This window comes from Argiope bruennichi, chromosome 5 (genome assembly GCF_947563725.1).
Source record: "Argiope bruennichi chromosome 5, qqArgBrue1.1, whole genome shotgun sequence".
Lineage (NCBI taxonomy): Eukaryota > Metazoa > Arthropoda > Arachnida > Araneae > Araneidae > Argiope > Argiope bruennichi.
This window is the reverse complement of record NC_079155.1, coordinates 71,718,132-72,006,489: the sequence shown is the minus strand read 5'-3', so window position 1 is coordinate 72,006,489 and position 288,358 is coordinate 71,718,132.

Below are 288,358 nucleotides of genomic sequence, written 5' to 3'. Positions count from 1 at the left end.
ATGCAGACATCTAAATAATGTTACAGAATTTTTACTGTTATTGTGCCTTTTTAGATTTTTTTTCCCTTCTAAAGATTGTTTTGATCCTAGCGTTGCTAAGGGAGGCAATTTAAAGAAGCAGCAAACTTCCAAAAGAAAATTTCCTGATTTCTGTATCATTGGTGCAGGAATTTTGGTAATAATTTTATTCTATTAATATTATATTGTAAAAATTCACCTAAATACAAATTTTATTATTTTTATTTTTTTTCTTAAGATATAAATAAAGCATATTTACATTTGATAAAACATTCAAATTTCCGTTCGTTAAAATATAACATAAGACAATTTTTAAATGGATTATTTATTATTTTTCAAATTGGTGAACTGACTGTGACCTTGTAAAGCATATTCCTAAATAAATAAAATAGGAATTATCTTTTACGGATGTTAAAGCAATTTACTAATTTGTTAAATATGCGTTAATAAGTACCAAAAAAATCTCTATACACAGCTAATTTTTTTCGATAACCTTTATGCGTAGGTATTGAGACTAGCTATGCATTATTATTAGCAATTCAGACGCAGAAAAAAAAACAGATTTGCTTCTAATTTCCTTAATACTTGCACTTAAGATAGTCGTGGGCGTCACAGATATATACGAAAAACCCTAATAGATCTTTCGTTTAAAATAAAAAAAAAAAGTAAAAAATGTGAGAAATTACTGATTCAATCAAAATTTATAAATTTAACAGTATATTTTAACGACGTGGGAATTATAGTGTTTACTGAAACTCTATAAGCATTTGGTGACATTTTTTTTATTTTTTATTGTAAAATATACACTTATCAATAAGACAATGTGACCACAAATATAACTCTTTAAACTCGATTCATATTGCAGAGACACTAAATTAATCTATATTAATAAGTTTACATGATACTGGTTGTCCCTTTCTTTTCATCTTATATAAATACATATTATATTTTATTAAGTTCTGATTGATTGCATCGTGAATTGATTCTTTAAATCCATAATAACAACGAATTAAAATTATAGAAACCATTTACTTTTTTAGAAACCATTTACAGAAGCTTGTCCATTTAATAAAAATAGCTATACAGATACGATCTAAAGAGCCTATTAAATAATAACAGTTATACAGATAAGGTCGAAAGAACACATTATATAATAATAGCTATCCAGATAAGGTCAAAAGATCATGTCTAGCACCACATTTCTTTTGCTCTGCTAGAGAGGAAAACAATCCACTAAAAACTTTTTCTAACTATTTCTTTTCAATTTTTTCTTCTCTCTCTCTCTCTCTCTCTCTCTCATTTTTCCCCCTGAAGAAACTGTTTCCTTTTCTGAGGATTCCCGTTTCTTAACACTGTTTTTTTTTTTTTAATTTGGTACTAATGGTAGTTTAATTAGATGATCATTCATTCTTTGATGCACTACCAGTGACTATAACACAAAATTTTCAAACAATAGGCCTTGATTTCAATATATTGTTTGTATTAAATAGAAAGGAAATATGAATGAATTATATTTCCCATGATCTTCAAGTCGTACAATTAATATGAATTCAATTGATAAAAAAATCCTCATAAATTTGATTATAATGTATTTAGAGTGGTATGGCTATGATGTGAATACACAGCAAAGATATCATGCTGCAAATAAAGTAAAGAAGCTGCTAGATTTCCTGCGCTATTTCATATCTATTCTTTGTCAAACTGTAAAGGCAAATTCTCCTAATATGAAGAAAATATATTGATTGATGCTGTTAAGAATGTGTTATTCGTTGGATGAGAAGTTATTTAAACTGTTAATTATTTATCTCATCTGAATGTGACAAGATTGCGAATTGAATGCTGAAAGCATCGAAAATAAATGATTGATAAGTTCAACCAAAATATATTAAATGTCACATTTTTTTTTTTTTTTTTTTATCTAGCGTCATGGAAAATCACATTTTTGGTAGAAAATTTATCAATAAGACGATGTGACGAAATATGCAACTGTAATAAATTCTAGTTGGATTGCAAGGAAGTTGCTTGAAAGATGAATTAGTTTTTGTATAATTTAGATTAGTTAGATGATGAAAGATTACCTCGCACTGAATTTGCGTCCTTCCGGTTTCATGTGAGTATATATCTGCGTACGAAAATTATGATATATATATATCATAATTTTACAGATACGTGGCCGGAAGTTTGACACGTTTAGAATAAAATTTATTTTTCCACTGGAAGAATGATTTGTGCACAAGAAGCGTCCATTCGTAATAGAACACAAAAACAAAGTGAGATAAGTTTTTTCCCTTAGTGATTCTACTAAGAGATTCTTAGACAGATTCCTTTGACACCTGTCAACATAGGGAAGGGAATCTTAGGTATCTTTGAAAGGAATGCGTTGGTGAAAGAGATTTTTTTATAAGTTCGTTTGAGGTGTGAGCAACAAAATCTTCAGCAATTTTTATTCCGCGTGTTAGAAATAAAAAAAAAATGAGATTTGGATTAAGAAATATGAGAATAGTCTAGAATAAAGTAATATGATTTAATTTAAGATAATTATCAAGCTCAAAGTGTACAGATTAGTTTTTATATTTTGAATGAAAAATAAATTACAATGTTACATATAACATTTATATTTTTTTCATCTCTAATACTATATATGTTTGTTCTTTGTGTTTTTGATAATATTATTTAAATTCCGTTAACTAATCAAAAAGACAATGGCTTAGAAGTATTTTTAAGTCAGAGTAGATGAAGTATGTAATATAATAACTACAGTGTTGTATGCCTCAATGTCGTCATCTGCTTGAGTCGGAAGTGAATTCCATGATATATTGTTCCTGAAATTTACATTAATCATTACTACTACCTAAAATTATTTCTATAATATAAGTGCATATAACAAATATACCAATAATATATATTTAATTAACGTAACAAATATATAAGTAAAATCATTTGAAGCATGCTAATAAGTATGTATAAAATAAACAAGCTAAAACTGAATATGCTACTTTTTAAAGATTTGAAATAAACTCATTGTTAACAAAATAATATTATTATTTACTTTACATTTAATCAGAAACAAATAATGTGGACAAATAACAATAACATACTTTTATTGCAAATGAATCTAAAATACACTGAGATACAATGAATGGAATTGTTGCATATTCTTGTTTCCCCAACATAAATCTAATTTTATATATGAAATTAATTCTTTTTGAAAAGGTTGAAGAATGCTTATGTAAAGGAATAGTTAGAAAATATTTATATCACAGACGTATTTTAGCATTATATTTTATATCTTGCTTTTGACACAGAAACAAAAGGAAAAAAAGAAATTATTTCTTTATCATTTACAGCATTATAAAAATGAGCTTTAAACGTTATGTGATAATACTTTGTATAATTTAATTTTTAAATTTGTGAGATTTTAATTCAGTACAATAAATGCTGAAATAAAATAATGCTCTCATGTAAAATTATTATTGATATTATACTATTAAGTGGGTATAAAATGTGGCTATACAAATTGTATGCATAAATGAAAGAAATATTAATGTCCTGTTTTACAAGAAAAAAGAAAAGCGTGACTATCAGGATTATTAAATAATAATATTTTATTTATTGATTAATTTTTAAAATCTCTTGTTTGTTGCAATTCCATACTTCCTCATAAAATCTGATGCTTTATTTCTCAAATATTTAATTTTCAATAAAACAAAATGCTTTTATCTTTAAGAATTTATTACAAATATTTCATTACGTATATTATTTACATATAAGAATTATAATTATTTTCTTATCTTTTTTAAATGTTAATTTACAATATTGTTTGCCTCAATTCAGATAACTCATTTTATGTTCTTCCATTTATTATTTTAAATTCTTAAATTAGTTGAAAATAAATGCACTTTTGTCATAAAAAAATATAATCTTTGTTCAATTAAGAATTTAAAAAAAAGTCATTCATCATTAAACATTTAATAAAGAGCATAATATTTTAATCTGAATATTAATAAATTAACTTTAGGATTTAATACCATGGTAGAATTACCGTTCTTTGTTTGGATCGATATTATTCAGTAATGGCATGATTGGCAAACCATCAAATGATCTTTGGGATTTAATCCCTGGAATCTTCAAACAGATGCGAAGAATTTTAATGAGTTATCTCCAATATACTGGTCATATAATACAACAAGAATTAAGAAGCATAAATAGTCTTTTAATAATTTATGACTGGATAGTCATCATTTGACAGAGAAGCGCTGTAAGAATCTTTCGCGTTGAGTAAAATTATGAGCGCGATCTGACAAGGCCGATGCCATTAATTTTCAAAGTTATGGTCTATTACATCATGATGCTTCTGCCCCCTTCCCCCAAACAGCCTTCGACAATAGTTCCGTTACTGAAATTTAACTGAAAACAACAATTCAAGACTGACAACCTCGCTAGGCGAGGTCGGTTAAGCCAACGTTGTATTCAAGACCATTTTAATATGGTCATCGTTGTCTATTAGCTTCGAATGCCTGATCATTACGGTGTAATTATGTAACTTGACGTCGGTTTGGTAGTGTTGTCGGTGAAATCAATCATGCCATGCAAATATCGGGGGTTCAGAAAGGGACAGTGGTACTTAAGCGTAAGTGATGTTTGTTGTAATTACCAGCGCTCACATTTTGATCAAGCAAAATAGACACTATAGTTGGAGGAATGTATTAATTTAATATTTCTGTGAGTGTTGCTGAAAGTATTTAACGATACCTGGTTCCTATCATCCAATTTTGAAATTAACAATTTATTTTGGATATTAAATAAACATAATAAAACAGTAGACACTAAAGTTGGAGGGAAGTGTTAATTTAATATTTCTGTGAGTGTTGCTGAAAGTATTTAATAATACCTGGTTCCTATCATCCAATTTTGAAATGAACATTTTATTTTGGATATTAAATAAGCATAATAAAACAATAGACATTATAGTTGGAGGGAAGTGTTAATTTAATATTTCTGTGAATGTTGTAAAAGTGTTTAATGATTCATCTGATTTTGAATTAAAAATTCTGTTTTGGATGTAAGTAAGCATATTTTACTAATCGAGAAGATATTCAATCTTTTAATTTCCACAATCTTTTAAAATTATCGAGAATGGATATTTAAAGAATTTTAGATTTAAATTTTAAATTCTATTTTATACAATGATATACTTTCATTTTATGCTATATATATCAAAACATTTTCGAACAAATCAATATTTGGATTTTTTTTACATTTATGTAAGCCATTATTTAAACCTTTAAAGGACCATTTTTTTCTAGTCATATTATGTTTAAATATTTTTAGGCTTGAAATTACAATAAGAAAATGGATACGTTTATCTTATTAGATAATTTTAATTTTATTAATTAATTAATTTGGTTAATTAATAATTAAGTAACAAATCAAGACACATCATTTTGTGTGAGACAAAAAACTGAAGCATTTAAGTTTCTGTCTTTCTAAGAAAATTTGTCAGAACTTATGCCAACCTACATAATTTCATGCAAAGATTGATAAATTTGGTGAGAAGCATACTTCCCACGGCCTTAGAAAAGGTTAAAGTATGTAAAATTGCCAATTTTATGAGTACAAATTAGGAATCTCCCAGTTCTTTTACATTTCTGGGTGCCACGTTATTTTCTTAAAAAGTAATAAAATTTTACAATTGCAATTAAAGCAATTTTTTAAACTTTTACGATTGGTTTTATTATTATCATACTTATTTAGGAACCACAGAATACATATAAACTATTTTAGCAATTCAAGTGTTTCACGTTCAAGGGGACTGCAATATATGCTCTAAAAAAATAAAATGATCTTAAACTATATCCTAAGAAGTGTGAATTTCGAGGTACTTTATTGCAAGTAATTGTACCAACAACGGATTAAAATAATGTTCAATAAAATTACTTTTACTTATTATTGAATGTGACCTACTATATAAAATAATTACAACATCCTATTATTAGAGACCTACTATATAAAATAATTACAACATCCTATTATTACCTATTATTAGAGACCTACTATATAAAATAATTACAACATCCTATTATTACCTATTATTAGAGACCTACTATATAAAATAATTACAACATCCTATTATTACCTATTATTAGAGACCTACTATATAAAATAATTACAACATCCGATTATTACCTATTATTAGAGACCTACTATATACAATAATTACAACATCCTCACGATAATGTGCTTCATTTGGATTTATCTAATAGCATCACGAAAATATCTTGCAATTCCAAGTGAAAATAATGTCGAATAAATATAAACGAAATTTAAATTCAGAAAAAAAATATAAATAAATAAATAAGAGAACAAATGAGCGAACTTTTGATATTAGAAATGAACAGTAAAATGATCACTTAAAAACACAATTGTTTTTTCTAAAGGTTATATAGAATAAACTATATTTCTACGACATTTTTCTATATTAATTTACTATATGAGTATTCTATTGCGTAAAGGAATGGAAATGTTTCCCTATGCAGTAAATGATTATTTTTTTATAAAAAGAAAATCACGAATTTTATAACTGCATTCGTGTTATGACTCTAGATATTTGTAGTTTATAATTTTTAATTTGCTATATTCTCTAAAGTATTGAGAAAGAGTTGTGAGGAAAGTTTCTTTAATTGCTATTAAATGATTATTCTTCATAATTTCTTATTAGAGCTCGAAAGAATTTACTTTTTTGTCGATTAGACACAAATACACATTCAAATGTCCACACTGAAAGAAATATATTGTATATACAATATTTTTTTTTTTTTTTTGCTGCAAAAATACAAAAGATTGTAAGAAAATGACAGCAAAAATGATTACAAGAAATGTAAATGAAAATTTGCTTCAAAAGGAATTGCATTTTGAGATTATTATGAATTAGAAACCAGACTAGTGTACTAAACGTTAATGAATAAATCATAAACCATTGATTTTATTCGAAAATTAATGATTTAATTTCTGATGTGAATGATAATGATTAATTTATTGATGCTTTGTCAAAACTGTTGATATTTAAAATATTCTATTATAAATATAATTCTTGTGTCATTTGAAAAGAGCTTTTACCATTTTTCATCTATTATCGTAATAAAGGCTGAAATTATTTGTACAAAAATTCCAAACTAAATTCCCATGTCTGCGTCTGAAAATATCCAGAGATTTAGCATCCATTCATATTACGATCAAAATGAAAAAAAAAAAAAAAACATCAATAAGGAGAAACACTCTTCAGAAGAAAAAAAAGAAAAAAAGAATAGAAACTGAGATCAAATTGAATTTCGTCTTGCTACGACCATTTCTTATGAACCTCTTTTCTTGATAATGCTTTTTGAAAAATCCATGCACGTGTCAGAAAAACATTTGTATTGAATAAAATTCCAATACACAATACCAATGTAGGTTTTAAAGGTTTCGGATCATGCTCTATATTTTCACTAACCGAGAGACATCATTCAACATTTCAACGTCACAATTTTGAGCTCCTTCTGTAGAGTGAAATTTTTCAAAACTTCGGAGGATATTTAACTTTGCTTTGCACATATTTTTATTTTTGATTCTAAAATGCATTTTTACCATTTCAATCACAACTCTCTCTCTTAAATTTGCAATAAGATCTGACAAGGAGTTTGAGGAGTACAAGGTTAATGTATAAGTATTAAGAAATCAGTATTCTTATATTTTACTATGGATTTCATTAACTAATTCATATTTTACTATGAATTCATTATTGTATATTTTTTCAAGCATTTTTATAATTAAATGCATATTGTTAATCAAGGTTAAAGCATAGCGTTTTACTTATTGTTAATCGTTAATTGAGGTTAATGTATAGCGCTTTATTTATTGTTAATCGTTAATTGAGGTTAATGAATAGCGTTTTACTTATTGTTAATCGTTAATTGAGGTTAATGCACAGCGTTTTACTTATTGTTAATCGTTAATTGAGGTTAATGCATAGCGATTTATTGATTGTTATTTAATTAAGGTAAACGCATAGCGTTTTGTTGATTGTTAATCATTAATCAAGGTTTATGCATAGCATTTTATTAATTGTTAATCGCTAATCGAGGTTAATTCAGAGCCTTTTATTGATTGCTAATCGTTTATTAAAGTTTTGGCAAAACTTACGAAAAAATTACAAAGTATATAGTGAATTATACTATAATCATTATTGCATTCAGTAAACTATACGTGGTTATGATTAGGGATTGCAATACCGGACCAAAATTTCAATACCGGTATTCGGTATTTTCTAGATCTTAATACCGGGATACCGGTTTTAATACCGGTATTAGAAATTTTAGAAAAAGGAAGAAAACACAGGTGTTTCTTTGTTTTATTTGCCAGTTTTATTAGAAAGGTTAAATATCACAAAAAATAATTTGTAACTTATAAATTATAACATTATATAAAGAATCAAAAAAGAAAAAAAGTAAAGAAACAACTTATTTATTTAAATCACAAAAAATTATAAATATCACTATTCAGTCTGTGGTACTATTACAAATTTTTGAAATGTGATCTTAAAAAACATAATGCATCAATTGTACTGTCATTAAGCCTGAAAAGTAATTTTGTGCAAAAATTACTAGCTGTCGAAAACGCTCTTTCGGCATCTACGATAGTTAGTGGTACTATTAGCAATGCACGATATACTTTTTCCAAGTATTTACCTCTAAATCCCTCATCTTCAAATAAATCGATTTCTCGTCGGAAGGTTTTGGATATAGCTGATTTCTGTATTGTATTTTGGTTCTTTGAAATTTTCTTATTTATCGCTAATTCTAATTTTTGTTCAAGAGACAATTCCTTTTCACTATCGACATTAGTGTCATCATAATCTTCGATAACTGAACCGAATTCTTTTGAATGTGGATAGGTTTGTGGGTAAAAAATTTTAAGAAAATTTACTATAAACTTAATCAGATTTGAATTGGTTATTTTCTTTTCTTCTTTTCATTTTCATTTTTAAAATCATTATAATTATGTAAATACCATAAGACATTTTCTATTTCGATATGCCTTTCTTTCCTGCAATTTTTCAATGTAATATATAATCTAGTGATGTGTGCTGTTAGGAGTAAACAGTTAAAACGTGTTTTAAAATTTAATATTAACATATATTCTGTTTTATTTTCAGTTAGTATGTATTTTATTAATATGTCATCTTTTATAGGGAACGTTTAAATATCTTAACAATTTTTCGAACTTTATAAATTATAGGAAGTAATTCTTGATGGGTTAATATTTCATCCTCATTAGCAATATCTTATTCAACAATTACATTGTCATTATATTCATTGTCAATATCACTGTCACTCTCACTCTCTTCAAAGTTGGAATTCGAAGTTTCTATAACCACAGTATTTGGATTCTTCTGTTCTTTATTTCTTTTGGTATAATACATCTATTTCTCCTGAATTCCATGAGCATAGCATAATTGCTGATTTGCACCAATCAACTTTCCAACTTTTTTCATAACTGTTGCTCCATCAGTCATTATGGATACAATTTCTTCATTCAGGGATAATCCATGTTTCGATAATTTAGATTTAAGCAATTAATTAAGCTATTAATTAGTTAATTAATTTCGCTCGTTAGGGAGACATAAAAACAAAAACTTATACTATTTTGCTATGTTGGCGATCCCTAAACATATAGTGGAGACAATTTTAAAAATTTCTAGTAAATACCGAAAAACCGGTATTTAAACTTGTGAATACCGATATTACGAAATTGTACAAATGGCTCAAAATACCGGTATTCGGTATCCCGGTATTGCAATCCCTAGTTATGATAAATAAATATTATTGGATGATATAACAGAAATACACATTTTCCAGATAATTATTTTGAAATTTTTTAAACGAATGTACTACAAAATACACATTTTAAATGAATTCAAAATCGATTTATGGATTAATTTTTTATTAATAACAATTTTCATTAAACGTCTTAGAATCATACATCTGTAGAAATTTCAAAACAGTTGTACATTACAACTACAAAAAATTCTACAGAAAAATCAGTAGAAAAATGTCATTTTTACAAGTAACAGTACGAAACAAATTAAATAAAAGTGTATAAGCAAGACAACGACACAATTTGTTTTTCTTAATTAATAAGAAATAAATAAATGAATAAAAATTAAGCTAGTTCTTTATGAACAAAGTTCATTCAAAAAGATGTACAAAATTTAAGTATTTCTTACAAAACATAAAATTAAACATTAAATTACACATTAAAAAATGAAATGGGAATAAAAGATTTGCTAACGAAAAATTTTCTGAAAATATGTTTCTTAACTTCATGAAAAAGTGACTTATATCACTATTGTTTTAATCGACCCAATTAATTACTTCGTCTTCCAGATGAAGTGACGTTGAATAGTTGATTATTTATTCACACATGATGATAAATGACGTATTTTTAGGAAGATTGATATATGTTCCAAGACATACAATAATTAATTACAGACAATTCCCATTTAGGGAAGAAGTTTGGTTAATGTTTCGTGAAGTTTTGATAGAGAATTACGAAGCGTATACCGTTAGTTAGATTTTGAAAAAATAAGTTTTTGATAACGCTGTTTTGTATGGGGATACAAAAATAAAATTTTTCTTTTGTAATCTTTTACAGTTTTGTGTTGTTGATTTCCTCTTATGCTATCGCAATTTTGTGATTTGTCTAGGAAAAAAAAATATAAACGAACGGATGAGTGAATTTTTCTTTTGTTTTCCTTTGGTGTCTCGAATTTCCGGTGCACCAATTCAGTTCCCGGTTTAATGTTTGATAAATGGCGTATATTAAATTTTCAGATGTTAACTAATAAGTTTTCGGAAAACTAAATTAGAATTTAACTTCTTTTTAAACAGTTAGACTTTAATAATGCTAATTGGCTTAGCTATTGGCTACCCTAAGACAAATCTATTAATTTTGCAGCGATATTTAAACATATATCTCGATTACTAACCAACAATGAATTAATATAAATAAAATTTTATTAGTTTAATAGTTAATAGGTTTGCGAAACTGAAAAATAAAAATAATTAATAGCAAAAGACATTAAGATCTTCACATCTTTTTTTAAAAAAGGAATAGGACTAGCGATTTTCTGATTAGCTTTCTATTTGTGCTTGAAATTGAAAATAAATTAATTTTACGATTGTTTGAATTGAAATTTTAAGATCCTTTTTTAAAGAAAAACAAACATTACTCTGGATAGATAAATTAATTGAGAATACCAATATCAATGTAATTAATTTCATTTAAAATACTATAAAATTATTTTTATTCAGTTTTAGAAACAAGAAGATTAGAAACGACGTTTTCCTTACTTTTTAGAGAATTTCGATTACCTTCTTTTCTTTTCTTTTTTTATTTTTTCTAGAGGCGACATTAAACGCGCATATTTAGAATTAAATCCCTCTTAATAAACTTCCAAAGGAATATTTAGCATTTCGAATAACTTCTAAGAATTTTAAATGATAAGTTTGACAACAATATAAAATTAAAATATGTTAACATTAATTGGGTATGCTATAAAAACGTGAATTTCATGTATTGTCTTTGAAGTGCATGTTTTAAAAGTGCCGCTTATTTCTTGATTTTTTAAAATACGTTTCTAAAACAAATTTTTGATTTATTTGTGCCACTCCTGTCACTTATTTAACTGTTAATTTCAAATCTAAATACTTTAATTTATTTCTTCTAATATAAAGATTTTCTTATTGAAAAAAATAATTGTACAGAAACTAGTTTTGCCATTTTAAATACTTTTCCTGATTGAGAATCACTTGGTTGCAAAATTTGAACCAAGGTTCCTAAATATAGATTGGTCACTCTAACCAAATATATTTAGCTAATTAATTACTTAAGGAGATATTTCAGAAAGGAATAGAAAAAAAAATTATGATACCGTAATAATTATTAACGACTTCCGAATAGCCATCGTGTATAAGACACAAAAATAAGAGTTTTGTGAATTGTTTTAAGTATAATGGGTTAATTGGCAATGCCAGACACTAGGATATCTTCTATTGTTGTTGTCAAATCAAAGCAATTGCGGGGGGGGGGAATTCCAACAGGCAGCTCATAAAAAGGATTCCCTGTAAGCATTTTCTCAGACATTATCTTAGCAATCAAGAAAAGAATCCATGATACACATTTCCTGAAGACGTGGCATGGATTATAAAGTAATAACTATTTTCGCAGAAGTTCACAATTAAGATAAATTTATATAGACGGAGTAATTAACAAATATACCATACATGAGCATGGGTAGTTTGAATCAGAATCAGGCTTATTCCTTGCCATTAAATAATAAAGCCTTTCTATTTATTCACTTCATAATCTTACCTTTACAATATAATTCAAAAATAAGTAACCAACAGACACTATGGAAATGTTTCCTACAGTATTAAATACATTTTAAATTCCAATTTTTTATTAGTTAAAATAAAACATTTTCAATAATATTCACACCCACCAACACACACACACACACACACACACACACACACATATATATATATATATATATATATATATATATATATATATATATATATATACATATATAACTTTCAAATTAGTAATCTTATTTTAATATTGAATTATCTTACACGTTTTCTTGACTAGTGTGATATGAGACACTGTTTCAAAATCTCTTTTATCGTGGTATTTTTAATTTTTACAAGTCATAAACTATAATTCGCAAAATTATTAGTAATATGTCCATACTAAATTATCTCATGTAAACTCTTTTTGAATCACACCGGATAATTACAATATATTCATTTATTTTTCAATAAAGATCTATAATTAATTATTATTTTACAGCTTTTCTATCCTATATATTTGAGTAATTATTAAGAATTTAGCTAAGAATGATTAAACAAGTTTAGCTATTTCATTCCTTGCAACAATTATATTATGGAATTTTAGTAATATCCCTATGATGCACGTTGAAAAAATATTATCTCCATTTATTGTCCCTTGATACTGTAATGAATTTATCTTGGTTTGTTTTACAATGTTTAACACGAATTGCAGCTTTATCATTCTGACGTATTTAGTACTTTAATGAAAATGCCATCACTTTTCAGATAAGTAGATAATATCAATGCTATTATCTACTATTTTTAATACAAACTTTACAAGCGCATATTTGGTTAATTCTTTGCAAATCTAAGCCAAATCTGTTATATTAGATTATGAAATGTACACATTATATGTAAATGTGCAAATTTAGTTTTTGGTAACAAATTATTGAAAACAATAAAAATTATTTTTATTAAGAGACTAGACTGAAAAATTAGAAGAAAGGAAAATTTAGTATTTATCACCTTTCACTTATGATCAATCGAAGACTTATTTTATTTAATTTTCATTCGAATGAAGAACAAAAATGTTCTCATTTGCTAACAAATTTTATTCAAAATTTTATTTATGTATTTTATTTGTGTAAGTATTGTTTAACTTATAAAGAAATAATACTAATGTCTGGACTTTTTCTGAATTTAAATTGTTCATGACATGCAATGTCAGTAGATTAATCAATCAACCAAAAATCACCGAATTTGGAAAAATAGCTTAAAAAAACTCCAAAAACAGTGAAATTTAAGTTTAAAAAATTAGTTCAAGAAATTGCAAAAAGTATGGAGGACGTCATGCAGACATCATGAAGTCAAAGTAATTCTTCAAATAATTTGCAAGCATTAACAGCTATAAAATTGCAATTAATAGACAGATGAAATAAGAAGATATAAATTTCAATGGAAAATGCTCTATGTTTAATGAAATTTCAAGGAATTCTTTGTTTACTCCAAGAACTTCCATCCATGAATGAGAACAAAAAGAAAATGATTTCTGAACAACATAACACTTTTTCAACTAATTCCCTTCTTTACTATAGACATCAATATCTTTCAATATGACTATCATCCTCTTAGATCATCTAATGCATAGGAAATACAATATTCCTGATTATCATACATGTTATCCATAATAGTTCCATTGTCTTAAATGTGTTGCGTTTTGAAGACACCGTGCTAAGAATCCCTCCAAAACAGACCTTTGGCTTAACTTCACATTAAAAGTTATATTAAGTTATATTTATGGAAGCTACTTTATAAGTAAAGCACAATGAGGTAACATGAGACATTTAATGTACTTTTAAAAACTTGCAATATCTTTCGAAAATAGATTCTCATTATTATAGCTCAAATTAATTGCCATTTAGTCCACTTTTTAAAGACAAATTTAAATTTTGAAATCCAATATTATTATTATTATTTGCCATCACTGGTAAATCTTCCATATTAATGAATTAAAGAAATAACATTTTCACAAAAGCCTTTTCCCATTTCCTTTCTAAATTTAGTAGCATTCTAATTAATTAATCGAGCTACAGTTCATTCCTAAGCGAAGTTTAGAAAAGCACCTTATTATTTAAAACGTATATTATAATAAAATGGACAAACTGCACAGAACTGTTCTTTAATACAATCTCAAATTATTCTTTGCCCTGAGATTAAAACCGAACTCTTAAGATTTACATATATCCATGTTTGTTCGTGTGCACATATGTATGTGCGTGTGGTATGTAAGTGTGTGTGTGTGTGTATGTGTGTATGTGTGTGAGTGAGTTATATTCTATCCTTGAAATCTTTAAGCTACTGCAGATAAACTTTAAACGATTACTTTAAATTGACTTTTCATTCTTGTTAACCAGTAAGCCCACTCTTTTAAAATGTATCATGCTATGCTTGCCCAAAATAAAACTTATGTAATTTTGTAAAAAAATTAATTTAAGTAATATAGACATTGGAAAACACTTTCTTATAAATGTACTCATTTTTAAGGTAAAAAAATACAAATTAGACCCATCCTAAACCTTATTATAAATACATTTTTAAAAAAATTGTGTGTCTTGGTTCTTTTACTTTGCAACAATGTTTTACTTTAATTTAAATTAGTGTGAAATTTTTGTTACATTTTATTTTTCCAGAGAGATAATCTATATTACATATATATATATATATATTGACTAAATATACTCTATAAAGATTATTTAAGCTAAAAAAAAAAGAAAAGAAAGAACCTTAAATAACACGAAATATAATTGCGATTAATATCTAATTAAACAAATATGAGATGTTTCAATTTTCGTTTTTAATCAGTTTGGGTTTTCGCAGTTTTTACAAGAAGTAGATTCGCATTATACAAAGCACTTTGAACCAGGAACAAGCCTCACCCTTTCGAAAAGCAAATGGCTAGAAAATAAACAGTAATAAGAGAAGCGAAAGGGAAATCTCCAACTCGAACATAGTTTTACTCTTAACAACACCCTCGAGTTTACACTTCCGAAACTCTGAAGCTTCCGTTCTAGGAGAGTATTTGAGAAAAAAATAATAATAATATGAAGTGCATTTTCGAAGTACTTCTTTTTCAAAGCGCTTCGCTTTTTTTTCTATCCTACTTTAAAAGAATCTCCGATAAGCCTCATATACCATGTTTCCAGTGCAACTTTGGAGGTAAAGAATGAATTTTTCTACACTGTTAAAAAGTTTTTGTATACATATATATATGTGTACAAAAATATATTTTCATACAACTTTAGGCAAATTTATGTAAGTGATAACAGAGATTTAGTAAAACCAATTCTTTTGTGTTTTATTTCTGAGTTTGATTGTATTTTCTGAGTTTGATTTTGCTGTTATTGAAAATAAATCTTTTTTTTTTCAATTAATTAAATATTAAAAATAATTTATTAAAAGAGAAACCATGTATTCTTTTAGAAACAAATAATTAAACTTGATTTTCTTTTAAACTTTATTTGACTGTAAACTTATATTTTTATTTTACTTTAGTGTGCAAAGAAACTTAATGATTTAATTATAAGATATTTCTGTAAATTATAGAAATTTATTAGTTTAAAATGCATGTAAAAATTTCTGAATTTGAAAAGAGTCAGAGAAGATCGTCTATTGAACAATATCATTTAGGAATTAAAAAAAGGTTATATCCAGCAGTTTTTTTAAACCACTTTTAATACATATTCATCCGTTTAACTTAATAATGACATAATGAATACCTTAATAGCTAATAGCAAATAATGGCATAGCTTATATAGCATATAATGGCGTGTCTAGCAATTTTTTTACCTACTGAAATCCATTGTATTACAAAATAAACATCCAAAAAATTACAGACCGGTAAATGTTTTTAATAATAAAATTATTTGTTTAATCATACTAGAAATGAAAAGTATAGATTATTCTTTAAACCAAATAATATCCATTTTTAACAATATTTAAACGGAAATCGTTTAAAAACTAAGGTTAATAATTTTAATAACTTTTCAGAAAATAAGTTTAGGGGAATGCAGCAAAGACTAAATTTATTTTAGAATTCAGAATATAATCAACCATGTAATTTTTTTCTGTTCTTAATGACTTCTTTTTAGATCTTTAATTTGATAATAAGCTATTTTAAGAAAATATAAAAAAATGGAATAAGGGAGAATAAAAATACTTATTTATTAATAAAACAGAAATGAAGGCGCCTTACCATTTTTCTTACAACTTTGAAAGCAATTAAACATTATGAGTTCTTAAAATTTATTTTTGGGGAGCTTAAATGGTATTTTACTGAAGAATTTTCGATGCATTCATTCAATTAAACAAAATATTAAACATTTAGTGTTACCATGCCACATTGAATGTAAACGTTTATTCGAATTCTCAAATGACTTTCCTCAATTAGATGTGCATAGAAATACTTAAATTTTGCATAATAAATTTTGATGAGTAATCATAATAAAAATTTAAATTAATATACTAAAATCATATATTAATTGTGAGAGACATTTCATCGATTTCGGTGAACTGAATCTCACAAATTGCAGTCGCATTTGGTAGAAAAGTCTAAAATTCATTATTTTAAATGCCTTTATCATAAAAATTATAAATAATGAATAGCTAATTTTCTTGGAACAATGACTTCTAAAATTTAAATGTAATAGAAACAAGTATTTTTGAAATGTTCTTGGATTTCTAAAAGATACGATTCTGTCGATGAAAACCAGAAAAATAAATAGAAATGTTGATTTCGCAGCTGTTTGAAAGCGGTTAATAATGTTTTTTCCGAGTTTATGCAGTAAAAAATATTTTAGATAAAAAAAACATGGTTTTGTGAATACGAAACATTTAATTCCGAGGTTTTATAAAACGAAGCTAGATGTATTTTTATATTCCAAGATATTGCTCAGCTTACAAATTATAAATCAGATAACTGCTTGATGAAATTTTTCACGACATTTGCCGGTTCCGTTTGCTTATTTCTTATCAGTAAAACAAATATGTACTTCGTCAAAAACATACCTGTATGAAAATCAAAGTGTATCAGAGAATGATCGTTTATGATTAGTTGAAATGCCTCAAATAGTTGCATTAGATTGAATAAAAAATGCCAAGAGAAAAGAACCTTTATTTTAATAATGAAAAAAAAAAAATCAAGAGTTGACTGTAAAGAATTATCCTTCAAAACTTTTATTAAAATAGCTCTGAAAACCAAAATATGAAATATGTAATCTAAACCTTTTCAGGACATAGATTAATGAATTTCATAGACTTATGTATGTTATTACCTAATCACATTATACTGAAATTAATAGATATGTATTTAGACGTTTTTAATCACATGGTTTTAAACTTAAATGACTTCAAAACCATTTCTGATCGTAAACTTTTAAAATTAAATAATTAAATGGATTAAAAAAATTATAAAAAATAACATTTTTATGTAATAGATACAGCTATATTGAGTTAAATCTTTAAAGCAGAATTTCAAGAGAAAAGCTAAGAATTATAAGCAATAACAAATAAAAGAAAGAAAGAAAGAGATTTGAGTTTTTTGCTCAGATTATTATAGCATGGTATTTTTTATTAAATTTATATTAATTGATTTGTCTTAGCCTGGCTTGATTACATCAATCACATAATGGTATTCATTAAATTCGCTTTGTTTTAATAACATAAATTTTGATTCCCATTAAAATAATAAAAAAAAAGAGATAGTTCTACTTTGAAATTAAAGACCATCAAAAGCTTATATTTATTACAATTTTAAGATTGGTAAAAACGAGTTAAGAGTTAAGAAATTCAAGAAAAAATAATAATGGTTTTAATTTCAAATATATATATATATATATATATATATATATATATATATATATATATATATATATATATAATGTTACAATTAAAAAAAAGAATTTTGAAAAATATATTATAATTAGAGTAGAAAATAGTATGGAAATAAACTAATAACGATGAACGTTTATATTTTGATTTAAAGTGGAGGAAAATTTATTTTTCTGCAAAAGTCATTAAAATTTAGTCAGAAGCTATTTTCTCAAATACTATTCACTTCTAAAATTTTCTTTCGAAATACCTCATAAATTAAAATTTGAAGCATATTTTTTGTGCATATTTGGTATAGTAGTTACTGGATATTTTCTACGGATCCTAAACTAAAGAATAGGTAATCTATTCATTTAGAAATATTTTATAGTTGTTTTAAAATTAAAATTTTATATTTCTTGAAAATTTCATATTATTTATTAATCGAACCAGAGCATTTAAAGAATGTACAGAAACACAGCTTAATTTTAATTCTACCACCTAGATAATATATTTCTTATGTTATCTGAGAAATTTTAAGCCAATCATTTTATAAATCTCTAAGCTCGAAGATGTTTGCTTTATACCTTTTCTTAACCAAGAAAAAATCGCTTTTGCAATTTTGTACAACTTTTGCCACTGAACCCGTATATTTTTGATTCATAGGTGTTTTTCAATCTTTTTTATTCAAAAATATATTAAAAAATTTTTTTAAACGTTTTTCAAAAAAAAATCATCCTTAATGTAGTCACATACTTTATTTAATAAAGTGATTACTAGTTAGGCTAAAAAAATTCTATTTCAATTATTTAATGGATCTTTATAGATTTAAATTACTGTGTCTCTATAGAAATATATATTAAAAATGAAGTTCCTTCCATGCTTATAATTTAAAAGTTAGAAAGAAAAAAAAAAAAACGCGTATGTAGCATTCAGTTAAAACATCTTTAGGCTACTGAATCTGATTAAAAATTAAGCATTATTTCTAATCAGAAATACAACTGTAAGTTTATATTTCATTAATATTTCTCCCAGGGCAGATTAATTAATTTTTCATAAGTAAATATTCTGACGAATAAATTTTTATTTTAATCATTTTAATAAATATATTTTTTTGTTGTCAATCTGCATTGTTATTTAAGAATATATATTTTAAAAAAAATATCTCTTATAAAAGTCTTAGTAAGGAATTTAAAAAAAGTTTTTTTTTTTTTTTTTTTTTTTTTTTTTTTTAAAGATAAATTTGTGAAGAACAAAAAGTTTCAACTCAACATATTTTTTTTTCAATTTTTAATCTTCAGCTATCAACTTTCAATCTTTTTCAAGCTCAGGGGCAATTAAGTTCTTTTTTCATCACACCTGGAATAAGAAACCTAGAAAAAGAACAGGAATAATAACAATAAAATCAATTATAACTATACGCAATGTGAGTCAGGTAACCGAATATTTTGTACCACGGACTTCTTTGCAGTTATAATTGAATAATTAACTCTTTTTTAATGAACTTCCCTTATTATACTATTTTTGGAAAGTGAAAATAAAATGGAACAGTTGATACATAAAATAGAAAAAAATAACTAAAATTAAAAAAAAAAAATAGTTTTATAATAGAAAAATTGAACCAAAATATTATAGCTTCCCCTATTGATACTCGTTCTTCAGACTTCGGATATTATTAAACATAGAAACAATAAAGAAGTTCTGAAGGAAAAACGAAAATTTAATATTACGTTTTTTAAAAAATAAAGTAATTATTTGTAATAAAATCAAACAAATAAATCTTATAAATTTTTTGATGACATAGTTCTATAATTTGATAATACCGAATAATTTAATTTTTGTCTTAAGTTTAAAAGTCTTATTGAAAAAAAGATTTGATATACAAAGTTTTAATAAAAAAGTAAAAAAAAAAAAAAATTAAAAAAAAACGATTTTTTTTACCATTTTTTAAAAGTAAAAAAAAAAATGTTGTTCATTTATAAAATATTTTGTCATATAGAAAAACGCAATTTACAGTTATTTTTGGAAGTATGTATATAATAGTAAATGAAATTAGATATGATTGTGTCATTATGAATATTCCTAAAATAAGTGTAAGAATATTCAGGAATTTTCACAAGGGCATTAAAAGTGAAAAATTAAAAAAAAAAACTATTGTGTATTTTTTCATTATTTTATAATAAACATTATGCCTTACAATGAAGTGGAATTACTTCACTTTTCCATTGTCAACTACAAATAATACATTCTAATAAATATCTGTTTGCATAATATGTCATTTAAGCAAGTGTAAGGTATGAATTTATCTGAGATATGTAAATGGAGATAGTAATTAAATTAACTAAAAAAACAACCTAACAACAAATTTTATTTTAGAGTAAAAATGCTTTCATTTTTCTGAATTTATATACATCAACTTTTGAGCATTTACAAGAGCATATATATATATATATATATATATATTGTCGTGTGACTATTTAAGCCAAATGTTGCACAGTAGCTTCTGAGGGTAAAGACTCCTGAGCACCCGAGGGCAGAAGTCTGTCTTCAAGCTCAAATGAAAATAGCACACACAGCACAACCCCCTTTTACAGGGGGATCATTCACGCACCTCACAGAAAGAACACAATGAAGAGAACAACGCTGCTCGAACCAGGACTCGATCGCGGGACGCCTAGATCACGGGGAAGACGCGCTACCCCTAGGTCAGGCTTAGACTAGATTCCATGACTTAGATTAGATTTCAAATTATGTTTATAAATAAACGCAATAACAAACATTAATAAAGACATAATATATAAAGTACTTTATTTTTTGGAACTACTGCATATAATTTTGAGGGATGAGTAAAATTCTTACAGAAGAATCTGCAGATCGTAGAAGGAATGAGAGAATTGGAATGCAGTAACGTTTTAAAAGTGTAAGTGAAACTTAATAATAAATAAAACAAGATATGCCGTTATAATAAACATGAGCTAATATGTGTAAAATGTAGATATGCGGATACAAGGAAAGATTCATGCATAAGAAAAATGTGTAAAGAACTGGTAGAATATAAAATTTAATATGGGATGCGATAAATCTCCTTTACAAAAATATCTTAAATGTTAAATGCTAAAATGGCGTAGTTAAAGAAATCGGAAAGTTAGAAAAAACAGGAACGAAAGGCAGGAAAGGAAAATAGTTTTAATTTAGAACAATGGAATTTAATGGTACTACAAATGGTTGTAGAAATGCGTTTGGAAGAAGGTATAAAAGACATGTAGATAATAACATGGAATTCCTGTTTCTTTTTTTATTGCTGGCATAAATGTACAAAAGCATTCCAGTGTTGATCAAAAAGAAATTTTTAGATTTCTATTTTTTGAGATCAAGAACATCAGTAGAATTAAGTATAACAAATACAAAGAAATCGGAACAATCCATAGCAGGTATTGGAATAAACTACAACAGAAACAGATATAATGTAAAGAAAAATGGTAATACATAATATTGTATAATTTGAAATCATTACTTACTCTATTAAAGGAAAATTCCGTTTTTTTTTTTCTGGCATATAATCTATTTACTCAGAAATGACCTAAACTTAGGATTTAAACCTGAGAAAAACTTACGAAATATTTTTAATTATATATTTTTTTACAATCAACAATAGTGCAATTTGGCCAGGCCATTTCATATCATCTATATTTAGTGAAGCAATTATTTTTTGTACATTGTCTCTGATTCAAAGTAGTCCTTTTAAATAATGATTGTAGTTTTCTTTTGTTCTCAAAATGAAAAAAAAACATTTTGTAGTTGAATTCATTGCATTTTCTCATACTTCTGAAGAAAATTGAAATCTTAATATTTAACAGCAGTAGAATTTGTATTCTATGATCAGTGAAATTGTTATACATTTTCTTCATTTTATATAATTTATTTTAAACCATATATTTAAAAATATAATTATTCCCTTACAACTCAATATCCAAAGCAACATGAAAAATCTAGCGGTGAGCTATTTTTACTTACATCTGGGTGACAAAGGGTTACCTTGTTGCTTGATGGCAGTACTGTGACATTGTAATATCGTAGTTTTATAGAAACGAAAATCCTTGAGAGCTTATGATAAGATTGATCTATTTAAATGTATTGTATAAAAATACATTAAATCATGCGTTATTCTTTCGATCAAGAAACAAAACATCACTTTCTTATGGCCCGTAGGAATTTTCAAAATAGACTTGAAACATTTCAGTAAAATTAAGTAGTTGATAATACTCATTTGTTGATGGGATTTGAGTTTCTACATTAAGTCATTTTGATATCTAATGACAAAATGGCTTCTACTTGAGCAGATTAATATTAAAAGGATTTTTCTGAAACTGAACAGAAACTGAAACTTTGAAACATGATTTACCTTTTCATTAATGTTATTTTCTAAGAGAAAATTCCACTTTAAACTTTGAGGATAATATTTTAAAAGGAGTTTAATTAAACTACATTAAACATTACTTGAGGAAATGGAGAAGGTAAATTAATTCAATCCGAGTGCCTATCATATTTCCTTCTAAACTTTCAATATTCTAAGGAAAGCATTAATTACTGGAAAATCTTACATTTTTAATCATAATTATTTCTAAAGTCTTACTCAACAAAGATAAGAACAGTGGAGATATGCAAATTTAGTGAAATGTAAGTTTTGCAACTCAGAAGGTCCTAGTTATTGTTGTACTCTTCTAAATAATACTAATAACCAGATAAAAATAATTCAAATAATAATTTTGTCCATGGAATAGAAACATTTTTAGGGTATAATTCTTGAAATATATTAAGAGGACTAACATTTATTTTTATAATTTAAGGAAATAATTAATTACTTGATGCTCTTATATTTTTAATTAGAATTATTTCAAAAGCCTTACTCGACAAAGATAAGAACAGTTGAGATATGCAAATTTAGTGGAATGTAAGTTTCCCATCCCAGAAGATCCTATATAGTATTGCACTCTTCTAAATAATATTATTATTCAACTACAACCAATTCAAATAATACTTTACTCTATATAATATAAATATTATTAGGGTATAAATCTTGAGATATATTAAGAGGACTGACATTTATTTTTTTAATTTAAGGAAAGCATTAATTACTGGATACTCTTACAGTTTAAAACAGAATTATTTTAAAAGCCTTACTGGACAAAGATAAGAACAGTGGAGATATGCAAATTTAGTGGAAAGTAAGTTTTGCATCATAGAAGGCCCTAGTTATTGTTGTACTCTTCTAAATAATACTAATATTAAACTACAAATAATTCAAATAATATTTTAGTCTATATAATATAAACTTTATTAGGGTACAAATCTTGAGATATATTAAGAAAACTTATATATAAATTTTTAAATTTAACCAGTTTTTCTCACCTTCATAATCTGGAACATAATTTTTTGGATAAAAAAATGTTGACAGGTTGGAAACATGCATAATTGCTTAGAGGTACATGATTTCTGAGCTGTATGAAACAAGATTTCATTCTAAAGTTTTTCAATTACTAGGCCCAATAGAAACGGATAGTAGCTATCAGCCTCTGAAGTATGAAAAGCAACAGATACACATATAATAAAATCCAGTTTCATCAACTAATTAACAATTAGAAACGAATAATAATAATAATAATAAAAACGAGATTATTAAGTGTCGATTTTTTTGAACGAGAAAATGTATCTCAGCGATTACTGAAGAGCGGTGGAATGTTACGTTATAAGTTATTTCTAGATCTTATCAAATTGGAACATGCATTTCAATATTTTCATGAATGAAAGAATCCACGAGAAGATAAATTTTTAACATTTTGATTAATAAAGGAATTCACATGAATATTTCGACGTTTTGATAAATGAAAGAATTCCCTTGATTGTTTCAAAATTTTGATGCAAATGTAGGAAGTTTATCTTCCACTTACAAAAATAATTTTTGAATATTGTTAAACGGTTCTTTAAACAGTTCTTTACCATAAATGACTTTTGCCTAACTTGATTATGGACTAACTTTTGGATAAAAGAATCATATTCATACCTATTTGACCAAGTCATATTCACAAATATCTAGCATTAGAAAATGATAGCATAATACCTAAAAAGTTCTTACAAAGCATTATTGTGGTGAATTAAACCGTGATTTAAAAGGTAGTTATCGAAACTTTCATTTTTCCTGAATATAATTGTTCAAGACATCAGTGAAGGAAAGGTCTGAGATTTGTGAGGTATAATTTTTCATGTAGGTCCATCAGGATAGTGGAGGATGGCAATTCATCCAGATAATGATGGTCAGCCTTTACTTCTCAATAATTAGCATCCTTGCACTCTTAGAATCATATCATGCAACTTCTTATTTTAAAAATTTCTAATTTTTTTTTTAAAGCTCCATCATATCAGACCTTGATCTATGCCTATTTTGAAAGACAGCACTCATCACCAGGTTTTAAATTTTTAGGCAGTCTTAATAAGTACAGGACAAGTCCTAGTAATCACTGTTCCATGATTACAGGGACTTGTTCTGAAAGGAGGAAACGAATAATGAGCACATTGATTAAAAAAAAAAAAAAAAAAAAAAAAAAAAAAAAAAAAAAAAAATTGGTGCTAAAGGGCCATCTTTTGGCAAATATGTGTACTAAAAATATTTATTAAATGACTACAGCAGTATTTGAATTAGATGCAGTTAAAATATCTCTGCATTCCCCATTCCAGAATTATTTGAAACGGATGATATTTTTTTTTCCTTGTAATGAACTTATTTTTTATTTTTTTTAATAAATAGGAACTGATATGTCAACCGATGTGCCAGATAATGTATTTGAAACTTTTAAACTACACATCAAACTTATCTCAAAAATTTAATTTAAACAATATCTGAATGGGCAAAAAAATTTAATTAAAGCATTCGCAAGCAAATTAAAATAATAATAATTAAAAAATATATAATTGGATTTTGAAAATTAAAAATAAGAATGGTTCCATTTAAGAGATGATACATTCAAGAAAGGCAGTTATAAAAAGCTCCGTATAAAATTTGCTTCAAAATGTTTGAAGAAAATTATCAACGGGACGTGTTTTGTTTTATAATTGAAATGCTCTTTCAGACATATACGAATTACTCAATAAAATGATAAATTAAAAAAAACTATAAATCTACGTCTTTCCGGAGAGTTTTATGAACTCTACGTATTATATTTTGTTATTGATGCAAGAAATTTCGAAAAGATATTAATTTCTAAATATCTCAAATATGAATTTATAAAATTAATATCGATTAATTTTCACTTTAATGACTGTTTATATTAATAACAATGCAATGCCAATAAATAGTTTTTAAGATTATGATTTTTATTTAGAATATTTTCTTTTCATTAAAAGATATTTTAGCATTCTGGAATTTTAAGTAAAATAAATAAAAAATTAGTAACTAATAAAATAACTAATTTCAAATAAAATAAGTAAAAAATTAGTAACAAAGTAGTTTTTTTGGCTTAATAACTCAAGATTTTTCTTTCATGGAAATATAAAAGAAAAACACTGTTCTTTATTAATATTCTTTTTTTAATAGAACATTAATTTCAGAAATTAAAAATAGCTTTTAATGTACAGGTCTCACTTTACAGCTAGTACAATACTTTTAAGAAAACTAGATCAAATTCCATTAAACTCTGCATAGAATGCAAAAGAAGGCAGATTAATTCAATCCAAGTCGATCCCATTTCCTTCAAATCTTCCCAACTTTCTAAGCAATGCAATGATTAATGGATACAATTTTATTTTTCTTTGCGAGTTATTTCAGTTGTATCGAGAAAGATACGAACAACTGAGAAATTTTTGAATTTCTGGCAGCTTTAATTAGTTATAATGACTATAGCTTTCAGTTCTGATGGATCAGAGGGATATATTTAAGCGAGATTCCATCACATGAATTATTTATATTTCACGAACCCAAGTAATCGCATACCCGAAAGTGCGAAAAATTAATCATGGCGATAAGTTATCGGATACACGTTTGATGATAACTGGGGATTGGTAATTTCATTGCAAATTATACCCTACCATGTTATGTTGAAAAGCCGGGATGGAAAAAAAAATCAATTTACCTGTCACTCTTAATGTTGGAATGCAATATTATGATGAAATTCAATGAAACATAGGTTTTAGTTACCACCATTAACTTAGCATAAAATATTATTGCTGACTTATTTGAAATTCAATATTTATTGATTATTGGCAGGATATTATCTTTTATAGATTAATTGTTCAGCAGACTTCATGGGAAAATTGGCATAAGTCAAAATTTCGTAGTCTATTGACCGAGTAATTCCTTCTTTCTTTTTGTGATATTTGAGTTTTCCATAATCTTTCGAATGACATATAATCTATCAATAATAAAGTAATACATCTAAAATTTAATAGAATTATTCTGCAGAGTTTAATTTTAAATATTAAAATCTGAAGAAAACCCATATAAGCTAAAGTTTATCCTATTGATGTGGGCAATGCAATTTTGACGAATATATTTTTAATTCAATTCCAGTATAATAGGTTAAGCATAATTTGATACTCATGATTCTTTCTACAAAGTATTATTATGAATTTAATTCAGTCTAATTCTATAGAGTACGAGGCATTAAAATATAATGGTTTATGTAATATGTCTTCTATATGCTTTTTATCTTTAGCTTGATTTCCTTTTTTTCACTTGATATTCCCAAATGCTAACCACATTCTTTCTTCTTTTGCTTGTTTTACAATCAAAGAATAAATTAAATATTAAATATTTGATAAAATAATATAGTTGATTTCAATTTCATTGCAAAAATGGGATGTGTCTTTGGAAATTATGCAAAAGAATAATTTAAAAAAGGTTTGAAAGATTAAACACTTTTTCAAAGACCACTAAATTCGTAACAATGAATAGACAATTTTTGAAATTTCAAAATGACGTAAGAGAAGTATTTTTTCTACAATAGTTATCGTGAAAAAAAGCCAAATTATCACATATTTTTAATTAATTAAAATTATGAAAAATTTATTCAAACTTCCACATTTTATTAATGCCAAATTCCATATTGTTGGCCAAGAGGATTGACCTGCAGAAAGTTTACAAACAGAAAAATATTCTGCTTTATTGACAACATATACATAATGTAAAGAATTATTCATTAAATTAAATTCGTAAAAAATATTGAGTAAAATTAATTTTTTTTCTTCACACTTTTGTCATATAGAAAAAAAAAATTTTAATTTTGCATTTTTTTTTAAATTTTGATGGCATTGCCAGACTGAAATTTCAGTTTCATTTTAAAAATATTTAACTAATTGCAAGTTTTATTTCTTATTAACTAAATAATTAACTATAAATTGTTCTTCAAATTTCCTGATTTTATCTAGATGCTAATTTCATTTGTTTTTTCTTAATAAATTAAGATTATGCTACCCAGATAGATCAAACAGTATGTTATTATCAATTTAAAATGCTGGAGTTCTTATCGATTTTCTAGGAATATATTATTCTGATTAATAATTGAGAACAAAACTTGGCGAATGACGTAAATGAATTGTAATCATTACAATATATTTTTCTTCTTAACCATTTATCTTATAAAATAATGGCATGTCACAGGAATAAAGAATCAAATAATAAAATGGTACATTATTTACCAATAAATAAAATGAAGCGAATTATTAAAAGTGTTCGTTTTAGTAATTATAATTTGTGCAAATAGATTGCTTTTCTGAGCAACTTTTGCTTAACATTAACAAAATTCGAAACGAAGCTGCGAAATTTTTCATAACGCCAAATAATTTAAAATGGCCTCTTCCTGGTGGGGAACAATAGTTTAAAGCCTCAGTTTTATTCTACATAATATGATTTTGGATTATTAAAAAAAAAACAAGAATATCTTTATTACAACTGAACATCTTTATTACAACTGATATTATTTTTCTCGTGATTGAGACATCCGGATTAATAAGGTAGAGCAGATATGTCGTTACCGAAGTAACAATTTACGCGAAATACCTAATTCCTGCTCCCTTATACGCCCGACGATAAGACATGCTACTTAATTTACGAACAACACCACTACAGCTTTGAGCCAATCCGCCATGCCCTCCACCTCTCAACAAAGCAATTTTTAAATGGAATGGACTCTTCCCCTGCTTTGGTAATTGGTTTATAATTGGGTGTGAAAACTGCCTTTTTTTTTGCCCTCTTGCGTAATCATAGATTTTCCCCTCGAGGTAGATAATCAGAATGGATGGTGATGACTGAACCACAGAAAAAAAAATGTTGTAGAAAAAAAAAGTGTCTGAAGTATAGCATTCGAAAGTAAATGAGCGCTGACAATCTCTTTGGAGATTGCCGACACCACCACTGAAGCCACGTTTGATGCAATTTCCAACCGTTAGTCTTTCTTTCAAAAGTGCCCGAGGGCTCTCTGGTGGGAGCTCTGATCGTGATATATATGCTAAGAGGTTTGAAGATGCGCAGCGTGTTAAATTAACCATCCCTCGAGGATAAATGAAATCCGTGGTTACTTTTTTTAGAGGGGCTGAGATCTGGGGAAGACAATATTTGAAAAATGATTCGTAAATTGGGAATTGCATAGGCTAATAAGACTGTAGATAAGGATGGCTTAGCTATCTGTCAAGATTGAAACAAGGAGTGCTTGGTGATTAGTTAAATTTTAAGATCTAAAGAAATAACACTGCTTAAAAAATAGTTATGGAAATATACTATTCTTTTAAGCGACATCATTCCCATTTCCCATTTTATTGATTTTGCAATTGTTTTCAGAAATTCCTTCGAAGCTGAAAACGCATTTAAGAAATATTTCCAAAAGGCATCAAAATAAAATTTTTCGCAATAATGTGGGAGTTAAAAATTGCTATAACAGACTTGAACAATTAATTAGACTTGTGTCTTTAACATTTTATTATTTGTGGTTTTTCTGTAACGCAATTCTAAGGAAATTATCAAATATATTCAAATAATAGGCAAAATTTGAAGAATAATGATTGACTAGGAATACTTTTGAAAAGTTCATCCGAAAATGTATAATATTTAAGCTTAGGAATCAGCTTGTACAGTAAAATATTATACAAGTTTCAGAAAGCTCTTTATCTTTGATGCCAACCATTGAAGAAGAAGAAAAATGTCATATTATTCAGAGACAGATTCAGAAGTATATTATATCATATTATTCAGAGATAGATTCAGAAGTATATTATGTCATATTAATCAGATTATTCAGAAGTATATTATTTAGAAACATCCTATTTGAGTAAAAAATTATAGATTTCATCAGTCTAATATCAATTGAATTATAACTTTTAAAAAGAAAGAAAGAAAAAAAAACTAAAAATAATCGAAACACGATTTCTGAAAACTAAAGAACAGCAATGAGAGGTTTTTCCTCTAGCCGGTTCCGAGATACTTCATAACATGATCTATTGTTTTTAACTTCGATGGCTAGGAAAGAGGACCGAGAGTGCAATTCGAACCTCATGCCTTTGAGCGATTCAGCCCCAAAATTAGAAAAGATATATCTTTTTGTTATCAAACTACCTACTTACTTTTGTTATCATGACATCACGTTTCCTGCCTTTTCAGATTTTCGTAATCAGATACATGCGAATAGACAGACAAACAGATTTCTTGTTGACTGATTTACCGGGATTTTGATTAAGATAAGCAAAGTCAATTTCTAAAATTACATACCTGATTTTATTTCACTTGCTTTCCTCATTTTTCCGCTATTGTACTCACAGAATATAGCTTCAAAATATGTTTTTATTTATTTACAAATCGCCTCAGATTATTCGTCAAATGGTTCGCAAGGAATAATAATTATATTTGATTTCATATAAAGGATTTAGATATAACTTCTTGATTCCACTGAATTATTTGACATTATAGCTATATTATTAATAATTGTTTTAATTTAGATTATTTTATTGTATACTTGAATTTTTGTAATGAAGAAAACCCCATGTTGGAGTTTTATGCCTTTCAGCCATATGAAACCGAACAGTTATGCCTTTCAGCAATATGAAAGACATAACCGTTCAATTCGTTTATCTTTTAAATTCGAGATAATGTATATTCATATTTTTTTTATTTGTCTTGTAAACTCTATTGTCTTTGTATTTTATTGTCTTGTAAATTCTACAGTTATTTAGCCGAATTCTTCGCTTTTAGCTTTTATTAATCAAATAAAAATCATGTTATTAAATGTTTGATGGGACAATGAAAACGGTATGAATTACAGGCAACAATATAGCCTATTGTAGGAAATCAGACAAAAATAGTTCTTTTAAAAACTGCAAAATTCTGCAAAAAATGCACGACTATAAATTTGTGACATTACGAAGTAATTTCTCCAAATTTTGTTTTAGTTTCTCCAAAAACTTTTATTTGATTATTTATATTCCTGGAAATCAAAAATTTGGGAATTTATCAAAATCTCAGTTTGAAATTTTTGACAAATGCAATATTTCCACCTTCTACATTTCGTAGAATGAAAAATAGAAACATAAATAAAATGGGTTAGAAAGCACATACCGTAAATTAAATCACAGAGTTTTCTTCTTATGTTCCATACAAAATGTGCTTTCCGACGTAATTACTTCCGTTATTTAAACATATTTAGGAAGTGGGGCATAATTTTTCAATACCTTTTGCAAGAGCATCCCATCCAACACAATTCACATCAGCAGCGATTTCAGAATTTGTAGCAGTTGATGCTTTTCCCGACGGCTCAGCATCGTCAATGTCTGTATGTCCACTGTCCAGTACATAATTCGCAATATCTTGATTTGACAATGCATATTCATCATCCACATTATGATATTGCTTACAAATTTTAGTACCATTATACGAATTCATCTCAAAAAACTATTTGGACGTCATTTGCAATTGCCAAGACATTTTTAAGCCCGATTATCAGAATCTTGATAGAAGTGGGATGGTTTATATACTAAAAATTGTAAGACATGCGCATTTCAAGGAAATTCAGGATTTATATGCAAACAAAAAAGCTTAAAATTGTACATACATTTTTAAAAACTAACTTTTGCGAATTCTTGAAATCATTGATAATGTGTGAAATACTTGTTTTCAGATAGTTATTTATTTTTTACAAAATTTACATAAATAAAGTCATTATTTTTTATAATTAAATTAATCAAACCAAATGCAGTGTTCTTTGTGTTTTTAGAAAAAGTTAAGAGTTTTGCAACAATTAAAACTCAGTATAAGAAAGCATATTAAAAATATTTTGCTAAAAATAAGCTATTTTTGGATTTCAAATAATTCAATTGTTAGTTTTTAGTTATTATTAAAAACAAAATAAACAAATCATTTTATCTACAATTGCAGATTCAATTATTTTCTGTCATTGAAATCTTATGAAAATTTTCTGATAAGCAATTGTTTAATTTTATATAATTGACATCTTGACAGTTTATTTGATTTTTACTTGACATTATGATTTCATTCTTAAAAAAATGATTAATAATCGACAAATTCAAGAACATGTTATTGTGATACATTAAAAAAAAAAACTTTGAAAAATAAATTTTTTTTTATAATATAAAGTGTAAATTATCGAAAAAAAAATTATTTGTTTCATATAATCTATGAACATTCGAAAATAAATCAGCTTTCATAATAATTTATGCATTAAGACATTTTTATTAATGAGGATGATTCTGCTTTTGTTAGGAGAACATTGCACTTAAAATATACTCTGAATATTTTTTTTCAAATTTGTTACACATCTAATCCCTATGTTTATCTCTTAGAGGATGTTTTTTTCATTTTTGAAGCTAGTTTTTTAACCCAGGATTATCTACTTTGCTGCAAATCTATAAATGATATTTTTTATTATATTACTTTCGAAATTTAAAAAAAAAATATTTTTGATAAAAAAAACATTCACAAAATTTTTAAAGCATGAAAAATTGTATATTTTAATATGATGATCATCTTAAGATGTTTATTTATTTTAGAATATTTATTTTCATGATGTAAACTTACGTTATTTCGTTTTTTATAAATTGGATTACACAGATAAAAAAAAAACCCATATATTTGTTATGAAAACTATTTAAAAATAACCTAGATTTGTGATTCAATAACAATAATTTCTTTCAAAATACGAATATGGGCCGATTAGTTCAACAGTGGTATGGTCCCACAGCATAAATATTTACTTATATGCTTTAATAAAAAAGAGATTGTAATAAAAAATGAAAAAAAAAATGTTTTCTATGGATTTTGATTTATTTTCAGTTCTATTTTAAGACCTGATATTTCAGTTTGAAAACATTATTTTTGCACATATATTCTCAAACCATCGATAAAACAGACATGAAGACAAGCTGTCATAAATAGTTTTGTTTAATTCTTTTATTTAGAGATAAATGAAGGATATCCTTCCAAGTATCTCTTTAAATTCGTAATAAGTTCAACCAATATAAAAATTGAATTATCAACCAATTTATTAATTGTTTGATTTTATTACTGTTGTAAATTGCCATTTTCATTAAATTTCTTTCGAAGTACTTTACATTCAAATATATTCCACCGACAAATTATCATCTCTGTATATAGAATTCTTATTATAACTATGCAATACATTTTTATAACATTTAGTGATCCGCTTTACATTAAAAATGATTTTCGGTCAAAATTTATAACTTGTATTGCTTTATTTGCATAGTTATAACTTTAAAAAACTCTTTTTTTATTTTATTTCTATGACATCCATAAAGAAAACTAGCACCTTTTTGGTGGCGGACGAAAACTGGTAATAAAAACCGAAGGTGAAAATTTTGGAAGGAATTTTCAGTATTTTCAAATATATAATCGAATATTCGTTTCAATTTCATGTTTATAATATTTTTTTAAATAGTTTAATTATTTCTACTGCTTACATATATATTTTAATGGTTAAACTTAAACATCTGGGAGGAAAGGAAAATATAGCGAACATTTTTATTCATACATTTTAGAACTATGATGGGATAATAAAAGAAACTACAGAAATAACTTAGATTAAACGCAAAGCTCTGATTTTGCAAATTTTTTTCCATATATTTGATCTGATAAATGGGTAACCAATGCATAGATAAAAGGTGTGCAGTAATCAACAATGTGCTCTAACCAATAGTATGAAAATAACAAATACACCGACAAATTTACCAAAGATCATCTTGAATATATTAAGTGGTACATATAACAAATTATCTGTATGATCGTGAACTTTAATACAGTGCTTATAAGGGAATTGGATGCAAAATGGAAATGAAGAATACAATGGGTTTGTAAATTGGGAACTCAGGCATTGGGTGTAAAATTTGCCGATTATATCATTTATCAAAAGCTTTAGTGGACTAAAGGTTTCACTTTCTGAGTTAAATGTGACTAAAATGTTTTAAAAAACTGCTATTAGGTGTACTACTTTTGATCAGAAGCAAATAAATGAATAAAGTTATTTCGTCATTATCTGGCTCGGAATAAAAATTGTGCTACTTAAATAGAGTAAAATCCCCCAAGAGAAGAAGAAATAAGGTGAAATACATAAATATAATGAATTGTAAGAAAATGATTGAATCATTTTGTATTAAAAATATGTTTTTGTACTAAAAATGCGTTTTTCTCAACATTAATTATTCCATAAATTTCCGATGCCTATGACATTTTTTTTAAAATCTCTATGCTGCAACTTTCAAACTTGACAGAAAGATTTTACAAAACATCTTCTAGAGACTGATACCAGAATAATCACAATTACGTGAAAATGTTTAATTTTAATTTTACTGTGCTGATAGTTGTGTAAAACGGAAAGTTCTATATTAGTCACTTCAAAAGTTTATTATTTTTTTCTTTTGAAAATTTTTATTAGATACTAGTACATTCTCTAGACAAATATTTTTTAAAGGATACCAAAATTCTTTATATGCGATTTTTTCTTTTACATTTGCTTCATTGCTTTATGGATTTTCGTAATTTTTTTAGAAATTTTATTTTTAAATTTAATTTCTTAAAAATCTATGAGAGTATAAAAAAAATATTACTTAAATTAAAATATTTATTCAATAAAGATCTTCATATCTAATCATAATATTTATTTCATTCTTTCACCCAACAGTATCTCTGAATGCTTGTAAATGACTTATTCTTGCGTAAATAATTTTTGTCAATACAAATAAATATAGCGAATAAAATCTGGCAATCCATTAAAAGGGTGTTTTTTTTTTTAACTTAGGGAAACTATTTTATATACAATATTTAATATTAGGTTTACAAATATTGTAAAATTTACAATAATCATAAATGTAATAATTTGCTAACACAAAATGTATTTTCAATTAAGTAAGAATAAGCCACAACAATACACTTTAAATTTTTTATACATTTTATTACAATTTATATGCTTTCCATTGACATATTTCCATATATTTCAAGGAATTATAATTTAAAGGAAGTCATTTATTATTCAACTAGGAAAAGGGAACAAATAAATTCCATAAAGTGTGTTATTTTCTATATTTAAGAAATAAGTTTTCTATGACATGCGGAAGTATGTTATTAAAGAATTTCTATGAAATTAGCTTTGATTTTTAAGCTTATTTTCCTTGTATTGAATTTGAATTTTGAATTTTTCCTGGCTTATTTAAATAGTTTTATCTTAACTTCATGAATACTTTTATTTTATGTTTATGCCCCAAGAACTAATTTTCCAAAATCCATATTGATTCGAATTATAAATTTTTGATATTCGAGAAATAACTTCATGCAAAGAAGTAATTAATCATATTTTTTTATTCAAATAAATCCATTCAAATAAATAATCATATTTTTTTATATGCATATTGTTCGGTTGAATAAATCTGCATCTATAAATGAACAAGAGAATGGAAGAGGCAATCACTTTGAATATTTCACGCAAATGTATTTTCTATTTGCTATTAAATTAAACCTTATATTTATTTGAATGGATTTACACTTAACTTTAAAATTTGTTACTTGTTTATTCACAAATTTTTATGAATCTTTCATATTTAATCGACACCAATGGCAAGTTTCTCAAAAATTTTACTGATTATGATGATGATATTGATTTATTTTTCATGCAGTTTCGGAATTTTGGCAAGTAACTTAAAATGACGACGTAGCTAATCAGATATATTTAAGTACTTTTGCACAAATATGATTTTATTGCGGACTAAATATCAGTATCATCGAAAAAGGAAGAATAGTAAATGCAGTAAGTGTTTTTCTTTTTCGTCTTGTCAAAGCGAGCAAAACGTATCATATAACAAACGTATTCGTTGAAAGGTTTGCAACCAGAAAAATCCAACGTACTTTAGGGAGAAAGCATTTGTTATATGTGATAGACGGTCCAAATAAATGTCATTAAGGCCGATTTAAGGGTTGAAAAATGAAGCAGGTGTCAAAAAATGAAGCAGGTCTCAAATTGATCTAAACCTGAATTTTTGCTGTTTTGCAAAATCGCAGATTGATACTTTTTTTCTGTTTCCAGTTTTTAAATATGCATCGGTAACTAATAAGGAATTATAATATTTTTAGATTATAAGAACATGTGCCTCCTACGATGACTCTTTTTATGATTTATTTTGATATTTTGTTTCATAGCAAAATATACTAAAATGTATATACAAATCTTATAAAAAGTCTTTCCAAAATCAAGTGTTAAAGTGTCTTATTTTTTAGAACTATGCTTCACTTGATTACGCTGTCGTTTTATTTAATCTACCATTTAAAAATGCAGGATACTGATAAAGAGGCAACCCAAAAAACGTTTTACCATAATTACTTTACTTTAACCCTTAACTGGGGACGTAAGGTCTGTGAGACCGCTAGCGATGGATTTTCGGTCACCCGTATTCTATTTTTAGCTCAATTGAATGGATTGACCCTGTAGCTTCCTGTTTTGTGACCTTCAATGCATGCGCACTTTTTAACTGATTTCAACAGATGCTTTTTAAAATAATTCAGTTATTTCTTCAGGCGCGATCTCTAAGACCGATCCTCCCTGTTAATGTCCCAGTGATAAACAAGGCTTAGCAGATGGTGCTAAAGCTTGGGCCCCGAAATATTATCCAATTTACTGATACTATTATGAAGCAGTGCTCCAGACACTTTTAAATGAAGCAGAAAGTGATATCAATGATTAGGATAATTGTACAGAAGATTTTTCGATGAAAGTTCGCATTCTACTGCTTCTGTTATGTATGTTCAAACATAATTTCTAGTGATAATGTATTTTGAATAATTTATAAAATATATTAATATAACAAGAGATATACGTACAGAATTTATAGGTTGATTTTTATACTAGTTCTAGTACTCGTACTAGTACATTATATGGTCTTCTATATACCTTCATATACTGTAAAAATAAATATGGTTTAAAAAGTTAAAGGTAATATGTTTTTTTCAAGAATATTATTTATTGTAACATGCAATTTGAGAAGGAAACGCATTTACTTTTTTCAGTGATAATATATTTTGAAAAATTTCTAAAACATATCTATATATCAAGAAAAATGTCTGTAAAATATATTGGCAGTCTTTCATACTGATGCATTGATTAGAAAATTGAATTTGAGTGTAAATGAAAAGCGGTCTCGTAGACCGCACCCCCCCAGTTAAGTCCTAAAATTTCACCTCCCCAGTTACGGGTTAGTCAAATATATTTATTAGGAGAAAATTTACATTTTATTTCAAAACATTATTTTATTAATACATGAAATAATGAATAATATACTTTCTCTCTTATGACTGCAATCTGCTTGTTTAATTAATGGCTGGTATGGTTGACTCTATTTGTTTAACAAGGTGCTTTATAATCTAACTACCTATCGTCTAAAATTCAATTTGTTAAGTCATATTTGGAAACTTTCTTCGCAAGACTTCAATTTTTTTCAGTTGTTTTGTATGATTTAAAAGAAATGAAAAGTATTTATCATTTTATCTGATATAATATTTTGTTCAAAAAGTGGTTCATAAACAGAAATCTCTATTAAGAGCTGAAGAAAAGTTTTTCCGTCCAAATCTGCTTGGAAATTGAACATCATAAACGATAATTCCGATCAATTTGATGGCATACGGACATTTTGAATGATTGCAATGCGGAGATAACATGGTAGGAACTATGATAGAATTCTAAGGGCCATAGTCAACCACTGTACGATTCCTCCAACAGGTATAGGGTAGTCAACCCCAAACAAATTTCGGCACCCCCAAGTTGACGAGACCCAGTCACCATATTAGATGCTTCTGATCAGCAAATATGAGGTGCCCCCAATTGTAATGCAATTTTATATACATGGAAAAAATATTCAAAATAAAATATCATTAATTAAGAAATCGAACTTTTGAATGCATTTTTATAAGTCGTGATTAATAATTTTTGATATATAAATTACTTAGGTGAGAATATGTGATTCCAATTAAATGTAATCTTCAATTGAAAAATCTAAAATTTAGATAAAAATAATTCTAAATTAATAATAACCCGTTAATGATTAAGAAAGATTTAATTCTTTATTTTCTCGTATGTTCTTAAGAATTTATCTATAAATATATTTTTTTAAGTTTATCTTGAGCATTTTGTATAGAATACTTCGAAAAAAGGTATAATTGAACTTAAATGGAGCAGCGTATTCTTTTTTGCAAAATTAACTCATAGTTCAATGGATCATACTAGTATATTGTAAATTTAAAGAAACCTAAATTATTCCAAGCGGATAAATAAATTTCAATATGCAGATAAAGAGAATTTACACAAAAATATCAATGACTAGACTAGGCTGAAACGCATGCGCGATAGGTTACGAATTAATCAATCTCCGAGATGCTCTTTCCCGGCACTCAGACCAGAAATTTCCCGTAAGTGCCACCATAATTACCTCTCATTTCCTTTTTCTTGTAACATCGCAGCTTTTTACAAGGTGAGCATCTACTACAACGTACATTCTCTTCGTCTTGCAAATACAGTTAATGAAACCGGAATTCCGGATTATGTAAAAGACTTCGTAGTTCGCACAAAAGCGAGCAGTTTCCTTTTGTTGTTGAATAAATTATTACTTAATTGCACCATCTGTGGGAAAGAACACTATTTATAATTATGAAGATCGTTTCTTCATTTTCTTCTGTTAATTCACTTACTACTTCAACACATAGTTGTTTTTTGTGTGTGTGTGAAAGGAAGAATATTTCTTCCTTTTGCGCTTAGAGCAAGTTGTTGGAACTTTTTTTTTTCACTAAATGTAAATTGGTTTTAGTTTTCGCAGACAACTAAATTCTAGATTACTAAACATGGAGAATTCGGAACAGCTTCTTAATATATTCAGAAAAGAAAAATATGTGATTCACTATGCATTGGAAGAATGAAATATCAGTAATTTGTATTGTGGTAAAAGGAACGAAAGTAATGTAATGAAATCAAAGATATAATTACATCGGAAAGAAACATCATTATTAGCAATGGAACATTCGAGAAAAAAAAATCCCTTTTAGAGCATTGCTAAATAGGAAGGGCCTTATTAAAGAATAAATTAATAAAAATATTACATGCATTTCTACTAATTACACATATGTAGAAGTATTTTAGAAGTTAGACAGAGCATTTGGCATAGAGTCATCAAATTTGGAGCTTATACAATTTTTCTGAGATTCTGTGTGAAAAATTCCAAACAAATTCCTAGATTTACAGAGTTTATAAGCAAAATTTACTATTCAAACAACTGTAGAAAGAAATTTCAAGTAGAAAAGATGCACGAAAATATAGAAATTCAAAGGGTAAAGATACAAGAATGTACACAAAGATAATAAGTCCAAATTTCTCACATGAGAATAGAGATATGCATAAAGAAGAATTTTATAATTAAAAATGTAAATAATTGAGTTCAAAATATGAGTTTCAAAACATATATCCATAGAAAGAGCAAATTTTGAAGAAGAGACGAAAGAAAACAAACAAGAGAAAAAAACAAAAGATTTATATATATGTATAACTATATGTAAGCAAATGCTCACAAATTAGTTTAAATAATAAGGAAAAACATGAAATTTATGTACGTTTACTCTAGACATACGTAAGTTGTGCTTTGCTCTAGACATACGTAAAGAAAGAAAGAGTCTATGTTATATTTAACTTTTATAAACAATTCGTAAATGAAAGCACTTCGGAATTGAAATCTATTCCTTTTGAAGGATGGAAATATGAATATTATGTACCAAAGCGATTTTTAAAAGAAATGAATTAGAATTTTTAATTCATTAAAAATCAAGAAAGAGTTTGGTGATTCTTAGAGGTGTTACTGTACATGATTGCTTCTTACACCATTCGAACATTTAAAAAGTATCATTTTGTTTATTTTGCAGTATTTTTTAAAGAGAAAATACTTTTTTTCCAATATGAGATTTCAATGAGGCAATAAAATACAAAATAAGTTCTTTGTTATTACCTCAAATACTTCATTTTGTAATTTTCTTCCATTGTTGAATGATAAATGTTCTGCTTATGATGTGTAGCGGCTGTATGTGGCACCAGAAAGTGAAATTATATTACAAGAAAATAAAGGAAAATAAAACGTACATTTTGAAAATCTGGACATTGAAAGATTTTTTTAAAAATTTGATTTTATGGAATTTGACTCTATTTGAAATGTTCATATATGTCATAAACAAATTTGAATAGCAAAAATTAAAACGGCTTTAATAAGTGTCACAATCTCATGCGGCACATTATTTTCTTGAGGGAATTATGAACAATAAGCTATACATAAGGCATCTAACTGATATTAAACTTCGAATATTTTCTGAGTTACAGCTGGTAACTTCTTGTGCACAGCCGGCATCCTGCCACAACAAATTAAATAGCATCTTTAGTTAAGTAACTATTTTAATTTGAAATAAAATTGGCATGTTCTGCATGTCATCAAAAAATTGATTAGTTAATTAAAATACATGTTGCAGGTACATTTATCTAATATGTTAAAAATTACTAATAAATATGAATGACATTTTTAATTGATTCTAAAACTTTTAAAAAAATCCTGTGGATGTGCAAATTCTATAATGTTATGCTTTCAAATGAAAATAATAAAAATAACCTTCTTTCTCAGGATACACTTTCAGTAGTCCAAACATAAATCATGTTTAATACATCATTGGGAAAGCAGATTATTTCTTTTGTTTAATTTTAATATTATATTTTAGATTTTACTAAAATATTAAATGTATGTATAGAACTATCTATTGTGGTTTACTAATTTAATTGAAGACTATTCTCTTTCTCTCTCCTCTTTCTTTATATATATATATATATCATATCTCATGACAAAAATATAAAATAACACACACAATATATATATATATATATATATATATATATATATATATATATATATATATATATATATATATATATATATATATATATATATATATATATATATATATATATATATATATATATATATATATATATATATATATATATATATATATATATATATATATATATATATATATTAAAAAATTTGTCTCACGATATTAAAGAATAAATTTTTTGAAACTCCAAAAAAAATATTACAAAATTTTTATTTTATACAATTGTAAATTATTTATACAAAGAATGTATGTATTTCATTTATTTCCGTTAATAACGTATAAAAAAGGCTGTTTAGCATAATAACAAATTTTAAGCAAAGTAAATTTGTATAAACAAGAAGAAAAATATTTTGTTATTAAAAATTTCTTTGATATATAGTTTTTAATAATTGTATAAATTAGAATGCAATGTAATGATGTTTTAACTAATGATGAAAGATTATGATGAAATAAATCAAATTTCTAGTGAATTAATTTAAAATGTTTCCCATTTTCTACAACGTAAATTAGAAGTATATATCGTTGCTCATAAATTAAACAAAATTTAAACTAGACAGAACCTTTCAATATTCCGATAACGGATTGTTGCATTATTTAAATATAAAGTACTCCATTTAAATCAGTATCACAACTATCAATATGATGCAAACATTGTTCTAGCACAAAACGATTAAATTGTGATTATTTGATGTAACTTAACCTTGTAATTAGTTACATATATAGGAAATAAGTCCATAAATTTCAAATGATTTACTTGTTGTTCATCGACATAAAGATTATGAAAGATAATATATATATTTTCTATAAGAATATTTAAGTATTAAAATTAATGTTATTTACAATTTTTAAAATCATATTCTCAGAAATCATCACGGCAATAATCACTTTTCTGTATAATTTTACAAAATTGCATGTTATTTAGTTATTATTTTTATATGTACAATGGCGCTGTACAAAAAAATGCGGTATGAAATTTTTCCTTTTTAATTTCTACTGCTAATATGAAAAAAAAAAAAAAAAAAAAAAAAGGAAAAAGTGAAGAGATTTAAACTGTAATTGTATCTGCGAATTTGGGACTGAAAGCAAAAATTTGTATAAACTGCTGGAGCTTCTTCAGCAATATTTTACTAATTATAGAGTAATTAGTCTTGCGTTTCCGAAAACCTGGCCCTCTTATTCTCCAGATCTTAATCCGCATGATTTTTGGGTGTGGGGATACTTTAAAAAAAAAGAAAAAAAAAAAAAAAAAAAAAAAAACCTTGTTTATCTGGGAAATCTGTTAACTTTGGCAGATTTGAAAGACAGTATTATTCTGTGAGAAGCATCACAATCGAACAATTACGATCAGCAGTTGAACATACTGTCAACAGAAGGCAGATTTTACATCTTGAAAAGGGAACCATATTGAGTATTTTCCCCTGCATCGATAAGGTCCGTGTGATTGGATGTTTAATGCGTTCGAATAAAATGTGTAACAAATGTATATTTTGAGTCCTCTTAGCATATTTTCTGTAGTACAGCGTACAATCCGTTTTCCCATGTCCGTTTTCCCTGAGATCGATAATTTTATTATTAATCAAAGTCTCTTCTAATATTGGGGATGAATGCATGTGTGTATGCCTGAAATCCTAAAAGACAGACATAAATATAGATATACTAAATTTGAAGCAGGTATACTTTGGAAGAATGAGTATAAGTTGCAGCAATTTTTTTCTGAAATTTTTGTTTCTACTAATAATGAAGATGAAGATGTGATAATAATGAAGAAGATGTGTATATGCTCTGCAACCACACCATACGATTTCCACCCAGCTCTGTAGGCCACACCCAAATTCGGCAAATATATAGAAAGAAAAGGTAGAAATGCCCATCTCGGAGTAATTTCTTTGACAGTTAATTAAAAATCAAACTAAATTTAGACGCTTTCCCACTATAGCATAAATAGTAAAATACTATAGCATAACAATTATTCATTCTTCATTTTTTTAATTTTTAAATTTTCATTTATATGATGTCAATTTAATAGCTGTGCAACATTTTTGTTGAGTTTTGACAAGTTTTAAATTTTTTGTTTACCTAATTTCCAACAATACATTAAATTGTTGCTCTGAAATTCAGACTTTTTCTGTGCTCTACCAATTATTTAATCGCATGATTTTCTCACATTATTCAAAGCTTAGGATCCAATTTAGTATCTGTGTGAGTAATAAAAGAATAAAGTTACGATACCACGAAATTTGAAAGATAGATGACCCGGACATTTTTGTTTTCAATAGGATTATGATGGTATATTTCTAATCCCCATTAGAAAGGCTGATTTTCGCATTAAATGGAACCTAATTAAGACAATTTAAATATCATGGCTTTAATATCTGTTCAGCTTGGTGGAATTAAGGACATGGTTATATTCAAACTATTTATTCGAAATTAAACATTACTCTCGGTGAACCAAATGGCCTCCTGAAGCTACGAGCGAAGAATAAGAAAGTGAAATTAAAGCACTTTGAAAATCAGTGGCTAAATTATCAAGAATATTACACTTGCAATAGCTTTATGATATCATGAGATTGGAATCAATTAGGATGGTTTAGATACACAATGAACAAAGCAGACAGAAAGCTGTTAACACAGCTTTGTTATATGACCCTGTTGTGGAGGTCTATGATGGCTCCACAATTGAGATTGAGAGCTAAATAAAGGGATGTAACTAATTAAAATAAACTAAGGAAATGCGGTGTAGCTACAAGGATGAAAACGATGCTTCTATAAAATGCGGTTTATTTTTATGAGAAGGGGCATGGAGTCACCCCGCTACCAACGGTAAGCATCGCGTTCCGAGTTCTTAACCGTTCTGTAGGGTCATGACCCCGCGCAGTTACAAAAAAGGGAGCAACCCTAGAATGGGCGCTTGCCAACTTGGCGCGTTGGTAGCAAAGTACTGAACAGACCCCATTAAATTAAATTGCTGTATATTTTTTCAGAGTCATAGAATTAAAAAAAAATTTTTTTTGCACAATTTTTAGATTTAAAAATACTATTTTTTGCATTTATTTCAATATCAAATAAAAACCCGATTTTTATTCTTTTGTCAAATATTTAATCATGTGATTTTCTTCCTTTGTTGCAAACTCTGGAAGAAGAATTATATCTGTGTATTTTGCAAGAGAAGTTTGAGAGTGACATGAAAACAACACTATATAAGATATGAATAAGTACATTTCTGATATTATTATGATGCCATCGGACTTAACTACTTTAGAAAGGGTCATATAGACAATAATGTTAGACTAATTAATATTGCATGTCTTAAATGTCACAATTTAATCCTTATTATTTTTTTTCTGTAATCATAAGTATCAAGTTATGCATAAAAGTTTTAACTAAATGTACTGCCGATGAAATAGATGATCACCAAAGGCGGCTAGTTAATGTTAAAGGGCGATATTAGAAATACATTTGTTTCATAAATATTTGTAACTCTTAAATTAAGTTAAGCTACAACAGTGGACACCATTCTCAGTCAAAGAAAATTTCATTCAGAATTTATATTTATTTCAAATTTTTATTTATTTATTTATATTTCATTATGGTTAGTTAAAAACCAGCATGTTTTCTTGTTTTATTTTTATATATTTATATTTTTTCAATATGTTTTTCCTTAGTTTCTTCAGACGCTGTATCAAGATATAAACCGACAATCGAATAAAGAATATTGGGAGAAATAATTGTAATTAAAAAAAAATCAATAAAGATATCATATTTCATTTTGTTCCTCTTTAAGAAAAGCAGCCTTAAAGAGCTTTCCTAATGTTCCGTCTAAATTGGTTTCGTTTTTAATGAGCTCTAAAGAAATTGTTAATTAGATGTTTATTTTTACTTATGAGGATTTCAAGCGCGAAAGCAGACGGCAAGCAAATAAACCTTATTAATTAAGTGAACAATGAAATATAACTTCATAAATATATTTGTTTACATAATTAAGGAGTTGTTCGTTTTCTAATCGGAAGTTGCTTTTCAGTAATTTAATCTATAAACAGATTTAGAATACTGTCAAAATTGATTTCTTAATTAAGATTACAACTTGATTTAAATATTAATTGTGAGTCGAAAAAGCAAATAGTTGAGATCAAAATGTCCATGTTTCAACGTAAAATATCTGCATATTCCTAGTAAGATATAATTTTTATATATAAATTTTTATTTAAATTAAAATAAGGATATGGATTTGTAATAGATAAAAGAAAGTTTGACATTCTCTTTAAATGATATCTGTGATAACAGTAAAGCCGATGTGACTGGTTCTTATTCAGATATACAACCAAGTTTAAGATTGTATTTTGATCAAAACATTTTTTAACACGTTATTAAGTTCTTACAAACTTAATGCTGTACTTTGCTATTAGCAAAAACAAAATGTTTTTTTTTTAAATTTTAAGCCGCTGACTCATATTCTCTAATGAACTTTAAAGAGCATTTCCAGTACACAGATTAATTTATTTGCTTATCATCGAAACAAATTTTATAAATGGTTTTTCACAATCAGAAGTCTAAGTAGTATCTAAAGTATAGTATCTAAGCATATTAGTATCTAAAAAATAAATTTAAGCACCAGTTCTAATTCTTTTTCTTATGAATTTATACCTATTAATATCTATTTGTTTGGAGAAGAACAAATCACATTTACTTAGGAATGTATCACAACTGAATTAAAAAAAAAAAAATGCTATTTGATAGTGGGCATTGGAGAGTAACCGGCGTCCTTGCATAGGAGTTCTTGCATACATCGTCCCCGTGATCTGGGCGTCCCGGGTTCCCGGTTCGGGCATGGTTGTTATTCATCTGTGTTCTATCTGTGAGGTGTGTGAATGTGCCCCGCTATAAAAAGGGGTTGTGCAAGCGAATGTGTGATTTTAATCTTCATATGAGCTAGAAGTCAGACTTCTGTCCTTGGGTGCTCAGAGGTCTTTACCCTCAGAAGCTACTGCACCCCCTTTCCGTGGTAACGGGTACACGGCATCATCATTGGAGAGTAACTTATTGATTTCATGTCACTATAATATTGTGGTGAAAGCTTATAAGGCAGTTAACAGCTACGCTACACGGGCAATTGCTTTTGTATTGTGGTCATGTTACTGGGCTGCGAACCACAAAGACCCAGGTTCTATGCTCGCCCATACCAATCCACCACAATATCCCTTATTTTACTCGAAATTTGGAAATTCACTCAATAACTGTCATCAGTGTATATTTGAATAATATTTTTATACGTAAAACAGCAATTTAAATGTAAATTTGTATTAACAAAAATGTGGATTAACAAATGAAATATCTTAATAACATATTAAGATATTTCAAGGAAAAACTCAACTACTTTCTTTTATAGCAATATGGAATTTTTCCATCATTTGCAAAATACATATTTAAGTGCATTAGTTAGTACTCAAACATTTTATTAATGGAGGTTGTGGAAGATTTATTAAGTTTAAAATATTGCTATTTGCTTTTTGTAAAATATTGCTATTTCCAAAATTTTACACGCATATACAAACAAAGTTTTTAACTTATATGTTTAATTTTTCAACTTTTTCCTATCCCAATAAACAATAATTTCATCTGAAAAATTAATTATTAATATTCAAATTAATTTTTAAAACTAATGATTTCAAAATTTTGTGAGTTTGATAAGATCTTTCTAAGAAAAAAGATTTTAAAAAATGGAGTATTCACTTACATTCTTGAATTATTTACATTTATCAAACATAAAGAATAAAGGAAATTGAAATATTTTTGCAATGGGAATATAAATAATGCTTCATTTTTAAGTATTTCTGGATCTTGTAATTTCTTCGAATTTAAAAGAAAAATCTTTATTTCAAATGCATTTTTTTTTATTAAATTGCCATTGAATGAGTTTTATGTTCAACATTTACATTAATAAAGCTAGATACAATATAAATTTTTGAATGTTCTTTTCTCCAATTATGTATTTTCAATATGGTGAACTACGAGAAGACATGCATTTCTCAAAAACTCAATCACTATCTTTCAAAAGAAAAGATCAATTTATAAATATATCAGGACTTACAATGATCATTTCGATAGTTTCTCTTGAACTTTTATTTAAATATTCTTATAAACCATCTTCATAAGAATATTTCTAATTTGTTTTAAAATTCTAGCCAATGAAAATTTTTCTTTAAGTGAAAAAGTTGAATTCTTGCATTTATTTTGTTTGTTTTTCAGTTTAAGTTTTTAACAGAAAAATAGCGGGCAATACCATTGTTTTTCCATAATTATAAGAGTTTCATTTTTCGGTTTTCTGCTTCTGTATATTCATTGCTTTGCCTAGAACTGTTTCTTAAATGATAAAATAAGTTTTAATGTTAAATTGAGAGGTCTCCCTTAAAAATTTGAAACAATCTCTACATTCATATTTCCTAATACAATTCTTTCCCAATATGTCATGAAAATATCCTATTATTAATTGTCTCTAGGGCATTCTTTGGAAACGAAAGATAACTTTAATATTATTTCAAAATTGTTCCAATTGTAATAAAAGTCTTTCAACAGCATTCCAAGTAAAGTTCAAAATAGAAAATTAAACTCCATCAGTAAAAATGAAAAAAAAAAATGTTTTGAAGCATAGTTTTGAAATTTTTAATCGTCATATATAATTTTGAAATAATATTTTAACTATATTTTGCCTTATTTAAAATAATTTTTTGAAATAATTTGTAGAAAATATGTTGACACTTTTCAATTTTTTATATTATGCCAACGAATAATACATTAAAATTTAATAGGAATACAAATAATGCATTAGAATTAAATACTAATTAATTTTTAATATGAATAATACATTAAAATTTTAAAATGTATCCGCATTAAGTAATACAGAATCTTTAGAAATTTTATTTAATAATGAAGGGATTGAAAAATAATTCCTACCTTAAGGCCATAATTTTCCTAATGTTTTATTTTTGATTCAGTTTTCCTAATGTTTTATTTATTTATTTTCGTACTTTATATGTATATTTAAAACAACAGGTATGATTCGAAACACAGGTATGATTTCGATTTTATTTTATATGAAAATTCTTAAATTGAACTATGTCATAAATAAACGCCTTGTAACCGCAATTAATTATCGAAAAAATAATCTCAATAATATTCTTTCACTGTACATTTATTATGAGGAAAAATCTTGACAAATTTCTACAACTATTTCGCTAATTTTGATTTCATAAGAAGCTGATCATTTCTAGATACGTAATTAATGGCCGTTTGCTTTAATACGATTCAAATTTTTTAGAGATATCGGAAAATATATTCTTCAAGCAGCTTATATCCTCATTAGAATGTTCGCCAATTCAAAAGCCTATCTGAACCAATCAGAAGTCTTCCTGTATATATTTTCCAGTATAATTTGATAACATCTTTTATTCTTTGTGATGAGATATATTTAATCAATTTGATTGATACAGCGAAAATCATACTATAAATATAGCTGGTTGCCTAAGATAGCTAACTGTCTTAAAAACAGAATTAATTATTTTAAGCCTATCAATGTGTTTTAATGTTATGGATAAGCAATTAATATTTCAATAATCATTTTCTGAGAAGTTTGAATATTATGTTTGTGCACATTTAATTTAATAAAAATTTTTTCTAAAACAAAATATAATTCATAAATTTCAAACAAAGTGGCATTCCTGAAGTTAGTAATTTACTTTATTACACTTAGAAAGAGATTTAGAAAATTTTATTACTTGCACAATGATGTCCATAACGATCATAATAAGTAAAGCCATTGGAAATAAGATTTCTTAAATAACTAACATTAAACATTTTTTTTTATTAAGTAGCTTAAAAATTTTTTTTCGTATTTATGTTTATTTGATACATTTTAAAAATACAGAAAAAGAAAAATCCATCCAAAATAAATTTAAGATATTCTATTATCCAATGAAAATGATAAGCTATTGTTTTAAGGTGTACGTACACACTAAAAAATATTTTATTAAATTTTAACTTTAACAATCCAGTTTTTTCCAGTAGGTCATTAGTATACGTTTAAACTCATTTCAGTGAGAAAAAACAATATTACACTAATTATTAATTAATTAAATAATATTTAATGAGCTAATTAGCATATTTTTTGAAACATGATATTTTAAATTCTAATTTGTACAGACACACAATTCTAGTTGGAAATGATGCCTAATATTAGTCTTCATGTTGTCTGCCTCAATCAAGTTATAAAAATGTATGGTTTTTTTCACAATTTTTTCATCAACGATGAATAGAAAAAGCGAGATTTTTTCTATAATTTTAACTTTTAAATAGCTATAAAAATTTATTTCTATAAATATAACTTTGATTGTGGCACAAAACATCCGTTATTTCATACTGATTATTTTTATATATAAATAATTGTATTTGGTTAATTTCTTGCTGAGTTATGATTGTTTAAATGAAGCAACATAGTGGAAAAATACCATTCTTCATAAAATGAGTTTTTAAAAAACCGCAACTAGGGATTTTAATGAAAGTACCTCAAGAAAAACAATTATAACTCGAGAAATATTTCGAATATTGACAATATCTTGGTATCGTTTGAAAGCAAAAGGATCAGTGAACATTATTAAGCAATAAAAAAAAATATTTGATATTTTGAACGATTTTCGAAGTTTCGAGTGTATACATACACCTTAAAATCACAATTCTTGAATTTTATTCCGAGTATGAAATGCGTGATATATTACTATTACTATTGTAACAGAAAATGATTGTCACGATGTTTTTTTAAAAAAATAGACTTTCAAATGAAATGTCTGTCAATAACGAATATTTTGTCTTTTATTTCAAAGCCTACTGACTCTGCTTTTATTATCTTAATTGATTAGGGACATTACAAACAAAGTGAGCTGGTTTAAGTAATTTTCATTAACCGAACTAACCAACTTCAATCGAGATAAAAAAGAAATATACCAACAAAAATCAATAAAATAAAAAATAAAGTTTTATCTTAGTCATTGTTGGTATTCCCTCAATGTAAACACTTCTCTTTGACAGAGGTTTTGTTTATGCATATTCAGTATTCAATTATTTATTAGAGTTGAGGATAAAAGACTGAGTTTGCATTACAATGGGTTTTGTTGCGTGTTTTTATTTTATGAGTAAACTGAAGAATGAGAAAGATTGACTGCCAGATATGTACATACAAAGAATCATTTAGAGCTGATTTCAATTCCATTAGGAGTAGCAAGATAGAAAAACATAATAAATGCAAAATTTAATGAAAGCACCTAATATTTACATGGGATTTAATACGGATGGTGTCACGATTCAGTGTCTTATTAATATTTATAAAGCTGATGCTTTCATAAAATTTTAGAAAAGAAAACGATCGAATTTCCTTCATAATACTTTATAAATTTCAATCACAATAAAACATACTTTTTTTAGGATATGGTTATTTTATTAAAATAAGAGTTACGTATGCTAATATATGTAGCAGAATAAAAAATAATTAGTCATTTGATTGTACAAACCTTATAAAATAGTTCATGATTCAAAAGTTCTTATTCAAACAATATAGATCAATGCGCCATGCAAATTCCATTTTAGAATGCGTTGCAGAGGATAAACTTTTATCCGGCCAGAGGGTAACATATGAACTGCAGTTGAATAGTGTCCAGGTTTTTTTATATGGATTTTTTTACATTAAATATGAATATTTTTAAACTCTATATGGATGGTTTTACATTCCATGATTGAAAACGAACTGTAGGATTGTTTCCTTTAACAAGAGACCATACATTATAATTTTCATGTTTAAATCAAATACAACCAACATCTATTAGTTAGAAAAAAATTAAAAATACTCTGACGATCAGAACAGAAATAAGTAAACAATTTTCAATTTTTACTAGAACTCATTATTGACTTATCAAGTATTTTTATTATATGATCCTTGAAAGTTTCGTTACAACTTCTGCCTAACAGAAATAAAACTAATGGCAATATTTGTTATATTTTATAAATTCTTTATATATTCTTAACTTTGTACACTTTTTCAGAAATTATATTTGCATATTTCAATATTAAGCGGAACATAAATGAATTAAAAGATGCTAAACGAATTGAAAAATATTTGACGGGATGCCTTTAAGGCAGAAATAAAACAACAAAAATGAGACACAAAAATAAAAGTAAACCTTCTCAAACTTAACAAGCTTATGTTATTTTTTTTTACTTGCTCAGACGCCAAGAACAGTTCTTTTTAATCTGACATAACCCAAACAAAAGAAATTGTAAAGTCATCATTATTCCGTGAAAGAGTCGACACATAGCCAATTAGATTTTTGGCGCGTCCGAGTGATGTGATATTTCAACCAAATTACTAGCTTGAAACGGTTTTATTGACATCGTGGAGCAAAGTTCAGCCTTTAGAAAAGAAAATGACAACAAAAAGTGCTGTTTTCGCTAATAATGACAGGACATATTTGCTTTGATGAAGTTAGCCGACAGATGAAGAACTGTTTTATTCAGTTTGAAAAGAAAAGATTTCTTACTTATTTAATATTTTATTTAAGAATAGCCATAGAACGAAATTCTCATAATAAAGGAAATGTAATTATGTTTGTAATTTTATATAGTTCAAAAAATACTTATGTTTAAACGATTTTAATAGGTATAATAAATAAGTTTCCAAAATTTTATGTAGCACATATGTAATGTTGTAAGCAAACAAATGAGATTTATTTTTATATATTTTTTGACTATTTATTCAAACTAATGACATACACATATGTAGGAAAGAAATAGAAATTTATGTAAATATTTGTATTTCTTTCTTAAAAACTTCTGAAAATGAGATTTTTTTCAGTATTATAAATAAAATTCATCTTCAGTTTTCAGCTTTTCTGTTTTTTATTAGATTTAGGAAAATAATTTATTTTTACAAAAAAAGTTTTTTTATGAATTTGGAAAATGACTTTATTTGGTAGGGGAGATTAATTCTATAATATAATATTTTAACATTAAATTATCTGATTATTTTTCAGAAATATAAAACTTTGATTTTAATTCATACACTGCAACTATTCATTTAGTAAGTGAATTTTCTGTGATAAATTAAAGTTCCCCTGATTAAGTTACAAAACTTTTGAATACAGCTCCATTTTTTTCTCTACGCGCATTATATTTAATATCAGTATTCCAAAGTGATTTTTAAAATTCATTGCTTTAAATGAATACGGAATTTATTGCTTCAGAGAATTGTTTGAAAAGAATTTTGCTAAAATTAAATAAATCCACTTTTTAAACGCAAGTACTGTTGTATTTTACTAAGTTCTAGGGATTAATTTGTTTTCATAGATAATTTTTCCTGTACTTCAATTATAGAATAAGTATCGTGTACAAAAACAAAGACCGAATATCCGTGATAACTCAGACGCAATCATTATTCTAGTGTGAAATTTCCACTTCTCTAGTCACAGTATTTTTGATATTTTCACATACAGGTGTACTTCAATGTACATTATTTTTTTAATGAGAGAGAAAGAGAAAGATAGATAGAAAGCGTAGCGATTTTTCATTCTATACTTTTTATTATTCAACATTTTAATAAACAGCAAACCATCGTGGAACAGCATTCTCCTAGCTGCAAGCGCATGCAGCGCCCTCTCTATATGTAGCAAAGCATTACATCCTATAGTTGGTTAACAGACAAAACTATAGTCAGTGCAAAATATCCAAATGAATTGGGAAAAAGACCTTTTTTCAATAAATTAGATTTTCAACAAAATATTTCAAAACTCTTTCTTTCAATTCCTTAAAAAAAGCAATACAAATTATCATTTGTAATGTTAACAATAATTTTTCGTTACATACGTCATGTACGATCAAGTAACTATCAATGTAATTGAAGAAAAGTTACTTTAAAAATTTATCATCTGTACTTTTGCATTATTCTGTCTTTCAAACAATCTATTTTAAGCTTATTAATAAATGCTCTCAACCATATTGTATCATATGTGAACCACTGAGTCCATTTAAATAATGAGCGAAATAAATGAGGGAAAATAACTAATACTGTTCTTCAAACTAACAAGAAAATTCTACAAATCTTACTTCGACTTGAGAAAAGAAAGTTTTTCTATAATAGATTTGATTAAAACTCAATATATAGTATCAAGGAAATAAAATAATAAATCTCCTATTTATATGTTTGTATTTGATGGCATATTATTTTGTCAAATGCGTACATTATTTCCCTCACTTCTCTCAGAAATAATATTTTTAATTCGTTTTAAATTTCTCTCGAAAAAAAGAAAACTGATGCATATTTGTTTATAGGTATTTGCATCCAATTTTGGAGCAGCATGAGAGCTAACGGATGTAGGAAGCAGATATAATGATGCTTTCCGTGTGTCAATATTTATTATAATATATATATATATATATATATATATATATATATATATATATATATATATATATATATATATATATATATATATATATATATATATATATATATATATATATATATATATATATATATATATATATATATTTCTGTGAAACTGATTCCAAATTTATCATCAAAATACAAACAAAAATATTAACACGCATCTAATATGTAGATCATACTTATAAAGTATTTCAAGCCGATGTTTTGCAGTTTTCTACTTAAGATTCCCCTTTTTTAATTTGTTGAACAATTTTATTATTCTGGTTTTTCGAATAAAAAATAACAGTTCAAATATCTTTTGATATTTTCTGCATAAAAAATTATATTTTACCCCTTATTAATCTTAAATTATTGCAAAAAAAAAAACAGAAATATTCTTCAATCAATTAGGAAACCAATACTCTGAAAAATATATTACAAATCAGTTTTTAGTACTTTTAAAGCCAAGTTACCGATAAAAGTCATGAGTATTTTGCTGCTGAATATGCTTACCCTCCTAAAGAAAAAAAAAAGATTTCAAAATAGTAGAATTCCAGATTCTTTTGCTCTAAATTTGTTCGTTTTCTTGGAAATTCTGAATGACCTTCGTTATCAAGATATCACTGGGGGGCTCAAAGAAGGTGTCGAAAAGAAAAGTACTTTGTAAGACAGCCACATCAGGAGAAGGTAATTGTCATTCTCGCCCCTTTAGGGTATGTGAGAGGAAATTATATGCATCAGCGGTCAAATATGAAACAAATAATCATTATTTTAACACCAAATACGTTTTTACTCGAATTTTCAGAGTGTGGGGGTAATGTAAAAAGTGCAGAAATTCATATGGTTTTTTGGACTACTTTATTGTTACTTTAATGTTTTCTTGAAAATAAAGAATGCGAAATATCCTGTGCGAAAAAAGTTAGATTTTGAGACTTTTGCAAATTTCCACACTTTAAAGCTCTCTCAATCTCAAAAAAAAAAAAAAAAGTAATTGGGATTATTTTTTAACCAGTATCTCCGTGAAGATGATAATTCTAAAACAAATTGAGAAACGAATGAAATTTAGTGTCAAAATTGTCGATTCATATAAAATTTATATGGATACGAATAAGGATATAAATTGTTCTCCAAGAAAAAAAGTTCGTCATTTGTGACTTTTGCGAATACCCCATGTTAAAATTCTTCCTAAATAAAATAAAAATGACTATAAAATTATTTGTTTTTCTTTCTATCTGAGAAGACAATTATTCTAAAACAGAACGAGGGGGAAATGAAATTTAGATTAAGAACTACAGATTTTATATGAATTTCCTTCAGGAAGAAAATTCACTTTTGACATTCTTGTCAATCTCTATGTTTTACAGCTCTCTAAAGTAAAAAAAAAATATTTCTGGTACTAGGATTATCTGTTTGACTACTAACTTGTGAAGATGATTAAACAGAATAAACCAGAATGTGAGATTGATGAAGCTCAGTATGTGGTCCTTTACATCTGAATTATGGAACCGTACAAAGTTTTGGATGTAATCTATCAACGGAAAAACTGTAATTTTGCATGTGTACATGATACCATAGCATTTTATGGCATATGATTTCATCATTAAAATTGTATTGAAATTTGGACCGAATAAATTAATTTCCAGACCGCCCATTAATTTGCCTGTTTCAGGTCATACGAAAAAAAGCGAAATGTCATTTGCGATATTTGCATAACAAATGAAATTCTGATTCGAATTTTGGATTCATTTAGTCAAAAAGACTATAAACATACATATTAGATATTTATACTACATTTTAGAAAGTTAAGAATAAAAAAGAAAAACAATGTATTTAAACATGCAAGAAAACTGAAGAGAGGACAATCATACTGATTTTCAATTGCAAATTTATTTTCTCCCAGTGTTCATATTTTTTATTGTCATTGCTAATTTCTGTTCTGAAATATTTAATACAATAATTTTAAATAATTCCATTGAAGAAAATCATAAAAAAAAATCATAGAAAACCCATTTTTCTTTCGTGAAATTAATATTTGTTCGTTAACTACTTATTTTACTCTAAATTAATAAAATTGCGTGTCCAATTGAAATTTTATCTAATTACAGAATCAAAAATTTATGATCTTGCAAAGGCATTTTAGCAAATTCTTCTATATTCCGTTCTAAAAGTACTTGTTCCGACAGTAAGCTTTAAATTCAAATTTATATCTAAAGATAATCACTCGTTTTGATTATTAATTTTTTTACCTAATTTACTATGTACTACAGATGATAATTAATATACTAATATATTTTATCAATATCTATAAAATGAATTATAATTTATTTTTATTACATTATCAGACTAGACGGTGGGCTTTAGACGTATGGAATTAGTACAATAAATTAAAGATTAAATCTCATCATTTTTAGAGGCATGTCTTTGTAATAACCATTTAGTGTTAGTACTTTAGATAATTGAAATTTTTTTGCTGGAAATATATACATACTAAAACTTCAAAATGTTTAATATGTGTATACCTGCTAGTTTTATCTTTTATATTCAGTAAGACATCATAATAGGATGAACTTCTAAATGATAAATTGCAACTAATACATTCAAACTATTTGCAATTTATTAAAATTATATTCCTAATTTCTTTTAAACTAACCAAAAAATTAAGCGATATAATAAACTGCATTTTAAATATATTTATCAAACTTATTAAAATATTAAAAAGTTATTCGATATAACTTTGTTCTTTTAAAGATAAATTTTATTGATTTAAATCTCATATAATCTTTTTTTAGAAATTTTTCAATAAAATAAGGATTTCAAAAAAATCTGTAGCTTATTTAGAAAACGAGTTAAAATGGCAAGGCCATTCATTGTATTTGAAGTTGTATTGCCATTGTAATTGTCATTGCGGTTGTATTTTCGCTTTGAAAATTATGTTATTTTTGAACAACTGAAATTCATTTTTAAACAGTTTTTTTTGTTTGTTTGTTTACCAAGCTGTCAGAGTACTGTATTGTAGGAATGTTGGCTGTAGAATTTACAGATTCGTAAATTTCCACAAAATGAATAGTCATCAAATCTAGAATTTTTATTTCTGTGTTAATCTTTATATTGACTAAACCATTATTAATCAATGTTCATACCAATTGTTTATGTTTTATATGTCTGTATGCTGTCTATAATTAATTAAAAATTACTTTCAAATTTTATAACATGATTAAATCTTTTGATAAATAAACAAATATTCATGTCACAATAATGTGTTTTCTTTACATTTTTATTTAATTTGATTTGATTTATATTTCAAATTTTGAAACCTATTTTTCATTTATTTCCTGATTGGTTAAAGCTATACTGTTATGCACAATTGTATATTGTCGATGGCAATAAAGGATTTTAACATTTTAAAACTTAAATACCATTTATTCGATTAGTTAAATGACTTTTGATTCCATAATAATGATGTCAAACGGCAGTGAATTTGAGGAAATTAAATTTAAGATTTCATAATATTTAGAATAATAAATTTTAAATTAAAAACTCTAAAGTAAAAAAAAATATTTAAATGTTAGCAGTATTTACTCCTTAGAAGACTACTGAAAGAGGACCTTCAGAGATTATTTTAATTAACTTTTTGCATTTAATATTGACGAAACTATATTTGTTTAGAATACTGTATTGCAAAACTGTAGACAGTATTTGAAACATATGAATTGCAACAATAAAAGTGATTACCTTGGCGGTCTTTGAATGTCCCTTACGTCTTTTTTCAAAGTAAAACATCATTATTTTGTTCTTCACTCATAATAATACTTAATTAATTTGTATTAATGTATTAGGAAGTTTAATAAATCATGAAATTTGTTGCTGTTTTAGATTCCTTACAGCATTGAAACAACACAAAAATACTAATTCACATTCCATGCTAAACCTTATTCGAATGGTGACCTACAACTCAGAAGCAAAGACAAAGGCAAGACCCCCGTCTGATTCCAAACACCGTCTTCTGTCACCCGGGGGCACGATTTTCCCTCCAAAATAAATGCGATTCCCGCATCTAGTGATCGAAAAGTGACATGGAAAAGAAATCACAATATTTGCTTTCATTCCTTCTCTGTTGCGTTAAATGGGCTTTAAAATTTACATTTTACGAGCGGATTGCGTCTCCTCGCTTATTAAACGACGTTCAATCGCTCCCAAAACGTCGCTTAAGTCGAGCCGATTGTTCTTCTGGAGCGCTGGATTCGTGTTTGAGAAAGAAAGTGATTCTCCAGTTGTATTTGTCTGAGTTTGCTCAGAAAAGTTGAGATAGGGTGAAAAAAATCCGCCAAAATTTAGCTCCATTTTCTGTCAGTTTAAGAGCTGTAATATCCATTTGATCATTATTAATGCGCCAGACAGTTTAAACTTGGTTTTGTGTAAAGATTTTATAATACATTGAATTAAAAAGGAGTCACGTAGTTGTAGTTAAAGAACAAATTCTTAAAGTAAGAGTTATTTGTGGCTTTTTCTTTAAAAGAATTTCCTGAAAGCATTGATTCAGTGAATTATTTATAAATAAAATTAATATTTAAAAGAAAGTTGGCATTGTTTAAAAAGGAATGAGAATCAGATTATATTGAGTGCGATATCTCAAATAATTAATTAATATATTTTTTTTGTCATAAAATCCAGTTTTTAATTTTGTGCTCAAAATTATTCAAATGGTGCAAATAATTATATTATATTTTGTTTCAATCAATAAGTGTACTTCTGAAAAAATGTATGAAAATTAAAACTGAAGCTGAATTTGTTTGACTAAATAATTTATTTTACTGGATTTATAACCAGTAAAATATTTAAATATTTGCACATTCCAACTTTTACATTTATATTTGTATAAAAACATAAAATTCGTAATTCGTCAAAGCATTTATTGTCTCAAACTGCATAAAATAGAATTCTTTACTTCAGTTAGACCCTTTTTACTCTTTGATGTATAAGTCTACTATTAACCTATTAGCTGTTTAGAAATTTTGCGTTCAGACCCGAGTTGAGGCATAGATACATACATATACACAAAATATATAAGTCATATTTGTTTTAAATACAAAATAATTATTGCGTAAAATATGTAGATGCTTAAAAAATTCAACATTTACATCTTTTTTGTATTTATCTTTCTAAAAAATATCATATTTCATGTTTTTGTTTTTTTTCATTTTTTACCGATAATTCTAAAATGTTACTCTTTTCTAGGCTAATTTTGCTAAAAAAGTTAACTTTTTTTTTTTTTTTTTGATTTGAGATTTCTTAAGGCCATTCATTCATAAAAGCTAAATTTTCCAATGCACGAGTAACTAGCACGTTCAGGAAAAAAAAATTATTTTCTATTTTTTAATATAAAGTGTCTAAAAATTGCTTAAGATATTTTTAAAAAAATAATTTATAATAGAATTTTAATTTATTTGTTAAAAATAATATAATTGTAAAATAATTATTTGAATTGTAAATTGGTGGACAACTCAGTTTTATATTTAAACATTTTCGGATGTTGTCGCAGAAAAAAACCACCATTTCGCTAAATTTTTAATTAATTAAAATTCTAGTTTAAATTTTTTAAAAAGAAAACCCGCTCCGAAGTGCACGTTTCCTTTTATGTCAGGCAATATAGCCTGTAGACACACACTCACACAAACTCACACACACATTATTCTTGAACTTATATTTATTCGTTAAATTAAAAAAAAAATAATAAATTCAAAATAAATCCTTAATTTTTACTAATAAATGTGTCTATTATTTTTCTGAAGCATAAGTACATTATTCAATACAGTTTTTTTTTTTAATCTCCTAATTTACTTCCAATTGTCTGATAATAAACACCAGAATATATCCTCTATTTCTAAGATAAATTCACTTCGGCTTCTAGAATGGAAATTCCTTTCGCTGGGTTTCATGAAATGGATTTTCTAGCTTGACCATAAGGTGCCAATATTTCAACTATAAAATCACTATTTCCGATTTACTTAAAACAGGCAACATCAAATTCCCTTTAATAGGGAAATAAAATGTCAACTTCTATTTTAAGTCAAAATGCAGTAAGCATGATATATGCTCAAAATATTCTGAAAAATAATTTCCAGCGAAAATGCACATATTTTTATTCAGAATCATTCTTTGACACTAAGATCAAATTTTCAGGCTTTAAAATTTCACCAAGTTATACATTTTTACTAATTAATGATTTGAAATTTACTAAAATTAGTTTTATATGAGGCTACATTTTCCCCTTAACGATAGTTTGCTTTCATTTATAACTAAATATTTCTTCTCATCAACAACCTGGTATATTTGTAAATTTTTTGATGCGAGAAAATGATTTTAAGATTTTTCCAGTATGAAAGTATTTTCTTAATAATTTATATGTCAATTTATAAAACTATTTATATATTTTCGAATGAACATTCTAGATACATAATTTCTGAATTATGCCTGATATATTATGCCTAATATTTACTAATTTCTGAAACTCCTTGAATATCTATTTGTTTTTAAAAGAAAAAAAAATGGATTAAATGAAAACATAAAGCTATTTTATTGAGCGAGGTCTACAGGTGGAAATATTTATTATTAGGTATTGATTAAAAAAGCTAGTTTTTTAGTATAATATCGGTTATATATTATTATATTGTCATTATTTATATGGCTAAGGTATATGGTTACATATATGAGCCATTTGCATATTGTAAAAGATCTAAAAGACAAAGAAACTAAAAATTGATTGCATAACTTGCAAGCATTTAATATTGATTTTTTTGCAATCATTGAAATATAAACGAAGCGTGAAATATTTAATGCTTAAATTATATTTTTCAGCTGACATTTAACCCTTAACTGGGGAGGTGAAATTTTAGGCCTTAACTGGGGAGGTGCGGTCTACCAGACCGCATTTCATTTACTCTCAAATTAATTTTTTTAATGAATGATTAGTATGAAAAACTGCCAATATATTTTGCAGATATTTTTCTTGATATATAGATATGTTTTAGAAATTTTTCAAAATATATTATCATTGAAAGAAGTAAATGCGTCGGAACATACATTTTCTCCTCAAATTACATGTTACAATAAATAATATTCTTGAAAAAGTATATTACTTTTTACTTTTTAAATCATATTTATTTTTACAGTATATGAAGGCATATAGAAAACAATATAATGTAAATATTGGCAATTATATGAAAAATAAAAAAAATGACAACAGGTAAAATTGGCCCTTTTTTTATAGGCTTGTGTGACTTTCATAGCGTGGTTTTCTAGGGCATTTTAAACATATAAGTTAAGAACAGTATAAAAATCAACCTATAAATTCTGTATATATATCTCTTGGTATATTCATATATTTTATAAATTTTTCAAAATACATTATCACTAGAAAAATTAATTTTGTTTGAACATACATATCAAAATCAGTTGAATGCGAACTTTCATCGAAAAACTCTTCTGTACAATTATTCTTATCACTAAAACCACTTTCTGCTTCATTTAAAAGTGTCAGGAGCACTGCTTCATAATAGGATCAGTAAACTGAGTGATATTTCGGGGCCCACGTTTTAGCGCCATCTGCTAAGCCTTGTTTATCACTGGGACACTAACAGGGAGATGCGGTCTTAGAGACCACACTCGAAGAAATAACTGAATTATTTTAAAAAAACATCTGCTGAATTCGGTTGAAAAAGTGCAAGTGTATTCAAGGTCACAAAACAGGAAGCTACAGGGTCAATCCATTCAATTGAGCTAAAAATAGAATAGGGGTGACAGAAAATCCATCGCTAGAGGTCTCACAGACCGCACGTCCCCAGTTAAGGGTTAAAAATTGTCAAAAAATGAAACCATATTTTAACGTATCATCATCGTCATCACACAAAAATATTGGCACAAATTATTGACCATTATTACATTGTCATCAAACACCTGTATTTTTACTAATTTTAGAAATGAATTTGTATACGTTGTGTTCTTGATCCAAAAGTTTGACAGTTTTTCCTAGAGCTTCAAAACAGAACGTATATATTTTGTAGCACAAAAATGTGCACCTGGGTGAAATTTCTTTGAATCTTTAATTGATGGAAAACTGAGAAAAACTAATCCATTTTTGGCGTTTCACCAAGATTACTGTAAAAAAAAAATATTTTAGCACAAAATTAGTTTTTACATTTTTTTTTCAAAGCATTATATTTTCAAGGATTTCAAATTTTTCCGCTGAATTTTTTTCTATTTGATAATTTTTTTTTAAATAAAGAGAGTATTTTAAATATATTTTCAACGATTTTAATAATAAGGACTAATGTGTGTGCATGTCCGTGTGTATACGTGTGATGGCTTTCTGACACAAAAGTTATATATATTTGTCATTTGGACCATTCTGAACTATTTTTTGAATATAATTTAAAATAGAAAATAAAATATTCTCCAAATACTATATGGATTATAATTTTTTTTAATTTTAAGATTATGTAATCATGTTTTTATGCTGAATTATTTTTAAATTTTAATTCTAACAAATTTCAAACCTTTATTTTAATTTTTAATTAATTGAAATGTAAATAATTGCTTCAAGAAAAGGTCTCTGAGGCGTATATTTCTAACGACTAAAGTATATATATTCACTGTGCAGTAACTCTAGTTTAAGCAGTAGAAGCTTAAAATGCACATTCATTTTTATTGTTAATATATATGATTGTATGCGTGTTGACTCTCCACAGAACAGATTTGTAGAATTGGGGCTGTCATATTTGGCTCTAATACAGAAAAATAAAAACATGTGCATTGGAGCGAGTTTTTGAAATTTTATTTAAATTATTTATTAATAAAAGCATGACCTGACTTTCATGTTTTTTTCACTATATTTCCGAAATTATCACAGCAAAAAAAGATTTGTGCATCATTTTAAAATTCAAAAGATTCTTTTTTCAATGATTTGGTTTAATCGATTCAGTTTATTTATTTATGTTTAATTAATTTAAAGAATATTTTAAACGAATTTATCTGCAATTTATTTTAAGGCTGTAGAAAAACTCAATGTTAAGAAAGAATTATTGTTGCTACAAATAATTCTTTCTGGATTTTTTTATTTTATTTAAATGAAGATAAGGCTTGATCAAGATATTGTTAAAAATGAAAATATGACTTTTTTATTTTTATAATGTGTAGGTTTCTCTTTGAAGTGAGCTTTTCCTATGCTTTTTAAAATTTTATTACATTCAATTCTGTAGCAGTATTTCATAAAGTATCGCAACTTTTGAAGTTAAATTAGTCTAACTGCACAAATACATAATTAACTATTTTATTTGTTCATTTTTAAAGATAATTCCTGTTTCTGTTATATAATTGGATATATAATAATATATAATCATTCTTATCACTTGGAAATTGCTTTTTTATTGCAATAAAGTGAATTTTCATTGTATTTTATGAATAATTGTCTGAGATTTTGCATAAATTATAAAATATAATCTGTATTAAACAAAAAATGTAAAGTCTGAATTATTCTATTGTCTGTAATCGTACTAAACGAAAATGATTAGTTTCAGCAAAAATATTTTGTATTAATTGAAGTTTAATCATTTCAGTTTCAAATCAATATTCAAATTATAGGATAGAATACAGAAATTGGGAAAATGAATAGTACAATGAATAAAACAATGTAAAGCCTCAAAAATGATATGAATTACAAGAACATCAAAATTTAGGACTTAGAAATATTATCAAAAGAAAGCATTATGATCAAGTTATGTAAAACAATTGTTGAAAGTTTTAGCCTGAAAATCCTGCCTGATCAATTGGTTGCCAAAGATGGCCAATAGCAAGTAGATAAACAATGTTAACGAAATAGTAGCGAATCTTGGCGGCAGTTATTGGCACATTAAATACGTTAAATTAAATGATTTTTAGAATAAATGCCATTTTCTTCAGGAGAAAGAACATGACGTTACATTCTATCGTCAAAAAAATTCTCTAGAAATCATATCCTCTATTAAGCTTTAAGAAATCTTATAAATATTTCAAGATATTTTCATTCTTAAAAAATACTTGAAATAAAATATAATTTGTCTTAAAATTTTAAATGTAAAATTAAAAACCAAAATGAAAGTATTTTGCCAAATATTAAATCAATTTCACAACTCCATTCTATTCATAAATAGACAAATAGAATATCCAGAATAAAAGTAATGCTGATCTTTTAAAATACAAAGTAAGTTTTATTTCAGTTTAATATCATATGCTATTTTTAAAGAACTAAAAATTGATAATCAATAATTTCGAATGCATCTGACAAAATTAACAATTAATTAGTCCCTTTTAATAAAATCTGAAAAAGACACGAAGAAATAAATTTCAAGACATATATCACAAACGCTGTCTTACATAGGAAATAACATAAAAATCGAGAACCCGATATATTCCGCATTTAAAAAGGAAGCTACAAAGAACTATTCGTCAAGTGAAAAAAAAATTCTCAAGGAATAATAAAACGAGTTCTTAGCTAAGAATATTCCGATTTTCCTTCTTCTTCTTTTTAAATAAAAAAAAAAATAAGAAGAAAGAAACGGAAGAAAGAAAAAACAGTTAAAACGTGAATGAAAGAACTCAAATTGTAAAAATAAATCGATTTCTCGACTTCGATCAAAGATGCATTCCATCATTTTTTTTTTTTTTCGTTCTTCTCGGGGGAAATCGGGAAATTCTTCGGTAATTGGAAATCGAATGTTCATTACGTGGAACTGATATAAGTTGGGTCATGTCTTATCAATCCAGTTCATTCAGTCTGTCTGGGTTTTGTGTCTTGATTGATGTACACGAAGAACAATGACAGATATATCTCCACAAAGTGATTGATATGCAATTAGCGCATGGATTATGATTCGAAATCTTTATTAAATGCACGATTATGATTTTTTTTAGTTCATGCATGACACATGTATGAAGAGATTGAATGACATTAAATATTTTCACTAGCATAAACAGAATTAAAAATTCTTTAATTGTTTTTTTAAGATTAAAATATAGTAGTAACTACTTTTGTGTACAGATATCAACTTCCAGTTTAGAACGTCATTTAAAAGTAATTAATATTCAGGTTTAAAGTATTTTTATATATTAGCTATACTCTAATGATTGAAAAGATGTCAATGATATAAAATAAAGGGATTGATATGGAACCGTAATTTTATAAATGATTATGAGTCTATATAAGATTTGAAAAGATTTCGAAAAATATAAAATATTTGCCTTTGAATAAATACAAAATATATATATATATATATATTATATATATATGCAGTTTCTTTTTAGGCTGACAAGTGTAGGGCACTAGATGGGAAACTGAATTGGGGGTGCTATTTATTATTTTGTTAGTATAACTTTAGAATATTTATTCACTTAAAGTTTAAAGCCCAATAGCCAATAAGTTTCAAGAAAATGAACCTAAAACTTTGAACATAGTTCATATGCTAATAATTTTCAATAACTGCTGTTTTTTCAGATAGTACAGTCAATTGAAATTTAATTTCTCATTCGAATGCCTGGGTATCAACCCTCGACATTTTTTTTTTCATTTTAAAATATTTCAAATTAACATTTTACGAATGGTTTTAATTAATGTGCTTTTCATTTTTTATGTACAAATAAATATTTAATCTCCTAATTCTTGAATTATAATTTAGCAATGAAAATTATTAATTTAAATGCATTTTCTTAAAACAAAAATTATTTAAATTGATTTAAAGACTTACAGATATTTCAGTTGAACATATTACTAATTTTGATATTATTTATTTTAATTTAATATATTACTGGTTTTAATTTTCCTTATTTTTAATTTAATGCATCGCTTATTTTCGATTTAATATGGTAGCAATCTTTTATGCAAAATTAAGTTTACACGAATGTACTAGAATTTTAATCATAATCTAATTTTTAAACGTTAAAATATTTATAAATACAGCTTTAGAGATGATGATTAATTATTATACTAAAAATACCAGAAGCTTTAATTTTTCTTAATAATAATATTATAATATTAGTTCTTCTAACTCAACGAAATATTTATATTATGCATTAAAGATTGGAGATGGTAATTTATTAACTATATAAGCAAACTTCTTTATATCAAAATCGAGAAGAAATAGAAATCAGGTGTTAAGTTATTGAATGCATTGATAAATGGTCCAAAATTTTTAGCAACAGGAAATGATGTGCTTGGTGTACTGTCCAAATTTCTGACGAAAGACAAATATTTTTTAATGTAAATGAATTTTTTTTTCTCTAATAGATCTATCTAATTCAACATTCAAGATTTATTTGTAACTATTTTTTGATTTAGACGTTAAATTATAATTCAAGTATTAATTGAATGAACATTCATTTATGATTAAAAAAAGATTGGCATATTAATTGAAATTGACTGTAAGATTTTAACTTAAATATTTTTTAAAGTTATTTAAAAAACGCATCTATATTTATAATTATTTTTCTCCTGGGAACTAAATTAGAATTCGGGTATTAAGAGAAAAATCAATAATTTTCGTATACGAATGTGTAAAATATATTAATTAAAATTGTCGATAAACTGAAAATCTAATTTAGATAATTTTGAATGCTAAAAAAATTTATCTATACTTATAATTATCTTTCATTTAAAAATTATGTGGTAGAATAATTAATTTTCTAATATATTCTGGAAATATAATTATCATGTCTAATTTATAATATGAAAAATCTCTGAATGTTGGGATTTAGATTAAATAGGTATTTCAAAATTATTTTTATCATAAAATATTAGAGATATTTTATGTATTTTTATTGATACTATAATAAGGAATTCAAATGTAAATTTCTGTCTGTGAATTCCTTTTTTTCTGAATTAGAAGAATCATGTATAGTTAAACTGCTGACTGAAGAACATATTTAACAGTGCAAGGAAATTTTCTGTTTTATTTTCCTTATAATTTTTATAACTTTGACATTGTATATTTATAGTAGATATTATGATATATTGATTAATAGTGGATATTGTAATATCTTCATTAATAATGGATATTGAGAAATCTTGTTTAATATTGGTTACAGCGATATGTTGACTTCGCACAAGAATATTGGATATTTTGCATATCATATTACAGTACTAGAATTCGAATAAGAACATTTTGCACTTTACCAGTATCAGAATTTTAGACACGTTATTTTTTAAATTTTATTTATATTTGTAATTTAATATGCATTATATTTGAAATAAATGTTAATGTTTTTATCAATACATTGCATTTTTAGTAATTGCTTTCTTGTTTTCCATCACAATCTTAATTTATTTACTCTTATTGTTAAACAAATTTTTAGAATAAAATTTCCGTATTTTAGCTAAACTTTTAAATTAATAAAAATACTAATTTGTTTGAAAAAATTCAAGAGTTTTAAATAAATATGCAGAAAAAATTAGATTTCTCTAAGAAATGTCCTTTTCGAAATAGATAAATGATATTTATTTATTATACCTTTCATTTATTTTACTTATTTATATCTTTTATTTATTTTCTTACAAACATGTTGTAAGAATCAACGATTTTCAATGTTTTAATTGATTTGGACGAATTTTTGATAACATTCTCTTCAATAATGTTTTAATAATAATATATCATTGGGAAACTTTTTATTCAAAATTCTTCATTGATAAATTAAATATTTCTAATAAAAATATTTAAAAATATAATTATTACTTGAACTTATTTGTTGAATTTTCTAAAGAATATCTCAGTAACACTTTATTATTACAAATCCTAATACAGTCATGAAAAGCAAATAGGAAAAATGGAAGAGAAATTTATTTTTTCATACCATTAGAATAATTTTTATAAACTGAATGAAGTGTTTTTTAACACAATCAAAGAAATTAATCCAAAATTATATATATATAAAAAAAAAACGTTTTATAAGCTTATATTTAAAAGTTACAATTTTTGATGACAAAAATTAAAACAGTTTTTAATGCAAAAAAAAAAATTGATAGAAATTATTTTTTTTATCAAAATCTACAATTTATAAATATAATGTTATTAAACTATATAAATAAAATTTATAAAGTGAATATAAGGTATGACATGGATTCAGTTGTAATTTTACTGCTAAAATGCAGAAAAGTGTTTGACTCAATTCATAACTCAATCGCTTATCTAACCCTATTTAAGAAATGCAAGACACGCATATTAATTATTGTAGCTCAACTTCAAGGAAATAAAACCGATATGCTCAAACTAGAGTCATAGACATATGTAGTTTTTAAAGAAGTAAAATCTTTCAGAAATTATTGAAAATCTATAGGAAATATACAAATGTTGTTACAGTGTATGACTATAAATAAATAAAGGAATATCTTATATTTTCGTTTATGTTCATATTATACATTAGAATTTCAATACATCGACAATTTTGTGATTATCTTTAATTTATCATATGGATAATTTATATATATTGTATTTAGTATATACATCCACACACACACATGCATGCACATGGAATCATCTTTCATCGGATGTTTTTATACACATTCTTTGAAATATCCTACTGGGAATATGAATTATGATTGAAGTTAAAATATAATTCACCGTAGATTATCTATAAATATTTTAAATTAAAAAAATTGGGAAATTTCTTTTTTTTCATTTATCTTATAATTTTATTTTCACGAATAATATTAAATTAGATAAAATTATTTATATATTCATGAATGATATAAGTTCATAAATATCGTAGGATATATGGTAATATGAATCCACATGCATTTAAATATACTTTAAAGCATCAATGTATTTCCTGTCTGTATATCCTTATTTAATTTGTATATTTGCATCCTTAGGTCACTACCATCAAAACTTTAAATAAGATCAGTGTATGCTATTAAAGAGAACTGTTACATAATAAATTTTTATATATTTTATATGGATATATGGATAAATTCAGTTTGGTAAAAGCGCATCATTTAAATTTTAAATAGAATTTTTATTGTTTTATTGGAGAAGATGTGTGTTACACCAAATTTTGAAATAAGTCAAACCAAATAAGTTGAAACTTCAAACTATTTACTCCAAAGAATATTATATGAAGCCGTATAAATTTAAATATAAATATACGCATATGATATAAAATTTCAATTCATTCCCAATCTTCAATTTAAGCGTTCCGATCTGCAGATATTTTCTTTTGAAGTTTGCATTATCATAACAGAAGAAAACAAGCGCGATATGAATTTACTAGAAAGCGCCGTAAATTGTAAATTTACTTCTTTATTCATCCTAAATAAGACTTTGGTTTGATAAACAGACTTCATCTGCATCTAAAGTAGAAAATTTTGAGAAAAGTTTTTTAACGCCGAGTTGGAAATTCAGTCGTAACTCAGTTGGGTTAAAACTTCAAATTCTCTATTGGAGAAGAAGGAAAAAAAGAGTGAAAGGATATAAACCTGAAAATCTCTTATAGTTAAGCATGACTTTTTCCCTTTTTAAAGTATGGTAATCTATCTAAATACAGTTATATTGATCACAAAAGAGCAAGGAAACGGAAGCATGTAATATAAGAATCATTACAGGAATGACAGCGCATAATTATGTCATCAATCATGAAATAAGACTTCTGTTCGAGTGAGGTTTACAGAAAATGCGAATCTATATTTTTAAAGATTGGGAGTCGATTTAGTTTCTCTTCCTTTATTTCTATTTCTTCTAAACTCTGTTAAAGACATGATTACATAAACTATTTGGATATGATGGAAAGAGGTTCGCTTTCTGAAGAAACAGCCATTAAACAATGATTAGTGTATGAATTCAAGGACGCAATGCCAGAAGAAAGCATTTATTGCCAACAGAAGAGGTTTCTCATTATGGATTCCAGACCTACCTGGACGCTTAGAATTACAAAGGAGTTAAGGTAATTTCCTGTATTGAAATGTTTCCGAAAATTCCTTCAGATTTATATGGAGGAATAAATAGCACATTGCCTCAAGAAAAGGATTCATCAAGTAAAAACGATAGTATGAATAAGAAAAAAAAAAATAGTTTATAGAGTAAAGAGGATAATGCTCTATTCTCTAACCATTTATCTATTAAAGTATTGCATTAACTTTATGATTTTATAAATGCCATTCTCTCTTATATTCATTTCAATTTTTATAAAGGTACGAAAGTTATTTTATTTATGGAAATTTAAGATATTTGTAAAATAATTCAGGGCATTCATAGCAATAATGTTATTTTCTACCTATATGTGCATATATAAGCCTTATTTTATTTGAAGAAGAATGCAGGCGTGGCAAGCAGTGAAGAGTCTTTGTATTTTTAAGTTCGTTTTATTCTCTCTCGGGAGGCAGGCATGATTATTTACAAGAAGGAGCGGAAGAGGCACTTTCACCACAGCGCGTTGCAAAAGCAGAAGTCCGGAAGAAGTGCGAAATAAATTATCCCTCGTCTTATATAACATGAGATATGGATAGGAAAAATATTTTTTACAGTGCTAATATATTATTAAGGTTATAATAGGAATTTTTCACGCATGTCAATCACAAGTAAGGAAAAGGCAGGGATCTTTAAAAAAATAATGTACTTATTGGACATTTTTCTAGCCAGTAATAAATTCCGATTTTATTAGTTCAAATGCAATGCAATTATGCATATCTGAGTTATACTTGTAATTTTGGAAAAATATCTCTGACGGAAATTATCTCTATCTATTTTACATAAGTTGGTAAAATATCTATTTTGAGGCCTATATTTCATTCTCTTAAATAAAACTTCTTAGATGCCTTTTTTTTAAGGCTATCTGACTTTGTAGGTATTTCTATCACTTTCTCTTTTTCTCAATATATCCATTTATATTTATTAAGCTTTATTTCAACTAAATCAAACGTTTAATGTTATAAAGACATTGCTTTCTTTTTTTTAAATAAAAATATATTAGAATGTAAATAAAGCAAATATATATAAAAAAAAATCTGAGATGTTATTTTTTTTTAATTTAAAAAGACAAAATTTTTTTAACCCGAAGTAAGAAAAAGAAAAAACAACGACAACAACAACAAAAAAAACCATGATAGAGCAGAATAAAAAAGGAAATTAAAATGCCTTACATTTTGAAGAAATAAAAGCAATTAGATACAACAAATGTAAGCGTTATCACTTACGTACAGCTGGCGTTTGAAAGATTCATACCATAATTACCATAAATGTTGCTTGAAATAAATTTATTCATTTTATATTATTGAAGAGAATTAACATTTCTATCAAATTCAACAATTTGTTTAATTTCTTCAATTCAATAACTACTCCAAAATAATGATAAAATTAAGAGGCCAAAATAAAAAGAAACCACATTGTAGAATATATTTCCTCATATACGGAAAGCGTCATTAAACCATTTGAAACTCCACTGTCTTGTTTTCTTAATTTTTTTATACAGAAAGTAGAGTTTTTTTAAAAATAAAAGTTGAAACTGACACTGAACTGACAAATGTCCGAAACAGCAATATCGGCTTTATATACTCCAGATAAAAGTGCTATAAAATGAAGTTATGAATAATCCCATAAAGTGCATAATAATAATGTCAGCAATTGAGTGCTTATTTAGAAACAAGACTTTACAGTTTCAAACATTTTACGCGCATAAATACACTTCGGGAAATATTTGCTTCTGAAATTCGAAAATGAAACCGGACCTAAAATTGATATTTCTAAGAAAAAAGAAACTATTTATTCTCAGCAATACATTTTTCATACATCGTTCATTAATAAATTTAAAAAAAAACTATATGTTTCCATCTAGATTGAGCCATTTATTATGAGAATATTTTAATTCTTTTGGAAAAAAAATGAGAACCTTTAATCGATTAAGCACCTTGATATCTTTTCCTTGCGTCAGAAAATACCCTCTTTTTAAAGAAATAATTTTATCTCGGTATTTTAAATTTCAAAAACAACCAGCTTATTCTACTGGGAAAGGTAAATAGGGAAAATGTTTAAACACTAAGGGGAAATTAATATCTCTATCCGGAGTATAAATTAGAAGTGAAACCCAATCTAGTTATTCGATACTTTATCGTTTTTACGAAAATATGCCCTCGTTCACTAGCAGCAGTAGAATATGCTAGTTATATGCTAAAACAAACGACTCTTATCTCCAGAAATAATTAAAAGTGCTTTCTCCGAAGTACTAAGACATTATATTAAAGAGTAATGAGTAAATATTTTTAAAATCAAACGAAAATCATCTTAAACGAAAGTTATTTTATCTTTACATTGTTGCATAATGAAAACTAGAAAAAAAAACATTTTTCCTAATATATATATATATATATATATATATATATATATATATATATATATATATATATATATAATGCGAGGGAATGCTAATGATATTGTGGTTATATTTTTATTTTTTTGTATCTTTTCGTATCATAAATGGATCCTAACAATCTTAACAGCTACTTTAATGTGAAATAATGACGCTTACTTACGTTTTATTTGCTCTTTGACACATAATTAAAAATGGGCAATTAACTCAGTGTTACTTGCAAGAGAAAAGTTACCTTACTAAATTAAATTAAACTAATACCTAAACTAAATTAAACTGAAAGAGGCATTAGAAAAGCCATTAAAATTCTGGAATTGTTAAATCTAAGAATAGTGTGATTATATATTTCCTATGTACTAAATAAATAGTCGAAAATAAAAATTTCTGTATAACTGCTTTGGAAATAAATTTAGCAATTATATTTTCTGTAGATAAATAAAAGTAAAGGAATTGAAACTGATATAACCCGGTAAAATTTTATGAAAATCTTAATTGACTTTCATTTAAGATTCATTTCGAAGTTACTCAAAAGAAATTTTGGGATCTTTCGACATTATATATCTATTTGCATCGTTTGGTTACACTGTTAATGTTTCAGAATAGACCTTGTAATTTAGAGTAGAGTGCTCTTAGAGGGCAATTAAATGTAGAACAGGCTAAGATACTCAGTTGGCGACTAATGAGTCATTTAGTGTGCAACAAGTAGAACAACAAACATAATGTTAAATTGGAAAGATTCTTGATAACGCTTGTAGAGAGCTATGGTGTAGGATAGAACAGGAGCACAATAGATCAACATTCCCCTTGGTAACAGCATTATTATTATCCCTCATCTTGTCTACCTATTTTTGTTAGTTTAATGTGGTAATCTGGAGAGTACGGTGTTCGGGACTAAAATTGAATTCTAACATCTACAACCAGCCTCGGTACAAACTAACTCATAGAAAGAACATCCTGCTATTGTAATAGAGAATTCTCAGCCCCATAATATAGTTATATCCATTATGGCAGCGAGAACCAACCACAGAACCGGAATCTTTTCATCTGCATATCTTGGAAAATACAGGATGATATGAATAGGCATCTATTAACTAATCGAATTTGTATCTACTATTAACATGCAATAGGATAAAAAGCATATATGATCCACGTTTTAATGGAACCTGGGCAAGAAATAACAACCCACTTTGGCACAGAATTTTAAAAATTTCTATATGATATTGCATCAATTTTCTGACTGTTTTTATCAGAAAAGAAAGCCAAAGACAATGGTAAATTAAACACGTTTATTCTGCTTAATGTTTCCATGCGAAAATTGTGCGTTTTACCAATAGTTCTGTAGGATGATTATTTTCAGAATTCTGCAAATGAGAAAACTCCTTGAGCATTTCAGTGCGTGATATTTCCTTTTCTAGCATGCATAAAACTATATAAAATTAATTCAAGAGTTAAGACATATAGTGATGAATGCAAGAGTAAATATTACTTGGTATGAATACGAAAAAGAAAGTGCATCATTAATCAGATAGAATTTTTTTTTTCATTCATTCAAATATGTTTTGACTGGAATACAAAAGAAGAATGTATGTGTTCGGTCATGGCTAAATATATTTTTCCTAAAATTTTTTTGTTATTTGATGTATTTCTTTTGTTGAATTATTGGGATTAATCATAGAAAGATTCATTTCAAAATACCTTAGTTTCGCTTGAAATATAAATGTATGTGTATATAATAACATTACAAATTTCGAAAAATTGTGAAACACGCATTATACTTTTTTGATGTTTTCTATAGAAATCCTTCAAAATCATTCTTCAATAATTCCATTCTAACAATAATTTTTTAAGCATAGTTTACACCTAGAAAACCGTAATTTTATGTATATCCTTTGTGATAATATATATATATATATATATATAATACTCAGGCATGTTATTATTTAAAATAAAGTTTATTTACGGTAGTATGAAAATATTTTTCATTTTTATATAGTACACAGCTTTTTCTCAATAGAATATGAGTTGGAAGAATATGAAATGATTATTTTGAATTATAAAATAATGAGCCAGCCTCATAAATTGAGACATTCTTATTCTTTCCTTTTTCTTGTCAGTATTAACTTAAGTTCTTATCTAGTTTACAAGCTATATGATAGTTAAGAGTGCTAATCTAATACCTCAGTCAAACCTCATTATTCAAGTTTATACATTGCGCCAACCTATTTATAGAGATATCATGAATGATGGATCTCGGTGAAAATCGAGTCAGCCTCTAAGAGGCCAGACATAACAGGTATGAGAGTGAACTTAGTGAATTTATTATCAAAAATTAAGTACAAATGTGGATGCTTTTTAAAAATATTTTCGTGAAAATTGATGCATTTGTTATGTCGGCGAACAAGGTTTAAGATAATTTCTTCGATGAACACTTCCTTCAAGGATTTTACGTAGGACTTAAAGTCCCTTTGAAACTTCTTATTAATCTGCAAGTTCTTTGTGTTTTAAGAAAATAATATGGAACAGGAATGTCAAGACATTCCTCGTCGAAAGTTCAGCACCCTGTTTGGCCAGTTATTTGCTGGGATTCCAGCATCCACCATTTCTTTGAAATCATTAGTTTAACGCACTGTAAAATATTTTCTGATACAACAGACGTGGTTTCGTTTCATCCTCCACTAACAACATGGCTTAGAATCGATTGATTTTCAACTTTCACTTGATTTCAGATTTTGTCTTGTTGACTAAATCTTCCAAATTAATGGAAAAGTTCAAAGTAATGTTAAGGTATATTTCTCCTTATTGGCGGTAATGTTGGAAGAGGGTATTGGAATACTAATCCATCTATATGAAAATTATCTGAATCTTCAAAGCAGTTATGTGGAAAGCTTAGGTGCATAATATTAGGCAATAAATTCAAGTTGATTTCTGTTCTTATCATTTTTGTGGCTCGTTGGTGGTGAAAAAAATTATCATAACATATTATAAAAATTCCATTGGTCTGAAGAACTGTTTGAAACACATTAACAGAAATGAATATAAAGTTTCATTGTATGCTATTTTTAGTATTTCTTTCCCAATATCTTATATAATAATCTTCCCATCTACTTAAATCCAACACTAAATTTTTAGTAGTTTATTCATATTAGAAACAAATTTTATTATGCTTTACTGGAAAGAATGTTAAAACCTTACGCCACTTTTGCTGACACTGACATCCCTCCTAATGTTTAAGAAGTCTCCAAACATCAAGAAAGGGAAATTCTGCAGCTAAAAGCTCATCTTTTCGTGCAGTTTTCTTTCAAATTTCGTCCAGTGCGTCATTAATCAGTGAGTGTAAAACGTTACACGAAACATCAACTTTAATAAAAGGGTAGTTTAGCTTTCAGGGCATTATTCTGAGGAGCAATGTGGGGTGAAATTATGAACAGCAGCAAACCGGAGGGGAAAACTGGCTGAAGTCTGGAAAAGTATTTTTTAAAACAAGTGATTATTTTTATTTCCCCGGTACTTAATATTCTTAATGCTATTTAGAAATGCTACTCGCTCTGCCTTTGGCACTCTGATATCGCAACAGTTTTTAGAAGTCATTAATTTAACGTCAGAAAAAGCGGAAAGTGTTACTACGTGTCTACGCTTATTGCATTAACCTCCGTGATCCTATTTAACTGTATTAGGTAGCATTTAATGGTTAATGTTAACAATTTCTAAAATGTGATAAATTGACAATGAAAACCGTTTACCATCTTTGTATTAGCTAAATTCTTTGTTTGGAACAAGAATAGTTTATCATCTAAAGTTTGGGAATAAAAAGAAAATGCAGTAAATATTTCTGAGAAACTTTGTTGTTTCTACCCTGTTACTCCAAATTTTTCAACAAAAGCTTTCTTTCTACAGATTTTTAGGAGCAAATTGTTCCATTTAATCTTTTATTGTGAGAAAAATTATTGCTTTTTATGAGAATAGATTCTGTTTAGAGAAATTTATTAAGATTTATAAGCTCTAGAAATGTAGTGGAAAATATTTATTATGTTTTGATTTTTGTAATAATATCATGAAATATTTGAGATTTCCATTATTATAATTGGTGATCTAAATGCATATGTTCTATAAAATACATTTATAAATGATAATCTATAGAATTTTAGGAACATAGACAAAAAAAGTTATTTGATTAAGAAAAGTAGAATATTTAAATAGATTAATACAGAATATTAAATATGTAATAATAGAATATTAATAATAGATAATAAATAATGGAATATTAAATACTTAATTTTTCACCTACCAAAAGACATAGAGTTCAGAATTTAAGCAAAATTCGAAAATACATTATTCCAAATTATTATGCATGAATTTGAAAATTGAAAAAAAAAAAAAAAAAAAAAAAAAACGAGTTTAAATGAATAAATTTGAAAAATATGCTATTTTTTCGAGAAAAAAAATAATCTCTCATTTGGAACACCGTAGTATAAGAAAGTTTTAGAATTGATTTATCTGTATTTGTATTAAAATTTTAGTTCGTTTTAGTTACAGACACGATAGATAACTCATAAAAAATATTTAAAATGTAAACATAAAACCAAATGTAGCGTTACAGTACGCTTTTGTATAAATGCAGTTCCTAAAGTAATGAAAAATCTGGTTGGAAAATATAATATTTTAAAAACCTTATTTAAATTATATTTTTCCTTGAGATAAAATTAAATCAATGAGCAATCGATTTAATTCTGAATTGCTGTAAATACGGTTTTTATGCAATAATAATTTTTTATTGTTAACACGTTAATACAAACTACTGAGAAAAAAAATTCTATTAACTTTCAATCAAAAATTTAAATTTCATTAAATTTTGAAAAGCTCTTGAGTTTTCAGCGTCTACACTATAAATAGTAATTAGTAGACAAATTTGCTAGGTCAAGGTTCAGTGGTCTTTTTTGTAAAGCACTTGAAACTATTTTTGCACTATTACATGTCACATTGCGTAATTAAAAGAGAGTGAGCCAAACGACAAACATACTGAAAAAGTAAGCAAAAAATATATTAAAAAGTATGTAGTTATGAAACAATCCATTTGAAAATTTATAACAGCTTTAACTGTTCTTTCATGAAAAAAAATTTGATTTCAAGAGAAATAATAATTTTCTTTTCATACCATGCACAAACTAAATTTTTTTTTTTACTCATGTGATGAATAAATTGCTTATTGATACCGAAATAATTTATCGACTCTACATATAGTGATGCAATAAATAATTTATAGATAATACTGAAAAAATGGTAAATGAAAAGCTTTTGATTACAAATCTCTGTTATCAATATATGTAAAACCTGAAAAAAAAACAGAATTAACAAAGATAATTGCAAATTATTCCTACATCTTTGTTGTTCATAGTCTCTGGTACTTCGATGTATAGTATCGACTGTTATGTGGCGGCATGGATCCTTTTCTAATTATTTGAATATTCTATAAGTTTAAAATACCTGCCTATTTCAGATTACTTTGCCTTTTGTGTGTGTTTACATTATGATCCGAATAGCCATTAACAGATAAAAATATAGAGAACAGAGAGGAATACAGATTCTAATATATAGTGGCAGATGTTGGAATAGAATATTTACGCACACATACATAAATCTAATAATAAGATATATTAATCTTGATATCTCATATAAATGGAATATAATATAATAGATAAATTCATATAATCTTATGAAAGATGCAATATATTTGGTTAGTAAACCATGATTTAATCAACGTATATTACATAGATTCATAAAAATCTTATTTTTTAAGAATGAAAAAAATAAATACGAAATTAAATTTTTCAAATTCAGCCTTTTCTTTTCAAATCTTGTTTCAATTAATGAGGCCTTTCAAGGTGACCTATAGTCTTACCTTGATTACAGTTTTCTATTAAATTGAAGGCCATTCTGTTATCTAAAGATCATTAATAAATGTCAAGATGATGAGATTTTCAGATCATGCGCTTTTCCGATTAAAGCAGTTTTCCCCAAATTACAGCGAGATTTCATTAAGATTTACTTCTGCTTAGTAAATTTATGCTGACTTTGTGTATATAACCAATGGCACATCAGTAGAATCTCAAAGATTTAAAAACATGCTGCTTATAGTTTCTTTCTTATAAAATATATTTATGTATTTTTTCCAGAAAATTTCTATTGTAAATTTGTAGCAATTAGATTTAAATCATAAGTAAATAATCTTTGTTACATTTAAGTTTTATTACAAGCCAATTATACACTGAATTTAAGTTATCTGATTAGAGCTAGATTTTTTTTCCTTTATTTTCTTTAAACAATAATGAAAGAAAGGAAATAAGGAAGAATTATTACAATTAGTTCTAGAAAGTTAAATATTCAACTATTAACAAAATATTTTTAAATGCCCTTACACGGTTGAAATTATTTTGTTTTCCCTTTTATTTGTGTCTTTTATTTGTAATTTCATATTAGCTGCTTGAAAATATGTGACCAATATTTTAAAATGTCTTCAAAATATTTTAAAGAATTTTTCTAAGTGCACTTGTAACTTATTTGATGGAATCATATTCATATTTCATTAGGTTAAATGAATAAGAAATGATTGTTTTTTATTATAATGGAAATACCCATTTAATGTTAAAATAGTTTTAGTATTTTATTAACAGGTTGATAAATTCCCTTTTGAGAAAATATTCAGAAAAAAGGATAGTTGAATTTAAAAGAATTTTTTAAAAATTTAAAAGGGTTTTATTTTTTTTAAAAAAAATTTCTTAAAATATTTTGTCAACAAAAACTTCAAACTAAGCTCTTTAAATCATTATAATATTCTTAGATATATCTTCCTTGCATTCAGATATTATCTGTTGAATAATGACTATTATTAATATAAGAAAAATTGTATAAAACTATTTACGAATTAGTTGGAGATTCGTAAACTCTGATTAAAGTTATGTTGAAAGTATGAATGATATTTCTAATATGAAATATATTTATTAAATTTTACTACAATAATTGTGGAGGAATATTAAATTGCTAATAAATATAGCACTGTCTTGCTCTATGTTTCTTTGTTTGTAAAACTCATTCTCTAAATTTTGGCGGTAGATTTGTTTACTTAAAGTAATTCATTTTAACAAAAGCAAATAATTAAAATAAATTTTCAAATTTGATATTTAATTAGCAATATATTAATTTTCTTTCATAGAGCACATTTGTTATAAATGAATTAAATTAAATCAACTAACATATTTATTTTAACCAATACTTCTTTAAATCTTTAAAGGAATTAACTATGGAATAAATATCCATAATATGTGCAACATAAGTGTTTCATCAATTTTCTTCTCATGCATGCGTTTAATTTGTTGCATAATAGTTTCAATTATTTTGCTATCCATTTTATTTTTCTTCAAATATTTACTTATTTTATCGTTTATTTCTTATTTATTTAATCCTTTACTTATGTTAACACAAACATTTAAACGAATTCTAAAATGCATCGTTAAAAAATGAATGTTTTTATTTGCTGATGGGTTACTTTGGATTAACAACCCTTTTTCCAATAATTCTTTTTCTATTTTCAGAATTTTCTGTTCGAGTGCATTTGTATTAATGTGAAAATGCAATTAAATTACTTTGTTTTTCTATTTAACTAGCAACCAAGTTTTCGCTTTTGATTTTCTCTTACCAAACAAAGAAAGGTTATAAATTGTGATGTTTTCCGCTTATTGTCTCAATTCTTGTAGCAAACTAATGTTTTTGAACTCTTTTGTTTTGATTGTTTATTGCTTATTTATATTTTGGAATTTTTTTATGAATCTCTTTGAACATTTTGTAGTTGGTACTTTTTAAGAATATTTTTCTCTCTTTCATTCTCTTTTTATTGTACAAGAACTTTTCATGTTCTTAATTGCGATTTCAAGATTTGCTGTTTTTTGTTTCTTAATTCATGTATGTAAAATGAAAGGAAAACTTTGGCATTCAGTGAAATGATCTTTTTTTAAGCCCTAAGCTACAAGTTTCAAGACCATAGGAACCATAGCGAAATAAAATGATCACTCCTTCTAAAGAAACATAATACAGATGATCATTAAGGACCATTTTCATTTTTCCTTTTCGTAATGGTTGTAAAATGTTATGATAGTAATTTATGACGGTTTGCGACGCTGATATTTGAAAATTTGAACTGAAATTTGCAATCCTAAATTATAAAAGATTTATTGACTTATATAATAAACTGAATTACAAGTAATTTGTAAAGAAATAATTAAGAATGAATAGAAAGAAATAATTAAGAAGAATTCATTAATGAACAAATTCCGAGCTTTTAAATAATAAACTAACGAGTTTTTGGAGCCATTTGAAATTTTTCAGTTAATTAAACCCCAATAATGATAAATAATAAACTTATCGCTTTGCTTTTTTATGTTTATAATTTTTTTTTCAAAATGTATGTGCTTCAATTTTTCAACAATTAAAGACAATGCAGTACATATAGTTTCAACAATTAAAGACAATGCAGTACATATAGTTTCAACAATTAAAGACAATGCAGTACATATAGTTTCAACAATTAAAGACAATGCAGTACATATAGTTTCAACAATTAAAGACAATGCAGTACATATAGTTTCAACAATTAAAGACAATGCAGTACATATAGTTTCAACAATCAAAGACATTACTCAGAATATGCTTACTGGAACCCATTTCTACTACATGCTATAGTAAATACATTTCAAGCTCATTTCATGTCTTTCATGAAAATATGTGAATAAATATATACATATATAATTCATATAAGATATATTATTGTTTAAAACTCTATGTTGCTAAGTAGAAATTAAAAATTATTAATTGGAAAGGATACATCTATATTATTATTAATTACATTTTGCTCAATAATGATGAATGCAACATGAAAATGATATTGGAGATGAATGAAGTACATTAACTAATTGTCTGTAAAATATATTCGGCCAGCTTTCCAATATAGCAAGAACATTTGATATTCCAAATATAGAAATATACGCCAAGATTACGAATTTAATAGCTGACTGAACATATTAATTATCATCATAATATAATGGATCAAATACCTGAAAAAGCCACTGTGATTCAAAACGGCAATCTAAAAACATAAGATATTGAATTGGATCTAATTATATAATTCATAGATTTTAGGTTTAATTTTATAAACAGTGATAAACTATGCACAATTAACTCTAAAGCATACAAACTCCAATTCATTTCAAGTTACATTGCAAAATGTAATTTGGTAGTGTCAGCCTTATAAATTATTTTTCTATAATGTAATGGTAAAACAATTCAATGAAGAACGTATATACAGATCGTTAACAAAGAAGTTGGTTTGTCTGCCTTCTTTTACCGTTTTTAAAAGACTCTAAAAGATAGAATTCATTCGGATCATCTATCATTTTTCTATCATTTCTTTTCAAGCTTACTTTCATAAATGTAGAATACATATATCTCGATGAATAAAGTAATCCACCTAATTTGAACATGAAGACAGGACACCGTATAATTTTGGAGTTATAAATGTAGTTAATACAATATTTTGTTATTTTATCATTCGCGCCTATTATTTTTAACTACTATTATTTCCAAAATTCGTTCCAGAATTATTTTTGTGATATAATTTACCTGGCCTTGTTACCGTTATTTCTCTGATAATGATTTCACAATTTGTGTATTTTTTTTTTACTTTCTGAGTTTCGAATTTTGTAAACATCATTAAATTGCATAATATAGGGAAGTTTCAAATCTTTTAGATAAAATCAATTTGCACTTTGAGTTTAGCATAAAACAAAATAAGGCTTAGCATAGCCCTATTTTCATTTAAAATGAAGTTGCCAACAACCTGAAATTTTAATGTTTTATTCTAATTTTCTTTTAACAATTTTTCTTTAGATAAAATATAACTGAATGAGGGAACAAAGATTTTAATAATTCTGCTGCATGTGAAAAATATTTCTTTTTAAAAGTCTTTCAGGTTCCATTAGCGCTATACAAAATATAGTTGTTTTGTTTAAGAATCTAGTTGTCAAAAAACCATAGCAGTCAACAAAATAATTGAGATAATACATATCAAAAACATTTGAAGATTTATTTTGGAGAAGAACTGAAAAGAAAGTAATATTAGAAAATAAATTTTTTAGAAAATATTTCATAGAGAGAAATTATATTTCAAAATGATTCATTAATCAAGCAAAATCTTGAAGGGAACTATTAATAAATTCTTTCTGTGTTTACGAGAAACACATTGCAGAAGAATAGAACTTGGTTCCATCGTTTTTTTTTTTTTTTGGCAAAGCAAACTTGCACAGAATCCTTTCAATACATTTTTTTCTCTTATATGAGTCAAAAAGTTGAAAATATCTTGAGAGATGTTGAAGTTTGCTTTGAAACGGCGAAACAACTGGCTTCTTTATGGCTTCTTCAAAGATTTTTATCCCTTACGAAAGGTGAAGTAACTTTGAAGAAAAATGGGCAAAAGAAATCTTGTGGAAATTCAGTTTGAGATTTTCTTTTATTTTCAGCTTTCGCATTTTTACACTTCAAAACTGAATTAGAATGAATCTGGCTCTAAATTTATGACAGTAAAATAGTCGAAAGGAACTAAAATAAAATACTTTTTCTTTACAAGGAAGTAATCCAAGCCTGGTAAACTTTGAAGAATTTAATAAAAAGAATTGAATCCTGAGATTAAAATCCTAGATCTAAAAATATAAGTCAGTTTCAAGTATGTTTAGCTGTATTTATACATTAAATCGAATTTTCAAATAATATGATTGATCTTTTGAAAAAAAAATTAATTGATCTTATTCCATTTATTTATGATTGATAAAAGAATGATATATATAGAAAAAGACATAGAAAGACATAGAAAAATAAAGAATTATTTATTATATTTTGAAGACACAAATATATGGGGTAACATCACGAAATGATTAAAATAATATTTATCAAAATTATTAAAATGATTTTGCCAAACAAGAAATAAGAAGAATTTTATAGACAAGTATTTGGAAAATACATTTTTTTTTCTTTCCCTAATGATAAGTCGAGACTTACTAAAAGTACTTTTTTTATGTTTCTTTTAATGATAAAGTATTCGACAGGGTTGTAAAGATGTTTTTTTCTTCTTGAAATATTTGAATTCTATTTAATGATCTAAAAATTGTAGATTCCAAATCAGTCATTATTTTCAATCCCTGTAAAATAGAAATAAAAATACATGAGGTTCAACAGATGAAATTGAAATCGAAAATAATGATGTTTGGAACCAGAAAGGAATATTTTTATTTTAATTCTCTATAACTAGTATTTAAATTTTATATTAATACTCTCTTTATCCACCTACTATTTACTTTCTCAGGTAATTATGTTCCAAAAAATCTGAAAACAGTGTTTTGTATTTAGAAGAACTAATGTGCAGGCACATTTTTAAATACATTTACTGAAGAATGGTCATTTCGTTATGATTGGTCCATGGAAAACATAATTATTGACGCTTTCTCACTGCAAAGAATATTTCAGAGGCAGCCACAAAAGTGCCTAATTCTTAAGTATTATATGTAAGTAGTGTAACATGGAGATTAGAGTTTTTGCGCTCACTGTGAACAGTGAAGTGAGAATTAAAATGTGTAAATAGAACTTGTATTTTTCAAACTGTGCCATCAGCATACAAACAATGGAACTCAAAAATAATTCAAGAAAAATTTAAATTTGTTTTACATTTGAGAAAATACTTTGAACGTGCAAAACATCTCCGATTTTATGATAGTTTCATTTAGTAACGTTTTGCAGTTACGTTCAAAACGTAGACATTTATAGAAAATATTCATTGATGATAACTTCAAATGATCATAAAATATTTATTAATATAATCTTTATACTGCTATCTATTGCATTCTAGATGTACTAAGAATCATATATATGAAACATAAATGAAATTTTCCCATTCTGTTTTTTTTTCTTCTACTTTTGCTGTTTTTTTAAGACTGAAATTTTTGCTAAAATTCCCTTAACTAAGCAGTTTCTTCAAAAATTAATGGTACTATCTATGTTACCTCTTCTCATTCTTTCTTTCTGAACTTTAAAAGTTATTTTAGATGATAAAAAGATTTATAATATATCATTTTTTTAAAAATTCGTCTTCGAACCCAAACGGAAAAGAAAAGAAAAGTTGAAAGTTAAAAGAAAAGAAAAGTTAAAACATAGATGCTTAAAACAGATTTGTAATGAAAGTTTTTAAATGTTAACGCATGAAAAGTAATTAAGGATGTAGATAATCGTACTGTTTATTAATATAGAGATGATTGCTGTTTATTATAAAGCTGAGCTGATAATTTTTTATGACTGCGAAAAATGAATAAAAAAATACTTTGAATAGTGATGTAAATTTCGGAGTAATCTTAAACCGCATGAATAATTACATAATGTAAATCAATTTATTCAATTTAGTGTCTTTTTATCTGTTATGCAATTACATTTTGGGTAATCAAAAATAGAGATTAAACATTTGAGAGTTTTGCATTCTCCGAGGAAAATTATTCGGATATGAAATGGGTTAACTATAAATTTATATAATAATTTCAAATTATGACCTTCCTGGAGTCGGTTAACTGTGTTTTGTGTAATCAATCATGAGTTAACAATTAAATTTGTGGCACCATCCAAAGAAGAATATTGAACAGAAATTTTGTTATTTCACATTATAGCAAAGAAATATGAATAAATTTAGCCAAAATAAATTCAAGTGAATAATTCTGTGTATAATTGAAACACCAATTATTCATATAAAGATTCATTCAATATGCAGTTTGAGAAACTATGTGACTTATATTCTTTGAAATTTCCTTTAATTAAACAATAAATCATTTATTATTAATAATTTATTATGAAATTTCCTTTAATTAAACAATAAATCATTAAAGTTTCACTCGGCGTGCTTTCTCATAAATCAAGCAAATTAGAAATTTTGAAGGTTTCTTTAAATATTCTATGTAACGAATCAGATTAAAGAGCACAATAATACATACTTAGACATTTAAACATGAATAATTACTCTTATATTCTCGCGCACCATCATCTATTTTCATGTGTTGAAAATATCTCCACCCTAAAAAAAGTTTTCAGTTAAGAATCTGTATATGCAAGCAAAGTTTATAATTATTTTTTAAGATTTTCCTATTGATTATGTCAACGGTGTGCGCTAAAATCAACAAATCTTTTCACCTCTATCATTTATTAAGTTATATTCATCTTATTCTAAAGTTTCGCAGATGCACCGGTTATCAGATTATTACTATCCTTTGATCTAAGCACGAAACTGATACTGATACTATCTTTTGACCGCTAATATAAAGAAACTGGTTTTTCTATTTTTGAGTGGTGAAGAATAATTTTTGCGCCATTTAAACTGAAATCGGAGACTATGGTAATACATTATCAGAGTGCAACCTTTTTTTCGATTATATATTTCTACATTTTAATTTAAATTACATATTCTGAATATTGCTTAGTGCTATTTTTTTTGTAAAAGTTTGCGGTTTGTTATTGAAATACAAAATCATTGTGTATCTCCTTGTAATAAGCTACTAGAAAAAACAAGTACATTTTTTTAAAGCGAAGTTATAAATTCGTACTTTAAATTAAAAAAAAAAAATATGGAAGATGAGTATACTAGAAAATAAATTTAGGCTTCCATCAAATTTTAAAAACAGCATATTTTATGATTAAAAATATAATTTTTTTTTCGATTTTTGATAATTATTATTGTAACCAGCTGACGAAGTTTCCACAAAAATGCTTCGCGCACTTCGCTGATAAAAAAGGTGTCACCCCAAATAAAAGTTAGAGATCTTATAAAGGGTTGATTATTTGGAATTCTAGTTTCAAGATTCGGTCATTTCCATATTCCACTTCATGGTATAGTGAAGAATACGAGGCAAGCATTTGGGATGCCTTTCTTTTATCCAAAACAGACACAGGAGGCACAATTTCAGATCACATATCGACATTCATATAAAGACTCACATATAGAAATACAATAATTTATGCCGTTACGTTTTTGATTTAGCAGTTTTAAAAGCATGCGAATATGTAAACCAAATGATGGGCAGCCCTTTCGCGAATTTCTTACAAACTTTGGTAGAGATGCGTAATTCAGACGCTTAAGCATCTTGAACTTAAGTTTTAAGACACTAAGTACCAAATTATCCTTATATTGCCTTTACTTTCTTGTACACGAAGTATGCAAAGAGAAAGCATTTTCATCCTCAAAAATCTCAAATTCGAATTTTTGAAATTATGCTTGTCGGTGAACAGAAAAAAACATAAACGCTTCAAGCAAGATGGGTGAAATTCGATATATAGACCTTTGTGGATATCTGTGATATTTTGAACAAAATCCATTCAAAGAAGTCTGTCTTTACGGGTGTCAGAATACAATTTAATACAATAATTATAGAAAGAACATAATTATAGAAAGAATTTGATGGAACGAAGATAATTAAGCTCATAAAGTAGGTCGCTGTTTTTTCAGTTTATTATTTCATGTGAATTTCACGCAGGCGTGTACAATTTTGTTTCCATCGGAGGAAAAAAAAGCATATTCAGTTTTTATGATACTGGTGTTTTAACCGCATCCTAGCAATTAAAGAAAAAAAGAGAGATGAAAAAAATGGCCAGAGACTCTAATGGACTCTTTCGTAACTATTATTCACCAATGGCATGCGGTTAGTAACATATACCTTTATAAGAGTATGCCAGAAAGTATTTGGAGGTACTTCCCCCATGGTTGTATTTTGAAGTTATGAAGCTCTTCTTCATTTGGAAAGACAGCCACACTGACTGATGGACGGATTTCACTCAATTAATACAAGTGTATAAATCTGGTATCTAAAATTTATATAAAAATAATATAAAATTTATAAAAATTAAGGTTTGAAACGGATAAATTTTCAAAATCTGAAGCTCACTGCTGCAATGAGTGCAACACTTTTTCTGCCTATACAAAATATATAAAGAATAAGTATTACAGCAGTGTAGTTAATTTAATTTTCCAAAGAATATCTTTAACAGCTATAATAATTTTGTGATAAGAAGAGATAACTTATACAAATAATTAAAACATTTAATGTCACTTTTTCTTTGTTATTTTATTAATATTAAACTATGATATTCCAACAATATTAAAATAAGTTTTATAACTTTAAAAACCACAAGTATTGGTCTTCCCGAAACTTTCTCGCTTACTCATCGTCTTGCCCCACCCCCTTACTCCTTTCCTCTGTATAAAATTGAAAACCTTGAGTAAGGCCGTAAATACTTTGCAAAGTATTGGGGAATGATAGTTATGAAATTTAGTTCTTTAGCTTGAGTCTATCGCAATAATATGTATTTTGGACTTTTTTTTCTGCAAACCGAATGACACCAAAAATTGACACGGAACTTCAAACTTTGCAAGTTTGAATGTATACCGAAGTCAATGTTTTGAGTCGCTTTATAATAAATAACACTTTTATTCATCTGATACCAACAAACGATTTGGCAGATTTGGTGCATGTTTGAATATTATTTATATTGTCACGTAGATGCTTTAGTATAGAACTAAATGACAGACACAAGAAGTAGAGCTAAACCAATTTATTAACTGAACTCAGAACTGAGAGAATACAGTAACTGAAAAATCTTCTGCTTTTATACAAGCAGAGAAAGTTCCTGAATACTCTTCTGGGGACAGTAAGAAAATTCCGGAACACTTGTCTGGTAAACTAAAGAAATGTCTAGTATCTTCTGGAATATGAAATAAAGGAAAACATAAAATCGAGAAATTAAGTATTTACATAGTTACATATACTATTAATCGCATTGTCTCCAGCGGGTTTCGAACCCAGGTATCTTGATCATGAGACTAGTGCCATGACCATTCGACCATGGAAAGTCGGCTGGCTGTTTTCAATGCGGCAATATTTCGGATGTTAACCCTGCATACCAAATGCAATTTACCTAACTGAATGCATGTAGAATTCAACTAGGAAAATAAAATGATCGCATTCATTAGAATTCGGACTGTCAACCAGGCAGATTTCTTATGAAATCTGTTCAAAATCTGATACAAATCTGCAAAGTGTATAGTAATTCCATATAGAGAATTTTAACTGTTAATTTCAAAGTGTTTAGGAGTTATTGCCTTCACATACAGACATACAAACTAACAGTGCAATAGGCATAATGCCAAAAAAAGTTGGAACTATTGAGTTGTGAAAAATAAATGAAAAAACAACTCAAAACATCCTTTATGCATTATTTATCTTAAATTGAAATGCTTATTATTTGAAAAAATCTGCCTTATTTTTGTATACTCGTTATTATTTTTTATTCTTAACTCACCTTTAGAATCTCGATCTGGTGTCAGCATGACACTCTTTTTTTAGCAGAACTCACGTATTCTCGACAATACCAGTCTATTTTCCTGATTTCGGATCGTACATTTTTTTTCAGAATTCTAGAAATGATTTTCTGTCTTCTCAAAAACCAGATCACGTCTTTTTCATTCGAAACAGGGTGGATACGATTTTTATTGTGAGAGAGAGGGAGGGAGGAATAAGAGAAAGAGAAGCGTTTAAATTACAGGTGGAAATTCGATTGACAGTTTTCTGCACTGCTGACGGCAGGACTCAAGGCTGACTGAAGTTCTTCATACTGCGAGATCATGGCGAATGTGCAATTATTTCCTTCGAGCGGAAAAAGTAGGCGGTTCGTTTAGATAGTATGGTACTATTTCCTTTTCTTCCTTGCCTTCCTGTTTTCTGCATCGAAGTAAAAATGAAAGATGAGCTGTCTTTACTTTTTTTTCATTTTGACCTGCTTTTTTTTAATATTTATTTTATTCATTTTCGCAGTTCAAAAGTTAGTGACTGTAGAAAAAGGAATTCTTTATTTTATAGAGCAATTTTTTTATTGATTGTGCCCTTGAAGTTTGATACAAAATGATACTTTTTTATAGTAATGGTGGATCGATCATACTTGTATATATAAAGAAAAGAATACCAATATTCAAAGTAAAGAAGGGTTTAATATATATGTGTCCAGTAACTTCTCCAATAAAAAAAAACATTAAAATAGTTCATTTCATTCTTCAACAGGAAACTGTTTCAACAAATAATTTGATCTAATCATTTGAAATCCTTTGAAAAATGATGTTTCATTCTTTAATGGTTCGCTATTTTTAATCGTTAATTATTCCACAATTAAAGAGTTTCAATAGACCATATTTATAAATGGCGATAATGAACTAAATATTACCAATAACCCAGTACTTTTTTTAACTACTACTTGGATTTTGAGGGTTTAATTTTGATTAGAGTCTCTGATTTTGCATATATTTATGTATATGAAAAATAGAAACATGTCATAAAGTGTATTAAAACAAAAAAAATTATAAAAATGTTCATATATATATATATATATTATATATATATATATATATATATATATATATATATATATATATATATATATATATATATATATATATATATATATATATATATATATATATATATATATATATATATATATATATATATATATATATGACTAATTATTATAATTTCTTCTTTCTCTCATAATCAAATAACTTTCTTTCGATTATGTTTTAGTACGGATTATGCTATTTTTTCTTTATTTCAGTGTTAAAATCATGTCCATTTTCTTTTCTTTTAATCTATCTATTAATTTTCTGTGTGAAAGACTTAAATGAGATATTCTCCAATTTTTCTGTAATATTAACGTTTATCTCTATATTAATATAATTTTCTTTTTAATTGTATTTCCTAATGAATGTTAGAAGTAAATTTGTGTGTTTAAAAATTCTAAATAAAGATGATTTTTTCATGCCCATTCAGTAGCCATAGTTACAAACACAGTGGTGGGGGATGATTCTTTATAAGCAAAATAGCCATTAAATAACTTTAAGGAGGCATTTTAGCATAATCCACTATATTTACTGAAACTAAATATCATTTAAAAGGAATGGGAATTGGAACGCAGGAAGGAATGGGAAAGGGAACACAGCCGGAGAAATCCCCGAAACAATATTTCATATAGAAATATGAGACCAGTACTCTGAAAACGTAAGTTAAATAAGAAATAAATAACGTTTTCAGCAAATTTCATACTGTAACTAATGTTAATGAACTCAAACGAAGTTAATAAACGAAATAACTAATGTTAATGAACTCAAACTTCATATACAGACTGTGAAAAGTACGTGTTGATAAATGCGCTAAGGGAAACGATGAAGATGCATTATGCGGTTATATCAATGTATATTAATAATGAAAATTATCAGTAAGTTTCATATTGCAATTAAAAATACTCAATGGAATTGAACAAAACGTCATAAGCAAATTGTGGATGTCATGGGAGGAGATTAGTGCAACAAAGATAATTACCGAGGCAGTATTTTACGTATAAAAGTAAGATAAGCTCATTGAAATTGTGCTCTCAATGTTGATTAATAAAGAAGCATTCTCTGTATGTTTAATACTGCATGTTATTTATGCATGCAAGTGAAATGTTTTTCACTCTAAAGTTGAAGAAATTTTATACAGTCCATTTCCCTTGTACAACAGCTTGTTACAAAATAATGCACAACATTGCGTGGTATTATAATATATTATTATAATAACACGCAACAACATTATACAATATTGCGATATCCTTTAATATTGCACAGTGCATGTGTGTTACTAGGGTTCATTATAAATACTGATTTCAGGGTTTCCGTTCCGGCATCTTTGATATCTTTCATATAAAGAAGTTTTGCATATCTCTTTTTTTCTCATTGAGTTATTTTTTCGGAATCCTCCCCTACCCCCACCCCATCTTTTCAACAGACTGGATGAGATTGAGTTTCATTCTGTTCAATAATTTCAGTTGAAAATGTTTTTAAACTGGGTAGCTATTTTATAGCAATCCTGTATATACTGGATGGCCTCTTTAGGAGTTGTTCAACTACTGATTTTTAAACATTTAGTTATTGATATTTGCGACCAATTGAGAAAGAGCTTTAAATTATGTGAAGATTGGCACGAAGAGTTAAATTTTGTTTTCTTTGTGTAAATGAATACATTTATAAAAAAAATATACTAAAAATCTAAATTTTGATTAATTTATTTATTATTGCATCTAAATTTTTATACATATGCTCAGTCTAAAACTTTTCCCCCCACGAATTTCATTGTGTCAAAAAATTATTTATTGATAATAATTTCATATTTTCATATTGATAATAATATTGATATTAAAAAAATATATATGATAATAATTTCTCTACATATTGTATCTCTGCCTGACAAAGTTACGAAGTTTTCAGCTCCATTATTTTATGCCAGTTAATGATTTTTCGAGCTAACTCTGTCCATTAATTTGCGGTGTCCTTTTAGAGGGCTGTTGATATTGTCAAAAATTATATAAAACTGGTTTGCTTAAGATTTCATAATTCAAACAGTTTTAATCTCTGAATGGGAATACCATTTCTTTGTTTAAAATATTATTGTATCGATAATATTTTAGTAAAGATAATTAATTGGACTCTGATTGTATATAAAAATTTAGCTTTGTAACGATATTCATAAATATCATTAATAAATAAAGATAAATGTGCAGTACTTAGATTTTTGATATGTATTTAATCTTAGAAAATGTATGTAAGGAATTTATCGATCCCAGAGGGCAGCACGAATCAGTTTTATTCTAAACTCCTTGTCTGCGCATGCTCGTGTGCTTCGATGTGCGGAAGAGTGTCGACACGAGATACTTGATATGTGGTTGCTGTTCCTCTGAAATCGTGCTCTTCAATAAAAAAAACAAAGAACTGGGGAATGAGTGGTTGCTTGATTATGTTTTGTAAACTTTAGTACAGATGATTTAATATACTACTATAATATACTACTTAATATACTCATTTTAATGCTGTACTATGCTACTTATTGTAATAAATATACTTCTCTAAATGCTGTACTATGCTACTTGTTGTAATAAATATACTTCTCTAAATGCTGTACTATGCTACTTATTGTAATAAATATACTTCTCTAAATGCTTTACTATGCTACTTATTGTACTACCGTAATATACTACTTAATATACTATTGTAACATACTACTTAATATACTATTGTAACATACTACTTAATATACTATTGTAACATACTACTTAATATACTACTGCAGTATACTACTTAATATACTATTGTTTCACTTGTTAAATTTATCTGCTTCATTTGTACATAGTCGCCTGTAAATAATTGTAACTTTTTAAAATCTTAAATAAAAATATACATTTTTTTAGTTCCTCAGTATATCTTTTGTGCTGAAAATCAACTAAACATAACCCCCGAGTGAAGAAAAAACCCTACGCTATTTGAAATTTAATTCACATTATGCTTAAATAATATTTACGATGAACCTATTGGTCGCCGAAGGCGGATAGGAAAGTATTTAATTTCTAAAAGGAAACAAACAAACAAAAAATCCATTTCTCAATCACTCGTCAGTGGAAATGTGAAAGGTAAGGCTGTTTTCTTAAATTAGTCTTGAAGAATTTATTTCGCACAAAAACACTCATAACAAAAGTAAAAATAACTTTCTCTAACTTTATAAAGTGCTCTGTTTTTCTCAGTTTCTTTGAAAAGCATTTATTTTTAACAGGCTTCAGTTTCCATCCCATTTCTCCTGAAAACCCGAAATGAGCTTTGAAAATTTAGCTTATTTGCGATAAATATATTCTAGTGTGGGTATTTCTCAAGCATGTCTCTTTTTATTATTATTTTTTAAACTTCTTCATTTTTCTGTCTGAAAGAAATGTTATGCTCGGTCTATAATTCTTAATTTTGTGAAATTTCCTTTCAGCTTAAAGTTATGTAAACGAAGCGTGATTAAATTTCTTTCAATATTAAGTGGTTTATTTCGCAATATTCAAAGAAATCATTCGACAGTGAAGTTTTTTTTTCTTTTTTTTCTTTCCCTGAAAGGAAAAAAGAAAATCGGCCTGATTTCTGAGAGCAAATATAGATATTTCTGAAATTTCCTTGTGTCTGCAAATTTTTTGTTGAGATCTTTTGAATAATCACGGTATTTAAACAGAAACAAGAAGAGAGTTCGTTTTTAATGAGTGGTTTCAGAGATATTTTAAGACTCTTTCGGTCTAAATGGAGTCATTTCATTCCGTTTAGTCATTAAACCATGAAGCTAAAATTTTAATTTAATTTTCATTTTTTACTTGTTTTTATTCGATTAAATTTTCTTTTTGAAAAGAGTTTCTTAATTCTTCTGATTAAAAAATTGGAATTAAGATATTAATAAAGGAAATCTTCTTGAACATTACATTGCAGCAAAATTTTGTGGTGTTGAATGTACTTTTTTTATTTGAATGTAAGTACATAGATGTAATATTAGTTTCAGAATAATCATATGACATCTCGGATACTCTGTTCTTCTACTTTTGATAAAAAAAGATTCTTTTCAATGAACAAACAAAACATGGCTATGATTTTCAATCGAATTTGATGATTATACTTGAATTGAATTGTTATTGGATATTTTTATGAGAAAATTATAGACTGGCGTTTTTTATGTTATTGAATGGTATGGAAAAGTCATTGATTGGTTTCAAGTCATAGATTTATTAGCGAATCTTATGGAAAAATTACAGCTTGTTTTTTAATTCATTTTGAATCATATTATAGGTTATGTATTAAAAATGCTGATAATTATTTACAAATTTAAAGATAAACTTAAAAAATGCATACATAAAAATCCTCAAATGTTAAAGGAATTGCATTTATTTTATCTAAACGTCCAGGGAATTGAAATGATTGTTGTAGCGACACCACAGGCGAACTTTGAGAGTGGAGGGTTATAGGTCATCAATGGCCACTGCCATACCCTTCCTGTAGGCAATATCCATCATTGAAGTAGAGGTAACAAAATTAAACGGCAATGTAATACGGACTATGAAAACGATAAGTTGTTTAATCACATAATAAAATCTCATATTTATATTTGTGTTTTTTTCTGATAAGATTTTTTAAAATTTAAAATGTCGAAGACATTTTAAAAATAAAAATGTTGCGCATTATTTCATCTCCAAAACGCATCTACTAAATTTCGTATGCAAGAGGCAAAAGGCATTTAGTGATAAAATATAGTATGGACATCTTAAAGAGATTAAGTATTTAATTATCAATTTTTGGTGATGGTATTTAATTGTCTAAGATTCAAAACATTTTTCTCCATTCATAATTTCAATAAATTCACAATTTCATTAGCACAATACATAATCATTTATTAAGTTTCTTAAATAAGATGAATCGATTTCTAGGATATGAAAAATGTCCTTTATTGATTCGTTAGTACTGAAATATCAAGCTAATACAACTCGCGTCACTTATAAAGATTTATACCATTTTAATATTATGCCAAAGTCGGTGGAAATTTAACAACTATTAAAATATATATTTCTTTTCCTTTGGTGAAAAGATACATTACTTTAATTATTCCTTTTAGAGGGAAAATGGATCATGCTTTTATCAAAAGAAAACATAATTGTTGGTTTTATTTAATTTGTCCATCCAAAATAATTACGTCATTATACATTTTTTTTATCTGTTTGAGAAAAGTGCAAATTTAGAACTACATTTTGATAAAGGGCTTGGTATTTACTTTCTTATTTTGAGACATGGTTAGATGTGGAAGCCGATGAGTGAATTCAACGTTTCTCTTTAAATTCTTTAACAACTAGTAGCAAAGAAATTTGACACAAAGAGAAAATTTAATATCCTTAATTGGACACTCACAACTGAAAGATAGAAATGGATTTCCATCTGCACTGATAATAAAGCTGAATGCATGTGGGGGTGTACTCTTTAGGTCAGACCATTTGTCCCACAGACACGAAGTGTGGTATAAATATACCATGGAGAATGGGAATGTGAACTTCGGTGCGGTTTTAAATAATTAAATTTAAGCAAAATTTTTAATTAATTTAATTTTTGGCGTTTTTCTCAATATATTACAACATATTAATAAATTTTATACTGTTCCACAGTTTGAAAAAATATCTTTTTAATGATAAAATTTCATGCAATGTCATCATATCATATTTTAATCATATTAGTCATGCAAATGTTTTATAAATTTTCCCAGTTTCTTTAAGCATTTTTTCAATATTTTCGAACTATAGACTACTTTGTTGCTTTCAAATTCAAATCCTTTTCATCACTTCATCAAATATTTAATCGTTTGATTTTCTTTCACTGTTCGAAGCTAAGAATTTTTTTGTAGTGTTAATCTGTGTAGATTACGAGACTAGTATAAAATTGAAGCTAGAATTCCGCATGAATGTGTAATTGAAGGAACAGGATATTTGTTTTTCTAATAGCGCTTCGATGTGGTGGAACCTCTTCATGAGAAAAGCGCTTGTGAACAATGAATTAAATGCAAGAAAGACAATTAAAATAACACGACATTATTATCTTACAATTTGAGGAATTCATGAGCATGAAGTTATATCTAAACTATTTAATGGAAATTAATTGTAAGCAATATCCCCATCGAACCAGCTTGTCACGAATGCGATTAATCTTTTATAAGAATTCCTGGTCGATGGATATGCTTTGGATGGATTTTGATGCGCATTGATAGATTTGAAATCAATAAATAGGTCCTGATGCACGACGGATAGGTTTTGATTGCCTCATTGATCAATTTCCAAGACAAAATTTAGTCATCAGACTATATCTATCTTAGGATGTATCAGGAAGAGAAGAAGAACACTATAATGTGGTATAAAAAATGCAATAAGAATTTAAATGCAATGCATATTAAAGATTTTTTGAAGTTAAATTTTCAAATAAGTATGATGTCATCAGGAGAGAAGTTGAAGTCTTAAAAACGAGGGCACACCGCTAAACTGTTAGAGTGGGTTTCACATCTATAATGATTGATCACTTTATAGAAACTCAGTAATCTAGACATTGCTATTCCACACAATTTTAGAAAAGAAAAAAAAATATATGTAGAGAAATGAGCATAACTCAATGAAATTATCATCTTTAAAATTTTATAAAAGAATTGTTGAAGGATTTTTTTAAAGAATTGATGCATTTAAATTTGTATTAGGACAACCATAAACCTGTTTGAAAAATTTAAATTCAAATTAACAGTTGCGTAATCCTTCATATATTATTCAAACACTACTTATATCTGTAAGTATCATTTCTACGAAAACCCTTAGTGTATAAAAGGTTTATACGTAAGCAACTTAAGTCTATATTGCAGGAAAAATTACACACTATTCCCCGAAGGTACGTCTAGCGGAAATCCAAAGATGCAATCCAATTGAAGTAATTCTTATCTCCCAATGGAACTAATGAGATAACATTTGAAAGAATTCTTCGGAACACTTTCTACAGAATAAATACAATTATAAAGCATTTCCTTAGTTTTATCCTTGACTTATAGAAACTTATAAATAGAGGAATGCTCCCCAACAAATGTTACGTCTCCTTAAATGATATCAAGTTACTGTTTATGAAAGGTTATTCTTAATGTGTTAATCCTCTTACTTACAATTGTTAGAGAATCAAAGTAAAAGTTTCAAGTCCATAGTAATGGAAAAAATTTTACACATAGTGAATACAATTTTTTAAAAATTCAGAATTATTTAATATTTGGCATCATTTCTTATACAATTATAAGTTAAAAGCCAAATCTAGTTTTATTATATGCTAAAGGATCTTGAATCAATTCTTTAAGTCAATAAATGCTATTGAAAATATCTGCCAAGATAAATATTAAACATCTTATAATTAATAAAATACTATCCTATTACAATGCAGATGCTTAGTAGTGATTTGTTAATGATTGAAGTATAATAACTTTTATCCAATTTGAGGGTATCCATTTTAATTGTAAGTCAACTGTTAATTTTTCAGTTTTTAGGTGTAAGCATATATTTTTATTTAGACTCGAAGGTATTTTTATAATATGTGACTAAAAGAATTATTTCTTTACTTATTAGAGTCAATAGCTGCACCCTCAAAGAATTATTTATTTATTATTTGAGTCAATAGCTGCACTTCAGAAAAGATTATGAAGTTTAAATTTTATGTTTTCTTTTTTTTGTATTAGTAATATTAATAAATATTTTTCATATCCTTTACAAGTAAAATATTTTTGATACTTAAGCATTATCAAGAAAAGGCAGCTCTGCACATCTTCGATTAAAATGCGGCGGAAATCTCTTATTTAGACCATTTTAATTGCCGTTTCCTAGAATGTTTGCCATCAAAGGGCCTCTTGCATGAAATAGATATGTTGATTGGATAAACAAGATGGTGTTAAAACTTCTAAACTTATTCTTATTTTTGTCGCAAAAAGCGTTTTTTTTATGACATTAACAGAGTGCCGAAATATAGTCTTAACATTTCTTTAAAGCACAGTGTGAATGTGTAAAAATTTCGAGATAATATTTATTTAGCAATACATTATTGACTTAATGAATATAAAATACAACTGTTTAAAGCTTTTAAAGCCTTTTTGTTTTGAAGTGAATGCTGATCTATAGAGGCCCAGATATAAGCTATTTTGCTACACTTAAATTAGGTATAGATGGTCATGTGATGATCCAACGAAGTAAAGTTACATGCAAACAAAAAATAAACTTTTTACTTGCCGTTAAATAAGGAAATAGTTATATAGGTACGTGCGAGTTTAATTATAATATGATTTGCATCTAATTGCCTCGAATTTCGGCAGATGAATTTTACTTTCAAAAATGTTTACGTCATACAAATTCTACAATATTTTTTATAATTAAATATTAAGCATTAAATTTCAGCATTAAATATTTCACTTTATTTTCATATGGAAAAAAATCACTTTTTTCTTTCCCTACAAGGTTTACTCTTCTTAAGATTATGTGAATGTTACAAAATTTCCATATATTTTCATTTACATAGTAAACTTTAATTAATAATACAATTAATTAAAGTTTAATTGATTTTAATTGATAATCATTCTGATTTTCAAGGAATTATTATTAAAATAATTAAATTTTACATATAAATAAAACGTCTAATATTAAAATATTATATTAATATGTGAATAAATATACCATGTTAATATTAGATTTTTTATTACATATTAATATATATTAAAATATTATATAAATATGTAAATAAAAATATTACATCAATACATTTTCCATATAATATTCTTAATTTTAAGATTGGTTAAAATATTTTAGAATTCTAGGGATAGCTTAATAATAAATTTTCTTAAGACTTATTTTTTTAAACTTTATTTCAAAGCTCAAATGTTTTAAATTCTTCAAATTATTCAAAATTATTCAATTATTATTAAATTATTCAAAATATTTTAATGAAAATTGACTTCATATGAGCATATTATTAATAATTTAATTCAATATTTTGATCCATTTTTTTAAACATTTTCCATATTTGATGTAAGTAAGATCTGCACTATTTTTGCTTCATGTAAATATTCAATAAGCACATAATAAATGCATTCATAAAATTAAGTTTTAAAATTTAAATTTGATTATCTTGAAGTAATAAATTATTTTAATATTTATTTAAGCAAATAAATATTTCAAAATTCATTTATCTAAAAAAAAAGAAAAAAGAAAAAAAAATGGAAATTTGTTCTTGTTTTTTATTTTTAAAAAAATATTTAAATTAAAAAGTCGTTAGATCTTTGAACAAAAGTGAAACAAATTTTATGCCGGCGTCCTGGCATAGGGGGAGCGCGTCTTCCCCGTGATCTAGGCGTCCCGGTTCGGTCAGGGTTTTCTTTTTCTGTGTTCTATCTGTGAAGTGTGAGAAGTGCCCTCCCCGCTGTAAAAATGAGATTGTGTAAGCGAATGTGAAGCATGAAGTAGTTAAGTCGTACTCTAGACCCTAGTTGGCGCTACTGAAAAAACAAGAGATGCTAGCTCAGCTTAAATTGCTGATAAATAGCTGTGAACGGGCTCGTAAAATACCTTAAGTCACAGCACAACAACAACATATTTTATTACTCATTAGGACTCAGTCAAATCCATGTAAAATTACATTATAGAGCTTTCTTTCTCTGTAAAATAAAGATAGTGGATGTGAATATTACATTACCAATAATTATTGACCGAAACTAATTGTTGTTTTCCTGAAGTTTTGATGCATTTTGTGAGTTTTCAATATTCGTGGAAGCAAATCTAATTATTCTAAAAAAGCTATTTTCAATGATATTGTTTACATAATTTGCCACTAACTTTTCTTAGCATTTCCAATTAAGAATTTCATTCATTAATTGTTATATTTTTTTACAGATTTTAAATGAAATACAGCTAATTTTTAGAAAGGAATTAGTTTTAAATATGCAAAGAGTTCACATAGGGAATGTAAAAATTTTATACTTCAGATAAATATTTTTCTTAATAAAAATTAAATTATTTTTCAAAAGGCTGAAAAATGTCAAGTAAGTTGTAAGAATTTTTCCACGAGAAAGAAATTTTTTGACATAGCATAATAAAAAATAATCTTACATGGAAACTGATATGGTTAAAAAACAAACTTTCTTAAGTAATATAAATTTAACACATCTTTTAGATGTATTGCTCATATAAATTTCACAAATTCTTGTATTAAAGAAAGGCCATCTTATACATTTTACAGTTGATTCTTGCAAGTTCAGAAACCTGTTACATTGTTTTAAAAGAAACATTTACTTTTACATATATACATGGAGTACTTTTGTGTGAAACATAATTTTAAATTAAAAGATTCATTTTAAATCTCAAAATGTAATATATTACTGAAGTGAAGAAACGACTATTTCGCAGATGGATATAAGACGTCTTTTTGAAACAAGTGTTTTAATACGAGGGAGTGTCAAAAATTAGAGGGACATTTGAGAAAATGTGTATATATTCCAGTTATAGAAAACTGAAACATACATTATTTTTCTATATATCTACCCAGGACTTAAACACACTTTTCCCAACGTTTCACAACTTTTTTTGATTCCCCCGGAAAAAAGAATGTTTCTCGATCGTATCTGTAAACAATTTTGCATCGTATTAATCCTTCTTCATTATTGCAAATCTTCTTCCTCTTAACGCTTTCCTCATCGATCCAAACATATAAAAATGCTTGGACCCATGTCTGGACTGTTTAGTGGGTGTTCCAGAACAACTTCTTTATTCTGTCAGCCGTCCGTTGTGCAGAATGTGGCCGCGCATTATCTTTCTGTAAGGTGATATCTTTTCGCAGTTTTCCTCGATGTTTGTATCTGATACAGGTTTCAATTTTTTTAGACTTTTAAATGGTCTTCAATGGTTGACGTCGATGGCCTGCCGGATCTTTCGTCGTCACATAAAGAAGTTCTTCTCGTTTTGAAACATTCTATCAATTCTTAGATCTTATTTCAATTGTCACTGAGCTTGCATTCGACTGATAATTTTCGCAGGTTTAACACCTTCGGCAAAGAGAGAGCGAATCACTATCCTCATTTCCTCCTTGGTGCAGATCAACAAGGGAGCTACCGTATTTAACGGTCTGCAACACTCCAACGACTAACGAGGGACTAAGAATGACACATTTAAAAGTGTTGCTGAATAAAATAATTCAGTGCTGGATACTAGCAGTGTTAACAAACCCTGGAAAGATAAACTGCAAAAGTTCTTTTACTTTTTGATTTACCCTCATACTTAAGATTTCAAATATCATATATTTTAATTCGAATGATTTAAAATGCATAAATTAGGAAACTGCTGTTAGAAAAGAAATGTATTTTTTTTGGCATTCAGTAAGAAATTCATGCCTGAACACTCACACACTCGCTTGCACAATTCCTTTTTACGGGGTAGGGGGTTCTCACACACCTCACAGATAGAACATAATTAAAGAACAACCATTCCCAAAACTGGACTCGAACACGTGAGGCTCAGATGCCAGACGCGCTACCCCTAGGCCAGGACATGGACAGATCTGTAATTAACTGCATGATGAAACTAAAAGAACAGAAAACTATGTATATTTTTATTTGGTTATCATATGCAGTATTAAAAAAAATTAATAATTTTAAGCGACACTTCATGAATTATAAATGCTAACACGTTAAATGTTTATTTATTTTCATTTTTACTTATTTATTTTATTTGTTTATTTTTGCAAGATAACATTTCATGTGGGTTTTTTTTTTCAATGAGTACACCCACGCCATTAAAACTTTATCGATTCAACAAGAAAAGTAATCACAATTTTAGTAGATTTCTCTTACTGAACCAAGATAGATGCTTTTAAAGACATGGCCCTCATTTTTTTATGCTCCTCTAAAATCGCCGGTGATAACATTCCGCTAAGAGTACTTCTCCCTTTCCTTCTCCATTTCTCTACAAGAGAGTTTTACAGCACCTTTCAAATAAACTGATAAACCAAATTTTCTTTGATTCCAACTGGGGAAAACCCTAGCTGTAGTTTACCAGAGGATTTTCTCGAAAGAGGAAATAAAAAAACGAAGGAATGAGTTTTTGGGGTAGGCACTAAAAAAGAGTACATTAAAAAGGAAATAAACTGGTCGTTTTGGTATTTAGGCTTATCCGGGAGTATTTCTTGTGGATGTTATAAATACAACCCAGTATTTGGGTAAGATGTTGCTTTTAGGAATTTTTCTATCAGAAGATGTTTAATGTTTTGTTCAGTTTGTTTTTTGTTAAACTTTCATAAATAGGTTTGACTTAAATGCTGTTCCATGGAATTGAAATAGAAACTCCAAAGTAGTATGGACAGAGTAGTCCACAGAAATAGAATGAAGTAGCCGCTTGTTGAAGAATGAAATTCCTATAGGTCTGAAATTGTATAAAAAACTTAAAGAATTGAAAATAGAAATTTATCAAACCAAATATTATATTTAAAGGATTCGTATCGTTTTGAATGTATTAATGTGTTTAGATGTAATATCCTTAGGTATTAAATATGAAAAAATATTAACTTTTGTTCGTGATAAGAAGTAATAGCATGTCTTTTATTGTTGCATTTATTTGCCTGATACCCGCATAAAATCGAACCATTTTATTGTTTGTTTATGAATATTTTCATTTTTATTTCTTTGCTTTCATTTATTTTCGATAGTCTACAATTTTTTTCTTGACAGTCTCAATTAAAAAAAAACAACCCTACATACATCAAGAACATTCAAAAAGCAAACTTAATCGTATCAATAATTTATTTTATTTGGGTAGTTATAAATATAATTAAATGTTTAAAATTAATATTGCTTTTAAGGATTTCCTACTAAAAATATTCACTTATTTCTAGATAAATTTTCTTAATCAGGCTTGACATCAATTCCATCAAACTGATATTTTGAATCGAACACAATCACATAGAGGTTGTTTTAATAAAAAAAAATTATGTGTATGTCTGGTGTATGCAATTTCATTCGTTAAGTTATGTTTAATTTGCATGCTTTATCGAAACGGATATTGTGCCGATCATATTTTACCAGTGCATAGCATGTGTATGATTTTTTTAAATAAATTGCTTTATTTTATTTAAAGAATATTATTTGGACTGCTTTATTCAATGTAATAATTAATAGTTATACATATACATATATTAAAAAGAAACTCATTTTGTTTTCCGAGGTTGTTGTAATTGATTATCAAGCAGAGAATGAATAAAAGTTTTTAATAATATCATATTTTTATTGTGCTTAGAAAAGCTATTAGAAAAGATAACTTTCATTTTTTTATAGTAACAATTTTTAATATTTTTAGTCTTTTGGATTTTGTTTAATATTACTTATCTAAGAATTATGTTTCCACATTTTGCCACAACATAATCTTTGACCTATTCCAATTTTTTGTAGAGGAGGAAAAATAGGAAATCAAACCTGATAAATGCAATGCCATTTCAAAGGATTCAACATCTCAAATTCATCATTCAAAGGGCTTATCGTATTCTGCTTTCTTAGACAAGCTCTCTATATTAAAATAATATAGATTTTGCAGTTTGATAACGAACCTTTATGTTAATATTGAATATTGTTTCCTTTATAAAATGAAATTTTCTAAAAAGTGATTTAATGACCCTTTATTCTTGTCTTTGAAAAACGATAGTTGGAGCTTACTATAAGATAAATTCAGTAGACTACACAATTAATCAGAACAAAAATATATTATTTCCAATGCCTAAATCCCATGCAAATAATTCGCTTCAATGGAGATTTTCAATATAAGCTGTGAAATCATAAATTAACATCAAAAAATTAAGTTTTATACTTGAAATACGAATTTCTCAGAAATGTTTTTAAAAGTTAAATTATCATCTTAAGTTAAACCTCTTACATTAATTGTTCTGAAACCATAGAATTAAGTTTATTATTTAAAATTCCACTTCATGAAACTATGAAATTTACTTAAATATAGAATCAATAAGCTTTCAAAAGAATTAAAATTTCTGTGACTAGAGTAATGCTGAGGTAAAGTAAAACAATAAACGAGAAGAGACTAAATTATTTCAGAATTTACGAGTTAAAGGACTCAGTGTGCCATTTAAAAAAAAATATTTAAATATTCTTTCAACCACTATGTATAGAAAAAATCGAGTGATTAAATTTATAATAGATTGAATAACATTTTAAAAGAATGCTGATTAAATTATATTTTGAGCATACATAACATTTGTTCCGTTTGTTTTTTGATCGATTCTGTATCGATGGCGTTCGAATTCCTTTTCAGTTGAGAAAGGAAGAGTTTTTAACTGCTGGACGATAACAACAAATCGGATGATTGATCGGATCCAATCAGTTTTCGCATAAATTGGTGGTGAAAAAAACTCGCATCGAAGTTACAAGTGAAACAAATGCTAATTCAATCATCTTAATTACATTATAATTTCTCAGATTTTACTTAGTGCGATATATTTGTTTATTCATAGGGTATATTAATTACTACAAAAATTTTTATTATACAAGTGTACAACACCAAAAGTAAAAAAATGAAAAAAGCCAATTTAAATGTACATCAAACTAAGTAAAATTAATGTGGATATGGGCGCATCTGCACGTCTACCACCATATATAATAATAAAAAACATGAATTAATTATTGGCGATCAGCTGAAAATAAAGCAGCCTTGTTAAATCGTTTATAGATGTCATTGGCGTTGAAAAAGCCAATTCAAATGTACATCAAACTAAGTAAAATTAATGTGGATATGGGTGCATCTGCACGTCTACCACCATATATAATAATAAAAAACATGAATTAATTATTGGCGATCAGCTGAAAATAAAGCAGCTTTGTTAAATCGTTTATAGATGTCATTGGCGTTGAAAAAGCCAATTCAAATGTACATCAAACTAAGTAAAATTAATGTGGATATGGGCGCATCTGCACGTCTACCACCATATATAATAATAAAAAAAATGAATTAATTATTGGCGATCAGCTGAAAATAAAGCAGCCTTGTTAAATCGTTTATAGATGTCATTGGCGTTGAAAAAGCCAATTCAAATGTACATCAAACTAAGTAAAATTAATGTGGATATGGGCGCATCTGCACGTCTACCACCATATATAATAATAAAAAACATGAATTAATTATTGGCGATCAGCTGAAAATAAAGCAGCCTTGTTAAATCGTTTATAGATGTCATTGGCGTTGAAAAAGCCAATTCAAATGTACATCAAACTAAGTAAAATTAATGTGGATATGGGCGCATCTGCACGTCTACCACCATATATAATAATGAAAAATATGAATTAATTATTGGCGATCAGCTGAAAATAAAGAAGTCTTGTTAAATCGTTTATAGATGTCATTGGCGTTGAAAAAGCCAATTCAAATGTACATCAAACTAAGTATAATTAATGTGGATATGGGCGCATCTGCACGTCTACCACTATATATAATAGTGAAAAATATGAATTAATTATTGGAGATCAGCTGAAAATAAAGCAGTCTTGTTAAATCGTTTATAGATGTCAGTTGGCGTTAAAAGGTTAATTAAAAAAATATGTCTATCCGGATATTTCTAATCAATGCATGAAGCATTTAATGTTTATTTAATGAAATGAATGTACATCACATCATATTTTCATGTGACAAACATCTCATCAAGTCATTAATATTGTCATCCCCTTTCAAATGGCTTTTTGGTTAAAAAGGACACTAGACATTGCGCTTGGATTTTAATTTTTAACAAAGGCAACAAAGTTAATCGTGGACTGCATTTATTTCAATTCTCTTTTCAACACAAATAATTTCTGAAATTCTAAAGAGATTAATTACGGTATGTCTATTCACCACCAGACATGACCAGTTTCATATACTGAATGTAAAAAAACAAATCGTAAGTGAATTGAAAAAAATATTAAAAATATATATTATTGTTATTTTTTTATTAATTACAGAATATAATTTTTTTTCCTTTTCTATTTATTTTCCAAACCTTATACATATTTTTTCATATGCTTTGTAATTCAAAAATGAGCCCAGAAGTATCTAAATAGAATGTAAAGCAGTAGCCAATGCTAAATAATACATAAGAAATTATAAATGGAAATAAAGAAATCTTAATTTAACAAATAATATAAAATTAAATTGCAAAAATCTTTATTGAAGATAATGAAAAAATAAATTGCATAATCATAGCTATAAGAAAGGAATTAAAAAAATAAAGGATTAAAATAATTTAATATTAAAATATTTAAATACAAGTCAATATATATATATATATATATATATTGATTTGTATCATTAAAATTCATGCGCAATTCGCAATAAAAAGTTTTACGTTAAATTACTTTTAGTACTAGATGTAGCAACTTTTGCACCAGCTCTTTAAAAAACACGGATGTGTGTTTGCGTGTTAGTGAGTGCCTATATGTGTTTGTAAACTTTGTATATGCTATAAAATATGTGCCCTTTATAATGCCCTTTATAACTTCTTAATACTTAATAGGATGCTAGAGTGAGACATGAACTTCCAAATAGAATAATAATTCAACTGATATAAGAAATTATAATTTTGTCAAATTCAATAGAAGCTTTGACAAAGGTCTGTAAATTAGTACTTGACATCACTTCGAGAAGATTGTTAATTCGCTTAAAATAATTAAAATCAAAGTTCCAAAACTTATAAAAATTTTATTTTAGAGCAGCAGAATATTTTTCTTTAAAATAATAAATAGTGTCGCAAAACAATATTTTACTAAATATGATTAATAGAAACCAAAGACTCTATAAAAATTTAGGCGTCTTTATTTTATTTCCATTTATTGAAAAAAAAACAATATAAAATATAATTATTTGCATCACATATTAGTATTAATAGCAATTCTTCAACTGAAATTATATGCCTATCTATAATAGTTTACAAATTAATTAAAGGGAGGTGTTTAAAATGGGTACACATAATTTTGATGTTGCAAAAATATTTTTAGACCGTTTGTAGTAGCTAATATAAACTAACAAAGGGAAACTGTTTGAAAATTAAATCTTTTTTTTAATACCAAATTTCCATTCTGTCATAAGCTAATAACTTTTATATTACAATTCATTTAGTTAGATATTACATTACGGTTTCATTTCCTTTGCTTAAAACCAAACCTAGTTTCTTGGAACGGTCAGAAATATTCCTCAACTTCGAAACTAAGCCTCTTGCAATCGTTAAATAAAATTATCTTCCCATTGTGCGAAGAGAAATTCTTGGCAATTTCTACAGTGAACTGTCTCTCATATTTATTATGTTTGTTTTCCTACAAAATCCTACACCTATTCTAAGCATCTTCTAAACTTCACAGTATGCGATGAGGCAGGAAGTCTTCTTAAACCAAGCTGCTGTCACGATTCGAAAATTATGTGGCATATGGGAGTAGAAAGCAGGAACCTAAATGAGACTCAAAGAATTTTTCATTTACTTTTTACCATTGAAAAGGTGGAATAGAATTTCGGTTTCCCTTCTCTTGCAGAAATACAAACAACCGTGTCTCACGTTCAAACAACGATCGTAAAAGGATAGAGGAACCGAGTTTGCGAATGCCAGTTTCTTTGGCTCACGAACCAATCATCCGGAATTACGATTAGGTGCAGAACTCCAGAGAAGAAATTTATGACAGTTTTAATTGCGATTCAGTCTCCTGTGAGCAATGAGATTCTAAAGTCGTATTTTCTGCTTTAAGTGGAATTTGGCTTTCTATGGGCCCCATAAAAATTAAATGTTTACATGCATTGTAATCCTATTCATAGAATTAATTAAGTAAGGAAAACGTTGGATTAGAATAAGCATGGGATGACAGAAAGATTAAAATACTTTTATATTGCATTTTCAAAATTCAGTTGTTTTATTTATATTTACTTTATTATTGTTTTAGATTAAAAAAACAAGATATCTATTATTATAATAAAAAATATATTTCTTGTTCATACTTAAAATAACGTAATAATTATAATATTCATTGGTTAAAAATTCAAAAATTGTAAAATCAAAGCATTTTTAAGCTATTTCTAAGTGATATAAGAAAAATACTTACACGCAGTATCTTCTTATTTGCAGATTCAATTATCAATCGAAAAACTGGCTTTTAACTATAATATCAACTTTTAAAGTAAAGTACCTTTAATCAATAATAATAGCTTTCTAAGCAATTAAAAACGACCAGATTAATTTGGATAGACATTTTAATTTTATTAATAGACTAAAGCATAATGATAAAATTTTCATCATTTCTTATACAGCGTGGATGTAATTTTCTATTAAATGGAATTAGGTGCTCAAATTTATAACTTTAATTATTTTATGGACATAAAAAATAAAGGATGTTTGATATTAAGAGAGTAAAACAAACATTACTATGTGTTTTTAAAAATAATATTCCTGAATACTGTTTTTTTTAAATACCTCCTTAGCTTAGTTTTAAAAAAAATACCTATATTAATTGCAATAATGCTGAAAATATAAATGTCTGTATCTTCAAGAAACAGAAGAAAGTGTTATTATTTACTGAAGTAGATTTAAATTATGACATACTGTTAAAATAATACACGTCGTAAAATCTTTAATACATCCTCCTCCATAAGACTTATGATCATCATTATCAATTTATACATGATTAAGCATTTACTCTATTCGTTTACTTTTAAAAATAGATAAACCTCCTCATGGAAATTACATCGACAAGTTAACCGCAACGATTATTTATACATTCGCCTGAAGAAAATCTTTAATTAAAATGAATCGAGTGATTAAACTTCCCACGGACGAAATAATTACTTCGCTTGGAGCTCATTCCCTCGTGAATCCAAACAAAACAAGCTTTTTGAATTAAAAAAATAAAATAAATAAAGTATGATACTCGACGTTTATTTCAAGATTTTATTCTTGACTTCAGTTTGAAAGCTCAGGCGCAATTTATACGAATCCTAGGCTTTCAATTCGGTTTAAAATTCCCTTATAATTGTTCCGACCAAGCATCTGATAAGAAATGAAAGAAAGAGAGAGAGATAAAAAGAAAAAGTAAACTGGAACCTTCCACTGTTTTATCCCTTTTTCACATAAATAATAAAGTCCAATGAATGGCAAGTTCTCATAAGGATGGTACAAAGAGATTTGAACAGATTTATAAAAGAGATTTAAAATTCTAACTCGCTCTTATTATTTTTCGCTTTACATTCAGTTTTAAATCACGTGGACCGTTTAAATTTCTCGCGTATTACTTTTATGCTATTTTTTTTTATTTCTTTAGCTCATAAAATGTGCTTTGCCTGGGAAGAATTTTAATAACTCGTGCGTTATCAAATGCGTTGCACTTTTCGGACTGCAATATCTTTCGAAGAGGAAAATGAGATTGAGGGTGATACCGGCAATTCATTTTCGGTAGAAAGTGGTGCATTGCGAAATTGTTGGAAGACTTTTTTTTTTCTCAAGTGTGACTGTAAGTTTGAAAATGATTACACCTTTCAAATATTGTAATTAAATGTGTGTTAGGGTTAACGGTAAAACAAATGAAAATGAGAAATGTTATAAATCGTTTATGTTAAAATTTTTCTTTTATGGAGAAGTTCATATTACAAAATCTTGGCTACATAAAAAAAAAATCGTTTGCTTAGATAAGTTTGTTGTTTGGCTTGAAGAAACTGAGAATGGACTCTAAAACCCTTGATTCGACAGATACTGGACTTTGCAAAGCTTGGAACTGGACACTGGTGGATGAATTCCCTCTTGTTATAGTAATTGTGAACGAAAAATTCTCTGCCTTTCAAATAACATCACGCATAGTTTTTTGCTAAATTTTAACTTTTTCCCGGTTTCTCAACAATAAGCCATTAAATCAGGTACTTTTCATGAAAAGTTGCAATAACTGACAAAATGATATTTAATTTCCATATAATAAATATTTGAAAAAAAGTCCTTTCATAGCAACCTCAAGTTGTTATATATCTTCATTATAAATTATATTAATTACTATTCCATACAACCAATATTAAGCAATTTACAAAGTTCAACATTTATCTGCAAAAACATTTGATGTACTTACGAGAACACCTTGATGGTGTAATGTGAGAAAATATTATAAATCCTGATAAAAAATTGTCTGTTACGAATCAGTCCATATTACAAAATCTTGGATCAATCAAATAAAATCTTTGTTGCAAAACTTGAAGGAACTGAGAATGGACACTACAAAGTTTGATTGGATGCTGCAACGCTTGAAACTGGACACTGGTTGATGCTTTCTCTCATGCTATAGCCATTGTGATTGAAAAATCCCCATTTCTTAAAACATTATCACAAATAGCTTTTGGCTAAATTTCAGCTTTTTCCAGTTTCCTAACAACAAGTCTTTAAATAAAGTATTTTTCATTCAAATGTTGCTATAAGTGACAAACTTTTATTTAATTTCCAGGTGATAAATATTTAAAAAGATCCTTTTGTAGCAACATCAAGTTTTTTTAAGGTATTTTCATGAAAAACTGTATTAATCACTATTTCAACACAACCAGTATTATACTATATACAAAATTCAACATTTAACTGCAAAATAAATAAATAAATACGCAAAATAATAGTAATTTGATATACTTATTTTAATCAATATTCCAACCAATCAATATTAGGCAATTTACGAAGTTCACTTTTTATCTAAAAAAAATAATAATTTGATATACTTATTTTGATACGATAACAACTCGATTGTGTCATGTGAGAAGAGGTTATAAATCCTGATGCTGGAAATAGAACAGCATAATCTTGTTACTTCCTTTTTTTGGCATAGTTATTCTCTTTTTTTTCCCAATCTCCATCTTAAATAATAATTGTTGTCTAGTTTATCCTCAAAGTATCATATTTCTATGATGAGAGCTTTCTCTCAATTTGTTGTTTCCTTTTTATTCTTTCCCTTCTGCCATTACTATGTCTCAATGTATTATTGAGACATTTGTAAATGAGTTTTCATTTGAAATGTAGAAGGAAAATCTTGTCTCATAATTGCCTTTTCCTGTTTGCTTTGTTTATATTCAATACTTTTTATATTAATGAAAAGGTCAAGAATTTAAAATATATATCTTTACTGAAGGAGGATGTATAATTGGTGTTTCTTCTTTACTATTTAGAAATTGGATGCTTTGGCTTCGTTTTGTTGTAAATTCTTTGAGTTCCAGTATTTTTTCCCCTTTGTGTAAAGATAAATATTTCCATTCATTATTTTCTCATCATTAAAACTTCTTTATACTACAACATGCTTTAATTTTTGTAGTGTGGGTTAAAATGTCCTGACATTTACATAATGAGACATCAGAGTGACTATTCTACACTGATTCTCTAAATGTTAATTTTTTTTAAATCTACATTATGATTCCATGTTTTAAGTTTTATCTTAATTTACCTTTTTATTTTTAACATTTCCTATCTTATTTTAAAAATTTAATAGAAATTTTAAGAAATTTGTAAGTGTAACTCTCATTTGAGATGTTGGAGGAAAATCTTAAGTCATAATTACACTTTTATTTTCCGAATATTTATATTCAATAGCTCCATATGCATCAGAGCCTTAAAAATACAAAATATGTCTCATTACTGTAGAAGAATATATAATAACTGATACTTTTTTACTCTTTTGCAATTGGACACTTAGATGTCAGTCTTTTGTCTGTTCTTTGTTTTAATACTGTTTCAAGATTTTTCTTGTGCTAATGCCAATATTTTAATTACTATTCTTTGAAATGTCCTTTGATCATTAAAAAAACTCTTTCGCTGCAATTTTTATTTTATTTTTTGAAGTACAGATTAAAAAGTTCTTGCAGTCACATAATGAGATATTGCAGGGATTATTTTTTTCCTTTTCCTTCTTTGAGAGTAAATTCTTTTGAATTACTTAACATATGCTGTTTGTCTATGATATTAGTTTATATTTAAAAAAAAAGTCTTAATTTTACGATATTCGTGTTATTTTCTTTTCTCATGTAATATTTGTCAGTCTGCTTGATAGAATATATATTTAACATATGCCACATAAATAACTTTATTTTGACAATAGCGAACACCTATTAATAACGTATCAATGATATTTTTTCTTAATCTTTTAATTGGCTTTAAAATAAATCTTTCATATATATATACAATCACACACACACACACACACACACACACACACATATATATATATATATATATATATATATATATATATATAATGATATTTAATATGTATGTTGTGTGCGTGTGTGTGTAAGCTTATTTTGTTTGAAGCAGAATGAAGGTTCGAAGACATAAAAGAGACATTTTTAAATTCATATTAATCCATCCCTTGAAAGCAATTTATTTGCAGGCAGGCACAGGCAGAACACGTCCACAACAGCGCGCAACAAAAGAAGAAGTCAGGAAGGAACGAAACAAATGATCACTAGTCTTATATAACATGGGATATCTGGCCACGTGTCAATTCAATACTCGTGTTGACTTTGAAAAGGCCGCCGAAAGGATCACTTTCACTAGGCACGTTGAACTGATGGCACATTATTTTTACAACGCTTGGATCAGGAAATAAGGGAATGAAATTGCTATGGGCTAAATTAAGATAAAGCTTATATATATATATATATATATATATATATATATATATATATATATATATATATATATATATATATATATATATATATATATATATATATATATATATATATATATATATATATATATATATATATATATATATATATATATATATATATATATATATATATATATATATATATACAGATTAGGTTTTGTAAATTGACGGTACTCAGAGACCTCTGTTACTTGAACTATGAGACTCAAAGCGACCAAATTTTGTACGGGGACTATTGACGACATTGGAAAAATTATTCCGCAAGAAAAACTTTAGTTTCAAAAGTTGCCGATAGGGAAAAATAAGGCGCTTTATACTTTAAGAGAGCTAAAATTTTGCATAAAACATGGGGAAAAATTGCAAAATGCAAAATCCCGATTACATTGTCGACACCAGCGCCAGTATTTTGAGTTATAAAAAAGAAGTGTGACATTGAAAATAATTTCAAGTATCAGTTGATTTGTAAAATGCATCTGACTTTAGCATATGTATATTACTTCTGACGCTATTTTATCTTAATCAATCCATTTACGTCTTCAGTCAAAACAATTTACGAAAAGGGCCTCTATCAATTAATGTAGTGAAAGCAACGATTAAAAAATTTTAAAAAAACAAACAGAGGTTATCTCGCAATTCGACCTGGTAGAGGAGGGAGTAAATAAAACTTTCCAATCTGTTAGTGCTTCAACAGATTGGAAAGTTTTATGAAAAATTCTTCAATTTTATCTATATAAAATTAGACTTTTGCATCAATTAAAACCTACAGATTATGATCTTCGATTAATCTTTGCTTTGACATTTATTTCCAGGATGTCGGACAGGCCTTTGTCAATTATCTGTAGTGATGAGGCCCATTTTTATTAGAATGGGACTGTTAACACTCAGAATTCTAGAATTTAGTCATATGAACAACCCCACGCATTTCAAGAAATCCCACTCCATTCTCAAAAAATAACTGTTTGGTGTGGGTGTTCAGCAGATTTTATCATCGGACCATACTTTTTTGAGACAATTACCCAAGCAGAACCGCAGACCTGTTCCATAAACACTCAAAGATATGATGATATGATGAGTAGTTTTGTTATCCCACAACTTCAGCAAAATCAATGCTTAGATAAAATTGCATTTATGCAGGATGTAGCACCACCACATATTGGCACATCCGTACAGCAACTATTGCACCATTACTTTACAGAACAAAGAATCATTAGTCGCTGTTTCCGTGTTGCATGGCCACCTCTCCCCAGATATAACCCCATGAGATTTTTTTCTGTGGGTTTATTTAAAGTCGAAGGATTATCTTGGTGGAGTCTCGAACTTACCAGTTTTAAAGGAAAACATAACACCGACTGTTATGAACGTGCCTCCTGAAATGTAGAACTCCGCTGTAGAGAGTACAGTGTACAGAATGCAATGCTTAGTCCAAGAAAATGGAAGTCATATTGAAAATAGCCGATGTCTTCCCCGGGAGAGCGATTCAAATGAATAAAAACAAAAGAACAAAGAATAAAAAGAAAGTCAAATAGAATCTCCTCTTTTTTTTAAAGTTTGTAACCATTTATAGAAGTTATTTTTTTAAATAAATAACATTTGCGGAAAAATTAATTCTTGGTTATTCATTTATCTGTTTACTGCAGCTTTTTAAAATTTAAGTTAAACTTAAAATTTAGATCAAAAGCGCCACATTCCCCCATCGGCAAATGTTCGAACTACAGAGGTACCATAAAAGCACCTTATGTGTGTCTGTGTATATATATATATATATATGTATGTATGTACGTATGTATGTATATATTAAGTGTCATCTAAAGTTCTAATGTTTATTTTAATTAGGTATTTAATTTTAGTTTAATTAATTCTTAAAAATTTATTTTACTTACTATCCATATTTAAATATTTAAATTTCTCTCTTCATAAATCCGCTGTCTATGGAGTCATTTATAAGTTTTGCACAATGCAGATTTCAAACTTCATCATCTCAAATATAATGTCAAATTTTCTATTACAGTTTATTCTCTCTTAAAAGTTCTTTCAACCAAATTATAAGGGATTTTTCTTTCATTTTGGCCGTATTTTCAGTACGCATAGCATATTACGTCGGGATAACTGACAACAGACCTGTTTGATGCCATTTTTTTCGCAAATATATATATTATGCTAGACGTAATCACTTTGTTGTTGTTGATGCGTATGGCACGTGTAATAAACAAACCCACTAACGAAGTAAGCGATTATAAGCCGAGTTTTAGAGTTTCTTGTTTCAGTAGCGCCATCTAGGGCAGAGTTTCCAAACAATCTATTGAAAGTGACACTGAGAAGCAGAAAATAAAGATTAAAAATTTAATTCAAATAACCATACTCGATAAGCTTTGTAGCAAAATATTTAACTACTTTGAATATCAGTAAGTAAAGACGATAGAAAGAAACCTTTTCTTATATTGTTACGAGTCTAGTAAACATAATTTAAATCGGTTGAAAAATTAACATTACCGAATATATTTTTTGTATAATTGTACCATTTTTTCTGCCTTTTGAATTAAACTAAAGAAAATCCATCATCATCTAATAAATTTCAGACCATTAATACTAATTCACTACCGCAATATTAAAAAGCCTGTTTTTTCAAACCAAATTTTTATTTTAAAACTCAGAAGGATATTTTTGATCATGTTGAACTTGCAGATACGTTTAATGAAATAAATAAAAATGATAGAGTGAACTGCCAATTTATTTTGTTTTAGCTATTAAGTGGTACAGTCTTACCCATTAAACTAGAAATATAGATGAGAGTCAAATAGATAAAATGAATCACATTTTTGTTTCATATGTCGTGGGATAGCTAAAATAGAAAACATGCAAATTCTCAAATATATATTGATAAGAAATAGCATGAAAAAGGAAGAAAGAAAGCAGAATTCATTTTTCAAAGTACCAAATTTCATTTTGTTTTAACGAAAATTAATGCGACTTTTTTTTTATTTGAGGAATTAGCAGATTCAGAAAAGTATCAATATGTGGGAATATTTCTTCAAAATTCAGTAAAAATATAACAAGCTCAAAATAGAAACTTTTTTTTCGGAAAAAAAACACCACTGAAGAGCATTATCCAATCAGAAACAATACCAGCATAACCTATAGCTTCGAAAAATTAATTTTCTTATGCTAAGAAATTAAAATAGGAGTAATATATATATATATATATATATATGTAACGGAAAATAAAAAAGTCTTTAGTCGAATGACAGGCAAACTATACAAAACAGATTTCGATGACTGGTACCGAAGATTTTAATATTTTGTTTTAAATTATATAAAGAACTCAATTTATGCCTCAATAATTTTTTTTGAAATATATGAAAAATTTCCATATTAATAATTTCAGCTATTCACATCGAGTGGTAATATCATTAGCTTGTATCAGATATAATTTTTTTCTTTAAACTTAAACTATGCATTTTTGTTACATAATAGATCATTATTTTTCAAAACTGCCAAAGTATCATTATCAGCTTCCATTGCAATAATGTTTAGAAACTGTTAAAAAGAAAAAAAAAACCTGACAAAGTGTTTCTTTATATAACCATTAATAACTATCAATACATTTATTTTTAAACGATATTTAATCTTAAATAGCTTATTGATTAATTTAAATTTTGGGAAAAGCATTACTAATTAAAAAATATGCAGGAATTTTTTTCAATAATTTTTGAGTAGAGTTACAGTATTTAGAAAGAAAACATATAATTTGATGATTGAATACGCTGGAAATCAAATTTTCAGTAGAAACATTTAACTTGACTCATTTTGGAAGCTTCATTACACAGTAAGGTATACAGATGTGAAGTTAGTTAGATGATACGTATTAGTTTTAATCACATTTTTTGATGCTTAAAAATTTTGTTCAAAGAATGAAAGCGATAAAGGCATACATAAGAAGTCTAATTGTAATCAATCACAACTATCTGATCGCTAAAGTGGTTAGTACATAATACAAGTAATTTTTATCCCCTCTGTAAAATTTATGCTTTATTTAACGCTGTGTTTTTGGAATAATGTATAGATGCTGTCCCAAAAAAAGTTGAACAAAGATTATATTCCTAAATATAGCACGTATTCTTCCATTTAAAGTTTCATTAAATAAGGTAGGCAATTGTACTAGTACACTTTAATTTCTGTGGGAGTTGAAAACACACACACAGACACACACACACACACACACACACACACACACACACACACACACACACACACACACACACACACACACACACACACACACACACACACACACACACACACACACACAAACTTTTATACTTACTTGTTGTGTAAAAATGTCGATTAATATATACATATTTTTTAACATTTTTGTATGCATACATAAAATTTCAAGCTACTATCTACAAAATTACTAAGATGTGATTTTTTAATATTAAAGGATCCTATTACAAAAATTACATGGCAATATATATTGCGTTCATATTTCGATATAGGCATTCATTATGTCGAAATTTGAACATTTATGGTAACTAAACGAAGCAATGGAATAGCAGAAAAAGAAAAAAAAAGTACATGATATAATCTCTCTATCAAAATTAACACTGTATTCAGTTATTCTGATATTATTAATCTCTAAGTCTGCTTTATAAGAGCGCAATTACGAAAGAAATTAAAATCAGGTAAAAATAAATATTAAGATTAGTAGAATTTTTCCTGTAAATACGACTTAAACCTCTTTCATTCTAAATATTTCTTAAAGATTCTTCTTCATTTGTGCGCAGGCTTAAAAACCGTTCCACGATTCCAAATCAAGAAATGCATGCCTTCTTTTTTTCTCTTTCTTTTTTTCTCTTTCTATTTTTTCTTCTCTGGATTTAAATCTTGATTTAAGTTTTTCGATTCTAAATCGCTTCCACTTTTTATATGCTTGAAAAAAGAATTTATGTCTCTTATTTATTTATTTTTTTTTGCTCTATTTTTTCCAGCTTAAGATTTTATTCCTGGATCTCCTCATAATTTAATGCATATTGGAATTGCTTTGAACTCTCCTGAAGGTTTCAGATGAGAAAAATATTCTTATGCCATTTATAGTCACTTGATCAGAAATAGACGTCCAAATTGAAATACCAGAAGAATCTTTAGTAAAACTGCATTTTACTTCATTAAATATTTTATGTTCAAATCATTAAAAAGTTTTGAAACTGAAAAAGAAACATCATAAAAGAATTTTATTAAACTTATTTTTTTTTTTTCATTTTACATTCTGCCTTTTCTTTAATTTAATTTTATTTAGAATACCAAAAAAAATATTGTTATTATAATGTATGACAATATAATTGTGATATGAGTTAAGTTAAAAAGTTATTGGAAATCTAAATGACATTTTTTTTACTATAATGAATCCCATCGATATGTATTTTATTTTTCCAAAAAAGATTATTTTCATTTTCTGTACTTTTCAATAAGTCTAAGTCTCTCATTTATTTCATAATATAATCTTGCAGTAAGATAAAAAAATGGAAAAAAAACTTGGAATTATATTTGAATATAATAATGATAAAATAGTTTTTAGGAAATTATTAAACTATATTTCGTTGTGCTATTTTTTTTTTAATTCCTGTGAAATTTACTGACTTATGTTCTTTTAAAATTTTAGTTCGACACTCCTAAAAAATGTAACAGAATTAATCAGTTTTTGACTTTCTACTTCGTTTTTATTATGACTTATTTATAAATTAAGTTTATTAACTTTTATATTTGTTGCTTTCGGCATTTTTTAGAGATTGTAGCATGAGTAAAATACTTTATTTTTTTAATTTAAAATTTTAAATGATATTTGTTTTTATTTATTACTGAAAAAGTTTATTTGGATTCACTTACAATAAAATAATTAAATTAAAGTATCCACACGTACGAACCGATACATAGTTAAGAAGTATAGATTAAAGACTAAATTTGTACTTGGTTTGGTTACTACCAATTTCCTTTGAAGGACATTTATTATATTGTGTCAAAATTTGCAAGAAAGGTGTATTAATATATTACTCAAGTCATATGTGAAAGAAAGGCAAAAACGTTTTTAATGGATTAACTTCATAAACAATGTGAATACTGATATTTTTAACAAAAAAATATCTACTTAAAATTACTTAAAGATTTTCATAAATGAAACTTTTTGAGTATTAAAGAGCAGATAGGTATGGTTTGACCAATGGTTGTTGATATTTTTTTTTGTTAGGAAATATTTTATTAATTATTAATACATGCATATTTGAAATATGCAAAGTGTGTCAAAAAAGTTTTTGTAAAATTAAATAAAAGCAAGCAATTATATTATTTAAATGATTTTTATTTAAGATAACTTATTTCGGCATCATACTTTGTAGCATTGCTTCCAAAACTAACATCAAATGTGTTTCTATAATCGCAATGCCATTAAAATAACATCATTTAATATTCATTTTAAATTTTTGAAATAAAACAATGTCACAAAGTGCTAAATCAAATCAATAATATTAAAATTCAGACTTTGCTTTAGAAAAAATCGTCACAACTTCAGTGTGTTGAGAGTGGTGTCATGCAACAAACATTATCAACAAAATATCATGCAACAAACATTCGGTTTTAATCCCGATATTCTGCTTATATGTGGCAAATTCGGAACGGCAAACGATTAAAAACATTTAAATAACACTCACAGTGAAGTAAACTCTTTGTGAATAATAAAATTTCTATCGAAAAATGCGATGAGCATCCTTTTAATTAATGGTAATTATTTTTTTGCTATTAATAAACTTTACGCACCTAGTTCTTTGATTTTGGATCATACACCATGCTTCATTATCTATACAAATCGATATCAGAAAGTTTGGATCGCTTTCAAATACCGAGATAATGTTCTCCATAATGCACATTTTTCTTGATTTTCATTCATTAGTTAAATTATGTGGAACAAATTTTGCATTGGTTGTTGTTTTTCTAAATATTAATATGGAATGATTCGAATAATTTCTTTGCTGATACTCTAAACTCTCCCTTCATTCTCAATCAAGCATAGAATGAATTGCCATGAAATCATGTATATTTTAAATTATATCATGCATTTCTTGGTGAATTTGTTTTTATTTTATGCTTATCCTCTTCTAGAGTATCTCTTGCACCCAAAACACGTGTGTACCTTAAGAAAACATCAGATCTACTGAATTGAAACTAGCTAAATTTGTTTCGTTAAGTGATATGGCTCACTGGAATGTATTCCAACTTTGGAATGGAACTTAATTATAGCTATTTGTTCCATTTAAACAGTTCAATAAAAAATGTAATTCTCTAAAAAACATCTATAAATGAACGAATGCATTGAAATATTGTTGGCAGTGTGCCATCTGACAGTTACGGTGTATCACACATAATAACATAATAGATTTAAATCCAGATTTATTCTCAAAAATTTCTTACCACATGTCGTAAAAATATGTCTTGTATGTCGGCCTATTTTTCAAGGGCAAAATTTATAAAACCATTCTATAGACCAAAACATATGTCCTATAAGATTCTAGGGTATATTTGGTTTAATTAGAGGAAACTCAAAAAAAATATTACTTAATCAATTTAATACCACCCACTAGTAAATGTTCTTTAAAATGTCTCAACAAAAGTACACAGAAATGTCAGAAAATAAATAAAAAATTATACCTTTTGGACGTTTTGCCATTGCCAGCAAAGTCCGTGCTGTTAAATCAATAGATCAAAACTTCTTTAAAAGGAAAATATTAGAAGGAAGTAAAATAAATTTACCAAAATATATTTTGGAAAACAAAAATTTAAAAAAAAACCTCATCATCAGCTAAAAAATATGTTATTTTAGCATTTAATACATACCTGGATATTTTGTAAAATATTAATTCATCTAAGACGGTTGTCATCAACTTTTATCATTCCACAAATTATTCTTCTAATCACTTTATGATACGCAATTATATCCCAATCAAGTGGAAACCTTGTTCCATTAAATGTCAACGCATAGGGAATTTCGTTGCCACTATGCTTGCTTTTTGGTTGGTTATTAATAGAAAATTAGTAAGGAAGTAGAAGGAGTCTTAGAAAGTGCAATACAATTAAAGTGTGTGAATGAAGGATGATTCTGCAAAAATGAATATTATTCGAACATTGAGAGTTTCAACGCACAGCAAGAATCAGAACTCGGGAAATTTAAGCTTTGCCTTTGTCTTTTAATTATTCATAGGATTTAGTTATTTGTTCAGCTAATAGCAATAATACAATTTTAAATATATAATGATTGCTTTTTGGCAAATATCATACAAAAAGATTCAATCAGCTTCTGTTTAACTGCATTATGCTGGGCAAATTTCTGACTTGTATTTTATATTTTATTAGTTGTTTGGCACAATCATTGTATTTTAATGATATGCAATTGCATTTTATTGGTTGAATTTTGTCCAACTATTGTAATTAGTATTTCAATGGCTGGACAAAATGCATTCTTTAAAGAATATATATAAATTCATTTATTCCTTATTTATTCATTTATTTATTCATTTGATCAGATTATATGAAATATTATTTTTAATGTTATTTAAAGCATTTTTCTACTAGGAAGAATGCATATATAACTAATAGTTTAAAAATTACATACTGAGCCATGATTACAGTAGATATAATTTTTTTTTATGAAATAATAATTTTTTCATCAGTAAAATTTACTATATTCAAAATGCTGCGTACCATAACAGAAGTGATTACACAAATATGTATGGATTTTTGGAATTTTTTTTTCTAATTTTTCGTTTGAAACTCTTTCCTGTATAATATGAAAGTTATGGATGAGAACCCAAATAGTAGCCATGTTTTTCTAGAAAATGTCAGATTACGTCCTCTGCATCTTCGATTACTCTATATTCTTTTTATTCATTATTACTCGTTACAAAATCTTTTTTTATTATGTAATAATGTATCAGGTATAGTTCCTTTTGCAATAAATAAAATTAAATAATATATATCCAGAAGCTCCTTATCAATAAGGGAAGTTAAATCATAAAGAATTTGAAGCACCTTTTGAATTTCCATAAAAATAACTAAATCAAGATTATATGATTATACATAAACCAGAGTATCATGATTATATTCTTATTCCGATTTTTTTTTATTCTACCGTTTCAAAAGAGCCCGAAATAGAAAACTTTCCCGCCTTCAGATAATCTAAAACTAATTATGTAGAAAATACTGACATTTAACGCCGTGCTTTTCTTGATGATATTTATTGATCTTCGCAATAGTTGAAATAGGCGATAAATTAACACTCAATTTGAAGTTCACATAATAAATTGCGACTTATATTTATCCAGGGATTTAATTGAATATCTTGAATTTTAACAAAAAAATTAAAATAAAATAAATACTTATTTTAATTAAAATTGCTTTCTTTTCGTAAGATACTTAGATACTTACTTTAATCATAAACGAAATTTTACGTTTACGTCCAATGTTTAAACTTCTTATTTAAATTAGATTGTACTGTCACTTAATTGTAAAGTTATAAGCACTGAATTGCGTAAATTTAGCTTACAGTTAAAATGCAACAGAAATGCGCGATTACAGTTTAAATCTAATCAATATATAGGTATATAAGAAACCGTTGAAAAGGCAGATTTAGATTACTGAATTACAAATTTTTGAGAATATATAGCTGATCAATATGTTTCGATAAAAGAATTTAGATTATGCACTTTCGGTTTCTTAATTTATTAATCAATTACCTTTTCAAAATCTAATATTATACACTTTGGAAATGCATAGTATAATTATATTTGTTCGATATAATCTAAAATTGAATCCTAAATGCAGGATCAGAAAAAATCCATTGAGATCTTTAAACATAATTAAAAGGTAGATGAAATTTTGTTTACATACACGTACACACGCACGCGCGCGCACACACACTCACACACATACATGTAGTTAAGAAGTCATCGGTTCACAGGTCTTAAAATAATGTATTTCTAGAATTACACTGATAAGGCTTTTAAAAAAATAGCTACTCTGTTGATCATATATTTAAACAGATCATTAATTTTGATATGCTAAATAGATATTTCTTAATATTAACAAGAAAGTTGATGTGTTGCTGTCTTTGTATAGAAAAATTTATGTTTGAAAACTACTATAGGTGTAATAAGTACTAGCGTATGAAGATTGTACAGTTGCCTCTGTACATTCTTGTTTCATAGAGACTGCATTTTCCTCCTAGTGCAATAAGTAATCTTTAAAGTTTTAACATTATGTGTCTTCCAATAGCAGTTTTGTCTGACTCTAGTTCAGCTAGCGCCCTCTGTTCGTTTATTTTTGAACTAGTTTTGGTCTTATCATTAAACTCATCTTTCCCGTTAATGCTCTTAAAGAAAATGACATTTCAAGCTGTAGTAGTTTTTTTAATACTTTTATAGCTACTTGTCTTCCGCAATTGTTTAATTTCAGACATAATACACCAATTAGATAAACTATGGAATGTTAAAATATCAATTTAATTTTTAGTTCTTTGCTATATTGGTTATGAATATTTTTTAATGCTTTTATTTAATTATATCTTTCAATTGGTAAATCAAAAAGATTAGATTTTTATTCTCTAATCCTTCTCAAAAGGGTATAATGAAATGAGAAGTTATTATGATATATAAATTCCTAAAATATTTTCCATTTTAAACCTACATTCTTATAGAAAGAAATATATTAATTTTTACATTTACATTTAATTACATTTTATTGTTTTCTATTCCGTTTTTATGCAAATTTATTGTTAATTTTGAACTATTTTCGAAAAAAAAAAATCCACAAACCGCATTATAAGTCAATATAGATAGTATAGAATATTTTAATAATTTCATATTGGAAAGATATGCTGTTTCCAAAGAAAGCACATAAGACATAATTATAACATTTAAAGCAATAAAAGCAAGATGCACGGGACGTAAAAATGGGGCTATTGCTAAAAAAGGAAACTTGCTTTATGATGTTCAGGTCATTAGATGAAACTTCCAAAAAAATAGGTGGTGCATTTTCTACATGCAGAAAAATCTATCTGTCACTTTCATCAGGAATCTAGAAAAAATATTAGAACACTTATGCATGATGGCACAAAAGATGCTCAAACTAACGGGGGAAATAAGTGTTCATCTTTGATAGTATAAAAACGATTTTTAATTTTCTTTACGCTGGAAATTTCAATACAATATTTCTTTCATTATTACTATTCGAAAAAACGTACATAAGAGTATTTCATTAATTAGTTTATTGTCTTATTTTTTCTAAGATTAAAAATACAGGGTTGCCACATAGTATTTCCCTGATTATAATAATAGTTATTATAAAAAAAACTATTATAATTCATCATATGGCTGTTTTGATAAACTGTAAAATCGTTTATAATGTTCTTAATAATATCATATGCGGCAGCGAATTTCAATGCGAGTGTCCTTGGTAGATCGAAATATATTAAGACTGCACCCAAATTCTCGCCAAATATTGTTTAACATTTCGGCTATCATACTAGAGACTACATCTGCGATTTAATTTTGAGCCTATCAATATTTTCAACTGAATTTACAGACACACTGCCCTTTATGTACCCCTTAAACTGCACACAAATAACTTTTTATTTTGTTGACACCATTTTAATAACAATCGAATGTAAAATCACTATTTCTAAATTAGTTACTCTATGTATTAGATAAAAAACATGAGACTTAACTATTCCAAAGTAAAAATTTACAGTATACTCAATGACTCTTTTGTAATAATTATTTTTGAAATCAGAAAAGACTTTATTACCACGCTGTATATTTTTTCCCTTTTATTAGGATTGTCATTTTCACTCGAAATCAAAATCACCTAGCCTTAGTCTCAGAACAAGATGACATTTCTGCAATATATTCTTAAAATAACAATTTATACTAATTATATTAAAATAAAAATTTATTCAATTAAGTGCAATACAAGAAAAGGTAATTCTGATAATATATGCAAATAGGCCAGTTAACCACAAACACTGAATTTGTTAAAAATGGCCGCCTTTAAATTTCGCCATTCTCTTCGCCATTTTTCGAATTCTCTTTAAATTTTTATGTTTGTTGGAAGTAAAAATTCTGTCGAATGCAAAATCTTTTTGTTATTTAGATTATAAATTCTAAATACATATGCCAAAAGTAATGGATTCTTAGTTTAAAATTTAAATTGCCTCTTAAGTTGTTTACTTTCATGACTAATTAGCTTTCGATATTTAATTAACTCATATTTTAAAATTAAAAATATCATTTAAATATAAATTCATCATTTTATTTTGGTAAATAACTCGGTTATTGTGAATTATTAGAATGAAATATTTACTTTTTATTTACCTGCATTTAGGGTATTTGATTTCATTCTGGTAAATAAAATAAATTACACAGATTTTGCAAACATTCCCATTCTTTCATTTTTAAATGCTGATCAACTATTTTTAATGAAGATGCACAATTCTTTTAATTTTGTAATTTAAATGTAGGAGGTACTATTTTCAGAGGATTTTTGAATTGTCTGTTATTTACATATTATTGAAGATAAAGATTGTTTTAAATTTGATCTTTGTTGATAAAAGACTCTGAGAGATAGGAGAATCGTTTCTTAAGAAACTGCAGAATAGTTATATTATCATTATGAAGTTTTTGTTACTCAAATCAGAAACTCACAGAAATTCCGAAATTTTACCACAATAATATAAATTGAATTCGTGAAATGCAATAAGGACTGTTTTTTTTATGTTAATACTATTAATATCTGTTTTTGTTCATTTTATCGGATCATGGTAATTATCAATATCAAATCAGAAACTCTCACAGAAATTCCGAAATTTCACCAAAATAATATTAATTGAATTCGTGAAATGCAATGAGGACTGTTTTTTTATGTTAATACTATTAATATCTATACTATTAATATAATAACATATAAAATTTAACATAGGTTTAAAAATGAAGATATCTTTTCGGACACAATAACTATTGCATTATTAATAGCAGGAAACGTCCAAAAATTCAGAAATTTTGCATTATTACAACAGAATTTTTTTTAATTTTTAATTAATTTTGTTAAAAAAATCCCCAAAATTGCAGCAGAAAAAATATTTTTGTTGTATCATTAATTGATACAACCCAAAATAATTTATATTTCTGACGATGTGTTTTTTTAAAGAAATTTCAAGGAAATTCATTAGAGAAACGGCAAAGTTTAATAAAATGCGATTATGTTTTAAATTTGTAATAAATATCCAGATATCATATTTTAAAGATTTTTAATATGTATTCTTAATTTAAATTTTATAAATTCGTCGATCGAAAACGGTTTTTTTTTTTTTTTTTTTTTTTTTTTTTTTACTATTTTATCATTATATTTTACATAAAATAACAAACCTTTTCAAAATAAAAATTTGTTGTTCTGCTTACAATTTGCTGTTTTTAAGATTGTCGCTATTGTTATGAATATGTAGAGAAAATGGGTATTTCATTTTCGATACTTTTATTATTATATACTTTATTAAGAAATTTGTTTAAATAAAATTAAATTTCATGAATTGTATGTTCGCTAATGATATCCAAATGCTGAACTGAGTTCCTTCAGATATCACATTGAATATTAATCAATGGTTAATTTTTTTTATCAATAGAATTATTAATTATATTTTAAGAATAGAAAAAAAATTATCTCTATTTTGTTCTTCTTATTGAGTTAAAATATTTATTATATTTGGAATAATTTATTTTTTTGCTTCAAAGCTGCAACTTTTGATGCATGGTTAAATTTTGAAACACTTTTTTTAAAATTATTAAATAACTTTAAAAAAATCTCTTTCAAAATTTTGCATTTCTAAAATTTGCTTAATGCACTCCCTAACTTTTCTAGAGGATGAAGGATTTAAAATCATTTTGCCTTATTGATATTTCTTATGTGAGAAAAATAAATTTGTTGATGGTAAGTTAATTCTTCCATTAAAATATCATATAAAATATTTTTAATCTTTTGAAAATGTGCTTTTAATTACGTGGCAACAGAACAAACTGTCGAAATCAAATATTTAACATGCGGTTGCTTTTTCGCATTAGACAGTTATGTTGCTTAACTAATGTATTTAATTATAGAACGTTTTTTAATTAATATAATGTATTTAATGCAAGGAAATATTGTCTTAGCATTAAAATTATGGGCAAGGAAACGCAGAAAATATTTTGAAATATGTTTTTGAAAATTTTGATTTAATGAGAATGCAAGAGAGATATAAAGCTTTATTAAAAATGTTAAATTAAAATAAACCTAAATGGATGTTACTGACTTAGATTTTCACAGAGTGAGGATCAGTAATTTTCATCAATCATAATAAAAAAATGCACGATATTATTAAAGTATATAAAAAAATTAGGATAATTTCGGTATTCTAAATTATTTGTCTTGCCTATGTATATGACATCTTATTCGATAAATAAAGCACCTTCGAAATTGCATACATTTTGATGTTTAGGAAAATGCTGGTATAAATTTATTGCAATCATAAATACTTCTTGTATTATAACTGAATTTATTAAGAAAGCTAAGATTGAATCATATTTTTGTCACTCTTGTATTCTTTGAAAAATTTTTAATACGCAACATCTGAAATCACTATTTTTCTAATTTTTAGGAGTTAATTTTAAAGCAATAATACAAAATATAAAATAAAAGTATAATACTATAAAAACCGTGATTAAGTGAAACACAATAATTAGTGTTAAAAAAATGCAATATTTCTTTTCTTGAACGATCACCTAAAATATGAACTGTCGACACATTCAAACATTTTAGAGTTGATTATTTTAAAATAACAGAAAGAAAATATATATATTTCAGTTTTTTTTTTTTTATTGAAGTGAGTTTTTTATACAAACAAAACAAAATAAAACAAAAACAAACAAACAAAAACCACTGGCTTATAAAAAAATGTTCTTTCCCGTCATTTGATGAAATGTTATTTAATGAATTTCCAATATATGAACATAAAAACTTCTTGCATTTGTTTTATGTCTCGGGCTTGAAGATACAATGCAGTATGGTTAATGTGTCTTATTTGAGCATATAAAGTATATAAATATGTAAAAAATGGTGATATTGTTCTTTTTGGAGTTAAATGCTAATACTGATATTACGTTTCATAGTAATTATTGAAAATTTAAACAAGTTAAATGTAACTTGTTAAATAGTTGACGAAGAAAATGTTCATTTTTATGCTACTTTATTTTTATTATAAAAGTAAAGCTCTTTTTAATATTTTAAATATTACTGTCTAATGAAATGATGTAACACTTTGCTAAAGATTGGAAATTGTTATTATTTCAGGACATATTTTTCAAAATATTTTTTGTTATATCTGATAAATCCATTTAGATCTGAGGGTTTCTGTTATATCTGATTTGGTGTCCTCCATTTTTAAAAATATTGATTCCTTTATTAAACGAGAAAGTATTTTTTAAATTTTTTATTTGTTTAGAACTTACTAAAATTCAAATAATATCATTTAAAATGTAACTTTTTAAATAATTCTATAATACAGATTTCTATTAAATTATCAGCATTTTATTTGGCTTTAAAAATAATTTTAAAGAATTTACGGATTTCAATAATAAATTAAAACTTTATTTTCTTTATTTCTTTTTTTCAAATATGAACCATTTCGTATTGGTGTAATTTAATGTTTATTTATTGTCTGTTTCATATTCTATCTATAAATAAAGTTTTCATGTCAAAATTCATCATAATCAAGATTATTTAGAAATATCAATATTCTTTGTCAGTATTAAAAATAAATTTATTTCAATTCAATAAGGACGAAAAAAAATTCATAATTTTTTTGCAATATATATAATTATGCATAATATTTCATTTCTTTTCTTTTGTATTGTGTATGGGTAGTAACATTTTTTTAATATGAAAATTTTCAAAATTGCTTCATTCAAAAATTGACACAAATTACTGTTATTTGAATACAAGTAATGCAGACTGATTATCAGGAATATAGGCTACATATTGCTACTCACAATTATTAAATAGTTTCATTTTTAGGTGCTATTCAGGTGTCTGCCTCTTTAAGAAAATGATGTTTAAATTAAAATATATTTCAATATTTTGTCTAAGTACAGCCATAAAAAATTTTAAAGCGGAATTTCGAACACAAATATTATTATCTGGTTGCTATATGAAGTATTCTGTATAATTATTTTAATATAAATCAAGTCTGTTTTCTCTGTTCTATAACGTACCCATTTTTGTTGAATTGTCAACTAGAAAAACTATTGAACATCTATGTCTGCGTTTCTATTTAAAAATGGTGATTGTTGTCTGGGAATAATTTATATTATTCAATTAAATATAATAACTGTTGATTTAATCCGATGAAGAAATAATATATCTCATTAATTTATTTAAATCGATACTATTATTACAAGATTGGAACTTTCTTTGGTTATTAAGAAAAAAAGATGTAAAGTAAATAAAGGGTATATTATCAAACTGTTTCTTTTTGTAAATAATTGTCTCTCTCTCAATTTTTTTTTATTTATAAAAAAAATATGTCTCATCAGGGGATCATCTGAAGTAAATACTGTTTTTAATTTCAATAAAATAAACATTTACTAAGTTTGATATGACTCTTATTAACATTTTATTTTTTGAGAATTCTTTTTTTTTTGCTAAATTATTTTATTTTTATGTAAATATTTAGATCCTTAATGCCATACGAAGGTTATTTTTTTAAAATTAAGTAGATATTTTTAAACGTAACAATATCATTTTGTAATAATTTTGAGATCTATTAAAATTGTTGTAGTTTTTTCATACCAGCAGGAATGTTGACCTATAATTTCATCGCACACATCTAATAAATATACTTGCATATAGTCATGCAATCGGTAAACAATATGTTACAATCCACATGCAATTGGTAAACAATAGTTACAAATGAATCAATTAGCGGATGAACTTAGATGATTTCTTTTTTTTTGTGTGTGTGTGATTAATTGCCGAATGTGATTATTGCACAAGCACTAGAAAATCAAAAATATATCTTTGAAACCTTTATTCCCAAAGATTTAAACAAAAATTTGACAGAAAATTTCATTTTAAGTCACAAATTTGCAGGCCATATTTCATACATTCAAATCATTATGTGCTTGAGTTATCACATATATGTGCACCTCTTGATGATTTCAAATTCATATAGAATACTCATATATACATTTTAGATGATAATTCGCTGTACAAAATTTTATATTTCTAACTCTTTTCGATTTGTAGTTATTGCATTCGGACTGCCAGACAGAGAGACTTCATTTTGCATGATTTCTTTCAAAATTTGAAAAAAAAAAATGCAAATTTAACGTTTAAGTCCATTTACCAAATTTTAACACTTTTGCTCAATGCTTTTTTGATTTATAATGTTCACAGACAGATAGATATCGTTCCAAAGATTTCAGTAGTACAGATCCTTCAAAATCTCGAATTTGAAGTTTTGATTATAACAAAAATTTATCTTAGTATATTTCGTATATGAGAAAATAAAAGGAGTTATATTCCTTCATTAAGATAATGAAGATCTGATGCTGTCTATAACATCTAAACCTGACAACATTCATCAGATATTCGATAAGAAAAGAGATACTAAAGTTTATAAAATGTTATAAATAAATAAAAGATTTTGAATTAAAAAAATGTTTTTGACAAATTTAAGTAATTAATAAAAGTAAATATATAAACCTCTTCAATATATAAACCACTGAACCTAAAACACCTAAATTAAAAATATTTCATGTTATTATCCGATATTCAGTAAAACAGAAGAATTACTCTATAAAACTATAAACTAAATTAAATCCTCATTGTATATTTCTCAAAATATATTGCTAAATATATAGAAAGTATATATTAAGAGACACAAATGAATTTATTTTTATCATAAACTACTTTAACTACGTTCTCTTAGTTATATATGTGTCTATCTTATAGAATGATTATTATCAAAATTTTAAATCACGTCACGATTTCTCCATAACTTCAGCCTTAAATTTAACTTATCTAAGCGAATAATAACATAAAATAATAAAACATAACCGATTTAACAGGCGGGAGTTTCAGCTTTATGCTTACATAGGAAGAAATATGTAATTCATTTAGACATATCAGAATTTATGTTTCAGCGTAAGGCTTACTTTTTTATGCCTAAATTCTGCTGCTTCGATCGGCATAAGAGTTTTCTTACTTGTGAGAACAATAAAATATTTTATAGGCCTATTCTGAACTAAAAACATAAGCTAGATTACTTTTAAGGGCTTTTTACAGGGACTTAAACGGGATACTTAAAAACATTTTTAATATTTCTATTGGGATTTAAATATTATTTTCTGGTTTAAACTATTCTGGAAATGTCAAAGATGAAATTATGTATAAATGGCTTTGGAAAATTTTCTGCATTTGATACCAAAATATCTTTAGCTGTTATTCTGGAATGTAATTTTTGATAAAATGTTTGAAATAACTTAAATGTAATCGAATTTTGTTTTGCATTTTGATTGCATAATTTTCACAATTGTCAGTATTATATTCTAAATATTCTTTATTAACTACGAAAAAATGAAATATCATTCTATGCATCATTTTAGTTTTGTTACAAATATTTACATATTTTTCAGAATTTTTAGTCATGATAATAATTTTGACTTGATTCGAATAAATCACCATTTTTTTGAAAGAAGAATTAATTTTTTTAAAAAAATATTTGGAAATTAATTTTGCAGTAGATTTGATTATTTTAAATGATGATGACTTTTGAATCATTTAAACCCAGTATTGTAATAAATTACAATGAATTTATTGATTAGGTTTTAATGAAGTTCTATATTAGTTTTCAATCACTACACATAATTATTGAAATTAACGGACGTGTCATAATATCTGAAATCTAAATTTTGTGCCATATGTAATAATTTTATAGAAATTGATTATTACATTTCTTAAAATATTTATTATTATAAATTAATGTTATATATTATAAAAAAACCTGTTAAAGTGATACAGAGGATTGAAGTAATTTCTATGTGAATTTCAGAGTATAATGTATGTCATTATATTAATATTCATTTTCAATAATTTATAAGATGCAACATAAAAACCATAGATAATTAAAAACTTCGTTCTACTTTTCAATTACTTAACAACTTTCTCAAGTGATAAAATTGTAATATTTACCATGAAAATGTATAGTTCATATAAGTCATTGCACTGTCAGTATATTTTATTGGGTATTTTGCATTAATTTTAATCTAAAAAAGATAATGATGTTATCATCGAACTTAATTAAAATTATTGGAAAATCTTTAAATATGTTTATATGAACTAATTAATAAACAGTATATATAATAGCATTTAGGTGTTAAAGCTAGCATGTATTATAGAATAACTTAAAATTCAGAAAAAATAGGCCGTATAAGTGATCGATAAAACTTGATTTCAATATTTTTAAAGGAAAATTTTTATAAATTAAAAGACATATTTTGAAATATAATAAAAGCTGAATCAAATTTCATTAGATTTCAATATATTTTCCGAACTTTAATTGAAGAATCTAAGAAAATTGAGAATAAATTCCAAGTATTATTTAATACATACAACATAATACCGAGCAACTACATGAAATGTAATTGAAGTTTGAATATATAACTTCTAATAAGAAAGGCATGAAAAAATCTCAACAAAGACAATAGACAGTGTAAAGAAACATATATTTTTATTCACAATTTTACACTATATTCAGTATACTGAGATCACCAACAGTAATGCAACATTTAAGTGTCACATGGATTACACAAGTAAATATCACATTGATTAAAACATATTAAGATTTAAGACTTTCATGCCCGTTTCTATCACTACTTAGGCAACATTTGTTAGGTCTGAGCCCGAAGCAATCACATTTTCTTTGAATTCAATATGTCTTCCTTGAATCATGACTTTCATAAATATTATGATGAAAATATATGTTAAATTGGGTATTCCTGGTGAGAAAGAAAAATGTATATTATTAGACAGCAATATATTTTTTTTTACATCCCCAAGAAAATATTTTGTCAATGTGTGTGCAATTTCGTATGACATTTATAATGTATGTTAACGAGGTGCCATTGCACATATGATGTCTAAAACGTTTATTATAATTATATACAAGTTAATGTTTAAAAAACCCAAATTATAACAGCGCCATTTACTACATCGATATGCCATCTCTACACATATACCCATTTCTCCCTTTAAATTTGAAATATATATTGCGGAGATAAAACTTTCATGAAAGGATAGTTCCTGTATTTCCAAGGCCAAATTATGTATCAAACTTATAACTTCTCAACTAATTCAATTACACATTGTTTCAAATTATGTTTCTACAATTTACAAATGTATTTTTTGTAAACTTAACAAACTAACTGTATTTTGAAATATTTTAGATGACTGAAAATTTAATTTAATCAGATAAGATTTTTTAATAATAGACATTTCTTTTAATAGCATTTTTCTCCCATAAATATGTTTCGTAATAGCATAATTTTGAATTCCCCACTCCGCTTTAATATTTATACATTTATTGCTTATACATAACGATATCCATGTCTATGTATATATAAGGACTTTCATGCTTATGCATATGCACTGATCACCATGAATTAAGGCGCAAATATAAACTACTAAATTTGAGGCATCGAAATAAATTGACGGCTATCAAAAGATGCTGCTATTAGTTTTGTACTGGATATTTGTTTTGTTGAATGATTGATAAATATGTAAAAAGTTAGATCCTAATGATAGACACCAAACTACACAAGAGTTTAGTTAGATCCTAATGATAGACATCAAACTACACAAGAGTTTAGTTAGATCCTAATGATAGACATCAAACTACACAAGAGTTTAGTTAGATCCTAATGATAGACATCAAACTACACAAGAGTTTAGTTAGATCCTAATGATAAACATCAAACTACACAAGAGTTTAGTTAGATCCTAATGATAGACATCAAACTACACAAGAGTTTAGTTAGATCCTAATGATAGACATCAAACTACACAAGAGTTTAGTAGGTCAAGTGTGAATAGAAAAACAGCCAAATAGATTGATGAAGGTATATGATTCTCTTATATTGTGAGCTTGATCTTTGTTTCTTTCAGAAAATTATATGAATAAAAGGGGAAATGTAGATGGTCTTACCCATGTGAATATTTTGGTAAAATTGGATAAAATCTGTTCATTTACATATATTTTATTTGTTTGGAATGGTTTAAAGCTATAATGCATGGATGTGAAAAAATGTATGATAATGGATCTTTTTTTATGGATGTTTTAATTCTAACTGACAAACTAAAATTAATGCAAAAAAGATTACAGAACGTTTAAAACAAAAGAAATTTATTCAGTAATTTCGCTCGAATTAAGAAGAGAGAAAAAAAACTGTAATTGAGATTAGAAAATCACCACAAATAGTGAGCAGGAGTTTAATCCTTGTTGATTAGTGAGACAGTAATTTAGTAAAATGGGTTCCCAATAATATTTTCGGCAAAAGAAGAAAGATATGAAAGATTCTTGAATACATCTATGGAATTAACTCTCTCACTTGTGTATCCCGCAATTTCCACGGGCAACGTAGAAATAGCAAAATCTGCGCATCCCGCGATTTCCGCTGGAATGCATATTTCTATCTGTTTAGCTGTGCAACCCGCTCTTTTCCGTTCATGGTTTCATTTCGGTTTTTCTGGTTTCATTCAAATCTGGGTTAATAGATAGAATTAGTTGTCTGCGAAATATACAAACAGGTTTTGCAGCATTTTAAGCGTTCTTTTCAAAGCTCAAATATGTTTGGCATTAAAGGGTTCGCAATTTTTGTACCTATTTTGATAAGAGAATTACGTTGTGAAATGTTTAATCACTATTGGTAAAATGTATGTTTAGGCAAGAAATTAGGATTTGTTTTTTATCATCAGAATCAAAGCAACAGTAAGTTTAACAAAAGTTTGAAATTACATATTTTTCCATCAGCATCTTGGAAATCAATCATGATGAGAAAATGCTCCTACAGTCAAGAAAAAAGTAATACTGATCTGACATATACTATTATTTTGGGAAGGAGAAAAATTGATGCTCAGTATTAAAAACATGCTATTATATTAGTTCTTAAAATATTTTTTTTTGTTATTGGAAATTGTTTTATCATGATGGATGTTTCTCGATGTTCTACTAAGGCTTGTTAAACGAATTTCTTGAAAATAAAGGTATACGCCAAAGGGACTTGTCTACCTACTAACCAGAATTTAACTCCAATAAATATGAGTGTGATGCGGTTAAAAAATATAGAACATAGCCCAGTCTGTTATCATTTACCAAAAACGAGGAAAAGTAAATATTTTTCAGACGTTGTTAACTAAATATAGCAACACTTATTTTCAGGCTAAACTGGCTAAAATTATATGTAATTGATGCTATACACTGAAAGTGGGTCATATCGTTTCCTAATGATTCATAAAAAAATAATAAAATTTTATCACCATTTTGTTATATTTTCAGAAACCATAATTGTGCTTTCTTTCTTATATCTTGCATTTGCTGTATATTTCTATAATTTTGATTTTTTTCTTTACGTTTGTATTTTTTATGTGCATTTTTAATAAATTTAAAACATATACAGCTCTTTTTACAAAATATCATTAACATTTATATAAGAACATCTGTGTAATTTTGCAAATCTTTGAAAGCCTCAATGCATTTAAAAACGTCTGACAATATCATTCTACTTATTACCACTTTATAAAGACGTACACTAGATAGATGATACATATTGGTACTAAAAATTTAAATTATATTTACGGTAATTAGTATAGTAATGTAATTATTATATTTTCTTCATAGATTGCAGCGGAAACATTGAAAATATGGATTAGGTGAGGTGCAATATCAATTTGCTAATTATAATTGATTGATGCCTGTTATTACATTGTAGGAATTATTAGAAATCTCCAAGGTCTAAAAGAGAAAACTGTTACAATATAGCTGAAAAACTAATTGTAAAACTGCAGCAACTGAAAATGTACCAATAAAAGTATAAAATCTTCACTTTCATATTTAAAAAAATATGTAATGTAAAAATAAAGATCCATTCATTCTTAATTTTCTGTCAATGAATCATTCAATATCAATTGGTTTTATAAGTACAACTTGTGATAAAATTATTAGAATCTAATTCAATGAATAGATTAATGTATGCTACATTATTAGTATCTTAAGCCAAAACATTAAGTAAATGCACCATCTAATCTCTCAGTAATATATTGATGATTTCATCAAACGTTAAACCCAGGAGCTTCGGAATTTAAATCCAGGCTGGCTCACAGAAGAATTCTAGATATTTACGAAGCTCCAGACGAAATCATTTCAAAGTATTTGTATAAAAAGGTCAGTGCACTTGCTTTGAACACAATGATGTACTTGGGGAATACTTTCTTTTATAGGATTGAAAGGAAGATTGGAAAACTTTTTTAACAACTTTCAGCAACTAGTCATGTATTCAGTAACTTTTTACTAGTAACATATTCTTAAAACTGCACAGTTTTTTTTCACAATACCTTCTTCTGAAGTTACTATTATTGTAATCCTTGTAAGATTTCTGACCTTCTTATGAATTTTCAATTATCTTAAAACATTTGAAAAATCTTCTTTGAATAAATTAAGATGAGATACATTTTTTGTTGCGGCATTTCGCCTTGCATTGTTAAGAATTTATGAGTTAATGATGATATCTTCATTAGAATTCACTTAAATAAAATTCAATAAAAGTAAATATTATTATTATTTTTTATTTAAAGAATTAATATTTTGCTAAAATGGTATTTGAGCATAATTGATGTAGCTTGTAGCAAAATGTGAAGTTATTTATTTGCTTCAATATAGATGTTTACAATAACAAATATATTTTATAAACTATGTGTTTTTACTAATTGTTGCTTTTTTATTGTTTGATTCAGTTGGTAATATGATCTATATATTTAAATTCAAGTCACAGTGAAAAGTTATTCCTTTTATTCCAATTAAAAATAGTTTTATCACTTCATGTTTCTTTACTTCTTTGCAAAGTATTGTTATTTAAGAGATATTTTCAATACTTTTTCTGTTTTTTGTAATGCGGATATAATGATATAATACGGAATTTTATTATTGTATCAGGATTTTTTTTTTGCAGGGGAAAAAGAATTAACTGTGCAAACATATAAAACGATGTTTGTATAGAACAAAAAATATAAAGTTGAATTTTAAATACTGTTTCCATTTTTATTCATCTATTCTTCCTAAGTAAAATGCCCACATACATTTTTACGTTAATTTATAATTTAAAATTTAAAATAATGTCTTTGCGACCAGAAAGAAAAACCCAATTTTATCCACGCTTAGTAAGCGATATCTGATAAAGATATTTTGTTCATAAAGGAATAACATTTAAGAAATATATCATTACACATTTTTCAGCTCTCTAGTCATATTCTGACTTTGAATTTATTTTTGAAATGATACTAGTACATAATAAAAGGTCAACTTAATATATATAACTTGGTATAAATTTACTAGAATTGCGGTTTATTAAAACGATCAGTACAATTGTTAAAAATACCGTGTTATCCAAAAGTAAATATTAATATATATATATATATATATATATATATATATATATATATATATATATATATATATATATATATATATATATATATATATATATATATATATATATATATATATATATATATGGTATTTTCTAACCAAAAAGAAATGAAAAGCAAATAAGCCTGAAAATATCAATGTTATTGTTAATTTTTTGAGAACTTAACTGTACTAGTTAAATATTTTATTTACTAATAGAAAAATTATTTAACTACTACAGTAGTATTTAACTAGTAACTACAATGTCTTATGCTCTATCAATATTATATTGTAAATATGTTCCAGTACCTGTGAGATCAGCTATTCTTTTTAAGAATAATTCAGCATCATTAAATTAAATAAAATCCAATGACCTATTTAGGCTTATAATGAAGAATTCCACGTATCATGTCTCTTTCAAAATCATTTCTAGTCTCATGATTCTATCACTATTCAGCGAAATAGTATCTATTTAATTCAAATCAAAATTCACTTAACCGCACTTTAAAGGCATCCATCACTGCCCGGAAAATGTATGAAACATTGTAGAAGGTCAATTTCAAAATGAATAGAGTATGGAAAACTGGGCGTTAATTCGGAACCATTAGAATAATCTTTAGATCTATGTAATATCTTTGACTTTTAAAGATAGAATATTTGTAACAATTGCAAGTTAGTAATACGTTTCTATTTAATAAGGATTAAATAAATAGATATGTTTCTGGTCTTTGTGATAGACTTAAATGCTTTTTATAACAAATATATTAACCTTTAAGAATGGACCACGTTAAGCAGAATCATGATGGTAACTTCATGATTTAAGCAGAATCCTGATGATAACTTCATGATTTCTGTGAGCATGTCTGAAAACATGATAAAGGGAAATGATTTCCAACTTCAGTTGTAATTAGTAACAGTTTCTAAAATCATGCTCTTGTTAATGTTTTTTTAAGAATTGAAGCTATATATATGTATTAAACAAGACAGAAATAATCTTTATGCCAACTTTGCTCTTTCTCTCCTCATATCTGAACACATGATATAGATAAATAGTTTAGACTTCATTAGTAATAAAAAATAAATTTAAAACTTCATTTTTAGTAGATAAATATTAAAACAGAAGAGAAGATTTGCGAATGAATGATTGTAGACAGAAATATAATCATAACTTGGTACTTTATGTACATTTGTAAATGTGATAAAAAGAATAGCTTTAATTTTAGTTGATATAAAAATATTAAAAAATTATACTTTTTTTTTACCATACTAAATAGAAGAATTTCTTATTTTAATTATTTTACAATTTTTAACTTTCATAAGAATTAAGATTTTCTGGACCATAATGATTAACTAATAAATAAATCATAAAAAATATTAAAATATTTCATTGTAAACCAGTGATGATAGTATGGGAAATTTTTAAATTCCTCGAAAATGAGTGAACAAATGATTACGAAATTCCGTCTTTATCAAAATAAAACAATTCAAGTAAAATAAAAAAAATGCATAAAAACTCGAAGAATTTCGAAGAATTCTTTATACAACAAAATGCAATTAATTGATTAATTACACCTTCCTTCTTTACTATTTCTTATAATTACTGATATGATTAAAGTTCTTTGTAAACATTTTATGCAAACGAGGCATAAAAACATGATTTCCTGCTTTTATTTATCTTAATACTTTACTTTTCATGTAATTAAATGCGCTATATGAGCGTGACGTATGTGATGTGAGAATGTTTTAATATTCCTATAAAGCACTTCATTATTTTGGAATTACAAACTTGGTAATGCAACAAAGGCTTAAATTCAAGAAAGATTTGAATAGCACAGTGTTCTAAGCTGTTTTCTCGATGGATGGGGAATAAGAATGCAACGTGTTGCAACAAAAGATCTTATTCAAAAAAGTTGATCAAAATACTCGAAAGAAAATCCTCGTATGAATCATTATTTGAACTTCATTCTTTACAGTTGTCAATTTTTTTAAATGTTTCACATTTTAAACCAAGTTTAATATTGTTAGGGCTTTTTCAACAATCTCTTATTTAGTTTATCTTTGTATTATTTATTTTTATATTTTTCTCTATACTTCGTATTATGTATTGGTTATAATTTTGAACACATTGATGCTATCCTGTAGTAACGATTAAAAAATTAAATTTTTTGCCTTGAACATATTGGAGTACGGCCATATTTAAAATGTTTACGAAAATTCATATTTAAAACAAAAATTTAGCACAGTATAGAAATACTTATAATGATACTTTGAATTTTTGTCATAAAATTGAAAGTTTGAAGAAACAAAATGTGAAAGATTTAGTATTAAGGAAATAATACTGAACGTTATCTTTAATGCTAGAATATTACAAGATTATTAAAATAGAATTAAATCGTTCATATCCAAATAATATAACAGAAACAATACTTCAATAACTATATCTGTTGTAGATTTGAATTTGCCGTCTGGAAATAATGGTATATAAGAAATATGCATTATTATTAACAATTGAAATAATTTAAGCATTAATTTCTGAGAAAAAAATTCATGCTCAACCTATTATCTAAATATCATTTTTGCGTGATGAATGTGAACATTTCTATTGATATTGCATTAATAGTCATCATATTTTCAGCGAATCAGAAGTTTAATCTTCTTCCAAAATATAAAATTGGTTGAATCTTTTTGAAACGTGTAACTTTATAGTATTTATTAATTGAAAATATGATTGCTTTACTATACAAAATAATAAACTTCTAAAATAGAAGTTTATGGTTTTATTTGTTTCGTAGATTTGAAGAAGATCTGGAATATACACATATAAAGAATTTGTTGTAATGAAATATTTGAGCTTAGTAATTTTTATGCAAGAAAGAAAATGTAAAAATGCAATAATTTAAGAATTAATGTTGTTGATTTATAATTTTTTCTACTTTTATATTCACAGATAGTTAGAGTTAAATTGTTTGACAGCTGTTTGCAAAATATGTTGGTGTGCAACTTATACCTATTTAGCGTAATCGAAAAGAATAATTCTTACTATCTATGATGTTTTAAGATTCATCGAGCCAAAATATTTGACAAAAATAATATTTGGCTCTGCAGGAAAAGAATTGGTCCAATTCAGCTTATTTGTAAAGAATGCTTTAGAATAATAGATTTAGGCAATGATCTTCTAACAGGGAAAAAAGGAACTGAAGGAAATTACAATTTCATTAAGCCATCTTTATTGCTTAGAAACTATTGTCTAAAGAATTGGATGATAAGAATGCAATAATTATAGGCATCATATTTAGGGATTGCAATACCGGACCAAAATTTCAATACCGGTATTCGGTATTTTTCAGATATTAATACCGGTTTTAATACCGGTATTAGAAATTTTAGAAAAATAAAGAAAACACAGGTGTTTCTTTGTTTTATTTGCCAGTTTCATTAGAGAGTGTAAATGTTACAAAAAATAATTTGTAACTTATAAAATATAACAGTATATAAAGAGTCGCAAAAAAGTAAAGGAACATCTTATTTATTTAAATCATAAAAAAAGTGTAAATATCACTATTCAGTCTGTGGTACTATTAAAATTTTTTGAAATTTGATAATAAAAAACATGATGCATCAATTGTACTATCATTAAGCCTGAAAAGTAATTTTGTGCAAAAATTACCAGCTGTCAAAAACGCTCTTTCGGCATCTACGCTAGTTGGTGGTACTGTTAGGAATGAGCGATATACTTTTTCCAAGTATTTACCTATAGATCCCTCATATTCAACTAAATGTATTTCTCGTCGGGTGGTTTTTGATATAGCTGATTGCTGTATTGTAGTTTGGTTCTTTGAAATTTTTTTTATCTATCGCTAATTCTAATTTTTGTTCGAGACAATTCATTTTCACTATCGACATTGATGTCATCATAATCTTCGATAAGTGAACCGTATTCTTCTGAATGTGTATAGGTTTGTGGGTAAAAAAATTTAAGAAAATTTACTATAAACTTAATCAGATTTGAATTGGTTTTCTTTTCTTCTTTTTCATTTTAAAAATCATTATAATTAAGTAAATACCATAAGGCATTTTCTATTTCGGTATGCCTTTCAACTGTGTGATTTTTCAATGTAATATATAATTCTTCAGATAGTGATGTGTGCTGTTCTTTCAGTGACTGCAACATGAAATTTATTGTTGCATTAGCTGTTAATAAATTAGAATCTCTCTGACATAATGCCTCAACAGTGAGTTTTATTGGAAGTAGAGCTGATGCAGTTCTGGATATTGAGTCGAATTCACTATCTGAAAAATTAATTTACGAGTTGAAGTCGATTATTGCTTTTTGAATTGGATTTCTCAGTTTCAAAAATCGTTCCATCATTAGAAGTAAACTGTTTCAACGTGTTTTAGAATTTAATATTAAAATATATTGTTTTATTTTCAGTTATTTTTAGTTATATGAACTTTATAAACTATAGGAAGCAATTCGTGATTGGTTAATATTTCATAATCATTAGAAATATCTTCTTCAGCAATGAGATTGTCATTATTTTCATTGTCAATATCACTCACTCTCACTCTTACTCTCTTCAAAGTTGAAATTCGAAGTTTATATATCCACAGTATTTGGATTCTTCTGTTCTTTATTTTTTGATATCTATTACTCCTAATTGAATTCCATCAGCATAACACAATTGCTGATTTGCTCCAATCAACTTTCTAACTTTGTTCATAACTGTTGCTCCATCAGTCGTTATGGATACAATATTTTCTTTCAGGGATAATCCATGTTTCGCTAATTTAGATTTGAGCAATTAAGCCATTAAATTTCGTCCATTAGGGAGATATAAAAGCAAAAACGTATACAATTTTGCTATGTTGGCGATTCCTGAACATTTAGTGGAGACAATTTTAAAAATTTCTAGTAAATACCGAAAAACCTGTATTTAAACTTGTGAATACCGGTATTACAAAATCGTACAAATAGCTGAAAATACCGGTATTCGGTATCCCGGTATACCGGTATTGCAATCCCTAATCATATTGTGTTACTTTTTCTTCTGTTATACATGTATTTTTTTATTAACACTCTCTACTATTTAATGTTACAATTTTGCATTCCAGAGGACGGTACTGTGAATGAGCCCTTTGTCTGTCCTCTGCCCTAACCTTCTGTCCTGATGGTCTGTAGTTTCTTTTATATTTTCTTACTTGATGGGCTGTAGAAATGGACTAGATGGGCTGTTTCTTACTCTACTGGCAGTAGAAAAGAACGATTATAATCTTGAAAATAATCTTATTATATGTCATCCCGGATGTATTATGAAGTCTTTCGCTAATATTTATCATAAATCGCTAAAATAGTATTTTCTGCCAGTTAATATTTCGTTATATGAATATATTTGTACAAATAAATTACTTTATTCGAATGAAATTGCTTTCTTAAGATTGGATTTTCAAGCATAGCAAATCATAGGAAAGGGTTCGGTATGCAAATTCTAACCATATTTTTTCGGTAGCCAAGCAACATTTTAACCTTTATACCAGATAAAATAGCACAAGGGTGAAAAATAAATATACAAAAATAAAATATGCAAATGGTAGTGCTGCCATCTGTTGGGAACTCTTTTCGATTTCATTCAATTTTTATTCATAGTATTTATCTGTTACAAGGATTTTTCGCTATTTACATTTAGGATTTATTCAAAGAGTGCCAAGAAGAATAGTTTCACTGTTAAGAAGCTATACTGATATTGTTAATTTCGAATATTCATTTGGATTTCAATCAGTATAGCACTTAATCAAGAATAAGGGATTTATTTAATTCATTTCTAGTATTATTTAAGAAACTGACATTGAATTAAAAAAGGCAACTGAATATATCTTTTGACCGTTCGAGAAAATTTCTTTTGCATTCCTTGCCATTCTAACAATACTTATTAATGTTATTTACAATACTGTTATTTTTCTCTTAGCTAATCATAAGAATTAAAGAGATTAACTGCCAAACTTTTTTTCTTCAATTTATTGAAGACCGAAAGTGTCTTTTTAATTACTATAGTGTTATTTTTGAAGCCGGATATGTCCGCTTCAAATTTCCTTTTTCAACAGAGTGAAAAGAAATTTGTTTAGAACCTTAAGAGTTAGCATTGACTTAGTTTTTTGAAATGCACATAATTCTAGTATTAAACACTTATTTTCACTATGAACATAAACGGAGAGTTAGTAAACCAGCGAAATTACGAAATATTAAATTTTGGCGAGCATTTAGCATTCTTACTAAATCTAACGGGTCATGCTTGGTTTTTTGGGTTAATCCCCGGCATGTGGTTAATAGTATCCGAAAATCGAATGTATTCTTTAGACATGTTCTTTCTCAATCTATTATAACATATATTTGGCACAAAACTGCACTTGTAATCATTCGTTTTTGAGTTACTGTGTTTATATGTTTCTAAAAGTATAAATCAACAGACAGTCAACACGTAAATTGGATTTGGCTCAAAATTTGACAGGTGCCTATACTATAAATTTTAAATCTGTGTACCGAATCGTAACTATCTAGTTCTCTTTGTTTTGCAGTTATCGTGTTTACTGATATTTGAACAGTCTGACAGATGGACTTTTACTGAACAGTTCTTATTCAAAATTTGATAGAAATCTGTTAATCCTGTGTACCAAATTTCAACCGTCTATCTCTAAATTTTTCTTGCTTTTCTTTGTCATGGACAGACAAACGGGCATTTTCCAAAATGTGTCTATAGAACTCAGTGATTTTAAAGCATGGAGATTCGTCAGCAGCTCGAGTTCGAATTTTTCAACGATTTCTATATTTTCTTTATACTATTTTATGAGAAAGTAAATATTCTGGATACCTGTGATATCCAGTTCAAGGATTACGATAAAATGTAGCAATATTCATTGAGCAAGCTTTTAACATTTCATTATAAAGAATGAAAATATCAGTTCTTCAATAAATACGCTTCCTACCTATTTAAGATATAACGTGATTTATTCATGCGTAATTATATGATGATGTAGTACGAAAATACAGTGATGTAGATATTCATAGAAGCTTATGCAATACTCGAAAAGTATTTAGTATGCGAAAACATACTAAATATTCAAGAGCAAAAAGTAAAGCATGCATGATTATTAAGTAACAAATATAAAATGTTATATGTACTCAAATCTACTTCACTAATAAAGACAACAAATTACAATGTAACCCGAGATAAAAATTGATAAGAGAGAAGGAATTTTGCATAAAACTAGTATAATGTTTCCTAACTTTTTATCGTGATTTCTAATCATTTAATCTCCACCCTCATGTAAAACAAGTTATCAAATGAAGAGACATCCCCAAAGAAAGAAATAAGTGAAAAAGATAAGAAGATAACTGATGGGTTTCCCTGATATAAAAATAATTCTTAGCATGCAGAATATAATTGAAACTTTACTAGAGTGTTTCCTCCTTTCTTAAATATACTAGAGTACCCGAGGGTGCTACATAAGCAGAAACTTCAGATTTTTTCATGGCAAGTCCGTTGAAATGATGGATTGATTGTTTTTTTACTAGTTTATCAAGCATCTACTAAGTGATTGCACATATATATATAACAAATCCTTTTTTATATTTGGTATTTTTTATGAATTCATCGATTGTATTATTGTTTAGAAATTATTTTTAAAGTGGACTTTCATCTTTTCTTTTAAAAAAAGTAAGTTCGTGTTTTGATTAAAGTTAAGCCAAAAATATCAATCATTTGTTGGCATGAAGGCAGCTTTTATCATGGTGTATGCATATTCTCTACATAGAAAAAAAGTACATTTATTTAAAATTTTCTTCATTTGCGCCACAAAAATCAATATATTATGAAAGTTTTAAAAATCAAATTAATTCTAAGGCTTAGATGCTACAATATTTCCGATATTTAATTCCAAATCTGGTTTTTTTTCATAAAAATGCCAGATTTATTCGTGCTTTTTAGGGTTATTTTTTTAATATTTATCTGGAAAACACCAAATAGAGGATTCATTGATTAAACATTCAAACCGTTATACTTAAATATTTAAAACGTTTGTTGAATAAAATTTTGAATATAACAAAATAACTAGTTATTTCATGCGAAAATTTTTTATTTGCTTTGTTTCAAAAATAATTATTTCTGGATTACTTTTGTGAATAAAACAATAAAATTAATTTTTTTCTTATTTAATATTATAAAATTTTTCTCTTAAAAGTTATTTTATTATGGATATTCAAATATATATATTTATTCAAAAATATTAAATATTTTTTTTGCATTATAATATGCGTAATTTACTAGTAAACATTTAATTTCTCTCAGTGCAAAATCTTTAAAAATCTTTTAGAAATTTATATTGTGGCGTATTAAGGCAGTGTCAAATTTTAGTGCTTACTTTATTAAAAATTGAGTTTTTCGAAATTATTTTTTTTTTAATCTTGAAGACGTAAACTAAAAGGACTCTTGAATTTTTTTTCATTTGTAATTTTAGGCTAAGTTGAGTAATATTCAAATTCAAAACTTATTCGTCATTAATTTTATACTTTATTTCTCTTCTTATTTTATCTTTTTATATGCATTTTTATAATCCGTTAATATTTTATGAACATAGTATATATTATATATTTTATCCTATACATTGTATGCAAAATTTTTCATCAATTTATAGGCTATGAATAGCATTAACTTTCAAATTTTCTTACCGAGTAAAATTAATTTTACTGAGACAAAATTTCCTTGTTTGATTATAGTATCAATCCATGAAGTATTGTGCTGCTTTTAATTTTTGGAATATCTGAAAGATGTCTCTACAGTTTCTGAAAAAGTAGTTTCTTTGAAATATTATTCGTCTTGAGGGAGTTGGAATGTCTTTAATAAAAAAAAAAGAAATTTTTAAAATCATAAGGCAGTACAAATATATAATTCCTTATAATGAATAGTTTTCTTAAAAGCAAGTAAAAAATGTCATTGAAGCACTCATTTAATAACCTTCACTACTGATCCAGTCCAACCGGTCATGGATTTTCTATATTGGCGGGCCGATTTCTGTTTCAAATGCGGAATATAGAACGTAACTGACGTATTTTAAATTTATAAAACGCAATAGACAGAATAGAATTTTAATGAATTATAAAATTTCGTAACCGCTATTCTAATTCTAACCATATATATATATATATATATATATATATATATTACTTTTATCGAACCCACATTTTTTTTTTTGCGTTTTTTTTGCACTAAATTTTTTATGCCATATAATTTTTTTTAAACAAGAGATGCCGCTTAATGTTCTAATTTTGGTAGGACTTATGCTTAAGATACAGGTTTCAAATAATAGCAAAGTATTATTAAACAGTAAAATTATTTCCTTTAAAACGATGGACATAAATTGTAATATCTGAAAGTCTTAAAATTTCCGAAAAAACATGCATCTAATATATGAAACATTACCCATTTCTCATTATTGATGGAGTTAAATTTTCTTTTTTAGACTACTTTATATTATTGGTGAGTTATTAGGACTATTTCATGTTCAGTTTTAAAATGTTATAAAACGTTTCTATTGATTTCAGAAATAATCTTTTCCACAATTGCAGTTATAGATAAATCAAATATTTAATAGATAAACTGGATTATAAAACTGAGATGGAAAATTCATTTGCGAAATCTATTTGGTTGGTATTTAAAAACTGTCTGTCATTTATCTGAAATGAAATTTCCCACGTGAGATAAATACATTTTTTTTTCATTACTAAGCCGTCAAAAAAATTTTAGTTCTATTGCATTAAATTATTTCATATTGGACGTGCACTTTTCTATTGAAATGCTCCAAAGAATTTGATTTTGAAAAAAAATACTTTTTTAAATAATTCCCATTTTAAAACTTTTATAAGATCTTTATGAAAAGGTTAGCCTAAAACTCAAACGAATTATTAATATATATATATATATATATATATATATATATATATATATATATATATATATATGCATTTGAACATATGTCTCTTAAAATGTTCTATGCCCACAGAATTACTTTTATTTAATTATTTATTTTAATGCTTTGGACTTTTGCTCCTATTTATTCCGAATTTAAAATACGATGTTAAATGAAAAATTAATTTCTTTGAACAGACCTAAAATAGACTTTTAATTAAGCGTTGTTTTTATTTCTTCAGAATTCTATGAAAAATAAAATAATAAGAATTTAAATTTAAGAAGATATTAAAATACAATTTAAATAACATATGAATCTACAAACGATAAATTTCTTACTTTAAGATTTCATCAGAATGCAAGCTGCTGATTCATTTTAATGATTTTGTTAAATCTGAAAATAAAAATAATTTTATTTCTAGTAATATTGTTTAAAACAATGAAAATAGACAATTTTAAAAGCCAGTAAAGTGCATAAAGAAAGATAATTTAATAAGCTAAAAAAGTACAATTTGTTTATTCATTTTTAAAAAATTATGATTTGATTATGAGTTAGCGTGTCAAATTAATTCTAGGTAAAAATTAAATTAGAGAATTTAATGAAGAAAAGGAGATATTTGATGTAGAATTCTTTCTTTTTATTATTGTATTTTTGTCATTAAAGTGAAGTCCTTTTTGATTTCATAGAACAGATTTGTTCAATTAAATGAATAAGACAATTTGTGAACGGTTAGAATTTTTTTAATATTAAAAGAGATTTCAATAAAGCAATTAGTTGTTGTTGCTGCTTTATTTATTTAATTCATTAATTGATGTGTTGAGAGAAATTTCTTATTTTAAATAAATGAATTTTAAAAACATTAGCGGTTGGAAATTTTGTTTGTTCTTATATAAAGTCAAGCAGCTTTAAAATTATGATTTCGTCTTTTTCGTTGATTTGAAGGTTTATTTCAATTGATCATATTTTTAAATCGTAATTTAACTTAAATTATCATTTGTTAATCAATGTAGCTGGATTTGCTCTTCACGTTTTTTTAAAATTTTTAATGTATTTAATTTATTGATTTTACGTTTTTCTATAAAATTTTTTATGCTAAAATTAAAACAAGCTTACATAAGTATTGATCTGATAAAAGTGACAGTAAATGGCAGTTCTACAAAATTATGTTTCAATTATTTTCCTCAAAAGACTAATCGGGAATTTATTATGCGATGCTATTAGCCTCTTGAATTGTCGTCAAAATGACAATGTTTATAATTTACTTATTATTATTTAGAATGTCCTACAAAGCTTTCCAACACCATTGGGATTAAAATTCCATGTGACTAAAATGAATACATATCTACAAATATTTTCAATAACAAATATTTAGCAACAGTATTGACTTTTCATCACCTTCAATGAACTAGGCCTAAACTAACAAATTTAAACAATGGATTGTTTGACAAAACGATTTGATAAATGCCAAGGAAGTAAAGTTTAATTATCAAGCATATATTTCATTTGAAATGAAACGGGTTTGTTCGTATTTCCTTTTCTATATTTGGTATTGTTTTTCTTTAATTAATATTTTCTGATTTTAGTTTCGATTCTTTAATATTTTGGTGAGATATAGACCTCCTTCTTTAATATTAGATTTTTCCTTTGAATAGATAAATACAAGGTTGTCATATGTCTCATGAAAAATTTATTTGGAGTTTATAATAGAAAAAAGAATAGAAACATACATACAGAAATTAAATTCATAAAAAAATTGTGATTAATATTTGAATTTTAAAAATTTTAATCTATACTTATAATAAAGCTCAATGTGTGTGTGTGTGTATGTTTGCGTGTGTGTGTTGGCGCTCTACAGGTCAGACCATTCAACCTACAGCTACCGAATTTGGCACGTGTATACCTTGGAGGCCGGAAATGTGCACTTGGGGGTTATTTTTTCGAATTTTTAATTAGAATTTTATTTATTTAAAAATTAAGTGAAATTTTGACGTATTTCTGCTATAAAATATTACCGAAAATAATTCCGAAAATATTACCGCACAAAAAAGATTTTTACATGAAGTTAAAGATAAAACATTTATCTTTTAAATGATACCAATGTTTTAACCTTAACATTAAAGTTCTATTTTTAATGAATTTTTAAATAAATATTTTAACTATATTTTTCAACAATTTTTTTCGTACAAAATAAAAATAAAATTTAAGCTGCACGAGCACTTTTCGCATTCATGCGAAAAAATTAGCTTTTTTCAAAGTGTTGCCATCACATTGATTAAAGCTCCAATTAAAAAGAAATTAAATCTTTTTGGAAATGAAATCTGCAAAAATATAATTTTCGGCACACGTCTGTAGGAAATGAAACAAATATGAAATATTATTTTTTCTAAAAAATAAATTCAAGAAAAATTATTTTATGATCTTTCACATTCTATATTATTAATCCAATAAATCAGTTTTATTTTAAGGCAAGTTTTGTTTAATATGAACAGGATATCCATTCAAATCAGGGCCACACAGCTCATTTGTAAACCTTTAGTAAGACACAGATCTGATAAAATGGTCTAAATGGAAAATGATTATATTTTATGTAACTTGATTCAATAAATGCTCTAATAAATAACGAATTTTTGATTTTACATAAAGCTTCTGCTGTGGAAATCACGATTAGCAAAATGTTCTTGAAACACTAATATTTTAAATAAAAAGAGTTAATTTCCAATCAACTAAACAATCACTTAAACTGACTGATTTATGAAAATTTGAATATCACTATTCAATAAAAAAAGGATAATTTTAGATTTTCCATTGATCGTTTCAAAGAAAATACGCCAATCAGCGCACATGTTTCTCAAGATTAATTGGCCTAAGATTATGAAAATGTTGAGTTTTTCTAAATTTTTAACATTCAAAACTTCATAAACAAGTCTTAGTTGATCGTGGAAAATAGAAATATTCATTCATTTATTTAAAATTTGGTGTGTCCTGAATATTTCTCAAAATATGATACCTTACTGCATTAAATTTAGACTTCATAATTTTTGAAATATATTTATAGGCCGGAACAAAATATTATTATTGATTTCATTTCAATCCTTTTGAAAGCAAAACTAAAAACTGAATTTTATGCTGAATCTGAGAAATTTTTGTTGAATTTTTCTTTGAGATATTACCTAAATTATAAAAAATATTTTGCAGTTCACATAAGACTTAAATACCGAGCCATTCTGTTTGCAATACTCATATTCAATAATAATAATAATAAATAAATAACAATAAAGATGATAAATAAAATAAAACGTTTGGTTTTATTAAAAAATATCTTTATATTAATTGAAATTTCATCATTTCCACTTTAAATTAAAGTTGAAGTTTTACCGGAAATGACAACAAATTAGCAAAATATATATAGTAAATTGAACGAAACGATCTAAACAACAGTATAAGTTTGGTATGACTATCAAAATTTGAAGATTAAAAATGTTTTGTTTGAGAATCTATTAAGAGACCAGTTACTTAAAATATTTAATTGATAAGGGTAGCGAGCGATAATACTCGCGAACCGGCTGGTCGCCAAAGACGGCTAGTATATAATATAAGAACATTATTGGATTTATTCATTTTTATTTGATTTTATTTAAATGGGAACTATTTTGAAAGTTACTCTTATCCTTTTATGATCGTTATAGTCTAGCATTTCTCTTGATTTTTTAACTAATATTTATGTAACAAATGGAATTAAAATAAATAATTAACATTATTTTTCTGTTTTATCCTGTAACTATTTATTGCCTTTATTAGAGATATTAGAAAGTTAATTTAACGATGATTATTTAAAATTAAATATTAAACTTATTGTAGAATAACCGGGCCTCATTTAAATTGTAAAGAAATCTAAATAATGGAAAATAGCGTCAAACAAAAATTTTTAACGAATGCGAAATTAGGATTGACTGTCACCAGATAGAAAATTGCTATAACTTGTTAATGGAAAACGATGTTCGTATTTCATTTTTACTTTTTCGAAATTTTTGATGTGAAATGCCAAATTATGAACATAAATTAAAGATGTTTAGAAATCAAACATACTTTTTTAAAATGAAAAAAATTAAGCATAATTTAAAGATGAAACCTTATGTTTAGGCAATCCTTCTTCACATGCGCTATAGCCATAAGTGGACATTGATCTTTTTTAAAATACCGTTCACCCCTTCTACTCTTGCTATTTTTTTTTCTCACCAAATTTCTCCAATTTACAACATTTAAGATTATATTATATGTTGTCTAACTACGCATTTTTTAAGTTATAGGCATTTGCATGGACTGCATCAATAAAAATATGCTTTTTGCAGAAACTGGTAGATTTAATGTTCACATTTTCGAACTTCAATTGCTTTGTAAAATAGCTCATTCGTGTTGTGATTTCAGAATTTACTGTTACATTTTCAGATTTTCTATATTTCAATGGAATCATACGATGCTCCTTATTTTTATTACTTCATTGAAAGTGAAGGCTTTCTATGATTTTATATATCTCTAGATGATATATTAACAGAAAGTATTTAACGATAAAATCCTTCTTCAAATTTCTAATCTAAATTCGCTTTTTAAATGATTCTAGTTTCTATGGTCTAAAATTCGTTTAAGCATTTCCCGTCAATATTCGGAGTAGTTTGAAGCTTTAGATCCGCTTATAACAAAATTGGCAAAATGCAAATTTTCATTGAAAAATATTAAATAGCCTAAAATTAAAAATTTTATCAAGCTAGGTATTTAATGAATTGGAAATGCCTACAGCCAATTAAAATCCCACTTTGTGGAAAAAGTGCAATTGTTCTAACCCATATATTGCTATAAAATTGTTTGTTTTCCCCCAAAATAAATTCAATGGGTATTTGAATTTCGAATGTTCGTCTTAAAATTTATGTCTGTGAAATTAAAAATTTTAATTAATTGTTTACTTTCAAATTTAATTTTGTTATAAGGCAAATATAAAAATAATATTATTAAATTTTACATTCATAAATTTTACATTTATAAAGTGCTGTAAATTAAAAAATACAAATATATGTTTTTAAATCGTAATTTATCAGTGTATGTTAAAATGTATTTTTTTATTTAAATATTTTATTTAATTATTATTAAAATAATTATTTTCTAACTTTTAGAACTTAATATATTATTTTATTTTATTCACTAGCCGCCTTTGGTTGGTTCGCTGGTTCGCCAGAAATAATGCTTTCTAAATTTTTTTATTTAAATACATATGTACCTTTCTCTCTCAATAACTTCTTTAGCAAAATATATTTAAACTAAAAACCTCGATTGTCACGCAACTCCTATTATTATAGAATCCTTACGATAATCTGTTCATTGTAGTAAGCATATCTCTAATTTGCAATCAACTACCATGGAATTATGTGGAAAATATCACATTTTATATTCATCCCATAACATAACGCTTCCATTTAAACACGTGCTGAGCATCACAATTTTTTTATTTTTAGTTTGCAATAAGAGTTAATTTAATCATTCAGTTTAAGTTTTTGTCAACGTGACGACAACGCACTGATACACTCTCAACGTGCTCTTATAGGTTAAATTTTACTTTTATTTTGTGCGAAATAAATTGCGGGAAAATATAATTATAATACTTTAAAAAATCATTAAAAATAGAAACTTAATTTATAGACTAAAACATTCCCATCAATGGAAAAAAATCATTTTTTTAACTTTAATATGATTTAAAAAAACAGTTTTGTGCTCTAATAAGTTATTGTGAGAAAATGCCAAAATTCATTCATTAAAATTTCATTCATTAAAATTCAAAAGTCATTAAAATTTCAAAAAAAATCTTTAAGTTTGCTTTATACATACACACAAACATACATTCATCTGATTATCAGTCTTCCGAGAAATTCCGAGGACTGATTATCCCAGGATTGATGTTTTCTTTAAGACGGTGGATGGAAAGGTGTAAAAGCATTTGTTTTTATAGAATAGTAATATTTATATTTTTCATAAATCTCTGAATTTTAATACTTGATTTAATTGATTGGCATAACTCTTTTTAACTAAGAGATTAGTTTCTCAAGAATATATTGTTAAATATGATTCACTGAGCAAAGTATGAAAAAGTTTAAAACTTGTAATTCATCAGTTATTTATTGACTGATGTTACATAAAATATAATTATTTACTTCATTTAAACCATTTTGTTAGCAGATGTATGTCTATTACTAAATGTTTACAAATTAACCATTGGGACCGGATTTGAAAGGATATCCTGCATATATTAAACCATGTTCACCTTAAATAAAGCTGCTTGAAAGAATTAATCATATAAATATTACAAACGATCATACAAAACTTTGCCTTCTATTTATTTTTTTTAGGAAATATCACATTTCTTATTTATTTCATTTCATACAGTCAAGTGTTAAAAATTGCATTTTTCTAGATTTAATTTGTAGTAGTAATTAACTTATTTTTTAATCAGAGTTTTTGTAAATGTGATGGCAACGTTGATAAAAACTAATTTTTTGCCATGCTCGTGCAGATTAAATTTTATTTTTATTTTGGCCGAAGTAAATTGCATAAATTATAATTATATTATATATTTAAAAATTTAAAATTTGTTGATTAAAACATTAGTATAATTGAAAATATTCTTTGAACTTCAATATGAAGTAAAAATCATTTTGTGTTGTGATATTTTCGGCAGTAATAGCGGACATCCAAGGTGACATGTGAAATTTGGTGACTAAAGGTCGAATGTCTGATCTGTTCAGCTCCAACACACACACACACACACACACACACACACACACACACACACACACACACACACATTGACCTTATTATAAATATAGATCATTTAATATAAAATGGAATCTTACAACAAGCACTAATCTATGCAATAAAGTAATTAAATCCATTGCCTTGTAATTAATTTCTGAATATGTCAAAATAAGGCATGTATTCGAGAAAACACAAGTGACTAAAATAACTGAAGTGGAAGTGACTGCAAACAATAATTCATCAGTTGTTAAAGTACCTCTAAATGTCATTTCATCCACAGATATATATAATATCGCAAACAGTGTTTCATTTATAGAAATATGATCTGTGGATACCTTTTGGATAAATTAATGGTGATAATTTTTAGAAGTATGAAAATAAGTGATGTAAAGACATTTTAGTTTTCATATCTTAAAAGTTTATAACCATTAATTTTCTGAAATAAGCATCTTTAATTATTTAAAACACGGAAATGTTTAAACCACCGGCTCATTTTCGTAATATGAAAGTATTTGTTATATAATTATTATAACTATAGTCCCATAATATTAGGAAATATAACCAGACTGGTCATTTTGATTTATCATCTTAAATGGCGCACAAATGAAAGATTTTACCTCACAAAATGTTTGTTCAAACGCGGATGGTTTGAAAATGTAAACATTTTTTTTTTTTTTTGCAAATTAACATGTGTCCCAAAATGTGACATTTGATTGATAGTGCCAGAAAAATCGAAAACTGGAATCGACATTTCGTTAAAAAAAAACAACCATTAACTTGGCATGCCTTCAGATTTAAAGTTCTTAATAAGTCTATGAATAAAAAAAATGAGATTACGATCCTTTATCTTTCAAAAACATCTCAGGCTTAAATGACATATTTCCTGTTAGAGATTTAGGTGACTAGATTTCAGATTATATTCTTATGTTGGAGTCGGGAGCTGATTATAAGTTTAGCAGACGATAATCTTCTAATAACCATCTAATGTAAGAAATCCTCACCATTTACGAAACCCAAGTATCATAAATATGGTTATAATATTGAAAGGAAGATGTCAGACTCCATCATTATAATATTTCATAGGCAAATATTTCATTACTCTCTAAACGGCTTTTTCGAGCATTTTTGTGAAATCAATGCGAGGTAATATTGTTTGGACATGTGTCAATTAGCACAACATCAACATTTTTGACTAATCTGACACGTTCCTTCTAGTAGGAAAATTAGACAAAGAAACCTTCTTTGAGACATTATATACGATACCCTTTCCTTGCTATCATTAGCAGAACCTGAGCATGACTAGTTTGGAGATATTGGTGCTCATAAGACATCTCATTAATCAGTATTTCAGAGACATAATTATGTTTCAAACATATATTTTCAGCACCCTAAAAATAAAAATAAAATTATATTGACATGTTTGACAGCACGCTGTTATATGATCATCTATTTTCAACTTAAAGAGTAGAAACTGAATGCCGATATATGCTTAAATCATTTCTTTCCAAATTATTTTTAATTATGTAAGTGCTCATTATAATACTTAATGATTGCAACTGTCTTTAAATGGGTTTTACTCATACTTTGATGCCTCTTAATTGAATTTGTTTGTTGACTAAAAATAAATCGATTTAAAAGAAACAAATCAAAAGTAAAATATATGAACGATTTCATTATCTAATAAGAAGACTCGTTCATTTTTTTTCTTTCAACATAGATTCTGCAGTTATGGTAGAATCAGGCATGTAGTTATGCAGCTTTGCAGTCTTTCACAGGTCATTATTTTACTACATGATATCACCACATATATGAAATTATGATGTTTAAATTTCTATTCAGTATCGCAATTTCTATGATGTTATTTTGGAAAATTCTTTCTGTCCAATAGTTTAAATAATTTAGAAATCAAACAATAAACCTCATAAAAACGAATATCAAATAGAAATGAAATTAATAATATTTTTTATTTACAGATGGATCAACATAGAATAATTCACTCGAGATTGTGATAGTTTAAAAAAATATAGCTCTCACGATTACGACTGCAATTAATAAATTTAAAAACTTTTGAATGATTTATTTCCTACACAAATCGATCACATGCATTTGCGAAAGTGGGCATGGCGGAAACTTGTAATTACAATACCATTTTTTTTTCCTTTCCTTTGCTGTGTTTCCACTGGTCCTTTACGATTCTCTTCCTTCCAAATGTTTTATGCCATCATTTTTTGTCATACATGTATCGTCCAACAAAATTTATATTTTTTTTTCCAATGCCCGGTATAATTTGTATTGGAATGAATTGGGTGTTACCATTAGAAAATTTCGAAATTTTTTTCACTGTAATTGTAATTATGAAAGCTTTATTGTTTCAAACAATTACAATCTTGTGCGCATATCTTTAAATAGTAATATTTCAAATTTCATTTTGATTGGTGGAGCAGATAAGATGCTAGGAGTTCTGTAGTCCTTTTTGATGACTTCATTGCATAAGATTGAAGGTAAATAATTTTGATTTTTTTTATTGAACATTTATAAATCCCCCGTGCACCACAAAGTATCACACGGGGCTTACAGAAGTATGTAACACATTACAAAAGAAAAAGAAGAAAATTTAAAAGTTATGAAGGATTACAGATGTCAACAATAAATTTACAGAAATTTTCAAAAGCACTTCTAGTGGAAATAAGTTGGTGAAACTCAGGAGGCCAATTTATATTCATGTCCTTGAAAGCCAGTTTTAGGATCTGTCTTTCTTTGACAATTTTGAAATATTTCAAAGCATATGCTAAAAGTATATTAAACAATGCCCCTTGTTTAGAGTCACCTGTAGTCAAAAACAATAAAAATAAATGAAATCAAATTTCACATTAAGATTATGGAAGGCGGCTTATGCAGATCAATTCTTCAAAAAAAAAGTTAATCACAAAAGCCATTTATAAAATTTATTTATATAAACATTTCTCAATAATGTTCAAATGACAAAAATTAATGGATGAAATATTTATCTATAACTGAACTATCAACAAAAATGAACTACCTAGTGCAAAAAAAAAAAATCTTTTATTAATGAAATCTTTTCCACATGTAACATTTCTAATATGCTAAAAATATTGCTAGGACAAGATGACGAGTAATTTTTTATGGATTTCTCTTCCATGCCTTTTATAGACTGTATACAAAATTTAATTTACTTCTGACAGTTAAGTTTAATTGAAAAGACCTTTTAATAAAATATCCTCCAAGCAGGGAAGGATATTTTATAAAAACTGCTAATTCATTTGCTTTGTAGATCCCTAGAAATATTTCCAATATTATAGGAATTACTTCAACTTCAATTATCTTAAAATCTTCTATTTAGACAGCTATTTATTATTTTGTCAATTGAACTGCTTATTGATTACTGTGACAATAAACGTAACTACATTCTTTCAAATTATGTTTGAGCAGTATTATTTTAAAACAAATTCAAAAGCCAAATGTTGAAAATAATTAAAATTTGATTGGTTCTTATTTCACTTACAATCAGTTCTGGAGTCAAGATTTTAACAAATTCTATCAAAATAACACTTGGATATTGCAAATCAAAATTTACTATAGAGAGTATATAAAATTATTCAAAAAATTCAGAGTTGAAGTGAGGGTATTAAATGATTATCATATGCATGCTTTTTAATTCTACGCATATTCTACAAAGCAATAAAGACGAGTATGCTTTTACATTAAAAGTTATCGATACACTGAAATTAAATAAGGATTTAACAAACTAGGCAGGTGTTTCTGGATTCGAGTTTTGGAGGCACGGTTAATAATCAAGTAACTGATAGAATATTTTTCCTCTAAGGTATCGAGACCTTAATCCATATTTTGACGCCCCTTTGAGGTTGGAGTCATGATTTAATAAATCATTGTTTTTAATTCTAGGTTTTCCTGGATTCGTCACTCTGCTTACTTCGTGCAATAGAAATCATAAGCTGTATACATGAACATACAATGCATTACTTTCTGGATAGTTTTGCATATTTTGGTACAATACGTAATAATATTACCATTTCTATTATTGAAGGATAATTCAATAAATCTAAATAATTTATTTAAAAAATATTTTCATGTAAATTAAATATTTGACTATTTTGTTTTTAGTTTCAGATTTAAATGTTTCACAATATTTAGATAATAACTATGAATTAGTACATGAATAATCATGAAATCACCATTTATCATCATGGAATTAAAAAAAAATGTTTAATTTCAAATGAATGTTTATTAAATTTTAAAGAAATGTTTTTGTATACATTATCTTGGAAAATATTTGATAACACTCTAAGTTCTGTAATAGGCTAATATAATATATTGAGGAAGGGACATAGTAGAAAACATAGTTTGAAAACGTAAAGGAATATTGCCTCCAAGATATATTATTTTACCGAATAGTCAATAATTACATCTCGCTCAATTCATATAAATTTCTATTTAAAAAAATGTATTAAAACGCTCCAGCAGAATTTATTTGAAATGATTATTTTTAAAATCATTTCGATATCCGCCAGGAATGGTCTCTCCAAGGTGTTCTCGTATATTCTCAAATAAAGATGTCATCCCTTTTCCCTGCATAAAGTTGTGTACATTGGTAAAGGCACGAATGAATTGTGTAGCAGCGAAGAGTAGTTACGAAAGTATTGTCTTTGGGTCGAAATAATGAATATATCGTATGATACTTGCCTATTACTTTAGCATTAATTCTTAAAATGAGTTTAATAATAACCAGTTTTAGCCAAAATTGTATTTTAGACGCGTTTTTTCAAACCAACTGACACTAAAATGTGACACAGATCTACAACTTTACTTAAAAAATCACATATCAAATTCCATATCTTAAGTCATTGCATTTTTTGAGCTATCGCGTTTATATGTTTATGAAATATCAGACAGCAGAACTTCAACTCTTTGGTGAATTCAGTACCAAATTTGATTGGTACCTAAATTTTGGATTTTTAATCTATGAACCAAATTTTAGTTCATCTAGCTTGTTTCGATTTGCAGTTATTGTGTCAAATTATATTTGGATGGTTGGACATGGACCTTCCAATGGATTTCGCTCAAAATTGGAGAAAAATCTACAAGTTTGGTTTAAAGACCAAACACCAAATTTCATCAATTTTTCTCAAAGTGGTTTTGAGCTATCGTATCCATTAATAGAAAACAGGCAGACTTGAACCCAAAAAGATTTTATTCGAACTCAAGGGGGAGGGGGGTTGTCAAGTTCACAAAATCTTGATTTCGATTTTCTTGATGATTACAATTTTTTCCCTGTTTACATTATCCTCTAATACACGGAAAAAGTTTTAAAAAGATTAATAAAAACTAAATAAATATTATTTAGTTATGAAGAAAGCCGAAAATCCCCTATTTCTGATCATTAATATAATTTAGATACATTTAATTCAATGTCAAGCAAAAAAACAACATCGTAGAAATTCATCGAAGTTTGAAGTACAAAGTATTCAAAAGAGGAACTTAAAATTCAACACCAGGCTCTTAAACAAACAAAAGAAGAAAAAAAAGATTAACTCTGACCTCGAGAATAGAAAAAAGAAGAAAGCGAGACAAGAAACTCAGAGAAGGAAAAAGAAAAGAAAGAGGGAAAAAGGGGAAATTCTAAGTTTAAGCGAGGCTACTCCAAGCGATAGAAATAACAAATTGCTGCGTAACTCGGGGATTAAAGTTGACGTAGCATCGTGATAAGAGAGGAAAAATTTCGCATAAAACTAGTGTTATGTTTCCCAACAACTTTTTGTCGTGATCTGTAATCACTTAATCTCTTCTTGTCTCCTCCCCTACCTGAAGGGAGTAATCAGATGAAGAGACATTTCCAAAGAAAAGGGAAAAAAATTACCTTGAATGAGATAAGGAGATAATCGATGGGCTCCAGTTATAAGGAGAAAAAAAAAGAGAAAATTCTCAGGATAAAGAATATTGTCGAATTGTTGCTCTGCTATTTCTCCCTTTCGTTACAGCACTAGAGAACCCTAGGGTGCTACGCAAGACATTCCGGACACGTGTGTAAAGATGATGGATTGATTGTTTTTCTAAAACTTATCAAGCTATCGCTAAATGACTCAGGAGACATAAAACATGTCTATATTTTTGTTTTATTTTCTTCCATAAATTGAACGTGTAGCCTTATTTTGCACATTTTTCAACGATGCAAAATGCTTGTTATCTTTATTTTACGAAGAAGCTATTTTTCTGATGAGAAAAAGGGGGTGTTTCTATTAACGGGAAGATAACTGATTCTTATCCCTTTAGGACGTAATTGATGCTTTTTACTTTCTCATACAGTATTGAGCAATTATTCCAATCATTAAAATTTTCGAACTAGAGACTGAAAATTCGACTTCAATTTTCAAATTTTTGAATGATTGCAGCAATATCTCTATACTTCCTATACGAGAAAGTAGATCGAAAATTTGACTTCGAAGCTACAGGAACTACTATTAAAAATGAATAATGGAGTAAAATTTATGCATTTTTTTTTATTTGGCAAGAAAATTTAGCTATAACAATGCAAACTTTTGAGTGAGTAAACATTTTATTTCAACTAATTGATAATAGTTTTTTCAAATAGAATATCAAAACGCATTGATTATTCAGTTGCTATTCTAGTGAGTAGCGTCTATTATTTATATGTCTACTAAGCTGTTTTCATGTGTTTGGATAATAAGTATATGTATGATGTATTTGTACCAAACTTAAACTAATTTTTTAAAATTTTAATTTAAAAGAAATAAAAATTAAAAAAATCATATTATTATTGTAAAAATATGATTTATTCAATTTAATATTTCATATTAATTATTTTTTAATGATAAACAGAATTCAATGGCAATCCGACAATTTTACACTTAAATTAAACTTGTATGTTATTTTTACATATATATTTAGTATTATACTTGCGCAAAAATGTATAACTTGTTAAATTTTATTTTCTAAAGCAAAAGTTACTCATTTAACAATTTAAAATACTGAGATCAGCGTTATTAATTTTCTTACCTTCAGCATGCATAGTCGCCATTTTAATTCCGATATGAATTTACTCAGGTTGATTCACTTGGAAGTATTTTATTCAATTCCATTGTTTCAGACTTTAAAGATGTGATATCTGTAAATGAAAATTATATTGGCTACATTTTAAATTTTTCTATTTCCGTAGATAAAACTATCATTTCATTGGTGATATCGTCAATATAAGATGAAATATTACACTTTAATACCGTACGCAGAATTGTGTTCAAATTACAGTAGTGTGATGCATTAGCTATATTAAAATTATGACCTTAATTACTATCCACAGGACTGTTCCAGATATTTGTGACGATTTTCAACCATACAATTAGCCCTTGAAACGTCACCCAAACTGAGATAGTTTATAATTTACAGGTTATCATTTAGCCTGTTCTAGAAAGCTTGTCAAGCATATCGTTATTAAAATTGCCCTAAACTCAAACATATTCACGCCTACAAACTAATACAAGAGCAGATGTTTAACTACCTGATGAACTTTTCATTACCTTTATTGTATTAAGGGAACATAAACAAATTTAAATGAGGGGTTGTTTCTTGATCAGCATTGTAGATGTACATAAATGACACAGTTTAAGCAGCAATTTTTTTACCTGTTTATTCTATGCAACCAGTTGAATTTCTTCTTGTTGAGTTTGATTAAATTAATTATTTTTATTTGTGAAGTTATTGCTATAATTCTTGTCTTCCTATTTTGTAGTCTCATTTTTTCTCTTTACTAATGATAATTATAAGGTTAATATATAATTATGGAAATATGGTTGACTAGATATCATCCGGATTACCTGTCGCTGTTCAGAATGGGCATATTATATAAAAGTATCTTCATTTATTTTTATGCAAAATATCATCAATTACTTTCATCAGCTAGTAAGATTATCCTTTGAAACGTTTCATATTGAATCAAACCTTTAAACTCTTGACTGTAAAAAGGGTTTTCAAAGATTTAGGCTGTAGAAACCTCTCCGGTACTGCCAGAAGACTCTCTAGACCACTTTTTCACACTACATTGTATAAATAGTTTAGTTCTGAATCCGACGTTTTCAGATGATGACAATACTTTTAGATTCAATATCATGACTGGAATTATTGTTTAAAATAGTTTGTGGAACATTCTCAAAGTTACTGACTATTTCTAGTATAATAGCAATACTGATGACGATTCGCTCTGCTAGGAATACATCAAAATCTTCTAATTCTCTGTAATCAATACCTTCCAAGCATTCTTGAAAAATATCAATGTATATTAATGAGTTAGAGAAATAAATAATCCAAAAAGTTTAAAAAAAACCCTCATAATTATTGTTAAGGATCTTGCGAAGGCATCATGTTCAGACAAGCACTGATGCACTTGAAGGAATACTTGAAAATAGGCGTGTGCATCGTTTGAAATCTTTTCTTATACAATCATGCAGCTGCGTCGTTTTGTTTTGTTTTTGATACGCTATTTACAAAGACAATATCAGTTAACTCGATGCTTAATGAATAATTATAGTTAAACATGTTGCTAAGGTACCATGTTCAGACAAACACTGATGAGCATAAAAGAACACTTGGAAGTAGGCATGTGTATTGTTTGAAATCTTTTCTTATACAATCATACAGTTGTGTGTGTGTGTGTGTGTGTGTGTGTGTGTGTGTGTGTGTGTGTGTGTGTGTGTGTGTGTGTGTGTGTGTGTGTGTGTGTGTGTGTGTGTGTGTGTGTGTTTTGATACGCCATTTACAAAGACAATATCGGTTAACTCGACGCTTAATGCATAATTATTGTTAAACATCTTGCTAAGGTAAGACAAACACTGATGCACATGAAAGAACACTTGGAAATGGGCATGTGTATCGTTTGAAATCCTTTCTTATACCATCATGTAGTTGTGTTTTTTTTTCTTTTGATACGTCATTCACAAAAAAAAAAATATCGGTTAACTTGACGCTTTGTATGATTAACTCAATCAGACTCAATCGATGATTACCATAAGGAACTGAACATGCTGATCTTGAGAAATCGAATAGAATAATATCCATACATTTCGACCATGACAACTCATGGAAGGTCCCTTGCAAATTTGTCAATGTATGTGGTTCGTTTCATGAACCATTTATTTCAAAGTATTGATTGAATTCTTAATTACAATTTTTATTATTTTTTTCCACTTAAAGAAGAAAAAAATATATTTTAGAGCTGAAAAATACATTCTCTTATGTGGTTTAAAACCTGAGCCACAAGACATTAATTACTTATTTATAACTGATTCAAGAAATAAATGATCATGCTTGCAAGAGTAAGAAAATTTTCACATGAACTAGAGCTATTCTTTTTTCTCAAATATCTAAAATAAGTTTTCGATGCATGCTTTATCTAATTTAAAAAAATGTATTTCTGAAAAATAGGAATTCATAGAAATAATTAAATTTGCATTCCTTCAAATATCCCTTAGCTTGTTTGGACAATGAATATAGTTTTAATTAAATAAATTGCCTCCAATATTACTAATATATCGAATCAAATAATGGGGTATCATTGCATATAAATAGCGCAATTATTGAAACCCAAGAATCGAGTTGATCTTTGGTAACTTTTGCTTAAAAATAGTATAAATAAGCAACTTTCTCAGAAATAACCAAAGACGAATTTTAAATTTAGTCTGAAATATCATTAATGATAAATAAAGGTATAATATCAAACTAATATCTCACGTATTCGTTCCCTGAATTGTATGAGATTAATTATGTCCAAGAAATTGAAATATTTCAAGCTTTTTTATTCAAATTTGAATAACTAATATTATAACATGTCGTTTCTGATAATATTATGGCTAATACTTACTTAGCATTTTTTATTATGAAAAGTTTTTGTGCAAATTCTTTGACATAGTAATTAAATATAATTAGAAATTGAAATCATGGCTTAATATTTTTGTATTAAATTCCAACAAACAAATAATCTTACAGAAATACATTTTGTTATATTATCCGTACATTTGTATAATTTTAAAGTTTAAATTTTTTTGAGAATACATTTTTTTCTTTAAATTTTTAAACTTGAGCTTAACTTTCATGTTGCTTCAATTAATTTAAATATCTGGAAGACCAAGCTTCACTGTGTAGTTTTTTTTAAAATATTGTTTTTTTGAAGACAATATTTAGATACAAATCAGATACTGATTAGATATAGATATTTTTCAATCTATCTACGCATGAACCGATCATTTAAATAAAGAAAAAAATCAGGAATGCAATTAGTTTAGTATGTTATTCGAAATAATCTGCTATTTATATTTATTCTAAATATACTTATTCTATATGTATGTATTTTTTTTTTTTTGCAAAATGTTTTTTTAGGAAAGATACTTACATAGATTAATATTTTATAATGTATATTTGAAGAAAAATTGTTTTCAGAATTTCTGTGCACATATCCATCAAATTATTTAAGAGTGTCAGACGGTATTTTAAGAAAACTTATTTATTTACTTATTTTCGGCTCACATCGTGACAAATAATAAAATAGTAAAAAATTGCGAACTCTGATTTTTTTACCAAGATGCGGATGAACGCACCGAAAGTTATGATAAACTCCAGAATTTATGAGCGTTCCGAAATTTAAAACCAAGATGACTAGTAGCGAAACCCTATAGATTTACGAACCTTCGGATAGAAAGTTATTTCACCAGCTTATGTATAAAATTGTGAAAGCGCGAGCATTGAACAAGATAATGCGCTTCTGGAATACCTTTTAAAAAAATTGCAATAGCGATTGAGATACAATTTTTCCTCAATGCGAATTTTCCATAATGTTCAGAAGCACTTTACTCATGACAGATTGTTCATATTTGACCATTTCTCAACTACGCTTTCTTCATCCAAAGCGGTTTTATACAACAAACCTTATAAGGTTTCAATTTAGTCAACTTTTTTTCATAAGCTCATAGAAATTCGAGAAATATCCTCCGGATAAAGAAAAAAAAATGCATTTCAGCTGTGATATGGCAGAAAAAAAATGAAATCGATTTTATAAAAGTAGCTCTATTATGTTTTCATAAAAAAGATCTAAAAGAAACTATTGAAAATTTTTTATGAGGTCACTGACACCCAATAATTTCTGTTTGTACTAATAATAGAAAAGAATTTTTACGTGTTTCTATAAATATATACTTTCTAAAAGACGCCTTAAAGGACATAACACTTGGACAGGGTTACATAAATTATCACACATATACTCTAAAGAATGGAAGTGCACATCCAAAGGCAAGATAGTTGAGTGTTTAATTAATTGAAATTAGGTAAAACAGAGCCAATTTCTCACGTTAACTCTTGAAAATTTTATTGTGCAAAACTGAATTTAATTATTTTAAAGCCTTTATCTTTAATACAGCCAATTTAATTACCATGAGCTTCTTTCGGTATTCTGAGAATTAAATATACTAAATAATCATCAGAAATAAGTTTCCAACTGTTATCAATATATATCTAATCGCGTTCTTGTCTACTGTTGAAAGTTTAGAGGGGAGGAGAAGTTGCACATTTTCTTTTCAGAGTACGTAAAAATCAGAGAGTGAAAAGAAAGCGAGCAATCTGAAATAGATTACCTAGATTTTTTAAATTTTGAATCTTTTACTCTCGTATGTGTGCCCTAAGCTCTTCTTTTTACTCATTATCTACCGACATCTCAAAGTTATGAAATCCCTTCTAATACTACATCTATCTAATTAAAAAAAGACATGAAAATAAGTATTTTAAATTTAATATTTAAAGAGCTTTTTATTATTGCATTAGTATTTTGTAAATCTATTCAATGTGATGACACTAAAATGATACAATTTTAATTACTTTTCTTGTGCAACTATAAATATTTTCTTGGAATTTAGTTGATCTTTTTATAAAAATTTCATCTTGGAATCTAGTTTTATAATAACTTGAAAACTTCAACTATTTCTGTTGTCCATATATTTTGTAATTAACTTAAATCTGCTAAAGTTTGAACAGCAGACAAAAGTCATATAATTATATATTGTATCAAAGATCTATATGGGTTAAAATATCAGGAGAAATTATCAATATTTATATGTTATTTATTATACCTATTTCTTAAGAAATAACTTCTTAATTTCTCATATATTTATATTCATATATAGTTAAAATTTTTTTTAATTAATTCCACTTTTATTATGTTCGTGAAAAAAAAATAACTTTTGAAAATCTAAAGTACGTTATTATTTCAACTATGTTATTTTCTAAAATCTATTTGGGAATTATATAAAATTATACAGTGGGCATTCCTTTCTAATTAGAGTTTATGATATAGAAAGGGAGAGCCTAGCTACTGAACTTATCTTTGAACATGAATGACTTAATTTAGCTAAAAAATTTTATTGAAAAAGAAAAAAAGTACTTTTTGGTACTTTAATCAAAATATGAAATTAATTTTTGTTTTATTTATATAAAAATTAAGAACCCAATTACGAATGTCGTCATCCAATGCATTTAGATTTCCATTGATAGTTATTCAGATGGAACACGCAATTATTTGAACTAAAGACGATACATTCTTAATTCAGAAGATAGAATATAATTAAATAGTTGAGGAAACAAATTGGTTAAGTAGTTAATCTTGTGAGTACATAAGAGGCTTTGATTGTGTTAAAATATATTCTGTGATACAATCTCATTTTATTTCATTACAAGCCATCAATCACTTCCCTTATTTCCTTATTACTTTAACTTTGATCATTCAAATACCTGGAATGATAATAAAATTACTTTAGATGCTCTTGGATTGCATGCATGAAAGTGTAATGAGACTCGTGTATCATGGTGTGGAATAAGAATTTGATTGTTTATTCAAATCAAGGAAAATCGCTCAAATCCAAAGATGCAATAATGCGTATTTTAATTATCTTAGTACGAAATCAATTATTTAATTAACCAACTTAGTAGCAGATGCCTCAATATTTCTGGTTTTCTGTTTAACATTCAGGAATAATTCTAACAAATATTAATCCGTTTGTTATGCAGAAAATAAGAGGAAGTAGTTTCTCAGAAACTTCCTCTGCTGGTCTCAAATACAAGTTTATCCCCTACCCTCCTTATAAAATCTATGGAATGTTGTAAAACGCTATGTGTGTTCTTTAAATAATACCCTTATATCAACGTTTTATACTTCACTGTATAATGAAAAAAATGAAAATACATTTTGGACCCCCTCTTTTCAATTGACTGAAAATTATATTTGACACATTACATAATTTTTACTCAGACGATCATTTTAAAAATTGCATTAATCTTCACTGCAAATATGACTTTTTTGTGTTTTTGTGTGTGAAAATATGATAATATTATATGCATATATAAATAACCAATTTATTTTACGGATTTTTTTCAGAATTTTATACAATTTTACACTTTATATGCTAAAATATAAGAAGTTTTATATCCCATTTCATTGGACTTTGAACTTATCGCTGTCCCTTGCTCTGGAGACAGTCCGACTACATTGATTTCATTTTAAATTTTGATAGAAATTTATAAATTTGGTAAAAAAGCCATTTATCAAAGTTCTATTATGAGGCTCAAACATTGTGTTCACATGTAGCTATTTAGACATAATTCTATAGATATGTTTTTCGAATTTATTGGGGTTTCAAACTTGAAAATTCATCAACATTTTGAGAACAAACGTTTTCGGAGGTTAGGAGCCTTTCCATAGTGCAATTCCTTCTCTGTTTTAAGCCACATATGATTGCAAAATAATAACTCAACTATAAAACTTGCAATGACGACAATTCGTCTAATATTTGTAATTATTAAGTACAAAAGTGTTAGCACATTAATTTATCTATCAAAATTTCTATAGACTTTTACTTGAGATATAGACTTGTATATTGTGATTTGAACTGAAAATACTAGATATCTAAAACTGGTATCGCTACCTAAATCGATGAAAGTAGAAACAGGAATAAAAGGGATAAATATGTGAGCACGCATATAAAATCTATATAATTAAAGTATGTTCTCAGCCCTTTCAAGCAATCATCAATTTTAAAACTGAAATTTCATTTTTAAAAATTAATTTTTAAAAACATTTTTTTTAACTTTTTTTTTCATTTTTGAGGTATTAATCCTTATCTTGAATACTACAGACTCGCATGCTTTTTTCAAGATATAGAGTGTACCTTCGTATAAATGTTGATTAAAAAATACACCGACAAGCTAAATCTAAAAATGATTTTATTACAATGATAAAAGATGAAACATCCCAAATTTAACAAATACGAAAAATAATATGAAATTAGCACTATTTTTTTCCTTTGCTTAATCCTTAGATTTCTTTAAATTATTTACATATTTTATTTCTTACGTGTGAGAGAAATTAAAAAAATAACCTTGTTCATTTCGTTGGGTCAATTAGGAATTAAATGAACTGCATATTTGGGAATTTAGTGCAGTATTCAACTAATTTACATATATAAAATCATTAAAATAATAGAATCTACTAATAATACTTTTTTATAAATCATTTATAAGTCTAAGTAGTATTTTAATTGTAAATATATATATTACTTGTATAATTATCAAATAGTTCAAATTAAAAAAAAGTAAGTAAGAAAATGGGAAATAATATAGGAATCAGACTCCAACTACACATTTACTTTTTGCTGACATCTTTTGTATTTTGCCGACTTTTCTTGACGAAAATCAAAAGAATTAGAAGAGTATATTCCTAGAACAAGAAGTAGATATCCGATATAGGTTGAAGCAAAAAAGGCTCAATTATTAATTTGCTTAATTAAGTCATTTTAGTTACATTCGGAAGTGTTCTATTTTCTGGAATTCTATAAAATTTATCTAATAATACAAAAAAATGATGATAAACTAATTCGTTAAATAGAGGCTTAAATATTACTAAAAACCTATCACCGAAATATTTATAAAACTGAAATATTGTATCTTTGGGACAATTTGCATAGCGGTTATGTCACTTTGAATCAAATTTTGTGTTAAAGGCTTCATTCAGTGTTTCACAGAACAATTCAATTAATATATTGAATTTTGTCTTAACATCTTAGCGACAGAAGCCTTGGAAACTATCTTTACGTTTGTTGGAATTATTAAAAGAAAAACATACTAATTAAAATTAGCAAGTTGATTGCTTACCAATTTCAAAGATAAGTAAATAAATATTACCATCATTGTAAGCACTGAAACAACGCATATTGATTTCTAGAATCAATCACAGGAAGACGCAGCAAAATGCTGAAATAGCAGTTCTCTAAGTGTTGACTTTTGCTGTGAAGCAATTCTCCCAATAAAACGAATATTACTCATTCTCCCAAATTCTTTCCCTCATTCACGCACTCTAATTGGATTGTAGCTGTTAAGGCTCCTTCAGACGCCCTGCTAATTTGCTATTAATAACCAACAGAAAAGCAAAAATGGTGGCAGAGAAATTCCCTATGTGCTGACATTTAATGGAAAAGCATTTCCACTTGATTGGGATATAATTGCGAATCATAAAGTGATTAGTAGAATAATTTGCGAAGAGATAAAATTTGATGTTGGCCATCTCAGATGCATTATGTTTCAACATAAAAATGCTAGTATCTCTTTAATGCTTTAAAAAGGGATTTCCAGTTCATTCTCAATTTCGAAACTGCTTTGGAAAAAATATTTTATTCGAACTGATTGCTTATGGCCTTTTCCCCTCTCTAGCAAATTGAGTTAAATTAAATTAAGAAAAGATCTCTCTCAAATCATTTACAATAAAAAATGCATTCGAAGTAAGTTGCTCTTTTTATTTTATTAAAAGGGTAACAGGGTATTTTTTTTATCTCATATATATTGAAATCCATTATGTTGTACTTCGTTGAAATCCATTATGTTGTAATTTTAGCTATTTAAAAAGTTTCAACACAACGCAATTATTCCAAAATAAAAATGTGATTTAGACTAAAAAATTTATTAAAGTTCATTCTAATTTATTTAAATTCAATCTAAAACCTTATTTATGTTTGTTATTTTCCCCATTAATATGAATGCCACGTACATACTGAAAACAAAACTATTTCAACAGATTTTTAACTCATTAATAAATTATAATAAGTTTAAATATAAATGCAATATTTTGTTCGAACCGATTGCTTATGGTATTTACTCTTCTCTAGCATATTGAGTTAAATTAAACTGAGAAATGACCTCTCTCTAATCATTTACAATAAAAATTGCATTATAAGTAAATTGCTTTTTTTTATTTAATTAAAAGATTTAAAAGATAAACAGGATATTTTTTTTCTTATCTCATATATATATATATATATATATATATATATATATATATATATATATATATATATATATATATATATATATATTGAAATCCATTACTTTGTACTTCATTTTCAACACAACACAATTATTCCAAAATAAAATTCTGATTTGGACTAAAAAAAATATTTAAGTTCATTCTAATTTATTTGTATCTGTACTTTTATGTTACCAATTCTTGTTTTAGGAAATAAAATCATATCCAATCTATGAATTTCATATTTGATTTGAAACTTCTTTGTCGACAAATCATTTACTATCAAAATAACGATTTGTCTTAGGTTTTAGATAATTGTTAACTGCGGTAAAAAAATTTGAGTGTTAATTCTATTGAACTAAACAAACATTTATTGCGAAATAGACTGAATTCCTGTTAATGCTTTGTTTTTTAATAAAATGATAATATTATCATGATATATGCATTATATTAAATTAATATATGTATTCTACCAGAATATTTAAAATATATCTTAAGTTAAAATTCTGTGAAAATTGAATTACTTCATACTTAAAAATAATAGCTTTAAATTTGAAGAAATGAATAAGTTGAAATTCAACCTTACTAATTTTGAACTTAATATATATATAGATGAAATATATAGCTAAGTTAAAGTTTAATTTATATGTTTATTTTAAATACAATTCTTAAACTGGTCAGTTTCAATTCATAAAAGTATATACACTTTCATCCTGTAATAACGCCACTTACTGAAGTTGAGTAAGCCATTCTTTTCGACCACTTCACTTAATCTATAAGAAAGGTAAAGTTTGAAGAAAATATGCTATATGAACATTATTATAAAAATAAAATGCACTGAGCAGAATATTTCCTGAAATTCATAAGAAACTTTTTTGTTATCTCTCTGTTAATTACAATATCTAATGGATAACAGTAAAATCGTCAAACTATAATTTTTTCAAATTAATAACTTGTCTTAAGTGACAGTTCACGAAATTTCAATTACATTCTTTATTTAAGTGTTTTTTTTCGCTGTGTCTTTACTGGTTCTCGTTTAGAGGAAATTTCAATTTTTGGCGAATGTTACTGCGTCAAAACCGTACCATAAGCTGACTTCTAACAATGGCTAGGCTTAATGGAGTGTATTATTAATCAAAAAGTATCTATTCGTGCTAAAAAGCAAAACAAAGAAAGGATGAAATTTTTTAATCATCACGAAATATTTTCTTTTGATGACCATAATGAAATATAAATTTTGATTAATCACTTTTTTTCTAGGATTAAATTATTCATTTATCTTCTTCCATTAAGTTATAAATTTCCTTGCATCACATTAGTTATTTTCTTGTAATAATTTTTTAATTTTGTCAAATCCACTGTTTCCCCTTATAAGGCTTTTGAAACTGAAGTCATGCGAAGACATGCCATCTCCATCTAAATAAATTAGGGGAAAAAACTACTGATAAAATCCCAATACATCTATTATTGGCAAACATCTGAATTTTAAGGACATCATAATGATACAAAATTATTTTAAGTATATATAGTTATTTAAATAATTATAATAATAATAATGAACGATATGAATTCTGATTTAATCTATAAAAATAGCAATAGTCTAGAACAGAAAAAACATTGATACGTGTAGAGAAATCTAGACCTTTTTTTTTTTTTTTAAATAAGATGTTCTCCTATATTGTACAAACAGGAAATATAAAATCTTCAGTTTAAAACATTCTCAAAGAAAGAAATACACCTTGTATATGCAGACAAAAACCAATCCCGAATCACTTAATGATTTCTTCACAAACTTTTACTAAAACAACCAATCCATCACTTTTGCCGATGTGTAGAAAAAATCTGAAACTATAGTTTACGTTGCCCTCTAGGGCATTGCGGTATACTTACAGAAATGAGAAACGACCTTTGTCAAATTTCCATAATATTCGCTATAATACTTTCATTTTCCTTTGAAAAACCTGTCCATTATCTTCTTATTGTATCCATGACAATCTTTTGTCATTCATTTTCTTTTTTATCGAAATATCTCTTAATATGATTATTCCTATTAAGTAGAAGATTAAGAGATTAGAGAACACGACAAAAATTTGTTAGGAAACGTAATATTAGTTTTATGAGAGGTTTCTCTCTTTAATCAGGATGCTTCGCCAATTTTAATCTCTTCAAATTATGCTAAAATTTATTATCCGATGTGTAAGTAGCTTTGCAAGTTAGGATTTACTTTTTCCTACTTTTGTTTTTCTAAAGATGCCTGTTCTTCATAAATGATTCTACTTTTGAATTTTAAATTACTGTACTTTCAATATTTGTAGTTTTTAACTTTGATAAATTCTTTCTTTAATGTTATTTTGTGTGGAAATGAACTATAATCAAAAATTATATGAGTCCTTTCTATCGAGCTGTTTCGGTGAAAAATTCTACTAATTAAAGCTTTCTGAATATTTAAAATAAGTAAGAGGATGAAATTTTTAATGAATATTAAATAGTTATGAAATTACATATGTTTATTTTTTTATTTAATATGACATGAATAACCGATAGCCTTTTACGGAAAGTTTCTCAATATGTGTCCTTCTTATTGCATTATTTGTTTAGTAAGAAATAATACCAAATCGATAATTTTTTTAGCTAAAACTTGGTTACTTTTAGAAAGAACTAGATCGCATATACGAATGGTTTTGTCTATTTCTGTCTGTCGAATTATCTTTAGATGGCTCTTGAGACACTTCTTTCTTCATAAATACGAAGCAAATAATGAAAAACCTCAAATAATCCAACTAAATATTTTTTGATATGTTTATTTTTACCATTAACAAAAAATTCATTGAGGACATTTATTTCATACGACAGTCAGTAAAAAATGAAAAAAAAAAGCAGGGAGAATTTTAAAAAGAAATGTGTAAATGGAAATAAAGTGGATTGTTATCATTTAAATTTTATTATTTTCGCCCGCAAACTTTCCGAAGTTCGAAAAAATGAAAACAAGAAAGGGTAATTTTAGAAAAGAAATATGTACATGCAAATAAGCAGGATAGTTATCATTCAAATTTTATTCCTTTATTTTTTTAGTATCTGGCAAACAGTTTTGTGCTTGGGAGGATTTTTGAAATAAAGATGAAAAATATTAATATCATTTGAAATGATTAAAGAATAAAAATAAGATAATAATGATGAAAATATTATTTATCATCTAGATTTCAATATAATTTGCTTATCGTTATTTAAAAACAATTAAAATGAAGCAAATCAAATAATATATATTTCTGTATCACATTTTAGAGCAGATAATCAAATTTAATGCAAAGAAATATAAATTATTGAATAGTTATTATATATATAGCTAAATAAGGTTTAAATCCGGAATCCGGTTAGAAATTATAGTAAATTGTACAGATATCATAATATAAGAGCTCAAGGAGTTTTTAAAAATTTAATTTCCCTTATATGTGCCAGAAATAAACTGTTTAATTTTTTATAATTGAGATTTGCATGTTTATTGAATTTGAAGTATATAATGTAAATTTAATCTTATAATTTATAGAAAAAAAACAATCCATATTAATGATTCTGGCTGTCACTGATGTTATAATCTTAAAATTACATTTCATAAGACATTTCAGGCTCTATCTAATTTATGTTCTTCCACCTTAGCCATATCTCATTTCATTCATTTCAAAAGCGATTACAAAATAAACAGAAATTCTAAAGTACCATGTAAAATTTGTAATTGTTATATTACATTGTAGTTCAAAAGACAGTGGAAAACAAATGAAACTGTTAATACAATAACACATTTTAGAAAATAATATAATACAATTTTTACATCACTTTCTGTAAAGAATGAAATAACTGATAAAAGTTTAGTTAAATTATGAAGATTACAAAAGGCTTCTGCCAGGCTTCTTCTCTAGAGTCTGATGACACATTTTTTTCTGTTGTTAAGAATTTTAATTTCTAGACTGTAAAATATACGCCGATTTCAAGTCAGCTTTTACATAACTTCTTTCAGCAACTTTTACTGTTATCATATTTCTGATCATTAAATAAGACATCTTTAGCTCTCCAATACCATTTTAGGATTAGGACTTATTGAATCACCTATCTAAACACTTTATTTAGAAGTTAATTATCCGTAGACTGTTCATCCTTTCAGTCGATTCAAATTATATACTTTAAAAAAATGAAATATTTGTAATAATGTCTTCCAAATGTCTTTCAGATGTTTTACAAAAAAATGAAACTCAATGCCAAATAATTAACAAAATGGTCATAGAATAACCATAATGGTCATATAAATAATTTGAGAGTGAAGGTTAAATTAATTTATTCGTTAATAATTATAATCAATTCCATAAGAACGTTTTAAAAATAATTCCTTTTACTTGATATTTTATGAAAATATATATTACTGTGAATTATTTGATAATGAAAAACTAACACTACAGATACAGAAAAAGCTGAATGAAAATAGGAAAGATACTGATACGAAAGTTAGTTCAATTTCTGACATTTATGCGTAATCTTACATCTAAATAACAAAGATAAATTTAAAATGTTCATTATGTTTTCTTTTTTCTTTTTGTCTTTTTTTAAATTAATCCTATCATTTTTATGCATCATTTTTTCATAGTATTTGATTTTCTTTTTGAAACTTCACAAAGGAATTCTTTAGCCAAATAAAAATACAAAATAATAACACAATTTATGAAATAAACTTATATAATTCCGTTGTACATCAAAACTATTATTAACTTCTCTTTTTTTTACATTTCTTCATAGTCTGGGAAAAACATTAATCAGTTAAAATAAAGTCTACATGAACAGTAAATAAAATAATACTACCTTTTAAAAAACTATTATTTATAAATAAAATCACATTTTTCCGTTCTAAATAAGCTAAAGGAAAGGTTACTACGAGAAAAGAATGAACTCAAGGAACAACATTTAAAATGTGCCCATCTTCATACATAGCGGGTGTTCCGCTAACTGAACTTCAAAGTTGTAGTTATCCTATATTATTCCAAAACCTTACAACCTGGAAACCATCTCATCTTTTATCAAATACTTAGCAATAAAATCAGGTATTAATTCAAGTGGACACATAATGTTTCATCCGCTTTCTAAGGAAAGGTAATTAAAAAGATTAAAAGTCTTCAATTCTCAAACAATTAACCTTACTTCAAAGATTTATGTTGTAGCATCTTTGGTATCAAGTCAGTAAAATTAATTTATTTTATAGAAGTGATAGGATTACTTGAGATTTTTCTATGTCAGTATATTTACCTATAGCACTAGCCTCACATGGAAGGATTTCATCAACATTTTCAAATATAAACCACCATCCTGTCTATTAAGCCTATATTGAATTATATCATGTCAACAAACTTAAGCGGAAGTGGAATTTAGTTTAATTATCGGACACCATATGCTTAATATCATGGATTATTCAGACGGTTCTGACTTAATGTCTTGTTCTTCATGCTGTACAAATTCTGATACTGACTTTAACAAGTCCCATGCATTTCGAAACGCCTCTTCAAAGTTGAACAGTAGCCACCAGAAAATGGGATTGTATTGTCGACAGATGTGCGTTTAGAATGTTTATAAAATGTCTATTTGCGAATGAGATTGATTCGCATTAACCAAGTGCTGTTTAATTCTGAATACTCAAACAACGCAAATATTACTATATGAATAATAATCATGAGAATTTCTGTAAGCTGATAAATAATCTATGAGTCATCATCAAAATGTTTTCTTACAGTTTTGAGATGCATAATGGAAAATCCATGCAATTTTATTGCATTTTACTATTTTGTAAGAATATCTGACTTGTAAAAGTTTTGTGAGAGAAGGAAAAAAAGTATTTTAAAATAAGAAAATGACTTCTTAATTTGATAACTTTGCTCTCATGTTAATAAGTGCTATTAACTTCTTTTAAGAACACGAAGCATTTATTTTGATGGTTATCTCGATCAGTTCATGTAATGCATTATACCGTACAAAATACCATGGGATGATTTCGACCAAATGTCAAAGCCAAAAAAACACATATCTATTATTTAAACATTTATCTTGATGGAGTCGTAATTTTAATGTAATAGAATTTCTAATTTCATCACACAAGATTATTTGCATAGAGTTGAGGATTACTCAGACATTACTGACTTAATGTCTTGATCTCCATATTCTGCACATCTCTGAAACTGACCTCTAACAAGTCTTATGCATTTCGAAAGGTCTCTTCAAAGGTGAACAGTGGTCACCAGCGGAAGGGGATTGGTCTGTTGACAGATGTGTCATTACAGTGTCTTTAAAGTTCGATTGAGTGAGTTCTGATCTGCATTAAGCAGGTGTTGTTCCGACGGAGTGCGTTAAAATCAATAGATAAGACCATATTGTCATAGGGATGCTGATTTTGGCAATTTCTAAATACTGTTGAATGATCGATTATGTTGCAGAACTAAATTATATGCTGGCAGTTTAGAGTCTTGTATTTAAAAATGTATGCAATATTTATGATAAAAGAAACCTAAAATTATGAATTTTTCTTCAAGCAATATGAAAATGCAATTTAAGTAAGAACAAAGAAATGAGAAAAATTAATGTTTAGTTTACTTGCAACGGTCAATTAAAATTAGATGCTTCGATATTCTTATGAAACTTTGGAAAAGCACAGTAAATTGAAAATTTGCTGCTCATTTCATTGTTAAATTTTTATAAAAGTTTAAAAGAAATATTCTGTAATATATCATTTTCTAAAGTAATATAAGGTGTAAAACTATTGTTAAAATTTTGTATATTCTTTTGATATGTTAACAGTACGACCAAACAAAAATTAATGATATTAATTTTGCGATTCCTGATTAGATTAATTGTAAATATACATATTAGATGCCATTTTTTATAAAATGTCATTTTTTTCGAAAATATATATAAAAGTAAGTGTAAGGATATAGTGAACTGTCAGATATCTGATTTAAAATTTTGTTGAAATGATCAAGATAAAAAAAAGAAGTTGATACAAAATACAAATGTTAAATCTTAAATTTTCCACTATTCTCTTTATTATAACTAGTCATGAGAAGTCTATTATCAAAACGAAAAATACACAGGTTGTATCTTTTCAGAGTGATCATTCTTTAAAAACCAAAATTATTAATTCAAATATATTCTACAACTATTTATACTAGTACCAGAGATTAATATTTTTATAGAACTACATTTTCAATAAATGCAATGAAAAGATAGTACACCAAATTATTGCGATTATAATTTTTCTGACGATATAATGCATGTACCAATGAAACTGAGGATCTTTATATATTTTCATTTGTGATACAGATTAGTGATTTATTTGGTAAATGGTTGCCTATGTAGAAGAAAGTTGTGTTAAAACGTTGAGGGGCGGTGACTGAAACGGAAATGAAAATGCAAGTTCTCATCATACATACTCTGAACTGAGTGATACAGATTAGTGATTTGTTTGGTAAATGGATTCCTATGTAGAAGAACGTTGCATTAAAAGGTTGAGGGGCGGTGACTGAAACGAAAATGAAAATGCAAGTTCTAATCATACATACTCTGAACTGAGTGATATACATTGGGGATTTGTTTAATAAATGGTTGCCTACGTAGAAGAAAGTTGTGTTAAAACGTTGAGGGGCGGTGACTGAAACGGAAATGAAAATGCAAGTTCTCATCATACATACTCTGAACTGAGTGATATACATTGGGGATTTGTTTGGTAAATGGTTGCCTATGTAGAAGAAAGTTGTATTAAAACATTGAAGGGCGATGACTGAAACGGAAATGAAAATTCAAGTTCTCATCACATATGCTCTGAACTGTTTCGGTACTCTAAAATATAATATTTTCCCGGCGGAAGGTGTTAGAAATAAACGTTTTAATTGAATGAAGAATATGTATGTTATTGAGTATATATCATATAAGGGATTTTTCTAATGTGACATTTGAATTTATTCATGGATTTCCGTGTGCAATTGGCATGCCACGAACAAGTCATTCATATGTAGAAAGAAATACAATTACTACTGCAGCATCTCAAATTTGCCTTATATTCATTAATATAAATATCGAGTCCTCTAACATATTATACTAACAAAAATTATATTATTATGCACTGAACTTGCTCAGATAATTACATATATATATTCATTACTTGCAATATTATCATTTTTTCCCTCTAAGATGTATAGATAACAGTATTGCAAAACATTTCTCTTGGTATCTATAGTCGCTTACATAAGAAAATTGAATGTCACATAGAATAATGTGACTAGAGCCACATGCACACATTTGTTTAAATTTAAGTTATATAATCAAAATATAATTTGAGTTATTTTTAAAATATAACATTCATTTATCTTTAACATGCTCGAAAAGTAAGTGCCGATATTTAAAATGGTGGCAAAATACACCTGACAAAACATTTTTGACAAGTGCTAGTAAATTCTCTATTTGATGGAAGAAATCTCAAAATTTCTGTTTTATCTTGGGGTAATTCTATTCCTTTTCATAAAAATTAACACATTTTGTCCTTCTTCGTGAGCCGATATATAAAGGCCTTATCTTTTAAGCGGTGAATTAACTTTTATTAAACTCCTTTAACGAGGGTGACTTTTCTTCCATTGAGAAATTATCTAAGCATAATAAATATTAAAGAAATAAATGTGATCACCTTTCACTTGTTGATTATATATATGTTGACAAAATATTTAATGACATATTCAGTAAACATATATCAAACATTTCTAATTATAAATTACCAGTTGAACCAACTGAAATTGTACGATGTATTTTGAAAGAATGAGGCATACGCAAAGCAACAATATAATCAAAGCACCAAAATCTCGATCATTTCGTCGAAACTTACAAAAAACGCAATTTGCGTCCCCTAGTTACGTTTGTTTTAGAAGAATTAAGTGTATGTAAATATAGATATATTTGGTTATACCAAATATATCTATTAACCAAATATATCTATCTATTAAGTGTATGTAAATATAGATATATTTGGTATACCAAATATATCTATATTTACTGAAATGTATTTCAGTAAATATAGATATATTTGGTTTAAATAAAGATAATCCATGTTAGTGGATGAAGACTGCGATCAACCTCCATATTTTTAGACTACTTAAATATTTTCTCCCGCAAGATAACTGTTAGTCTTGTCTTGAAAATACACAGCATGAAAATTATGGTATAAATAGATACAAAATAATGAAATGCACAATGTCTATTTTATAAAAAAAATCGCTATATTTCCGTTTTGAAATTAAATTCTGCAAATTTGAAGTATTTCCGCACAGCCGCGCTGGGTCTTAATATGCAAGAAAGTCGTAATATATAATACAATAATACAATCCAAATATTACTTTTAAAAATTTCCATGACGCAAAAAAAATCGTCTTGTGCATTGAAGTTATTTTTATTTTTTTGTCGAAATAGCAAGCTAACGTGTTTTATTGCATTCACTAATTGCCAATGCCAGGCTTCCAAGAGATTTTCGAAAAAAAAAAAAAAGAAAAAAAAATCTATACCAACAATCCGAAGTTTCTGCGCGCAACAGAGTCATTCTATTCTATAAATAAGCAAATAAACGATTTGATGCGTGCGCTTCTTCCAGATTTTATTAATTACTTTCAAATCTTTCTCATTTATTTGATGATATTCCAATAGCATTTTCTTTTAGTTTCTGATCCTTCTAGATTTATCTGTTATTTTCCAAGTCCTTTTATTATGCTTTGTCATTTTAAATTCATTGAAATTCTGCTATCTCCTCGTCAAGAAAAATTACTTTAATTTGCTTGCGAATAAACCTTTGATGTAATTTATAAACAATTCACAAGCATTCTCAGATGTTACTGAAATGACTTATGTTCACAATTCAATATGTTCACACTTCATTTTTAATGAATAAAAATGAATTTTGAAATTTAAATATGCTTCTTAATTTTTAAATCATCATTATTTGTATTTTGTAAATACCTCTTGAATTCTCTAATCTTATTATTTAATAATTTACTTATTTATTAATCTTATTTAGATAAGAACTTCGTTTAGATAAGATTTTTTTTTCTGAAAATAAAATTATTATTCCAACGGACAGATAACATTAATTAACACACAATATATGTTTTTAGAGTTCAATTACAATTAAAGTATTAGTACAGAGGCTATATTGTTTTGTATACATATTATATAGACAATGTATAATCGAATTATAAAGAAAAAAAGTTCATATTTTTATCAAAAACATTTGGCGCTGAAAACTGAATAGAGCTTTTTTAAATAGCATCTAGATAGTGTTAAATTTGGTTCAGCACATTTTCTGCAAATGAGATCATGTATCTATCTGTGAACTATCAATATATCTATCTGTCTATGGTTTGATTCCATGCAGTCTATATGCTACCTAAAGCTCTTTTTATTGAAGTGCAACTTTAAATAGATTTAAAGCAGTATAAATTAGTAAAACACTTATAATTCAAATATTTGATGTTTCGAATGTCTATCGGACTATATTTAACTTTAAACATAATAGATTCTAAAGTGATATTAAGTATATCAAATTGTTATAGCTTATTTTTATACACCCAGTGCTTGAAATATAAAGGGGAATATTCAACTGTACATTTTTCTTATTCTTTCGGGGTAGTATTATATATTTCACAAATAAAAAAACTTTTATAACATAATCTTACATTTTCGCATCGCATTGAAAAAATAATGTCTGTAAAATTTATAATATTTCATTTTATTCAGAGCAGATTTCTTAAATGGCTTTGAGAAAATGAAAACATATGGACTAGTCAGAAATCTTATAAAGCAGTCTCATAAGAAGCAGAAAGTACTTGAGAGAAATTGCCAAATGTGATCAATTTGTCACAAGTAAAGTGCTACTGAACACATGGGAAAGTTAGTATCGTGGAAGAATATCTCAATCGCTATTTAGGTCTTTTGAAATAAAGTGCTCCACAAGCACATTAACTTGTTCCATTTACCATTTTATGTAGATTTTCTGAAAAAAATTTCTGTCTCGAGGTTCGCAATATTTCTGTATTTGCCGTCGCAGTTTTAAATTTCCAAAACAGCCATAAAGTTTGAGAATTATCGTGACATTTTTTTCTGTCCATTCAAAGATTTGCAAAATATCGTTGGTAGTAGTATATTATTATATTCGAGCACGTTTAGATGCGAAAAAAATTTTTATCACAATGTTGCCTATTATTTATTGATGTATTTTTCTAAGTAATTCAATTGATATCTTTTTCAAATTCGATTTCAAAGATTTTTAATTCAATATACTTGGAAAAAGAATTTAAGAAATTAAATTATTTTACTATATTTTTTTTCTTTGAATTTCAAATGTAGAGAATTCACAGGTTTTGAAGAGTTTGTGTTTGTATTTGTATAAGAGTAATTTATATTTTATTATAAGTTTCATCATGTGTCAGATGTTAAAATTTTTATGTTAATATTAACTACTTTGTTTAACGTCAACATGTATAAGAATTTAAAATGCAATTGTCATCCAATTTTTTGAAAACTACTTTCGAAATATAGTTATGTCTGCAATGGAATTAAAAAAAAAACGTTTGTTATTAATACATTTTTAATTATTTGCATACATTATGCATTTTATATTTTTAATATATAAATATAATGTAATTATATAGTGCAATATTTAGTAATATATGAAGAAAATAGCATTTAGTTTAGAGTAATTAACATCATATAATGGTAGAAATTTCATCTTAAATAACAGTGCTGATAATTTGAAAGAAAAATTTAATTAAATCGAAGGTTTGTGAGAATACATCGATTCAAATATCTAAATATGATTCTCAAAAGGAATAAAACGTATTTAGTAAAATTACATGAAAATAAAAGCTGAACGGAAAAAACAAATTTAATTCTTTTATTTTAATGAATTCTGAAATATGGGCTGGATTAATCATCTTTCTTGGTATTACAAATTTACTGATTCAAGCAGAGAAAAGAAAAAGTGAGATTGTCTAAATACAAAAATTTGAGAAAGATATAATCTGAAATCAAACTAATTAATTTATTAAATTTCAAATTCAGTATTTAATTCTTTTTTTTTAATTTTCAGTCTACTGTGCAAACTAATTTAATTGTGTCAATATGATTAATTTAACTTAGGAATGTCATGTATAGTCTCTACATCAAACATATGCATATCATAATCACCTTATACATTTTATATTTGCATCATTCAATACTTATCTTATGCGTGCATATCGCATTAAAGATATATTCTAATTTATTAATACATAACAAAAATTTCCCGATTTAAATTTGTTTATGATCCCTATATTCAATGCATCTGCATCAAGTTATTAAACATAGCTTCCCACCGTGTCTAGATATATGAAGCATTAGGGAAATTTTAATGCTTAACAAGTTTTGTAGCATAGTCAAAATTATAACTTATAAATTATAAATAATGCCATTTTCAGTCAAGTTTCAAGAGGGTAATAAAATGACATGACACTATTCATAAATGCTCTGAAACATAATTGGAGATATAGTGGAGCTTCTAACTGCAATATGATTACAATTTCATATTCTTGTCATATAGAATTACGAGACTTGGTTTATTCCTATGTTTAACATTGCATTGATGAAATAAATGTCTTAAATGTTAAATTTCTTTTATAATTAAACTCCTTTTTTTCCCACAAATCTTCCCAATTATTTTTGTGCTATTATCAATGCTGCATTGAGACCAAAATATATAAACCAATAAATATATTCATATGTTTTAAAATAAAACAAATTAAATCTAACGTATAATTATGAAGTTAACTTATGCAAAATAATTTGTAAAATCCTTGTAATAATAAATTTTTACGAAATGAGATGATTTATAATAAGTAATTTTCAATAGTTTTTGGAAATTTCAAAAATCAAGGAATATGCAGCAAAATTATTGAAAAAAATGATTTTTCAATTCCTATGCTTGACTTTGCATTGATATGTTTAATGCCATGCATTTATTATTATAAAATCTATGTAGCTATGTTTGGACAGTAAACTTCTTAAATCAACAATCTTGACGTTGATAATTCAGTTTATAGATATTGATTATAGGCTTGACATTTTAATATATCATATTTTCAAACAGTATTTAAAAATAATAAAGTTAATAGTATTTACTTATTTACTTTAAAACTAACAGAATTCATGTTTTAAACCTTATAATGATTAATATATTATTTTTTTGAAAAAGAAAAATTTATATCCATAAGACCTAAAAGTAAAGGCTCTAGAATGCTCTAAATGACGTAAAGAACTTTTTTTATACCCTTTGAGTCAATAAATTTAAAGTTGAAAAATGCCTAGCCTCTAAAATGTTATATAATCCACCTCGCAAAATTATTATGTTATATAATATCCTTCACAATATTTATATGTAAAGAAATTGTTATTATAAATTTTACTGTACCGGCAATCTATTTAAATAAAAACACTAAAATAATTCTTTATTCTAAATGACAAATATTATGTGATCTTCATGCAAACTTCAAGCTATCAAACCACTGTTACAAACTCCGCATTCTCTAAAAAGTGGAAAAGCACTGTTACTAGATGAACAAATATCAGTATGTTTGAGATGCAACTATCAAATTCTGTTCGCCGTAAACTGTCAGAATGCTCACATTTCAATGTTCATCTATGACATTTTTTTTTCAAACGTCCACAATTTCATTGTCAGCTATACTTAACAAAACTCATCATGTTCATCTGCTTGAATTTTTAAAGGTTTACAAATTATTTTCATTATTTTTCTTCTTCAGATCTAATATTATTTTCTCAACACATTGAGAAAATAAAATTATATTTTTTGTTATAAAAAATTATAATAAATTAAAAAAATAGGAATTAATTATTAAAAATTAAGAAGACGTAGCGATTCTTTGAAATCGTTAGTTTTTATTTTATTAGCCCTATGTTGCAAAGTTGGTAAGATGAAATTTGAAGGTCAAAAGTCTATTTCAAGTTGAATGATCTCTATTTATCAGAGTTTATATCACTGTAAAGATTAATTAGTTATTTATTAACTTTTAAATATTCTATTGCGTTTTGCTTTTCTCGGGGGCTAAATTTTAGTTTCAGGTGACTATGCCATTCCAGTGGGAGTTCAGACTTAATTAAAGATGATATGTACAAACTTAAGATGACACCGGTCTCAATTAGGGAGGGACTGCTCTGCTTCATACAAGCGAATGGTTTTATTAACCATATTAAAGAAGCAATGTATATAAAAGAAAAATAATGAATTCATATTGGTTAAACTTGCAACATGCTTTTATACTACATGTTGAAACAGGGATAAAGCCTTCACATTTTATCGTATTTCTTATTATGTTTGTATTATTATTCCTTATATTTTTACATGTTTGCGTTATTTGAGAAATTATTAGAGAATGAAAAATTATTTTGAATATCAACATTTTTATAAATATATTTGAAATATTTCAAGTAATTACTTCATTGCATTTTGAAAATTTTTATCAGTATTTGAATAAAATTTTAAGTATGAAATTTTTTACTAGTATTTGAATGAAATTTTAAGCATTTAATTTGTTACCAATATTAGAATGAAAATTTAAGTATACGACTTTTTAGCAGTATTTGAATGAAATTTTAAGCATGAAATTTTTTTTCCTGTAATTTAATGTAATTTTAAATTTTTACCAGTATATTTGAATGAAATTTTAAGTCTGAAATTTTTTATCAGTGTAAAAATCTGTGATAGATAGATAAAAAATTAAAAAGAAAAATGTTGAAAAGATTTAAAACACTAATTTTTTTTTTATTTCTATTTCCAAAATCATCAAATGGTTGCATAATTCAAAGCTAATTACAATTTAAAATAATCTGTCTTGAATCATTGCTTTGAATACAATAAGATATTAATTTAATAAGATAAAATTATCTAATTCGTTTGAGGAAAGTTTTACGTCTTCAAAATTGATTCTAATTTCAAAAGTGGATAATACAAATTAAATACGATTTATGAAATGAAAAGATGTGCATTTCCATATGACATTTTTAACATTTAATATCTTGAAAATATCCATACAGAAATAACCATAAAAGAATTACTTTTCTAAAATATCGTATTGCATTATTTTTTAACAAATTACTTGACTTCCATGAAAGCTGTCTTATTGGAATAAAATTTTCAACTACATTTTATAAAAAGCAATTTCAGAGGCTCTACGACAGATTGACTCGAATTTTAAAAAAGAAAAATAATAATAATGTATCATTAATTTCAATTATTTATATCTAAACATAAAAATCAATATATAAAGGATTTTTATTATTAATGTGAACAGAGTCAAAAAATATAAGCAACCAATATGTATATTATACAATAAAAATAAAACATCATGTTTCTCATTATTTTAATTATTTTATAAATTTTTAAATGGTTCTAATGAATTTGATTCGAAGCTAAAAATATAAACGCGTTTCCAATAGATTTACTATTGCTTTTAAATTAAGTATATTTACATTTATAGAAATACTTAAAAAAAGTACTTTTTACGTTTCTTAGAAAAATAAATTTTTACAATATAATAAAGCAAAAAGAAGGAAATTTTAATTAAGACTTTTGACAGGAACTTATACAAAATTAACATCGTTTCAAGATAAACTGTCTGTGCCAAATTAAACTGTCAGTGTCCTTGAAATAATTAACCTGACTGCAGCAAAACCGTTAAAAAGAATTTTTTAAAGTTATGTTCATTTCAAATAAAACATAGAGCTTTCAATTCTAATAAGCAAAAAAATTATTCTTTTTATAATTATATTTTAAACTGCAAGATGATAAAACAATTGAATAAGATAATAAAACATAAATCAAAGCTTAATTTAATTCCGTGGATTAATGTTCAACGCTTGAAATGGAGATGGTGTAAAATGCCACATATGAATTTGAAAAAAAAATTTGAAAAAAAAGTGATTCTCAAGCACATAAAAAAGGCTAAATATTTTTAAAATCTAATCTACACTAATGAATCTTCATGTCAAACTGAGCTTTGAGAGTAATGAAATAATAAAATTTTGATGCTTTTGAAAGATTTTCTTAAAAATTATTCAATGTATTTATAGCTTATTTTTCCTTGAAATAAAGTCCTATATAGTATTTTTGATTAATTTTGTATGATTAAATATACAGACATTTAGAATATGGAAAGAAAAAGGCTATTATTTTGAAATAGATGTCATGGGAGTAATAATCCCTTTCCCATTGCCATTTTCTTCATTAAGTTGAGTTGTTTTAAAAGCTTTGTTATTTATTTGAATAAATAAGTTTTAAAATCATTAATAGAAGGTAATTTGACATGGAATTTTTATTCGAATTTTTGCTGAATATTATTTAATCGAAAAGCTGCATTAGTTGCCCATTTGTTTTAACTAAAATTTAAATAATTTCATTAATATGATGGCGTATCTGTTAGATTTATTGCTTGAGCAATTTTAATGTTAATTTTGCCTGGTTTTATTTTACCCAAATAAGCATTAATTCATATAATTTATTCAGAAAAGTATGCGGGTTTTTTTTAAGAAACAAAATAATTTGAAATTAGATTTATCTCAAAATATGAATATTATTAAAGAAAAAATTAAAAAAAAATTACTACTAAAGCAGTTATGCTGCAGTGGAATCAGTTGGGCTTTCAGAGATCTATCTGTATCCTATAAGTAAATAAAACTCTTGCCTTTCCAGGTAATTTAGTAACGCTTTTAATACAAAGCAAAGAATCATTGAATGAACAAGCATAACAACCAAAGATTGCAGAAATTCTCTATTTTGAAGTTTTATAAAGAACGCATTGCTTTATAAACGAGAAAGTTGACCATCTGAAACTTTTGAAGCACTTGAAGTGGTTTCCATTATATTTTCTACGGTTATAACTAATAGGGGGGGGAGAGAACTGCTGGTAATGATATGCCTATTAGATTTCTAAATTTCAATTTCATTCCGAATTAAAAATGCAAATTTTTGCTTACTCTTCTGGCTGGAATTTATAAGAATCGGGAGAAGATTATGATGTGTAATCATTGAATAGACAGACGTCTGATACTTTTCACTGCTTTTGATAAGTTGTGTTTTAATCAACAACTTAGGAAATAAACCTCTCTAAAATTTCAATCGGACACGTAAAATTGATATAGTATATTTTACCAACATATTTTCTTCACCAGCGGAGAGCTAGATTAAGTTATTTACCAAAATTGCTTTGCTCTCATGATTGCTTTAAACCGCTGTTATATTTTGCATTTTTTTTTTTAGGAAAATGATATTTCATATTTATTTTCTTTGTAATAATATTTAATTTATTTTTTAATTTGAGCTTTAGTCAATGTTATGGCAACTCGTTGATAAAAGCTAATTTTTTCTCATGCACACGTAACGTTCTCTTGTTGGTTAAATTTTATTTCAATTTCGCGTGAGCAAAATTGCTGATAAATATGGTTAAATTATTTTTTTTAAAAATCATTTAAAAAAGAAATTTAATTTGTAATTCAAAATTTTAAGTGAATGGCAACGTTGTAAAAATTTTTTTAGTTTAGTGAAAGTGGCAACGCAGTTGTAATATTCCATAAAAAAAAAGATTTCGCTTTAAAAAATGGTTGTTAGCTTCTTGCTTATGTACTTTATTGCATTGAATCTAGGATTTAAATAAAGTGAGTCACATCAGATAATACAAAACATAAAATTTATTTTGAGATAGATAACGTACGAGTTTTTTGTGACAATTTAATAAATGACGTTTTCGATTGTACGTTAAATAATAATAGCTGTCAGCACATTTCACATCAGTTTATAAAAGAGGTTTAGAAAGTTCCAGCTTAATCTTTCTCCTCATTTTCAGCTTTTTAGAGAATCTTCTGATGATATTATGACTGTCAATGGTTGAAGTTATTTCTGTACTATATGTTTCCGTTTCACAAAATGCAGTCTTTGATAGTTTTCCTTTAAAATAGGAAAATTTACTATTCAATTGTATGATGTGCAATTAGGTTCAAAGGCTTTTCCCACCAAATCACGCATCCCGTATCTTTTTAAAGAAAAAAATGATATGGAATTCTTCTTTTTATAAGTTGCTACATGATCTTTATTAAATTTGATGTTTATTAAAATAAATGGACCCGTAGTGCTGGAATAACAGAGCTAGTCTACATGGATGGATCACAATCATTACCAGCATTTTCAGATGATTAATACCTAGATAAAGAATAAGAATTATATATTAACGAGCTAGTATAACAGAGAAGGTCTACGAGGGAAGTTCATGATGATTATCATTATTTTCAAGTAATTAATTCTCAGAAAACGAATGAGAATCAAGCATGTTAAACAGAATTCTCATTAGGTAAATCTCACGAAGAAAAATCTGAGAAGATGTAATTACATAAACTTTAATTCTCATAGCGCGAAATAAATAATTTATTTAACTTACCATAGAAATTAAACTGAAACTGAGAATTTTAAGTTTTCTTGATGACGCACTATTAAAATATATCTAATATGAATAATACTAAAATAGGTATTTTAAACAAAAATAGTAAATATTTGAAAAAAGTTATAAATTTGTTTTTACAAAAATTCATTACACAATGGTATTTTATATAAAAATAGCAGAAAATGATTTAAACTAAAATGCATTTGGATTTTAATTACATAAAGAACTGCATTTTAAAGCGAAATTGTGTATTTAGGAATAAGATAAACATAATTTTTATGATTTTTGACAATCTGATATTATATGTAAAAGTCTTGAAGAAACATCAAGAATGGGATATAAATATTAAGAATAAAATGGCAATTTTTCTGTTTCTGACAGATTTAACTAAATACAATATTTTAGAATTATTCAATTTCTTTCAAAAATTAAGTGACACACACACACACACACACACAACATATATATATATATATATATATATATATATATATATATATATATATATATATATATATATATATATATATATATATATATATATATATATATATATATATATATATATATATATATATAATTTTCTTTTTGTACCTTAACCCTAGCAAAACTGCAACGTCACAAACTTCCGGCTCAAGAATTAAGCATTTTTAGTAATAAATTCTTAAACCAGTGCATATTTGTTCAAATTAAAACAAACCGTGACAATTTCTAAAGAAAAGTTAAGCTAAACTTGAGCGCAATTTATTAAACTTTATTAACCGTCACAAAATCTGAATGCAACAGTTATTTGAATAAGCTATTTATTTATTATGCTAAATTCTCTATTTTATTAATTGACCATCATAATTTATCACGCTAGTTTATTATCATAAATTTTGTTTCCGTCAAAATATATTATTCGAAATTTCAATATTCATTGAGATACAAATATTTTTTTTTCTTTGTTCATAATGTTCTAGAACTAATTTCTTTAAGCATAAACGCGTGATTCTCAATAAAGTGATTATCTTACTAATAAATCACGTCACGATTCTTACATAATTGCAGCTTTAAATTTAACCTATCTAAGTGAATCATAATTTAAAATATAATAAAAACGAACCTTCTTAATAGACAGAGGATGCAGTTTTATGTTTATGCGCCTAGAAATATGTAATTCGCTTGGACATATCAAAATTTATGTTACCGTAAAATGCTTACGTTTTATGCCGATATTCCTTTCTCTCGTCCGACGCTTGAGTACTTCTACTTTTAAGAACAATAAAATATTTTATTGGCCTGTTTTAAACTCAAAAAAATAATCTAACACGCTTAAAAATACCTTCTTACTGTGAGTTAAAATTGATAGTTTGGATTATTTTTAAAGCCTCTAAAATTTATATGTAAAGAACTAGATTAGTGTAAGAAGGGACATTTTTCCATAGAGAGTTATTAAGGAAGATGGAATTTGGAAAGTGTTTGTATTTCGAAAACAGTCTGCATAGTAATATTTTGATGCACTTAAATATATGATTCTTTATGGGTGCCACCGTCTAGCCAAAATACAGCATATATATATTTTTCAAAAGTTGCATTAAATATAGGAGAAATTATCAATAAATAAAGCATACAATTTCGAATAAAACAATAAAAAATGCAATGAATAACATTATAAAATGGAAATAGAACTATTAACAATGTAATATTTTTCAACATAAATATTATTCGTTTTGCAGCATTTTTCCAAATCAAGATAAATTTCTTGATTCTGGTCTCATATGACGGCGTAGATTCCTTTGAAGTCGTCCCAGTTAAATTCTTGACAGCGGAGGAACCTCTTCTTGCAAACTAACAAATGAAAATTTGAGGGTGTCAAGGCTCGGCTGTATGGTGAGTGCTTCAAACTTGAAGGAAATGAATCCTTGCAATTTTGGCAGAACGCGGGGAAATCAAAAGCGCAATCCATTGTCTAACGAATCGTATTGCGTGAATAACATTATGAAATACTAATGAAAATTTTACCAATTTAATATTTTTCGACATAGCTTCCATTTATTTTTCATAATTTTTCCAAATCTCGATAAATTTGTAGATTCTGTTCTCATATAATGGTGTCGGCCCGTTTAAAGTCGTCGTCGCAGTAGAATTCCTGACAGCAAAGGAACCTCTTCATGCTAACTAACAGATGAAAATCTGAAGGAGTCAGGTCTCGGCTGTAGTGTGGTTGCTCCAAACTTCCCAAATAATTTCTTGCAATATTGACCGAACTGGGGAGAGGGATAAGAAGCCAGCCTAACGAAGCCATTGTCTAACGAATTATCAATTTTTTTTTCTAACATAAATATTTGCTGAGTGAATTGCATCTCGAATAAAATAAATTTGGAGAAGGACCCCAAGTTGAGATGAAGAATTAAAGTATATAGTATAATCATCAAAATATGATTATTCATGTCAGAAGTGTATATTGATAACGCTTGGAAATAGAGAATATTGAATTTTGTAAGCAACAGTCAATCTTATCAATTAACCCCGGAAATTCTATTGCAAAATTGTAATTGTAGTCAATCTTATTTTATCTCCGGCAATTGCAAAATAATTAATATGATTTTTTCAGGTTTTTAATTTGAGCTATAAGTAACAAATCTTTGTCATTTTTACTCCTTTCAAATAATTTTGAAAAACTGGTGCATATGAGACTTTTTTGCATTGATTATTTTGTTATCCAGAATCCTACATTAGCTTAACATACATATGATACATTTAATTAATTTATTTTCAATAGAAAACTGCATATTTTTGAATAATTTTCTTTGATATAAAAAAGTTTACCATCACTAGAATAGTCATTCAAAAAGTTCGTGAAAATAATGTTAATTAAACTGTAATTTTCATTAATTCATTCGTAGCAATCAGTACTAATGCAAATTTCATCATGGGGATTGATAGGGTAACAATTTTACATCCGATAGCAGTGTTATGATATAGTGCTTATGTTAAAGGCACAGCTTAATCACTATACAGTAAGCCAAATATTGTATAGCTTAATTACTATACAATATTTGTAACCAGTTTCAGATATAGTTATTATGCTCCTGATATGACCCTAAACTAGATTTGTTTATCTTTTACATAGTTGTAAAACACATTGTTATGAATATTTCATAAAATGTTGCATGTCCATTTGGAGAAATTATTACACGACAGGGAATTGAACTATCTGATTTACTTTTCATTCCCTTTATTGTGTTAAGGGAACATATATAAATTTAAATCATGAAATATTTGTTTATTAGCATTTTACAATGAGCGTTCGGTCAAATAAATAAAGGTAATAATTGTTTATGGCATGCATGTATTATGAATTATAAGTATTTGATAATTTATGATACACAAAGAGCCGATTATTTTCATAATGTGCTGAAAAAATTTTAGATTCCAGTTATTTGTTAATTTGGCATGCATTTGTCATTCATGCTTTTGTAACAGTAAGATCCCATTTTTTCCCTTTATAAATTGAAAAAAAAAATATTGTTAATGATTCGAAAAATGACTGCTTATTTGTAAACCTAAGTATATGCTAAAAGAATATTTTTTTTTCTTTCTTGTCTTCGGCATTTTTTGAGGCTGAGAAGAGATATAAAATTATATATAAATTGATATGCAAACAAAATAAATTATATTGATCATATATAATTATAGTCTGTAAAATATTCCGTATAAGAATATTTTAATTAGAAAATTGTATTATATATATATTCCTTTCTAATTTATTACACTGTTTTTTTTTTAAATGTATTTTTCTTATGCTTTGATGTTTAAAAAGACACTCATTTTCTAAAATATTTTTGTATAATTAAAATTTTAACTAAGCATCTTCGATAGTGTTTTTGTGTACAATTTCAATATATTTTATATCATTTGATAGCTTATAACCATTTAAAAAGAGAATTAATTTTTTTCAAGAAATTAGTAATGATTAATTTTTCAGCATTAATAACATTTTTCAATGATTTCACTTCATATAAATATGTTTCTTTTAAAAACTTTTAAAAATAACAGAATGCATTTTTTTGAATAAGAATCTTTTATTTAAGAATTAAAAAAAATGCAATGAATTAGATTCTGATGCATGTCATAGAACTTAGAAATATTTTAACTTTTTCATCTTGATACAATTATGCTATCCAAAATGGTATAAGAAATATTTATAATACTTTTTTTTTAATTCTGCCTTCTTCCGAATATTATGAAACAATTATGTTACATCATTTTGAACTAAGAATGCACATTAAAGTTCTAATACTAGTTACTTTAACGGCCCATTAAAACACTTCTACTATGGGTATTTTGGAGCGTCCCTGAAAAATTTTGAACAATGGCCAGATGATGAGGATTGGATCTTCAGTTTTATGATTCTAATAATATTTGATAAACATAAATCAAAATTCAGCGAACTAATTTGGAATTTCAACTACCAACATTTCAATCACTTGCCATCACGGTACCATTCATGTAGAAATGTAATAAAATGCATAGGATTGTTTAGATTCAACGACATAATCAGTATAATATGGACTGTATAAGAATAATATCATTAAGTCATTGTCCTTGAATAATTCTTAATTTCATTCAAATAATATTGGCTAATAGAATAAAAAAATCGTTTTTCGTTAAAGGTTGCTGTGATTTAATAAAGGTATAACAAACAAGACAAGTGTTCCTGGCTTTGTTTTTAGGAGGAAATGTTAATAATAGAGTTATTGGTAGAATCATTTCCCGCAACTGAATCAAAATCTTAATCCATATTTTGATGTCCATTTTCACTAGGATTAATGGTTTAAGAAATCATTATAATTAATGCATAGGAGACATAAAAAATGCTTCATGCAGAAGTTTCGTCTGACTACATTTTGGCCAATGCATTAACGTTATATATATATATATATTTCAAATTATATTCATTAATAAACTTTCAATATTTAAAGAAGAACCTATAATCTTTCAAAGTTTATCCTCATAAATGATGCATGCTTATTTCGGTTAGGTGTATAATAAAAACGAAACAGCAATTTATTAATATTTTAGTTTGTAAGTTAAAAATCAAAATGTTGGAAATCCATGAAAAGAAAAATGAAAATGAAAAATATTATGTAGAGAATGAGAGCAGAAGTAAGTTTTATCATTGGGATAGCGATAAAAATTCATCTTATTTCTCGAGTATTTCAAATGACGAAGAATATTTATAAAAGAACTATTTTCCATGCAATTACCGTTCTGTTTAAGCACTTATTTGTACCATGAGCTCAGATCACTTTGTCTCTTATTTCATTAAGTATTCATACTATGTCAGTTCAGAGCAAATTTTACAATCAATTTTAAACTATGTGCTATAAATCTATGAGTTAGAGACATGAAATTGTAAACATAATTCAAATCAGTATGTCAATGTAATATTAACTACCTTTCTTTTCTACCTGTTTGTCTGTTCTGCACAAATTTTGCATTCGAATAGAAACGTCCGTTATCGACAGTGGCGCCATTCCAAGTGGTTAGCTTATAGGAAAGTAAGTTTAAAAATCGATGGTAAATTTCAAATGAACAAAGCAGAAAATAATTATTTGAATAAAAAAAAACATACCGTTCTTTAAAAAATATAAAATATTAATAAAATATATAAAAAATATAAAATACTTTTTCCAAGGCTCAAAGAAGTTTTTAGCCCCAGAATGATTCTTAATCGCATACAGATCGTCTTGTTTGCGGATTGTCCTGCAACATTTTTCAGAATTGTCAATATTTCATATTCATTGTTAATTTTTAAAATTAAAATTCCTTTTAAAAGGTGGATTATTATAAAAATTTTTCCTGTTCCTGCTATTCAATAGTATAAATCAAATAAAGATAATCTGATAGAGAAAAAAAAAAGAAAGGAAAATTGATAATTATGTTATGTAGATAAGTAGATACATTCAAGGAAGGAAAAAAAGTTTTTTGAGAGCGAATATAGAAGAATCGTCTCATCCATATTTCTCTATTCCTTCACTGTATTGTAGTATATTAGTATATAACTAAGAGAAAGGTTTTAGATTTTCCAAAAGTATTCTTAAGAGTAATGATTGTGTTTTTTTTCAAAACGTTTACCAACCGATTGGAATTTACTTTAGAAACACAATTCAAGCCTATAAGTTAGTCTTGTTTTTCGAAACAAATCAGCTTATATACATTGTATATTTGAAACACAAATTACTTTGATTTTGGATTTTGTTTAATCGAAAAAGTTTTGTTTTGATAGGGGGACAATCTAAGAATGTGGAATAAGAATGGATAAAAATATATTTCTACTTTCTTCATTCAGCGAGTTCTATTTATTTACTTCTTTATCTTTCCATTATTTCATAGAGACGAATGAAATATTGTCGTACTTATCTATGTGGTTGCGTTAACCTTTTTTCTTATATTATATTAATCTGTTTAGAAAAATGTAAAATACTTATTCATTCTTTTCTATGTGTTTCAACAAATTTACAAGTTTTAAATCAATTTTATTATAAATTTGGACGCCATTAATATTGACACCATTTGACTATTTGTTACAGAAACTATCACGTGAGAAGAAATTGGGAGTTCGTGAGTTTCTTGTTAATGTCCCCAAGTGTTATTCGAAAAAAAAAAACATTATGTTTAAAATAAAGTTGTTGAAATTTCTTTAATTCACTTTGATATTTGCCCCTTAAATTCTGAATCAGTCTGTAGCATTTATTTTTCAATAGTATATTGAATATCCAACTCATTCCAGTTTTGTTATTTAGGCTACATAGGCAGCAGTTACAGAGTATATGATTTTTAATTTATAAATATGTTCCAACCGATTCATAAATATTATTAACTAAATGTTCCAAATAATTAATAAATAATTTTAATTCTATAGTTAATTCTGAAAAATGAATATACCATAAAAAGTATAAACAGAGTAGAAAATTAAAATAATTTTCAATAGTTCTTACCTTTCTTGCTAGTTGGTTGCCAATCCCTGTCTTCTGGTGACAAAAACAAATCTGATAAGCTCAGCAATGAGTTATTAATTTCGCTGTTTTTGAAAATAATGATTGAAAGCTGTTTTCTTTCATTTCCAGCAAGCCTAATTAACATTGCTGAGTGCTAAGAATTCCCTACATAAAATTTCATCTAAATGTATTAATAAAAGTTGTTTATCAAAGTATTAATAATTTCTACTAATGAATTTTCTCTGCGGTAATTGCTTCTTAAAATCTTAGTTGCTGTATTTAACAAAAATGACATTTCGAATCTTCATTTATCAGTGAATCCTGCCAATTACTGGGATTATAGCAAATTCTATGACAAATAACATAAGCTAATTGATATATAGTTGAGAAAATAAATAATAATAATAATTTAGTATTACTTATTCAAGTAAACATCATTTATTATTTTTAAAAATTTTGAATGGAACATTTGTTTGGATAAGATGGATCAGTTTGGATACATAATTTGTGCAATATTCTGAACATTGTACTAATTTCGGTTTCATCATCGGCCTGTACTGATAAAAATGCAATGAGAAATTAAAAGTATTATATTTTTAAATCAATAGAATAAGAGCACTTTCTCATCTTATATTTTTTTTATTGATAAATTTCGAAATGTATTACAATATTATAAATTTTTTATTTAAAATTTATTTGAATTGAGGGAGGATTACTTTTAGATTTTTATGAATGATTGCTTAATTTATCAGCTGCCGAGCGGTCATTATTGAAGACATTATTATCATGATTTTACTAATATCCTGAAAAATGATATAAGTTGTTTTTAAAAAACATATCCACTTTTCCACACTAAATTTATCTAGAAAAGTGCGCACAAAGATGACTTTAGAACAAATGAAACCATGAGGATTTTCTCTGCAATTCAATAAATCTCCAGGATAGTTTGTCAGATTACAATTAAACGCAATAAGAAGGGTTAAAAAGGAGTAAACCGTCTTCGAGGTTTTTTCGTAGCCATGGGGAATCTTTGATAATAGAGCACCGACGAGTTATTTAAAATCAATATTCTGTTTTTCTTTTTACATTGTTATTAATAATGTATTTACCAAGAAGTGATCCTTTTCTTTTTTCACATTAAAAACATTCTGTGTCAAAAGATATGCCGCCCATGTAGTAGCTGCAGAGAAAGAAGATAAACGAAATTAATATTTAAGGTCCGTAGAAAATGCAGAATGATTGGACAAATATTAGAAATGATTGCTATGAAAGAAAATAATTACAGTGGATGCAGATTATTTTCTATTTAGTCAAACAATTGCTGTGAATTGCTATTTATGACAGTGATTGCAGTGAATTGCTATTTATGAAAGTGATTGCAGAGAATGCATATGTTTTACAATACATTGAAAACAATTGCAATAAATCCAAATGATTATCAATATGTTGAAATGATTGCAATAATTGTAAATCATTGCCAAAATGTTAGAAATTGAGGCATAAATAGAAATGAGTACCGAGATGAGTCACAGCAGTTTTTTGTCGATCTCAAATATATATATATATATATATATATAAATAAATAAATAAAGCTTACATTCAATTACATTACAAGAATAACCTTCTCAAGTGTTTTGATATATAACTTGGAAAAAAATTGCCAGGATTTGAGTCATAGATAAAATTAATGTCAAATAATATAATTTATTTCTGAACCATATATATAAAAATTTGTATCATTAATATTACTTTCTCCGTGTTAGTTATAATTCGTCGAAATAATTTCATTGTTCTTTGAAGAGGCTATATTTTCATTTCAAATAAAATATACACATTTTGAAATAAATTATTTTTGTTTTTTAAGAAAAATTTTCATACAATATCTTTTAACTTATACTTCCATTGCCAATATTAAGCTTGTAATTTTTTGAGATGATATTAATTAAAGGAAATGAATAAATGAATTAGTTTGTAATAAAATTAAAATTTACATAATAGAATAGAAATTTAGAGTTTAATATCTCCATATGACGATTACTTTTTTGCTCTCTTCTTAACAATACATTTTTATTCTTCTATGGAGAATGATGCAGCATGAAAACTGCAACAATTCCTTGCAATCGTTTTGCAATTAAAATTTGTTTTCGTAAATTTTATGCCATCTCTGAAATAATAATATTTGGGATAATAAACAAAAATACAAAGTTTATTAAAATCTGTTTTACTGTCACAAATATTAAAAAACTGATTAAAAATAAATATAATATTAATTTATTAAATAAACTTAAAATAAGGTCATTGTTTATCATTAAAACACATCTAAATTCATTTAGAGATGAAAAAAAAATAACAAGAAGAAATATTTTAAGAAACCAAATAAAACATTTTTGAAGTTTTCATGATTTGTTCATATAGTGACATAGAGTTTTATTTTCAATTTCGTAAGATATATAACCTTACCATTTTAACAATAAATTTATTCCCGTTATAGAAACCACACCACTATTATTCAAAACATATTGCAGAAACACTAGTTTAAATTAAATTCATTAACTGTTTGTTGACATTAGTCAAAATTTCCAAGGCTCCCAATTCATTAATAATCAGTTCTTGACTCATGATTCTAATGCATTTCATGGCAACATCATCGAGTCAATGCAATTCAAAATTCACTGAAACGCATTATAAAGACATCCTTTTCACACGTCTGCCAACAGCCTATCCCTTTCGTCCGGTGACCACTGTCCACATTTGAAGAGGCGTTACGAAATGCATGAGACTTGTTAGAGGGTCACTTACAGAATGAGTAGATTATGGAGATCAGGGCATTAAGTCGGAACCGTCTGAATAATCCTTAACTCTATGCAAATGCTCCGAGCTAATAAAGCTGGAAAATCCTTTTCCGTTAAAGGTTGCTGACACGATACAATTTAATAAAGGCTTAACAAATAGGGCAGGTGTTTCTGGCTTCGTAATTCCACTAAAATCCTTTCTTGGTAAATACGATAAGCTTGATGAAAGACACTTGCAAATACAAATATCGAGAAAATTTATCCTGTCGTTTTTTTTAAATGTAAAAACCTCTGGGTGAAAATTTTATGTGTCAAAAATCTCATTTATGCTGTTGAATCTTAAATTAGTTTTGAAAAAAGACTACACTGCTTTCATTAGTATGCCACTGAACCACATTTGATGACAGTAGTTTGCCTTTTTCTAACCCTTAACTGGTAGGTGAAAATTTAGAACTTAACTGATGAGGTGAGGTTCACGAGACCGCATTTTCTTCACACTCAAATTGAATTTTCTAATGAAAGCATTAGTATGAAAATCAATCAATATATTCAGCAGATACTTTTCTTGAAATATAAATATGTTTTAGAAATTTTTGAAAATACATTATAATTGAAAAAAAGTAACTGCTTTTGAACATAAATTTTCTTCTCAAATTACTTGCAACAAAATAATAATAATAATAATATTCTTGGAAAAAACATATTACTTTTAGCTTTTTAAATCATATTTATTTTTTCAGTATACAAAGATATATAGAAAACAACATAACGAAAAATTTAACAATTATATGAAAAATTTAAAAAAAAAATAATAACAATGGATAAAATTGACTACTTTTTTTATTGGCATCATTTCTACGCAGAAACTTGTCAATATTCTTAGCACGGTTTTCCTGGGTATTTTAAAAATATAGGTTAAGTACTAGTATTAAAATCAGCCTGCAAATTCTGTAGATATTTCTCTGGGTATATTAATATATTTTAGAAATTTTTCAAAATGAGTTGTCACTAGAAAAATTAATTATATTTGAACACACAAATAATAATCTGTCGAATACGAACTTTCATCGAAAAAATCTTCTGTACAATTATTCTCATCACTAAAATCACTTTCTGCTCTCTGTCTCTGGAGGTCTGCTTCATAACGAGGATCACGAGATTGGATGATATTTCAAGGACCAAGTTTTAGAGCTATCTGCTAAGTCTTGAATATTACTAAAAGAGAGGTGCGGTCTCACAGACGTCGCGCAAAGAAATAGCTGAAATATTTAAACAAGCATCCACTGAAACCGGTTGTAGTCGTATGTGTAGTGAAAGTCACGAAACACGAAGCTACGTGGTCAATCCATTCGATTGAGCTAAAAATAGAATAGGGGTGATGGAAACTCCATCCTTAACGGTCTGAGATACCGCCCTTTCCCAGTTGAGAGTTAAGATATTTATGCCCATCTTCTATGTATGAAATATATTTAATTTTCTATCTATTTTTGGTGTCTATTTTATTAAAATTAGACACCATATTTTTTTCTCTTATATCGCATTTGAGCTAATGTTATTATACACAGATAACTTTAAAGTTGAAAATACTTAATAGGATGTAAAAGTGTTTTTATACAATGTAGATGAATGCCCAAAGAAAAATATTAATATATTTTCATATTTATACATTCTAATAAAACAAGAAAGACTGAATTTTGCTACGCAATCACTAAAATAAATTATTGCAGAAGCTATTAACAGTATTTTTATTATATAAAGCAGCAAAAAGGTAACTACTGAAAATTCTGAACCATGTTCAGGAAATAGGATGCTTTATTTTTAGTTGCATTACTTAAAAAACTATTTAGTAACAAATTGAAATTATTCATTCAATTTAGAGTGTTCAAAAGAATACCGATGATTGAGTTTCGTAAATGCCAAATTTAGAATACAAAAATGTTAATAAAGGAGTTAGAGATTTCATTTACATACGCCACGACATTCCAATGCAGTTTCAAGCTTTCTGAATCACATATAGAAAATGATGATATGCTATTCGAATAAATGAATAGAATAAATATTTTCCACTGGCTTAAAGTATCAAGTGCAAGCTTTACATAGCCTCGAATTCAAGAAAAATTAATTATGTGTGAATATAAATATTTTACAACTATTTTACGAATACAAATAATTTTACTAATTACAAACGTTTTACAATCTAAAAATTCAAATGCATTAATTTTCAAAAAGAAAAACACTGCCCAAAACTGACAAGAAGAAAACAAAAAAAACCCATCAACTCTGAATGTAATTGTTGAAAGATGACATGCTTTAATCCATCATATAGTCTTCTGTAATAATTTCATTTTACAAAAAAAAAAAAAAAAAAAAGACAATTAAGATCGTTATTATTACTCCTAGAAACGCTTAAAATATATAAAAAAAATTCGACTTAACATTGGGAGGAGAATGGTATTATTCGATTTGAAATGGAGAAATGAAGTATATGGTTTTTCTTAATATTAGGCAAAAACACGCAGTAATACTAGAATTTGGGCTTTTTGCTTATGAATTATAATTATTGGAGAATAATTAACGTTTGAACGAGGCGGAGAACATATTTACAGTGTCACTCTACTTGAAAATTAATCATTTGCAAATTTAGTGCTGGCTACTCTGAGCACTTTATATACTGAATTTAATATACAGGGTGTTTATAAAGTCCCGTACCCATTTTGATGTTTAATAACTCATAAAATAATAAAGATATAAACACACTTATGGCATTTATTGATGGAATAACTCATATATTTTTCTTTTCAGGTTTGAATATTCTTACTTTTGTAAATATCGTCTACGCGTGTGGTTAATTTCAGATAATTTCATTTTCCAGTCTAAATATCTGTATTTTCTAAATATTTTCTGCTTATTAATTGCATTTTTCTCTCTTTTGTTTTTGGCAACTGTTGCAATGTTATGTTTACTTTTGATGTGTTTGTTCTATGTAGTACTTTTGTATGTGATGTTTTATTCGAGCGGATATTAAGGAGAATGCATACACCACAAGAGAAAGCACAGATTTTATGGTGGTTCATAGAAATGAAATCGATAGTGCAAGCACAGAGAAATTTCAGAAGAATTTACCAAAAAGATCCTCCCTTCAAAAACAGCATCTTGCGGTGGAAAAAGAATTTTCTAGAAATTGGAAGTATCGAAGGTAAGAAACGTTCCAGACGTCCTTGCACAAATGATTTTGATGTTGAGCGTGTCAGAGAGACATTTTTACACAATCCTAGAATATCTGTGAGATCAGCGGCAACAGAATTGGATATGCCAATTTCGACGGTGTACAAGCTTATTAAGAAAAAATTAAGACTGCATGCATACAAAGTTCAAATTGTTCAAGTTTTGGAACCGAACGATAGGCCTAGGAGGATGGCCTTTGCAACAGATATGCTAAGGAGGATAGAAGATGCTGCTGATTTTCTGAAGAGCATAATGTTCTCCGATGAAGCATCCTTTCATGTTTCTGGCATTGTTAATCGCCATAATGTGCGCAAATGGCTCTGTGGATGCCGACATGCTTGTCGCTACCTGGCGTGAAATTGACTATCGACTTGATATTCTCCGTGCGACGAAGGGGGCACACGTGGAAGTTCATTGACAAGGATCATGAAACTTTTTGAGTCTATTTAACCATTTATGTTATTAATTTTAATCTATCTTTATTATTTTATGAGTTATTAAACATCAAAATGGGTCCGGGACTTTATAAACACCCTGTATATTGAAAAATATCTAGAATTTTATGGTTAATAGTGGATATGACAGTGACAACAGAATTAATCAAGTGTAACGATTAACATTTTAAAGAGGTGTCAGAAAGATAATCCTTTGGTTATCTGTGTGAAGGAATGTATTCCAGGAATATTTTTGTATATGAATGATCATGTTCTTTTTAAATTCGTTTTAAATCTGGCAGCTTATTTCCATTTGTAATCTGATTGTAGTAACTAATATTCATCTGTGTAGTTATTTACTTTTAAGAAAAGAAATTATTATTTTAAAAAGTCACAAATCCTATATGTAGAGTAAATTAACTCTAACATTTCACTCTTGATTAAAATAATGCTGGTTTGAACAAATGACAATATCTACCAATGCATAACTTTGTACTGAATTAGAATAATGAGTTTAGTCCATTGAGAAATATAATAGACTAGAGATCTCATAAGAAATCAGAATTAAGTTTCCCGATATCTAAGTGTTGCCATTTCTAACTACTTATTTTCTTTTATACATATTTCTCTTAAAAGCAAAAGTATTATGAAAAAACTGTTCTAAAGAAATAATTTATGAATGATATAAAGGGAAAATCCATGACAATTTCTGCAACCGATAGAACAAAAATTAGAAAAAGAAATTTAGTTGAATTTTTCCTGGTATTGCCTTTTTTTCCCTCACTGTACTAAATTACCCTAGGGCACTATGTAAGAAACATTTCCAAAATTTCAAGATACGTCCGTAAAAATGATGGATCGATTGTTTTTCTAAAAGTTTATCGAAGATTCATTGACTCTAGGGACGCAAGTAAAATTTATTTCATGCTGAATATTTTCATGAATCCTGTTTGCATCCCTTGTTTAAGTAATATCTTAAAATAAAATGTTTATGTTATCTATCCTTGTTCCTTACAATAAAATCTTTTTGTAATGGAAATATCTGGTATTTGGAGTAAACGTAGGGACAAAAATATTTTTTTTCGCTTTAAACATATGGCTTTTTTCTTTTCAGGGCTTCTCTTTTAGGTAAGAAGATTTTTAAATTTTATTGCTACTGATAAAAGATTCTGAACGGATTTATTAAAAATTTATAGAAAATTTTAATTTATATGTATGTTTTAATAAAAATACTGATACGATTCTGAATTTTTTATCAATATTCTTACATTCTAAAATATCAGTATTCAGAATTACAACCTCTTACGAAGAAGAATAAATTAACTTTTCTTTAATTTACGAAGCTTTTAGAAAAGTGAATATCAATTAATTCAAAATAGAAACTGATTTCATATGAACAGAAAACAATTAATTCAAAATAGAAACTGATTTCATATGAACAGAAAACAATTAATTCAAAATAGAAACTGATTTCATATGAACAGAAAACAATTAATTCAAAATAGAAACTGATTTCATATGAACAGAAAACAATTAATTCAAAATAGAAACTGATTTCATATGCACAGAAAACAATTAATTCATAAAATTCCATACATAATGTGTAAATCAAATGTTATGAAACGAAATTAAACTGATTTAAATAAGAATTATCATATTAAATAAAATTTATCATTATTTGATATTTCGCTTGATTTATGAATATTTATGTGTCTGTGATCATAAATGTTTTTGGGAGACATAAAAACATTTAAATTTAATATGGATGTAATAAAAGTAGTATATTTACGAAGTAGATGCTGAAAAAAATAATAATTAAAACAAAATTCAAAAGGAATTTTGTTATGCTTGTGAACTGCATCGGGAACAGAATCATTGTCTGCAAGGGGATAATGACTCATCTTCGAATTATACATATGGCAAAAAAGAAAACTCGAGATTAATTATAAGTGATACAGTTTCTTGGGTACAAATATTATAAAAATGAGAGATTTTATATTCTTAAACAACTTTTCATATTCTGAAAAAAAAATTCTTGTTTATATTTTTCAGAAAGAGCGAATTTTTTACTTGCTAAAAACAGCATATACAGCTCTAACATAAAAGGAAAAAATTAAATTCCCTACAAATAAATTTCTGTTACTTCAAAATATCTTAAATAAATCTTATTTAGATTTGCTTACTGAATTACTTAATGATGAATGAAAGATGAGCTTTCAGTTACACATTACATATTATATAGCATTGTTTAGTTTTGTAGTTAATATTCATCATGATTTAATCTTTCAAATTTCAAAGATATAATTTCACACTCATGATTCCATCTGAAAACTAGTTTTAAGAACCCATTTGCACTATGCATTAAAGTTTGTTACTTTTATAGCTTTACAGTAACTTGTTTTATTTATTATGTAAAGAGACTTTCTTAAAGGTGAGAAGTACCATGTTATTTATCAGGTAGCTATCCGGTACTTCTATCTCGTGCCTTTGTGTTACTGCTTCTTCACTTTATACTTCCTCATTTACTAGGATGCTGGTTAATTATATTTTTTAGCTTGTTAGTGCTGAAACCAAGGGAAAAATAGTAATTCAATAGTTATATGAGTTTATTGCTAAGACAATACATGTAATAACATCGTTAATGTGCCACTGATTACAAGTTTGTGTTATCTTTCTGATTCAAATATATGCAGTTTCAAACAAAATAAAGGACATGGACGACGCGTACTCTTTTTATTGTTCAATCAAAAGATAAAGGTTTGTACAGGCTGTATCTACGTGTAAACATATGGTAACAGTGTGCAAAGTGTAGTGTGCGTTGATTTAGATGATTTAGAAATGGTGAATCCATATCTGCATTTGTTGAATAAGATGTGTATAGTATACCGTGACAGCAAAAATCATGTGCAACAATTATTACCTTTTGCAACCATCAACAACAGATCAATCTGAAACATTCATTGATTGAAAATCATCCATATTGTGCTGCAAAACACTGAAAAGTGATTTTGCAGTACGACATTGTCTCATCCAACATGATCCTGGACATCAGATACATCATTTCTGCTCAACATAGGGTGATCTTACTTCATTCGCAAGACTTAGTATTTTCGGACTATCACTTGATTTCATTGATGTCCTACATAATTTCCCAGCAATACTTCAAAAATTACAAAGATTTCGATAAATCACTAGCTGGCTGGATCACATCAAATAATGAGCAATTTTTCTAGGAATGTATTAACAATTTGAAGAAAAAATAGGTAAAATGAGTAACTAGCGTTAGCGCATACTTTGAATAATATAGTTATTACCATTTTCCAAACATTCATATTTTTTAGAAATATTAAGAATAATTAACCTTTTGTAAATAGTGCAAATATTACTCTAAAATCTTTTTCCTTTGGAAGAAAATTACGAGATAAAATATTTGATGAAACAATGAAAATGGTTTGAATTATACTCCAAAAATGAGACTTATCGTTTAAAACATTTAATACCAAATTTGGTCATTTGCTCTTGCATGAAGTTCAAAACATACAACTCAGAGTGATTATTTAAATATTAAATAACAAATATTTAAATAGAATTTCGACCTTTTTCCCAATAATTCAAAAACATAATATTTCACTAAGTTAAATTTTAAGCCCTTTTAAAATAATAAAAATGTGTCTTTTTTAATTTAATTAATTTAAATTACGTGCAATTTAATTTCAATTTTGAAATTAACTTTTTATGTAATTGTATTTAACTTACAATTGAAAACGCCGCTAAACAATCACCAAAAACTCGTACGTTATATATCTCAAAGCAAAGTCTATATTTTGTATTATCTGATGTAACTCACTTTATTTGAATCCCAGATTCAAATAAAGTAAATTTTCTTAACAAAAGCAAGAAGCTAATAACCATTTTATAAATCGACATCATTTTATTTTTGGAATATTACAACAGCGTCGTCACTTTCGCTAAACTAAAAAAAGAAAAATTAATAACGTTGCCATTCACTTAAAATTTTCAATTACAAAAGTAAATATAACAATATTGAAGATCAAAAAATTATCATTTCAATGATACTAATGTTTTAACAGACAAATTAATTTCTTATTTTTAATGATTTTTTTAAAAAATAAATTAACCATATTTATCATCAATTTAGCTCGCACGAAATAAAAATATAATTTAACCTGCACGGGAACGTTACGCGTGCATGGGAAAAAATTAGCTTTTATCAAGGAGTTGCCATTACAATGAAAAAACCTCAAATTAAAAATATATATATATATATATATATATATATATATATATATATATATATATATATAAATATTATTACAAATGAAATAAATTTGAAATATCATTTTAAAAAAAACGTAAATGCAAAATATAGGAAATCTTATGAAATATTCTATGGACTCTATCAAATGTTCTACGGAAATTCAAACCAATAATATTTTTTACCAAATACTTAGTAACGTAAATTTCAACCATTCTTGAAATTTGAGAAGAAACATTGTGTTTATTATATGTCTAGTTCCCTGCAGAGATAAGCAAATGGAATTAGAAAGCCGCGGAAGATAATGAGCAATTAGAAGATAGATTACCCTAGTTATTACGTTTTTAATGACACTACGATGCTAGAACTTGTCGCCATCAGGATGATTTATGTGTTCAATACAAAGAGTAGGTGTAAAACCTATTAAAACAAAACGACCTTAATGTCTATCATTATTGAAAGCCTAAACCTCCTTTAATGAAAAATTCATGAACATAAGATATTTAATTCATTTAAAACACAACCGATATTTTACCATCTGGTCGTCAAAAATGACTTGTTTTAAATAAATCATAAGATATAGCTTAGTAGCACCGTTTATTCATTTCTAAAATCTCTCTATTAAAAATATTTCTTTTTAAATCTTTCTGCAGAAGTTTAAAATTAACAAGTAATATATATATAAAATAAAGTCAATTCCTACTTAGGTCAATATATTTTTTTTTTATATTAGTTACTTTTTATTAAATAATTACAATTAATATAAATATGTTTACACATATGGCAGAATTACAATATTAAGTGGCAAATTTTTTAATTGAATTCCTAATTATTTTCTTATATTATTTATATATATCTTAATTTATTTATGATAGAGTGTCGCGTCAGTAATCTCAGAACTTGGCGACCACTTGGCGACGGATATGGTGACATTGGCGACCAAATAGAAATTACTGGACAAATTTAATTAATTAATAAATATTTGAAAAAACTGCATTAACAACGTGTCTTCCACCACAAGTTTATATATATATATATATATATATATATATATATATATATATATATATATATATATATAGGGAGAGTGTGAACTAAAAGTAGGAATTGAAAAAAAAATAACAATTCGCGAATGAATATTTCAAATGACCACGGAACTTTGGATTCCTGCTTATATATAACCTTCTTTCTTAATAGTTGTTTCTGAGTAGTCTTTATAGTTCTAACAGTTTTACACTGAGAATATTTTACAAATAATGTTGGCAACAGCTTTTGTGAAATTTTCGTCATCTATTTAAGATAGTTAGGAGATTGTCATTATTTTTATTATGGAACTGTAGGCTTTTCAGTTGTCCTGAATTTATTATTTTTTTTTACTTTAATCTCGCACTTTACCAACTCAACCAGAGAGATTAATAGCTACTGTTAATTAGTCTTCCAGCACTTCGGGGTAACTTAATTTATTCAATGGTGAATAGTTTTTGAAATTAAACGGAACTTCTTCTTAACTGGAGTATTATGGTAATAATCTAATGTAGGGAAAATATAAATGATAAAAGAGTATTTTTTATTTTCAGCATTATTTTTCAGTTAAAGTTATTTGAAATATCAAAATAAAGCTGCAATAAATTTTATTTACCTCATACCATAATTTTGAAGTGGATTGGCAGTTATTCTGATTAAGAGATTACTTTAACCATTGAATGAACAACTTCACATTAAAAAGCAATTTACCAACTTTTTTTATAATTTCGTTTTTTCAGTCTCTTTTTTTCCCGGACACTCCATATCATATTTATCAATTACAGAATATATATTATTATTGAATGTGTATCAAAAAATAATATATCCGAAATTTAATCTGCACTTTTCTGTAATTATTTCCTGCATCATCCTATAGAATAGTACTTCAGTTATTCCCTCACTCTTTCTCTTTGTCTTAAAAGTATGTGAAATAAAGCAGAATATAAGAAAAAAAGGAAACTTGAAATAGAAATCTGGTCTTATATTATCTCCAAAATATTTATAATGCGACTCTGATTATTTTTATTGCCATTTTTTTTTCAAAGTAACTAAACATTATAATCTTGTAATGCCTAATTTGTATCCAGTATTTTATGTATCCTAATTCTTACATTCTATTATTTAAAAACATTTTTCACATATTATTGCAGTAATAACAAAGATGGTAACAACAACTATTTTTTATCAATTTTCAAATATTGTCATACCTGAAATAATGTATTTTGGATAATATGTATTTGGGATAATAATGTATTTTGGAGTATAGGTGATCATTTTCAATATATATCTCGTAAAATCAGAATACACAAATTAATAAAATTAAAGTATGGATATTTAATGATCAACGTAGCCATTTGTAAATATAACTCTCTTTTAGAATCATTCCTTATTTATAAAACCAAAAAAATTATTACATTCGCTGAACCTTCAATTAAATTTATACAAAATTTGCACCATATGTTACTAGGATACAAAACAAGTATCCGGTTCACACAATAACACATAATTTAGGTCATTTCGAATGAAGTATGGCGTATAAATGGAAAAGAATATTACTTCAAATCACACTATATTCATTTTATCAATTACTGAAGAAAAGATTTTGAAGTGAAGAACAGTGGGCAAAATTCCAAAAATAGCATACTGAACTTATTTTATAAATGTGCAGTGTTAAATGGGGGGGGGAGGGATTTTGCATGCTTTACCTTTTCAAAATTTTATTGAGAGTAAGGGGAAGGGATTACACATTTATTCGAGAATATGCTAGGATATTTCTGGGAGACTTCTCACTCTGGTTAAAAAAATACAATTTTTTCAAATGTTTCATAATATAGATTCTAAGAATGTACTATGATAAAGAATTTCAGAAGTAGTTTCATTTTATGTTTCATTAAAATATTTTTATAGTTCTTTTTAATATATTGGAATGCTTATTTGTCTTTTTTTTGTGATCATTAAAATTATTTTCGCTTATATAATTTTAAATAACATAAAAATGGAAATACTGCTTTGTGAATAAATTTCTAGCAAAAATAATGAAATATTTTATAAATTATTGAATGATAATATTTAGAAGAAAGTGTGTATTAAATAAATTTATTTCAGGAACTTCTGCACTCTTATCAATTTTCGCTTTCCTAACTTAAGATCTGAATGAAATTATTTAGATTATTTTACAAATTTTAACTTTATTAAAAGACCCTCGAAAAAAGTATTCTTAAGCATTGCTTTCATTAAAATCCAAGCGTAGAAGCATTAAGAAATTCTTTTTCATATAATATCTGCAAGAATTCTTAAATTCTAAATTATATGTTAAGGCTACCAAAATATTCTTCCAGATTTTTATTCTTATAATAGTCGACTTTTAAAATCATTTCTTATTCATTCATAACAGGACTTGAAAAAGGTAGATGATTAACTGATGTTTATTAAATCGCATAAACCTCTTAAAAATTACATTTTTCTTATTATTTATTTCTGTTGGAAAGTTTTCTGCGCATTCCCAATGACTTTTAAATATGAAATAAATTCTTAAAAATTAATTCAACATTTAATGCATATATATACAAGCCCTTTTTTCAAAATCTCAATGCATATTTTATATTAGTAATCGATTAAATATGTTGTTCATTTTTTTAAAAATTCATTTCTTTGAAATTAGAAATCTTTAACAGATTGTAGCATTATATTTTCAGCCACTAGATGAAGAGTCATTTCCTTTACCAATCTCAGAAGCTCATTCTAGAATTCGCCATATCTTTACAAGAAAATGATAGCTGAGGTGGGTAGAAAATTATCTATTGTGGATCTTATTCATCTTATGAATTTCCCACAGGCATTGCTTATATCTGACATATCCATTTGATTGACGAGTTAAGCAAGTTATCAGAGCAAGGATCTATCTGCTTCAAGTAAGAGAGGCTTCTATCAGCGGATCTCCTTCTTGAGTCTTCAGAGATTTTTTTTTCTTGCGTTCTAGCATATTTTAAAAGAATATTTAAAATTTATTTTGTTTCAAGAGATTGTTCCCTGGTTTCCTATATGCTTTTGAAAGGTTTATATGATTTTTTTGTAATTTTGGCTTATGGCTTGGAGAAAAAATAAATATTCTGTTAAAATGTGTATTTTGATTAATAAATAGGGCATCTTCTTCCACCTAATTCCCAGATATTTAAAAATAGTGTTAAGTCATTTCGATTGCCTGTGATGTGGCAAAGATGATGCTCACATAAATATTAATGTTTTTAGAGTCATCCCGAATCATATGCGTGTCCATACAGTAACAAAAAAAATGAAGGTTTTATTGTAGAATGTACGTACTATTATAGAATGTACGTACTACATTGTAGAATGTACGTACTATTATAGAATGTACGTACTACATTGTAGAATGTACGTACTACATTGTAGAATGTATGTATTGTAGAATTAAAAGTATCTTTAAAAATTCATTGAAATTTGACAAAAAATAAAAAAAAATAAAAAAAAATCAAAAAAGAATCTTATCAATAATATTCTCTGAAATTATTAAAAAAATAACACTTACAGAAACATTTTTATGTGCATTTACTATAAATAAGTAACTATCTACCATTTTGGACAAATTTAGATTCATAGTTCATTTTGAACGATTATTGTACTATTTGCTTAGATTTTGTCAAATAATATTCAATCAATATGAGTAAGTTTTAAAAAAGAGACTTGCGTTTGCTTGCTGTTGATTTTTTTCACTTCTTCGTGTCCAAAATATACAAAGAGAAACTATTATAATCATGAAAGAAATCAAATTCGAGAGATATGTTGGTAATCTCAAACTTCTCTGAGTTCGAAAAACACATTCTTTTAACTATGTATGTTTTTCTGCCTTTGAACATGATGGTACAAAAACACTTTGAGTTAGAAAGATTAATTTTGACATAACGGTTCAACACCACAATTGCAGATTTTTATCAAATTTTCAGAGATATACATCCATCCAAATGTTTTCTAACTGTCCATCCAGTTGAAAGTGAGCATGATAGCTACGAAATGTTAAGAGGCAGATGGATAAAATTTGGTCATATGCTTGAGCATGAAAAGTCCTATTAAATTTTGAATATATAGGTGAAAATCGCAAAAATATAGGGCGTCTGAGAATCGTTAAACTTAAAACGCAAACAGTATATCAAATTTCACGAATGACGAATGTATGGACATGTATGGAATGACGAATGTATGGACATGTATGGAATGACGAATGTATGGACATGTATGGAATGACGAATGTATGGACATGCAATATAGGGCGTCTGAGAATCTTTAAACTTAAAACGCAAACAGTATATCAAATTTCACGAATGACGAATGTATGGACATGTATGGAATGACGAATGTATGGACATGTATGGAATGACGAATGTATGGACATGCAATATAGGGCGTCTGAGAATCGTTAAACTTAAAACGCAAACAGTATATCAAATTTCACGAATGACGAATGTATGGACATGCACTTAACTTATGACCGAGCATATGACAATGAACGCCTAGCACAAAGAATGTACCAAGAGCAATACCCGAGGAAGCGTTGTCCATAACATGTTTGAAAACATTAACAGACGGCTGCTGGATCCTTTAAAATGCAGCACTTTGCCAGCATCCCATCAACAAGCACACGATCAGTTGCAGTTGAAATGGGTATTAGATACGGGACGGTGTTGAAAACATGTGTGTTGAAAATATACCTCTCTTCCATTTGCAGAAAGTCCAGCTCCCATGCGATGATGTTTACCCATGTGGGTGCATTTCGCACGCTGGACGTTTGATGCTACTGCAGGAAGTTACTACAGGAAGGTGCACACTTTTCTGCTAGAGTTTTATTCTCAGACGAAGCCTGTTTACGAGAGAAAACGTCTTCATCACGTATAATGCACATATTTGGTCATCTCTTCATCACTATCTCGTCAAACGTTCAACACAAGTTCAATATTAACATTTGAGCAAGGAATATACGAGATCATCTATTGGGACCGTATCTTCTGCCTGCTTCGGTGGCTTAAAGTAGCTTGTTTTCTTGCAGCAACTTCTACTTCAACCTACTTCAGGGAAAAACGACCATTGTAAGCCAGAAAATTTAGTTAATGTATGATGGTGCACCAATACATTTTAGTTGCATTTGTGAAATTTGGCATGCTGTTTGCGAATGAAGTTTAACAATTATGGAACTCTAGGATGCTCCTTAATGTGTGCTTATTATATGGATGCATGTAAAATTTACATACGATAATGGATATTTCTTCTTGACTACCTTGTTTCTAATCCTTTCATTCATAGGTCTACTCTCATCATCATCTCATTGCGATTTTCACCGAATAAACGTCACTTGCTAACCTGTGTTTTAGAGTAATCTCTCATCTTATTAATGCTTACTATCACCTCCATGAATTTCTGTTTCGAATTTGGCAGCACTGCCTGTAGACATCGGTGTCGATGTCACAGCGATGTTTTCCGATACCCATCTTAATTTTTATTGAATGTCTTAAAAACTCCTCAGTTTTCACACTACATGCTTCTATCAAATAAAAGAGAATATAATTACATTTTCTAGCTTTCCTTTTTTTCAAGTTTTAATATTTTTTGCAAAAAAGGATTCTAAACTACTTTTTCGTTTTCAATAATTTACGACTCCCTGTATCATCAAACCAACATATTACCTACAGGGGAAAAAAACCTTTTAAGAATGTGCTTTCACTTTTAAAAAATTCATAGTTGAAATGCCATTTGTTAATTATTTACTAATTTTTAACAGTTTCCAACAATTCTCTGACTCCATATATTTTTGTGACTTTCATTTACCGGACTTTGTTTGGGATCTTATGTTATATGGTGATTTTATTATCCTTTTGATGCCTACTATCACCTCTTTGAATTTGTCGGTCCAATTCAGCAATACCCTATATATAAATATATATATAACTCGGTGGGTGTGACGAGACCCTGTCCTTCACAGCATCCTTGAGTTCGTCGTCCAAGGTCCCCTACTTTTTGAATTCCTTGAGCATAGAAGAACCACCAATTTCGATGTGTACTGTGATACTGTGAGAAACACCGAAGACTACGCAGGTCCATCAAGAACAAAACACTGGAGATACTCACGGAAGGTGTGGTTCTGCTCCATTATAGCTCGCGTTCACAGAGTCATACAAGTCAACTGGCTAAGTTGAAGTAGAAGCAGAACAACCATCCGCTCTACAGCCCAGACATGCCTCCCTGCGATTTTCATATGTTTGGTCTCCTGAAAAAAAACATCTGAAAGGGAAGCGATTCAACTAGGACGGCGAACTCAAGGACGCTGTGAAGGATTGGGTCTCGTCACGGGCCACTGGAATTCTGGGTACAAGGAATCATTCGGTTCGTTAATCAATGGGATCGTTGTGCTCAGGCGTATGGTGTATATTTTGAATAAAATCGCCATATGTACCCACAGGGCCATTTTGTACCTTTTTGTTTGAACACCCCTTGTATGTTTGCGAAAATTATATTACTTGCGTTTTTGTGTTATCATAAAAATAACTAAATTGAATCTTGTCTTTCATATAATTCTAAGTTATATTTCAGATAGGAATAAGCAACTGTTATCATATCCTTGAGAATTGCAATTAAATCATACTTTTGCAAAACCATGATCTAAATGTTACGATAACCATAATAACCTATAATAGTAACAATGATCTGAATATATAATGGTATAATGCAAGGTGGAAGGGAGGGCTTTTTTCATCTTTTAATTTTTCCTTTTTGTCCCATCTTCAAAGAAATTCTATTAGAAAAACTTGAAAAAACTTCATTAAATAAGTGAAAATATCATAGCAAAAAAAAAAAAAAATTCTTTTTTTTTTTCACATAATTATACAGCTTAAACATTGAAAAACATTTGTAATTTTATTTCATTTTCAGAAAGAATTGCTTATATTCTAGATATATAAAATGAAGACGTCATACCTATATTCTAACTACATATACTAATAAAATAAGTAGTCAGAATATAGGCATGATATCGTTCTTCCCGAATATAGTTAGAATAAATCGATAACAGACTCAATAGACTTCCTCATAACCAGTTTTCGGTCTATTTCGAAGCTGCCTCAATATTCTTAAATTACTATTTACGTCTGTTTTCATCTGATCGATATCAACACTCATTTGTAAAATCATATAATTCTATTTTTTCGGTTTTTATTGAAAATCAAAGGAAAGACTTCCTGCTGAGAATTCCCATTTCATATAATTAAATAATTGCTGATATCAAGCGGAATGCATGTAACGTTATCCCAGAAATTACTCATATATTAAATAAGTTATCTTTGAATGGAGAGAAAGGGGTTATTTACGCATTTATTATAATTTTACCAATAATGCACTATATTTGGTTAAGGATATCATCCATATTTGATATTAATAGTTAAGAACAACTCTAATTAGAAATCCTACGCTTATGATTTCTCTCGATATTACTTTATTTCGTTGAATATTATATTGAAGAGGAGGCCAATTATTTATCAAAAATGCAGCTGGTAAATCAGCTAAACAAAGCATTCCAATGAAATATTTCATAAATGCAAAAAGAACTGGATAATAATATCTGTAGAAAAACAAGTAATAGACGATTGAAATGCTGAAGAAGCAAATTAAAAATATTCATTTCCTTTAAACTATTTGGGAAAGGCAGATAATATCTAATTAAAATTTTTATTACTAAATTCGTTATGCAACACTAAATAAAATAATAAGAAATCTAATTTTCTTTAAATTTTTAGAATAAAATTTGAAAGTTAAATTATAATATATTTTCCCCTCCCCACTCTCCTTTTTAAGTCAATATTTAATAAATACCTTCCTGAAAGAGAAACTTAATTATGAGACTTATTAACTTAATTATTTAATTTGAAGCTTATTAATTAACTAATTAGTTAAACTTAATTATTGTATTGATCGATGCCATTTATTATGCTTTTGTAGTCGCGATAGAAAAAAGCAATTTGTGCACTTTATAAAAATCTTATTTGATTATCATGTGAAATAAAATGACAAACGTAACATAATTTTTTATAAAGATCAAAATTTCTTTAAATTAAGCAGTTGTTAATCACTTTTTTTCTAGTTTCAAAATGAAATAAATAATTTTACGTTTTTATAAATATATATAAAAAATGCATAAAAAATAAAAATGTGAGCATATAACTATAAAACGACTATTTCGCTTTACACATATACATAAATAGTATGATTGGAATTCCATGAGATCATTGTTGGGATCTACATTTCAGTCTGAAATTCAATCACCGGCTGTGGTACAACCCCTACTTTAGGAGGCAGTTCTGTCACCGTTAAGGGGTAACTAACTCTACGTATATTATTTATGTAACAAACGGGGAAGGCAATCAGCTACCGTGCCGGAAGCTACTCATCCCTATTTTTGAGGCACTCCAGTGGTGGGGGGGTATGTATAACTGGATAAAAATAATATGTGGCATACGAAACACAATCTATCTTTTTTTTTATTATTTAACTTTGAAGCAATAATTTGTCTATTGTATTCCTTTTTATTCTTGATACTTATTTTATCTAAAAAAAATACGATTATATGATAGCAAGTGCTATGGCAATTTAATATTTGCATTGTTGAATCAATATCATGGCTGACGAGTAAAAGTACCAAAATATTTTTTGACATATTCCAAGTAAATGAGCATATTTTTTGCATTGATTATGTCTAGTTGCAAATTTATCTTAATAGCTAGTTTTTTTGTCAAAATAAGCATTTTTGTCCCTTGGAAAAATTTGAAGAAATTGTTATTTTCCATGTATAAAAATTTAGACAATCCTATTACGAAAATAATTTTTTAGAGTTTTTATGAATGCATTATTATTGTTATTATTTTTTTCTAACATTCCATGAAACCTGCTTCCTAACTCAATTTCATTTCACATCAGGAATGATGTAAAATTCAACCCAAAATTCCACATGAAACTAATTAAAAACTATATTAATTATCACCACATTAATTAAAATGTATATGATTATTAATATTCCATGAGATTCTGATTCTTAATTTCATGCCAAAAAGTTTTTCTATTTTGGATAAATAAACAGTGACATGCAATAAAATGTGAAAAGAATATTTCTTATCCAATTATTAAAGCAACAAGGACATACTTTGGATATTAAAGTTTAATATCATTCCAAAAGCGCACCTATTGTGCATAACAAAACCCTTTTAATATGATGAGAGTTTGCCCAAGGTTTCGAAAAACTTCAGTTTTCAGCTCCAACATCATATATTCTATGACTTTACTTTTGCATAACAATAGAGGTTGACCTTCATTACATGCATTTATTGCATTGGTGGAGTTCTTTGCATAATTTTATGGAAATATTCAGTTCCAATTCTGCTCAGATAAAGGTATATTACTCTATAACAAGCTTTATTTTTGTACTTTTTCATGCATTTAAATATATTTATTTCATTTGTGGCCAAGAAAATTATAAAAAAATTCCAGTATGTTGTAAAAAAAAAAATGTAAAAATATTTTTCAGGAGTTATTTATTTTTTTCAAGATAAAAATAAATTACTTCTCTTATTAGGTAGAAATATATTTTTAAACTAATCATTACAATGTACAGAAATAATAAATAAATAAATTATATTAATGCATAAATATTTTCTTTCACAATAAGTCTGAAACATATTTCTGTTTTAGTGTTATCTGAAAATAATTGCGTTAGTTTATAATTACATTTTCTAGAAATAGCAAATCATTTTCTATGAAAGAATTGTTATTTCTAGGAAGAATTGATTACAAAATTGGGCAAATTAGCATTTCATTCAAAGAAGTCTAATTATAATTTCTTTTAATCGTTCTTCCTCCCACGATTCAATATATATTTAGAACATGAAGATAGTTTTTTTCTTGAAAGTCCTCAATATTCAGTTAGAGAGAATTGTTCATATATAATTGATTAAACGGATTGAAAAATTCAAAAAACTTGTAATATAAAAGTCTTAGATCATTATGATACTCTAATAGTACTTAATTCTCACTCGAATTAAGAACTAAACTGCAGTTTCGCTTGATATTTGGTTAGTAATACATTTTCTATTTTCAATTAACTTAAGTTCAATTTTCTAATTTTTCTAGTCATCCTTAGTATTCTCTGTAAAGCTGCAAGAAAATAGTGAAAAATACAGTGGATTAACTGAAACTACTACTACGGCTAATGGCAATTATTTTGTCAATGTGAAAAATAGCAGTCAAATATACTCTTTAACATAATCAAATATCTATTAATAAAATTATATATATAATTTTATTAATAGATATTTGATTATGTTAAAGAGTATATATATATATATATATATATATATATATATATATATATATATATATATATATGTAATGCAATCAAATATCTCTCCATGTCTCACTTACTTACAATTCGGTGTTTTAAATTTTGTTGAGAAATAGGCTACATTAAAAATATATGAATAACCCCTTGCACTTTACATAAGTATTCACTTTCGATTTAATACCAAAAAAATTATTTTGGGACATACTAAAAATTTATAGAATCATGTGATAATAAATGGAAAGAGATGATTTGATTTTTATATTGCTTAATAAATTAATATATATTTATATTCTATTCGGAAGTAATTTAAAAGTCCTCGCTCTAATTATAATTTCTGATTTTGTCTGTGATTATTATTTTAATGCTTCATTCAAAATTTTACTTTGAAAAAGACAAATTGGTTCATTTTAGAAAAAAATTACTTCTTATCATTTTTGACAACTGATTAATAACTTGGTTTCATTATAACTGATATATGTAAAAATAATGGATTGTGCACTTGAAGAATGTAGTACTCACAATATGATATATTAAACAAGATAAACCATTGTCATTAAAATAATAATAATAATATATATATATATATAAATTGAATTTTGTTAGCAGTAAATAGTACTTAAAAGCAGTCACATTCAATGCGTGGTTTAGTTATATAAATTTGCAATTTTTTATGCGTGAATGTAAAAGTAAGACACAAGTTAATTTTGAATACATTAATGGAAAATCTATTCTTTTCTTCATATGCTTTACTTGCAAATATTAAGGCATCGATTTCAAAAGAATCCTTTTGATTCGGTTTTATTGACTAGTCTATATTAAGCTGCCATTTTGAAGCGACAGTAGATTTTTTTTTTCTATTGGACTCACCTAATAATTTTGAACTGTAGTTGGAGACGAATGACTGAGATAGAATTACATGAACTTGTGGAATTCTCTTCAAACAGAAAGTTGATTTGAACATTAATATTTATTTAATCCGTTCACTACTAATGAGATGTATAAATTCATTCCAAATTTAAAACAGTTGAGATAATGTTTCCTTAAGGGAACACGCACTCTTATTTTTATTTAATTATCTTGATGTCGCTGCCAATATTATTTACTGGGGACTAAGCATTTACTTAAGCCTTTTTTATATAGTTTTTGTCATTTATTTAGCATTGAGCATATTTTTGCAGTAAATGTTGATCGTCATTGTAAATATATAGTTAAAATTCTTTAATAACATATATAGAAATTTAGATGCATATAAAACATAAGAAATATAAATTTTAGTAAGATAATTTATTGTGTAAAACCAAAAAAAAAAAATCCTTTTGTTAAGGACCTCAGGCTCTGAATTAAAAGCCATAGAATGGGATTCTCGGACCAATAATTCTGTTTAATTTGGAATTGTTTTCATTCTCAGAAAGAAAAACGGTTTAAAAAATATTCTAAAAAGTTAAGTAGTCAAAAGCTTAATGTGCACTAGGCCAGCGCAGAAGTCAGAAAGTGGGGAAAAATTTAGGGCCTGGAACCCTATGGTTTCGAGGTTTCATTCCCCAAACCAACTCCTACTGTGCTATTTCGATAGATCTAACATTTAAATCAAATAAACAATTATGAAAAGCTCTTGATTACAGAATATATTTATAGTTTGTATCTTTGATGGAATGTAACAGTGAAAATATAGTTAAAGATTGTTTCAATATGAATTACATTTTGATTAAATTGTAAATAATATGTTGGAACTCTAAGAGCATTTTTATTTATTTTATAGATATCGAAATAATTTAAGTGCTTCATAAATCGATCGTAATTTTAAGGCTTAAAAGAGAATGAATATTTCATTTATTCAAAGCGAAATAATTTGAATTAATAAAAATAGTTGAAAAATACAAACATTGCTATCATGAAATCTGTATAGTTGAATTTTTAATATGCGGCCTATGTTTATATGAGTTGTGAAAAAAATGAATCAGAAATAATCGTTATCGGTCTTCTTCCTCTTTCAAAAGTTAGTAATTAAGATAGGTAATACTACTTATTAAATGATGATAAAGTATGATTATTTTCTGTCGATTAAATCCAGTTTTAACCTACAGTTATTAAAAATTTTAAAAAATATATTTCGGTAAAGAGGGGTTGTGGCATTTATTAAATGAGTCTTATAAGCACTAGAAAATTCGATAATATATTTGAAAACATCCCACTGAGGAAATACTTATATCGTGGTTAAAAGGAAGGAAAAAATTCTGAAAATAGTTTTTGAAATCTTGCGTTTTTTCAGAAGACTCATTTTTGTGTTTCCGTAATATATAATACATAAAAAAAAAATAAAAAAAAAATGTTTATAATTTTAATGAAGCTTGGAAACTCATTCAATTAAAATAAATAATATTTTATAATAAATAAAAATTCGACGAAGAATTTAAATTGGATGGAAAAAATACCATTACATGAAATTTAAAAAAATGAATTGCAATAAAACTTCTGAATTTCAACAAAAATCGCAAATTACTAAAAAAAAAAATAGTCCGCATATTTCAAATAAAAGTTAGTCAATATGCCAGTTATTAGATTTTTAATGTTCTTACTTTCTTCAAATTTTAAAATTTTTTAATTCATTTATTTCTCTTCCTCAGTAAAACATTTTTTTTTATCATTTTAATGAACATATATATTTTGCATGTAGTTTGAATTCTTTCATGCAAAGGATTATTTTAGACTAAGTTGTGCTGCAAAATCAAATGATGCTTAAGCAAAACTTAAAATCCATAATGTAAATATGTGGACAGCTATTTTTACAAGAGAAAACATGCTATGGGATAATGAAAAATAGACTTAACTTTTACACAAATTGATGTAAACGTCGATTGTTTCGGTTGTTAATAATTCTTAATACCGTTATTGTTGACCATAATTTATAAAAAATCATTATCCCATGAACTCGTCAAAAATTTATCATTCGATTACCATATTAAATTATTATTATTATTTCGTTTTCAACATAATGTTTTTACAAATGATTGATTAGATATCTTACAACTTGTTTTTGAATAAAAATGTTCCTACTGCTGTTAATAATTGAAATAAATGGTTATGTTGTGTTCGTACTACCCTTTATTTTCACAATAAAAGTTGCAATTCGAATATTTAAATGGTTTAATTGCGAAATTTTAATAGTGTAATTATTAATAAATATTTATTCAGACCTAATATGTAGAATCTAATTAAATTACTTTCTAAGAAAAATTCAGCAATATTTTTATATTGATATTTTCATGATAGATATTGTTAACATCACATTAAAGGCTCCAATATTTTCAGGTTTATTCATAATATTTTTCGAAACTTTTATGATTTATTAAAGCAATTATATGCGCATTAAAAGATATAAAGTAGTAATAAATGTTCTAAAGAAACTTTCTAATAAAACTAATTTGTATTTTATGTTTGATGAATGCTTTTAGATTAAGATAAACAGCCGGCATATATATTCTTTGGAATACTTTTATGGAAATATTAATAAGAGCAAAAAAGGCTGAAGATAATTTGTGTTAATATTTGCCTTGCGAAAAATCGGCATGTAATTTGTAATGAAGTACAAATAAAGCATTTCTTTAAACTACAACTAATATTTCATGTGCAATAATCGAAAACACTATTTGGCAAAACGAATACTACACGTACATATACGTGAGGAAAAATTTTGTTAATTTATTACGGAAAAATTTTTTTTTAGTCTGCTTTCCCAAATCAGATGATTAATAGGGCATGTTTGGAGTTTTAATGCTTTATTTGCCTCGTTACTCAGATACAAATATGTCTTCTCATTGGCTCTTATAAAAGGTGATTTAGAACTCCAAACGGTTACAAACGCACTATAAGCATGCCGTCATGCTAGTGAAACACATAATACCAGCATCATAATGCCTGACATTAACTTCTTAATTCAGCAATATTCTATTAATTGGACAGACGTCAGTTTGAATAAATAATACAGGTCATGTTTCTAAATTTGGAATGTTAAAATAATATAATTTGTTGCTATTTAGAATGAAAATAAAGATGTATGTAAGACATGGTAGATTTTGTTAAACATTTCATTTCCAAACTCACCCATTAAAAGTTGAATTCAGTATAGATTAATTCGTAATGCAATGAAGATTCTTTTTTTTTTTTTTTTTTACTATTTGCAATGTTTATATTTAATATTTCTTAATAAAAATATATAGGAAAAGAAATATTTCCTAAAATATGTGAGACATATATCTAATATGTAAACAGATTATCGTTATTAAAGAATTTTTTTATTTATTTTTTGTATCTAACATTCCCTTTGAACATCAATGAATATTCTTAGCTCATTTGAGTGTAGATTAATTTTTGTTTATTGATAAATGAATTTAATTATAATATGCTTTACATATAATTGAAAAGTATTTAATAATGATATTTTAAATGAAAATTTATTCATTTAATCAATCACATTTAGATCAAATTTAAAGCAATACTTCTATGTATATGTATATCCTATTTGAGACCAGTTTTGACAGTTATACATCCAGGATCTTCAATTTCGCCCCATTCCAAATTTTATTTGGCTCACTTTCTATACATTTTGTTGATGCATTTGTATAGATATTAATCTACAGACTTACCGAAAAGAATTATAGTATCGGCGTTCCTCCAAAATCTTAAGTAGATCTAGAATTCTTATGATATAATAAATTTCAATTTTTTTCTCCTAATATTAACAAAGGAAATTCGAAGAGCGATAACTATCCAGAGGCAGGATAGATGGATTATGTTGTGCAAAGTGCGCATAACGTATTAATTCATACCGGAACCAAAAATTATTAAAAAAGAACATTTCACCCGATGGGAGTGCAAATTATATTTGGGCATGGGGGATTTCCTGAATACTTCTACAATTCGGAAGGATGCAAAATAACACATGTATATGCGTGGAAATATGTTCGGTTCAGCACTATATAACAGAATACGTTGAATTCATTGAAATTTACAAGACGACTCATTATGGATAGTGATAATTTTAACGCGATATTACAATACCGTGAAAATTTAAAAACATTAAAAAAATGATGGAAGAAATTTCTAGCCTTTAAGCAGCGGTTCGAAAATTCTTTGAACTTTTGTTGTCGTTATCCTTTTTAAAAAAAGTGGAATAGTTAATGAACATAACAACCAGTCACAATAATCCCTGTTATATGACTTACTTCTTTGGTAATGTGGTGACTGCTGTAATTAAAAAACTGTTTCTATCCTCTCTCTTCGAGTTATTTTCTTAATATAGAAATAAATGGTAAATCATAGAAAGAAAAGAGTCTCTTGCCATCCGAGTTTATTAAAAAAAGCGGTACATATTTATAAACTCCTCTTTAAAGTTCATTTTAATTTCACATGTTTGGTATATGCTGATTAACCGTATTAACATACGAAAAAGTAGAATTAAATTAATTGATTTGGACAGAATAATAGGAAGACACTTATGAACAGATTGTCATTGTGTACAATTAAATAAAAAGTTGTGGGAAAATTCCTTTTTCCGTTTTAAGAATAGAATTTTTAATACAGCCTAAAATTCAGATTTTGGTGAAAATACTGAAAACAACTTAAAATTTTTTGATTAGAAGTTGTTAAAAACGTTAACTAGAAATTTTAAACACCTTTCATAATTTTGCAGCATTAAATCCGATTACTTTTCTATTACATATAAGCCAAATGAATCATGTGATATTTGATTAAATTGTATGAAATTTATTAATAAAAAATTATAAGAACTAAATGGATCATATAGGATTTAAAAATAAATTTTATGGCAGATATTAATGAAAATATATTCTAACTCATGTCTATAAAGAGTATAAATAGTTTTTTTAAATACCTTTATAATTGAATTCTCGGCAGATACAATAATGACATAGGCTAGGAACTTCGAAATGAATTCTTTTTTTAATGTAGAACCGATAATTCTATAGAATAAAAGCGTCGATTTTTCGCCTATCGTAAAACGCAAATGAGCTCACAAATAAGATCTATGTATCCAAAATCCATTTATTTTTATCTAACTTGTATATCTCTGAGTTTCACGTAAAGACCAGTTTTGAGAAAAGAAAGAGTTCTTTAGAAAAACCTAAACGTATCTGAATTTGATTTGTCGAAAGAAATCGAAAGCAATTATAAGTGGATCTCGAAAAGAGATGGAACAGTGATAGATATCGACCATTTTGAAAGTGCATTATAAGTTGAGGGTTGATTTTTCTTTCCTTTCTCCTATCCATTAGTTTTTTGTCGAATATTTTATATTTAATTTTCCCAAAGGGTATGTGAAGAATTCTGGACATATTCTTCTTTTTCGCATTCTTCTTAAAAAAAAGAATGACCTTCTAAGAAAAATGAATCTTGGAAGTGAACATTTGCTTCGATTTTATTGAAATCAAATATCTGATAGAATTATATTGTAGATGTATTATATATGGGAAAAAGATCATACTCATAAATTTAAAGAAAAAAGTCATCTTATGTATTTCAAAACCTGCAAAAAACGTTATTTAGAAATATGTAATATCAGAATAACAGCTTTATTTAAAATTATATATTTGTCTAAATGCAATAAAATAAATATGAATGCTTAATCAGTATTTTAAAAGGTTATTTAATTTGATAATTTTTAATTATCTATCCATGTATTTATATAAAAATGCAGCAAATACGAATCCAATGTTTGAATTAATTTTATCTTGTCATTTTTTCGAAGATATGAATAATTTCTACTGATGAGAATGATGAATGTGTGTGCTCTTTTTAAGAAAGTTGAATGAATGTATGATCTCCTTCTAAGAAGAATGAATGTGTCTTTGTTCTGTGTGTGTATATGTTGGCATTCTATTCAGGCCGCTTGACCGAGAGTTATCAAACTTTCCATATAAATACTTTGGAAGGTGTAAATGTGTAAAAACCGATTCTTTTGTCATTTTAATTAAAATTTTTATTAATCAAATCATGAGCATAACTTTGATAAATTTTTAATTCAACTTCTGAAAATATTATTACAGGAAACAAATTTCGCATGTGAATTGAAATTTAAAATAAATATGTATCTTAAGCAATTTAGTTGTCAGGCAAAATTTCCTAAATTTTAGCATTCTTTTAAAAATATTTTCTGTGCACAATTAAACAATTGTTAAAAGCTGAAGAATAAGGCTCGTGTTTAATGTATGTGTAATTTACATCTCTGTTTTTAATAAAGATTAATGTATTCATGTTAACACTCTACAGGCCAGATTGCTTGACCTGGACTTATAAAATTTGATAAAGATATAATTTGAAATATAGAATTTCGCACCTACGAGCCATTTTATTTTTTAAAATTCAAATTCCACGAGTATATTACTTTTCCAAGGGAATAGAAATGATTTGCTATAGAATTAGTAGATTTTAATATTAAAAAAATAAATGGTATTTCCAACATTTTGATGGTGGGATATACTTCTGTTGGAAGAGCTTAGCCTTGATCAATGACATCTTTTATAATCCCATTCCTAATTCTTCCCGTGCTTCCCGTCTTATAATTATTCATATTACCGCGAATCCTTTCTCATGGCAAAAAGGTTTTGTGTGTTACTTTATTAATTTCCTTCAAGTTAAAGGCATTATATAAGTTTAAACTTTCTCCTAAGAATTAAATTCCTAATTAATCACAGATAATTATTCCGATTAGATAAACCATATCAATTTTCCTGTGCAGTATTTTGATATTCTTTTGGTTTTATTCACAATAAAGCCTCCTCAAGTACCTAATTATGATAACTAATTAATTTTTTCATTCATACTGTGTATTATCATGTTCACTCATCCCGTTTTAATGTACTCCAGATATTTTTCATTCTAGTTTTCATCATTTTCCATTATGTTATATGTATTCGTACTTTGTCATTTGAATGTTTCTTTCTAATTTATCACAATGTAATTCTTTATTTTTTCTTTCTGCTTTTAATAATGCCTTCCTACAACTACACCAAACCGCAAAGGCCACATGAGCTCTAGAAACTGAAATGTGGTGTCAAGTATTAAGTGCCAATGCTTTATCCCATTCGTACTTAAGGCCCAATTTTGAATTAATCAGCCTAAAACGAAAATTCACCAGAATATTTTTTTAATAACGTGGTGAATATAGAAAAACAAATAAATTTCCTAAACGAGCAAAGGTAAAGTTCTGTAATGAATCTACTTCTATATTTAGATATTTATAAACGATGCTGACTAATTCTAGGAATCACAGATTTTAATTATTTGCAAATTTGACAAATTTAGATATTAGCTGTAATAATAAATCTATATTATTGAATTGCATATTCTGATTTTAATTTTTATTAACTTTCGAAGATGTTATCCTAATACTAAATATATTAATCATTAGAATCACAGGTCGAGTTTTTTTCAGAATAAGTTTATAAATTAAAAATCTGCTGGTAAGTGATTATCTTTATTGTTAAGAACATTCAAATTTATACAAAAATATTTTAAAATTAACAATATAGATATTTCAATAATTTTTTCATAATTACTTGCTTCCATTAATAAATTTTATAAATTATTTTCACATGATATGCTGAAAAAAAATTAATTAACTTCTTAATTTAATTAACTTAAATAACTTCATTCTTCAGAAACCACGATTTCTGAAAATCATACAAAAACGATTCATCATGTTTTAATCCTAATCAAAATTAAGAACAAAGAAAACGTTTTAAAATAATCTCAATATATATTCTAATAATTATCCCCGATTTTTCAGAAGTGTATATAGTAGGTACAAGGAATTGTGCTTCTGAAATCGCCAAAAAAAACCATAAAATATGCAAATATAATTTTAAAAAAATTTCTAAAATTTAACCAACATTTTTCCATACAAATTTATTACTTTATCAATGATTATGAAAAATAATTTTAGTAATACAAATGTTTTTAATCACGATATATGTTCTCGCAAACGATTTAGAAATTAAAAATAGATATATTGTCTGTGAGCCACCTGGTAAAATGTTCAATTCTAATTCAACTCGAAACTTGAAATACGGCTGAAGAATCAAAATATTCATGATTTAGAGGCAGATTAATAAAAACTAAGATTTACTTTATATTAATCAAATTTTGTGGAATTATCAAAGCATTTGATTCTCAGTAAAATACATAAGCTTTTATTTGCTATACATAATTCTAAGGCATATTACAATTTATTAGAAATTTTGGAAACATTCCAGATCCATGCTCTTTAAGGAAATTGAATATAATTCAAATGAATTGCATTTTCAAGCCTAATTTTCTTCTTATTTCTTCATCGGGCTCCTGTTTTATTTTCATCAACATTCTCCATCTGAGGAAAATGTACAATAATGTGAAATGCTTCTAATGTAAAAATTTAACATTGTGTGTCACATACATATACATATTTTAACATGTATAAGTATGTAACATGTAACAAGAATGCATATTTTAACTTCATAGGAAGACTTTTTAAATTTACATATAAATAAATATATAAAAAATAACCAGAAATTTATGTATAATTTTTCATATAACTAAAACATAATTTAACCTATTATACATAAGCATTCGATCGCCAAACAAATGCATTTTTCAAAATATTCATCGCCCCAAAATATTTTAGAGACATCATTCCAAATAATACAAAATAAAAAAAATTAATTTTGTTATGGTGGTTGCAGATTTGCATTAATAGAGGGAATTATGATATGCTGATTGGCATTTTTATGAATAATCATGAGAATGTTCGTTCAGAGTCTGGAACCACGAAGACGTTTTTTTATTATCTAAAACAATATTTATTTTCTTCCAATTTTTTATGTGTTGTTAAAGGAAACTAAGTTAAATAAAAAAAATCAGTGTGTATTCTTTAAAAGTGTTGCCAACGTTGAGTCTGTAATTTTTTGTTTTCCCTCTGTATTTTTCTGTTTTGAGAGTTTTTATTCTTTCACGTGAAATAATAAAAACTCTTTTTATAGTAATTTTAATGCATATTGTTCAATATATTTAATATTTTATCCTACACTTAAAATCGGAACTTAAAAAGACATTTGATCACAAAATAACTTCAACTTCAAATAGTTATAATAGTAAAATCTTCGCTGAAATCAGTGTATCTCCACTTTTTTCAGCCCATTTTTTAGAACAAATCTTGTTCAGAAAATGTGATTAAATTCGAAACTTACCTTAACAACAGAAAAAAAGCATAACTGTTTCCGAAAAAAAATAAAAGTACAATTTTCTTTTTATCATTTGACACGAAATCCCATAACATTTTGAAAAGAAAAATATAACTTCAGTTGTGATGAGAGTTTTCCGTGCAACTAGGCAATTTACCTCATCATACATCTGCGTAAGCGATCTTCTATGACATCTCGATTACAAAATGATCTACTAAATCTCTGTCGATGTCGATCTTCGCTTCCGAGTTCTATGTTCCATTTACTTCACCCGAAAACATTTTGATAATCACTTGACATTTTCTAAAACAAGAACACTGGTATAATACAATGATTTTGCGAATGTAAGCATAAAAAAATATCGACTGGAAAACGATGAAGCGAATTATTTGACCTGATGTATTTGAAGGCTAATTGTTCTCAGAGAATATTGTTTCTCATGATTCAGAGAGAATGGGTCACATAACGTGTGTCATGGGCTAAAAAGTGATTGATAACTTTTCCATTTGGACATCAAAAAAGTCCAAAACAGCTGTTTATATCGATAAGATTCATCAAACCATTATACATGTGTAGTAATTTATCGCTTACAGAAAAGCTGTGTTTATTTTTTTTTTTTCATTTCTTGTTATTTTTTTACCAATTTTGCTGTCAAAATATTTTCAGTAAAATTCATTCGGCATGGAATTCGAAACATGACTATTTTTTGCCGATGATGTAGATTATGTAAGTATTTCTTTCAATATTTTTTTCTTCTTGAGAGCTTGTAAAGAAAAAATTTTATATTTTATTTTATGCTTCTGCAAAAGTTGTTCAAAATGTTCTTCACCCCTTCTGTACGTCATGATGCAGATGCTATTTTTTTCTTCTTTTCAATACTTGCTGCAACAAATCTTGTGCTCGTATGCATTGGAATTTCATTTCCGACACTGATTCCATAGTTTTCTTCTTTAATTAAGAGTTCTCTGGATTACTAAAATAGGTGAGGATAAGACATTTAGGGCCATCTTTTCTTTCCGATGCATTAAATCGTCAGATCATCATATTATTAGATCTCAGGTTCAAAACTAATTTTGATGAGATTACAACCGCCACATTTTTCCTCAAATCACATAATGAAAACATCACATTATCACGTCATGCTCATAAGCATCACGAATATCCCTCTTTCATTCTTCCACTTTTCATTTACAGCATACCTGTTCAAACGAATATTTTGAAATAAGTATTACTGAAAATCTAAAAAAATAATATAAGAAATAATCAAACCATTAATCAGAAAAATTGCCATCAAAATAAAAATCACCACAGAAAATTGCTTCACTAAACTTTCAAATGATAAAAGTATAGTTTAAAAGACATTCTCTTAACTAAAAATAACAAAATCTTTATCTGGATAGTGAAGAAAAAAAACTTGAAAAGTGAAAATAAATGATGAGAATAAATAAGAATTAAAAAAAAATTAGAGCGAAGCAAGAAATTACACAAATAGGATGGTGAAAATTTCAGCATTTGTCGGACTTTTTCCGCAAATAAATTAATTTGAGAAGATAAAAAAAAAAGGAAGAACAGGATGAATGCATAAAAACACATTACGATATAATAAGAGAAACATTTTGAAGCACATTTTAATTGATTTAAATAAACATTTAAATCATTGAGATTCAAAACATATTTAAATGTTATTGAGTTGTCCTTTATGATTGAAATCCCATGAAAGCCAATAAACTAAGTCCTAAGTTCTTTTTATTATTATTTATCATATTTAGACGAAAAATAAATTTGCAGTTTTAGGCACAGAAATAAACAAATGCTAAAGTAACATATTAAATAATAATATTATTCAAAAAATTTGATATGTCAGTTTGTTAAATAATAAAGAAATTCTATAAATCGAAATAATTAATTTTGTCATTTCTAATATTTAGTTATATTTAAACTCAAAAAGAATACTGAATTTTTAGTAAGCAATTGGGTGAGGATCTTTTTATTATGAAGGTGTGTGAAATGTGTACTGAAATGTGTACTGAAATATGAAGGTGTGTGAAATGTGTACTGTGTGAATGTGTACTGAAAAAGTAATGTAGAGTGGTGTACATTTTTCTTTGAGTGTAATAGATATTTTTAAAAAGATTAATGTAAGTTTATGTATTAAATTATCAATAACTAATATGTTTGCTATATATATAACTATTGTGAATCAGAAACATATCCCTTATGAAGATACAATTTTAAAACACCCACACCTACAATTTCTATATTTTTTTTGAAAAATATTTCATTGTTCCAATAATTTATTTTAAAGAATGTGCCCATGTTCGGGATACTTTTATGAAAAATTCGGTAAAATTGTGATCTTTTTGATAAATTACATAATATAAATAAAATAACATGCTTGTAAACAAAATAGAACAATTAAATAGCAAAATAGTTTTTAAAAATATCGTTGGTAAAAATTGATTTTTTTAAAATCAAAAATTGTATAAAGCAAATTTCAAATAAAGCAAATTTTTGTATTGAGCAATTGTACAAAGCAAATTTTATCAAATACTTGATGTTTTCATCAAAAGATTGATAGCTTAAGAAATATATAAAATGCGTCCTGAATTACAACAGCAACTTGTATTCTTTCTTTAAATATTAGAATTCAATTAAATAAACATCATGAACTTTTAATTTTTTTTCCATATTGTAAAATTATAAAGACTATAGAATATTCCTAATTGAACATATTACTTATTCTCTAGTTCAGGAACTATAGAACATATTGAAAAACTACTATCCCAAATTAAATTTCCGCCGGAGGACACTCCGAAATGAAGGTGAGAATCTTCCAGTATGGTGGAAGGTTCTGGCCAACCTGATGGGTCCAGGCATGATGGGAGTAGGCTATCTCCTATCGATTACGGAACGTAATTCCCACGGGAATGGTTGTACCGTGACCGGTAAGGGCTCTTATGATTTAACCATAGTTCCCACCAGAGTTACTCTCGGGACAGTCCGATCATTCAGTTTTTTTCGTGTGTATAAGGTGGTTCAGAGTAGTCAATTTATGAAATCCAATTTTAAACAAAATAATATTTATTATTTTAGAATTTATAAAGCTTCTTTCATGAAAGCTTTGTTAAAATTTAAATTTTTTGAAAATAGTATTTAAAGATGTGAAATAGTATTAAATATATAATGCTATTTTTAATATAAAATAAATAATAAATATAATTTTCCATTGAATGGGCTTAGAAAAAAGATCAAAAACGTTTGTGAAAAAGATTGATGAAATTAAAAAATACTGAATCCATATACTTGGTGTTTTCACACAAGAAAAATCGACTCGACGCATTCATCTGCCTTAAGCAAAATTATTCAGTTTTACAGTCAACAGTAAAAAAAAAAAAAATGATAATGATTTGTTAAAAAAACTTTTGCCAAAAATGTTAATAATATTTATTGCAAACTTTGACTTCGTTGACTTTGTCGTCATTGAGAAAAAAGAATGATGAAAAGGGAAAACTTCATTTTTCCAGGTCAAGACATTCACAAAAAATGCATAATTTCTGGTGAAAGCAATAAATCTCCAAGGAGAAAGTACATATTGACAATTTTATGATTCTTTTCCTGGAAACATGATAAAATATTCTGTTGAGTAATTTCCGCGCTCAAAGTTGAAGGAAGTAAAGATTCAAGTCAAAATTACAATGGACTTTTGCTCACAATGTAAAAAATAGATTGAAATAAATTTATTCTTTGGAGTAGTGGTTTATTCAGAGTTCTCAATAAACAACTGAAGCTTTATTTTACTATTCCAAGACCATGATCGGTCTGTTTATCTTTTCTGTTTACTGCAGCTATTTCTATTTTAAAGTTTTCATTTAATGATTCAAAATCATCATTTTTTGGATTTATAGTGATGAACGGCAAAATGCCGTTTGAATAAACTTTTATCACTAGTTTTTTGAATTTCATCTGCGCATTCTTATTTTAATTTCAATATAAAATATCAAATAGCTTTGCCAGTACAGTTTACGCATGCTTCTGAAACTTTGTGTGTTCGCGAGGGCACGCATGTATGGGATAATGTCATTTACTTAATGAGTGTGTGAGTCATAAAACAGTATATTGTTTCTCACGAATTGCTCTTTGATACAAGTTAAAAATATCACACAGAAAAATAATTATACAGCAACATATATTAACTAATCAAGTTTGTTTAAACTATTAAGAACTAGGGAGCTCCGACACCTGCTCTTTTATGCTTGCCAACTCTCAGGAACTGCTAATGCAGTTCCTCTCGGATCGCTTCGCTTGCTCGCCATCTACTAAACCACTTTAGTCTAGGAGGTTTAATTTGAGCTCCCATGGAAGCAAAAGCTAAAGCAGAATCATATTCTCTTATATGCTTCCGACAGTTTCTTCCTTCGAAATCATTGGTCAGCAAGTCTTTCAATATTTCCGGTGGATTCAACAGATGTTTACATTTTTTTTTTTTCATGCCAACATTTTGTGTATTTGTCACTTGAATTTACTTCTTTTTCCCAATAACGTACCTGGCAAAAAGAACAGAATCCTGACATAGTCCCATAATTATGCTCCTGTATTTCGGAAACTTCGCTCCGTACATATAAACGTTTAACCCTATCTCGTTCATTACGACTGGATCTTCTTAAGGGTGATTCTTGAGCATTTTCATTCGACTTGTCTTCTCTGTTTCGACGATTTCGTTTCAAAATCGATACGGCACGACTTAAACTCATCGCAAAAAATTTGTCCATCTTTTGACTGTTAATATTTTATTTAAATAATTTCAAACCGATGCAAGAATAGCGTTCGCTTGAAATTTTATCAAAACGCATGTTGATGTTCCCGGGTGAGGTCGAAATGTTGCCGAACGGCTATTAAGACATTCGACCTGATTTTGTGTCCACGTAAGCGTTTTATGTTTATAGATTTGAATGGTTGGAGTTAGACATGAAATGTTGAATTGACAAATAAAAAAAAATTGCGGATATTACGATACTTTTGATATTGTAAAAAATGAACATTCATTTGGGGAAAACCAGTTTCTAAAGATTACTCTATTGTATATACAAGGTCTAATCCGCAATAAAAAAAAATGGCTTCTGGGGGGATTAGGGATTGAAGTGCTTGTTTATCATAATATACTGTGATAATCTTTCCCTAATTCTAAGCATGTGAAGGTTTTTCTGATAAAACGAGTATGGAGTAAGTAAAAATCCAGATTTAAAAACATTTTGACATATCTAAGTACAAACAAAGTACTTATTTTTAAAGAGATCGATAACTCCTATAAGATGAAACCATTTTTACAAGATTGACTGGATTTAATGTTAAGATCGAAGATTTGGGAAAACAAATCAATAGAGTTCAATGCAAGTCTAATAAATGGATTGTGAAATACCTAAGAAATAATATATAAGACGTATTGAAATATAACCACTATATAAGTCATATTGAAAAATCCATTTTAACAGCAAAAGTTGCTAAAGACAACATTAAGGCATTTGAAAATATTCGGTTTCGAGCAAAAGTGGCTTAGAGGACTAAGCCGTTACAACTTAACTAAAATGAGTAAGAATTATAACATATCTAAAAGGTATTTCATGTGTTATCTTGCCAATTTTAAACTTAGTTATGATATATTATTATCCATCTACAAAAAAAAAAATAACTTTTCAATTGTAAAATAATTTTATCTCTTTTTTCTGGTTTAGATGTTCCAAAAAATTAAATATTTTATAAATATCACAGCCATTGAGAATTACTATGTAACTAAAAGTTGATGTTTTCAAAAACCTTATGATTTTAATTTATGAATCTATAGTATATTTTACTTAATAATAAAAACCGACGATAAAACAATTGAAATAATTCATTCACACTACATTGTAATATTTATTTTAAAGCAATAACAAAGTGTAATGGGAAAAAGAATTACCTCACAGCGCGGTTGCTTTATTTTTAGGGTGACAAGTCGCCTTCGAGCTTGCACATTTAACACGGTTTATAGAATAGAATTTGAATGTGAATATTCGTATCTGTGCCAGTCAAATGCATTTATTTGGTTGTTTTTCAGTTTGATTATTAACTGAAGTTCATTATACTTTGAAAGTTTGCAAAGAGCGATTTTGTTACATACTTTTAACAGTACCTTGTTGCTTTGAACTTAGAAACCGAAGTTCAAAAGCATTGTGGAAACAATATAAGATGCACTGAAAATATGTATTGTATTATTAATGATGCCGTGATCAAAAGAACAAATTAATAGTCGATCATTTTTGATCAGAAATATTGCAGTTTCTAACAGCAAACACCAAAAGCAGAGTGCCGAAATCCAAAAACAAACTCTATGAGGCTATGTGTACACACATAATTTGCAATGATGTTGCTTAAAACAACTACTTTGGAAACATCGTTTGTAAATATGCAAGAGTTATTGCCAGATATGTTCAAATTGTGTAGTTACTTATTAAGTTATAAAATGATTGAAATTTCGTCTTTGTACACAATACTACAAAATGGGGCATGCGTATCAAAACTTTCTGATTTATTTTCGTATGCACTATTCAATTTTGGGACCAGTTTTATTCTAACATATCTTTAATATTTTTAGTTCATAATTTGTATATACCAGAAATGCAATCCTCTAAAATTTCTTAAAGGAAATACAAATACATCTCCATATGGAAAATAGACATATCACAAGACAAATTCGTCTTACCAAAAGTCTCACTATAGGAACTATAGGAATTAATTACTGGAATCCTATATTGTGATGAGGATATCTAAAATAAATTGCAATTAGTATAATAAAAAAAACTCGCTATAAAAAGTTGATAATTTAGGAAATTAAATTTTAAATGCTTGAGGAGTTTTTAAAATTTAAATTCAATCAAAATTTTGAATCTTAATCAGTTATTTGCATAAATAGCTATACAAATATGTATTTTGACAAACTGCAACATTTGTAAGAGAATTATATAAACAAAAAATTTTTTCTTTGGAGTTATTTCAATTGATTAAAAAGTAACATGTCATGCCAATATGTCGTATTTCAGCCTCAAACTATTAAATATTAAAATAAATGTGAGGAATAAATCATTTTAAATGCTGTTACTATTTAAAAATTATTCAGATATTGTATTTATGTTTTCGTAATTGCACGCTTTGTCATGAATAAATAACATATTTCCAAAGGAACAGCATTATACACGGACCTATTTCCTCTTTGTGGAAAGAACAAATAGAAACATAAATAATTTATTATATGGCTCCGCAGTACGCCTGATATAAAAGGGGTATTGGAGAGTATTAGAATTGCATGAATAATGTATTTTTCTCTCGTTTTTGAAAAGACAGTGAATGAAGACCTAGAGAAATTGATTTCTTGAAATTATGTTTAAATTATTCGCTTTGCTTTTGTATGCGGTGTAATGCAAATTTTACCCTGAATATTTTAAAAAGATCAATTTGCATTCTCTCAGTGGCCATTGAATAATAATAATAAAAAATCTTTCAACACGAAGTCTGTTGCATTAATTTCGGAATGAAAACTAGAGCAATTGCTTTATATAGATTCATAAAATCTTAGAATGTAGTTTTCACGAGTCTATATAAATTGCTTTGTAGCAGAGTCTTCTAGCTAAAGATTTGAAAATATCTATCAACAGCATTGCGTTCTAGAATGTCCGAAATCCCACGGAGAGTTGGATTGCTGAATCAGAAACGTCATTTTCACACTAAAGTATATGCAAAAAGTACATGAAATGTATGGGGGACTTCGGAGTGAATATAAAGTTTATTAGTTCAATGGTTATTAGTATGTTTATTAGTTACATGGTCATTAGTACTATATGCTTGCAGAAATTAGCAATCAAGAGATGCATCCAAATTGCACTTCATGATTGTTGTTGCATAAAATCATAGGTAAATGAAGATAGGTCAATCTTTAAGATTACTGAAATATTTAGAATGTTTCCTATCATTATTGTGATGTTTATAAACAGGCCTCTGTTTCCTATTAATGTATAATAAATAAATGGTTTAATAGGCTTTCAAAAAAGACGTAGCAGACACGATGATCTAGTATTATCTGACAGCTACGTCTCTCAGCAAATATGGAATTTGAAAAGCGATAACCGAAATGACAGAAATAAATGGGTGGTAACTACTATTTAAATCTGTAATTGCTCAGTTATACTGCAGCTGTTAAGTAACGCCCTTATTACCTTTTCTCAACACATGCATAAAGAAATGGGTGCTAATTACTGTTGTTAAATTACTACTATTTAAATCTGTAGTTGCTTAGTTGTGCAGCAGCTATTAAACAGTGTTTTTATTTGCTTTTCACAACACGTGCATGCACTTTTGAAAGAATAAAATATATTCTGTAAAATATTACAGTTTTCAAAAATCTCAAATTTTCTCCCCTTTTTATTTTCACTTTCTTTATAAAATGTAGTCTCCGTTCAAATTACATGAAGGTTATACAATGAATGAAAAAATACAATTAAAACGTTATATAAAATTGAAAGTGAATTACATAAAGCTTCAAAGACATATATTTATTTGTAGTAATAAATTTTAATTGCTTAATATAGCAAATTTATCCTTTCATAATTTTGAAGTCAGACATATAGGGCACTTTATATAAAAATTATAGTTGTGCATGCATAATATAAGAGCAATGTACATGCATAAGATATAAGCAATACAATGAATGGGATTACATTTATTAGATAAGTCAAATGAATTCCCGATAATGCTTAGATAAGTCTAAAAAATGCTTAAAAATTAACTATACACACCTTCATATTTATAAATTAAATACATAACACATTAAGATCCGACAATTTATTATGTTATTTTTGATTACACATTTAAAGCATTCTTTTTTGAAGTAAAACTCCGAATCCAGTAAGCAATGATAAAGTCATTTAAAAGGTTCATTATTAAATGTAACAGAAAAACAACAATTTTAGGGGTAGTAAAATGTCATTTTATATAGTGTCAATGGTCCTTTCCTTTAAAATTGCTGCCAGATATGTATAAATTATTGTATGAGAGACATTCATGCGCTGAAAAAATTTTTTTTCATCTGATAATAATGAAATTTTTAGCATATTGCGACTTTTTGAATATAGCGAAAGGACTCTGATTAACATAATCAATTATTCTTGAAGAAGGAGCTATTTTAAAATTTGATTCAACGAATCTGAATAAATATTTAGAATTTTATTTACAATCGTTGCAGTTTAAGTGAAAATCCAAAATTGAAAATAAGCAAAAACATAAAAAAAAAGAAAAAGAAAACAGTTCCTATAGATTATAAAAATAAATTTCTAGGTCAGTATTTAAGTAAGAAATACTCTCTGCTTTCTTATGCATTAATCAAGTCGTAAGGAATAGCAACAGTAAAGCATAAGTCATTCATATAAATCAATTAATAAATTTTTAGAAAAAAAAAGAAAAAAAACCTGTTTTTTTTCCCGGTACATTTTATGTATATCACAATTAATCTTTTAAGTACATTTTCTAATTTCCGATATACTTTTATGCATTGAGATTATTTAAAAATCAATGAACTAAGCAACGGGTCTAAAATTATCGAATATATGAGCAAAAAGAGTGACAGTATTATACATATAAATTTGGAAATTTTATTTTTATCATTGATATTAATATACTGAGAAACATTCATTTACATAAGAATGAAAATAAATTATTTGAAATGCAAGAGTTTTACGCTAATTTTTTTTTTTTTAGAAACACTGAATAATTAAGCGATTTATCTCAATATTTTAACAAAATGCCGTCATCTTGTGATGGCATTAAAATTTCCTGATATTAGGAAAGTATGATTATAAGTCTACATCTTCAAATTCAAGATGTAAACATATTGCAAAATTCATCTCAAAAAAGGATACCAGTTAAGGATTAATTAATTATTTTGAAGAGCATGAAGAAGTCTGGTATGAGAGAAAATTATTTTTTGATTTCACGTTCCAATGCAAAGTATAAAAGTAAACCGAGTTGGAAAAAAAATTTAAAATAACAATTCATGAATGTGTCAGTGTGAATTGAAATAAAAATATATTTACAAAGTAATCTTTGATTATAATTAGTGTATTATTTTCTCAATTCAATGAGTATTTCTGTATTGATAACTAACATAATATTGAAATTAAAAGTAATAAAATGATACATTTTAATGAAATATGCAATACAAATGTAACATATTTCAATAAAAAAAAAGATTGTATAAAAATATAAAAAAAAAAAAATTATAAAGTCCTGAATAATTATGCGAAGTTAACCAGTTTTTCCCATATCATATAATAATTTTTGACATAAAATGGAAATTAAGAAAATAGTAATACAAAAAGGAAGAAATTTTTTAAAAAAACTAAAACATTTTTTTCTACATAAAGTAATTATAAAATCTTGAATAATTTTGTGAAGATTACCATTTCTCCTATACTCTATTATAAGAAAAGAAATTCTTTATAATATAGACTAGGTCTGCTAATTTATAAGTAACTTAATAGAAGTTTGATGCAGCATATACTTGGACGAAATCTGATTTCAAAGTATCCCTTAAAAGCTATTCATGGCCCATCAAGCAGGCGAACAGAAGTATCCAATTTCCTTAAAGACCCTGGTTGGACGAACGTTCTCTGCCATCAATTACTCGGGCCGCCAAGCAATGGCTCACTAGAGTCTCGAGACCAGGGCAGGGCGATTTGGAATTGGTGAACGTTCATTTGTTCATCCGGGCATGAAGAGGTTAAGAGTGATTGGTCATAATCCCCTTGAATAAGGAAGGACATCAGATTGGCATGCGTTAAAGACAATTTTTTTTTTGTGTGTGTTAGGGAATAAGAAATGCTTGATGTCCTTGAGTGCTTTATATTTGTCGTGATAGTTTGAAGATAATAAAAACTTTAAATAATTAGATCATGACAGGCGGAATATTTTAAGAAAAGTACTTATATGTAATTTTTTACTTAAATACATTGAATTCTGAAAAGAAAACATTGGTAGATGATGATTTTTATGGCCTTACTAAAATGAAACCAGAAAGAAGTATGAAAAGGTTTAAAATACTTGAAAATAACTTTTGATTTTCTTGGAATTGAACCATGGTAAGCAAGTATGGTAAAAATTAATAATGTAATATGAAAAAGAAATTGGGCATTTATTTCACTCTCATTTTAAATTGATTTTCTTGCGAATAATATTCTAATTTTCTCTGTTTCGGTTTTTAGTAAATCTCTTATAAAAGCTCACAAATTTTGGAAAAGTATATTAAAATCTGTTTTTTTTTGTTAAATACAAATCTTCATATTTTTCATTAATAAGCACTACTGTTAACGTACATAATACTTTTTTCAAAACTGTAATTTTTATTTCATCGAATATTTTTTATGAGTCATGAAGTAATAATAAAAAGAGAATATAAAATAAGTAAGAGAATAGAGTAAAAAGTAAGGAATAAGAGAAAATAAAATAAGTAAAAAAGTAAGTAATGAGTAATTGTTTGAATTTCTTTTCTTGCAATAAATCTTTTTATTTGGTAGCATTTATCGTACATTAATCAACGTCTTTGTCGGCTTTTGCTAAAATCTATACTCTATAATTTACTAAATGTTTTTATTAAATAGTTTTAAATTATTGAAGATTTTTAGAAAAAAAAATCAAATGCTGCATTCAAAATCTAAAATCGAATTTCTTAGTATTCAATATATTGCGTTTTTGAGCATTTAAAGTGTGCTATTTTAACTTTACTACAATAGAAGATAAATCTATGATAGATACTTTCATATAAAAATATTCAAATTCTCAATTATATCTACTACGTAAGTCCTTTCCTTATTGATATACGTTTAGTTGTTTTTTTATCGTATTTTCAACCCATTTTGAAGTTAAACGATCGTAGTTTCGGCAAAAACTTTAAGCAATTGAATCTCTTTTAGAAAAGAATGAAGGCACGTTATTTGGCATGCCACTCGTAGAATTCTGAATCTTACAATAATGAGATTACATTTGACGCAAGACGGGAAAAAATCCAAAGCCTATGCCTATATATTATTTAATAGAATCTAGGTTTGGTATTTTTCTTTTATATTTCTAATTGCCACTAGTCCATTGCTTATATAAATATATGTTGTGTAGAAAAGTATAAAATTGAAAGAATAAAACGCCCCTCGCTTTTTTAATTTGAGGCTAGTTTTATTTCTCGTAAATTTTAAATTTAAGAAATGAAAAGATGGATGAAAAGTTTCTAGATAAATAAATGTGCTTTCTTTTCTCTTTTGTGAGTGGGTTTTGGGCATAGTCTGTATTTGGGATCGCTTTTCTTCCATTTCGATAACATTACCCCTATGGGAAGAGTCTTGACTTGAAGGTAATTAGGACTCTGACCTGACTTTTTCATGATACCTAAATAGAATATCAGATCAAGTGAGTATATAAAACATCCTCTAATATAAGACAACGATCTTGATTGTTAATACCAAACTTAAGGTGTTTGAATTTTGACATTTCACTATAAACACTCCACTAAAATATTAAAAAAAAAAATAGATATAAATATTATGAAAAACTGCCGACGCATAAATTTTGCCATTCCCAATAGAATTATTTTGAATAAAGATAATAAATCAACTCAAAGAGATGCTAATTTTGTTAATAATTGACCGATTCATGAAGAAAACTAGCAAACAATTATTAAAATCGAATGCTATATTTGTCACGTTTTTTAAATATTGCAGAATGTGATGAATAACAAAAATATTTAAAAATTGCCTTCAAACTTCTAATAGATTTTACTAAAATTAGAGATAAAATAGCCAGTGTTACAAATTATTTGCCACCGATAGAAAACGATGAACATATTGTTTTTTGTGTTTCCTTCAAATTTTCAATACAAAAAAATTAGTTTTGATGAATGAAATAATAACTTTTTAGAAATCGAACATATTGCCACGAAGATCCGAAGAATAACAGGTCACAAAATAACACTGAATCAAGTTTATTAGCTCTAAGCAACTCGAAATATGCAGGCGAAGAACTGACGCCCCTGCTTGACACTCAGAATTTATACTTTTACAAACAAATCTAGTATTATAAAGAAGGTCGCAGAAAGTTCTAGAAGCTTCTAGAACATTAAAAAATGAATAACAAATTCAAATTAATGTTCAGCCTTTAATATAATGTTACTTGGTTGGGATTCGAATCACCGACCTTGTGTTCTGCAAATGCGTACTTTATCTCTGAGCCACGCTGACTATATACAGATCGTTCTTTTGCGAAAATATAATAAATTTATATTTTGCTGAATTTGCTAGCAAAAGCAAACAACTGATATTCAGTTGTTCAGTTTCTAATTTAGCATAGTATATATCTAAAAACTTAGAAAGATACTTATTTATAAGATTAATCCATTGAGCAAGATTTGATGTTATATTAATTAATACTTTCTAAATTAATAAAAGTATGACTTTGTTACAAAACAGTTACTACTTCAACCACGGGCTCTTCCTAATCAATGGTTAGTGCAGAGATGCAAGCTTTTGTTCAGATTTGCAGTAAGCGGATATGCGCCTAGTGAACACATCATTCCCTGCGAAGCTTACCGTAATCTTCGCTTTGAGAGGATAGAATTTGCCAGACGCGGCACTTAGGGAAATATGTGGTTAAGAGGACATTTTGCACACACTGCGTCTGGACTGAGAATCAGATGCAGAAAATAACATTACTGGAGGCGCACGTAATTTGCATTGAAAATTTAACTATTACTTGTGGTGAAGCCAAGTTTCAAACATTACTTAAGGGAATGTATCTATTATAATGCTCTACAATTTAATGGAGAAATGCTTAGTATAACTAAGCTCTTTCGCCAGTCTAGCTATCAATGTAAAAGTTAATAAATTGTGTGAAACTTTAAAAAAAATATATATTAAGTTCATTAAATATGAAGAAATCAGAGCATATTCATCTATTAAATAAAAAAATATGTAAATATTGAGATTTATTAGCTTTGTGATTGGTAGCTAATTCATGATATTTGAGCTTTGTCTTGCTAGTATTGTTTGAAATATTTAATGAAAATTATTATTACGTCATAGTAAGTATTTACATTGCACTTGACAGTGAAATGGTCACAAAAACGAAAAAATAAATCTTTAATTAATGCCAAATTAACAGAAAATGAGTTTAAAACAATATTATTTATTAATTATACTTTTAGGTACAACGTTAGTGTCAAAACTAATTAAAATTTTCTGGTTTATGTGCCTATTTCGAGTGAAGATAATTTTCCGTTTCTTCACAAACAATCATCTGAATGTTCAAACAGTACAGGTGTTAACCCTGCATCGTTTTCGTAAATAGTTATGGGACATCCAATGATATCAGATGAAGAAAAAATGCAAAGAAAGACCGAGCGAAGATCTGGCAATTTCAAAAGAAATTCTGATCGTGAAGCAGCTAAATTGGCAGAAAAATGTGAAAAGTTGATTCTATATTTATGTATTGGAGATATAAACAAAGAATGCTCTCACTGTAGTGACTTTTCTGTTTTGAATCGGAAGTAGACAGATAGGAAATTGTACATTCTCGTTATGGAAAGATTAAGTTTCTAGCATTGAACGAATAACCAATGGAGTTAAAAAAACTCGTTTACTGGAACTAACGAACATCGCGTACAGTATTGGACAACATCGGATTGAAGAGCGTACAGTGAGTGAATCCCTCTAGTAATCCATAAAAAATTGGTCTATAAAAACTATGTTAGCATGCTAAATAGGCGTTATTTTTTTCCTGCAACCCTTTTTATATTATTTTAAAGAAAACATTACTAAAGAAAAACGTTAAACTTACCACAGATTTATTTAAATATTTTTTTCAGGGTGACTATATGTCCCTGATAGAAGGTTAAGCGAACTTTCCCTAATTGGGGAAATTTGCAGCTAAAACTGGTGAAAACAATTAAATAAAATTTTGAGTATAAATTGCCGACAGCATGGCGGTGATTATTTCCAAAAAAAATCTGCAAAAAGTATGTAAAAACAATACGTGATTGGGCAGAATTTAATAGCTTTTGGAACAGAAATACAAAACCTTTAGTTGCAAGACATTCATGCAGAATGGATTCCGCGAAATTTAAATAACTTGTGTAAATGAAATTCATGAGGTGTGAAATTATTAATAATTAATATTATTTCATTAAAAACCATTAGAGTTACATTATCACTATGAGAATCTTTTTTCAGTGTCCAAAATATTACATTGGCATTATTCTTTGAGTTATTCATTTCTTCATATATTTGCAATTTTTATATGAAATTTGGTTTAATTCTGTTCATTAGTTTTAGTTGAAGTTGTCTTCATAAAGGGATAGTTGTTTCATAGTTGCTCTTTACAAATTCGTATCTTTAAGATTACACTACACCATTTTTTTTTTTTTTTGTAAAGCTCTAAGATATATCGTGTGATCCTAAAGTTTAATGCGGATTGTGAAAAGGAATTATTTATTAACGATTAAATGAGTATAAAAACATACCACTTACTCAGAAAAGGGTGCTGTGAAATAGGTATTTATCAGGTAGTTAGAATATATTGAAGAAATAACTGACAATTTAACTTCGGAAATCATAACGGGATGAGATTTTGAATCGAGTATTGAATCATAAATATTAAATATATCGTCTATAAATTCAGTGTATTGCTTTTAAAAATTTAATATACATTTTTAACCCTTTCTGCTTTGCTTTTAATGCTTGATAGAATATTAAAAAATAGGTTGTAGTAAAATTTTATTTCATATCGATTAGCGGAGTTAGTGCATGGAAAGCTATGCTCTAAATATTTTCAAGCCTATACTTCATTTATTTTATTATATAACTCTTCGATTCGCCAGGGGTATAATCATTTTGCAATATAAATGTTGAGCTATAATACCTTTTCATCATAATTTCATAACCAAAATTCCAAATTAACGACCTTCCTTTCACTGAAAAAGCATATGACAAAAAATCCAAATAAAAAAATCATGATATTAGAAAGCCCAAATATGACAAAAATGAATTTCCATCCTTCCAATATAAAATTTTTTCTTCCCCTATTAAAGCCTTGCAAAAGAATCATCTTCTTGCATTTTGTTTGAAAATAAAACGGAATGAAAAGTTACGATATTGTATAAGTATTCCTGTCTTTCATTTATATATAAAATTAGCCTAATTTTTTACAGTTTAGAGTGTAGAATGGGCTATTTAATGCCGAACCATTTACCATGTGAACTTGAGTACAAGCACAATATATGAGAGTTATTCTTTAGTGTCATCCTTACATTAAAATTCTCACATCACATCAACATAAGAATTATTGAGCAGTTGATAGCATATTCAAATAATGACTCATGATTCTCTAATTCAAAGACTTTCCTTTATGATTATGCCATTAAAATTAAATAAAATATTCTGAGTAAAGAATTAATATTGCTAATTATTTTAATTTTGTGATTTAATTAGTTGAACGATTCTCCTTGACACAAAACAAAATTGAATTGGGGAACTATCGTAATTTTGATTTGAACAGAAGATTTGCCCTGCACTTGAACTGGCATGTCACTCTCCAAATTCTCTAGGCAACAATTACTGGTTAAGCAGTGCCGAGACAAAATGTTCAAGGTTTCAATAGTATTTGCATTTGGACACATTTAAGAAAGAAAGTAAAATAATGTTTTGATGCAATTAAAAGATCGCTTAAACCTTATTTATATTAAGTTTATATATATTTTTAATTTTTGATATTCTTCATGATTGACTAGAATTGACTATGGAATTGAAAAAAAAACCGTCAGCAAAAATATCTAAAAGCCAAGGATTATTAATCCACGAATTGAAGACCCGAGTGTAAAGAATAAGTTTGAACAACAATCTGAGCAGAAAACCCAAAAGACAAAAGAGAATTCTGGATGTCTTAGATTTACACAGACATCAACGTAATTTGGCTCTAGGGAGTCTTTTAGAAAATGTGACGATCTGGGTCTTTCTTTTCGTTGTCTCCAGCGATTTTTATGGTCATTTTCAACAGTTGGTGGGCTAATAAGAACACGTGCGTAGCCCTCTAAATCTGGAAAATATCTTGAGGTAGTCCGTTACAGCTAAAACATTAGTTAAGAAATATCACTTTTATAATAATTACAAGATTATCGCAGAAAATTAAGATAATAAACTAGAATATGAAGAAATTTACTTCAAAGAAAACATTAATATATGCATATAAACTTTTACTCAAAAAAATTTCTATTTCCACAGATATTTTTATCTTGATTTATATATTTATATGTGTTTATGTGATACTGTTATTTATAATAAATAATGCATATGAAGCTCTGCTTAATATACATATAAAATGTTTTCTTATACCACTGAAATATTTCTCTTATTAACGAGCAGAATCCCGTAATTTTCCTTTCATAATTAGAAGAATATGATGTCTAGCCATAATATAATGTTTCTTATAACGTAAATCCTTTCGATGTAGGTATGTTGCAAGAAGTCAAGGAAACTTAATAACAGATAAAGTAGATTTGTTTGATAACAAATAAAAGACACTAAAACATGAACAAAAAATATCCATAAAAGGCAGCCCTCGCAGAAATCAAAAGCACTCACTAAAGCAGAAAATCATTAATTAAATAAAAAACAGCACAATAGCTCTTGCCTTTGTTTAATTAACAACGGCACATCCACTTTCAATGCGATAATATTACAAAGAGAGAATTGACATTTAATGTGAGCACTATGCCTTTTATAGTCCCCAACAAAATACATAATTTTCTGGAAGTATCTTCACATCTGGTATATTTAATAAATATAGCACTACAACGTTATTTTGGTAAAAGGATTGATATAATTGTGGATCATTGATTTGGCATTCATTCGGCATCATTTAACTCATTTAAAGGAGATCGATAAAAAAATTTTCACGAGTAGGCACGTGACATACATTTTACAATACAATATATATCTTATCTTCTGCTATTCCGATAGTGCGTCAAGATATCAAAAATTCCCAATTTAGAAAAAGGTTTTCTATACATAGCAAGTAAAATTTAATTTTAATATTTTATGGAGACTAAAATTACACTGAAATCAAAAGAACTAATGAAGAATATTGACTAATTTGTAAAAAAAGAGGACATAAAAAGGTATATAATAAGGGAAAGCCATAAAAATATTATAATTCATAATCTAGGACATTTATGGTTAATTTCTAATTTTGTACTTACATTTAAAACGTTGAACTTTTGTTATAAATTAATACTTGCGAATATATATGTTGTGTCATTTGCATTTTAGGGATACTGATAATATTTTTCTTCCTTTCACTTATAAGCCTTAAATTCCTCATTTCAATAATGATTGTCGTTCACTTGTTTCTTCTGGTGACGATGCATAATTTAGACATTAATTGTGATAATGTCATGTGGCATTAACCGGATTCGGAATTAGAGAGTAAGGTATTCCTTCATAAGAAATAATTTTCATATTTTGACAGTGCTAAAAAAAGTGCTCTGCTGTGAGTGTCGATTATATTCTATTACAAGTGCTAAGATGCTGTTGAATAAATATATATGCATACATAGATAGATAAAAAGATAGATCGAAAGATAGATAAACAGATCATTAGATAGATAAACAGATCAATAGATAGATATATAGACAGATAAATATAGATAGATATATAGATATATATAAATATGTAAACATATTTTAACTGATAAATGGAAAAGAAGAAGACACTTTTCGTATTTTAACTCCGATTAATTTCATCAAGGGAGGCCTAATTTATACAGATTAAAAATGGTGAGAGATGCTTCTGTCTATATCGCGACATAGGAATAAAAGCGACAGAAATTTTTCACTTCAGTGATTTTACTATGAAATTTCGATGGAAAATTCTTTGACACGTGTCGATTTAAGAAAGGGAATATTAGGAATATTTTGAGGAATTTTGTAAGCATTAGGGATTTTTCACTAGGAGCGTGAGAAAATGTTGAGGTCTGCAGTTTTATAGACCGCATGTAGAATTAGTTAAATAAGAAAGTGGAATTGGATGAGGAAATAAGAAAACTTTTTAGAATGAAATTAATATAGGCTAAATTAAGATAAAAATTTGGAAATTTATTAGATTTTAAAATATCATTATATATATATATATATATATATATCGAGATATTTTGTGCTAGTAGGATAATTCACAACATGCGAGCGATCGTGTTTATATTAGTTGTAAAAGTAATGGGCGTAAATACATTCATTTCTGGTGATAAATAATTGTATTTTTTTATTTTAAAAGTTTGGAAATTAAGATAGATGACATTAAGATTGTACTGTAACAAAACAATATAATTGGAAAATAAAATTCCAAGTATCTACCTCATTTTATTTTAAATGAATGAAACATTTGAAATGTATAAAACATTAAGAAAATTATCAAAATATTCTAGAATGCCAAAGTTTTTAAATCTTTTTCATATAAAATGTAAAATCTATGCAAATCCCTACTGAAGATGTTATATGTTGCATTATATTTGCAAAATATATTCTCACTATTTAATAAGTAAGAAATAACACTCTTTCATTGGGTTATAATACTGGATAATAAAAATATTCATGAATATTTTTATATACTTTACAAATATCTTAAAAAATCTATTCAATACCTCTAAGCAAACATTTATTTTACCTTCCTGACAGCTCAGAGGAAATGGAAGCTGAGTCACTTCCTTTCTTGGCATTTTCCAATTGACCTCAATATATAACTCAAGTAATTAAATCATGATATTAACTTCTATTTTTTTTAATTTAGAGTATTTTATTTCTTTCCAACTATTATTCATGCACTCAATTCTCCTGTCACACGCAGTTTTCTTATTTCTGAAAAAGAAAAAAATGTCCTCGATGATCTTTGTATTCCTTTGTGATGCAGCATCTTTTCGAAAACGGATATAAAAACTGAAATGAAATCCATTTATCAAAAGGATTTTTGGTTCCGGTTCCATTTTCAGACATTAAAAAAGAAGGAGAAAGAACATTTACTGTCACTTTCGTAGTATTCTACGCTCTTTGTCGGCTTAACCGAAATACCATTGGAACAAAATATATTTCCTTTTGTCTTGTGTGGTAAAAAATGATGAGATATAGGAGTTTTGATATTTAATGTGTATCACAAAAATCGATGTCGATATGCAGAAAAATTTCTGTTTGTTTATTTGATTGAGAAGAGTATCGGATAGTAAAATTCAAGTGAGATAGAAAATTCTCAATGAGATGAGGAACACTATGTTGGAAAGTACAATATTAATAAGAGAAATATGTTAACTTTTTATTTGGTTCAGTTGATTAGAAGAAACTTGTTTATATAGGGTCTCATCAACGACATACATCTTCCACATATTTTACATGGGTATTGTAACTATACCTTCGTGCACAAACATGCAAGAAAGAATTAAAATATATTAATTAAAATAAATTCCAAGAGCCTGCAGACATATTATGCGTATAATTCTTAGTTAGAATGTGTATGCAAAAAATATTCTATAACTCTTCACCGTTTCATAATTAAAGATGTGTGTATATTTTTATAATAAGAATTTCAGGTGAATTTTATAATTTGGTTTATTATATGAATATTTATAAATTTCATGTGAATGTAATGTAATAGCAGATAGAATTGATGACAATTTTTATTAAACTAATGAAATGTATTAGCAAATTATTAGAAGCTATTAATGCTTGATATATTTATATATGTTTTTACTTGTTTTTGGCTTTATATAGTGCAAATGAATAAAAAAAACAATATCGTGAAAAAAAGAAAGAAAATGAGATTATCAGTAAGAAATAAACATCTTAAAGTAAAATATTAATAAGAAAAGTGCCTAAGGGTTTGGTGTTAAGTGTTAAATTTGTTGCGATAAATTTCTAATAAAAATAATTAATGAATAAAAATATATGGATACAGTAGGAATGCCTTCTTACACAAATGTGCAAGTGAGGATTAAAATATATAAATTAAAATATACTTCTATTAATTAAGAAGTTCTAAGAACACGTAAATATATTACGCACATCTTGTTTAGTTTATTCGTGTGTTCAAAAAAAAAAAAAGTTTTACTGCAGTTTTCACCGTTATGAAACTAAAGACATGCAGATATTTTTGTGATAAGAATTTTATAATTTGGTTTATTTTATGAATATTTACAATATTGTCACAAAGATGTAATATCAGATGGGATTGATGGCAATTTGAATTAAACTAACAATAAATCAACAAACTGTTAGAAGTATTAATGATTGATATAATTATATATGTTATTGCTTTTATATGACTTGAATGATCAAGAGCAAAGTCCTGAAAAAATATAGAAAATAAGATTTTCAGTAAGATAAAGATATTATATCGGAAAGTAAAATAATAATAAGGGAAATGTTTAAGAGTATAATTTTTAATAAATATATTTCTATAAAATTTTATGATTTTATTTCTTTAATAAACATTTTACAATATTGTCACGTAGTTTCAGTAATATATGGAACAGAAGACACAAATTTATCTCAAAACAATGCATAATCTCAATAAAAGATAAGCTATCCGTGCTTAATATATTAATACATGTTGGTACATAGTTTAGAATTTCAGTAAATTGAATGTATATGGCTCTACACAGTATAATTATCAATGTCAGATTCAAAAACAATATCCCAGGAACGTAATGAGCAAATTCTCTTTGTGAAAAAGCTTATAATTTACAGAAAGAATGAGATACTAATAAAAAAATATATTCTATTCTATACTATAGTAATAAAAATGTATTTCGAAAAATCAATCTAAAATATTCGAGCATGTCTTTTTAACCATTTTAATTACAATTTTAATATTACTTCTTGTGAATGTGAATTAACCTTTTAACAATGGCCCGGCCCTTTCCGCTTTAAACATCTTTCCGCCAGAAGTCCCCAAACCTTTATTTCCTGTTTAATGGGGACATTATCTCATAGAATGAATGTTAATATGATTAATATTTCATTAAAGTATCTTTTTCAAAGAGTTTATTTATTTCACAGTCGTAAAGTGGTCACAGTCATTTTTTCAGTATAGTTTAGTTTAGTTTTAGTTTTAATTATATTAACATCCCGTTTTAAGAAACACTAAGACTATTTTTGAAACTTACCTCATAATTTTGAACCACGGTCAGATGACAAGGACGATACCTGAGCTGGAACCATCCTGTTCCCACCACGCCACACCAGGAGGAGGACGTTCGTTTAACGTGCAACAGACCCCCTTACACGACTGTTCTTCGGTGGAATCGGGTCTAAATCCTGAAACCCTACGACTTACGAGCCGAGACCTTACCACCAGGCGACCGCGGTCCCTTTTTTCAATATACCATAGAGGCTTATGGTCTTGGTATACATAAATACTTTTATTTGCCATCATATTTATTCCCTTTTCTTATTTTTAGAATTAATATAGAATTGAAAAAGTAATACATTGGTTATGAATTTTATTTTAAATTAAATTTATAGAATTTTAAGACAATTAGCCTGAAAATGAAAGAAATTTAACTTCATTCCAATATGTAAAAATTCGTTTTCGGTTGCAACTTACAATTTCTATATTAGTTGCATTTCACAAAAGAATAGATTATTTGTTATGTTTTATCTAAATATTTTAATTGAGATAAAGCCATATTTATTTTTTTCAAAATCGATAAAAAAAAAAAAATTATTTGTAACTCGTAAAAATTTCGATATTCTACTTGAAACGTACTAATATTTAAACAAACAGAAGAATTATCACACTATTACATTCTTAAATTCAATAAATTCCACCTTTCACTTTTTCTGACTTTAAATTCCTGTTTAAAGAAACTTCCTTCATATATCACGTAGCCCTATTGAATTCGTTTCTCTTTCTTCACGCTTCAGGGTAAAGCTATCAGCCCTGGATGAGATCTTTTTTTTTTTTATCCTGTGCTACAAAAAGATTTTCCGAAAACTTTAAAGCAGATGGCGGATAAAAAAGTAGAAAAAGTCCACTCTCAGCTATGGAAAATTTTCCTCCTCAACGGAGAATGCTGCCGGATAGTAGAAAATGACAGAAGTACTCAGGACAATATAGATATTTTTGTATCCGCCGGACGGAGATGTTGCAGTTTCCTAAGGCTACGTCCATTCTCTCGTATGGATGTCAAAATGTATCTGGATACCTTGACGCCAGGATCGGTTTTCGAAGGTGAGATTTATGTCGAAGGCCATTGAATCTGTCCAGAGAGATACTGACGTTGATGGGTTGGGGATTCTTTTGTGAAGAGAAAGCGTTCTTATCCTTATTCTAGATTTCGGCTACAGAACAGAATAGACTAAGTGTTATTCATTATAGATAAAAAAGTATAACAATAATCAGAAAAATTAGGGGACTTTCACTAAATACAATTTATGTATTAATATTCAATATTTAATGCGTTTTCATTTATTGTAATAAGGTATCTATTTTGCGCAAAGCTTGTATGGTATTTGATTTTGGAATTTTGTAATGCAAAAAAAAAAAAAAAGATTCAGCACTGCATGGAGATCTTTCTGAATTTCGATTTAAGACCCAAGATTTTTAAAAACATGTGCGTGTTTAAATCTTCATTATTAAGAATATGACACCGCCTTAATTTCAGAAATTCTTGAAAGAGGAATTTGTTGCTCTTCAGAGTCCAACGTAAATCTTTATTAATAATCAAATATCCACATTTTTTCTTTTCTTTGTGAGATCTCGAAATAATAACTTCTCAATATATGAAAATATCCTGAATTCGAAGATCATCTGAAATGCAACATGTTAAGATCTTATCCTTACTAAAATATCAAATATTTGTCTCTAGACATTTAACTATATAGTATTTCCATGGACATAACTCAAAATGATATTAGAAGTTATGCAAGTTAATCAACGTCAATTATATCTTTTGTAATAAAGAAAGGAGTCCTAATCCCCTTCATTATGCCGCTAGCTGCCCTCTCACCACATCTTTTCATCTCAAAAAACCCACCCACGACCTAGAAAATATCTGTTGGACCAACGTTATGAGAAACAAGATGTCCAAGGTTAAAATTAGAAATCTTGTGCGGTTCCTACAAGAGAACGAGGAATTGATTTCTCGTGACCCAACCCCAGTGTAAATTTTCGCTTCATTTCTCAACCAAGCTCTTCTCCGGAATATATTAACTTCAATAGATTTCATCTATTCATACTCCCCACCGAACATCACCTTCATCATTATAATATTGTATATAGTTACTTTTTTAAGTGTATTGATGATATTTTATGTCTTTGTATGTGCATTGATGACATTTTATGTCTTTTTATGTGTATTTTTTTATCTTAATAAATAATTCCACGTATATACTTTCAACCGACAGGGAATCCTAGAGATTCCAAGTAATTCAATTATCAATTCTGTGGCGAAAGAAAGAAGGCAGTGAAAAGAATTCGTTTCATAACTCCAATCTGTGTGATATTCTAGAATTGAATGTTTTAACTTCTCACTTAATATTATATGTCGTGTCCGGCAAGTCATATTATTGCTATGTAATCTATTGTATTTTTTTTTTTCTGATTACAGGAAGAATGTTAGTTGTATGTAATTATCATTACCAACTAATTTTTAGCTCTGCTTTTATCTATATATTATGATTGTTGGTTGATCAATAGAATGACTTATCGCCACTTACTATTTCTAAGACAAAAGCAAATATATTAAAAACAGACAATCATTTTAAATTTTTACATGAAGTAATCAAAAAATATTTACAACTTTACTGAAGGTAACTTTACGAAAGATTGAACAATTGAATGTAGCAGCAGCTACATTAATCCTCACTGGTATTCTGTATTAGGAAATGATATATCACAGATTAGAAACATAAGATGAAGGTATATATTGAGTTCAGGATTCCTTTGACTTTTTATTAATCACTATTGTTCAAAAATGTGCAGACAAATATTTGGTTTAGAAAATAATTTACAAGTTGCTGCTAATTTCGTTACTGTATGTTTCCTGGTTTTCATTCAAGCAAGACATAAACAATTCCAATTTTTCAATATAACAATGTTTTTCATGCTAAGTAAGATTCTCCTGCCGAGAGGCACCTCGAAAATGAGGATGAAAAGCTCTCCTAGTAAAAAGAAATTATTGATTCCCGATGGTGGTTGGTTCTCGCCTCCCAGGTGGGCACAAAAATGGTAGGGGTTTGCTATCTCCTATCGATGGCGGAAAGGGTTGTACCATGATGCTAAGTAAGATCTCTAGTGACACCAAAATAATCTGGAGATGCTTGACCGAACGAAGATGTCATAATACTCTTTTACCTTGAATATTGAACTTCGCAAAACATATTAGATTAAAGAGATTAAAACTGCCATCATGTATTCCTTGATGCTTTGAAAATGTTTGACAAACTGAAAATTCCACAATCTTCTTTTAGAATAAAAGTTTGCCAACTGGATTTGATAATATTTACTATGTCCGAATTAATTAAAAATCCCATCATTGCATATATATGAGTTTTTGCAAAGTGCATTAAGATGCGCTGTAGCTTACAATTATCTTGCTGATCGGAGAAATCACAGCCTAGAGCAAGGAGGAAAGCAATCACAGTGCAAACAGCCTTAGTTCCTTTGAATTTGAATTCTAAACATAGAAGCCCTTGCTTTCCATTGTAGAATTCTGTAGTTTCCTCAGAATACATTTAGATTTCAAAGGGTCAATCTTATCAATCAGGATTCTGCGATAGCTTTCTATCCTAAAGTCTTTATCAATAAAAGTATAGTATCCACAGAATGAGTCTGGTTCAAGAATAATTTCAAAAAGTCAAATTTTATTTTCTTTGAGATGTAAAGTATAAAAAAAAAACATTAATGCGTATCATTTACAGCTGATGCGCATTAATGGGCAATCAAGATGTAATTGTTATAAAATAACTGTTCTATCTAAATTACAAATCTATAGGATTTTATATTCGTAATTATAAAATTACAAAAAGACATGCTATTTTTATTGATAGGAAATGGAGATGGGGAATTCCAACAAAATGGTATCTGTTACTGAAAAATGATAAATGATACGCATGAATTAAATAAATAAAAGACAATAATTTATTTTATAAATCTATTTTTATCTGATTATAATTTACGCTTTTTTTATCCAGTGTTGTGGTTTCTTGAAAATGGAATGAATCAAAATGTATTAATGTAAGAAAATTTGAAATATATTTATAAAATTCTATTATATTCTATTAAATATAACTGTACTATCAAGTGTTTCATAAGATTATGTAGTATTATCGATTCACTGAATTATCTCATTTAGTATAATTACTGAAACGAAACGAAAATATGGCGTTAGTTTAAAATTGTTAAATTTCATCGCTTTTTTAGTTGAAAAAATTCCAAATATGATACAAAATAACAGTTTCCATTTTATAACGTTGAGATTCCAGAAACTTAATTTAATTTTATAACATTCAGCGCAACGTGAATATAAATTTCTCTTGGAATAACCAAGCACATTGCCTCCCACAAAATCTTATTTCTTAAGATACCCTTAATTCTCATACTACTTTGGTTTGAATATTTTTCCGATTCCATACAAAAAATAAAAAAAAAAAGTTAATATTTACTTCTGCGAAAGAGAAATAATCTCTCGATTCAAATTTCACATTCGGAGAGACCTGTGCATTTGTCTGGTGGGGATTGAAGTAGAAGAAAGAATTGAGAACAACACCGTAGTCTGGAGTTAAAAGAAAAGAACGCTTTATGTGCACAAGCATTTATTTCGATCGGCGACATTTGTATAAATAAAACATCCAAATCAAAGTAAAGGCTGCAGAAAGCAATCCAGATCTTGATGCAGAGAAATAAAAATAAAATGACTTTACTTGAAGACGAAATCGACTTTCACTTGGTTGAAACGTTTCTTTGAGCTGCTCCTCTCCAGGGAAACGACGCTAGTGTTGTTTCCGATCGAGTCATTTCATTTCTGGAAAAACTTTTCAGGGAAGTGGGTGTTTTCTTGCTTCTTATTCTTCTTGAGGCTGAGAGAAAATGAGAATAACACGATACAGTGTTGTTGCACACAAACTGGACTTGACCTATGGCCGAATATTTTCAAATCAGATTCTGAGAAGAAGGAATAAGACTTTCGATTCAAATCGTACACAAGAATATTTTTTTTTTCAAATAGAGATACACTATTTAAATCTTCTCTGAGAGGATCATTCATGTTTTATTATATATATATATATATATTGTAACAGATTCCACTGCTACTATTAAGTCTGTAAAATCTACGGATTTGCTTAAAGTCGGTGTATGATGTGAAAACAATCATCAGCTCTCAGTAGAAAACAACACCGACGTTTATTTAACACAAAGACACTAATACAATGATGACAAATCTGTACAGCCGGGACAAACGCACAGCAGCACACTACAACAGACAGTAGCCCACAATTAATAATTCGGTAGCAACAATGACCACAACACAGAAAGCGGCCAGGCAGTATTCAGCAGGAAAGGGAATCTTCCGACCTTTCCTCTACAGTCTCACCAAACACCTGAAATTCTCCAATGTCTCCTCGATTCAGCTGTATCCAATTGCCGGCTCACTACTACACGACTGGCTACTCCACACACGACACGATGCTGCTTCTACAATAACCACCAGGACTCGACACACAGCAGGTCATTACTCAATTGAGTCTACACAACCCTGGACTATTCTGCCATTGCTTCGTTGTCCTCTCGACGACTCACTATTTGTCTACAACGCCGACAAATAGTGAGTCACGGCAGATTGAGCCTGACGTCCTTTTATGGTTCCCAGGAGGCAGGCAATAACACCTTCTGGGCCAATCAGGCGTATCTCAGTTCCTATCGGATGGATCGTTAAAAATATCGAAGTTCCCATCATTATCTATTTTGTCGCCAAAGTCGCCAAATTCGTAGCCAAGCTCTGGGATCACTAGCTCGGCACTCGAGCTGCATCCAATACAGATGACTGTAAGTCGGTCTTTCCGATGATAGAACTAACCATGCGGGGAAGCAACATTATAGGTATTACAACATTATATATATATATATATATATATATATATATATATATATATATATATATATATATATATAAAGTAAGAAAAAGTTTGAAAACGAAACAAAACAGTTTCGCAATCACAACTAAAATTTATTACCTATTTAAACTAAAACCAAAAAGGAACTTCATAGTATTTAGAGAGCGCAATTGCAGCTACTTCTAAAACACAGATGAATTGATACAAAAGTATTAGAATCAAGTTAATAGGAAAAACAAAAATCAAATAAAAATTAAACCAAAAAAATTATTAAAAAAATATTAAAAAAAGAATCCGGCCTGAAGACTTTTTCAAGGGTCACCCTCAGGCAGGGATTCAAATAAAGGCAGGGATTTTTCGGGCCACGAGGAATCATTATGAGACAAAGTCTGTATGTCCTCACAGAAAAAATCCCTTTATTTGAATCCCTGCCTGAGGGTGACCCTTGAAAAAGTCTTCAGGCCGGATTCTTTTTTTAATATTTTTTTAATAATTTTTTTGGTTTAATTTTTATTTGATTTTTGTTTTTCCTATTAACTTGATTCTAATACTTTTATATATATATATATATATATATATATATATATATATATATATATATATATATATGTGTGTGTGTGTGTGTGTGTGTGTGTGTGTGTGTGTGTGTGTGTGCGTGTGTGTGTGTAACACATTACTTTTTAAGCAGAATCATGGCCGAAGACAGAAAAGACATTTTCGAATTTTCCCGGGATTATTCCATCCCGGGAGGCATGATTTACTTACAAGTAGAAGCGACGAGTACACCAGCACAAAACGACACAAGACGAATATGAGGAACCTCTTAAAAGAGAAGGGAAATATTTTTCTCAGTGCTTATATACTGTGAGATTTTGATAGGAATTACTCTACAAGTGATGATCTAGGCAAAGGAATCATTGGGATTTTTTAAAAAGAATTCGCTTGGCTGACAGTTTTCTAACCCTTTACCCGGAGCGTGTGATAAGCATTTTTGATTTAAGCACTTTTTAAAAAAGCTTCTGTTGAATAGGAAAAGTGGAATGGGTCACCGCTTGCGTCGGTGACTGCAGACATGCTTCAGAATGTATGGCGTAAAATGGCCTATTAACTAGATATTGTCCGTGTGACCAAGGAAAGTCACATCGAAGATCTATGATGTATGTATATAAAATTTTGAAGTTCCGTCTAGATTATGTGTTAATCTTATCAATAAATTCTTTTTCATTAAATAGTTATAGTCATTTGCAATTGCTATATTAATTATGAATTACCCTGTATATTATGAAACTACAAAATTGTTTTGAAAAAACGGGAAAGATTCACAAAAAAAACAAAAAAAAGAAAATGTTTAGTATTTTTCTTTTAATCACAGAAATGTTTTAATGTTCAATTTGATTAGGATAGTTTACATTGGATGGTAACTTAAATTAGAGAGGTTGTATTATAATAGAAGCTCATTTCTGTAACAAGCTTAAATTTATGCATTTGATTAAACCATTTGCCAAGTGCATAATTAAATTAATCAATGTTTAAATTACAAATGGCGCTTGGTTTGAGTATGCAAATTACAAATGGAAACGAGAAGTCAAAATCAGCTTAGGATTATAAATGTAAGTATTTTGCATTAAAACTTATTCCTGTATATAAAAAAAAAATATTAACTTTGCTGTGGGTTCTATAAACTATATGGGAAACATTTTTATAATAATTCAACAGGATTAAAAAATTAAAATGAAAAGAATGATTCAAGCGAGTAAAAAATGTTGTATTTTTAAATAAAATTTAATCATTTAAACTGAATGGAAAACACTTTTTTTTATCATAATTCAAATTATTTTTTTTAAATTAGACAATTATTCTTTTTTTATATTGACCAGTATTGTTGACACATCACTTTTATATTGATCAACTAAATTTCTATATTATTATATTGTTTCATATTTCAATATATTGTTTAACGTTACTGATTTATTTAAGATTTTATATTTATTTTTAATTTATTAACTTTTGTGAATGTATTTATTTTTATTTATTTGCTATGAATACAGACTGCAAAGTACCTACATCTATCTGTACATGAAATGTTTGAAGCAGAATTCAACGCTTATAAATGTTTAAATAATTAACTTAATTTAGTGAAAAGTATAGGAAACTGATTATTTATTCTTAATGGGATATTAATATTATCGTAATTTTTTATAATTCACAGAATTTGAACTTCTCAAAAAGTATTTATTTGACATAGTTTATTAATTATTACTATTCATTTGATATACTTTAATAATTTTAACGGAAATAAACATTTTAATCGATTAATTGCGGATGTCTTTCCACCTAGTGGATCTAGGCAGCAAAATAAAAAAGAATAATCTTTCCTCAAATTTAGACAAAAATAATCAGTAGTACTTAAAGAAATCAGTGACAGATTGTACTTCATACTTAAAAAGTCTGTATATTTTCTTCCTGATAGGAACTCATTATGTTACTTACTTAATTTTTACATTTATTTAATAATGACTTGTATATAATTTAAACCATTAATTAATTAAATTACACACGACGCTTGTTACATAAAACATTGCATCTGCTGATGTGAAATCTGATGTGAATTTATAAAATTTTCAAGTAGGAAATACACTAGCGTCATTGATTTCTTTAAGTGATACTGATAATTTTTCTCTAAATTTGTGGATCTGCTCATGAGCTGATGTCAATTAAAAATTATAAATTTGGACAATAGGTATGGAAGCAAAACGCAATACCTTATTAATAATTTTTGGCTACCTGCAATTTTTATAAGAATTTTTCATTTTTGTTAAAAAGTTTCACTACAGTATTATTAGCCTTATTTTAATATTTAGCTCTGGTAAATATAATGGCGAATTTCGGATTAGGCAGATATGGCAGATAGCTGGATAGGGCCGTTTGGATGAGAAAGAACCTCAAATAGTTTGATTAAAATAATTGGTATTAACCAGGTTATTAAATAAACTAATTTGAAAAAAAAGAATATATAGTCGAGTTATAAAATATTAGAATAATAATATTTTACCAAGTGTAATTTTTCAGTTCCTGTGTGTTTCATTGCTTTCACTTAATTACTATAATATTTATAAAATCGAGCATCCTCTTGAAAGTAAAGTTGTGCACAAACGTGGATACTACGTAGTCAATAGTAGACAGTAAAACAATGAATAACATTTTCGAAAAGTAACTAGATATAATTTAAATAAATAAATAACATATTGATCATGTTAACGCATTAAAATCTGAAACTAAATTGACTAGTGTTTTGAAAAAGGAACCTCTTAATATAGAGTTCTAAAAGTTAAAAAAGTAACTATATGCATTACTTACAAAGAATTCAAACTTTAACTTCTGATGTACATTTACATCTGAATATATCAGAATTATCTTTTGATTATTTTCTTCCCATTTTTCTATTTTTATATTTCTGTCATTTCAAATGTAATTCGAATCTTACTTTCAAACTCGAAATGAATTCAATTTATTCAATGACTTAAATAAAAAAAAAATGTTATTATTAAAAATTATTAAAAAATAAAATTATAAAAAAGACAAAGAACAGAATATTTCAGAGTTGAAGTTTTTTTTTCTTTTTCGTGGAATGCATTTAATAACGGTGAAATATTTTACAGAACTATATTCAAAAGAGCTTGAGTCTATCAGTGTTATTTCTTGTCTAAGCAAATATAAATTTTATATATGTGCATAAAATTTTCATTTGGAACATGATTTTGAAAAGTGAAACATTAAAATTATTTATAAAAACATAAATAATGAAATTTTTTAATAACACTTCAATGAAAAAAAAATGGTTTTATTCTCACAAGAAAAAATAATAAAAATATACATGAAAATGCATATTTAATGCTCAAAAATATAAAATTTATTCCTGAGATATTTTAACAGTTTATAAAAGATAGTTCTCCTCAGTTTGAGGAACTTTTTTTGTGAACAAAATTCGGAAATGTTAGTCTGGAGAGCAGTTCTAAAAATTTATTCCTAAACCTAATAATCATAATAAACATTGAGAAACACCAGTGTTGCAATAATTTCTCTTAATTTCGGAGTCTGCTGATTTGTTATAATACGTGGTGCAATCAAAAGCAGTTTCTAGATTTCTGGGTTTCGTTCGTGCTTTTCAGTTAATATTTCAAATTTTTTATACATGCTTCTTCGTTGCAAGATACATCTGAGAAAATAAAATATTTACTCATAAGTAAGGGAAGTGGGTAAAGGTATTAGTGCTAGGAAATTGTTCAAACTACCATAAAAATATTTTTCGCATCATACATAAATATCTAAAAATTTATGATATTACTATTACGTTTTACTTAGACACTTCACTGAGTTGAAGCATCCGAGGAAATAAAGTACATTTCAAAAAATGTAGAAACATTCATAAAAACTGGCTTAAGAACTTAGCAGCTTCCAACCACGATGTTATTTATTTCATCATAAATTTTCGAAAAATGTTTCTAAGTTTTCAAAGGTCGAAATAAGACATAAATTTCCTATTTTATGATATCAAGAAAGAAAATTTATAACGCAAACGATTCGGTCTGACGTATGCGAGTATTACTGCTTGTGAGACATTCGAAATTATTTAAATATCATAAAAATGTTTAGAATTTGAAATAAAATTTGAATGAAAAAAATTATTCATATTGGTATTGTAATGTATCTCTAAAAAAGAGAAACATCTTACTCAAGTGCAATATATAGCTGGAGATTTAATCAATTTCAATCAAGTATCTTATGTATGACCATTTTTTATGTTAGAATCTTGAAAAATTTGTATTATTATATTCCCTTCTAACAAACCTGACTAAATCCTATTTTGATTATTACCAAGAATTCATTCAAATGTGAATTTCAGATCTTTCAAAAATCACTTCCAGATTATTACTTTTACTGATTAAGTTTTATTTCTGTTGTAAATATACAGTGTTTTTTTTTTTTTTTCAAATTCTTAAAGAAAAGGATTACAAATTTTGCTTTAAGATTAGATAGTATTATTATATTACAATTTGAAAAGTAATCCATCTAGTTAATTTCCTATCATTTTTATATTTTGAAGTTAAAAAGTTTATGTTCATATTTAAAGATCATTGAATCACATATTCAGCAAATATGAAATATACAAGCTCTCAAATTGTTGTATATGTATATGTATATACCTTCGTGAATTAGATTTAGTTTCTGTTTGATTCACTGTAGGTATTTTTTGAGTTTTAACAGTAAAATAATCAAATATTTACAAATATTTGTATCAAGAAATATTATTCATTAATTTGATTGAGATTAAACGAAATATATTATTAGTTTATTTGAAATAATTTTAAGGTTAAACTTATGGTTTTATTGCCCTTTCTTAACTGGGAATAACATTGTTATGTTAATATAAACTATAAATTTTATTTCATATGTGACATAACCTAGAAAAGTCTCCAATTAATTATAATTTGCTTACGTTTCCAACCTAAATAATTGAAACAGTTTAGCATTATTTAAAGGAATGTGTAGAAGTCTCGGAACTAAGGAGCAATTTAAAAGTTTAAAATAATGATTTCAGGACAGTATTAATGAAGTCAGAAAATCTAAATACGCTGAAAGATATCATTTTAAAAATTGACATGTTTTTGCCAACTATTTAAAAGTTTAAAAGTGTTTACCTCTCTTTTGTTGTGGAATGTACATTTAGAGGGATATAGAGAATTTTGCGGATACTTTTTCAAAGTGGTGTTCTTTCCTTCTTAAATAGGATGATAGAAGCATAGGAAGATGTGGAGGAAGAATATAGATTGGCCAATTTGTGGCTGGTGGCTAACCTCCTCGAAATGGATGCTAATTTGGTGAATTGACCTATTATATATATATATGAATTACGATAAAGACAACAGTTGGCCACAAACAAATCCTCTCGATATTGCTTCATTTTGTGGTGGCGGGGAGGTCGGCTGGACACGACAAGAACAAGATTCAAATTGAATAATTTCTTATCATAAATCTTATGACACGTCAATGCTACTAGCACTACTGAATTTCAATATTTTACAATAATATGGAGGAGGTAAAATTTGATAAATATCTTAACTTTTATGTTTCGGCTGCTTATTGTGGAGATACAGCTAGTTTTCTGAAATTATCCCAGAAGTCTATGCTACCATTTATATAATGTGATTTACTTAATTGAGGAAAAGAAAAACTTGTCCTAAATCAAACCGCTTTCATCGCGTGGGAAGGAATAGAGGATGATCTAAAAGGATTATCGAGAGGCCGTAAATTGGCTTATAATATTCTATTAAATTAATTCTCAGCAAGGTTTTGGTTGTAATGCCTTTTAATTTTGTTCTTAAGGAATATTTCTGTCTGTTTTATTTCTTAACAGATATCCATAAACAACCCTTCTTCATTTCGTAATATTTATAACGTCCACAAAAGTTTCATCAGTAAAAATAAAAAGTGAATATCAGATTAATTGCAGTGCACCTCTATTTTGAATACAATAGATGCCGCGTTGTATGATCTCATATATATTATCTTTCGCTTTTTATTATCAAAATCCTCTGCTCTTCCAAACCGACTTATTTAAATGTACACATAAGTAATAATTTAATTTGATCACAATATTGTTATAATGTGGTCACATTTGAAGTAAGGAACCGATTGATAAGCCATTTTAAACAGAGTTAGCGATTGACATTCTCTCCACTTTTAAAGAAATATTTGTTAATTATTTTCCATATGGGATGGAGTTCTAATTCTTTTATTTACACTGGAGTTATCTGGATTGATTCAAAATGATAGCTATACTGTCAGGTTTGAGTTGGAATTTTAGAATCTATTTACTACTATTCTATGTTATTGAGTAATGAAATCAAAATTGATTAAAAAATGGTTTAAGTGTTAAAGACAAAGTTGAAATTCTTAGCCAGTATTATAGTTAATCTAAAATGAGTTAACGCATTACTGCTCATTCCCTCATACTATTGATATCCCATAGTAGGTTTTCGTTTTTTGTTCCGTTTTTGAATTACAGTTATAGTGATGAAACATGTGACAGCCCAATGTGACTATCTCTTTCCATTATGAATTGCCTCAATAAGAAATATCATGTTTTCTAATTCTTCAAATGAGGAAAAATAGTTGTAGATCTTTTATTTCATACTTTCTCAGAGTGAGATGATAGTTTCAAATCTAAAGCAATGAAAAAGGTTTCCACCAATTTTAGGAGAGAGAGCAAGAAATAATACTTAAGTTTATTTAAGCCTATTTACCAACTTAGAATATCTTTGATAATTTTTTTTCACAAACAGAAACGAAATAAATTCCAAATCGAATAATTTTTGGAATATTTCGGCATAAATCAACGTACGTTTTTTCATTTGTTTGATGATGCTAACTTTTTACATTTACCGTGCTCGCTGAGAATTGCAATCGTCTTTAATTCGTTTCTGTTTTTGCTGTATCTTATGGCACTCGTCATAGACAATCGCGAAGTCAGCAATTTTAAGCCGACAGAGTGTCTCTTGTTTTTCAGTAACACCACCTAGGGGCAAGAGTACGTCTTAGCTCCTCATTCGTCACAAGCCTTTTTATGGGGTGGGCTTCACTGATGCATTTCATTTACTCATCCTCAAGAAGACAGCACACACTTATTCGCTTGCACAACCTCTTTTGTCAGGTGGGCTCTTTAACAAGCCTCAGAACAGAACACAGCAGAACACCAAGCTTTGCCAAACTAGGACTCTAACCCGGGACGCCGAAATTATAGGGAAGACGCGCTACCCCTAGGCCAGGTCGCCAGCATAGTTCGCTTCTTCATACCGAAAGAGAAGAGAATAAAGCTAATGCTTAATTGCAGAGTCTTATCTTTTCCCTACACTACAGAGCCTGCTTAAATAAGATGTTTTTCCTGGGAATGACCGTTATAAACCTATCTTTTAAAGTTCTTGTGAATAACCAATATTCCCTCTGATTGCTTTGGAAATATTTTCACTCTCTATTTCAGATATATTTATTATTTCATGATGATTTTATTCTTTATTAACTAAAAAAGTCAAGAATAGATAACGTTCAGGATTTCCTGCTCTCAAATGAATAGAAAGTTTTCCCATTACTTAAAAAATATTAATTTCCAGATTCTCATCAAGACACCCTATGGACGTAATCAAATTATTCTATTTACAGTTGTAATATGACATAATTTTGCTATCATTCTTTCCATTGAAATATATTTTAATCCAAATGAATAAACAAGTAATTAAAGGAGAAATTATTTTATATTATTTTCAACTGTGAACAGCTTTTGATTTTTATTTCTAATTGAAGGACTTTATAATTGTAATATTTAAGTTCTTAACATTCATATCACGGCTTAATAGGGACTTAAACTGCTTGTAATATTTCTTCGTTCATATTTCAGGAACAAATCCGCTGATTGTTTCCAAAAGTACACTCTGGAGCACATAAGATAAATCACTATTTTTATTTCTTGGACGTGATACTCTTAACTACTATTTTCCATGCTTCGGGCAAAGGTTGCCTAATTGCATTCTTTGTTCCTCTTGGCATGTAATTAAAACTAAATAATTAGAAGCTGTGAAGGAAAAAGAAAAAAAAAGTATTTTTTCTGTTCGTAATTGTGTTTTTCATCTATCGCCACTTGTTTTTTCGTGCCCCAACGAAAATGACAGATGGGAGATAAAAGCGACAGTAAATTGCATGTAATTATTCTTCTCTGAGTGTTAGGAGAGGGATGTGGTTTAAATTCTTTCCAATTATATTTCCTCGGGCAGTTTTTGAGGGAAAAAAATCAAGTTTTTCATTTAAGCAGGACTTGAAGTTTTTTTTTTTTTTTTTTTTTTTTTACTATTTTAGTGTTTTGCTGTTTTATACTAAGAAATAGTTAAATAACTCTCCGGAGGGCAATGTATAGCTTAATCTTTTATTTTTCGAGACAGTGAACTCCGAAAAAATATTACACATGAATCCAGTTTTCCCATTAATTTTTTTAAAAAACCTGCTATCCTTTGAACATCCCTCAAGCATCATTCAAGAGTTATTGTTCCTCATTAGTAAAAAAAAAAAAAAAAATATATGTATCTTATTCTTAATGACATTTTCTTGAAGATTTACATCTTACATTTTCGTCATTGCAATGCATAATTTCGTTTACTGTACTAAATTTTCCCATCAGATGATTCAAAAGATGGCCCAATTAAAACTGAACTTTTCACGTTATAAATTTTGTTAGGTTACATTCGGCCTTACATTCTTTCATAATAACTTTACAACGGATTGCATTGAAAGGTGTACTTTTTTTTAACATTGAATGTATTTTATACTTTACTTTCTATTAACCAAGTGTATAAAAAAATCCCTCTTTACATTTCCCCACAAATTATTTGTTGAATATGTATTACAATATTAAATTAACCCTTTCACAAGTAAGGCTATTTTCTACTTTAAATTTACGTATTTTATAATGTTTTAACATTTTTTTTTCGTGCACAAGACCTTAATTTTACATTTTTAGTATTGAACACCTAAAATATAACAGTTTTGTGCTAGTTGCATTATTTTCCCCATTATTCTGAATCATTCTCAACATTTTCTCTACTTTTTCTCATTACAGCGGTTGCACTTGCTAGATGTCATCGCAAATTTGAAAAATGTATTAGCATTTTCAGCGAAAATGTTATATAATCATTCCTGTTTTCATAAAAATTATTCATTTTCTACATTCAAATCCTTTTTGATTGAAAGGAATAAGGAACTATGCAAATAAAATATATATATATATCCAAATTTGAAATAAAATAATTACGACTTGTCTAACTGTTCTATGAGATCCTAATTGTGCTTTTAGACATGGATGATTAGTCGACATACAGATAATCTTAATTTAAAATGGGTGGAAATCAATTCCAAATAGATTGCAAAGTAAACCCAAGCAATCTCAGATATCTCTGTACTTTAATGAAAAATTAAATCCTTCATTCGATTAACGCGTGTTAATAATAATATAAATATAAGCTTCCTGCGATAGGGGTAGCGCGTCTTCCCCGAGATCTGGACGTCCCTGGCTCTTGTCCCGGTTCGAGCATGGTTGTTGTTCTCTATCTGTGCTCTATATGTGAGGTGTGTGAATGGGATTCCCCTGTAAAAAGGAGTTGTGAAAGCTAATGTGATGCATGAGTAGCTAAGTCGCACTCTTCTCCCTAGATGGCGCTACTGAAAAACAAGAGAAGTTCATCTCGGCTCAAATAGCTGACTTCATCAAGCGGGCTTTTCAACGACAAGTGCCATTAATAACAACAATAACAGTTTAAATGTAAGCAATTTATATTTTGAATAAACATGTAGCTTGTAATAGTCTGCTATTGAATAAACTATCCCATTAGTACTATATTGTCAATACTATATAGTATATATTTTAGTATATAGTATATTATACAATACTCAATAGTTATATGTCAAAAGATTTAAAAAAGGGAAATGCATTTAGTTTTCCCATTTTTTTGGTAACTCCACTTTTGGCACATAGTATCTAAGAACATTCTTCCCATGTTCATTATTCTCCCTCTTATAAAATTATATTTGGAGCAATTTGCAATGAATGATATGTTATTGATCAATTTTACAAATATTTTCTAAATGTTTGTGAATTAAATCAACATTTTAAAAACTATTTTTGTCTCTGTTATGTTTAACGTAGATGAAGTTAAATAATCTTTTTAATGAAAATGTCTATATATTTATAATAAAATGCCTTTTTCTAAAAATATATGATACATAATTTTAAAATTAAGCAATACTTCGAAAGAATATATCTTGAATCATTAAAAATCCGTCATTTTCGTATTTATATATAAATTTCAAAAAGATAAATTACGTTTAAATATGATCTAATATGATGATAAAAGCATAATAGCTAAATTATAATTTAGATTTAATATCATTTAGTGATTTTCATATATTTCTAAAATAATTTTGTAAAGAACATATGCAAATAATTACCTTTTACTACCCGCATTGGTCGAGCAGTTGGTTCTTCGGAATATTACTTTTCTGCCTGTAAAATTTTTAATATGAACTATGTAACAATTAAAATTATGTTTTTGTTGCTTTGTACAGCTGGAAAACAAAAGTTTTACGGAAACTGAGATTTATATAAAAATAAATAACGTTTTTCATTATTGCTAACTTTCAAAATATAGGACGAGCCATATAAATAATTGTTACAAATTGGCAATTATTTAATCTTATGCGGAATTTTTGCATATTGGCGTTATTTAATAATAGTTTACTAAATAAGGAAAGAATTTGCCTGAAAAAAATTTCGAATTTTTAGAGGTACTGCGCTTTTAAATCTAATTACAGTTTCATTTCTAAGAGTTAATATTAATTTTCGGCAATAATTAATGGTCTTAATTATTTAATATTTTAAAAAATTATTGTCTATTGGCTTATCGAATTTAAATGATAGTTTACAAATTTTTGCTTGACAATTTCAGATTTGGAGAACGCACTGTGCTTTTAAATTCTTTAATGCATTCTTTATAAAAACCTAAAGTATTCTTTAAAAAGAGCTAACAAATAATATTCGGTATTAATTAGCAAAATGTCTTGTATTAAAACCTATAGAAAATTTGGTTTAAAGTTAAAAAATAAGATTTAAATTGTAGAAAACAGCTTTAATTACATTTATAATAAAATAATATTTTATTCATTAATAAATATTAATTTGAAAAGTTTCCTTACTAAGGTTTAAAAATAAAATCTCCCTAGAAAAATAAAAATGCGATATCAAAATTCATTGGCTTCCTCTATGCTTCATAACAGAAAATACTTGAAAGGCAAATCGCTTTTAAACTATTTATATCTATTTTTGGCTCTTCAAGTTGTTTATGATTTTTCTTTGGTACTCACACAATTTTTTTTTGTCTCCTTTCATTCTATCGCATTTCCCGGCATACAATGTAACACAATGCTCTTTCTTTTTTATATAAAAAAATCACGTACTGTACCAAAGAATACTGCATCTATACGTGAGAGCAGTCGTAGAAAACCATTCATAGACTCAACTTCAGCAGGACAAAAGCGAAAGAATATAGTATCCAAAAAAGTTAAAGAAAATGATCAAGAAACACAAACCTTTCACTTCTGAAGTGGTGCAAGTCAGAAACATTTAAGTTATATTGGTTTCGTTATCTTTTGAAATAACTATTTAATTTTAAGCATTGGGGAATTATAATACCAAAATCGAGCTCCACTTTTCTTGCATTTAAGTAATTCTAATAATGTTATTCTAAATGATAATAATTTTCATTTAGCATTGTCAGACATATTAGATAGACTTCCTTTCTCTTTATAAAATAAAATAAAAATTATATAAAAATATTTAATCTTTCAAATCGATTTTCTTTTTTGCATAAGCCATAAGAATCTGTATTAATTAGTTCATTTGAATTGAATTTAACTTCTACAATCAGTAGTACATCGTGGAAACATTTGCAAATTTATAACAAATGGTCTCTAATTTCATCTGTCAAATTGTAATTCTTTACATATGACTCAAGAATATGCTGAAATTAAATATTTTGGAACAAATTCAATTAAACATTGAACGGAAAACATATTTAACTTCAACGATCAGTAGAATATCATAGAAAACTTTACAAATATATCTTCTGACTAAAAAGGTCTCTAATTTAATCTGTCAAATTGTAATTTCTTTACATATGACTCAAGAATATGCAGCAATTGAATATTTTGGAACACATTCAGTTAAACACTGAACGGTACATCAAGTAGAAATGTGCAAATGATTTTGAAATTTATAAATAGAAATATACCTTTTTGATATAATGACCCTTTTAACTTTTAAAGAAAATTGACTCAAAAAATTCTTCACTAAATAGACCAAATTGCCTTTTAGCTAATAAACATATATATAAGACTTTTCGGTAGATGAAGAAAAGTACTTGAGCCACTTGTGATCTGAACCAGCGATACATAAAAAGTCGAAACCTCAAAGCTCGGAATAACCATTGATCACGATGCTTTTAATGGGTCTACACTGTCATGCGAGTTAGTCATCCGCAGTGTTTCAACCGAAAAAGGATTCATATATACGGCAAGAAATAACCGTAAGGGGAAGATATGAAAGAAGAAATAAGCTGAATAAAACTGAAAAAAAAAGGTCTTTATATCGTCTTTGTTTCCAATAACTTTTCTTTGCAGCCGTAAAGTTGGAGTTATCTGATGTATCTTCCCATTGGAGGGGAATCAATATTTCTACTTTTGTTATTGACTTTTGCTTCCATTTTCTACACCAGCCATAGAGAGTTTAGTAAATAAGCATGAAACATAGGTGAGTGGCACTGAAAAAAGAATCCATTTATGAATTTGGAAAGATACATAGAATTAGAGAATTAAATAAGATTCACACTGTTCGAAATGCAATGGATTGGCCAAAAAAAAAAATTGGATATTCTTAAACGTAAAAATGTATGTTTATTATGCGATATTGAGTAAATTAATTTCTGTTTTTAAAGCTGTAGACACAAAATATATAGAGTGGGTGACTGTTCCTGTTCTTGAATGTTGATCAAAGTTTACTAAACAATAACATTTATTATATTTTTCTATTTACAATTATTGCATATAGCTCAAGTGCTAGTTTGCTCAAGTGAAAAAATACAGAAGAACAAAATATATATTAAATTTATTATTTTACTCATAATTGAATATATGTACTGTTTAATTTAGTGTATTAATTTATAATTGAATAATTTTTATAAATATTTTTATTTCTAAGTGAATACTTTGCGTGTATACTTTGGAAGTGTCAAGCATTTTAAAGAAATTTCCATTCTTATTTTCTGATTAAAGTAATAACTTATTATCCTTTCTAAGCCCACATTATGATATTAAATATGTAAAAGACATTCTTGTACCAGATGAGCATTTTTCTTTTAAAATGCAAAAATAACAAGCATTGGAATTCAGCCAAACATAAACCAAATATTAACTAAATAATGTATTAATAGCTAAATTTGACCTTTGCTCTATAAGCAATATTTATCATAGTGATTAATGTTATCCACTCTGCTGAGCAAAGCAACCATGAAACTATGTTATATTATGATAATCATTCATTTCATTATGAGTGATAATGCCTGATATATATATTCTCAAATCAGGTAAGGCCTTAATTAGATTGTTCACCATTCATGTATTCAAATTTTGTAATAAAATTTGCAACATGAGTATTCTTATTTATGTATCATAATACTGTAATTTATGAAAAATGTCCACGAGATAATCATAAGAAGAAATTGATGATTAATTGCATTCATTTTTCACTGATATTCGATGCTTGGATTACAAATTTATGAAAAATTAACTTTTAAAAATTAACTTTATAAAAAATTAACTTTTATGAAGACTTTACTTTTTTTCAGTAGTCTCTTACATTTAAAATTATTTGCTGATAAGTGAAAACTGTCATATAGAACATTTTATAATGTGAAAAGTACTCTATGGAAAGTCATGCATCATGTATGACATTGTTTCACAATAATAAAGATTATACCAAATCATCTAAAAATATTACAAACAATATCTTCTTTAAAAGATAGTTACTCACTGACAGATAGAATCATAAATTTTTTACCTTAAATTTTAATCATTGTAACATGAAAGAAGTGATAGCCACCTAAAACAAAGTATGAAAATCATGATTTCTTTATAGTTAATATGAGAAGTAAAGAAGATTTGCTTTATAGTTAATATGAGAAGTAAAGAAGATTTGCGGCAAGGATGATGGATATTTATGAGTATTGTTCAAGAATAGACAAATTTGAATAGAAAAATTCATGATAAAAAGAAGATTTGCGGCAAGGATGATGGATGTTTATGAGTCTTGTTCAAGAATAGACAAATTTGAATAGTTAAATTCATGATGAAAACAGCAAGTTTCATTTCATGGATAGATTTTAAAAAAAGATATTGAAACTGATTAACATATGAATATCTTTTAGAATAATCTAATTTAGTCGTCTGTTTTGATAATTTGCTGCGCATAAACTATTTAACAAACAAACAAAAATGATAATAACTTTTTTCTGCCATAGAATTAAATTTACTCTTTGGTCACTAATGCATCCACAATATAGACTAATGTAATGTGAATGCGGATTCATATAAATTCTTTTCATTCTGAATGAAATTGAAGAATTCCACATGTTAGATAGAAATATGTGTTCATTTTTGTCTTTAACATCTTCTTGTTCATCTAATATTTGGCTGATAGCCTTCCTATTAATTTAAATTTACTTGTTAAAATGTTTATTTTATTCCGAATGCATTTATTTTTCATATGATAATTCATTTAGTTTTGATTATTCAGTTTCGAAATCATCTACAAATAATGTATTGATGAGATTGCCTATGGCATTTTAATTAAATAAGGAGTCAACATTTTTGAGCACAATGAATAAAATCAGAAAATAAATTTTTTGAAGTCAAAGAATTTCTTATTCAATAAGTGATCAGAGAAGATAGATGGATAATCTGGTTTTCTATTTAAAGGTGAAAATAAGGTATTTGAACTCCGGCGATTTTGAGAGATCTTCCTCTTATTATTTTATATAACTTTCACAAAAAATCAAAAAAATTGCTGAATTATTTAGTAAAATAATTTTCTAAGCTCTGAAAATGTCCATATATCATTAATTATAATGGAGAAAAATAAGAAGTTTGGCATTTTTCAGAGGCATTTTAGAATAGATCATCTAAGATGAAGTGAAAGAATTGAAATTACTCTAAAATGCTGAAATAACTCTTCTACCTACTATCTCATCTAATCTAAATGAAAATGCAATAATTACAAATTGGAAATTACTGTTGATAAACTTTTCAGAGAAAATTGACGTAAATTAGTAAACAAGTAAACAAGAAATTAGGAAATTAGTAAACAAGAAATTGGATACCAGAAAAATAGATATAAATCATAGTTGTTGTTTTATTTCTATTATAAGCATTTTCAAAATGCGATTTTATTTTTAAGATGAAAGCAATAGTATACGTTCTTTGTTGTAAATGGGAAAAAAATCAGCTTAATGTTGCTTTAGAGTTCTTAATGAAGGAATGGAGGCTTAGAATGACATAAAAATGAACTATGAAAAACACGACTTATCTAATTAGCGGAAAATATTATATATTATAACAATAATATTTTTTCTGTATTATATAAAATTTAGAATATTGTATCGTATTCGGATATAGTATATTTTTGTATATACTATATCCTATTTTATATATATATACTATATGTATATTTTTTATATATATATACTATATCCTATTTTATATGTATATACTATTTTGTATATACTATACTATAGCAAAAATATACTTTTTACAGTATATTTTTGCTTTTACTTTGAAGGCACTAGATTCTCAGAGATGGCAATGCATGGAACTTTAATTTTGGCTGCGTGAGATATTTATACAAGGTGCTTGGAATTAAAATGATGGTGATTAAGACATGTTGCTCTATTTCTACTGAACGAATCCAAAAGAAATTTCATGTTGTTTCACTTACAAGGGAGGGCACTAGGTTGAAAATGAAGTTCGTGATGAGATTTAGTATAATGGCAGTATGCATTTAGATTGTTCATTCATGAAAATATTAAACCGCAATAGCCAGCGAATTTAGAGAACATGACCCTAAAATTTTCAGCATTGACTTATATACTGATCAAGCGCCGTTGTTGCCGAGGTCCAAATAGGTTAGCAGTTAAAGCGTCGGCTTGGCGTTCACGAGACCAGAGTTGGGTCCTGCGCTAATGTTTTCTTCTCTTTTTTTATATATTACTTTATCTCAAAATTATTTGAAATTAATTTAAAAATTTACAAGTAGTTTTAATTAATAATATTTTTTCATTTTTTATACAAAAAAAACATTTATTCTCCTAATTCTTGGATTATGATTTAATTTTTAGAAGAAAAATAATTATAAATATGAATAAGATTATTATAATATCCAGAATTACTTATATTAATTTAACAATTTAAATATGGTTTCAAAAATGACATACTGACTTTTGTAATACCTGAATTATAATTTTTTTTAAAAATAAAGATATGAAAGCGTTTTTTATAAAATTATTTAAATAAAATTGCAGACATTAATTAATCTGTAACTCTTTTATCAAACAAAAATGAATGTTCTCAAAATAAATCTATCTCAAAAATAAATGCTCCTTCACGTAATACTTAATAATAATGATATTTTTATTTTCAAACAAGAAAAATAATTACAAATATAACTTAAATGATGATAACTGCTAATTAAATTACTAGCATCATAAAAATATTGCATTTTTTTATTAAATACAATATATAGAATGTTAATTGTAGTAAAAACATTTCAAACAAGATGCATTTTGGAATTTTACACTATTCATAAATAATAAATATCCCCGAAAGAAACCTTAAAGGAATCAAATAAAAAAATAAATTTCATTTACCTTAAAAAATATTTGTTTTTCTTCAAAAAAAAACCGACAGCGCACAAAGCCTACCTTATGATGCTACTAAAAATTTTGAACCATCTGCCTATGTATTCCATAACATCTGTTTTATCTTTTTTTCTCTTCGATTATTAATATTTAGAATATTTGCCGATATAATTATTAATGTATTAATTTCAGCTGCTGTAGTTGATTCCCGATATAAATACAGCTTCGTAGAGATATAACAAACAATTTATCATTATTAAAATTTCAAAATTTAAAACTTTTTAACGATTTTAAGATAGAAATTATTTTGAACTATTTTCTATAATTAAAATAATTTTTATAATTATTTTAACTTTTAAAATTTAAATTATAATTATAATTCTTGAAACATATAAATGAATATATTTTTCCTTTTAAAAAAAGTTATAACTTGTGTATTAAGAAAAAAATACATTTATTTTTCTCATACAAAAGTAAGTATCTATTATTTGTTGTTGTTGTTGTTTATAATGGTACTTGGATGCACAAGCACGCTGACGAAGTCAGCGATTTTAAGCCAAGGGAGCGTCTCTTGTTTTTAGTAGCGCCAACCAGGGCCAAGAGTATACGTCTTAGCTACTCACACATCTCATTCGCTTGCACAACCCCTTTTTACAGGGTTGCACATTCACTCATCTCACAGATAGAATGGAGGAAGAACAACCATGCCCGTAGCGCCCAGAACACGGGGTAGACGCGCTACCCTGACGCCAGGACGCCGGCATCTATTATTTGAAACCATCTTTAAATAGTTAAAATTAAAATAAGTAATTCTGAATATTAAAATAATCGCATTCATATTTATAATTATTTTTCTTCTAAAAAAATTAAATTTTAATATAAGAATTAGGAGAATAAATATTTATTTTTGCATAAAAATGAAAAAAGAAAACCACATTATTAATTAAAACAACTTGCAAATTGTTAAATTAATTTCAAAAAAAAAAAGTAAAAAAAAGCAATAAATATCCGGCACCGAAATCCAGTCTCGCGACTGCTATATATATATATATATATATATATATATATATATATATATATATATATATATATATATATATATATATATATATATATATATATATATATATATATATATATAACGATAAAATGGCCCTCAAATATATACATATATATATTTATACATTATATATACATATATGCGGGGTGTGTGTGCATATGAGTAATAGATCAGAATTGGAATGGAAAATCCTAATCCTGGTATATATTTAATACATATTAAATTATTTCTTTCGATTTCATACAAAAAGAAATTAATGTGAATTAAACTAAGTGCGTAAAAGTTCAAGAAATAATTCACCCTTTTTGTAAACATTTTGCTTCCGAAAAGTTTTTGTTGAAAAGAAAACATCCAAAGAATTATCGAAGGTCGATGAATAATATCTTTAAATTATTTTTCAGGCTCTATAAATTAAATAAGAGCATAATTTCAGCATGAATGGCAAACTCGTGAAAGTATTTAAATTATCTTTAAATTATGAATAAACTTTTGTTCAAACTTGCGTTCAAGCGAATCAGCAACTTCTCTTAAGGAATTGTATGTAAGAGCCCGATTCTGAGTTTGATATGGTAATCCCTATGAAACATGGCATGAAAGACATAAAACTTCTAAGCAAACTTTGGGAACATAAATATCACAGCCTCCAAGTAACCACTAAAATTAGTTGAAATTTCATCAGTCATTCGTAAGCAAATAGATTTGTGATATCAGCCGTTGAATTAAACAAATTCAGAATTTCAGAAAAGCTGTAAATGAAATAACACCATGAGAGACAAATCTGAGTAATTATTTAAAATATAGTTAAGGATTTGTTCAGAGTATCAACTTTTAAAAATATTACTTCAAATAAATTCTCAAACTTCAGTTTAAAAGTAGCATACAACTTTCCTGAGTGATGTTAGATACGGCAGTACCTGGTGGAACATTTCATGAAAGACATAACTTCTAAACAAATTTCAAGCGCATAAATATCACCGTCTCCAAGCAACACGAAAACTCTGCGAAATACCATCGATCATTCACATATCCCGATAAGCAGATTTGTGTTATCAACACTCAAGTCAACAAAATCAGACTTCGGAATCTACTAACATCGTTCCGAAACCGATCAGAAGCCGGAAAGAGAGACGTTGAGTGAACCCAAAATAAAACAAAATTGTCCGTATCTCCCCGACACGTAAACGCAGGGTTTCAACCAAGGGTAAGGGACAATATTTCCAGAGAGCAAACGTAATCTATCTTTATTTGGACATTCGAGTTGCCTAGATGCTTATTGGATGTGAATTCCTCGCACGTATAGAGACTGACGGATGGAACAGAAGATTGAATTTCTAGGGACATAGGTCCCATCCTATTGATCTTGACTCACAAGAATCGGAAGCAACTCTACTGTCCATTGGTCAATCAGGGAATTATTTGGCTGCTTATTAGAAAGACGATCCTTTGAGAAAAGCCAAAACAAACCCTACATTCAGCAAATCTTGGAATTTTCCTCCTTTAACAGAGTTATTCTATTTCATTTATGATTTCACAGTTTTTTGGATTGATAAAATATCTTGGAATGAAATTCAACATTTTCTGTGTACTTAAATTAAAATTTATTTAATGAATTTTGTAGACCTCCTGAACTTCACAGACTCTATATTCGGTAAATTCTTCTTACTAATTTCTTTTCCAGGTAAAATGGGGGAAAATATATATACATTTTTCTTTAGACTTTAAGGTTTATGTTTATTTGAAAAGCAAGGCAAAAACATGATGGCAAGTACTTTCAGGATTATTTCTGGCTTTTTTTTCTAAAAATATTATTAATGGCATTAATAATTTATTGATTACTCTAGAATGAATGAAGTTGATTGGGATAAAACAAACCAATAACGTAAAAACATTCATTCATATAAATTGTCATTTATTATATTAATTAAAACTGGTATTGATACTTGATCGATTACCCTACAATAAATGAAGTTGATAGAAATAAAACAAACCAAAAATATAAAAATATTCATTCATATAAATTATCATACATTATATAATTAAAATCAAGTAATTACTTATGTGCTGTAAGACCTGATCTTAAAAAGAATGAAAAATAAAGTATTACATTCATTATATTAAATTAGTTTCCTAATTAAGAATTTAAATTGTCTAAGCAATTATTAAGTAATTTTTACAAGGATTGCTGCATTATAGTGTAATTATGTGTAAAAATATATGTAAAAATTATTATGATAATAAGGTTAATTTATGTTTATTTTATTCCCCTTTATAAACCATAGTGATAAAAAAATAACTATAAATATAAATAAAATTATGAAATTATAGATAATAAAACGATAACCACATGATAGCATATGAAACAAATTTTTATGAGGAAATAATATCATAATGATGTGCCTGCTCAACTTATTAAATATATTATATATATATAAAACAAGTAGGTTTTATTGTGTTTAGAAGACAATTAATGTACCACTATTCAGTTTCACAATATAAGTTTTGTAAGTAATAGTGTTAAAAATAAATAAATTTTGAAGAAACGATCACAAAGCAATCATTCTACTTTCAAAATATAATGTTATTTCTAATTCTGTTACTCAAAAATATTTCAAAATAACCTTATTTTGACTCATAATTAGTAACAACCACAGTACAATTTTTTGAACTGTAATGAATTTAAAAGAAATTTTTGCATGCTTTAATTTTCTAAATATTTTAAAATTAAAACATGAACAAAAGAAAATAAACGGAAGTATTGAATCCAAATATAAAGGATATGTGGAGCTATTAAGTTTTAGCCATATTTAAAAAATCGTAATCTTTAATAGTTACTAAAGAATAGCACAAACATAAATAAATAATCTTAATATTACTTTAATAACTTTAATATTCAATCTATAAATTACTATAAATTGTACATTAAACTTAAAACTAAATTTCTTATGAATAACTTTGAACATTTGTTTATATTCTGATTCCATTGAAATTATAATGAATTCTGTGAAGAGTCTGCAATCATTTGAATTTAAATCAAATATTTTCCATTTGAATCAGAAGATTATTTTCGTTATAAATTAAAAATTGAAAGCCCTAAACTTTTTCGTTATTTTTCACTTTGAAAATTTAGAAAAATATTTCAGTAATTTAGCGTGAAATAAATAACTTGAAATAAATATTTGATTCATATGCCACTTTATTTCAGCAAACTCTAACTAAAGCGTAATATTAATATCATAATTTATTGAATATTTTTTGTTTAGATTTCATTACTAATTTAAATGATGGTTTCTGCTTTGTCTTTATCTTTGATTAATTTTCTTAGAGCACAAGAATTAAAGCATGATTATGAAACATTAATGAAAATGCCTTTTTTAACCTCGAAAATGTAACTCAAGAATAAGAAAGTTTAAAAGGTCTCACATTTTCAAAAAAATTAGCAAATTTTTAAAATGCATGAAAACACTGATTACGAATATTCAATTTTAATTTGTATGATCACTCATGATATCAATTATATTTATCAGATAACATATATAATACTTCCCATATTTTTAAGAAAAAATGTAGAAAACATTTAAATTCGCTGCTCTACAGAAGAGAAGAATAAATGAAGAATAATTTCAATCATATTTTCTCCAAATATTTTAAACTGAAAAATGATCTGGAATTTTTTTTTTAATAATTAGATGTTAAAAGTGTGTTAAAATTGTTTATAAATTAAAAAAAAAATAATACTTACGTAAGTAATGTGAAAATCTTATCAATTTTAAAATTATTTTAAATTAGTCCTTTATCATCAAGACATACTGTACAGATAAGGAATTTTTATACTAGGCCTGTAAAAGGAAATAAAACAATAAAGTGGGCATTTGCTTCATTTTTATTCAAAATAAGACCCTCTGAAGCATCATTAGGCAGGTTGCTTAGACTTTGGTGTCCTATTCATATTACATTTTCGCTAAATTTGCACATAAAATATTTAAATGATAAATACTCTTCGAACCTTTTTTCAAGTTATTGAAATAATCGAACGAAGAAATAGGAAGCGAGTATGATGTTAATTCTGTTTATACACGCGATGTTTGAGAAAAAAAAAATACGAATAATAAATATGTTGTTGTTCAGTGCAATTACCATTCAATAAAAATCAATTTTATGCATATCGATATTTTGAATTAACGAAAAAATATATTAATCATTTAAAACAATATTCATTGGAAGTTGTTTTCCTAATCAGGACATCTCCTTTGAGGATTCTGCTTTTACTATCAAAGAAGGAAATTGGTACTTTTAAAATTTTGGCAAAAACTTTCTTTTCAGACACTTGGATGTTCTAAATTCATTTTCCTTCAGGTCGTACGTAAAACCCTGTTTATTACTTATTATGCGTAAATTTTTTCATCTGATGTAATGGCATATTTGATATTGTGAAATTATTGGATTTTGTTCATTCGCTAAAATGTGTAGAAAAGTTTTCTCTAGATTATTTCATTGTCTATAGTTTCGTGCTTTTGTTTCGTAAGTCATTTCTTTATTTAGATTAAGAGACTCTTCCGCCTTTCTCGGTGATTCGAAATGATTTATTTTATTCATTTTGAATCACTTTTTTACATATATAATCTTAGGTATATCAGATGAATATATTTTTCTGAGATGTACATCATTTTCTAATGAATAATTTTCCTCAAAAATAAGTATGTCCTCTGATTTAAGCTTCAGAAGCATTTTGTCAATTGGTGCATTTTATTTGGCACTACCATAAAGTCTTGTTGTAGCATGAATTATAATTCTTTATACTGTCTTAATATTTCATCACAAAAAAAAAATATCTAACGATTGCCTACATTTCAGTTAGTTCAATGAATGTGCAGAAATACAATGATATTCCAGCAAATGGATGAGGTTTAACATGTGTGTGCGATAATGCTAGCTTTATCAAGTAAGCAAAAATTTAGATGCAATCTTAAAATTATTTTGACATACTCTTTTAATTTTTATTTAATTTATTGATAATATGTTAAGCACATAAGTTAGATATGATATTTATAAAATTTTAGAAATATTTTAAATTATATTTATATGATTTTAGATTTTAGAAATTTTTATCATTTAGTTTTTAATGTGGAACAATTTTTATAGTTGTTTTTTTTACATTCAACTTTGTTTTCATATAATTAAAGCCGATTTTGAAGAAAAAAAAATGCTTTAATCGTTTTTTTTTTATCTCATTCATTCTGATTTTAATTTCATTTTCAAATATAGTAGAAATAAGTATTGTAAAAATAAGAAAACACCCAAGTGAACTAACTCTATTTTGTGTTTATGAAAATTAATTTTATAATTGCTTCTTAACTATTTTTCTGTATTTGCATTGCTTTGGTTCCATAATTTTAAATAACGACACAATACTTTAAAATAAATAACAATTATTAATAGTTAATAAATTAAATTTAATTGAATTATTACACAATATATTATACGCTCAAAAGTCTAAAATGAAAAGGCTTATGTTAAAAATCAAATGAAACATTTTTATAAAATCAAAGAATTCTACACAGTTTAATTAAAGATTCAACTAAGAATAACTTTGCATTATTTCATGCATTTATAGTTCTTTTAATTTTCAGAAAATAACACTAGTTTTAGTTTTTTAGTGCATTCATACAACTATTTTTAAGTAAAGTTTTCTTTATATTTATTCATCTATTTTGCTGGTTTTTGAAAAATGCATTTTGTCGGCAAATCTTTAATGGAAGAAAAAAGTTATTTTATTAGTAAAAAGATAATTTGAATAGTATTTTTTCTTCCTTATTTATAACTACCCTTTGATCTACAATCGAGTTCTTCAACTCTTCATTTGCTCCATAGTTAAAGTTTGCTCGTTTCTAGGTTGCATTTCTTAGGATTATGTTAGGTAGCGCCACCTGTTGACATCATTCGTAGTTATATTGATAAATTTTATTTTGATTTTCCTTCATTGTTATGATTATTCATTTTCTCAAATTTGGAAAAATAAAATCTTGAAAGTAAAAGAAAGGAAATATTATAGAACTAAATATATACTTGCTGAAACGCAAAATTGACATATTTCATGCGATTTAGAAAAAGAACAAAGATCAGTGCTGATATCATATATATATATATATATATATATATATATATATATGTGTTTTACATGTCAGTTATCGAAAGGGGAAATTGAGATTTTATGATACAAGAAGTGGACCCATAATTTTTTTACTATACAAAATATCTTTTATGTCAGCTACCAAATCCATAATCAGTAGTACAATAGAGAAATTTTAAAATGATAAAATGTGTAACAGTTCTGTAACTTCGGGAAAAAATATCGAGTACCAATATAACTCTGTCATTAAAGAATAATAAAAAAAACATTATTAAGTAGACTTAACATCTATTAAATAAATACAGTTTAAAAACAAATTTTTACTTTCTTGTATAAAAAGTAGAAAAAGAAAAACGTAAACTATTTTTACTTACGTGTTATTTTTTTAAAATTTTATTGTTAAAAACTATGACCTAGATGAACAAAATAGATCTTTATGAATAAAATTTGATGCATTGATTTAAAATAGTAGACACCTATTAAATTTGGGCTGAAATTTATCCAGGTGTTGACTGTTTCTATCGGTTAACACTTTCTCATGATTATGAAAACGTTCTCATTAACGCAACAACTTAAAAATATGAAATTTGCTAAGTAAACACGTGACTATAAATGCAGCGGTGTGATTAATTTCGGTTTCAGTTGGTTGGAAATAAGAAACCTAAAACGCAAATTCAGTTTTCGGTTATTAATTGATATGCCATGTTAATCACACACACACACACACACACACGCACACACACGCACACACACACACACACACACACACACACACACACACACACACACACACACACACACAATTGCTTCAATAAAAATGCTAAATTCAGATCAAAGTTTAATATTTCGTAGTTAGTGTTCACCAATGTCATGCCTGACATTCGCGGTTTTACACATGGTCCCTAATTTCATATGGGTTCGATGGAGGTAGGAAATAAACCTTTATTAGACATTATTATTGGTTTTAAGGAAACCTCTTGGTTTAGTTTGGAGTCTACTTCTTTTAACATACTAAATTAAACGACTCACTTATTACAATTTAGATAAGTGGCAAGTTCATTATTATTACTAGATTTGAATGAAAATTTCAAGAGTCATTAACTTTTCTAGAAAAACTCATTTACTGTTATCATTCTTGTTGGAGTTAATATAATATTTAAATCAATATCTAAAAATAGATTCAATATAAGTAATTAATAATTAAACAATATATAATCCATTAATAAAGATATCTCAATTTATTTTGAGAAATTTTCAGAAAATATTTGTCTAGGAATATATAAATAAGATATTTTTTACAAATTATATATTGAATAGAATGTTACGTGTTAAACAACTACACAGAATTCGAAAGTATAATTAGTTTATTTTGATTTCAAATGTTCATTTAAAACAATATTCCTTGAAGCAGACATTTTGCGTTTAATCATTAAGTGAAATATAAGCATAATTTCGAAGACCGCATTTAATTCCAAGTTCTAAAACGAGCTGCAGGGAATGAATTATTTCATTACCGAGGTTTTTTTTTCTTAATTTTTTAAAAAATTTTCTTGTTAATCTCAGAAGATAGAAAAGAAGACAAAAAAGACATTTGTTTCCTTTTTGCCGTTCGTCAAAGTACTGTTGAAAGCTCATTAAAAATTAATATACAGAAAGACTACGTAAAGAAAGACGCAAACGCTTCAAGAATTTAAAATAATTCTTCCAAGTTTAAATAAAGAAAAAGTAGCAAAAGCGCAATTAGTTGGAAAATCTAATTAAAACTGCCGAGTAAAAAAAGAAAATGTTGAAATGTTAACAAAAATATGCTAAACTAAACATACTAAAAAACTTAATGTTTTAACGTATAAAGTGCTACAGTTTCAATTATTCATTTTGGAGATAAAAAAAATAGTACTTTTACACATTGCTGTTTCAAAATAGATATTAGTTTGGAAATTTAAGCTATCGCCGCAATAAATGTTTATCGATGTTGTTTCGAAAAATTTTAACATAAATCAAAATTTTTGGAATTAAATAATGTTAAGAATGCTTGATTAATCGATTTATTATCTTGAGATAAATGTACGAGGAGGGAATGACAGTTTGGTAATTACATTTCATTTTTCACATTTTTTTTTCAAAGTCAGAAAATTGCCGTGATTTTAAAAGGAAAATAATAAAATACTTGCAATTTTGATAGTTATAAACTCACTAAATTATCTCTAATATTTATTTTTTACAATGTATCAATTATCATCCTTAATTCGTAAGACATAAAGTATAAGCCTGACGATATATCGTGAAATATAATACATGTGTATATATCTACGGCAAAAACAAATTCAACGTAAAGAAATAAAATCAAACACAACTTTGCCATTACATCATTATAAAAAATATATCAGTAGGTATTCATTACGCAGATACATTACATAGTAATCATTTCGCAGATACCTTGATCAATAACCGAAGCTGAGATATGACTTATGCAAATTTTATGTCATCAAATTTTTTTTCAGAAACTACATCGTCAAAAGAAATTAGAGATATTCCTTCAAATCTACTAGAATTCCAAAAAACGTATTTCTCTTCTGGGGATAAAGCGATAAAATCTCGCCAGTAAAAATAAAATTCGGATGGAAATTTCCTGCTAGAAAATCTTTTCTTTGCGACCGTCGTAAATTACGAACGGAACTTGACAATTGAGACCGGCTCTATCATTTTTACTTGGAAAAGTAAAGCTCCTCATTCGAAAAATAAATTGACAGTCATTTGAATAAATCGTTTGAATTTATCGCTAGTGACGTCATGTTTTGCATCGATGGTTTGAAACTCTCTATATACAAGTATGCACTTATATAAAACTTATAAAATTCTATTAATAATTTATTTGTTATTAATTTATTTATCATCCTTGAAATAAATTTACACTTCAAGAAACTTAATTCAAGGAACTAAACGAATTCAAGAAACTTAAAACTGAATGTTTAAATTTTAGGCATCTTTTATTTAACTCATTCTTGCTGAAATCAGAGTCAGCCTTTATTTATATTAAGGGGAGGGAAGGGTAAATTAAATGGATTCAACAGAATTGGATATATTAGATTAGTTAATAAGAATCTTAAGGATTTTGAAGGGAATTCAGTGTACAGAAATTATTTCATTGGAAAACTAATTGATCTAAATGTAATAATATTTCTAAATTTAATATATGTGTTTGAATTATAGAAATTATTTTCACGATATTATTTGGCAGATGATATGCAGTATCAAAAGTGGTTATTATATCTAATGGTTAATTTGAAGCTATTATTGAATAAATAGATAAGCTATATGGAAATAAATCATTATAGCCTTTTAAAAATCAACATGAAAATACAATTTCATAAATGCTTAATAGGTATTTTAAGGAAATATAATTTCATAATAATTAAAATCTAAAAAGTTGTTTCGAAAAAAGATTTTATAAGAATGGGATGTTATAGATGATGAAATGAAAGTGTGGGATATGAATTAATGAATGTAAGAGCGTTAGACTATTCATAAATGAAAAATATAACAAATATAGGATTTAAAAGTTTCTGAAAACTGTGAAACAGCTATTCCTATTCGCAGTGTTTGATATAAATTGATTATCTATCCTTTTTACCACATACTCTGATGGAAACTATGGTCGAATCAGAATATGAATCACCGGCAAAGATATAATTTATCCCGTAGAAAGCATATTCCGTCATTGGAGTAAGAAAACTAGTCCCCACACCAGATAAATAATAGTTGTTCAAAACATTTAGCTACAAAATTATCACAATACAAAATTTTATCTCTAAAAGAAATAGTTGCATGAAATTCCATTTCCATTATAAATAAATGACAAGATGGCTCATAAATATCTGAATGATATTTATGAGCCATTATAATGTTAGATATTGGACTGTTTCATCAAATGCTAAATAAAGACATATAAATTTCCAGCTGAAGATAAACAACGAAGATAAGACTATTAAGATAACATACACTTTATTTGAAATACTGACTATCTAAAATATGATAGAGAAATTTTTTTTTGAAAATATTTATGAGAAGCAATATATATATATATATATATAGGATTTTCGAATATATATATATATATATATATATATATATATATATATATATATATATATATATATATATATATATATATATATATATATATATATATATTCGAAAATCCTCAGTGAAATATCTTTACAATATATTAGTATATGACATATTCCATTATGAATATACGCCAATCCATTCAGAAATTTTATAAATTAATTTTTCATCGAATAAATATTGAAAATATTGAAAATGATAATCCTTTATTTTCTTCTATGATTTTCACACAATTTAATACTAAAGAAAAGAGGATCTATATCTTTCTTCGAAATTTCCTGAGATACAATTCAATAATATAACAGAAGCAGCGACAGTTTTATACATTTTATCTCCGATTTTAAATAATATTTTATTCCCTTGAAATATCTAATCTGATGTGTTGAGCCAATCAACTTCCACTATGAGAAAATACTAAAAAAAAAAAAAAAAAAAAAAAAAAAAAAACTTATTTTATTGTATGAGCCTTATTTCTTGCAGGAAAAATGGCTTGTTTCATTTTGATTGTGGAGCTCATTCTCGGAATGTACTGTCTGATCCCCACAGTTTAATCCGATTAGAAAGGAATCCACAAGGATTGAAGGTTAGATTAAGAAAGATTTCCTCCATTGTGGAGCTCAATAAAAAAAAAAAAAGACCTAAACAATTTATTCCAGTTATAAATTAAACGAAAGTTTGATTTTTTCCAAACAGAAATAAACTTAGCATTCAATGAAAGTCTTTCCACCCACAATTTTTGTTGTTGCTGATTTGATTGTTTGGAAAAATTAACTGTCAGTATGAATTTTATATTGTTATAGATCCAATGGTCTTTATTTTAATTGCTTTCAGATATGTCCAATACCGTTTAACTAGCCGTATTTGGCCACCAGCTGGTTCGCCAATTTTAATGATCACTTAATAAATTATTTTATGTAACATAGTCTCTTAATAGCTTTTTCTATAAAATATTTTTAAGTTTCAGACTGTGATATTTATATAATTCACTATTACATAGACATTAAACAGTTCTGTTCATTGCACTATTTATCTCTGTTTTAATTTTCTGTCAGCGCCAATAAAATTTCAAATTTAAATTAGAGTGGAAAATTTTAAACTGCAATTAATATAAAAGTATTTTTTACTGAAACCAAATATGCCTTTTTTTTAAAAAAAAATATGAAAATTGAAAGCATAGTCCTTCACTATTGAATTTGTTGTGCACTGCAGAATAATTTTCGTAATTCATATAAAATTTTAAAGAATAATTCAACAAAAATTTCTCTGATTCCTAGTAAAATTCAGTTTTTAATTTTTAATTTCAAAATATTTAAATGATGTAAATAAAATATTTTATTTTATTTCAGCCAAAATGTACATATGAAAAAATTATGAAGTTTATAAATTCTACATAGTCCGTTTGTCCTAAGTAAACATTTTCTGCGATATACACTTGGGGCTTCATCTTTTAAATAAATAAATGACTGTTCCTATCTTCTGCAATCAAATCTGACCGATTTATAAAGCTTTTATATGTCAATTTTAGAACAATAAACATTTTCATAATCATAGGCCAATCACTATCGAGAAATTCTAGCAGATGATTGGCGCCTCTTTTTTGAGACGATCGATGAAGTGGTCTAAAATCTCCAGTTTTTATAGAAGAGTGATATTAAAATTTCATAAATTATTCAGTTTCAGGGACTGATTTAGTTCAAGTTCAACAGTTTTTATTTAAAATATTGGTGTTTGAAGAATATTTTGTTAAATATAATTCAAAAAGCAGGGGACCTATGCAAAAATTTAAAATTCGTAATTCATGAGAGCATTTATTAACAAGTTACATAAAATATAATTTAGTTCGTTTAGACCATTTTATTAGCAGATGTATGCCCCAAATTAGCTGATGGGTGCTGATTAGAGTGATTATCCTATATATATTAAACCATGTTCTCCTTATATTAAACTGTTTATTGAATTAATAATATAGATATTATAAAAGGTCATATAAAACTTTTCCTCTATTTATTTTTTAGAAATTATCATATTTCAAATTTTGCTGAAACGTGCTGAAAATTACACTTTTATATATTTATAATTGCACTTCTATGTATTTTTCATAAATCAACCAGTTTTAGTGACTGATTTAGTTGACTGGAGTGCAGTCCTTTTCATTTAAAATATTTTTGTCGAAAATTCCCAGTTTTTATTGTATAGTGAGATTCAAATCTTTATAAATCAGTCAATTTCATGATTGATTTAGTTAATTGGTGTAACGCTTTTTATTTAAATTATTAATATCTGAAGAATATTTTGTTAAATATGACTTACAAAGAAGACTGTGGAAACAAATTAAAACTCGTAATTAGTGCATTTATTGACTCAAGTTACTTAAAATATAATTATTTACTTCATTTATATTATTTTAAAAATACTAAATAGTAAATATGCTTATTACTGAAGATTTAGAATTAAGCAATTGGACACAAATTTGAATGGCTATCCTGTATATATTAAATTATGTTTTCTGACATAAGGCAGATTTATTGAATTAATAATATAGATATTGCAAACGATCATAGAAAACATTGACTTTCATTTATTTTTAGAAAATATCACATTTCCTATTTATTCCATTTCTTACAGACACGTTCTAAAAATTACATTTTTCTAGATTTAATTTGCAGTAGTAATCAATTTATTATTTAATCACACGTGATGGCAACACGTAAATAAAAACTAATATTTTCCTACTGATGTGTTCGTGCAGATTAAATTTTATTTTTATTTTGTGCGAAACATAATGTGAAGAATATGGCTAAAATATTTATTTACAAATTCGTTAAAATTCGAAACTTAATATATAGGTTAAAGCATTGGTATTAACAAAAAGATAATTTTTTAAACTTTAACTCGATGCAAAAATCAATTTTTTGCTGTAATATTTTCGGCAGTTATAGTGAAAAAACGCTTACATTTCACTCAATTTTTAATTAATTTAAATTTTAATTAAAAATTCAGAAAAATTGCTCCGAGGTGCACATTCCCGGCCTTCAAGGTATACATGTGCCATATTTGATAGGTCGAGCCGTCCAGCCTGTAGAGCGCAAACACAGATACACACACACACACACAGATACACACATTGAGGTTTATTATAAGTATAGATGGACAAAATTGACATAAAAAAGATAAAATGAAGACTTTTTTTTGTCTTTTAAGACAATCACTGCTTTTATTTTGAGAAAATCATTATATTTTATACTAAAAATTTATGATGGCGAAATACTTTTTATTGCTTGTAAGAAACTAAAGGCCATCCTGTATTTAGAACATGAAAACATTTCTATGCGTTTGTATGTTGCTTTTTATTTTTTTTTCCATTTTCAATTAGTGGTTTAACATAGCTTGAAGAATATATTTTAAGTTTTCATTTTATATAAAAACCTAAACGCTTAGATTAAGATAAGTAATCGTAATCTTAAAAATAAATTTTGATCAATATAATTATCTGTGCAATAATGACAGATATTATTTAATATTAGATTTAAAGACTTTAATGCCCATAAAATACTGCGATTCTTCTGAACGAAATCCAAGATAAATGAAGATGTTTATTATAATCAAAAAACTTTCTAATCAGAAAATAATTTATAAAAAATGCCGATTCAAAGTTTAGCGTAGATTTACAAGTACGCAGTGGA